This window comes from Heteronotia binoei, chromosome 21, assembly GCF_032191835.1.
Source record: "Heteronotia binoei isolate CCM8104 ecotype False Entrance Well chromosome 21, APGP_CSIRO_Hbin_v1, whole genome shotgun sequence".
NCBI lineage: Eukaryota > Metazoa > Chordata > Lepidosauria > Squamata > Gekkonidae > Heteronotia > Heteronotia binoei.
In genome coordinates, this window is record NC_083243.1 from 28,616,730 (window position 1) to 28,905,087 (window position 288,358).

At 43.3% G+C, this 288,358-nt stretch overlaps 3 protein-coding genes across 11 annotated transcripts; 1 reads left to right on the plus strand and 2 right to left on the minus strand.

Annotated features, from left to right (window-relative positions):
* The first annotated feature begins 18,325 nt into the window (after positions 1-18,325).
* On the plus strand, positions 18,326-32,037 carry LOC132588746 (uncharacterized). Of its 2 annotated transcripts, none has more exons than XM_060261143.1 (5): positions 18,326-18,502; positions 22,632-22,702; positions 24,332-24,385; positions 28,555-28,617; positions 31,431-32,037. In XM_060261143.1, exons 1-5 carry the CDS (start codon positions 18,448-18,450, stop codon positions 31,917-31,919), a joined length of 732 nt encoding a protein of 243 aa, XP_060117126.1. In that variant the 5' UTR covers positions 18,326-18,447; the 3' UTR covers positions 31,920-32,037. The 2 variants fall into 2 exon arrangements, with proteins under 2 accessions (XP_060117126.1, XP_060117127.1); XM_060261144.1 differs by having other exon boundaries at positions 18,327-18,502; positions 24,335-24,385.
* Positions 32,038-34,512: 2,475 nt separating this feature from the next.
* On the minus strand, positions 34,513-105,874 carry DYNC1H1 (dynein cytoplasmic 1 heavy chain 1). The gene is made up of 78 exons (XM_060261145.1): positions 105,439-105,874; positions 97,150-97,237; positions 95,401-95,574; positions 94,556-94,811; positions 93,983-94,169; positions 93,562-93,833; positions 92,885-93,112; positions 89,092-90,168; positions 88,202-88,381; positions 87,480-87,629; positions 86,202-86,348; positions 85,910-86,050; positions 85,209-85,385; positions 84,590-84,700; positions 84,088-84,207; positions 83,630-83,869; positions 82,866-83,021; positions 82,583-82,696; positions 81,953-82,063; positions 81,641-81,850; positions 80,309-80,455; positions 79,937-80,103; positions 79,585-79,758; positions 78,529-78,694; positions 78,256-78,444; positions 77,951-78,145; positions 77,302-77,584; positions 76,941-77,041; positions 76,223-76,382; positions 74,946-75,189; positions 74,225-74,408; positions 72,873-73,085; positions 72,537-72,775; positions 72,265-72,421; positions 70,899-71,126; positions 70,536-70,766; positions 69,954-70,094; positions 68,654-68,887; positions 67,620-67,826; positions 67,415-67,536; positions 65,661-65,826; positions 65,388-65,551; positions 65,007-65,136; positions 63,674-63,807; positions 63,289-63,403; positions 63,012-63,173; positions 61,517-61,731; positions 60,610-60,814; positions 60,271-60,444; positions 60,041-60,160; positions 59,830-59,950; positions 58,870-59,065; positions 57,498-57,615; positions 56,699-56,914; positions 55,293-55,505; positions 54,149-54,276; positions 50,380-50,533; positions 49,154-49,300; positions 48,914-49,064; positions 47,797-48,050; positions 46,628-46,762; positions 46,192-46,286; positions 45,092-45,266; positions 44,668-44,743; positions 43,654-43,814; positions 42,845-42,956; positions 42,692-42,752; positions 42,476-42,599; positions 41,282-41,395; positions 40,165-40,335; positions 39,789-40,006; positions 39,562-39,665; positions 38,368-38,579; positions 37,949-38,102; positions 37,289-37,431; positions 36,413-36,581; positions 34,998-35,125; positions 34,513-34,877 (listed from the first exon to the last, which is right to left on the minus strand). Exons 1-78 carry the CDS (start codon positions 105,713-105,715, stop codon positions 34,749-34,751), a joined length of 13,962 nt encoding a protein of 4,653 aa, XP_060117128.1. The 5' UTR covers positions 105,716-105,874; the 3' UTR covers positions 34,513-34,748.
* A 12,955-nt stretch (positions 105,875-118,829) lies between these two features.
* Positions 118,830-222,006, minus strand: PPP2R5C (protein phosphatase 2 regulatory subunit B'gamma). Of its 8 annotated transcripts, none has more exons than XM_060261147.1 (16): positions 221,611-222,006; positions 218,041-218,106; positions 208,383-208,542; positions 150,629-150,828; positions 149,045-149,155; positions 147,757-147,849; positions 147,537-147,667; positions 144,316-144,375; positions 143,118-143,226; positions 138,891-138,944; positions 136,572-136,742; positions 135,188-135,315; positions 132,897-132,998; positions 130,241-130,313; positions 123,509-123,625; positions 118,830-121,873 (listed from the first exon to the last, which is right to left on the minus strand). In XM_060261147.1, the coding sequence occupies exons 1-16, from the start codon at positions 221,641-221,643 to the stop codon at positions 121,742-121,744; spliced, it is 1,740 nt and encodes a 579-aa protein (XP_060117130.1). In that variant the 5' UTR covers positions 221,644-222,006; the 3' UTR covers positions 118,830-121,741. The 8 variants fall into 8 exon arrangements, with proteins under 8 accessions (XP_060117130.1, XP_060117129.1, XP_060117131.1 ...); XM_060261146.1 differs by having other exon boundaries at positions 130,220-130,313; XM_060261148.1 differs by lacking the exon at positions 147,757-147,849 and having other exon boundaries at positions 130,220-130,313.
* Positions 222,007-288,358: the final 66,352 nt, after the last annotated feature.

A 288,358-nucleotide genomic window follows, 5' to 3' on the forward strand; every position in this document is an offset into this window, starting at 1 on the left:
TCCCAAGGGAGTTCTGGTCATCACATTTAAAGGGACAGCACATTTTTTAAATGCCTTCCCTCCATTGGAATGACAGGGGCACCTTTTTTGGGGGGGGGGCACATAGAATTGGACCCCCTGACCCAATCCCTTTGAAACTTGGAGGGTGTTTTGAGGAGAGGCATCAGATGCTATGCTGCAAATTTGGTGCCTCTACCTCAAAAAACAACCCCCCAGAGCCCCAGATACCTGTGGATCAATTCTCCATTATACCCTATGGGAGTTGATCTCCATAGGGAATAATGGAATGCCCAGCAGACACTTCCCCCCCACTTTCTGATGACCCTGAAGTAGGGGGAGGGCTTCCAAATCGGCAGATCCCCTGCCCCCACCTGGGGATTAAGCAAACATTACAGGAAACCACAGCTTGCAGGTAATTAAACACATAGAAACAAAGCTGTGCAAATAAGATTTAAGTATTCATCACACCAGAATCCATTCTTGGATGCCAAACGATCAATCGCTGGTATATACATGTGAATACATGGTACTTCCTGCGAGTAAAAGTCACACTGGACAGCAGGTGTTGGTATCTTACATGGAAATTTGGCATCCAAGAATGGATTTTTTTTATTTTGTGTTATGAAATGGACTGTGAATGATTCTGAAAAAACTTATAAGGACAAGATTTTTATAAGCTTTTTTATAAGAAAAAAACTTATAAGATCTGAAAGAAGGAAAAGGTTATATAAATAAATGGTGTAATGAATACTTAAATCTTATTTGCACAGCTTTGGTTCTATGTCTTTAATTACTCACCTGGGGACTGGCAACCCTAGCAGGAAGTAGTTTTGACAGATTTCTTTCACTTTTTAGGGTTGTCAGGTCCCTCTGGTTGCTTTTGGGGGTGGGTTGCTAGGGTTGCCAGCTCCAGGTTTGGGACCTCCTGGAGATTTGGGGCTGGAGCCCGGGGAGGACAGGGACCCTCAGTGGGGTACAACGCCATAGAGACCACCCTCCAAAGCAGCCATTTTCTCCAGAGGAACTGATCTCTGTAGTCTGGAGATGAGCTGGAATTCTGGGGGACCCCCAAATCCCACCTGGAGGCTGGCATCCCTATCAGGCCGTTTAAGTGCTTCGTTTCTAAATTTAAGATTCAGGAGTTCAAGCCTACCTGGGAAATTGCATCTTCTTTTCTGGCAGTGTTTCTCCTCAAATCTGTGATATAGTTGTGAACTGGTCTGGTGGGTGAGGCTTAGCAAGCAGAAGTTGAATCCAGTTGGGCTGGAAATGATGCTGATTGGGAGGCTCGGGTTCTGAGACTATACAGCCCATCAGCTATCAGGAAAGGTAGGCAGCTTAGGTGCATCCTCCAGGATCCCCAGTCACAGAACAGCCTCCCCAAGGAAGCTCACCTGGCCCCTCATTCTTTAGGAGACACTTGAAGACAGTCAGGAGTGGAATTCTAGCAGGAGATCCTTTGCATATTAGGCCACACCCCCTGATGTAGCCAATCCTCCAAGAGCTTCCAAGGGTCCTTTTAGTTAGCTCTTGGAGGATTGGCTACATTGGGATGTGTGGCCTAATATGCAAAGGAGCTCCTGCTAGAATTCCACCCCGTCATTATGGCATTTGATTAGTGCTTCTGCTAGGGATACCAGCCTCCGGGGGGCAGGTGGACCTGGGAATCACCCGGAATTACAGCTTGTCTCCAAAGATCAGCCCCCCTGGAGAAAATGGATGCTTTGGAGGGTGGCCAGAGTGGCAACGTACCCCACTGACATCCCTGTCCTTCCCAGGCTCCATCCTCAAATCTCCAAGACTTTCCCAACTTGGATCCAGACCCCCAATCCCTGCCAGTGACCATGGGGAACCTGGCAACCTTCTGCCTGCCAGAAGTTTTAAAATATTGTTTTTAACTAGTGGTTTTGATGTGTTTTATAGTGTGTTGTTGTTATTGACAGTGTAAGATGCCTGGAGGTCCCATAAGGTAGAAATGCGGCTAATAAAAGTTTTACACAAATGAAATGAATTTTTTTTTAAAATGGGCAGGATTAGCTTTAGCGTTAATGGTCTTAACATTTGCTTAGTTAATTGGTACAAAATGCCTTGTAAATGACATTTAGGGATTTCTGAGCAGCACTAAACAACTGTGTAAAAGTTGAACACGGAGTCTTGTAAACGTTACTGTTACTGGATAGCACTGAGGGGAAAGATGCTTGGCCCAAGGTTCTTCTTGTTTTCATAAAACGGACTGAGCTCCATCAAAGCACTGAATGCAGATGCTCCTTGACTCAATCAAGCCCCAGAACCTTTCCATAGAGATATTCCTGGGCTTCTCAGGTCCAGTTCTAGGTTTCTAGGGCCTCAGGCAGAGAGCTCTCAGGGGTCCCCAGCCCCTCCTACATCTACAAACTCCCCACCTTCCTTCTTTCCTTCCTTTGAGAGCCAGTTTGGTGCAGTGGTTAAGTGTGTGGACTCTTATCTGGGAGAACCGGGTTTGATTCCCCCACTCCTCCACATGCAGCTGCTGGTGTGACCTTGGGTCAGCCATAAGTTCTCTCAGAGCTGTTCTGCTCAAGAGCAGTTTCTGTCAGAGCTCTCTCAGCCACACCTACCTCACAGGGTGTCTGTATGGGGAGGGGAAGGGGAAGGAGATTGTACGTCGCTCTGAGACTCCTTCAGGTTATAAAGGGCAGAGTATAAATCCAATTCCTTCCTTCCTGCTTGTGTGCTCTTCCACTGCCAATGCTCACTACTGCCTATAGCACTTGACCTAGTGATATGGGCCAATGCATGTAGCTGGGGGCATGGTAGTGAGCAGGACTTGGCAGCAATGGTCCCCACCAGAAGCCCAGGGCCCTGGCAGTTGCCACCCCTCAGGGTATGCTGATGCCAGCCTTGGCCCCAGGCTTTGCCATGCTGGGTTCCGTAGAACTGGGTTCAGTAGAAGCCTCCTTAAGAGGTTATCCAGGACTTTTAAGTTCACACCTCTGAACGCCATCACCATATGAAAAGCTGAGCTTGCACCTTAAGTGTGAGATGGGTGGGTGTTGCAAGTGAATCTGAGACTGCTACTGGCACAGTAGCCTGCCTTAATTTTGCTCTTGGGAAGACTACCCTTTAGATTTGCACAGCCTTGCAAGTAATTATGTTGGGTGTAATCGGCAAATTTCATTTGCTTGCCCTGCTCCGGAGCCTCTGTGTAAGTCTCTTAGCCCTAGGTGCTGCTGCAGCTGCCTTTTGGAATTGAGCAGGGCTCTGCTGTGTCCTTCAGACTCAGGGGCACTCAAGCCCTCTGTGTACCCAGATGAATGTGCCCTCATGTGCCACTGGAGACGGGCATGAACTGCATTGTTGCGATTCATTTTGGTTCATCATCAAACCACAAACTGAACCATGAGCCAGAGGTTGGTTTGTGAACTGAACCTGTCCTTAGCGCTTCATCATGACCACTGCTTTTGGCTCCTCGCAAAAAAAGAGAAGAAGTTAGGATTAGAAAGCAGGGGGGTTAAATGGCTCCGAGTGATTTAAACCCCTGCTTTCTACTCCCGGTGAAAAACAGTTTAGCAGTGGGGAGCAGAAAGCAGGGTTTTAAATGGCTCAGAGCAATTTAAAATCCTGCTTTCTGCTTTTTACAAACTGGTAGTGGGAATTAATTAATTAATTATAATATGGTGGTGTGCTTAGTATAGTCACGAGATCCTAAGACTGTCTGGCAGCTAGAAGTTCTAGCTCTTTTATCATTATGCATCACTAGGTGGCAAGCTAGACTTTTTAAAGGCAAGAGACGTTTCAGAAGTGGTTTGCCATTGCCTGCCTCTGTGTCATGACCTTGGTATTCCTTGGAGGTTGCCCTTCCAAATACTGGGTTGACCCTGCTTAGCTTCCAAGATCTGACGAGATCAGGCTATCCAGGTCAGGGTGGGAGATTTCCTGCCATAGCAGCTGAACTGAGCCTGTGTGAGTTAAATGCTGTCAAGTCACTTCCAACTTATGGTGACCCTATGAATTAATGGCAGGCCTTAGGGGGGTTTTTTTGTAGCAGGAACTCATTTGCATATTAGGGCACCCACCCCTGATGTAGTCAATCCTCCAAGAGTTTACAGGGCTCTTAGTACAGGGCCTACTGTAAGCTCCAGGAGGATTGGCTATATCAGGGGTGTGCATCCTAGTATGCAAAGGAGCTCCTGCTATAAAAAAAGCCTATATGACTCAGTATTGTAATACTTGCCATTTTATCCTCATGTCCTTTCTTAATAATCCCCAGCATGGAATTTTGCCTTTGTCATCGGTGCACTTATGGAGTGAACATTTTCATTGAACATCTATTCTGTGTCCAGGTCAGTGTTCCCTCTAAGCTGAGTTAGCATGAGCTAGCTCACAGATTTTTAGCCTCCATTTCACACATTTTTGTCTTAGCTCAGGAAGGATGACCCCAGAGCGCACTAATTGATGCAGTAGCTCACAACTTTAATGCCAAGAACTCGCAAAGTAGAATTTTTGCTCACAACACTCGAGGGAACATTGGTCCATGTAATGGTACTTTGTGTTTGTTTTGCTGTGGTAGCTTTCAGAGTCTAGTAGTAGATGCTGGGAAGACCTGGAAACTCAACCCGATAGTGCGGTGAACTCTCTTAATAACAGAAAACATCCAAAAGTGAACTCGTACATCGCAAATGTGGCAGAATCAGAAGCCACCCTCCCTTCAGAAGAACAAAAATCCTTCCAGAAGACTGCAATGTGGGTCTCAACAGGAAGACTTGGGGACATTGACATGGAAACCACCAACAACCTCCACAGCCTCTGTGCTGGCGTCAAAGTTAATTTATGCCAAAGATCTTCTAGGCCCTCTGACCACCCTAAAGACATGGGGGTCTTTGCTGAAGCGGCAGACCCGGTGTTTGATCCCTCCTTGCTCATGGATATTGACCCTTCGGATTCTGCAGGGCTCCCGCAAAATTTCCATGTGTCTCTCTCACCGCAGCCTGCGCCAGCAGCCCCAATTGGTGACATCGTGATGCACAATGAAACGGGCATCAGAAAGGCCAAAGAGATGCCCATTCTAGAGCGAGTGGGGGAAACTCTGAGGAAACAGAAACTGCGCGTAACGCAGGCTTGAAGCACAAAAATGGGATTGCTGCTGATATTATGTGTGACACAATAAATCACAGTTGGGTGCATTGAGCATGGGTGAAGACACTTCTCTTTTTCTTTTTCTGCCTTTGGCTAAAAAGAAGGTTTCAGATGTGGCTCAGCAGACCACTAAGCTGCTTCCATAGAGTCGCCAACTCCAATTCAAGAAATATGTGGGAACTTTGGGGGTGGAGCCAGGAGCAAGGGTATGACAAGCATAATTGAACTCCAAAGGGAGTTCTGGCCATTGCATTTAAAAGGACTGCACACCTTTTAAATGTCTTCCTTCCACTGGAAATAATGGATAGGAGCACCTTCTTTTGGGGCTCATAGAATTGGACTCCCTGGACCAATCGTTTTGAAACTTGGGGGGGTATTTTGGAGAGAGGCACTGGATGGTATACTGAAAATATGCTGCCTCTAGTTCAAAAAACAGCCCCCCCAGATACCCATGGATCAATTCTCCATTATTTTCTATGGGAATTGGTCTCCATTGGAAATAATAGAGTTCCCAGCAGACATTTTGCTCCCCTCCCTCTGCTTTCTGATGACCCTGAAGTGGGGGGGGGAGGGTCTCCAAACTGGGGGATCCCCTGCTCCCACCTGGGGATTGGCAACCCTAGAGGCTCAACTGTGTCTGGTTTTGGATCCTACAAATTATTTCCATGTTTGCTGGATACTTTCTGCTGCGGAGCTTGAAAAGGGCCCATTAAAATCTACTGATCTTGCACAAATACAGAAGATAAAGTGCGTTCCTGGCATGCATGGAAATTGTTTACAGGATCCAAGCCTCTATTAGCCTTTCTATGAGGTTTAGGGGAGGGATGGTGGCTCACTGGTAGAGCATCTGCTTGGTAAGCAGAAGGTCCCAGGTTCAATCGCTGGCATCTCCAACTAAAAAGGGTCCAGGCAAGTAGGCGTGAAAAACCTCAGCTGGAGACCCTGGAGAGCTGCTGTCAGTCTGAGTAGACAATACTGACTTTGATGGACCAAGGGTCTGATTCAGTAGAAGGCAGTTTCATATGTTCATATGTTAAAAAAAAAAAAAATCCAAGGGACCAGGTGGATTAGCAGTAACTGTTCAAGATACCTTTGACTTCCAAAGGCAGATTAAACCAACACCCAAGAAGACTTCACTCAGGTCAAGGGGCCAGAAGCCACGTCCTCTCTCTGTTTAAAGTTCATGGCAATGCCATGTAGCCACTGAGAGGCTATTTAGGGTTGCCAATCTCAAGGTAATGACTAGAGATCTCCTACGACCACAACATTCCCAGACAACAGCTGCAACAGTAGAAGTGGAAGGGTTGGGGAGGGGAGGGGTGGCACTTCAAGCAATGGAGGGTGGCAACCTTAAACAAGGTGTGTGCGGGAAGGTTATGGAGCCTCTCTTCTGTCCGTTCATTTCTGTGTCATAAATAGACTCTCCTGTCCACACACCTTGCTTTATATGTGAAAAAGAACCATGTAAACGACATACAGTCAGGCCTTCTGGTTTATTTTGGCCCTTTGGACTTCAATTTGTGCAACCCTATTCTTGTATATATCCTCTGTGTGTGTGTGTGTGTGTGTGTGTACATATATATAGGGCTTTTTTGTTCAAGAACACATAGGAACGCAATTCCAGCTGGTGTGGTGTCAGGAGGTGTAGCCTGTTATGCAAATGAGTTCCTGCTGGGCTTTTCTACAAAAAACTGTGAAACAATGGCAGCATTAGGGGTGTGGCCTAATATGCAAATGAGTTCCTGCTGGGCTTTAAAAAAAACAAAAAGCCCTGTGTGTATATATATAAAACAACAATCCTGTGAGGTAGGCTATCAGTTGAGAGCATGCGATTGGCCCATAGTTATCCAACAAGTTTCAATAATAGAGTGGAGATTTGAGTCTGGTTATCACAAATTCAAGTCTGACACTGTTCATCATTACACCTTGCTGGTGTGATAGCTATCACTTTGCCATATAGAACAAGATCACTAGAAATGGTACAAGGAATAATCTAATTTCCCCCTCTGTGTGCAGAAAATAGAGTCTAGGCCTGGCATGGAAAGAATGATATATATTCACATGTGCCACTTAAAAATTTCCTTTCAGCCCCACTTCCCGGTTTGGGGAAATGCACAAAGGTTGTCCTAAATGTGCTTTTATTAGGTTTCTGCTTTGTTGATGTCCATGCAAGAAACCTGATAGACATTCTCCATCCTTTCTGTGCTTTACAACAGGGGTTTTCACTTTGGGGGAAGAGATGACTTTGGAGCTAGGCCAAATCTGGAAAAAAACACCCTTTATTATATACTTTGAATCCACAAAGAAGAATGTGCTTTTGAGTTAACACCCATCTTGGTGACCTCAATCATGGGTTGTTCAAAGATAGCCTGCTTCTGAAGCATTTCCAAACTGAAGCACTTTTTTCTAACACCCACAATATTCCTTCTAAGCTGAGGTTAGAGTGAGCTAGCTCAGCTTCTTAGCCTCTGGCTCACATATTTTTGGCTTAGCTCAGGAAAAATGCCCCCAGAGCAAACTAATTTATGCAGTAGCCAAATCTCTATCAAAAACTACCCAGAAGTGGAGGAGAGGGGTCAATGAGAAGACTCTGGGAAGCAGTTTATGACTTCTAGAGGGGATTGGATAAACATATGGAGCAGAGGTCCATCAGTGGATATTAGCCACAGACAGTGTTCTCCCTAAACTGAGGTTAGAGTGAGCTAGCTCACACTTTTTTAGCCTCCAGCTCACATATTTTTGGCTTAGCTCACGAAAAATGCCCCAGAGCAAACTAATTTATGCAGTAGCTCACAACTGCCAGTTGCAGTCGCTCACAACTAGGAAGCCCAGTAGCTCACAAAGTAGAATTTTTGCTCACAAGACTCTACAGCTTAGAGGGAGCATTGGCACCCACATAACATCCTACTGTAATCGTTTTCTATGTCCTCAATACCTTCTTTACCAAATCAGCTTTGCTCTGCTCTTATAGGAAAAAGGTGTCATCCAAGTAAGTTATTTTCTAATAGTTTTACACACATCAGTGCGATTTCCTGAGATCAGACCTTTGTGGCTACCATTTCCCTCAATGTGCCAAAACAGGACTTTAAAAAAAAAAGTAATTGCTAATAGCCCTATAGCAATTACCATGGAGGGGATGCTGGGAAAATGGTGGCTGATAGAGGGAAGTAGGGTTGCCAGTCTCCAGGTGGGGCCTGGAGATCTCCCACTTTTACAACTGATCTCCCCTGGAAAATGGCTGCTTTGAAGGATGGACTCTATGGCATTCTCCCATGCAACGAGTCTCACATGGTTGGCTCCACAGCTGGCAACCCTGGGAGCAGCCATACCGAACTATTTCAAGTGAGTCTATCAGGAAGAACCATCAGTTCCCTACATTGTAGGGTTGCCAGTCCCCAGCTGGGGGCAGGGGATCCCCCGGTTTGGAGGCCCTCTCCCTGCTTCAGGGTCATCAGAAATCGGTGCTGGACACTCCATTATACCCTATTGAGATTGATTCCTATAGAGCATATTGGAGAATTGATCCCTGAGTACCTGGGGCTCCAGAGGGGCTGTTTTTTTTGAGATAGAGGCACCAAAATGTCAACATAGCATCCAGTGACTCTCCTCAAAACATCCCCCAAGTTTCAAAAAGATTGGATCAGGGGGCCAAATTCTATGAGCCCCCAAATAGGGTGCCCCTGTCCTCCATTATTTCCTATGGAAAGAAGGCATTTAAAAGTAACACGGTCCCTTTAAATGTGATTGCCAGAACTCTCTTTGATGTTCAATTGTGCTTGCCACACCCTTGCTCCTGGCTCCACCCCCAAAATCTCCTGACTCCACTCCCAAAGCTTCCAGAATATTTCTTGAGTCAGACTTAGCAACCCTACTGCATTGTAAAGAGACTTCTGTGGTTCTGCTTGCTCACAGGAAACCGAAGCTAGCTAGAGCTAGAGTGAGGGAGGGGAGGGATGGGCAATGTTGCACAGCAGTTCAAGGAGGCACTATCCTTACTGGAAAATCTGGGGGGGGGGGGCAGATGAGCCATGCCACCCCACCCCTCCATTTACAGATATATTTTACAAAGCACCTGTGTTTTCAACCCTCACAAAACACTTGTCAAACCTGTTCTGCATTGTCTTAAAGGAGCAGGAAATGTATAGCAAAAGCAAGCTTCAAATTCAGCCCTATATGCCAGGAGTGGCCAAAGGTAGCTCTCCAGAAGTTTTTTTGCCTACAACTCCCATCAGCCCCAGCCATTGGCCATGCTGGCTGGGGCTGATGGGAGTTGTAGGCAAAAAACATCTGGAGAGTTACCGTTGGCCACGCCTGCTATATGCGAGTAAAGAGAGAGGCTAAACCTCAGAATGCAAATTCCCACACATCCTCAGAAGTAGATTTCGGTGGGTAGTTGTGTTGGTCCGAAGCAACAGGACAAAGTTTGAGTCCACTGGCCCCTTTAAGACTGACAAAGTTTAATTCTTCAAAAGTGCGCATGCATATGAAAGCTTATATCCAGAATCAAACTTCATTGGTCTTCAAGGGGCCACTTAACTCAGACTATATTCTCAAAAGCAGTATGTCAGCATTCTTGAACATTAGTTAGTATTTTCTATGATGGGAGTGAAGATGGCACAGTATAGCCCAGGGGTGGACAAACTTGCTTAACATAAGAGCCACACAGAATAAATGTCAGATGAAGGAAGGAAGGAAGGAAGGAAGGAAGGAAGGAAGGAAGGAAGGAAGGAAGGAAGGAAGGAAGGAAGGAAGGAAGGAAGGAAGGAAGGAAGTCAAACAAATAGATGGGAGGAGGGAGATGGAGGTGGAAAGAAAGCAACTTTAACTTTAAATGTATTCTCCAAGCCGCTGGATGGTTTGGCTTGGAAGAAGTGATTTAAAGAGAGTAATGCTTTCTCCAAGCTGGCCGATAGGGTGCTGGAGGCCTTGAGAGCCATATCGTATGTGTGAAAGAGCCTCATAGCTCCCGAGCCACAGTTTGGCCACCCCTGGTATAGCTGATCTGATCTCAGAAGGTAAGCAGGGTCCATACTTACATGGGAGACCACCAAGGAAGACTGTAGAGGAAATCAATGGCAAACCACCTCTGCTTCTCACGTGCCTTGAAAGCCCCTTTGCTGGGGTCTCCTTAAGTCAGCTGTGACTTGATGGCACTTCACACACACAAACACACATTTTCTAGTATCACCCTCTGTCTACCCCGCTGTACTCTGTATCTTCTGCTGCCCTTTATGGAGGTGAGCCATGGTCCCAGCTCTCTCCTGCAGAATTATGACTGCCATCCTGGCCCATTAAGAAAAAGACCATAGGAAACAAGAGGGCTGCTAGGGTTGTCTAACTTCAGGTGACACCTGGGGATCTCCCACTATTGCAATCAATCTCCAGATGACCAAAAATCAGTTCCCCTGGAAAAAATGGCTACTTTGGAGGGAGGACTCTGTGACATTACGCCCTGCTAAGATCCCTCCCTTCCCCAAACCCCACCATCCCCAGAATCCACCCCCCAAATCTCAAGGAGTTTCTGAACCCAGCCCTGGCAACCCTAATGCTGGTGTAGATGGACCACAGGACTGATGACCCAACCACCCCAGCAGAAGTCTTGGTATATTCTTATCCTGGCTCAAGGACCTGCAGAGGTTACTCTATTGTGGAGAAGAGATCCCTGGTCTTGTTGAACTAATGGGCATGTTTGGAATTTCAAGAACATGTATCACAGGGTGTCAAACTCATTTGTTATGAGGGCCGGATCTGATATAAATGAGACCTTGCTGGGCCATGTGGGTACCTATTTAAGATTAGGTAGCAGAGATATAAACTTTATAAAGGACACAGACAAACATGACTAATGATTTTTTAAAAAATAAAATAAAACATGCTTAAAACATTAGCACTTGTTGATCTTAAAGGTGTTTTCTTTGTATTTCTCCCATGGGATTCAGGGAACTGGGCAAAGGAAGCACTGGCTCTTTCCCTCCCTCCCCAGGGGACCAGGAGGCAGAAGAGCCTCAGCCAATGGAGAAAATCAAGGCTTTGCTCTGTAGTTCCTATGCGACTGAGCAAGCCTTGTAAAGCAAGTTGAGACGCGGAAGGAATCAAGAGAGAGGAAGAAGGGAGCAGACAAAAGCCAGTTGCTCAGGGGCCTGATAGGAGTCCTCCAAGGACCTGATTTGGCCCATGGGCAGCATGTTTGACACCCCGATACGTTTAAGCAGGAACGCACTGGAATGGAGTTTCAGCTGGCTTGGTGTCAGGGGTGTGGCCTAACATGCAAATAAGTTCCTGCTGGGCCTTTTTCTAAAAAAAAAAAAAAACCTGTGTGAAACAATTGTGTCATCAGGGACATGGCCTAATATGCAAACAAGTTCCTGGTGGGCTTTTTTTTCAACAAAAAAGCCCTGTGCAAAACAACGGTGACATCAGGGGTATGGACTAATATACACATAAGTTCCTGCTGGACTTTTTATACAAAAAAGCCCTGGGAGCCCTAATGGCTAACATGGGAGGTGCGTCCAATCACATAATGTTGGAGTGTTCTACTAGGGTTGCCAACTTTGGGCTGGAAAATTCCTGGGGATTTGAGAGTAGAGTTTGGGATTGGAAAGGGGAGGGGAGAAGATGGGCTGGAGGTGGTGGTTTCCAAATGGCTGCTCCCTGCAGAAGCAACCCCCCCCCCTGGGCTTTTCAGAAACACCTATTCCAGTGAAGTAAGTTCAGGAGCAGCTCACAGCTTTAGGGAGGAGAACCATTGGAGAAGAAGCAAGTAGGTGTCAGGAAATGTATCAGCAGGCACCAGGGCAGCCATGGCAGACTTGCCAATCTCCAGGTGGGACCTGTAGATCTTCAGGAATTGCAGCAGATGCCCAGACCATGGAGATCAGTTCCCCTGGAGAAAATGGCTGCCTTAGAATGTAAGTTGTATGGCATTATACTCCACTGAGGTGCCTCCCCTTTCCAGGTTCCACAAAGTCCTCAGGTGTAGCGTACTGAGAGCTTTGAATGAAGATCCTTTGTTTTGGAGGCTCCTTGCAGCTGCATTCAGATTGGCTGCCCTTGCTGAGCCAGCCAATCAGGTAATATTTATTTGAATGAAGCCCATCATTTGAGAGGCTCCTTGCAGCTACACTCAGAGTGACTGCCCTTGCTGAACCAGCCAGTCAGGGAATATCCACGTGAATGGAGCTCATGCAAATAAGGGTTTTGAGTGCCTGTTTTTCTATTGGGTTGTTTATTGCAAATTTGCTGGAGGTGTTTTGGGTGCAGTTTCTGTATATATAGTTGGGGTTCGCCGTATGTGAGTTCAGTGGTGTTTCTTGATAATAAAGAGCTATGGTGAAATCACTCTAGTGTCTGAACCCACTACTTTACACCAGGAATTTCCCAGCCCAGAACTGGCAACCCAGCCTGAGTCACCACCCTGAGAATCATTGTCCTGTTGTCTCTTAGTGACAGCAGACAGCGAAATAGAATGCATTTTTGGAGGGATGAGGCATGGTTTGAAATTGCTTGTAAAGCTGCCTTCTGTTTTTACAGCGGTGGCCAAAGTGAAATGAAACTGCTCCTCAGGGTCTCTGAGACGGAATGGTTCTGCTGTATGCAAAGGGGTTTTTCAAAGCCTCTTCTCAATGGGTTTTTTTTAAAAGCTCTAGCAAAATCAAACAGAAGAAGAGATTGGATTTATATCCCGCCCTATACTCTGAATCTCAGAGCAGTCACAATCTCCTCTACCTCCCCCCTGCCCCAACAGACACCCTGTGAGGTAGGTGGGGTTGAGAGAGCTCTTACAGCAGCTGCCCTTTCAAGGACAGCTCCTGCGATAGCTATGGCTAACCCAAGGCCATTCCAAGCAGGCTTAGGGCAGTTTATAATTCATAATAAAACAACAATATAAAAACGTTAGGTTAAAGTGACAGTTGGGTACAATTAGACAATATAGTAAATAGATACATAGACTGCATTCAATAGATACTAGATTGAATGTTGTCGGCGATGGCAGTCATTTCAGCTAATTCCAGTTAATAATTAACTCAGGGCTTTTTTTGCAGCAGGAATTCCTTTGCATATTAGGCCACACCCCCATGATGTAGCTAATCCTCCTGGAGCTTACAGTACGCCCTGTAAGAAGAGCCGTGTAAGTTCTTGGAGGATTGGCTACATCATGGGGTGTGTGGCATAATATGCAAAGGAGTTCCTGCTACAAAAAAAAGCCCTGAATTAACTGCCAAATGCAAGCTGAAATAGCGTGGTCTTACAGGCTTTGTGGAACTGGGCAAGGTCCCGCAAAACTCTGACATTCTCTCAAAGTTGGTTCCTCCAATGAGGGGCGGTGACTGAGAAAGCTCTTTCACTTGTTGTTTTGAGTCTTGCCTCCCTCAGGCCCAGGGAATTCCCCATTGAAGTACCCTCTTCAATGAACGTGTGGGGAGAAACGTGTGGGGAGAAACAGTCACTAAGGTAGATAGATCCCTGGCCATATAGGACTTTAAAGGTAATAACAGCACCTTGTAGTGAATCCAGTATGCTACAGTCCAGGCTGTATGTGCTCCCGCATGGAGAGCCCCAATAGCAGCCTGGCTGCTGCATTCTGCACTAGCTGCAGCTTCCAGATTTGGGACAAGGGCAGCCCCATGTAGAGGGCATTACAGTAGTCCAATCTTGAGGTGACCGTAGCATGGATCACAGTTGCCATGCTGCCACGCTCAAGGAAGAGAACCAGCTGCCTTACCCACCTAAGGTGATAAAGGGTAGATTTGGCAATGGCTATTACCTGGGCCTCCATTGTTAATGAAGGCTCCAGTAGCACCCCCAAGCTTCTGACCTTGGGCGCCTTCACAAGTGGAAAGCCGGTAGGGGAATCTCCCAGGACCATTGCAACTCAGGCAAAGCACCTCTGTCTTCATCAGATTCGGCTTCAGTCAGCTCAGCTTGAGCCACCTTGTCATGGCTTGCAGCACCAGGTTCAGATTTCCCAGGATGCAGTCAGACTGGCTGTCCATCAGCAGATAGAGCTGGGTGTCATCCACATACTGATGGCACCCCAGCCCATAACTCCAGGCAATCTGGGCAAGGGGGCATATGTAGGTGTTAAACAACATTGGGGAGAGCACCACCCCTTAAGGCATGCCGCAATTAAGCAGGTGCCTCTGGGATGACTGTCCCCCAATTGCCACCCTTTGTCCTCGACCTTGAAGGAAAGAGGAAAGCCATTGTAAGGACAACCCCTGAATCCCTGCATCGACTTGACGGTGGGTCAGTCACTGATGGTCAATCGTGTCAAATGAAGCATGCACATTAAAAAAATTGTTTGAACAGTCAAATAATATCTCATAAGAAGATTGGAAGTGTGATTTATTTACTGAGATATTATAAGATTATTTCAAAGGTGTTTTTTCATTCAATAATGGAAAGCCTTCAGACAGATTTATAGAGGAAGAAAATTCCCACAGCTTAATCCAAGGCAAAGAATATTAGTGCAGATAGATTTGCTCAAAATCCATTGTACTAAGTTTCTTTCTTCCCATTTTTAAAAAACCACAAGTAATCTTGTTTTATATTATGTGAAACAGGAGTTATTTTCAGTTTGCTTTGTTGCCAATCAATATTTCATTACTATTCAGGACAGTTTGTGCATGTTATTTGTACTGCTGGGCTGAACTGTTAGCTGTGAGAATTCTCTCCTTTTTATGTTTTACAGGGCAAAGTTAATAAACCCAAGTTGGATTGCTGTGCACACTCCCCGTGGGCATGAGAGTCCACCACACAAGTTATTCATGCGAGCAACAGGTAGAAAAGTGTTACTTCAACACGAACTCAGAATGTTCCTGCGTGTAAATAATAATGACTTTGGCATGTTTCAGGAATTAAAATCAGGGTTGGCATACCTCTCAGCCACTGGGGTGATTTTCTTTCCCACGCTGACAACTCTCCCTGGGAGAAGCAGATTGTGGGAACCCACTGCGTGTGGCCCCAACTTGTCTCCTGCCTGTCACTGCCTCAGCAGTGGAGGTGGAGTGGAGGGTGATTACAGCAGAAAGGCGTGTTGATGCTGGGCCATGCCAGGCAGCTGGTGGAGGAAGGAGAGAGGTAAAGGGGAAGAAGAGAGAGGGGCACCTGGGTGGAGAAGGAGTGTAGGGGTGGCAGGGAGGAGAACATGAGGGGGACGAGAGAGCAGGTTATGTTACACTACAGTGTGCTGAGCAGGCAAAAAAGGAATTTCTTTGATAGGAGATGAAGGAAGTATAGGCTAAAGAGTGAAAAAAAAATTAGGCTCATTCATATTCATATTCATAGTCAGTTTGTTAGTCTGGAGAACTAGAACAGAAGGGAGAAAGGGCAGAGGGAACAACATAACAGGTTTTCATGACTTGGGAGAAGTATCAGCCTCGGTTCTGTGTTTCCAGATGGATATCTGCTAGAATTGCTCACTCTGACTTGGAAAATGCCTCAGCAGGGTACAGTGCCACCCTCCCAAGCAGCCATTTTCTCCAGGGGAACTGATCTCTGTTGTCTGGAGATCTCCAGGCCTCACCTGGAGGTTGACAACCCTAGCATCTGTATTACTCTGTTTCCACCAAAAAGTAAAACAAAACACAGAAGGAGACCTGTGGCACCTGGACCAATTAGGAATCTGTACGCCAGTATTAGTTTTTGTAGTCTCGAGCCCTCTCCTTCAGATGCTGTAGAATCTAAAGACGAAGAAGCCTCTGGTCCATGAACATATTTTTTTACTGGCATGGAACCATAGCCAGGGTTTTTCTTGAGCAGGAACGCACAGGAACACAGTTCTGGCTGGCCTGGTGTCAGAGGTTGTGGCCTAATATGCAAATAAGTTCTTGCTAGGCTTTTTCTACCAAAAAAACCCCCTGACCATCGCGAAGCAAGGCAGCATATGAAAAGTTGAAGTACAGCTAACAGTGTACACCAGGGGTCCCCAACCCCCTGGTCCGCAGACCAGTACCGGTCCGTGGCCTGCTAGTAACTGGACCGTGAGTTGTATAATTATGTCATTATATATTACAATGTAATAATAATAATAATGATAATAATAATACATTGGATTTATATTCTGCCCTTCACTCCAAATTTCAGACTCAGAGTGGCTCACAATCTCCTTTACCTCCCCTCCCCCACAACAGACACCCTGTGAGGCGGATGGGGCTGAGAGAGCTTTCACAGAAGCTGCCCTTTCTTTTTCTTTCTTTCTTTTTTAATTTTATTCAACACCACAGAAAGATGAACATAAAATAAAATTGTATACATACAAAATAGTCAAAAGAATCCTTCTTAAAAATATGTGTACATATATTTCAAGGACAACTCTGTGAGAGCTATGGCTGACTCAAGGCCATTGCAGCAGCTGCAAGCGGAGGAATGGGGAATCAAACCCAGATAAGACACTTAACCACCATGCCAAATGAATAGAAATAAAGTGCACAATTGTATCAGCCCACCCCCCCAGTCCCTGGAAAAATTGTGTTCCACAAAACTGGTTCCGGGTGCCAAAAAGTTTGGGGACCGTTGATGTACACAATAGGAATTAAAACAGTAAATTATCTGCACAGATCATAACATAAAACAATCTATATTGCAGGCCAGGCCAACCTATACATACCATTTGTTTTGACCATATTCTGTGCCGCAAATTTATTTCTGATCCTCTGCAATACAAATGTTCTGTCCATCTAATGCATGGAAGTGGACCAGTGAAGCTTTTTGAGGCACAGAAGGAAGTAATATCACCTGATAAATAAAAAGCCTATTAAGCCCTTGTTAAAGTGATAGGACACTGACAACCAGGTAGCTGTAGGCTTGCCAGGTGTGACTCAAGAATATCTGGGGACTTTGGGGGTGGAGCCCGGAGCAAGGCTGTGACAAACACAATTGAACTCTGAAGGGAGTTCTGGCCATCACATTTAAAGGGGCCACAAGCACACCTTTTAAATGCCTTCCTCCATTTGGAAATAATGGATAGGGGCACCTTCTTTTGGGGCTCATAGTATTTGACTCCATGGTCCAATCTTTTTGAAACTTGGTGGGTGTTTTGGTGAGAGGCACCGGATGCTATGCGGAAAATTTGGTGCTTCTATCTCAAAAAGCAGCCCCCCCACCCGAGTCAATTCTCCATTATACCCTATGGGGACTGGTCTCCTTAGGGCATAATGGAGTACTCATTCCCCCCTCTGCTTTCTGATGACCCTAAAGCAGGAGGGGAGGGCTGCAAACTGGGGGATCCCCTGTCCCCCAACTTGGGATTGACAACTCTAGATAGCTGGCAACCCTAGTTTGCAGCACTGAGATATTGTCATGGAAAAAACTTCACCTGATATATTATTTTTGCCAGCTCACTACACTCTTGGATAAATTAATGCATTTTTTTTTACCTCAGTCTCAGTGCTAGTCAATAAAGAGTTCTGAATGAGCTTACACAATGTTAATTGTACTTAGTTTTGGGAAGGCCCAAGCCAGCTTGAAGCACGAATACAGGGTTCTTCCTGCTACTTCAGGTTCTAACTATTATGTGGAAAAGGGGCAACTGCAGCGGCTGTTGAATAGAGTTGTTAATTTCAGAGGTGAAAATGTCCTGTCCCTTAACAGAGGCATAATGGGATGTTCTTTACCTGGTGATGTTATTTGCCTCCTTGCCATGAAAAGTTTTTTTATGGTTTTATCTCTAATTGCTGTACTCCACTCTGAGCCCCCAAACGGGGGAATGGGCGGAATATAAATAAACAAATAATAATAATAAATGAAAAGTTTCACCTGCCCATTTCTGCACATTGTGTGTGTGTGTGTGTGTGTGTGAAGTTCCCTCTGGTCACTTCTGACTTGTTGCCATCTCTGGGTTTGGAAATATCTGGAGATTTGAGGGAGGGGTTTAGGGAGGGGAAGAAATTCAGTAGGGTATAAGGACATTCAGTCTACCTTCCAAGGCAGGCATTTTCTTCAGGAAAAGTGGGGTAAATGTTTTAGATAAATAGATAATTGAGCAGATTGGAGATCAGTTGAGATTCTAGGGGATCTTCAGGAGGTTCAGAGAAAAAGCGCAAGCTCTGTGACTGTCAGCTTCTATATAGAAAAATTCTTAAAGGAACATAATCCATTAAAGACAGACTGAAAACAAAAATGCCTCAGTTTATTGTGTTCAGTAATATTTCTCAAAAAATACACACCTGGAGGTTGGCAACCCTATTTGATATGTTGAGTTTGGAAGCCCAGGAGACTCTCCATGGGGATTCAGGTGCAAGTACTTGAGATAATAAGGGGTGGGGGGGAGGAGAGAAGTGACTTCCTTACAACTGAAGAGCTGTGGAGTCTGAGGGAGCAAAGGTGGTATCTATGGAGCAAAAGAAACGCAGAAGGAAGAAATGCCAAAGTGGGAAGCCTATGGCAGGTATGAGGAAGGTGACACTTCTCAACAAGCAGTAGTCCTCATTTTCTTTTGTTTTGTTTCTTTTCTGTTTCATAACGGATAAATACATATATATATTTTGTCCAAGGAGCTTGGGGCAGCATACGCAGTTTTCTCTTCACAACAATTGAGGGAGGGAGAGAAACTGGTTGGTTTATTTTCTTGAAATAATTTTTAAAAAATTAATTAGAGCCAGAAAAACCAAAGTAACTAACAATAAGCAACAGCAAGGGGAGAAATTAAAATATACCATAGGTAGCATAGGTAATAGATAAATCACTTTGGTGAAGGCAAAACAATCAACAGAATAATTTTTAAATAATTAAGAAAAAGAAGAGTTGGATTTATACCCACTCTTTGCTACCTGAAAGAGTCTCAGAATGGCTTACAATAGTCTTTCCCTTCCTCTCTCCAGAACAGATACCCTGTGAAGTAGGTGGAGCTGAAAGAGCTCTAAGACTGCAGATTTATACCCCACCCTTCTCTCTGAATCAGAGACTCAGAGTGGCTTACAATCTCCTATATCTTCTCCCCCCACAACAGACACCCTGTGAGGTGGGTGGGGCTGAGAGGGCTTTCACAGCAGCTGCCCTTTCAAAGACAATTTCTGTGGTAGCTATGGCTGACCCAAGGCCATTCCAGCAGGTGCAAGTGGAGGAGTGGGGAATCAAACCTGGTTCTCCCAGATAAGAGTCCACACACTTCACCACTACACCAAACTGGTTCTCTAAGAGGACTGTGCCTGACCCAAGGTCACCCAGATGGCTACATGCAGAGGAGAAGTGGGGAATCAAACCCAGTTCTCCAGATTAGAGTCCTCTGCTCTTAACCACTACACCAAACTGGCTCTAGATCTGGGAGTCCCAGGTCTGAATCCCCACTGTGCCATAGAAGCTTGCTGGGTGACCCTGGGCCAGATGTGAACTCAGAATTTTAACCTAACCTACCTCATAGTGGTGTTGTGAGGATAAAAAGGAAGGGAGATCAGTGCTAACTGCTTTGGATCCTCATTTGGGAAGGATATAAATGAAGTAAAGAAAGGTGGGTATGGTGGTTAAGAGTACTGGGGGATCCAGTTCAAATCCTCACTCATGCCATGGAAGTTTGCTGGGTGACCTTGGGCCAGTCACGCACTGTCAGCCTAACTTACCTCACAGGGCTGTTGGGAGGAGAAAATGGAGGACAGAATAATAATGCAAGTCACTTTGGGTCCCCATCAGGGGAGAAAGGCTGGGTATAAATGAATGAGTTAAATAAATAAAATGAAATGCTTGGGTGAATGAGATGATTTTTACTTATGAAATAGCACAAATAACAAGTTTGATTTGATGGTTGTTAATGCTAAAAAAAAATTGCCCTGGAGTAATTCTATATAAATGTGGCTGCAGTGACCTTCTACTTGATTTTATCCCCAGTTGGCAGTGAGGATTCTCTCTTTTCTAAAGGTCTCTAGTAACTTTTGGGGTGGCAGTGTATAAAACAGAATGGTAAAGCACAGCCAATAATTATACTGTGATTTTTGCACACATTTTATAGAAGTAGATCCCCCACTGAGAGTTCAGTATAGAAATGACAAAGCCATTGACCTGAGCACTGTTGGAGAGCCAGTTTGGTGTAGTGGTTAAGTGTGCGGACTCTTATCTGGGAGAACTGGGTTTGATTCCCCACTCCTCCAGTTGCACCTGCTAGCATGGCCTTGGATCAGCCATAAATCTCAAAGAGCTGTCCTTGAAAGGGCAGCTGCTGTGAGAGCCCTCTCCAGCCCCACCCACCTCACAGGGTGTCTGTTGTGGGGGAGGAAGGTAAAGGAGATTGTGAGACTCTTCGGAGTGGAGGGCGGGATATAAATTCAATATCATCTTCTTCTTCTGTATGATTTTCAGAAGTTGGAGGGCTGCTAGATTCCCACAACTATTCTTTCAACACTCCTCTATACAAACAATAAAAAAGAGGAATAAATACATACAAAGTTCTTTCCTCAGCTTCACAGCTAATCATTGAGGGCAGCTTGTTGTGGTCAGAGGGACAATACCAGGTCAGGAGGCCTTTCACTACACCAGGGGTCCCTCTGATCTTTTTGGGCTCGTGGTGGACACCTTTGGAATTCTAGCACAAGGTAATGGGTACAGCTACAAAATGGCTGCTGCAGGAGGTGGAGCCAACCATACACAGAGAGGAAGCCCAAGTGAAGGGAAGAAGATAAGTAATTAAAAACACACTAGGTAAGAGGGGTGGGAAAGAATAATAATAATAAGATAATAGGATCTATACCCTTTCCCTTCACTTGGAGTCTCAGAGTGGCTTACAATCTCCTTCCCATCCTCTCCTTACAACAGACACCCTGTGAGGTAGGTGGGGCTGAGAGAGTTCTTGAGAGAACTGCTCTGAGAAAACTGTAACTGACCCAAGGAGGTTACACCAGCAGCTGCATGTGGAGGTGTGGGGAATCAAACCCAGTTCTTCAGATTAGAGTCCATCACTCTTAAACAATAAACCAAAGTGGCTCTTACAAACACTATGATGGCAGTTTTCACTGAAGAAATGCTGTTGTAATCTGCATAGCTGATCAGATTTTCAGGGGTTCATCAGAAGCCCTGCTGAGTAAGAGTCCAACCCACTTTCTAAAAATACATGCTGGGCATCAAGAAAGGTGTTGGGTGCCCATGAGCACCCTGTTTGGGACCCCTGGACAATGATATGGGACCTGACCTCCCCACTTAGCATAGTACTACCACATAGAGTTGCCAACCTCCAGGTGGGGCCTGGAGATCTTCCGCTTTTACAGCTGATCTCCAGCTGGCAGATATCAGCTCCTTTGGAGAAAATTTGTAAAGCACAAAAAAAAAAAAACTGTGGAAAATTGGCGAACAATATTAAAGATAAATGTATAAATCTTAGTTATGCAAAAACATTTTTCACAAACTACATAGTGTCACTTAGCAAAGTACAAAACATCACAAGTTCCAAAATCCAATGTGCGAAGAATAAAGTTCTAAAATTATTTCCTGTTCATCGTGTCAGTTACTGACTTCATACACTTATAGACCATTTGCCTGCATCCGCGGGTAAATTAAAGTGCCAGTGCCGGGAATATTCCGCGTGCAGTCAGTTCCAATTTTTCGTAGATATTTCTTTCTTTTTCAAATATTGACATACTCAAGGCTTCATCATTTTGAAACTTCTTAGAAAAGTGGGTTGCCAACAGCCTCTGACAGTAAAGCCGCTTATATTACTGTTTCCGAATAAATCTTTGTCAAAGAGACGTATCCCACTTATCTTTGGGGTATATTATCTGAGCCTGTTCCAGAAGTTCCTGTTGGTTGGGTAGCTGCATTGGATTTTGGAACTTGTGATGTTTTGTACTTTGCTAAGTGACATGTAGTTTGTGAAAAGTGTTTTTGCATAACTAACATTTATCAATTTATCTTTAATATTGTTCGTCAATTTTCCAGGGTTTTTTTGGTGTTATACAAATTGATCTGTATTGTGGTACTCTAGGATTTGCTCCTCTGGAGAAAATGGCTGCTTTGAAGGGTGGACTCTGTGGCATTGTACCCTGCTGAAGCCCCTCCCCTCCCTAAGCCCCACCCTCTCCTGGCTCCACCCCCAAAGTCTCCAGGTATTTTCCAACACAGGCCTGGCAACCCTAGTACGACAACTAAAGTTACCAATCTCATGAATTCTCCTGAAATAATGACCAATCTCCAGAATACAGAAATGAGTTTCCTTGGAGGAAATGGCCGCTTCATGGTGGACGCTGTGCCACTGCATCCCCTCTGAACTCCCTCCCTTCCACATATTCTGCCAGCCCTAGACATTGCTACCAATCTCATGGAATTTCTCAAGCCAGAGTTGGCAACTATAACATATGAGATTAAAGTCTGTGCCCACATTTTTAGGGACTGTGTATTGTCCCCCCCGCCCCCCGGCTGTATGTGTTTTCAATTTAGATTTTGTACTAAACAGTGAACACACATCCTTTGAGTGTTCTGTAAACATATTCAGCTTTAATTAAATTCCCGAGAGCAAAATGTGGGAGGAAAATATCCATTAGCATCTGGCATTTTTGTAACCAACATGTCTCCCCCCACCCCTCTTCTTTCTTCTGCAGTAGACTCATGTAAATTGGTGAACTCAGAAAAAAGTTCTGCTGACATGGTGCAGTTAGCTCACAAGTACATGGTAAAATTCTCTTTCTAAAAAGCTCTCTCTGTGTGTGTTATGTGCTGTCAACTCGCTTCCAATTAATGGTGACCTTATGAATGAATAAGCTTCCTAACTTCCAAGGGTTGGCTGGGATCTCCTGGAATTACAGCTGGTCTCCAGACAAGAGATCAGTTCCCCTGGAAAAAAGGGCTGTTTGGGAAGTTGGTCCCTATGGCATCATACCCCGCTGAAGTCTTTTCCCTCCCCAAACCCTGCGCTCCCCAGGTTTCACACACACACACCCCACACCAGGAATTTTCCAACCCAGACCTGGCAACCCTATAAATTAATGAACTCCAGAAGGCTTGTTGTTAACTGCCTTGCCCTGATCTTATGCACTGAAGGTAGGGTTGCCAGGTCTGTGTTAGAAAATACCTGGAGGCTTTGGGGGTGGAGCTGGGAGAGGGTGGGGTTTGTGGAGGGGAGGGGCCTCAGCATGGTACAATGCCACAGAGTCCACCCTTCAAAGCAGCCATTTTCTCCAGGGGGAAATCTCAATATACATCACCGGATAACAATTATACTTTCACACGTACAGTGTGTATGCAAACTCTATTAATCAAGAATCATGCATCAATATAAAACATTACATGTTGCTGATAACCACTCAAAAACTGGAAACAGAGTGCTCCCCCCCCCCCCAATGTCTGCTGTTCATAGTCCTTTAGAGGCAAAAGCCTTCCCACTATGAAAACTTGTATCCAGTAACTTGGGTGGTGTCCTCCAACTTCCAGTGAGAAACTTGTCAACGAGAGAGTAAGGGACCATATGCCCGGGGTTCCTCACAATTTTGCAGATTTGGTCCTTTGTCATCCTTTTCTCTCAGAGAAAAGGCTGATGAGAGAGTGAGAGAAATGGACATTTCTCATGTCCATTTAGCAGACACAAAGCTGGCTCAAAGCATCAACCCTTTATTTGCAAGGACACAACTCCAGGAAGCTTCAGCTGGCCATAGGAAAGCTGGGAAGTTAAACTGAGCTCCACTCCATTGAAACGCATTGCAGCACAGACAAAGTTGCAAGCAAAACGTGGAATGGACTTTCCATTAAAGTCTCTCTGCCCAGAGACTTTAATGGAAAATCCACTCTGCATTTTCTTTGCAGCTTTGCTTCCTACTGCAGCTGACAAGGACGAGGCAGAAAGAGAACAGAACTTGGGCAGCCTCGGCACTCCAAAGGATGAAGACAGGAGGGCAGAAAGTGAGGAAAAAAAGAGTCCGGTGGGCCTGATTAAAGCCCCGGGCAGGCTGTTCTGGCCCGCGAGCTGGATATTTGACACCCCTGTTATAAACTATGGCAATATTGTCAGTTAATTTGTAAAAAATAGAAGATGATTATTAGGCATTTTTTGAGAATATTGCTATGATTTATAAAGTATCAAAAGTAACTTCAGCAAATCATCTTTGAGATTTACTGTGGGTTTTTGTTGTTGTTTTTGTTAGCTTCATCTTTAATGTAGCCAAGCGCTGACCTTGAAGCTTTAACAAGAATTCTCTGTAATGTGAGCATTTAGGAACCATGGTCAGGAAAGCAGAATAGATATCAGTAACTGAACAGAATTAAATATGCTTTGATGTTGACCAGCTTCTGTTTCTCTTGCTTATAGCAGAAGTGCAGAGTAGAGTCCAGCACTGATTCTGAATCTGATGCCAACACAGAGGTAATGCATACAGCTGTCTGAACACTGAAAAGCTCTAGTTCTGTTTCCCATGCCTCTTGGGGCCATTTATGCTCTGCCATTTCAGACACCAGATTCTGGATGGATAGTCACACTGTTTTTTAAAATAGGGATTCAGCAGCAGCTTAAAAGCAAACACATTATATTCCAGTGTAATTCACTTTAATTCTGGTTTATGGTGGAATACGTTTTGTCAGTCTTTAATCTGCCACTGCCTCCTGCTTTTCTTCAGACTGCAAGGTTGCTTTTAAAGATAAGTAGGTGCTCCTCTATACTAAAACTAGAAAATGAGCAGACTGAGAAAAGGGATGGACTCTTTTACCTGGTGTGCTAATTTTCTACGTGCAGGGAGCTTTCTCCTATAGGTGAAAGGTAAAGGTAGTCCTCTGTGCAAGCACCAGACGTTTCCGACTCTGGGGTGACGTCGCATCACAACGTTTTTGCAGCAGACTTTTTACAGGGTGGTTTGCCATTGCCTTCCCCGGTCATCTACGCTTCCCCCCCCAGCAAGCTGGGTACTCATTTTACCGACCTTGGAAGGATGGAAGGCTGAGTCAACCTGAGCTGGCTACCTGAACCCAGCTTCCACTGGGATCGAACTCCGGTCGTGAGCAGAGGGCTCCGACATGCTGCACTGCAGTTTTACTCTGCGCCACGGGACTCTTTATATGAGACTCTTTCCCATATAGGAGAGCCTGCTGAAATTATACTATCCACCTATAGTCTAAAATGCTGCAGATAGATCAAGCTGGGTAGCCGTGTTTGTCTGTGGTAGTAGAAAATAGCAAGAGTCCAGGAGCACCTTAAAGACTGACAAATTTTGAGGCAGGGGTTAAGCTTTCATGTGTCACTGCCCACTTCTTCAGATACTGTGAGACCATCTGTTTTTGGAGTGATTTCAGATGTCAAATGTGAGCGGACTCTTATCTGGGAGAACTGGGTTTGATTCCCCACTCCTCCACTTGCACCTGCTGGCATGGCCTTGGGTCAGCCATAGCTCTGGCAGAGGTTGTTCTTGAAAGGGCAGCTGCTGTGAGAGCCCTCTGCAGCCCCACCCACCTCACAGGGTGTCTGTTGTGGGGGAGGAAGGTAAAGGAGATTGTGAGCTGCTCTGAGACTCTTCAGAGTGGAGGGCGGGATATAAATCCAATATCATCTTCTTCAAATTACAATAGCATTTATGCTCTTTGACTGGACTAGGGTGATATGCAGAGGGGCATAGGCAAGGAGAAATCATTCCACTGTACCTGACCTGCAAGGGTCTTCCTTTCACTAAACATGGGTTCAAAACATTCCATATCTGTAGTGGCAGGTCTAATTCTATGGCTTGGGTCCTAGGAATGAGTTCTGTGTGTGCTAGGTAGCCTCTGCTGCAGAATGTGCTTCCTCTTTCACTGTGCTTCTGCAGGGTCAGTGATTTTCAGGGTTCTCTTGCACAAACAGAAGTAGTGGTGCAAAACAAATGGAAAGTGCTCTATGCCATAAGCTAGAAGAAGAAGAAGAAGATAAGAAGATATTGGATTTATATCCCGCCCTCCACTCCAAAGAGTCTCAGAGCGGCTCACAATCTCCTTTACCTTCCTCCCCCACAACAGACACCCTGTGAGGTGGGTGGGGCTGGAGAGGGCTCTCACAGCAGCTTTCAAGGACAACCTCTGCCAGAGCTCTGGCTGACCCAAGGCCATGCTAGCAGGTGCAAGTGGAGGAGTGGGGAATCAAACCCGGTTCTCCCAGATAAGAGCCTGCACACTTAACCACTTCACCAAACTGGCTCTAGCACGCATGGAACTCGCTTATAGGATCCAAGCCTCTGATTAGGATCTGTACCTCTGATTAGTTTCTCCTGTAAAAATGTGAGTTTGTTCTTCCTAAAGTGATGCCCAAAGCCCAGCGCTGGATTCTGGGGATACTTTGCAGATTGTGGTATACTAGTTCAGCATCCTTTTTTTCCAGGGCTTTTTTGGTAGCAGGAACTCCTTTGCATATTAGGCCATGCCCCCTGATGTAGCCAATCCTCCAAGAACTTACAGGGCTCTTAGTACAGGGCCTACTGTAAGCTCCAGGAGGATTGGCTACATCAGGGTGTGTGTCGCCTAATATGCAAAGGAATTCCTGCTACAAAAAAAAGCCGTGCTGCTTTTCTCCAAAGATACAGCTCCCCCATGTGTGGCAGAAGGGTGGTATGTAGCCCACTCAAGCTTCACATGGCAACAGAGAAGCCTTTGCAATTCCACTGCTCTAGGGGAAGGGGCAGGCTCCTCAGTATGATAGAGACAGCCGCTCCCTTCCCTGGGAAGCAGGGTCCTTTTCTAGGGCTGTTTTCCCTCCCTTATCTGCCCTGGTGCTATTTTCAAGTGAAACAGTGTATTCAAAGCTGGAAGCATCATTGTGACAGAGACTGCCCACCATGTTTTTAGTACCATGCTTCCCATGCTGTCTATTTCCTTTCTCTTACAGACATTGTTGTCACAGTTTCTGCTTATGCAGACTTCCCTCCAAACATTCCCTTTCCACACGGCTTTTTTCTTTACATATATTATTAATAAATGCAGATGTGCACAGGTGCTATTGTTCAAATTCACCCCACCACCAATTTTCTGGAAGAAAGAAGCTGCAGGGTAATGGGGGTGTAGGGTGGGACCAGGAAGGGACCGGGCATGGAATTAATGTCTACATCAGTTGCAGACGACACTTGCTCTTCACACAGCTGTCAGTACTAGTTTGTGTACTTTTAAATAAAGAGATTAAAATGCAAGAATCAGAAGCATATTGGAGAACTAACCCAGTTGTTACATTACCAGTATGGTACCTTCACTAGTCCCCGGTTGGGTGGACCAGAGCTTGGGTTTCTGTTTTTTATTTGCTTTGTTTTATTTAAATGATTTATTTTTACTGACTTTGTATTGTGTTAGCTGTGGAGTCTTGTGAGCAAAAATTCCACTTTGTGAGCTACTGGCATTAAAGTTGTGAGCTATTGCATAGATTAGTTTGCTCTGGGGCCATTTTTCCTGAGCTAAGACAAAATTGTGTGAGTTGGAGACTAAATAGCTGTGAGCTAGCTCACACTAACTCAGCTTAAAGGGACACACTGGTTGTGAGGCACTTTGCACAGCTGTGAAGCACCTTGGGGAGATGGCAAATGCATTTTCTAAATACACAACAATATAAACATTATTTACTGTATGTTTTTAGGCAGTCCAGGAACTGAAGCTCTCTGAGATGTTGGCCACAGTTAGTAATGGCTGACACGCGAACCAGATGGCTTCAGGAATAGTTGAATTTTAAGTTGAACTCATTGGTTGTAATAAAGAATGTTCTAAATGTTTCAAAACTAGGCTTATGAAGCTCTATCACATTGCTTAGTATAACAAAGTTTGAATCCAGTGGCACCTTTAAGACAACAAAGTTGTTGGTCTCACAGTTTCCACTGGACTCAAAACTTTGTTCTGCTTCCTCAGACCAACACAGCTATACACATGAAACTGTTTAGTATAATAGGATAAAATCCTTTATATTCCTATGAATAATCATTAAGAAATTAATTATTTTACGGTTGCCAATTCCCAGGTTGGGACAGGGGATTCTCCCGGGTTGGAGGCCCTCCTCCTACTTTAGGGTCATCGGAAAGGGGGGGATGTTTAAATGTCTGCTGGGCTCTCCATTATATCCTATGGAAACTGGTCCCCATAGGGTATAATGGAGAATCAATCTGAGGGTATCTGGGGTTCTGGGGGGGGGGCTGTTTTTTTAGGTAAAGGCACCAAACTTTCAGCATAGCATCTGGTGCCTCTCCTCAAAACATCTCCTAAGTTTAAAAAAGATTGGACCAAGGGGTCCAATCCTATGAGCCCCAAAAGAAGGTGGCCCCATCCTCCATTATTTCCAATGGAAGAAATACATTTAAAAGGAGTGTGGTCCCTTTAAATGTGATGGCCAGAACTCCCTTTGGAGTTCAATTGTACTTGTCACAACCTTTCTCCTGGCTCCATCCCCAAAGTCTCCAGATATTTCCTGAGTCTGGCCTGGCTACCCTAGAGTATTCACACTCATTTATTATGTTTCTAACATTAATTGGTCATTTCTTACCACTGAAAATTACATGAGAATTCTGTGCATTGCAGATATCTGAAAGTGAGTCTTGTCTAAAACAGGTTCTGTTGAATAGTTCCTTTCCAGGAGGAGTACTTAAGAAAACAACTTACAAAAAACTTCAAGTAAGTTTGGAACTTGTACTTATTTTTTAAATACAGTTCTATTATGCATGTCAGTTTACAACCAGCATTCAAAGCACCATGCATAAAAGCAAAAACAATTTATTTTCAGGTCTACAAAAACCAATCCCATGTGAGTGCACAAAGGCAAAGGCAGAAAATTAAAATCAGCTGTGTGGATGTTTACTGCCCCTGTGAAGGTTCACTGTGTGGAAGCACTCCTGTTTATGCACTAATTCCTAATAAGTTCAAGTTTAATACTGTCATAGACCAGTCAAATTAGATACAAATAACTTAATAAAATACAATCAGGTAAAACAATAATCGGAATAAAACATACACAGTATGATGTAATTTCCCTCCAGAACACTAGTTAGGTTCCATAGCTGAGGCATTCAGTTGGATATTTCCCTTAGGAATTGCTTCCGGAGACTTATAGCTCGCGAAGCAAATTTTGCCGCACATAAAGTGGTTCTTTTATTCCTATCCGCCAATAATTTGTCTAGCTGATATCTAATATTTCTCCCAGGGACACTGGAACAGATCGGGAGTATATAGTCGGCCCTAATACACTGATATAATTTACATTGGAATAATACATGTTCCCTATCTTCCGGTTTCTTGTCCCCACAAATACACAATCTCTCCTCGTATGGTTGTCCTGTGTATCTGCCTTCAATAATAGCTGACGGTAACATATCAAGTCTGAGAAGGGTAAATGCTCTCCTATACTCAACTTTATCAAGATTATGCAAGTATGGCATCAGTGTTATTTTATGTAGCTCCTCTATTCCTGGTAAATAACCTTTAAGCTGATTCAAATCATGCTGTCTTTCGACATCCAAGATTCTCTGTTTAAGAAAGGGTTTAACCAGATTGTACTCCATGTTGAGCAAATATTGTTTAGATAGTCCATAATAACCCAACTTGGACTCCGTTTCTCTAATCCACGGAGGCACAAACGAGTCTTTTGCTGTCAGCCCCGCCAAACTGGTGGGCTGAGTCATTAGTTTATACCAGTAAAGAGTAGCAGCAATCCACAGTCTTGCTTTCACAGTGACCATACCCGTTTCTACTCTGATAAATGAGTTGGGAGCACATGGAGGGACTTGTAGTATATGCCTAAGGAACTTTGATTGCACTTTCTCCGCTAAATACCAGAGATGCTGATATGGTGTTATACTCAAGGGTGCCCCATATAGAATTTGGGCAAGGGCCTTGGCCTTAAAGACCTTAACTGCAGCCGCCACGTTCTGCCCCCCGGAGGTCCAATAGAATTTCTCTATGGCTCCTGAACTTTTTGCTGCACTTGTTGTAACATATTCCACATGTGCCTTCCTAGCCCCTGAGGCCTGAAAGACTACCCCTAGGTACTTAAAGCAGCGTGTCTGTTCAATAGCCCTGTCATTTATCTTCCAATGATGTACCTTGGGTCTATTTGCAAAGGCTAAAATTTTAGATTTTGAATAATTTATTTCAACCTGATTAGCTTGGCAGTAAAGCGCAAGAATTTTCATTGCTCTCTTTAGCCCAATTCCTAATAAAGGTACTGATCACCCATTCCAGCACAACCTGTGTGTATACACATGCAAAGAACATAACAGAAGCCATGTTGGATCGGGCCAATGGCCCATCCAGTCCAACGCTCTGTGTCACACAGTGGCCAAAAAACCCCAGAGTTTGAAATGAAATAGTCCCAGAAATGCCTACAGGATTGTAGTATAGAGGGAAAAACACCTGCTTTTACCATCCTGTTCAGATGTTTACCTTTCCACCCGTCCTAAAGGTGATGAGAGTTGGAGCATCTAATTTGCATGCAAGGAGTTCCCGCCGTCTCAAGTGAAAAGGATGTGTGAATAGGTGATATGAAAGGCCTCTGCTTGAGACCTTGGAGAACTGCTGACAGAGTAGACCAGTGATCCCCAATATAGTGCTCACCAAGGTGTTTCTTGGTGCCTGTGGGTTCTTTCTCTGAAGCACTACCTTCTCAAAGCCAAGGAGCCCATCTTGTCTTTCCTCCACCTCATTGGAGAAGGGCCCACAAAGCATTGCCTTTGTGTCAGTAGAGAATCCCCATTCAGAAATAATTGCTTTCAGGGCTTTTTTTGTAGCCAGAACTCCTTTGCATATTAGGCTCCACCCCCCCTGATGTAGCCAATCCTCCAAAACCTTACAGTGGGCCCTGTACTAAGAGTCCTGTAAGCTCCAGGAGGATTGACTATATCAGGGGGTGTGGCCTAAAATGCAAAGGAGTCCCTGCTACAAAAAAAGCCCTGGCTTTCCTCCAGGATAGGGGGAGGTATTTGGGCTGGAACTTAAGGTTTTGTGGAAACTCACAACATTTTGAGATTGGATGCAGCCCACATGGTAGTCATTTTGTGATTAGTTCAACTACCCCATGGCTGCCATTTGATTGTGGTGTCCACTACTTGCTCTCAAAATTTCAGTTCTGCCCTTAGGTTCAGTGAGGTTGGGGACTCTCTGGGGTACACAGTACCTATCTTGAGAGCCCAGTGATCTCGTTCAGTCAGGGCTTTTTTTTTGTAGCAGGAGCTCCTTAGGCCACACACCTCTGATGCAGCCAATCCTCCAAGAGCTTATAGGGCTTTTAGTTCAGGGCCTACTGTAAGCTCCAGGGGGATTGGCTACATCAGGGGGGTGTAGCCTAATATGAAAAGGAGTTCCTGCTACAAAAAAGCCCTACTTTCAGCAGAAGACAATTCCATGTGCACTGATTTGGTACCAGCACAATAGATGTTGCATATGGTCTTAGGAACTGTTTACTATAGCTGTGACAAAAATATCTGTTGTCTTAGTTCCTGGATCCTTATGAGGGTGATTATGAAGAAACATCTGGTACCTCTGACTGTAGTGTGGCTTCACTTGCTGATGCATGTCCCGGGAAGGGGATCTCTCCAAAGCATCCTGTCCCTGAGGGTCTGACTGTGGAAGAAAATTTTCCTCCAGAGTCTCTCTCTACATCACCATACTGGGGAGTCTCTGCAACTCATAAGACAACAAAGCCGAGAGACAACTTAATGTTCATGGAAATCGCCACGGAAGATGACGGGAAGGGTTTGTCTTCAAGACTTTCCCGGGAAGCTGAATCATGCACAACTGAATCTTTCTGTTTCACACAGCACAATCCTTCTGTATGTAGCCAGTTCTCTGGAAACAAAGCTCCAACTTCTGTACTGTGGTCCACCGTGAGATTGAGTGATGAAAGAGCCCATGAAGATCCAATCAAACGAAAGCAAGGGCAGCCCATGGTAGAGTGTGCTGGGAAGAAACTTCGAGCAACTTGATGTACCAGTGGAGGAAGAGGAGGCTGTTGGCGAACTGTTGTGATCTGTTGGAAGTGGGCTATGCTGCAAATTCTTCATGCTTACGTTGGTTGAATATTAAAAGCTATTTTGTGTTGCATTTCTTCTTCTTCTTCAAGCGAATGGTTCAAAACACACAGACTGATTTCCCAGTTGTCTTATGCCACTCTCACTCTCCTCTTCCCCGTGGGGCTTCTGTTGGATTCCACACTATCTGCTCCAGGGCTTCAACTCACTCTGCCTCTTTCACGCAGCAAACAAGATCCTCTAAAAGCCAGTTTCTGTTTGCCACACAAAGAAGGTGAAGCTAGTTGCAGCCCCGGAGCAGATAGTGTGAAATCCGACGGAAGCCCCACGGAGAAGCGTGAGAGAGCAGAATAAGGCTAGTGGGAAATCAATTACAATGTAAATGTTTTCTGCAAACCTGAATATCTGCCCCAGGGCTGCGGGGGGTGGGGTATACTCCCAAGAGGACTAGGCTACATGCCCCCTACTTTCCTCATTGGCCTTAAAAGCTGATGGCCCCACTAACTGTACTACTGAAGGACCTCCCAGGAAGGAGTGGTGTGAACTTCTTGTAGGCCTTATTTCACAATTTGGATCTAGTTGCATGTGCAGGTATGACATCTGTTCATTTTGATATTGATTTACAGTAAAACCTTTTGAGGCGGTGTGTGCGCGTCAGATCAGGACTTCTGGAGCTGAGCCAACCACTGCCATTTTTTACATGCTAAACTTGACAGCTTTGCTTTTACTGTTGACTCAGCACCTTCCCAGACACTCCCTCCTACTAAGTACCACACTCCTCCCAGGTTGAAAGTTGTTTTTCTTCTTCATAATGACTCACCTTTAAGCCGCCTGCCCAGGCTGTGTGGCTGAAGCAGACACCTGTGTATCTGAAGGCAAGAATCTACATGCATCTCTGCGAGCTTGCTTTAATGGTGCTGGGGAATATTTCCCCGCTTGTTAATGTACATTACCATTGCTGATTTTATGCCCTCCCCCAATTCCTCCAGAAAACCAGAAAACACTGGTAACCATCCTTTCTACATTGCCTACCCAGCTTCTGAAGTGATGGGGGAAGGAAGTGTTGTTTTCCTTCCTTCAAAAGGGCACCTACTCCAACACAGGTGCACCCAGGCTTGTAAACTGAAAATTAAAATCGAGAGCTTTCCCTTGTCAATACAGGAAAGAATAGGAATTGTGTTCCCAATCTTTGAAAGATCATGCGTAGGAAAGAAGAATAAATAGCAGCCTCATACTTCCATACAAAGGAGATGATTCTGCATTTCCTGCATAATGACAGATGTTTTTCTCTCTTATCTTAACTGCCTGTCAATATGGGTTAGCATGGGTGTATGATTAGTCCTTGCTAACCCAGTAAGCTACAAAGAAAAAAAGAGCTGGAGGGGAGCCCAAGGGTCTAGTCCAACCCTCCTTGCACATTGCAGGAAATTCACAACTCCCCACCCCTTGAACCCCCCCCCCCTCTACACCCAGAGGAAGGCAAAAACCCTCCAGGGTCTCTAGACCAATCTAGCTTGGAGGAGAATTCCTTCCTATCCCCAAAGTTCTGATTAGCATTACTGTGGACATATAAAGAAGGGCTACAAGAGCCAAGCACTGGTTTATCCCTTCTTGCCCTCCCTCTTGCACCATCACATGATAGATGATGATATTGGACTTATATCCCGCCCTCCACTCTGAATCTCAGAGTGGCTCACAATCTCCTTTATCTTCCTCCCACACAACAGACACCCTGTGAGGTGGGTGGGGCTGAGAGGACTCTCACAGCAGCTGCCCTTTCAAGGACAATTTCTACAAGAGTTATGGCTGACCCAAGGCCATTCCAGCAGCTGCAAGTGGAGGAGTGGGGAATCAAAGCCGGTTCTCCCAGTTAAGAGTCCGCACACCACAACACCAAACTGGATAGGGGAGGGTTTGAAGCTGGGTTGTCCTGGTTTTAATCCAACTGCACTGGCTCTTCAAGACTGCTAGATATATAATGTACAGATGATGAATGTAGGAAAGCTGACATGTACCCTTAAATTCCAGTTTGTACAAGGTCAGCAATAGATTTCAAAATCTGTCATACTTTACAGAAGCAGAGAAATTGACAGGTATGTACTGGTCGGTACCTGCAACTTTAGCATGCTGAGATCCTGATCTAGTTTAATGTTAGATTATTTTGTCAAATGACTACTACAGATCAGCATCTGTAATCACTTCTGTATTGGAAGATTACAGGAAAAGGCTGCTCATAGGGTACAGTGGCTATTGGTAGATGGGAAAAATAAACAGGACACCGATCTAAGTTCCTCTTCTGATCTATTTTCCAATAGCCTCTTGCAACCCTGCCCTTAGAGGTGAGCCTAACTGCACAGCATCTACTTTGTTCCTTTTGAAGAACCAATCAACACAGATCCACCCCCCCCTCCAAAAAAAACCCCCCAAACTCATGCCCAGCCACCCATCACTCCCTTCCCAACATTTAAGCAACACAGCCTACAATTTTTTTTTATCCCTGCCCCCTCCAAACTGTACTAGGCCACTGTACAGACACAAAGGCAGGAACTGTGCATTAAAGTTTTATTTCATGTAAAATCCAATGAATCAAGAAGATGCTTCTTTAGAACCACCTAAAACCAATCCAATCCTCCCAACCATTTGTCATCTTTCAACAACGTCCGTTCTGCTCAACTCTGCGCGACCATCTGACAACTTAACCCTATGCCCTGCAGTGTTAAACGAACACTCTACAACTGGAATATAGTTCTCTCTAGTATATACTGCTATTATGCGTTAAGCTTTTTATTCAGTACACAGAACAGCCACGCCACGTTCGTAGAAGCTGCGGGGGTCTTCCTTAGTGGCAATTTCAAAGTCAACGGTGAAAATCAGATCCGCACGGGTGAAGTTCAGGTAAACCGGCAGAGTCACCTGAAAAGTGAGCAGATGCGAGGGAGAGTTATAGCAGGAGCTGGCACACCGACAGGAAGACGAGCACGAGAAGCTACACCCCAGGAAGGCAGAGGTACTGGACTAAACAGGCAATCTTACCACATTAGCCTTTTTATCCGCATTGGTCTGCTTGATCCAACGCAGCTGAGTAATGGGCAAAACGGTTGAAATAGCATTGGAGAGGGACAGTTTGTTGTTGTTGCAGGTAGCCCCTTGAAGCTTCAGGCCTGACATGGGAAAAGAAAGAGGCGGTTAAAAGCCTTGACGAAGTACTCGCAAGAGAGGCATTTCTGCTTGCTGTTCAAGGGGGTGGTGGCCCAAGCTTATGGAGTCCCTGCAGGCAGCTTAGACTTCACATGCACAGCAGGCAGATATAATCGCATGGAAATAAAAGGCTCCTGCTGCTGGGACTGATCTCAGCAGATACTATCAAAAACAGGTATGGCAGAATATCGTTCAGTCATCAATCATCAGCACAAAGGAGGTGCAGATAACAGCTTCTAGCAAAGGTTCCGTATAATCCCTGCAAGTTCTCATACTGCTCAAAGCCCAATGTCAGCCTTGCTTTCAATGCTTGTAGTTGGGCTTGTGGAACCTGTCTGTATCCCTGGCCCTGTATGCTTTCCCTTGACCTGAGTATCAGAACTTATGGCCTGAATCCCTGAGGTCATGTCAGAGATTTCCCTCAGTGGGGTGGGGACTTCCCTGCCTGCTCACTGAACTGTTGCTTCTGAGGATCACCCTTCCAAAAGAGCATGAGGTGAGAGCCCGATGGCTGTGTGGGTGGGAGAGGGGATGAAGAACAATTCCTCTCTCCTTCCACCAGTGGAAAAAGCATTAGAAAAACCATTTTTTATTGAGTTGATTATTGCTGAAGCAGAGCCATGTCAGATGTAACTACAGCTTTTAGCAAAGGTTGCACATACGGTGTCCCATAGTGCTCCACATTCAGAGGCACACAGTTCATATATTGACTGAGCGAAGGACAGCAATTTCACTTAAGAATTTTTGCTAGCACAGGAAGTGAAATGGTCATGCACTGGCACAGTATGGCCTAGATCCAGTTTTCTGCTCAAGTCAGTTATTTCTGTCTGAGCAACAGAATAGTTCTACCTCCTTATCTCCCACTGCTCCCCCCCTACCCAAATGTTGCTCCTGGGGAATAGGGAACCATTAGGAACAGCATGCTAGGCAAACTGGGGGAGGGCATCCTACAGCAGGAAGAAGAAGTTGGACGTTATCCATGTATTTCATGAGCTGAAAATTTAGTCTAGATAAAATCCTGATGAATTCACATCTGTTATTTTCAGTGCAATCCTCCTCCATTGAGACAGCTCTATTAGTATAAACAGACTGTTGCACAGTTTTCAGAGTTACTGAATTTGTTTGCAATTTAACTTTTCTTGGCAAACTACTTTGCTATTGTGCATTTCACATAAGGGGGTTGCCCTGTTCCCCTATAACTATCTGGTACTCCCCAGCATGTGCTTTGCCACCATATTGAGGCCACTAACCTGTCACTCCAAAACTGCAGGCATCCAGTACTGCATTCTGAGTGGTCGTCACGTTGACCTCCAGGCAGAGTTCTTCTAGGGACCAGCTGTTGGCCTGAGCCACATATTGCCTTGTGGCAGTAATGTAGGCCTCAGGCACAAAGAGGCCTCCCAAGCACACGTGGATATTCTGTTGAGAGAGAAGTGCACAACTCTGTTGCTTGATGCTCCTTTGTGCAATACACTCAGCACCAGAGACTTGTAGCCAGAGTACCAGCTGGCCCCCTTTCCTGACTTCTCAGCTCTGTCCAGCCCCTTCCCTTGTTCTTGCTCTCTGCACCTCCAACTTCTTCTTAGGCCCCACTGCTTTCCTAGGACTTAGGTCCTCTTGCTTTGCTTTGCAAGTCCTTCAGCACTACTTCTCTAGCCCCTTCTGGATCCATCTTAACAACTGGCAACCAGAGTCCCTCGGTTTGCCCCCTTCCAGTTCACCACCATCACAAAACCCTATAGCGCAGTAATGGGTTTAAAACCACCTCTGCAGGATGGGATTGACACAGATTTCACCTCACTTTTTCATAAAGAGATTTCAGAGAGACCTTATGACACATGCATTGTAGTATCGTGAAAACAAGAGCCGTGAGCTGACTGAATTGTTCATATATTAAAAACAAACAAACAATGCTTCGAGGTCCCATGGGGCCTTCTTAGAGGCATCTTTCTGCCATGGTATTCTAAAAACATTGTTTTCCAATTCTCCAAGGTTGAACTGGGCAAAGTTCTCCATGAAACATACAGCTCAGCTTCCAGTTCCTGAAGAAGCTAAAGATCTTCTGCACAGACACCTTTCATGTAGGAAGTTCAGCAGTGCAGACAAAGAAGAACACTTCAGCCTACCTTAAGCTCTTTGGCTCCACCAGAAGCTGCTGCCTGGGAGATATTCTGGAGCTGCTTAATGCGTTCACTGAAGTCAGACACCCACTGGATCACTGTCATACCAGCAGGGACTGTGTAGTGAGACCAGCTATGAGGCAGAATTCCTACAGAGAAAGTATAAGAAGGCTTCTTATGCTGTGAACATAAGGTCTAAAAGAAATCATTTTTACAAATCAGCTAAAGTGAAACGAAAAGTTCTTCTACTACTAAATAAGCTCAATGGCCTATAATTAAACTTGGCATTTCAAACTACCCTTATGAAGGAAGATGGCGATGGTTAACTTCCATTAGATAATGTACAGATGCCACAATATAGCCAGAGCCAAAGGTCCAAATGATTAAAGTTTACAATGAAAGCATTCAAAAATTTGCTACCTTTCCATTTTACAAATGAAGTATCAACAACTGCAGAGTTTATACATGGTAGGTATTCAGACATTAGAGGGCGCTTTGCTGACTTTTTAACCTGACAAAGTAAATTAAACCCCCTGCCTTAAGACTCTTTCTTTGTATCCTCATTATATGTTCCATTTTCTGCCACAAATCAGTTGCACCACCTTCTTCCTTCCTTTGTTCAGAACGTTCAGGAAACATTCAAAATAACTGCACCGCACAACCTACCTTTCACCAACTCGTTAATAAGGGTCCTCAAGTAATTGGTTTGTTTCTTTTTGCCTTCACACACTTGAACGACGTCCGCCAGATCCTGTCTAACGTCTTGAAGGAGTTTGGCCCCCATCTTCACTTCCCTCTCAAAGAATCTGAACAATGGATCCTTGGTTTGAAATGTGAGAGAAGAAATTTAGTGTGCTGAGTGGGAGACGCCTGAATGAGACAAGGAAATCTGGTGCATTGGCTAGAAGGACAATCATAACTTTACAGTAAGGGAATCAAACTTCTGCCATGTTCTGGCTTTTGTGCTAAGCCAAGACTAAGTTGTTTATGTAACTCTTATGCTGCGAAGCTACTAATCTGATCTCGTACCACACTTTTCTTCACTATTTTTTCACCTCAACCTCTTACGGGGCTGCATTTCTCACCTTAATGTTTTCTACAGTTCGTTTCAGGTGATTCAGAGTTTGTGGGATGACATGGAGCCAGTTAGAAGCCGTAGTATGCAGCGTTCGCATCCAGGCTGGGCGGCCGTCCGAGGTGGAGTCTGTACGCGCCTTCTTCTCAGTCTCTGCATAGGCTAAATCATCCTCATCTTCTAACATTTGCATTTTCAGCATTTTACTGATCATATCAATACCTGGAAGTGTACACACATGATGTGAGATCGAACGCTCTGAATGTTAAGTTAAAGCTGGTTTTACAATACAATGAATTGCTTGGCCATTAAATTAAAAAAAAATTGCTAAGATTCAGGGATGACTTCCAATACCTCTCTATCAAAAACTGAAATTGAAAACCCTATAGACTTTTAAGGGTTCAGGACCTCTTACAGTATAGGGATAAATGCCAGATTCACCTACTCATCCTCCAACACCTACTACGGGCTTATTAACTGGATATTGTTGAGTTCAGCTCTGCACACCATCTTCCTGGATTCAGCACCCTCATATATGTGCATCGGATTTCCACAGCTTTCACGGTCTCATCTTGTGTTACCTAACTGTTGTAGCTCTAGTGAATAAAAATTCATCCCACTTTAAAATAAGTTTTGCAACAACCTCTAAGCTAAGAACCTTAATTTGAGTATGCTTGCTAGAACACTGTGATCCCTTAAATATTTTCAAAGCATTTATGAAAATGTAGAGCAATGGTGGGGACTGGATTAACCTGCTAACACTCAAAGGCCCTTCTCATCAAGCAGGGTTCTTATCATGTTTAGTTCATGCTGGGTCTGAGCCACCTGCATATCTTTTACTGGTAAGTGTCACAGGGCAACCTCTTATTGAGACAAATTCATAGAAGCTAGAGGCACTGGAACTGTGGCTCATATTGGAAGTCTCTTTGCGTGCCCCTCCTCCCTCGGGCCTTTCTGTGGATCCCCTCATTCAGATTTTCATAATCCCCGAGGTGGCTAGCAATGTTAGTGAAAATCTAGGAGGTACAGAGGTTGCTGAGGAAGGACTCACTGACTCGAGAAGAGGTGGGAAGTTTTGTGTATTCTGGAATGTAGGGGGATGGGACTCTACTGACAAATCCCCGAGGACCATAATTTGTTTCACACATTTGAATGTAATCTACTGCAACAGAAAATGTAGAGCAAATTAAGATTTTTTTTTTACCCTGGGTGGTGAGGAGGACTTTTTCAGCATTGTTTGGTAAGCCCAGCCAAGATGGGGTCTGGGTGTCTGGCAGCAGCTCCACCCACTGGACAAATTCTTCACGCCTGTCAAGTCACAAACGCCAGAGAATGACAAAGTTGTCACGAAGATATCACAAAGTTCACAAGACCAACGTTTATGAGCCGGCTTAGCTTGTGCTTACTTTCAAAAGCGAAACGTTAAAATACCTGATTCCATCGGGCATCTGAATGTCTTTGTGTCCGTCCACCTTACAAGCCAATTTGAATTCACTGTCAAAGCTAAGAGTGGTGAAGAGGCGCTCCAGGAACGTGTTCAGCAACCGCTGGTCAAACTCATTATCAATACGGCCTCCATAAATCGACTGGGCCATCAGGGTCTTCAGAGCAGACCACGGGATCTTGTCGGGCGAGATATTCTGACGGCCCTGGAGAGGCAGACAGCTTTTGTTGTAAGTCAAGACTACAAGAGCAATGTTACTACAAGGGGTTTTCTGCTTATATGTTTTGGCTGGGAAGCCAAGCTGTCCTCCAGATCAAGAAAGCCACATACATTCCTGTACACTGCACATTTGTAGTTACTTGCCTTTGCCGTGTCATCCAGCCACGTATCTACAGTATCGCATGCAGATCTGAGATCCGATTCGCCAAATTCGTATTTTTTAGACCAGCCCAGAGGAGCGTATCGAAGACGCTCCTGAATGATGGCGTGGAACCACGCAAGGAGGAAATAGAGGCGAGCACGCTCATTGGGTGACTAGAAAAAAAGAAAGCCAGATGTTTATTTCTTTGCGCTGCACCCAATGGGAACAAGACTGACAGCTGGGAACTGGCTATTCTTGCGGGGGACTGATTACATTCTCCACCCCCAGATTCCTATTCACAAGGAGGAAAGAAAAAAAGGTGTGTGTGTGGGGGGAGGAACCAAGGCAAAACAAAGGAGAAATAAAATGGTGCACCATTTTCATTTCACAAGGAGGAAACCCACATCCTTACTCCAATACTCCTCGCTCTGTCTTGGGAGCAAAAATTCTACTTCATGAACTACTGAGATTAAAGTTGTGTGCTACTGCTCTGGGGCCATTTTTCCTAAGATAAGACAAAAATGTGTGAGCCGGAGGCTAAAGATCTGTGAGTTAGCTAACAGCTCTGCTTAGATGAACACTGCCTTACTCTAGTTTTGTGTGTGTGTGTGTCTGTCTCACACAGACTTCGAAAACAGCACAGCCAAGAGTTCTGACCTTCACTAGAGTAACCATGCTGCCTCAGAGATGGTGTTAAGGAGACAGGGGTAAGATGAAGTAGCAGCCAAATGAAGCCTCATTTGCACAGGTGCTGCACAGAAAGGTTTTGGGAGCGCTGGACCTTCGGTCACTATGCTGTGCTCTCCCCGCTTTCCCTTTGCTGCGTGCCAAACCAAATGTCAGCAACAAGCTAAGGCTCAGGTCTTTTCTTTGTCTGGGGTTGTCGCAAGGAGAAGCTTCGACTGTTTAAATGGCTAAGCAGTCCGTCCGTGATGTCGACGAGAATGCCAATGCCACTGCTGCAGCAGGGATTGCAGGGCGAATGACATCCACCCCTGGTCTTGAACTGAACTAGAACTCTGAAGGGGTCCTGTGACCAAGACGTTTTGGGAGCTACAATATTCAGTTCTGTGGCCGTGGATCCCGGTGGGGTCTGTGCGACTATAGCCAAGAGCTTACCTTGCACATTCTGGACACAGGAATGCTGCTGAAAGTTCTCAGCATGTTGGCCTTCACGCCAGGTGGTGGCTCAAATACGAAAATCCGGCCAGCGCGCAGCAAGTTCACTGGTACCTGAGGACAAAATAAGTCACTTCATGATCAGAGTCAAGATAATCTTTCCATTATACACAGCAAGATACTCTTTCCCAGACTTAAAGCCACTTAGACTGAGGCAAAACATTTGTTAAACAGTGTTACAAGTCCTCATTCTTTCAACAAGGATAAAGTTATGGAACAGGATCATGGAATTAAGCAGCTAGTACATAAATAATGGTTAACCTTCTACAGACCAATAGAGGAAGATGGAGAATAAGAAAATCTAGAGAACCTTTCAGTACTTTTGTTAATTCCCAGATTACTAAAATAATGTAGAGCTTTCTGAACACCTAAGAAGAGATATATATATAACCATGCTAGGTATTTTCCAATTTTTTATATCAGTTGGTTTTACTGAGGAGAAACATTAAAAATATTTAAAGAATAAAACAGTTAATGAATAAAGAAGAATAAGAAAAATGGTAACCAGAGGTGTCCCAAAATAAGCACACTTAGATTAGTGAGCAGTTAGGTAATCACATCATATAAAATTTGCGTGGCTGGTGAAGTATTTAAAATATTCTAGGTTTGACTGCTTAACAAACCTGGATGGCCTGTTATCAACTGGCTGTTTTCAGGGCTTTTTTTGTAGCAGGAACTCCTTTGCATATTAGGCCATACTCCCCTGATGTAGCTAATCCTCCTGGAGCTCACAGTAGGCCCTGTACTAAGAGCCCTGTAAACTCTTGGAGGACTGGCTACATCAGGGATGTGTGGCCTAATAGGCAAAGGAGTTCCTGCTACAAAAAAAAAAAAAAGCCCTGGCTGTTTTTATTTCACGATGAATTAAAAAAGGGTTGCCATCTATTTGTGAAATCACTATGAAGTCTTGATAATTTGAGCTGGGTGGAGATTTTGTCCAAGAGATCCCAGCTCTTGAGATATCATAAATAAATCAAGTTTTAAAAATTCTTAAAACAGCCATACAATTTGGAAAAGGGGCTCCTTCTGTTCCTCTGGGTTTTAAAGAGATCCCTGTCAGAGGAGATATCTTTTCAAAACAGTCTGCAATGAAGTTTGGGTGATGCTTGATTTTATCTGCAGCCAGCCACTTACTTTGGGATTTATCTCCATTGTCAGGAAGAGTCTGAAGCAGGCATGAGGCTGGAGGGAATGCAGCTTCTTTTCCAGCTGCATCAGCCACCCAGGGGCCAAGTGGACGTTCTTCAGCATCACCCACCTGGAGCACAAGGGGGAAAAAGAAAGCCGTTAAGGAGGCTCTAGATTTTGCTCCTCTGGGGCAGACAGTCCTGCCAACACCACAGAACCCACCTGCCTGATTTCACGGCTGTATTGATGGCCTTCTCTGCTTGGTTAAATCCTTCGGCAGAACCTACAGGCAAGAAGTCAGGATTTGTTGTTAGAAACTGCATGTTAACCTTTCACGGTTGAACACAAATATGGAAGGTTGGGGTTTTTTTTTACCAATAGCGATAGAAGTTATCTGTGTATTCTGCTCGGCAGCAAGGTCTTCGACATGACCGCTGGCGTCGTAGCCGGGCACTGAGCACATCAATACAGGTGTGTTTGGTTTCACCTAAAATCCAAGAAGAGTGGCGAAGCATCAGTACAGGTGCAAGGCAGGTGACTTTGCTTCTACCATCACCCAAGACAGATATCTCCCCCCCCCATTTAGACTGCACAGGGAGTCTGCGTTTCTTGCAGTACTAAGACGGAGAGAAACTCTTCCTTCTGTTTTACGTTGCAGGAGGGCTGACTGCCCCTCCTTTGTTACCAGAGTATCAAAGGCCTTCCCTTTTATTTCTTCTTCTCGTGTTCCAGGCCATTCCCTCAAATTCAGAGTATGAAGCGAGGTACACAACAACAACAAAGCCCAGATTTATCTCTCTATATTTTTTTCTCCTCCCACATACACTGGAAATCCACAAATACTGGTCTGGTTTACTAGTCAGGCTGTGTGTGTGTGCCCACCACCCATTCCCAAAAGCCAGGCTGGAGGGGAGGGGTGGAAAGTGTCAAGGATCCCCTTTCTCATGTAAGCTGGGGTATGAAGAAGTTAAGAATCGTGCAAATGCAGAACAAAAGGAGAACTCAGGGAAGGGGAGGTGTGCCATTTCCCCTTGATGAACTTACATGAGGATGCCTTGCCAGGCTACATGGCATTTTTCAGAGAACTGAGAAGCAGCCGATGCAGTCTTACAGTCTCCGCTCCAAGCTTTCTATCAGACTTCTGCAGCAGCTTCACCTAGTATGCTATGTAAATGCCAACTTGCCTCAGTGTCTACAATGTGTGCCAGATCCAAAGGCTGCTCCATAATAGACATGAAGTTTTCACCAAGGTTCGTCGAAACAAACTGATGGGCCATGGCCAGGAGACGGTCGGGACGGAAAGCCTGGATCAGAAGCAAGCGGTGGATGGCCTGTCCAATGGGTGCTGATGGCAAAGGAAGGACAGGGGAGGTTAGCGCTTGAAGTTGCAAAACAACAGACTGCTTTTGCTCCTGATTCTCACCCCCCCCACCCTCCCAATTCAGTGCTAAAGTGCAAAGTTTCCATTTAGGTTCTACGAACATTATGGCAAATTTTAATCCGCTCCAATGCAGTTTATTAGACTAGCTATAATTAGGGTTGTATATATCTTGGCTGCAGCTGAGTAGTGGATAAAAGAAGACTGGTGTTTGTACCAGTAGAACCACTGGCTGAGGACTAAGGGGTCTTACACAAAAGGACTGAGAGAACAATTGCCCCCTGTGTTGCTCCTGTGCTGCACCCCTTTCCTTGTGTTCCAATGGTGATGGTGACTGGGCTGGCTGAGGGACCATTTACTCCTGGCCTGACAGCAAATTCAGGACCATGTGAGTTGAACTGATGTCTTGTGCATGACTTTCAAGCAAGAGAACCATGTGACAGAGCCCATATGGGACAGCTCTTCCAAACAGGACAGTCATGACTGCCAGGGAACAAGCTGTCAATCACGTGAGAGGTAGACTGCCTGGCTACCTTTTACACCACAGATTTTAAAAAAGTTAAGATCTGTAGTTCAGGGCTTCGAAGAGAAATACCATGAGGAAAAAAAGAGAGTTGCTTGCATTATTCTGTGTCCGTGTAAATGTGCCTTAAACAATACAGTAACTTAATTTCACCCAGTGAAAGGGAACTAAACCCCAACCCTTCCACTAAATAGCTCTCATCAAATGGGAGGATGACACAAAAGCAGTCTGTGCATTTCTCCCAATTACCTGAATTCTATTCTAAAACAGAAGATAAGGTTCTGAGGCTGAACTTACTTGAAGGCTTGTCTTCAATCCAAAGATAGGGAACAGTTTGCTCTGGGGAACTGCTATCAAGCCAGATGCAGAATTGCTAGAGATCAAGTGCAGGCAAGAGAGTCAGTTCTGATGCAACAAAACCAAAACCCCTTTTGAATCAGATCAAGAGCTAGCAACAATTTCCCAACATGGTGAGGGCCTCAGCGGGCGGGGGGCGGGGGCGGTGTACACAATCTCAAGGGTGTATTTTGTTGCTTGTTCTGTGGGTTAGCAGTAATGGCCACCAAGTTCTCAGTACTGGAGGAGAGGTGCCACATGTGAATTGACCCCAACAAACTAAGGTCAAACTTGGTATTAAAACGCACCTCCATACATTGAAAACCATACATTAAAAAAAAAAATCAAGTTCAGTTCTGCTGCCTTGTTTGAAGAATGGACTTACATTATCAGCTTGCACTTTAGAGACCAGGTCCCTGAATGCAGGAAGGCAGCTCAGTCTCATCATGGCTTCCAGCTGCTCCACAGTCAGGCCACTGATTTTGGAGAGAGACACGTTGCTGAGGACGATCTCTTTCCCTCTTAAGAAGTGCTGGAACTCTGCATCGTAGGTAGGCTCCCTTCAATTGGAAAAAAACAAAGCTCATGTTGAGAAGAACAAATCCCTTCTGCCCTTTGCACTCAAGGACAAAACAGCACTTCCAGTTCACTCCCCCCAACCCCCGTGAGTAAGACTGAAGTTTACATATCCTCGGGGAGAGGCCAATCAAAAACTGAAACTCTCTGTAATGCATTGGCAGATTTTGTCATGTTAACAACACTTAAGAATTTAGTGCATACACATGGTGAAGAAATGAGCTTATGGTAACTTTACTGTATCAAAACTTAAACTGAGAATTAGAATGGAAAACTATCCACCTCTTGATTAGATAAAATGATGCCAAATACATGGAATGATGTCGTTCTGGGTCCATCTGAGCCCAGACAGGGAAAGGAGAAGGGGCTTTTAACTATGATATGAGCATTTTAAAAGAAGCCACGCTGGATTTTCTCTTAAAAGTTTTACTTGTTTATTCATTTACAGCTTGCCTTTCAGAGATTCAAGACTAACAAAGATGAAGCCCAGTTTAGAATACGCAGGGCTTTTTTTGTAGCAGGAACTCCTTTGCATATTAGGCCACACTGCCACCCCCCACCCCCGATGTAGCTAATCCTCCAAGAGCTTCCAGGGCTCTTCTTACAGGGCCTACTATAAGCTCCAGGAGGACTGGCTACAACAGGGGTGTGTGCCTAATATGCAAAGGAGTTCCTACAAAAAAAGCCCTGAGAATACTGAATCTGAACAAAGGTTGAAGGGATGAACTCCCCTCTCCACTTCTACCATGGCCTCAAAGCAAACAGAAGCTGCACAAGCATGCATTTAGCATTCTTCATCTTGTCTGTTTTTGCCCTCAACCTGCACCTGGGCGTGGTGGAAAAAATACTGTGCCACTGTTTCATTTCAATTTAGTGGTAACCCTACAGAAATTAAAACTGTACGTTTACCCAATAGTGCCTTTCAGTTTAATCCTTGCCAACAGCATAGCGAAGGTGATGTGATCCTGATGGAGCATGCCACGAGCCACTCTATTGAAAGCCACCTGGCAATACAAAAGTGAGAAAATATGAACATATGAAGCTGCCTTATACTGAATCAGACCCTCGGTCCATCAAAGTCAGTACTGTCTACTCAGACTGGCAGCGGCTCTCCAGGGTCTCAAGCTATGGTTTTTTCACACCTATTTGCCTGGACCCTTTTAGTTGGAGATGCCAGGGATTGAACTTGGGACCTTCTGCTTACCAAGCAGATGCTCTTCCACTGAGCCACCGTCCCTCCCAGGACAGTCACTTGGCAGGCAGCCCTCAGTTTTCTGTGAATAATAATTTTTAAAAACCCACTATTAGCACATGGCTTTTCAAGTATGAAATGGCTCTACTGTACCTGGAAGAGATCCTTTGTGATAATGGAAAGACGCTGGGTATGGTCGGTAATACCCTTCAGGTTTGGATTCTCATACAACACGTTGTGATATATGTCCAGGAAAAACTGGAGAGAATACTGGTACAAGAAGTGAATCTGAAAATAATTTTTAAAGTTTTAAAAAACCAGAACACTGCCAGACAGCAAGTGAGTAAGCAGGGTGCTGTCACATCTACTTATTTAATTTAAAATATTTATTAGTTGTCTGTCTTCCTTAATGAGCTCAAGGTGGCTTACACTATTAATCAAATACATAAAATAAATCTCATTTAAAATCACAATTTAGGACTGTTTCAATCAAATGCAGTCCTAAATAAAATAGTCTTCAACTAAAGATCATCAGTGAGGCGCATCTCTCTGAGGAGGTTGTTCCGTCATTGTGGGGCTACCACTGAAAAGGCCCTCTCTCATGTGCTCACTAAACAACCTTATCTGATTGATGGGACAGTCAGGAGGGCCTCTACCTGTGGTGTTAAATTCCCTGGCAGGAACATATGGGAGAAGACAGCCCTTCAGATAACCTGGTCTCAAGCCATTTACGTCTTTAAAGGTCAAAAACGACACCTTTAATTGGACTCAGGAAGGGAATGGTAGCCAGTGAAATTGCTGTAATGTCAGGGTCACATGTTTCTGATAGCTGGCCCCAACCAGCTGCCTAGCCACAGAGTTCTGCACTGGCTGCAGCTTCGGAACACCCTTCAAAGGTAGCCCCCAAGTAGAGCACACTGCAACACTCCTGTCCAGATGTAACTGAGGTATGGATCACTGTGGCTAGATCTGACTGATCCATGAATGGACACAGCTGACGCACCAGCTGAAACTGGGCAAAACAATTCTGGACTGCCGCTACCACCTGATTTCTAGAGTGACTGTTGTGTTGAGTAGCACTTCCGAGCTGCAAACACAGCTTTTCAAGGGGTGTATAACCCCATCCAAGAAAACAGAGATCTGAAGTCCCTGGTCTACCTTTCTATTAACCCAGATCATTTCTGTCAGAATTAAATATCAGCTTGTTCACCCCATCCAGCCTCTTACTGACTCCAAGCATCGGTTCTAAGCACCAGTTAATCTAGCTATGCTATGCTAAAGATGTTGTGAGAGAGGAGAGAGAGAGAAGCCACTTTCCATACCTGTTTGAGTGACTCCATTGTAAAGTAGATACTGCTACAAGCCGTAGAAAGTGGAAGATACTGCTGAGACACAGTTTCCACTTCTTGCATGACAATGTCCGTTTCCTCTACTTTTCTGGTAACTTCAGCTGCTTCTTTCTTCAGGTTCTCCAGTGTCGTTATGATGGTGTCATCATCCAAGATCCGTCCCTTCACTTCATTGAGGGCTTGGAGAAGAGACTTTTCTAACTGCCGCAAACGCAACTGGAATTCACCTTTAAGTATAAAAAGAAGGCGTTCAAGTCTATTTCAAGCCAAGCAGCTTGAATATTTGATATGCTTTAAGCTGCATCATTATAGGATGGGGGAGACTTGCCTTGGCAGTAATATGTGCAAAAAGGATCGAGGGGTCTAAGTAAACCATACACTGAACATGAGCCAGCAGTGTGATGTGGTAGCTAAAAAGGCCAATGCAATTTTGGGCCATATCAATAAAAGTATAGTGTGCAGAACATGTGAAGTGATGGCAGAGAGGTGATACCCATCTTCAAGCATTTAAAAGAGCTGTCATACAGAGGATGGTGTGGAATTTTTTTCAGTTGTTCCAGAAGGCCAGACCAGAACCAATGGGTTGAAATTAAATCAAAGAGTTTTCAGTTAAACATTAGGAAGAACTTCCTGACAGAGCGGTTCCTTAAACAGAGGCTACATGGCCATCCCACAGCAATGCTGATTCTGTGAATTAGGCAAATCATGAGAGGGAGGGCAGGAAGGACTGCATCAGTGCTTTGTTCTTCGGGCCCTTTCTTACAACATGCGCAGGGAAATGCTGATCACCACTTTGGAGTCAGGAAGCAATTTTTCTCCAGGCCAGTTTGGCCAGGCATCCTGAAGGCTTTTTTGTCACCTTCTGGGGGTGCAACAAGGGTCATGGGGGGGGGGGGTAGGTGTGAGAGGAAGTAGTTGTGAATTTTCTGCATTGTGCAGGAGGTTAGGCTAGATGACCGGAGGTCCCTTCCAACTCTATGATTCTATGTACATGCTTGCTTTAAGATGTTCTGACATACACTATGAAGTTTGTGTTGTGATAGCTATGGCAAATGCACGCCCCTCAAGAGTTGATGTCTCAGTGTTGTACCTTGAAGTTTGAGGAGATCAGAGCGTTTCTCATCCACATCTGGTCTTTCTGCTTTCAGCACCTCGTTCAGGCACTGGCTCTGTAAGCTACTGCGAGTTACGGTGAAGTTCACAAATGTCACACGGGAACAGAGATCAGGTGGAAACTCAACCTACCAAGACACAACATAACAGTGTCATTGCATGTTCTTCCCCTTCCATTCTACCATCGGTTTAAGGAATGCAAATGTTAATTCCTCACCGTTGGGTCCCTCGTGGAGAGGAAAATGACAAAGGACGGTGACAAATCAATATCCTGGTCTCCCAGGGTAATAAGAACTCGACCACCAGTTCTCCGGACTTCTCGGTTCAGAACAGGATTCAGGACAGGGTCATAGCTCTCCACATCCTAGGTAAGTAGTTAAGAGAGGGACAATGCGTCAGCAGAATACAGATAAAGAGTAATTCTTGAGCTAGGAACAACTGTAATCCACACGAGCCAGAATCCAAAAAATGACTTTGGGATCCAAAAAAGTAGAACTGTAGCATGTTATATAAAGGATGTCATTGGGTTACAACTTGTTTTAATCAACGGGTTTTATTGATTTTATGTGTATGCCTGTTGTACATTGCCTAGAGCCTGTCATTGGCCGGGATGAGGCAATTTAAAAACAACAACAACACAAAAGTCTTCATGCAATTTCTCAAGCTGCCTACTTAATTTCAAAAGCAATATGCTATGTGAATTCATGCCCAGTTACTTAATGCTTGTCTCTCCTTTGACTGGATCCAGACTAAGTTTTCTGCTAAAAGCAAGCAGAACTTCTCTCCTCCTCCTCCCATCTAAGCCTTTTGATCTTCCTGAATTCACTGCCACAGGAAGCGGTGGCGGCTACAAGCGTAGACAGTTTCAAGAGGGAAATGGATAAGCATATGGAGCAGAGGTCCATCAGTGGCTATTAGCCACTGCTTACTGTTGGAACTCTCTGTCTGGGGCAGTGATGCTCTGTATTCTTGTGCTTGGAGAGGGGGCACAGTGGAAGGGCTTCTAGCCCCACTGGTGGACCTCTTGATGGCACTTGGGTTTTTTGGCCACTGCATGACACAGGGTGTTGGACTGGATGGGCCACTGGCCTGATCCTACATGGCTTCTCTTATGTTCTTAAGTGCTGCTCCTAGGAGACAGGAACGGTGTGAGGGGCAAACTGGGGATCTGCAGCAGGAAGGGGGAGTTAGCAGAAATTAACCCTTCCCTTCTGTTAGCAAAAAATTTAGTCTGCATCCAGCCCATTAACTTCAATGAGGGTTAAGTAAGCAGGACTTTCTATGCATCATACCACATTAAGAAGGCACAACACAGAACTTTTATTTATTAGTATCTATGTAATTTATACACTGACAAAGCCCTGGTTTGATTGTACAAGAGGAGAATAACTGGAAACGGGGACTTAGCTGATAATGAAAAAGTTGCTTGCAGCTGCAACTCACCTGGACAAGCAAAGGATTACCAAACCGCAAGGCACTCTCCAAGTTCTTCCTGAAAGCATCATCTAAGAAGCTGGTACGAGTTATCTTACGGTCCTTATATTCATTCATGATGAATTCTGTTGCTTGCCCAGAGGGATCGATGATCAGGGGGTACCTAAAGAAAATGTCAAATTGCTTACAAGGTTAGTTACGATACAGGGAGACCTAAAGGTTTGCTCAGCATACAATAACAATGCTTCTTTTTAAAGTACAGTTTTGCAAGAATGTTTACAATCTACCGGTTACCCTTCAGAGGCTTAAGGCTTTCCATGTGCAGTTTGTTATCACAGTAACAAAGATGTTGGCTCTGGTTAGTCCTCACTTCAAAGACGATGGGCTGAATCCAAAAGGACAGCCAGGAGGTACTGATGTTAGACCTATCGGCTGCGTTCGATACAGTCGACCATCAGTTGCTAGTCCACCGCCTCGCTGTTGTAGGGATTCAGGGGCTAGCCTTACAGTGGTTTTCCTCTTTCCTATGTGGTCGGGGACAAAGGGTGCCAATTGGGGGAGAGTCGTCGCAGAGACACTTGCTTAATTGCGGTGTGCCTCAGGGGACGGTTCTATCCCCAATGTTGTTTAACATTTACATGCGACCCCTTGCCCAGATTGTCTGGAGGTATGGGCTGGGTTGCCATCAGTACTCTGATGACACCCAGCTCTATCTACTGATGGATGGCCGGCCTGCCGCTGTCCCAGAAAACCTGGATCAGGTGTTGAAAACCGTGGCTGGTTGGCTTAAGCTGAAGCTGGCCGACTGAAGCTGAACCTGACGAAGACAGAGGTCCTTTGCCTGAGTCGCGGTGGCCTGGGTAGGGAAATCCCCCTACCAGCCTTTGATGGGGCGCCACTGTCAATGGCGCCCAAGGTCAGAAGCTTGGGGGTGCTGTTGAAAGCCTCCCTTGTCAATGGAGGCCCAGAGAGCAGCAACTGCGAAATCCACCCTTTTTTCATCTGAGGCAGGCAAAACAGTTGGTTCCCTTCCTCAACCGTCGCGACCTGGCAACTGTGATCCATGCAACGGTCACCTCGAGATTTGACTACTGTAATGCCCTCTACTTGGGGCTGCCTTTGTTGTGAACCTGGAGACTCCAGCTAGTGTAGAATGAGGATGCTAGGCTGCTATCGGGGCTGCCCAAGTGGGAACACATACAGCCAGCGCTGCAGGAACTGCACTGGCTACCAATAGTGTACCGGATTCGTTACAAGGCACTAGTTATTACTTTTAAAGCCCTGTATGGCCGAGGACCCATTTACTTGAGGGACCGTCTGTCTCCACACATTCCCCAGAGGGTACTAAGATCTGGATCCCAACAACTCCTAGTGATTCCTGGGCGAGGGAGGCGAAATTAGTGACCACCAGGGATCAGGTCTTTTCAGTGGCAGCCCTGTCCTGGTGGAATCAACTGCCGGAAGAGGTTACGGCCTTGTGGGACCTCGCCCAGTTCCTTCAACCTACTGTAGAAGAATTCTGGAATAATCGCCATCCTGGAACTATGAGGAACATCTAATGTGTTAGCACCAAGCTGTATATTGTTTTAATCTATGTGTTTTAACTTATATATTTAAATGGTTTTATTGTTTTTATGACTGTGATCATAGCATGCTATGACTCTGACGTAAGCCACCCTGAGCTCACCTTGGCGGGGAGGGCGGGGTATAAATCGAATTAAACAGAAACAGAAGAGACTTTCCTGCCACTCCCTTCCTGCCACAATCCTTTAAAAGTGGTGTGGGCATCCCCAGTACGATGGATGTGGGCAAAAATTGTGAGCTTGTGTCCAGAGATGTGCATTAGCTACGTGCCACTCTTTTATAGTTTCTGGTGGGTAGCCAGGTTGGAGCTCTCACCCGGAGGGCCCAGGAAAACCCAATCTCAGAAGCTTCGCAGGGTCAGCTCTGCTTAATACTTGGCATGGAAGACCACCAAGGGAGGCCAGGGCACTATGCAGAGGCAGGCAATGGCAAATCGCCTCTGAACGTCTCTTATCTTCAAAGCCCCAAGGGCTGCCATAAGTTGGTTGTGACTTCACCAGGGCCAGCCCTACCACTAGGCAAACTAGGCAATTGTCTAGGGTGCCAAACTTCTAGGGGCGCCAAATTGGACATCCTTATGTGACTCGGTGACATTATAAGTGCCGGGGGGGGGGGGGAGGGGATGCCAGAAGTTAGCCCTGCCTACGGTGCCAGACAGTCTAGGGCTGGCCCTGGACTTGACAGCACTTTCTCACTACCACAGCTGTGTTTTTCTGCAGTAGAAGAGCAAGATTCAAGCCCAGGAGCATCTTAAAGACCGACAATATTTCTAGGGTAGAAGCTTTTGAGAGTCAAAGCTCACTTTGTCAGACAAGGGAGCTTTGACTCTTGAAGGCTTACACCCTGGACATTTGTTCATCTTTCAGGTGCTACTGGGCTCAGAAGCTCATAAGAAGATGAAGAGCAAGCTTAAATTTTAATTTAATTTGCTCTATTAATTACCACACTGCATCAGACCTCTTTGGTTAAAATTTTTGTTACCGTGAATATTCCAACCAGTTGTCCCTTGGAAATTTGGCCATGACAGGCAAATTAATCTGCTGCAAGATACATCATCTCTGAAGATATAGCATCTCCGTTTTTACTGTCACACAGTCATCCGCCATAAAACAAGCATACATTTGTTTATGTCAGTGGCCCTCTCAACATCGTTGGCCAAGAAATTCCATAAATTAATGGTGTCACATGGAATACCGTATTTTTCGGTCCATTAGACGCTCCGGACCATTAGACGCAGGTGCCTGGCTGGGAGACAAGCGGCGAGATCGCTCCCTCCGCCCCCACCGCAAACCCAGCACTTCGCAGGGAGCTATCTCGCCGCTTGTCTCCCAGCCAGGCACGCAAGCGCCGGCGTGCTTCCCCCGCGCCTGGCTGGGAGACAAGCGGCGAGATCGCTCCCTGCGAAGTGCTGGGTTTGCGGTGGGGGCGGAGGGAGCGATCTCGCCGCTTGTCTCCCAGCCAGGCACGCAGGCACGGGGGAAGCATGCCGCCCCCTCCACAGCCGGCACTCACAAAGCGCTGGGTTTGCGGAGGGGGCGGGTGCTTCCTCCGTGCCTGTCTGCCTGGCTTCAGCTGATGCTTACAGCAAGCGCCAGGATCGCTCCCTCCACCCTCCGATCCAAGCACTTGCTTTAAGCATCAGCTGAAGCCAGGCAGACAGACACAGAGGAAGCACCCGCCCCCTCTGCAAACCCAGCGCTTCGCGAGCGCCGGCTGTGGAGGGGGCGGCGTGCTTTCTCCGTGCCTGTCTGCCTAGCTTCAGCTCTGATGCTTAAAGCAAGCGCTGGGATCGGAGGGCGGAGGGAGCGATCCTGGCACTTGCTGTAAGCGTCAGAGCTGGAGCCAGGCAGGCAGGTGCGGGGGAAGCGCCGGGATCAGAGGCGGAGGCAGAGGATCCCCCCCCCAGAGGAAGGTACGTACCTTCGCTCCATAAGACGCACACACTTCCCCCCCACACTTTTTTTGGGGAAAAATACGGTACTTTGTTGGCCTTTGGATAGGAAGTCTGGGCAATAACCTGGAGTACTTTATTGTATTGTCCAAATGCCAACAATCTGAACGCTTCCAAAAATACCCCTTCACCAGAAAGTCTGGAAAGGAATAACAAATGATAGAAGTACTCAAATAGTACTTTGTGACAGTTTTCAGAAGAGTCACTGATATACATAAAAAGTATGAAGAATGACAAGAGTACCTGTTGAATCGCTTGAGCATAATTGCGTTTTCTGTGCACAGGTCATCGGCAGGCAGAGAGCTTGCCTGCCAGCGAAGGCGTTCATCTGCGTTGGACAGGTATTCGGTCCTAGCAATATCTGTACGGAACTGTACATTAAGAATTGCTGTGATTCAGTAAAGGAGTACCAAAGGGTTGACCACTTTTGTGGCTAAGAAAAAGAATCTGCTTTTTGCAGGTTACAGGCTAGGTGTGACCAGCTGTTACCCCTGAATATATAACTATCCTGTGACAAGATGCATCTAGCAGAAGATGCATCATTGGCTGCAAGTCAGACCCACTCCCTGCAATGTGCCTTCAAAGGAGACAGAATTTTACCATCCAAATGGTTAGTCGACAATGGAAACCCTAGACTGAGGGAAGCACTTTCCATATCCCAAAACTGCTCAAATACCACATCTTTTTGCATAACAGACAATAGTCTGAAGGCACATGACAATTGCCCTCAAGCTGAAGCAAGTCCAGCTGGTCAGATGTGAAACATACATAAGCTGCTCTGGGCTTCAGAAAGGAAGAATGGAGCACAAGGAAAAAACGGAAGAAATGCCAAGCCTTCAGGTGAGCAGCAATGATCGGGTTTTATGACCTGTGGGATTAGGGTTGCCAAATCCAATTCAAGAAACATCTGGAGACATTGGTGGTGGAGCCAGGAGCAAGGTTGTGACAAGCATAATTGAACTCAAAAGGGAGTTCTGGCCATCACATTTAAAGGGACCGCACACCTTTTAAATGCCTTCCTTCAATAGGAAATAATGAAGGATAGGGGCACCTTCTTTTGGGGCTCATAGAATTGGACCTCCTGGTCCAACCTTTTTGAAACTTGGGGGTTATTTTGGGGAGAGGCACTGGATGCTATACTGAAAATTTGGTGCCTCTACCTAAAAAAAAAGCTCCCCGCCCCGAGCCCCAGATACTCATGGATCAATTCTCCATTTTTATCTATGGGAATAAGTCTCCATAGGTAATAATAAGAGTTCCCAGCAGACATTTTCCTCCCCTCCCCCCGCTTTCTAATAGCCCTGAAGCTGGGGGAGGGCTTCCAAACCGGGGGATCCCCTGCCCCCACCTGGGGATTGGCAACCCTATGTGGGACACAAGTTACTACCTGAATATTTGCTTGCTGCAAATGGTGGGACCATGTTGTGAAGAGGTTTTGACGCATCTGTTGGTCAAAGTAGCCGGCGTAAGCAATAAAAGCCCCCGAAAGCAAGCAATCCCCTGCAATGGTGGACATTTGATTCTTGAAGGTTTCACTTGTTTTCTCCCATCTTTCACGTTCAGCAGACAGGCTCTTCAGGAGAGCTGTGCTACGGTTAACCTAGAAGCAAAGTGGGGTTAGGAAGAAAGGTTAGATCAAAGCTGTTGGGGATACATTCACACTAAGTAAGCCACTGACCGGGTTTTTAGAGTTCCAAAAAGAAAATATTTAAAGTATGTGGGCAGAATATGTATGTGAGGATCGGGGTGGAGGGGGGGTGGGCTGCAGTGGCAAAGTATTGCTTAACACGTATTACAAAAAACACTGATGAAGGGAGCTTTGAGTCTTGAAAGCGTATAACCCAAAAAATCCCATTGGTAAAGGTATTGCTGGGCTTGAATCTAACTTTTTTTTATTGCAGACCAACATGCACCCTCTGAAACCAAAAACACTGAAAAGGTTTTTAAAAAACGTTTTTCTATATAGCATTAAATGCCTCTTCCAAATCAAGGAATCAATTATATGTTGAATTGGATCTTATCTGCTTTTTTGTTTTAACACCTTCTCTTTACAACAACCCCCCATCCCGTGTGGTTTCCCCCCACATGGGCCCCACAATCCCTAGGAAAGCCTTTCTGGTCACCAAGAAATGCCCCCTTCTCCCTTTTTTGCTGGGAGGATAGAAAAGCGGTTAGGGTCTAACTCTGTCCTGTAGCTCTCAAAAAAGAAAATCTTTTGATCTTCACTCAGTGACAAGATATATTTTTGCAAGGCAGAAGAAATCATAATTTTTAAAAAAGAAATCATAATGAACATAAAGAAAAAGAGGAACGGCTGCTCAAAGCTTGGGATGCAAGAAGTGTGGGAAGACTCTCTACATATCAAAGTTGCTTTAAAGACAGCCTGAAAATCCAGAAGAAGAACACCAGGCTGTTGTTGTCAATTACTTAATAATCACGTAAGAATGTGACTAGTGAAGATAATATATATATTAAGGAGCCCTAATCCGGATGGCCCAATCTTGTCAGATCTCAGAAGCTAAGCAGGGTTGTCCCTTGTTAGAAACTGGATGGGAGACCAGGGTTGCTATGCAGAGGCAGGCAATGGCCAACCACCTCTTGCCTTGGAAACCTTACGAGGTCACCACAAGTCAGCTGTGATTTGATGGCATGTTAAATCTCCACAAATTAATGCTGTACGTTTATCAATACTATATTGTATTTTTTAAAAAACCTGTTTTTAAAAAATTCAATGGCACAGAAAAGCTGCTGATAAATTGAAAGAAAACATAAAAAATGGAGGAGGGGGCTTACCTTTGCCTCTACAGCAGCCAAGTCTGCTTTAATAGCTTGAGCTTCCGAAATCAGCACGGCATACTCTTCCTTGTAGCGGGCAATACTGGCCTCCAGATCCCGGATCATCTGCTCCACTTCATTAGCTTTCTGCTGGTTGTCCTTGGCGTCGTCCTCCAGCTTCTGCAGCTCATTCCGCAGGGGCTCCACTCGTTTCAACATATCGGCGTAGTTCAGCTGGAACACAAGAGGGTGATGTTAGCCTTACACCCTAGATCAGGGGTGGCCAAACTCCAGCTGGGGAGCCGCATCTGGCTCTTTTACACATATTGTGTGACTCTCAAAGCCATCACCATCCCACTGGCTGGCTTGGAGAAGGCATTTCTCTCTTTAAATCACTTCTCCAAGCCAAGTCAGCCAGAGGCTTAAAGACTGCATTTAAAGTTAAAGTTGCTTTCTTTCTACCTCTCCCTCCTCTCTCCCATCTAGAACTATTTCCCTTCCTTCCTTCCTTGCAGCTCTCAAACATCTGACATTCATGTCTTGTGGCTCTCAAATATCTGATGTTTTCTACGTGACTCTTATGTTAAGCAAGTTTGGCTTCCCCTGCCCTAGACTGCCTGCGGTGGGCCTTCCTAGTTACAAGCATTGCTGTTTTGTGAGCTACTGTGGGACTACCAAAAAACTGCAGAGTTAACTGCTGAGAGTGACTCCTGACAAGCTGCTTTCTTCCCCTCCCCATCACTATCAAAACACAACACGATTTTGACAATACGGCATCATCCCTTTCTGTGCAATCCAAATGCCACGAGATATTTACCTGTGCAATAGCCCATTTTACCATAGGACCACAGGCCAGGGATGCTCTGTTCACTATTTCGTAATTGTAACTTGGGTTTGATAAGTAGTTCTTCTTCATCTTGTCCCGTATGGCATCGCTGCAAGAGGCGGGGGAAGGAAACAAAGAGTTTGAGGAACGGCATGGAAAACTTTCTCACATCCTTCAGCATGCAACTACGACCACCGAGACTACCAGCTATCCCATCACCACGGTAGGTAGAGACTAAGAAAACCCAAATACCTCATGTCTTCGATATTAAAGTTGACAATGCTGCTGATGAAATTATCTCTGAGAATAACTGGCCTGATCTTTTTCCAGTCATTTGTCTCCTCACCCAACAAGAGACAGATTGATTCTAAAGCCAGTTTTACTGCACCGGGCGGGTTGGCCATGGTTCTCACTTCGATAAGGTGCTGCCTCTTTATAGAGCTCACGGCTGGCAAAGGGGGATGGAAAAAAGCATTCAGCATGCAACATCGCCACATGTTAAGGCTGCCACTGGGAATGGGAGAAAGAAACTTCGGTTCCGAGGCCACCTGCATCCTCTTTTTATGGGTGCAAGCTTCTGAGACTCAAAGCTCCCTCTGTCAAGTGTCTGTCACACAGCATGGGCCTAGGAGGGCCTTCTACTGGCTGCCACCACTCTGGTAAGGGTCTGCATGGAGGGCCCAGAACACCCAACAACCCTTGTCTTCCTTATTAAGAAATATCTCTTAACTGTGACCAAGGAGATGTGATGACCCAAGGAGTATAACAACAACAGTTTATTTACAGTGCTCAAATAGCAAGTGGGTAAAACAGTGAAATATATATACAGTAAAGGTTGGTGAAAATAAACAAAAGCCCTGATGTTTTTAGCTATACAGTCCCTACTCTAATAATCAACACTCACCCCCTTGGGTAAGGGATCTCTCCCCTGCTGCAAGCTCTCTAGGCTACAGCCTGCCTCCAGCCCAGCCTTCCAGGAAAAGAACACACCCTGCCTGGGCGTGGCCCTTTAATGTTCTCCTCCCAGGCTGCACCACTCTCTGGGCCAATTTCCCTACAAAATCTTGCCACCCAATCAGAGGGACAGAAGGGAACATAGGCAGGCTTCTCTGGGCCGAGGATCATGACGCTGATAAAGGGAGCTTGGACTCCTGAAAGTTTATCACCCGGGAAATCTTGTTGGTAGGACTCAAATCTTGCTCTTTTGCTGAAGAGCAGCATGGCTACCCAACAGAAATTAGTTTGCTCTTTTTAAAGAAATAATATATACTATAGCATCTCCCTTGTTTTTTTCCGCAGAGGCCCTCAAGAACAATTTCTTTCTTTTCCCAGCAGCAGCCGACGCGTCCTTGTGGTTATTCACCTGATCTCCCCAGCTGAAAAGTTTACAATGGTAGGGATGAAGTTTTCCCGCATAATGATGGAGCGTATCTGTTTCCAATCAGTTGTGCTTTCGCCCAAGAGCAGGCAGATGGACTCTAGGGCCAGCTTCACTGCCCCGGGAGGGTTGGCCATAGAACGGACCTCTACCAGATGTTGCTTCTTTATTGATTTAACAGCTAGGCAGGAGCAAACCCCGATCAAACAAGGAGAGAAAAAGGACATCGATTTGGGAGAGAACAAGCAAAACAGCAAGCCAATTAGCAAGTCTTGGGAAAGGGAAGATTTGAAAGAGTTTAAGATTCAGTACAAATCAAGTTTCAAGTTCAGCGCAAATCAGCCTAGTACTGTCTGACAGGTAACTCTCTTCACTGACTGACCATTGGAGTTTGCAAAGAAGAATGGAAAGATCATCGACAAGTGTTGATTTTTTCCTGATTCTTGCCTTTCAGCAATTCCATTTCAAATAATACAAAGGAACAATTAACTTACAACAATTTTTTTCTGCAAGCATGTTAACAGCCAAAAGCGGCAGTTACATTCACTGCAGCAAAATCTCTTTTAAGACAGGTCTCTTGCAATTCTAAAGCCTTTTAATGTCTTTAAAAGAATCACCATAAAGTAAATTAAATTCGCCATGCAACCTCAAAATGTATTACTGCGATATGAACTGGTACTCTGAAAGACCTGCATTAAGGCTTCCAAGCAGGGCACGGCGATACTTAACACAATTAACCAAAAATGATTACCCAAGAGAATTAAGCTTTAATCAAAATATGGATTCATGGGGCCCATCGCCATTGTTAAATTTCTGTTAGGGTCTCCATTAAGAGTGAGCTGTTGCTAAGATAGCTCATCCAGAGGCGTGAACACCCCCCCACACTGTCTGCAGAAGTCTAAACTGGATCGAGGGGGACCATTTATACAGGTAGCATTCACATACCATTCTGAGCCTCAATGACTGCTGGCTCCACTTTATCCAAATCTTCCTTCACACTCATTTGTTTGTCTGCAATGACCTCTTGCTGTTTGTGCAACTGTTCTTGGATTTCTTGGCTCATAACCTACAAGCAAGTTACATGGGATTAAGACTCCTTCTGCCCACTGCAGAGGGTTTAAGGCAGCTGGCAGGCAGCATTAAAAGCTTTCCCCACCTTTTTCTTTTCTGCCTCCTGCTGATCTTTCACCATCTTTTTCAGCTTGTCGTTAGCGGCTGCATTCTTGACTTCCAGCTCCTGGCTTTTGATTCTCAAGTCACGGCGCAGCTCCTCTACCTATGACAAGTGACAGCTTTTCAGTTACATCAAGATCCAGGAGAATGTGACGCTTACAGGTTCCGCGGATTGCAAAGAAAAATTCTGCTTTCTTTCTGTAAGGTTTCTACCTGGTCAACTGTCTCCTTGATCTTTCTAAGACCGACGTTCAAATGCATCTGCTGTTCTTCCAGCTCGCTCCTTTTTTCATTGAACAAGTTGGCGTAGTGGTTGATAAAGTCCAAATAATGGCGAGGAGTGATGGCCATGGTCCTGCCTCCACGTTTGGCGAGGCGAGCGTTAGCCTGCCAGAGGACACAGAATGTTAACGGATCTAACAGTGCTACTTTAGAAATCCTCTGTGTTGTGCTTCAGAAAGAACAGCAAAACATTCTGTAACTTTTACAGACAACAACATGAAACAAGCTGCTAGGAAGGATGAATAACAAAAAGAGAAGAGGAAGACTCACCTGGTGAAGGGTCTGATGAACAAATACGCAACTGTTTACGATGGCCTCCCTGTGTGATGGTGGTTGTGGCAGCTTATCATATACTACTGGCATGTAGTCGGGCACAATGTAGTTTGGCTTTTCAAGATCCATTTTGCTAGTAAACTCTTTGCCAACTTGATAAAGGGCCTCAGTTGACCAGTCTCCAAACCAGTTCAAGACACACCTGAGCAAGAAAAAAGCAATCTCTGAACACCCTACCCCATATTTCAAAAATTAATGTGTGAGTATTCAGACACTGTGCAACTTTTCTCCACAAGAATTTTTTTTAAAAAGCTCTGCTGTGCCACAGGTGTGTGACTTCTAAAAGACCTGCTCTTTTGTCTCAGTTATCCAAGTATTCTATTAGAAACAAAAGGAAGTGATTTTTTAAAAAATTGTTCATGACTATTGCCAGAGAACTCCCAAAGAGGTTATTGCTGCGATAGCTTCCAAAGAACTGAGAGCGAGAAGTGGCTATGCTCACTCTTGCACATGCAGTCTACGCTTGGTGCTAGACCAGGGGTGGCCAAACTGTGGCTCGGGAGCCGCATGTGGCTCTTTCACATATATTGTGTGGCTCTCGAAGCCCCCACTGCCCTGTTCGCTGGCTTGGAGAATGCATTTAAAGTTGCTTTCTTTCCACTTCCCTCCCCATCTATTTTCCTTCCTTCCTCAAACATCTGATGTTCATGTCTTGCAGCTCTCAAACATCTGACATTTATTCTATGTGGCTCTTACGTAAAGCGAGTTTGGCCACCCCTGTGCTAGACTGAGTGGAGCTTGAGCCAAAAACATATTTAGCTTTGAAAGTTTCCAAAGCTGCACACTTGAGATCCTAGCAGTGTGATCTAGAAAGACTATTATGAAGAATGAGCAGCTTGTGTACCTGTTGAAGAGAGCTGGAGATGTGGCTGCCCTGTCTTTCAAGCCTTCAGAAGACGGGTTCATGGTGAAGACAACGTGGAGATTGCGAATGACTTGGCTGGTGAACCACTTATAGAGCTCTTCGTGCGAATCCAACATCAAGCCTTCTTTCTGAGCCCCTTCCTTACACTGAGTCATAAGAGTGGCGTATTCATCTCCTTCAAACAGACCAGGGACCTAATTTGAGGGATACACAAGTTATTCAAGGTAACTGATGCAGTTTTTTGTATTTAGAAAAGTTGTGGGAGGGTATCATGTTGAATTTTCAGGGTGGGAGGAAGAGACAGATTCCAAAGTCAAGGACAGGGGTCCAGTCAAATGGGACATGAAGGGCATTAGAACCAGAGTCTTTGAAACCAGATCATGTGAGCAGAAGACAGTGACTTTCTTTCCAAACTGTGCTGGAATACAATATTCACAGTCAAAGGGAAGTCTCAGATGGTAGTGTTGGGGGATTCCTGCTCTGCCCCATGACTGTTAACCTGTAGAGTTCTGCAGGGTTCAATCTTATCCTCAATGCTATTTAATATGAAGCCACTGGGACAGATCATCAGGAGGTATGGGCTGCAGTATCACAAATATATGGATGATACCCAGCTCTACCTGGGTAGAAACTTAATCCTGACAAGGCAGAGGTTCTCTGGGTTAGTAGAACAGCAGCCCAAGGATTTGAGATTTCTCCTGTCTTAGATGGAGGAAAATCCAGGTTTGAGCTTGGGCATGTTCATAGGGAAAGTGTTCCAACCCTTTAATCATTCTAGTTGCCCTGGGCAGGAACGTGTGATTGCAATAAAAAAGGCCAACGCCATGCTGGGAATTATTAGGAAGGGAATTGAAAACAAATCAGCCATTATCATAATGCCCCTGTATAAATCAATGGTGCTGTCTCATTTGGAATACTGTGTACAATTCTGGTCACACACTGTTGTGACATTTCACAATCACACACTGTCTTGACATTTTCAGTGAGTTAAAGATGCTTGTCTGGTGGGTAGACAAGAGAGGGCCTTTTTGGTGGCAGCTCAGCTCCACTATTATAGAACAACCTCCAAAGGGAGTGTGCCTGGTCCCCTCATTTTTGATCTTCAAGAAATAGCTGAAGACAATTTTACTGAGGACAGCATTTGACTAAGCTTGTTTTTATTTACTGACAGTCCTAAGCAGAAATTTTAAACTGGGTCTTCAGTCTTTTTATAATCATTGTTTTATTTCTATTGTAAACCACCTTGAGTTCCGCAAGGTTGAAAGGCGGCTAATAAGTCTTCTAAATAGATAAATAAAATTATAAGAAATGACATGATTGTTTAGCTGCAGATTATGGGCTTAATCCACTTTCCACATGATATAATGGCAACATTTCTGGCAACCTGAACAAAAGCTGACTGTACTTTTGTTGTTGTTGTGTTTTTTTAAATTAAAATTTGCAGTACCAGAAATCCGGTTACAAACAAAGTTACCTCTCCATTGGCAAGAAGAGTATTCATTCTCTCCAGGAACCCAGAATCAAGCACATTTGATTCATCCATTATGAATGCTATCTTCTCATTCTTGCAGCCAGAGCGTCTCAACACTGTTCTCAGATCTTCATCAAAGTCTTCTCCAGTGTATTTTCTGTGCACCTAGAAACATCGGTTATGATAAATATCTTATAGCCTTTATGTACCCTACAGAATTTAATGAGAAACGCAACTTTACCCTTTTGGGGAGTGGGGTTAGAAAAGTGGGTATACCAACCTTAATTTGGTAGACGCTTAAGCCATTCATCCAAGCCACAAATCGTGAGAGTGTAGTCTTCCCAGCTCCGCTAACGCCAATCAGAAGCAAGTGCCCCTGAGGCTGACGGAAGATCCTAGAGAGAGAGAGAGAGAGAGAGAGAGAGAATGTTCGAGAGTTCAACTCAAGGTCAGTACTAAATTCCCCTGTCTTCTTTCCCTGTCCAAATACATTATGCATTATACTGGTACCATGATGATGCCTGAAGATGAATCTTCAGCTGTATTCAGGGTCCTTCTCAAATATTCATATACTTGTACAACACCAAGGATGAATGGTATCCCCTTTATAAATGGATTTATTATTTACTAACAGAAAATGCGTCTGGATAATAAGCTTGTTGTACCTGTCAATTCGGAGCACGTGATCCAAGACTTCATTGAATAAGACCAGCGGTACATCAAGCTCTTCTTCATAGAAAACCTTCAGCCTGGCTTTTACATAGTCTCTCAGCTCTTCTTGATCAACTGGGATGTAATCCTAGAGGACAGTATGTACAAGTAAATGCAGGCTCTCTATCTAAAACTCAAACAGAGTTTGAGCTGGAGCTGCTTTTGCTAATGGTAATGCTTTGAGATACAAGAAGTGCTTCCCTTTCACAAGAAGACAGTCCCTTAGTCCAAATCAAGCAATTGATGCTTAACACGACTCAACCATCCTCAGGCTTTTCCTGAGTCAGGAACAGTCATAGTTAACAGCCTAATGCTTCTTCCTGAAAGAAGGTGTACTTGAGAATATCAACTTGAATGATCAACCAAGTTTTTCAAATGTAGGTTAATTAGGTCACTCTGAGATCCTTGGAGAAAAGGTGGAGTAAAAATGTACTACACAGATAGAGATCACTATGTAAGCAGGGTCTCTTGTGTGTATGGGAAGCAGTTCAGAGCCTGCAAATGACCCATTTGCTGCAACATATTAAATATCCCTTGCCTCAGTTTTAATTAGCTGCCAAACTGTATTCTCCCAGTGGGGACAAAATCTGACTGTGGACAAGTAGGGCAAAGCCACACAAGTGCCAGACAAGAAGACAGCTGGAGGCCCATGTACAGTAGTTTTTATTCCACAGGGAATAAGGATCAAAAGAGGCACACAGTTATGTTGTCTATATTTTTAACTGATCTTGGAGAACCAGGAATCACTGCAAAGAGGGACAGTAAAAAACAACAACAAAAAACTGCAAAGTTCTTCCATGTACCTTGTGCTACTATTAAAAGCAAAATATTCCAGTAGCTCTTGGGATCCCGCTAGTTAGAATATTCACAAGATGATCTCCAAGCAACTGTGCCACTGGGGACTGGAACTCAAATTTAAAAAACAACTTTTTAAAAAAAGAAAAAGCAACAGTCCTCCTAACTCAAAAGACTCCCAGAAGAAAGGTTTCCCGCCAAAACTCCACATCATGGCCAATTACAGAGGTTAATAATGTTACAGCTCTTGTATGCTTCCTATTTAGTTTAACCAGAATACCATTTGTAGTTGATAGTGCAATTGCTTTTCCTTAATTTCCTAGGCTGTATCCATCGTTGTGTTCAGAAGTGAAACTGAAGAGTCACTAAGAGGGAAAGTACAACTTATTTGGAATTGTCCACTTTGCTATCCACATAGTAATTAAAACATGGGTATTTCACAAGTTAAAGCGCAAGCAAGCAGTTGAGATTATATCCACCATCTGCCTTTACCTTTGACAACCAATTGCTGTACAAAATGGGCCTGGACATTGCTTTCTCTTTGTCTATGTTGGGGAAATGCTTCAGAGCTACCATGTCAATGTTTTCATCAGTCCAGTGTCTCTCTTCATCTTCTACAAGCCTAAGGGGGACAAAAATAGAAGCCTTCTGCTCAGTAATCAGGAAGCCAAATGTTATGTTCATCATATCTCTTATTGGACCCACTTGCTACAATACAACACAAAACAGTTCTCTACAACCTGAAAGCCCACATGTATGGGGAGTATGGCTAACAGTCTGCAATTAAACAAAAAAAAATTCTGCAGACTCAATATTTTGGTAGATGGAACTTCACCCTATTTCAAAGAACATTGACAGGATTTTCATCTTTACCTGTCCTGGAAGAGACGCAAAGCTTCATGCGCCCAGATTCTAATAAGGCCTTCGACAGGTAAAGTTTCCAGTGGCCTCAGAGCTTCGAAGATGCCTCTCACCCATCGAGTCATTTCACGGGGTGAATAGATGTAGTGAGGCTGGGTGTCCTGAGTAAACCTTTCCTGAAGAAGGAAAGCAAGCCAAATTGTGAGTTAGTTAAAACTACATTTCCAAATTCACTGTCGCTATAGCCACTATTAAGAAGCTGAAAGGCAGCATCTGCCAAGTTACCTGTGACATTGTATAGAACTCAACCATAGCAGCGGTGAGAGGCTCTGCGTAGGTGCGGAGAGATGGAATGAGCCTCAGCATTGCCCGATTGAAAGTGCCATAGATCTGGGTGAGAGAAGCTGGCCCAGGGTAGTCCACGTACACAACTGGAACATGGCGCAGGAATCTAGAAAGGCATGCAAAAAATTAATGTTAGACAAGCTCTTTAGTTCTTTGTCTATTAGCGTAAATATACAGCCTTAAATGTTGTAAGTAAAGTCAGTTAAAGCCACTAGATCAGGGCCAAACTGGATGCTAGGCCTTTGGTTGAGATGGTGGACTCCAATCATCTGGACCTCCCCCCTTGCTGAAAACTGCCATACTACATTTGACCATGTAAAGAGATGTTATTATAGCTTCTATGGTAATTCTTTGCTTCACCATCCATTAGCATTGCTGGGACCTTATAAATTAATGTATGATTCTGCCATCTTTTGAATGGTTTTAAGCAATTTGTCATGCGAATTTGTCTTTAATGGTGCTGCAAAATCTCCTTTTGTTACCCGCCATAAGCCTGCTTGCGGTGAGAGTGGGATATAAATCAAATAAATGAAATACATAACTATTATGGCAGTAACTACTGGACTTGTGGCAGCTGTGACATCTAGTGCAGTTGTCAATGGAGTATTGATGCTTAAGACAGGCTCTAAAATACTTCTGATGGCTTAATTCATTTGGATCAGTCTTTGAATTTAGGGGAGGAATTGGGCATGACCCTGATAGCTAGCCAGCGAGCAATGGCTGAATAACATCTTGCAATTATTTACAGGTACTTAAGGATTAGATGTTTTTTAAAAGTTCTTTCAAAAAAGCAGAGAAAAACTAAATTCAGCAACTAAATTAGATTTTTCTAAAAGAAAAAGATACACATGAAGTAAAGACAAAAATCTAATAATGATGGTGGCAGATCGCCACACACGTTTCTGTAAATGAATGTAAGAGAAGCCATGCTGGATCAGGCCAATGGTCCATCACCATGTCACACAGTGGTCAAAACCCAGGTGCCATCAGGTCTGCCAGCAAGGCCAGGATTCCAGAAGCCCTCCCACTGTGGCCCTCCAAGCACCAAGAATATAAAGCATCACTGCCCCAGACACAGTGTTCCATCTATACCTTGTAGCTAATAGCCATTCATGGACGTCTGCTCCATAAGTTTATCCAGTTCTCTCTAGAAGCTGTTTATGCTTGTACCCGCCACCACTTCTTATATCAGTGAATTCCACATTTTAATTACTCTTTGGTTTCAAAAAGTGCGTCCATACATAATTGTCATCTGTATGCCATGTGTATTTAAGGATTAGGCACACCCACAAATGTGAGCCCTTGGGTAAGCAAGAGTCAAAGTCTTCTTGCTTTTTAGCTCTTAGCAGATCAGTTAGAACGAGATGAAACCTGTTTGGTCTTCAGAGTGGCTGACTTCTATTATATTTCTTTTCTGTGTCATTAGCCGCTTTGGGTCCTCATTGAGGAGAAAAGCAGGGAATAAATAATGTAGTGTTCCAAACAGCCTGGGCATCACGTATGTTAAGGCTAACATACTGTAGCTCTAAATGTAACACCCCATTTGCAAGGATAATCCAAACTGCTTAATAAAGCTCAAGAGTACAAACATAGGAACTGGGTTCAAATCTTGAAACTTCACAAAGGAATGGTAAAAAGAATCTAGCATTGACACATGTGCTGTATACATAGACTTGTTACTGCAGACATATTACCTGTGTGAAAGAGGTTTCCTTCCAGGATCTGTAGGTGGGTTACATGCACCAACAAACTGAATTCGCTCCAGTTTTACCCATGTCTGGTCTGACGAACGGTAGAAGCCTCCATGTTCTACCATCTAAGGAAATAAAAATGTTGGTTACGAGGGGAAGCTCATGGCCATACACAAATGAGAGACAGCTGAATTCAGTTTATACTAGCCTGTCTAATGAAGGATATGACTCTTTGTGTGCCATATTTATCCATATCTGGCAGGTTGATTTCATCGCAGAAGAGTACCAGCCATTTCCCCAGCTGAACGGGAGCCAGTACCACACCATTTGGCGTCCGTCTGTACTCGCAGTAATGGTCGAAGGTTTTCAAGAGAAGTTCTGGAGTAGTAGCACTGGAAAAGTTCAACCCAACCACCTAAAAATGCAACAGCATGATTAAAGAACCAAAGGACACACTGAGACCAATAAGTAATATTTCATCAGTTCCTGGTCTTGAACAATTTGTTAAGAATACATTAATTTAAGGGATGTATCTGCCTGCTTTTGTAGAATTGGGAAAGCAAGTTGTGCTTATAAAATCTGGGCTCACAAGACTGTAAGCTGACTTCTATTATATTTCTTTTCTGTGTCATTAGCCGCTTTGAGTCCTCATTGAGGAGAAAAGCAGGGAATAAATAATGTAGTGTTCCAAACAGCCTGGGCATCACGTATGTTAATACTGGAGGTGGGAGAAGTTCTTCAGATAAACTGTTCAGGTTTGCAATGAAAGAGCTATGTAACATCTGAACTAGGAAAATAAGTCTTGAGGTCAAAAACAGAATTAGCTCAGAGACCGGTAAGGGTCAAGTAAGAGTTATTTTAGGCAATACCAAGAACTTGAATGTCCCCAGAGAGATCTTAGACTCTCTAAAAAAAAAAGTGGACTTCAATGCTCTATTAAGCAACTTTCGACATTTCTCTTTAAAAAAAACCCCTTGCAATTGGCATGAGAGGCTGTTACAGCAAAAAATCCAAAGCAATACTAGGTTAAAAACTTTAACAAGGATCCAGCTGAAAAAAAACTCTTTTACCATGTCTCAGCAAAACACAATCAACTGTCTCTGATTACTGCAAGTGCAGTTCTAAGATTTCCCTCCATCACCAGCTGAACTGGAGCAAATGACATATCCTGGGGCTTCTGCTCCTAGATTGAGATTCAATTATTACAAACATGCCAGCTCTACACCCTCCATGTCTATTTACCTCCATGTCTGGCAAAGCCCTGAGGGCACTGAAGAGAGTCATGGTCTTTCCAGAACCTGGTGGGCCACAGAGGACAAGTGGTTTGTGCTCAGCAAGCCAAGTGTAGAGCAAAGCTTCATGGCGGACAGTGTCTAGGGTTGGCACCACAACATCTGGAGCGGCAACTTTGTGAGTCTCGACTTCAATTTGAGGAACCTTCGATTGCCAGGGCACCCATTCTCCAGTAATAGATACCTATGGCAAGATGAAATGATATGTTACTGCCTGCTTTTGTTAGCAGTCAGATACGCTGCTTTCAACCATCTAACTTCAGGAGTTGAACACTGGGGAACAAGGGATCCCTAAAATAGAGGTTAAGTGTGCGGAATGAAACTCAGAGAGCTAACAAAGAGAAATTTTTCTCCCTCTCCAAACCAACAGAACCTGAGGGCATCCAATGAAACTGATGGGCAGTAGGTTCAGGGTGGACAAAAAGAAATACTACTTTACACGGAGAGTAATTAAAATGTGGAATTTGCTGCCAGAGGATGTAGCGATGGGCCTCGAGAATAAAGAAGAACAATGCAGATTTATACCCCGTCCTTCTCTCTGAATCAGAGACTCAGAGCGGCTTACAATCGCCTGTATCTTCTCTCCGCACAACAGACACCCTGTGAGGTGGGTGGGGCTGAGAGGGCTCTCACAGCAGTTGCCCTTTCAAGGACAACTCCTGTGATAGCTATGGCTAACCCAAGGCCAGCCAGCAGTTGTAAGTGGAGGAGTGGGGAATCAAACCCAGTTCTCCCAGATAAGAGTCCGCACACTTAACCACTACACCAAACTGGCTCTAAGCAGCTTTAAAGGGGTTTAGACAGATTCACGGAGGATAATGGCTACTGTTTGCCTTTGTAGAGTTGGGAAAGCAAATTGTGCTTATAATATCTGGGCTCACAAGACTATGCCACTGCTGGGGGTGGGAGTCTGAGGAAAACCTCCACATCCAGAGGCACTAAGCATCTGAATCCCAGAGCCAGGAGGCAACATGAGGGGAAGGCCTTGGCCTCTATGCCCTGTTCTTGTTGGCTGTTCAGAGAAACTGGCTGGTCATTGTGTGAGACAGGAAGCTGAATCAGATGGACCACTGGTCTGATCCAACAGGGCTCTTATGTTTTTAATGTCTGTATGCCAAAGAAAAGCTCTGTGGGGTATTGTTTGGAAGAATTTGTTGCACTGGTCACATTCAGCCCAAATATCAATCTCAGATGCAAACTGCATTCAGTGTTTGAAGACTGGAATATACTGTTCATAGCTGGATGGTTACCTCGTAATCAATGATTGGTATATTGGGTGCTGTAGGCAGTGGAACAGTGGTGATTCTTCTGATGTATTCACCCAGTTCTGCTCTCATCTTCAGACGGCTGTCTCCAGAGAATGACCAAAGAATTGCATAAATCAGGAAGCGCTGTGGAACACAAACCAAATGAAAAGATTTAGAAAACACAAAATAATCATATACGAAGCAGCTGAAATTAACAAATCTTCACAAGTTACTGGGACCACGGAGGAACAACTACGAGGAAAACCACTGAACTCCTCTCCGTGCAAACACAAAATATAACAAATATATTTTTATGTAGAAAAATAGGTGGTGGAGCTCATCCAGGGATTTTTATGCAGCTGCACATACTATTCAATGGACAAGGTGGGGGGGAGGAGGGGAAACTGTCAGGAAGGTTCAGGAGCTGCACTCTTGTGAGCTCCTACTGAATCCAAGGCCTGCAAATATCTATGTTCACTAGCAAATCCAAATCGTAGTGTTTTCAATGATGTACATAATATGCATTATTCAGGAGATCTTACAATAAATTAAGTCTGGCAGCTTTCCTCCCTGAACAGGAATTACCTGGATGTAGCGTTCAAGCTGATCTATCTGCATTGGGAAGTCTGGGTGGTTGGCGTTGTACTGTGCTACATTGCGGCAAGCCTGATGCAGCATGGAGAAGAGGGAGCCGAGGCAGCGCAAGCGTGTGAGATCCATAATGTGCTCCAACTTGAAGGCATGTTCGAGTGCCTTCGTCACTAGCCCGTTTGATGTGAAGTAGGGCTGCATAATGGTGGATGCATCTCTCTGAATCTGTTGATAAAGGATTTCATTGGTTTTACAGCCTGTAAATGCCATTATGCGAGAGCCCAATCATGACAAGCAGGGGAAGGTGGGCAAGTTGACAAGATATGCAGTCATTAGTCCCTACTGTCTTTCTCATACCTGCAACATGGGAGAAGCTGTTTCTTCCCCCTCATCTTCTTTGCCTTTCCGCCTGCGCTGAGCTTCCTCTTCGCCCTCATCCAGAGGGATGCTCCTCAGTCTGGCCAGGAAATTGTTGAAAATCATGTCTGTGCTCAGAACATCCTCACTGAACCAAACCATGCCACATCTTGACACCGTGGCCAGAGTGGCGTATTTCAGATCCTGAACTTCAAACATGATGCGTACCTACGGGAGAAAGTGGCAAGTACTCTTTAGCAACTACTTTTCAACAGGACACATAATCTGCACGTGAGGCTCTTAAGGAGCTATGATCTGCATCTGGCAAGGATCTCTTTCTCCAGCTGATCCTGGCTCCTGTCTCTGATGAAAGCTTCTGTTGTCTATCACAGTAGTAAGAATACATGAGCCTTCTGTGTATTTCACAGGTACCCAGTCACAGTGAGAGCCAGTTTGGTGTAGTGGTTAAGTGTGCAGACTCTTATCTGGGAGAACCGGGTTTGATTCCCCACTCCTCCACTTGCACCTGCTGGAATGGCCTTGGGTCAGCCATAGCTCTCTTATCTGGGAGAACCAGGTTTGATTCCCCACTCCTCCACTTGCAGCTGCTGGAATGGCCTTGAGTTAGCCATAGCTCTCTTATCTGGGAGAACCAGGTTTGATTCCCCACTCCTCCACTTGCACCTGCTGGAATGGCCTTGGGTCAGCCATAGCTCTCATAGGAGTTGTCCTTGAAAGAGAAGGTGCTGTAAAAGCTCCCTCAGTCCCACCCACCTCACAGGGTGTCTGTTGTATGTGTGTGTGGGAAGGCAAAGGACCACTCTGAGACTCTGAGCATAGGGTGGGATATAAATCCAATATCATCTTCTTCAATATCTAATCCAACTGGGAAATGAGGACCAGTGTGATAAATATAATATCCCTCATAAGGTGTCTGGAAACATAGTGTGTGTAATTGCTTAGGGAACAAATGCTAGCTAGGAAAAAATTTCTGTGGACAATATGTACATGGTAAAACAGTTGTGTGTGTGTACAGACATTTTTTTCCATAGCTGCATAAAATTTTCCACCATCCGCCAAGCAGTGTTCGCTCTAAGCTGAGTTAGCGCAAGCTAGCTCACAGATTTTTAGCCTCCAGCTCACACATTTTTCTCTTAGCTCAGGAAAATGACCCCAGAAAACTATAATTTATGCAGTAGCTCACAACTTTAATACCAGTAGCTCACAAAGTGGAATTTTTGCTCACAAGACACTGCAGCTTAGAGGGAACATTGCCACCAAGTTATCAGCACACTAAGCCTGTCTACTGTACCTCATAAACCTGATGATTTATTACAGGTGACTATATAAAGGAAGCCCGCCTTACATTTGGTGGAAGGCTCAGACGCTCCCCGTTTGGCAGAGTCAACAGCTTGTTGTCATCCAAAACGGAGTTCAAGTTCTCAACCCATTCAGGATCAACATCTCCATCAAAGATGATCCACTGGCGTTTCTGCAGTTCCCCTCTCACGTTGTCTATAATCCTACACAGGGAAAAGAACATAGCATGAGCTGAATTTACACATTCAACTCTCAGCCTGGCGCTCAAGAAATCATCCATCCTAAGTTTCTGCCTTATTTCCCCTCCCATACGCTCACTTTCTCAAGACGTGAGTGAACAATCCATCAGTCCACTCTCTGGTGTTGGGATCCAGAGTGCCATACAGGTGGTCTTTGCTTATTGCTTTGGGATCGATGATGTGGGCCACACCTTCCACGCCCTCCAGCCTCTCCAGTGCCTTCAGCAGCACTCTCCAAGCCATGCTTTTCCCACTTCCAGAAGGACCCACCATCATCAAGCCATGGTTGATCTGGGTGATCTGGTAGAGCTGGAGAACCTGCAATGGGAGGGACAAGAAATTCAGACTCGGACATGATGATTCCATCAATCTAGAATGGTACCGTTATGGCCAGTGAACAGAGCTGCCAGCCTACCTTTTCAACCCACATGCCACCAACGTCTTCTCCATCGCCATACGTGAGGTACATTTCCTGACACACCTTCTTCAGTTCTTCCCTCAGGGCGGTCATCTCTCCACGGTGATACTGAATGCCAGGGAACACATCGGACAAGAGGCTGAACAGCAACGGGATGTCTTCAGCGACCAGTTTGGGTACCATTGTTTCACAGACGCTCTGGATCAGGATCTATGTAGAAAAATAGTTAATTGGTTGCTTAGCACAAAAGGAGGGAAAAGCAAGGCAGTTTCTCCAACAGTCCATCTGACAGATGCCTGCAGTACCCCAAAACAGCTCTGACTCAGCAAGAGAAGATGTAAACCATAGGTGTCAAACATGCGGCCCAGGGGCCGAATCAGGCCCCCAAGCGGCTGTCTGTCTGCTTCCTTCTCCCTTTCTCTAGCTTCCTTCTGAATTACAGCTTGCTTTGCCGGGCTTGCTCAACAGCACAGGAGCTACAGAGCAAAACCTCTATTTTCTCCATTGGCTGAGGCGCCTCCCTTGGGGAGGAAGGGAGGGGAGGTAAAGTTTGCTTTACCAGGCTCTCTCAATCACAAAGCGGAGCTACTGAGCCAAGCCTCTTTTCCTTCTATTGGCTGAGGCTTCTCCCCTTCCTAGTTCCCTGGGGAAGAAAGGAAAGAGCCAGAGTTTCCTTTGCCCAGTTCCTTGGGTCACATGAGAGAGATACAAAGAAAGCACCTTTAAGACCCACAGTGCTAATGTTTTAAGGGGTTTTTTTTCCACAACATTTTTTACTTGTGTTTGTATATGACTTTTATGAAGTTTATATCTCTGCTACCTAATCTTAAATAGGTACACACATGGCCCAGACTGATATGGCCCAGCCCGAAAAGTTCTCATTTATGTCAGATCTGGCCCTCATAACAAATGAGCTTGACACCCCTGATACAAATGACAGCTTCATGTTAGAAAACTAATCAACAAAAGCTTTGCGGATAATGCTTTCTTTTTGCAAAAAAAGGGAAGCCTGAACACATTTCAGATGATACATTTCAGGCAAATGGTCACTAATAACATGAGGAGCTGGACTTTTGTCAGGAATGCAGGTGTCCTACTCCAAACACCTGCTGTTAGGTTTAATACATTACAGCAGCGCACACCTGGATACACAGTGCAGTAATGTGAATTTAGGGGGAAGTGTTTGTGAGTTTCCTCATTGTGCAGGGGGTTGGACTAGATGTCCCTTCCAACTCTATGATTCTGTGATTCTAATGAATCAAGGTGATACAAGAACCTTTTCTGTATCGACAGTGCACATCCATGTCACAGAGATTGCACTGGTTTCCTTACTACAACCCACGCCGTACCTCTTGTTCTGGTAAGTTCTCAGCAATTTCTCCTTCGTCAACCACTTCGCCCCGCTCTTCCTTCTCCCGTTTGATCTTCTGAATTCTCTCTCTCTTCACGTTGCCAGCGCTGACCAGAACACTCTTGAGCGCTCGCAAGCCAAAGTCATAATGGCTTTGAGAAGACAGCTGCTCATCACACAACCTAGGAAGCAAAAGACATTAATTCAAAAGTGTCATGGAATACGTCATTACAACACGTCACACTGAATTCAGCTTGGAAATGCACATTCTAGAGGGGTGCCACAAGTTATTGTTTTAAGCTTCATATATAATAAGCCTTGCTGAATGGGCCTAAGCTACTAATAATTACCATTGTGCCCAAGTTGCAATCATCTGATACCAACCCAGGACTGTGGGGTGTTCAAGGCAAGAGTTGAGCAGAGGAGGTCAGTCATTGCCTTTCTCTGTGTAGCAACCCTGGACTTCTTTGGTGATCTTCCATCCAAATACTCACCGTGGTTAACCCTGCTTAGCTTCCAAGCTCTGATGAGAGCAAGGTGGTCAAGACTATTCAGGCTGCTATGGGACTAAGCTAAAAGGTACTTTCACCAGGCAGCAAGTCTGACAGTTCAGGGGAACTGGGAATCCTTTGCCCAGCAGCAGTTATCTCATGGATGGCTGTGAAATAGCCAGATTCTGGTGGGTAGCTGCCCTTATTATGAAACATGCCTCTACTTACTTGAAGAATGGAACAATCTTGTTGGCGAGCACTTCTGCAGTCCGGAAGCCCTGAGAGTACAGCATGACCTGGGCAATCAGCTGGCGGTCAGGCTTTGTCATGGCCAAACTACGGAACAGTTTCTTCAAGTTGTCAGGAAGGTTTGATCTCCCAGCATAGCCGGGGTTCATCGTGATAAAGATGGCCATGTCCGCGCTCACCTTCACTTGCTTGTTCAGCAGCTCACAGGTAATGGGGGCAGAAGCTGAAAGCAAACATTAGCCCCCTCAATATGCTAGTCTTAGGTAAATCAGTTTCTAATTAAAAAATGATAGCAACCTGTGTTATATACCATAAGCAATAGCTCAGTGATGGCACATGTGTTACATGGAGGTTTAGTCCCAGTCTGTTGCAGTTAAAAGGACCTTGAGCACCCAAGGTAGCAATACCATTTCATTAGACTTTTGGAGAGCCAATACCAGTCAAGAGCAGATAGCGTTAGTCTAGGTAGTTAGATTAAGCTTAACCAGGGTTTGCCTACACGCATTTCCAAAAGCCCTAGATTTAAGAAAGACCACTGTAAAGGCAGAACCAGTGACTAGCTGTCTTCATGGAAATAAAGCAGTTTTTCACTTGGATCCTTCCTCAGGAGCCATATGTGGCTCTTTCACACATATTGTGTGGCTCTCCAAGCCCCCACTGCCCAGTCAGCTGGCTTGGAGAAGGCATTTGTCTCTTTATATTACTTCTGCAAGCCAAACCAACTGGTAACTTGGAGAACTCATTTAAAGTTGCTTTCTTTCCACCTCTTCCTCCCCTCATCTATTTGCCTTCCTTTCTCTCTCCCTTCCTTCACGTCTTGTGGCTCTCAAACATCTGATGTTCATGTCTTGTGACTCTTAAACATCTGATGTTTATTCTATGTGGCTCTTATGTTGAGCAAGTTTGGCCACCGCTGCTCTAGGGCTTCAGAAAAAAGACAATTCATTTATGCTGCTGCTCCACCTCAGACCTGGTTTTTTGACCACTATGTGACACAGAGTGTTGGACTGGATGGGCCATTAGCCTGATCCAACATGGCTTCTCTTACGTTCTTAAGTCCCCCCTTACAATGAACACAAATCACACTGGAATAGAGAACAGCAAATTCCAGAGAGATGTTAAATTATTGGGAGAATAATGGGCAAGAATCAAAAGGATGTCAGTTTCTTTGATCCCCGTTTCTTTAAAAGTTTCAGACAAGCCTCTCCTGTTAGATAAGACACAGAACTACTAGCCTATCACTCACACACTCCTACCTTTGTCATAGTTTGGATTGGAATGTTCCCGCAAGGCTTCTTGGATGCACTGAATCTGCTGAGACACAGCAGAAAGCATTCGCTCCTCAAGTCTGTTGAACTCATCAAAGCAGCCCCAAGCGCCTACTTGGCAGAGACCCACGAAGATGCGACCCATTGCCTGAAGACAGAGAAAGGAAAAGTCTCTTTATAAATATTGAAATGTTCTGGAACATAAAGACAGCACACCGCTGTACATTGTGTCTCTCTGGGAGGGATTCTTCTTAAGGAGGCAGAAACATCTCTTGCTGGGTTGTTCATACTATGGTTCTTCACAGGATACCACTGTCTTAAGACACTGGAGGGGCATGGGCATCCTTTTACCAACCTTTGAGTTAAGCACTTACTATTTACAGCCTTTTATTTCAGTGTGGGAAACATGTGGGGATGGATTCTGACTTTTTTTGCATGTACAAATCTGCTAATTTGAGAGGGAGGGATTTCTGCTGCCTCCACCCTTTCACTGCAGGCTCCTATGCTGCATCCCAGCCACCTCCCCCCAGAGGGACCACCGATCCTCAGGGGCTGCATTTCAAGGAGCAAGAATGAGCTCTAGAGAGCACAAGCGTACAGACTTCTGCTGCATGACAGCTCTGTGCTCAGAATACAATCCTTAAGTCACTTGAAGCTTGTACAGCCATGCACCCAAAGAACACCATTATAGGGGAAAGCCATGTACCTGGAAATCAAAGGTTTCATCACAGTTGAAAACCAGGACAAATCGGCCAAGCTGGTGTCCAAGAGCCTTAACAGATTCTGTTTTACCAGTTCCAGCAGGCCCTGTTTTTTTAAAAAAAGAAAAACATATCACATGATTAAGAAAATCTTATTTTTCCGTGCTACAGTCATACCACGCAAATCCATTACTGTGCATATCCTCACACCTTTATCCCTTTTATCTCCGAAATGACCCTGATTTTTATGTGTGGGCTGCTTGTATGTCTTCAAGCAATGCCAAAGTCCAAAGCAGATCTGATTATGTGAGCAGCAGAGAATTCAGACAGTTCTCAAGAGGTGGGCCTGTACCAGCAGCAACCTACCAAATGGAGACCCTCCCAGCCTGGCCTCCAGAGCTTGTGTCATTGTCAGGTAGCAGCGATCAGTCAGGGGAGTTTGCACCAGCTTGTCTTGCACGCCGAGGTACTCAAAGCCATAGTTGAATTTGGCATTTGCCATCTGGATGGACAGCTGCTGCAACACATCTGTCTGCTTGGGGTCAAAGTAGAACCTCATCTGGCTGAGCCAGTCAAAGGATTTGGAGTTGTCGATTTTACTTTTGATCAACGATCTCGTGACGTCCCTTTGGTGCACCAATTCGGTGATCTTTTGCAAAACAGAAAGAAAAATATTATGCAACAATGTAGCATCAAATCATTTGTAGTAGTTTAAGTAGGCACTGCCCTGACTTGGATCGTCCAGGAGAGCCTGATCTCATCAAATCCCAAAATCCAAGCAGGGTCAATTCTGGTTAATACTTGGATGGGAGACCACCAAAGAAGTTGCGGGTCACTACACAGAGGCAGCTAATGGCAAGCCATCTCTTTTCATTGTCCTTAAAACCCTACGGGGAGGTCGCCATACATAGGCTATGACTTGACACCAATTTCAAAGCAGGTACTGCCTAGTTAAGCTTGAGCAGGAAGTGTGATATCTGGCTCAAAAAGGGTTCCTGAAGACTACGGGGCTTACCAGATGTTCCAACTTCCTTCTGCGGAGGGGCGGCTGTTCCATCAACACAGAATCTGCAAGCACGTTCAGGGTGACCTCAACATTGGTCAGCACAGACTGCAGGGGAGTACTGTCACCACCGCCGCCCATGCCATTCAGTGCTGATTCCACATTCTCTGACCAGGCAATCTGCGCAGACAGGACAACAAGCTGGGCCTAGAGAGAGAGAGAAACAAAAATCATACTATCGGCCTTTTGCGAACCTTTCAGCCTCCTTTCTGCCAAAAGACAATGTTTTCTAAGAAGCTACAGAATGTGCAAAATACCTGATACTTGTCAATCCAGGAGATGTAGGTAGATGGGTCAATTGAGGTCGCTTTGCCGAAGATTTCGACTTCAGTGACCGACTCAGCAAGCAGCTTGGCAAGCGTCACTCTCATTTCTTTCTCAACCAGCGTGAGCCACTCGTTGATCTTGGGGTGCTCAGTGATGGACACCGGAGTTTTGAACAGCACCTAATGAATTAAAAGGAAGTTATGCATTTTTCCTTTAAATTATTCCTTAAACAGACCGAACAATTAAGAAAACAAATACTATACCTCTTCACCCTCCCGTGAAGATATTCCCAGAACCACAGAGCTGTCCTCGTTCAGAATGATGCTCGACACGCCAGCAAACATCTTCTTGAAGTGCTTTTGCAGCTTTGCTACGTTCTTGCTGTTCCCTATGATTTCAAGCAAGTCTTCATCGCCGACAAAGTAAAACCTAAAGGAACAAATTTCAAACTTTTTAACGGATCAAAAATGCTACAGTGGAGGAAAACAAACAATGTAACAATCTTTTATGCGGTTGCTGCATCCGTAATATTCTTATATGCTGACTGGTCAAGTAGACCAACATTAGAAGACTGATGCAACGTTATCATGCTATATCTGTACGACAAATGTGCCTCTCTATATATGATTTTTAAAAATTTGGCATAGGACATCATTGCAAAGCAAGAGATATATCAAAACAGGAAAGCTGTCAAGCATTGTGTGAAATAGTAAAGCTTCAGTCTAAATTTATGCTATACAAAGTCTGAGTCCAGTGGCAACTTTAACACCAACCAAGTTTTATTGTGGGGTTTTAACTGGATTACTGTGTAACTGCTTTTAAATGTTTTATTTGATCAAATTTGTTGTGAATTGCCCCGCGGGGATGGTGGGATAGAAAGAACAATAATTAACTTCATTGGTCTTAAAGGTGCCACTCAAACTTTGTTTTGCTGCTTCAGACCAACACAGCTATTCACCTGAATGCTAAACGTTAGATGTATATCGCTTCACCTTCAAAATATTTCCAGAATTTAAAATGTAACAATATCAATACGGCTTTGATTTTTAAAAAATCATCGTATTTTGAAAAAAATCGTTTGCCGCCTTTCTACCTTGTGGTGGCTTACAATGTACGTAAAACCATTATAAAACACGTAAAAGCCCACAATTTTAGGACAATGCATTTGTATACCAAAACTTAATGTCACATCGCATCTGGTCAATGACTCAGAGACACTGAACAAGGAGTCTGATAAGCATTAGGGAAAACACTGCATTCAAGCCAAACTGTCTACACACTCTTAATCATCATAATATGAACATGCACCATTATTTTACCTTGGGAAAGAAGATCTCTCTCTTTCCAAGTACTCGCCCAAGGCCTTCTGGATCTTTCCAAGCAAGTCAGCTAATCTCTCCAACGATCTCTGAACACCCTGAATATTCAGAACATCCATGACCAGGGGAGATTTGGACACCTTTTTCATGAGAGCCAGGAACTCTGTACTGATGCTACAAATTCAAGAGGAGAAAAGGTATTAGAAAACAGATCCACACCACCCCTTCTGAGTAAGGACATCACTGACTCAAGCTTGGTCAGCTTCTCCATGGCACTCTCCTAGGATGGAACAGACAAGTAGGTTACTAGGAGCCTCATATTCATATTCAGAATGGAGATCCCACTTGTTACCTTTGGAATCTCTGTGTTTCAACAGGCAGCAGGTGCTTGATATCAGCGCTACCGGTAAAGATGCCTTCCAGATAAACCCAGCGCCTCTGGACATCAATCCAGACATCAAAGAGTGCCATGATACGGTTCAGTTTGTCTTCCCAGCTCAAGGCGTCTTCTTCAAACACCTGCAAAGCCAAGCAACGAGGGTTTCACTTATGTACCACGATTCCACTTTTCTAGCTTTGCCATCATTAATTTAACAAATTTAAGCTGTGTGTTGTTCTATTCAGTGCCTGCTGGTTCGCTGAAGTCAGCATGCAACGAGGCATAGGTGTGAAGAACACATACTAATGAGAGAGAAACAATAAGAAAGATGACGTTGATCCCTACCTTGTAATATGGTGAGAGCTTCATTGCAGAGACACTGTTTATATGCTCTTTGACTTTGTTAAAGAGGTCATCCCAGCCACGAATCAAGCGACACTTGTTCTGGTAGTTCACCAAGTCCAGTTCGTAAGTATTCCACACTTCTCTGATCTTTAAAGAACACATAAAATTATGCTTCAGAATGTGTGTTATGAAGCCGACTAGTTTTTTTCTGTATTTCCACACAGGGATTGGATAAACATATGGAGTAGAGGTCCATCAGTGGCTATTGTTGGAACTCTCTGTCTGGGGCAGAGATTCATGGTGTATCTGCGGTGCTTGGGGGGGGGGGCAACAGTGTGAGGGCTTCTAGTGTCCTGGTCCCACTGATGGACCTCCTGATGGCGCCTGTTTTTTTTGGCCACTGTGTGACACAGAGTGTTGGACGGGATGGGCCATTGGCCTGATCCAAATGGCTTCTCTTATGTTCTTATGGGGACTGGATGGGTCAACATAAATGATACTTCAATTACATGAAAAGGTGAGATATTTTTTAGTTGACTGTCTTGCCTGGTGCCTACTGGGTCCAAAATGATTTATAACAAGTATCTGCACAGTATTTAAGCTGTTTAGAGTACATCTGCTCTTTGACCCTTAGGGACAAGTAGCCAGGCATCCCTGGGAGCTTCAAGGACTGGTGGAAGTTATATGAAGCTACCTGATGTCATGTCTGGGCAAAAACCTGGATGCGACATCAATCCATCAACTGATGCTCTAGAAACTCTAAGGTATCACCATAGAGTTTTCAGAGTGTTGACTGACTTCACATCACATGTCATTTGCACCCCCCACCGCTTCTCCCGCCAGCCCAAGAGGCAAAGACAAGTGTGGAGGCTCCTTCCCCAGGAGACTGCATGCCCTGAAGGAAGCACTTGCAAGCCTACCTACAGCTCAAGGAAGATTAGCGGAACTGCTTTCTAGAAGCCCAATTCAGGACTTCTTTCCCCTCTGGCACCTCCAATACATTTTGATCAGATCAGGAAACGAATTGCAGGAAGTTGTCAGTGTTCTGGAAGAAAGTCACACCGTTCTAAGTCCACTGAATGGGTTTAGAAAGGTGTATCACTGATTAGGGTTGCACTGTGTGTATTCTGATATAAGCCTATTGCCATCTTTTCTTTCCTCATACGCTTATTTTTTCCTTTACTCTCTCTGTATGCAAGCCAACAAATAGTGTCAATAGCAGCTAAAGCATGCTTGCCTCTAACTTTTTTCAAAGTTCACAGATTTTATTCAGGAAAACTATTAGGAAAAACAGGTCAATACAACAGAAGTATTTAAAAAGTCAATAGTAACCTGCTTCAAAAATTCCTCCAGCGCCATCTCTCCTTGAGCCACAAGCAGCACATCTTTCACAATCAGCTCGTTCTTCTGCAGGTCAACATCCCAAATCTGCCCCAGGGTTAGCTCAGAAACCACCCAATTCACATGCAGCCTCTTCATCAACTGCTTCCAGTGACGATCTTTTAGAGCTTCTGACTTCAGCTCAATCACCAACATGTTGATCTGAGCAGGGGTGGGGAGAAAAAGAGCATGTCATGGACATAAGTATCAACATGGTATTACACCCGAAAAGGTGATTTTTTTTCCCTCCCCAAGTAAACTTACCTTCATGTAACCTTTCAGAAGCCTCTGAACATACTCATAGGAAGCATACTGACGCAAGCGAGCTGGGAAATTCTTCAGCTGGTTTAGCAAGCCATCTAAACTTTGTCGAAGCTGTCAAGGAGAAGGGAGCAATTTAAATAGAGAAAATACTGTTGCCTTTACAGACGCTTCTCAACTAAAGCACTCCTCAGAATCTGCCAGGAACACTGCCTGAGTGTTATCCTTCTTTATATTTGACATTATACATTGCCCCTTTGCTCTACTAAAGGCAAAGCTTTCTAACCCTGAAGATCATCCCACAGTAATATGGTGTGTGGTGCAATGCGCCCAATCATGAATTGTGAAGAGCCCTGGGATCTTGAAATACAACAGGGCAATCGTATTTATGTTTAAAAGTGATGGTTTCTTTCCAGTACTGCAGAAAATATTTCTATTGTACAAGGACAAGCAATCTCAACCCTTTCATGGTGGCAAATAGTTTTTAAAAGCTGGATGTGCCAGGATTGCATTTTGTAAAAACACTCCCCTCTGAATGGTCCCTTTACTGTTTGCATTTTAAACAGACTATGCGCACACAAAAAACTCACTACTATTACTGAGCCTTCTATTCACGTAGCCAAATAAGCCTACCTTGCGAGGCTGTACTGAAACCCAAGGCTGCTCCTTCATCTGATCAATCTGCTCCCAGACCTTAGAAAGCTCAGACCAGACTCCCTTTAGATCCTGCAGCTCTTCCAAAGCAACCTACAAGGACAAGATGCACTTCCAATGAAAAAGACACTCATGGCATGAGTCAAGAGTTCCTGAGATGTAAGATGGGTTAGTCTAGCCAAAAATGAAACATATGTCTAGTTCTGATCACTACAGAAATAAACGGCTGAAATTCACATATCCAATTACTGGGATTTCATACCTGCACACGCTCTTCACTCCCACTGAGCAGTCCTGTATCTGTAAGTTCCAAAGCTTCTTTAGCTTTTGCACATTTCTCACGGTCGTCTTTCAGCCTCCCAAATTTTCCTTCATAGATGGTAAGTGCTTGAAGAGCCTCTTCTGGACGCAGGTTGCCCTTGAATAAGCAGCAATGAGATTTTATTTAGATATTTATACCCTGCTTTTCTTCCCATTGAGGACCCAAAGGGGCATACAATGTTGTTTGCTCTTCCTCCAGTCTATCCTCACGGCAACCACCACGTGAGGTAGGCTAGGCTGAAAGAGCAAGCGGCCCAAGAACAACTGCTTATTTTAGAAGTTATTACAAAAGCTAGCTGTAGTTAAGAAATTATATGTACAACCACTGTCCAGTTGCACAGTTAATATATGCATATGGACTGGTAACTTCCATTTCAATGTGTATGAAGAAGCATCCGTGCACACAAAATCTTCTACCTTGAATAAAACTTTGTTGGTCTTAAAGGTGCCACTGGATGTGAACTTTGTCCAACTAGTATAGTTACTCTGCAATGTGTCTCATGCCCCAGTTTGAGGTGGAGAAATGTAAGTGACCTACTTTCAGGTTATTTTACTAAGTAGGGTGCCTTTGATTATGCGTGCACCAAATTATAGGTTTGATTTGTAGTCAGTTGCTTCCATGGATACCCCCCTCCCTGGTGTATACATGCAGACAAATTGAATTTTATGCTGAGTAAAAGTAAGTAACAGAACACTGAGCCTTACCGTTACTGGTTTTGTTTTCTCCCAGTCTGTCAGCAAGTCGATTGTGCGGCTCTCCACAGCTCGATCCTCTTGCACAATCTTCATTTGCAAGTTTGCGACTTGCTGCTGAATGGCAGAATCCTTACGGCGCATGATGTCATTGAAAGCGCCCCACTCTCCTTCAATGTTATCGATGTACAGCCAGGACGAGGGAAACTGGAATCTCTGCTTCTCAAGCAAACGCTGCCCATTCCGGTATAGCTATTAAACGGTAACATGAATTAAATGGGAAGTTATAGTCACGCATCAATTTAAATCAGAAGGTACAATCAGCTGCTTCCCTAACACAGAGAACCTTGCCCCCATAGCTGAAAAAGCCCTTTACCCTAGAACATTTGAACACATGCATATAATCAGATCTTAAATCTATGAAGGTTTAAGTGGAAATATATTGCAAAAGCATGCCATAGAAGACTTACTTCGACTTGTTTTTCAAACTGCTTGATCTTGCGTTTCAGGGACTGCACATAAGTGATGAAGGTTACTGCGTCTGATGTGCTTGCTGTGTCCACAGAATGCTGCTCCAACTCTTGCCGTGACTGCAAGTGTAACAGAATCAAGTATTTTATATGTGCAAAAAGAAACTAGAGTTTTTAGGACAAGAGGAGGGGATATGGTTTGGAGCCATTGCTCAGATGAGGCAGTGCTCTTCTAGGAGATGTGAATCATTGTTGGTAAGTATAACATGAGCAAGGAGAGAGGACATATTTCCTCTGGACACCAGCCTGTGCCACATGGGATTTTTGTTCAACAATCTCAAATCAATAAGCTCCAAGCATATCCTGATCAACATGGCCTCTTTCATCCCGTATCACAGATCACGAGAGATGTGTCAATAGCTATGGTTAGGGAGTCTCAAGCAATTTTCTTAAGGCAGTTCACTAAAATACATGCTTAACAACTACTTTGCTGCCTCCTTACCTTGGAAATTTGAGAATGGAACTCTGTCATGTTTTGGCCCAGCATCTGGCCAAATTTGCTGAGTACTTCCTTATGCCAGGAGTCGTACTTCAAATTCACCTTCGATTGTACCTATGTAGTTAAGACAGACAGCAGCATTTAGGTCTATGCTACCAAGCCTCAATATCAAGAAAATTCACTTGTTATAAGAACTGGTAAAACACCCCCTTCCTTCTGAACTGTTCTACTACAAGATTAATGGAAGTCATCTCCTTTGCCTGATCATCTGTGAAGAAGACGACAACTGCAGATTTATAACCGCCATTCTCTCTGAATCAGAGACTCAGACTGGCCTACAATCTCCTTTATCTTCTTCCTCCACAACAGACACCCTGTGAGGTGGGTGGGGCTGAGAGGGCTCTCACAGCAGCTGCCCTTTCAAAGACAACCTCTGCCAGAGCTATGACTGACCCAAGGCCATTCCAGCAGTTGTAAGTGGAGGAGTGGGGAATCAAACCCGGTTCTCCCAGATAAGAGTCCTCACACTTAACCACTACACCAAACTGAGACTGCTGCACAATATTAGTTGCTTTGTAAGATAACATAAATGTAGGCAAGGAGGTCCAATTATTATGCTTACCTTTCCGTAGTCTATGATGACAGGTCCAAATTCCTTCCTGGTTTCTGCATTGTCAAAGGTTCCTCTTGCTTTTCTTATCTGGACTAAGAGAGCCTGCCACTTGTTCAAGTCTTCTCCAAGGCGGTTGTAGATATTCTCAGCTTGCATATCCCACAGACACTGATACTGAAGCCAGACCTAATGATTTAAGCACACAAAAGAATTTCTAAATTAAACAGCTTTTGACTACTTAGGTTTTACAGTGTTATTTTGTCAGACTTTTTATATTTTTATTTTTTTTATATTCTTTTTTTCAATGTAACATAATATATGGTATGTAAAGTGCTGATTAGATTCTGAGCTCAATGGTGTAAACTGATTTTATTACAATTTTAGCTGTTTTTGATTGTTTGTTTTATTATTGCATATTTGATGTACTCTGTCCTGAGCCCCCATGGGGGAATGGGTGTAATAATAATAATATTTGATTCTTGGTAGCCATCTTGAACACAATGGCTGAGAGTGAAGAATATAAACATGTGAGAATGAACAATTTGGAATTTAGAAACAAAAAAAATATCTAATACTCCTGTACAGGAACTGACAAAATTTAAAGTGGCATACTTCTTTTGCATTTATTTTTCTTCCACAGTCTTAAGGGAAAGCAACACCTAGAAAATGTTACATAGTCACAGCAGAAAAATAAAGAATTTCTATCCTACCTTAACATACTGTTCCACCTCTGTTACAATCCCCATGACTGCAGAGTAAGACTCTTCGAGTGCTGAAGGGCCATCGGGCATCCGTGTCAGTGCATTCCGGTAGAACTTCTCTTCTTCTGACAACTCGTAGTGCACACCAACCTAAGAAATGTCAGAATTAAGTACAAAGCACACACATATGTTCACAAAACAATTCCTGATAAATTCCTTGAAGATTTATGTGCTAGATGGTATAGTGATGACTGCTCTATCCCTTTTATCATCAACCGTAAGTTTTTTAGATCATTCTTACCTGATACCTCTGACTTTGGATCCTAGGCAGGGACAGTATCACCATCTTCCAAGCAAACAATTCTTGGAAGAGCTTGTATCTGCAGTCTTCAATCGGAGGATTCAGATAGATCACCTGATTGGTTATCCGCAGCTCATGCACAACATTCTGCAGGAATACAAAGCAAAGTGCTTGGCTTTGCTACACAAAGTAGTAACAGAAAACACATTACAGAACCACTGGCCCTTCAGGAAATAAGACTATCCTAAATTTTACTATAGCATTAATAACCGGAAAAGAAGCAACTGCAACACTGCATGCTATATATCAACTTTAACTTTTTAGTCCCAGCCTTAACATGAACCAAAGTTATAATACACATCAAAACTGTGAAGCTTTCAGTTTTGCCCTTAATATTCCTCCACTACTGCATTTGTAGTGCGGTGCGGCAATCAGAGTGCCGGACTAGGACCTGGGAGACCCAGATTCGAATCCCCACTCAGCCATAGAAGCTTGCTGGGTGACTTTGGACCCGTCATCCACTCTAAGCCTAACCAATCCCACAAGGTTGTTGTGAAAATAAAATGGAAAGGAGAATGATGTCAATTGCTTTGGGTCCCCACTGCAGAGAAAGACAGCCCCTTCCTCTTACCTCAATTTGCTACCAAAATTTAAATGGTTAAGTTCCTAGAGGGCAGATGCCCTTCTCTTTTGTTTATGAGACTCTAAGGCACCAACTGTACAGCTAGCCTGTAACAAAACTTTCACCTTTGTTTTATTTATTTTTATCACACTACTTATTGTTACCCATAAACGTTGCTATAAATAATAGCAACAACAAATAATAAAGAACTTGAATAAAACAGTTAATGATAAAAAAGCATTAACAACTGCAATAGCCAACTTAGCTACTGGTGTTGCAAAATAGGCAAAGTTTGATCAATTAGCATTTATGTACTCATTATCATTAAAAAATTGGGTGGTTGATGAAATACTCTAGATCTGACCACTTCAGTGACCAGCATGGAGCTGTATTTCAAAGGTCTTTGTTTTAAATCATTGCCTGTAAACACCATTTGCTATATGATCAGAAGACCTTGCTTTTACTAAAGAAGCGGAGTTTGTTTCTCTGAATGTCATCTGTGCAGGACTATTACATCTTCCACTTGGACAAAAGGAAAAAACAAATATATTACAATAATTTAACCCAGCTTCCCAAATTAAATCTGAAATTCCGCACAAGCCACCTCTAGCATACAAAATTACACAGATCCAGGTCAGAGCGAGGGCATCACGTACTTTGATCTTTGGTTCTCCACCAGGCTTGTGACTGACTTGTGGAGCATCTGTATCCATGTCAACCTCTGCCTTGTCATCGGCTTGCCCAAGCAGTACTTGCGTCCACGCTCTCAGCCCAGCTTGCAAACGTACTCCCAGGATTCTCTCAATCTGAAACACATTTATTAACGAGAGTTAAGTCCTGTCTGAGATGTAGTTTCGGAGTTAGGAAAGGCTCCCAAACAAAACAAAACGTTTACGCTAAATAACATTTGCAAATTGCCATTCCTAACCCTGAGTGGTAGAACAATTTCCTCATAAAAACCCTATGAATTTTACACACCATACAACTCTTCGAGAATGACAGTCCCACATTTATTTCTAGCTCAGTTCTACAAGTTTTAATCTCTTACTTAATTGTAAATAGAACCGATTAGCGTTAAGAGCTTATGAAGTAATTTCTATGCTAGTTTATCATATTCTCCTATACCCTCTGTCTCTATCCACCACCCACCCACTCCTCTTCTAGGCAGTATTCACAGCCCACTGAACTGAAGAGTTGGTGAAAAGGAGTTCTCACTACAATTAAACATCAGCCTAAATTTCCAACGCAAACATGTTCAGATGAGTGCTTCAAGTATGCAATAGCAATTATTTTAGTAACTTTAGACTAACGGCTATCATTATTTCTGCTCTTTGGTAAATTTAATTATACTTTCTTTGCAGCCTCCTAATAAGCTTACCTCCATGTCTAGTTTATTAACCCAGATGGGCAAATTGGAATATGAATGAAGATTCAAGTCATCCACAGCCTTCTGAACTCTGTTCAAGATTTCTGAGAAGGTTTTGTGATCGTACATGCAAGTCTCCAAGGATCTTACTTCCAGGTCTATTTTCTCTTCAATGATAAGCAAATCATCCACCTAAGAGATGGAAATAAATGCAATCTTTAAAAGTGCAATTTCAGCATAGAAAATGGTCCTTTGCCATAAAGCCACTTGCTCCCATTAGCATAGCCTCTAGTTTTGAAACACAGACCAAAAATGTTTCTGAATCCTAATAAACAATTTGGTATTTGGGCAGCCAAAGGCATACCTTTTACCTCTCTCGAGAATATTGCCCTTTAGTGTTATGAAAATATAAATAGTGCTTTGTAAAAAGTGTCAATTAAACTAGTTCCTCTTACTGTATTTTTGGTGGAAACAGTCACAACAGTTATGATCAGGAAAACCAAATATGCCATCGCTTTTCATTTACTTTAATTAAAAATTTCACACAAATCTATGGTTTTATTAGATACAACACTATAAGCCAGGAAGACTGCCGCCAGCCTTACAGCAATTTCTCCAAGTCCTCTCTTGGATCTGCTCTTGCAAAGGTAAGTCAGAAGAGAACTTTTCATGGAGGAAAGAGGTTTTCAGAAAGATCGTTTCCCCCACATTGTTTCAAGGGTCTCCCTTTCAGTAGCAGCTTTTTGGGAGGGCTCAGGGGTCCGCAGCAAGAAAACCAAATCCCACCCACAAAGATTCCTTGTGGATCAATGACTACATTGAAATATGACCCTCTCGGTAATCATCCCCCCTCCCCCACAAAAGCAAGCCTCCAGACAGGAAGCACATCAAAGCAAACTAACCTTTTCTTGGAAGTTGAAGACTGTCTCTGCCAGTCGCTGCACATACGGGTCAAGTTTATAAGATTCCCACACCAGAGCAATCCCTTCTCCAATCAAAGCTTGCACTTCTTTCTTCAGACCAGCAACCAAGAGGGAAATGGTGTTACGTTCTTCCACTTTCTCGCAGGTTCGTTCGTAAGTGCGGACACTTTCAATCAGCGAAATAGCAAAAGGGTAGAGCTGGTTTGCTTGGTGAGCTTTGTTGACAATCGCAAGAGGAACACGGAACCCAAGCCACTTCAGGTTGCGGACTTCTTTTGAAAGCGTGATGATTTCTGGGAGGAAGTTGACCTTGAGTTTGAGAACATTTCCTGTTCGGCCTCTCACACGTGTGCTTTCAATGGTGAAAATGCGACCGGAAACACCCAGGTTACGCTGTTGAACCTTCCTGGCCCAATCGTCGAATATTTCTTGGGTGTTGAGCTTCATACGGAAGCTGTCTCCATCTTGTTTCAGCTTCTGGCCTTCCACGTGGTTCTCCCAGCCCTTTCCGAGAACATCTTCCACACGCTTCATGTAAGCTGTGAGCTGCCTGTCAATCTGTTTGGCCCAAATTATAGACCCGGACACCGGAGGCAAGTCCCGAACGTGGCTCATTTTGCAAGCCTGACTTTGCGGATACTGTACTTTAAACTTGTCGTGAAGCGACTCAATGTCATCTTTCACCCGCTGGATCAGCTGTGTTTGGTACTCACGAATAGCGCCTCTGATATGGGGCCTGACGAACAGAGCGTTGAACCTGGAGAAGATCCTGAACATCTCGTTGGCATTCTTTGCTGTGCCGAGCTGATCCCTCAGGCGAGCGGTAATGCGAGTTTCAACTCTATCAATTCGTTCATCGTATCGCTTCATCGCAGCCTCCCAGGCCTCTGTGCCTTCTTTGGAAACATCCAGACCATCCACTTCTTTGACGTTCTCATAAGCAAGGTTTACTTCTTCGATTGCATTGGCATCAGCAGCGTCAAACAGGACTTCTGCTACTTTCATGTCCTGGGGCTCAGGTACCTCTCCTTGATTTTGCTGGGCTACTGCAGTCACCTTTGTAAACATAACAGAATACAGATAAGCTATATGAGTAACCGCCATTATCTTAAACGTAACCATACAGCTATGGAGATCACTACCAGACATGAAGGCCCTCCAGCATGGCTTGGGACCAGAGACACCTGAAGGAATGTCTTCTCTCATATGTTCCTGCCTGGGAATGAACTTTTCATGGGCGAGGGCCTTCTCTGTGGCAGCCCCTAATTTATGGAAAACACTTCCAGAGACCACGACAGTCCTGCGGGATCTCTCCCAATTCCACAGGGGCTGCAAAACTGACCTTTTCCGGCAGGCCTACAGTAACTAATGCGTGAGGAACTGCCACTAGTATGTTGCTGAGTACTATCATCCATCTATAAGACACCTAATAGACCACTACAGGGAATTAAGAATTATAATGAAGCTGGACTGCCCATGTAATAAATTTTATAGCACCATTTTAAATTTTTAAATTATAAATTGTTGTATGTTTTTGATTTTATAACCATAAGGCGTTATTATGGTATTGTGACTATGAGCCACCCAGAGTCCTTATGGAGTGGGCGGCATACAAATGTAAGGTAAATTAAAAAAAAAATGAAGATCACAGTAAGAGATCCTCTTGACTGTCCCGTCAACCAAAGAAGCTCATCTGGTGAGTACACAAGGCAGCCTTTGCAGTGGCAGTCCCAGGATTATGGAACAATCTCCCAAGGGAGGTGAACTTGGCCCCTCATCCTCTGTCTTTAGGAGGCAGCTGAAGATGGTTTTATTCAGGACAGCATCCTATTAGTTTAGTTGTTCTGCCTATCAGCAGTTTTAAATTATAATTTAATTCATGGCTTTCTATGTGTTTTTATGTTCAACTTAAATTATAAACCACTCTGAGTTCTATAGGGTTGAAAGAAGGCTAGCAAATTTTAAATAAATTAACTAAAAGTAACTGGAGTGCACACTTCATTATCACAAGGTTTCTATTTTCCAACAACTTTTGTTGATAGCAAGCATTTTGTAACAGCATTTATCCTGCAACCAGTAGGGGGAGCTCTTCGCCATTTAAGCAATGCTTTCAGCAGCGAATTCAGAACTATTTTTCTGAACTAGAGGAAGCCATTAGAGATGTGCACTATGAAATTCCTGAGCCAAAGATGTACATGGAAATTGCTGATTCAGGGTGTTAAAGTGATTTCCTGGAATGGAAATCTGGATTCTTGAGAATTAAGAACCCCCCTCCCCAAAACAATCTGTTGTTTCCCCTCCCAAGTTTGGGTGTTTACCTGCGTGAGCTCATGTTTTTCTCTAATTCTACCAATTTCCTGGGCAATACCATTTCTCCTTTCCAATTGGATCTTTGCAAGGGAGAAGTACAAAGTACTCTCAGCCAAACACCTTTGGAGACAAACTGCAGAGAACTGCCATTCTCCTTCGCTCCCTCCTTCACTGTAGTGGTGAAGGCCTTTTTCCCTTCAGGGGCCCGTAGAACTGAACCCATGAATCAACGCCCCTCCCCTCCCCACCAGTGACTTCAGATCTAACCACCTGGGACCCAGCTGGCTGTCTGCTGAGGCATCGGTAATTACTGATTTTAGATGTATGTAATTTGTTGGTTTGTTCTTACTGTTGTCAATTTTTATGATGGAACCTGCCCGCTTGCAGGGAGAGCAGGATATGAATAGAAATAAGTAAATGAACTACTAACTCACTTTAAACCTGCTTTAAACACTACACCTTCTTCAATGGTCAGACAACACTAGCTCCCCTACAATTTTGGCGTCATTTGTCTGTAAAACAGCTATTATCCAACCTGAAAAAAGTTAAGAACATAAGAGAAGCCATGTTGGATCAGGCCAACGGCCCATCAAGTCCAACACTCTGTGTCACACAGTGGCAAAAAATTTTATATACACACATGCACTGTGGCTAATAGCCACTGATGGACCTGTGCTCCATATTTTTATCTAAACCGCTCTTGAAGGTAGCTATACTTGTGGCCGCCACCACCTCCTGTGGCAGTATAAGAAGTTCTTTTCTCAATTTGTGAAAGGAAACAAAGAACAGATACGACAAGGAAGGATAGCAGATGCAATTTTCAGCAGAAAGGTAATTTTTTTATTGTCAGTCAATCATTGTAAGAGTAAGAAAATGAACAAATACAGACAGGTGTTTTTAAAAAAAAATGCCGGTGACTAGAGCCACCTCTCCCCGGTAGGAATCAGTGGAGAGAACTGTGCCTGATATGAGAGAGACCTACTTTAGGGGCCTATAAAGTTAAAGCCTTTTGTGCAATACTTTTGAAACTGGGGTGTGGGTGGGGAGGAGGAGGTTCTTAGGCTAGAGAGGGACTATGTTCTATGTACATTTGTCACCATTATTTTTCTAAACAACTGCCCTCAAATAGATTCCCTATTTAAAGCAATGGTCACACAACACTGTAACCCAAAGAAACACAGGGATTTGAATCCTGAACTGGCAGTGTCCTACACAAACATAAGCAGTTAGGGATTCCGCCCCCAGCCCCATACAGAAATATAATGATTTTTTTTCATGGTGCACACACCTAGCTTAGCTGTCATTAACCAAAGCATTCAAGGTCAAAACAATTTGTGGTAAGGAAAGAATGGGCTATTCATAGCTTTGACAGGACCACTTACAAACATAACATTATACCAAACTTTCATTATAAAGGTAGTAGCCATTATTAAAGAAGGGAAAGAGGAGCAGAGGCTGTTACCTGTGGCCTTAAGACTCTCACAATAACAGCTCTCAGTTGCTCATGCTGACGCCTGAATTTCCTCATTTGGTCAAGGCGAGCCTGCAATTTTCTGTGGGCTGGGTTGATACGCCACACCATCTTCAGGTTCTCTTCTCGCTTTCTCTTCACAATGTCTCTCAGCAAGACTTGCAGTTTTTCATACTCATCATCCCAAGTCTGGAAGACTTCAAAACAGGCAACCATGACCTGGAAGAAAAAAACAACAGAATAATTGATATTGAACAATCTGGCCTATCAGTCTGAGTGCACTGAGGATACCTAGGTGCAATGTTGAACATATGAAGCTGCCTTATACTGAATCAGACCCTTGGTCCATCAAAGTCAGCATTGTCTTCTCAGACTGGCAGCGGCTCTCCAGGGTCTCAAGCTGAGGTTTTTCACACCTATTTGCCTGGACCCTTTTTTGGAGATGCCAGGGAATGTTAAGGAACATTCATCTCAAACTTTATGTTTTTAAAATGATAGATAGGTAATGCTATTGTATAGCTCCATCCTTTATGATCACATGTAGGCTCTTCTAGTTTGAGGCTTCTGGGAGCTTGGAGGAGTATGATGCAGCTTCCAAGATGGAAGTATTTCTCCCAAAGGTTTAGCTCACTGTTGACACCCGCTCACCCTGTATGTATCAGGCTTACCTTCTCAAATTCTTCATAGGCAACATGCATAAGTTTCCGTGTCCCCAAAACTTTCAGCAGCTGGGAGCTCAGGTCTCTTGAGATGGCCTCCACCAGGCGCAGTGCCCTTTGAATGGGGTACTTTGTATTTCTGATTTTTCTCAGATGAGTGAATATTGCCACTAATGCCTGCCTTATTTTATCCAGCTCAGTAGCAGACAACAGGTCATTCAGAGGGAAGTCTTTCATCAGTGGGTTGTAGTCATTCACAGTCTCCAAAGCCTGTTTTAGGCCTAGGTAAGAGAATAAAACAGACCTCGCATTTCTATTTTTTAAATCAAAAACTCAGAAGTTAACTTACAAAACTATCCATTCATACCAACATTACCAAGAACTAAAGCTCTGCCAAATTATATTTCTGAAAAGCTCTATAAAACCTTACCTGTGTCTGTATCAAAACTGACAGTGGCATGAAAGCGTTTGCCATGTTTTAAGATGTCCAAGGTTAAGAGGACTTCGGGACTTTCACGCTTCTCCTGAATGCGGTAGAGAGCCCGTTCCAAGTTCAGCCAGAAGCTGATTTCTTGCAATGCAGTGCCTGATGCAGGGTCCCGATCTAGCTTGGTCACCTTGAAAATATGAATGAATGAGCTTAGCAATAGATCCAGGTGGGCAGCTGCGTTGATCTGAGGCAACAGAATAAAGTAAGAGTCCAGCAGCACCTTTAAGACCAACAACATTTAATTCAAGGTATAAGCTTTTGTTGTGTTAACATGAGCATCTGAAGAAGTGTGTGTGCAACACACAAAAGCATATACCTTGAATATAACTTTGTTGGTCTTAAAGGTGCTGCTGGACTCTTTATTCTGAGATTTCTACTGTACAGCAAGCACCAGAGTCAAACTAATAAGGCCTAACTTACTTGTAAGGAGCTTAACAGTGAAACAAAAAGGGAATTCCATATCTGAAGATAACTTGAAAACATCTAATATGTGTTAAATATTATTTGTCATACCTTTTGGATTTCTCTAATCCAGCGGTTAACGCCAGACTGCAGCTGGTTGAGAAAAGTCGGGTCCTCAACTTTATCGCCGAAATCAGTGACCTTCGGCTTTTCTCCACGTTCATAGCACTGCTTGGCAACATTGGTAATAATTGGATGAATCGGCAAGCTGATCTCTGGTATTTCAATGTTCTGCTGGAGGTGTAGGAGTCCCATTTCAAGTTCTGCAATTTTCTTCTCGACTGAAGGAGCCATTTTATCTCCATCCCTGGGAAAGTGGAGAATAAAAATTTATTTCACAAAATGGTGATGCTTATGAAATGGCATCTGCAGTATGATCTACCTTCTTTCTGGGTCAACCAGATTAAGTAAACAGCAACCCAAGAAACACCCAAGAGGATGTAGTGATGGCTACAGGAATAAACAGCTTTAAAAGGGGATTAGATAGATTCATGGAGGACAAGTCTATCAGTGGCTACTAGCCATGGTGATTGAGGGGAACCTTATTCAGAGGCAATAGGCCCCTGAATCCCAGAGCCAGGTGGCAACACTGAGAAAGGCCTCTGCCCTCCACATCCTGTTGTTGGCCCCCCAGAGGAACTGGTTGGTCACTGTGTGAGACTTTAAAGCTTTACCTTTCATCTCCAGCACACTACACTATCAATCATGCCACTCCCGCAACTCTGGGGACCTTTAAGAGTTGCCTCTGATATGAAAGCGTAGCCCTGATCCACATACTACACAGAGCTCTTAAGATCCTCACAATATATTTCCCAAGCAGATTCCCTTTCACTCACTCTTTTGTCCCTGCATGTGCACAGGAGTCTGAATTGGCACAAGTTAAAGCAATTAAGTACCTGTCTGCTTTGCCTGACTCTCTGATGTACGACTTGAAAAAGGGAGCAACAGCATTGCTAATGAAGGAATGCAGTGTTTCATAAGGAGAGTCTTCACTGAGGGAGAGAACTCTGAGCTGCGAGGAGACAGGCTTGTCTGCATCAATTACCGGTGTTCGTTTAATGAATGCCAAACTGGAGAACAATCAAAGAAACATTAGTAAGCAGCTGTTGAGCCATTTAATATCTGAAGAAAGGAGAGTGCGGACAGGTTAGCGCTAATTAACCATGCAGTTTTAAAACAAGACTATTCAAGTTTCAATTCCTTCAACATTTTAATAAATTGGATTTTTTTAAAAAAATCAAAAACTAACAAACAATACTTGGACTGCTTTAAATAATAAACTAGCAGGCGCAGAGAGGCAGCTAAGACTGTGACCTGTGATCCAAGAGATGCCCAGCTCAAGTCTAACCTCAGTTACAGTCTTATCAGATAACCCTTGGCAAACCATTCTGTCTCAACACCAGTCTCCCATTTGCAGTGTGGAGCTTTAAAGAGCTGTTGAGATCACTGTGATTGAATGGCTTCATATGTTAACACCAAAAAACTTATTAACTAATATACAAACAATTACTAAGGAGCACATTATTCTCTTGTATCCATAGGTACAACTTGACCTACACTCAGAAGGCACATAAATTTTATAGGAGGCCCTCAAAGGCTAAGTGAATGGAAGGATACAAGGTGTATTTGCCCTATAAGCTGCCCCTGCCCAAAGAAACATGATGCACTTGTCTTATGTCCCCCCCTCCCCCCCGGCCAATAACTTCCTTATACTGTTCTTTCTGATTGGCAACTGGTGAACCAGAATGCAAATTATCTGGCTGGGAAGGGCTCTGCATCAGACAGTTTGTCAAAGCTCTCCATGGCCACAGGTCTACACTAGTGGATCTGCACTCAGGCAATCCTAGCCTCATACTCCACTTCCCCTGCACAACCTACAGAGACTCAGAATAGAAACTCCTACCAACTCTCCCAGGCACCAAACCTTCTCTGTAGTGCTGACATCTCTCGACTTGCCTCTAAAAAAAGCTGAATCCAACTGGGCAGGTGACACAAAACTTCCCCAGTAGTGTGAAAACTTAAACCTGCATTCGAGAAGAGGTTTCTGTCTTACAGCACAGCATCCTGGAGTGCATTAGTTTTCCAGGAGACATCACCTAAAAGCTGCAAAATGCTGTCCAGGAAAAAGAGGTGCTGATCCTTCAGCACAGCTGGTAGTTTTAGCTATATACATGGGATGATCAATGAACTATGCTCTGAACATACCCACTATCTGTGCTTACGGCTACTGTGAAAGAACTGCAGTTCTTTTAAAAACCTTTGATTTCTCCCCAGCCCCAATCCTGCTGATCTTCACAGGCCACGCAAACTTCCCCTACCTCAGGATTAAGAAGCAGGATGACCAAAAAACTCATCCCTTAACCCACTGAGTCTATTCCATGCAATCTGCTATGATCTGTCATCCCCGCCAGCAAGTGGTATCCTAATAATGTAAATGAAAAAGTAGCCATTTGTAAAATGATCATAAACTGATCTTTACAATAAAGCATAACGCTTTCTTAAACAGTCAGTGAGAAAAGCAAATACAGCAAGAGATGTAGTTTGATTGATTTGATTTATTCTATGTACAGTCTGTTCTTCTTGTGATAGCATTACCTATATAGTCTACAGGATCAGTCCTTAAGGTATTGTGAAATTTGACTCACCTGTTTGATTTTATACCGTAATGAATGTCAGTACTTATGCCATAGGAAATAAATTCCTTTTCTTCCTCTCCTTCATCACCAACATCCTCTGTAAAGAATTAAGAAATCTTGCTAGTGTCAGTTTGAAGAATCTGGCTCCATCTAAAGCTGACACAATGTCCACATCAATGGTCAGACTTTCCCATTACTCACGGTCAGACCTTCCCATTACTCAAATGATCATACTTGGCTATTTTCCTGGGAGTTCTATTTCACATTGGCCTGGATCTAAAGAACTAAAGATGGAGTTGCAGAACAGATACTCCATTCTGCTGCAGTCCCCTGCAGCCTCTCTCTTTTAAAAAATATTTAAACATCAAGCTGTGAAATTAAGGCTATCCTAACAAAAACAACAGTGTTGGGGGGGAACAGTGTGAGGGCTTCTAGTGTCCTGGCCCCACTGATGGACCTCCTGATGGCTCCTGGGTCTTTTGGCCACTGTGTAACACAGAGTGTTAGACTGGATGGGCCATTGGCCTGATCCAACATGGCTTCTCTTATGTTAATAATAATAATAATAAATATAAACTGCCCTCCCCCAAAGGGCTCAGGGCAATGTACATCATAATCAAAACACATAATAAATTAATTAAACATCCACTGAATCAATCAATTTACAGATTAAAACCATTCTTATTTGTTTGAACCCCCACCCCATGTTTACTTTGAGAAAAGTCTCACTTTTCCCAATGGAGAATCCTCCAAGGCAAGTATTAAATTATGAAGTGTTAAATTATGGTCTTTACGGTTTTTTAACAATAATTGTTGTTTTATTTACATTGTAAGCTGCCTTGAGTTCCACTAATAAAGACTGCTAATAAATCCTTTAAATAAAATAAATAAATTGCAGTATAACACATTATATATTCTCCAGAATGCATGTCCTTGAAAGCTGGGGCTCAAGGAATTTATAGGGATAAACATTTATACTTTTGTACACATGGAAATATTTTCCTTTCTGTGGACTTGATTCCACATTCAATATCCTAGGCCTGATGACTGAACAAAGACCAGTTCCTACTGGCGATTCTTAAACTGGGATGCTAGCCAGCAAGACCTGCAGAATCTGCTGTTAATACTTAAAGGCATACAACAGAAACAAGATCTGAAAGCAGCTTCATTTGCCTTGAACATCCTTGGAAATTACAGCAAAAGAACAAAGGGTTAGATGGAGTGGAAGAGCCTTGTTTTAGTGTGAATGGTGATTTGGAGGATGTCGTCACTGCTTTGGCAGCCAACTGCAGAAATGAAACCACTGCAATGCAGCACAGCAAAGCTCCTGTCAGAGAGGCAAACTCAGAAGTGGGAAACAGAAAGGGAAAGTATGGCTAGACTTAAGACCCTGTCATCCTTTTGTCTCACATAATGATATGTCCACTTAATATAATACAAGCTACTTTCTCCCATAAGCAGTCAGACCTTTGTGCTATGTTTACATAGACACCATACTGTTCAGGTCACTGTTCATGCTCAGCAGGCAAAAACGCTGCATTCTGGTCTCTGTAGGCATCTCTCTCTTTCTCTATCTGCATCTCTCTATCACGCACGCACCTCTCTTTCTTCCTTCCCAAGAAAAGAGTGACCAGTGGCTTGTTTTGCATACTATGTACCTCCTGGAAACCAGCAGACACAATGTATATTAAGGTGGAAAATAGCCTCCAGCGGTAAAAACAGAAGGTTTCTACAAAACCGCACACCCCAAAATAATTTTTAAAAGTTACCACGCAGGTTGGAACACATCTACTCACAATGATCCTACAATTGTCTGTTAAACTTTAATTTCTAAAGCACATGGAAATATTTTTGAGTTACAAGCCAAACTGAAGTCAGAAATCTCCTTTAAGCATAGAATGTCTAAGAACAATTTATTTATGCCCATGATTCTGCACTGATAACTGGGATACCTCAAATTGCAATGTATCAATTTGAGCAGGTCAGTCAAATGCCATTAACAACCACACTGAACTGCAAAAAATATCTAATATACCAAAATATATATATTCCAGGATCATTTCATCATGCTTAACTAAACAACAGTGAACCACAGGGAAAGTTCTTGCACCCAAAAAACACTTTGTGGTTTATGGACTTCAAAATTTAGACTTCTTAATTCAACTGTTCCTATTATTTGTGATTGTTAAATTTACTGTGCATGAAGCATGGCAGCTACCCTGTTAACATTCTAAAAGCCAGCATAACTTGGTAAGTAGCCAAGGTTATTTTTCCTATATGATACCTGGACACACATAAGTCCTTCCACAGAATTTTAGGGTTAGAAAATGGGAGAAGCCTCCAGTTTCTACAATGCTTAGAAATATGTGCAGTGTGCTTACAAACATTGTTTGCTAATACAATATCCTTCAGGAAAAGTATATTTCAAAGAATGTTTGGGATACATTTGTTGCCTATAGCACTGGAACCTACTTGGCACTTATGACACAACTCTGCAAGGCAAAAGCCCAAACAGCCTCTCACAGAATTTTCTTCTGATTATTTCCACTAAGCAAACTTATTTGTGTGCTATTAAAATTATTTCAGATACCCCATCTATTTTGTCACAGGCAACAAAAATGCAACAGTAACAAAATATGTTAAAAGGGTCTGCAAGGTAGGTTATGAACAATGTAAGATGCCAAATGGAAATATATGCTAAAAGCAAAATAAATCATGATGGAAAAGTATGCAATTTTTATTGCATCCTTTAAAACAATCCTTTGCACAATTGTGCAAAAATCCTTAGATGTAAGATTCTATGTATAAGATGGACCAGTGGTTCTCCAACTAGTGGAAGAAATCCTGAAGTTCCTTGAAAGTTTCTCAGGGGTTCTTCCCTGAAAGACAGCTCCCTCAGTGATGTGCAGCCACCATGAGGGAGCGCAAGCTGTGTCCTAAGTCACACTCCAGTTCCAGAGAAGCAAAGCTGAGGCCTATCAATATCCATCATGGACAAAATGTGGATCTCAGAATACTCTGCAATGTGCCGAGATTCTCTGGAAGAAAAAGAAAACAAAGGATTCCTTTGACACACAAAAGTCTGAGAACCACAGAACCAAACTGAAATCAACTTGCAGCCACCTATAACACACGCTTTTTAATTCCACCTCCAGTTTAACTTGTCTAATTTTCATGGTTACATTGATGATGAGCAGGAAGTATCAGATATGCGGGAAGACTGCCTGTAATTAACATGTATGGCAGTCATACCAGTTGAGGATTTTCCCCACTGAAGTGCCTGCAAGCTAGGAAGCCACAGTTAATTGCAGCTTTTAGTACATGTACAATACTAGCTTTCCATGAACTGCGATGCAGACCTACCTTATACAAATGCCATTTATATATAAAGTACCCTCCCATAACCTTTCCAAAGACGAGAGGGGGGGCAGTCAGCTATCACTGACATGGCTGTGAGGTGAAGAAAAACAAAACAATTTTGCCAAGGATTAGCTGCTGAAGGACTCAGTCCAAGGCCAAATCTGTCCTCCAAGTGGTACTGTTTCTTTCTTGCCAATCCAGCATATATAGTGCTCCTCTTTCATCATTATACTTTCAGAACCACCCTAGATTGAAGGAGAGTGACTGGTCCCTAGCAACCATCACTGCAGCATGGTGCAAAAGCACATAACTAGGATCTGGAAGACCCAGGTTCAAATTCCCACTCTCCCACTGAAACCTGCAGGGTAATATTGACCGAGTCACTCTCTGTCACATACCTCAACAGGGTTTGTGTGAAGACAAAATGGAGGTGAGGAAAAAGATGTCAGTTGATTTGGTAAGTTGATAAGAACTGCAGAGAAAGGCGGTGTATAAATGAAATAAAAAAATATTCCCTTCCTTGCCATTTCTTCTCTTTATCTGCTGTCAAAATTTAGATTGCTAAACTGATAGAGAGCTGATGCCCATCTTTTTGTTTATAAGACTCTAAGGCTCCAACTATGAAGCAAAACAGATTGGGGCAGGCCCGTAGCCACGAGGGGGCCTGTGGGGGCACAGCCCCCTGACTTCTTGGTGAAGCCCCCTGACTGGAAGCCCCAACCAGCCCCCAGGGCCTCTGCTATGGCTCCAGGGACTGCTGCTGGCCCTGCAAGCAATTTGGCAGGCTGGGGGCAGAAGCAGTTCCCGCCTCCCGCTGGAATTAAAGGGCCCACCAATCAGCTGTTTCGCGGCCCTTTAAGTGGCGTGGGGGCTGGGGCTCCTTCTGTCACTGGTCCCACACACTATTTTAATGGCGAGAGCAGCAGGCAGGGAAGAGCTTCCTTTCTCTCCTCTCCCTTCTGCTTTCCCCGCCGCCCAGAGCCGCCTGTCCTCCATCCTCTCCCTGTAGGCTTGGAGCACCGAGAGGCAGTGGCGGGGACTGCTTAGCTGTGCCCTTCGCAGCTTGCCCGGCACACTCTGGCTGGGGTGCCTCCCAGTCCCTTCCCTCTCGTGTGCTCGTTCTGGCTGCTTCCCTCCAGCCTCCGAGCACACCGCCGCAAGCCCCTGCCTGCTTCCAGCTCCTCCTCCTCATCACCTCCTGGGTGCTCAGGGTGCCCACAGGCCAAAGAGTCTGCCTAAGGAGTCCTGCGGAAGCAGCGGTGGGCAGGATTGGAGATCCCCGGGAGCCCAGTGCCTGAGCCCTGAAATCTCCCAAGGGCTGCCTTCCAGCTTCTGGGTTTGCCTGAAGTCTAGCGTATTCCTCTCCCACCTCCTGCAAAGGGACGAGGGTGGAGGGCACCAGCAGGCAGGGCAGGGAGTGGGGATGTGGAATCTATTAGAATGGGGCCTTGGGGGAATTGTGAGATAGCTTAATTAATTTGTTTAGAAGTGTCTGAGTGTGTGTGTGTGTGTGAGTGAGTGAGTGAGTGAGACCTGCACATACAAGCGCCCAAATTCTGAGTTGCAACTGTGCATTCCCTCCACTCTGCCTCTAAGTCTCTTTCTCTCTGCCTGCCAAATACAGCCTGCAGAGGTCGGATCCTCAGTCTTGAGGTTAGAAAATGCAGCAAAGCTGGTAGGGGAAAAGGGGGGATGCGGGAGGGAGAAACCCTGCCTCACCCTCCAACACTGAAACTGAGCTGAAGTTGAGAGTACTTGCTGCATGCACCTGCACTTGCCATAACAATACAGATCTGAACAGGTTGCAACAGAGGAGCTTTACTTACTTTTGCATTGGAAGGAAGGCTGGTGGCTTCAGTCTCCCCCCCTGCTCAAGGTGGCATTTGGTGTCTTCCAAAAGCCAGCGGGCTCTGGCTGGAGAAAGTGGTGTTTGGGGAGGGGCAGTTTGGTTGGAACCTTTTAGGAGAGGAGTTAGTACCTTGGCCAGGATGCAAAGCACTGACCTGAGTAACAGGGAGGAGGGCAAAATCTGGCACCACAAGCCTTCCGTAGAAGCACAACAGCAGGGTAACTGTACAAGAAATTTATTTTGATTAAATGCTTAGTACCAGCTTTTTTTTTTAAAATGGAACCTCTGTGTGCAAGAGCAGTATACTATGTATGACAGGCAGCTGTGAACTGGCAAACTTTGCATGCAAAGCTGGTGATCTGAGGCTGAGCCCCATGCTGACTAATGGAACTTCCCCACAGAGCTAGATCAAGTTGTATAGCGCTGGCCAGACTGGGCCCAGTTGCAGGGGATGACCCGTTTCCCCAGTATCCTGAGGGAACAAATAGATCCCAGAACCATACAGTTTGTATAGCCATAGACTGAACACAAATGTGCATCATCACTACCTGGTTTTATTCCAGGGTCTTGTTTTCTGAAATCCCATTTTTTTTCCAACTTTGAAACTTACAACTGACATAGATAAGGGCACATGAAACAAACTAGCTGTTAAGTTAATTTAGCATGGTTTCTTAAAGGGGTGTGTGTGCAAAACTGAGACAGGACTGGAATGGACCACAAATCTTTTTCACATCTCAAATTAGAAGGATCTCATGAAAAGAAAGCCCCCTTCCCTAAGAGTGCTGCTGCCAGTAAGAGCTGATGGAAAGGAAAAGGAAAGGTCCCTGTACAAGCACCAGTCGTTTTGGACTCTGGGGTGACATTGCATCACAATGTTTTCATGGCAGACTTTTTTTATGGGGTGGTTTGCCATTGCCTTCCCCAGTCATCTACACTTTCCCCCCAGCAAGCTGGGTAATTTTACTGACCTCGGAAGGATGGAAGGCTGAGTCAGCCTAGAGCTGGCTACCTGAACAGGGCGAAGCCGGGATTAAACTCAGGTTGTGAGTAGAGGACTCAGACTGCAGTACTGCAGCTTTACCATTCTGTGCCACGGGGCTCCTTAAAAGGAAAGGTCCCCTGTGCAAGCACCAGTCGTTTCCGACTCTGGGGTGATGCTGCTTTCACAACGTTTTCACGGCAGACCTTTTTTTACAGGGTGGTTTGCCATTGCCTTCCCTGGTCATTACACTTTGCCCCCAGCAAGCTGGGTACTCATTTTACCGACTTCAGAAGGATGGAAGGCTGAGTCAACCTTGAGCTGGCTACCTGAACCAGCTTCCGTTGGAATTGAACTCAGGTCATGAGCAGAGGGTTCTGATTGCAGTACTGCAGCTTTACCACTCTGCACAATGGGGAGTTGATGGACCAGTGGTCTAATTCAGCACAGGGCAACTTCATTTGTTACTATGCTAGTGAGAAAAAAGTAGCAGATGTTGTGATTAAGAAGTGGTATGGGTGTTACTCTGTTTACTCTTCAAGGGCCAAATTCATATGAGATTATTTATTTCCTATGTGAGGATCATCTAGTACAGTGAGCCCTAATGTGCTGACCATAGGAAACTGTACCCACTGACTTCCTTCTGCCTCTCTTGCTCAAAGCAAAGCCAAAGCTAATTTTTCTCTATTTCCATGGAATATTAAGTGCCCAGGAAGCATCATCTTCCTTTCTGCAGCTACCTGCATGTGGAAGCTGCTGTCTCAATTTCAGGAGGATGTTTGACTTGGAACCTCCTAACATTTAATTGGAACTGCCCAGCTTTCTGCAAAAGCAGCCCCCAGCTCCCCCTGCAAGTTAAAGGGCCTGAAAAACAGCTGATCGGCAGGCCCTTAAACTCTGATGGGTTGCCTGGACTGCTTCTGCCCCTGGTTGGAAGCAATTTGGTGGGGGTGGGGAAGGGGAGGGCGGCAGAGAGGAGAGCAACTAGAGGAAAGGTCCTGTGGGGCGCTTGGGGGCATCAGTGCCCCCTGAAAAATGTAAATGCCCCCTGACCTTCCAAATCCTGGCTACAGCCCTGGATTGGGGGGAAATGAGGTATGCCACTCTGAGCTCACTGGAGGAAGAATGGGAGAAAAATATAAATATGTTAATAATGAGGATAATAATGACTTGGAACCGGTGTTCCTTCTAAGCTGAGTTAGTGTGAGCTAGCTCACAGAATTTTAGCCTCCAGCAAATACATTTTTGTCTTAGTTTGGGAAAAATGGCTCCAGAGCACACTAATTTATGCAGTCCCTCACAACTTTAATGCCAGTAGCTCACAACTTTAATACCAGTAGTTCACAAAGCAGAATTTTTGCTCACAAGACACTGCAGCTTAAAGGGAACATTGTTGGAACTAGGGTTGCCAACTCTTGTTTTGACAATACCTGGAGCTTTCAGAGTGAAACCCGAGAGGGTGGGCTTTAGCGAAGGGAAGGCCCTCAGGAGGGGATAATGCCATACAGTCCACCTTCCAAAGCAGCCATTCCCTCCAGGAGAAGTGGAATAAATGCTTTTTAAAAACAAATAAGCTATCTGTGTCGTCTGGAGATCGGCTCTTGCATCTGACAAAGAGAGCTATGTTCCTCAAAAGCTTATGCTACAATAAAATTTGGCAGCCTTAAGACGTGGACTCTTCACTATTTTGGAGGTCAGCTGTAAGTGAGAGGTCTCCACCTCCCCCCCCCCATCCCAACCTGGAGACTGGCAACCGTACTCGGAAGAAACCGTGGCTCTTCTAGATCCTGTCCCGACCATTACATGGAGCCTCAATCAACCCCCTAGATGGAAAAAAGGCTTATTCCCCCCCCCCCCAGGCGTCAGAGGAGGCCGCGCCAGCCTCTTCTTCCTCCAGGCGCCGGTCCCTCCAATTCCTGTCAGAGACAAAGCGGCGGCCATTTTGACAGCCTCCTTCTCAGGCGGCCCCGCCCCTCCATCCTCCCTGGGAGACTCCAGCGGGGCAGCAGGGCGAGGTCCGGCTTCTCTCTCGCCCTCCCTCCCGCCACGCCCGTTACACGAGAGTAAGCCGCCTCGGCCTGCCGGGCTCCCTCGCCGTGCGGAGACTGACCCTTGAGGGTGGAGCGCTCGACCAGCACGGCGTGGACTTGCGGGTCGGAGAGGAACTTGCGCATCTGCTCCACGGCGCCCTTCTCCTCCAGCGCCGCTTCCAGGGCGGCCGGCGCTTCTCCGCCATCCTCCAACAGCAGCGGCACCAGCTTGCGCAGGTGCTTCTGCAGCACCGACACGTCGGCCACATTCTGCACCGCCGAGCCCGTCACTTCCAAGCCGCCATCCTCCCCGCCGCCACCTCCTCCTCCGCCGCCGCCACCCCCTGAATCGGACATGGCTGGCGAATACCCTGCCGGGCCAGCGAGAGAAAGAGAGAGAGTGTGTGTGTGTGTCTTCTCCGGTTCTTGCCACTGCCGACTTCTATGACTGGGCACTGAAAGCGCAGCCTCCGTCCCGCTGTTCTTCAGTCGCCGCCTCTCGCAGGGCAGCCCTCCTGCCGCGAAGAATCCTGGGAAACGTAGTCTGCAGTTAAGCCTTCCTAGAACAACCCAACGACAGCGACAAAAAGCAAAGACTACAAGTTCCAGCTGGTGTATGAAAACCAGCCAGGGAGGATGCCGGGAATTGTAGTTTGCTGTGGCCTATGAAAAATTCTGCAACTACTTGGCTTTTTTTTTTTAAATGTACATTTGTAAGTAAGCCTCTACAAGTAATTTGCAGGATAAACCGACAGAATAAGTCCCAGTGAAACGAATGGCATTTTTTCCCAAGAAACGGCGACGCGTGAATGAAAATTCATAATGGATATCCTAGGAAGTGAGTTTTGACACCCAGCAGTTTATACTATAGTTACCAGCTGTCGGTTGGGAAATACCTGGTGATTTGGGGCGGGGGGTGGTGGAGCATAGGGAGTTTGGGTTTGAAGGATGACAGGGACGTCAACAGGTATAATGCTCCGGAATTCAGCCTCAAAACTAGCCATTTATGACAAGGGAACTGCTAATTTTGGTCATCTGGAGATCAATTGTAACAGCAGGAGACCCGCAGGTGCTGCCTGGAGGTTGGCAAGTTGGCAACTCTACCTTATACCCTGGAAAAAATCTGCTCTGTGTAGTGCTACCGCCGGGTTCAAATTTTGTCCTGCTACTGCCCACTAATCATAGCTACCCACTTGAAACTGGTCAAGATGAGTAGCCGTGTTAGTCTGTAGAGCAGAAAAGAACAAGAGTCCAGTAGTACCTTAAAGACTAACAAAATGTGTGGCACTTTAGCGATTAAAAGAGGTCTAGTGGCACTTTAGAGATTAAAAATAATTTTATACCAGCATAAACTCCGGTGAGCTAGAGCGCACATCACTGAATGCATTAAGTGCTCATGCATAAGGTGAAGCATGGAAGGCTGCAAAGAACAGAAAAGCAGAAGGAAATCTGTGTGTTCTTCAGTATGAAGTCACTGACTATCGATGTTACACATCCGCTGAAATGAGCTGTGACTCATCAACCTTCATACTGGAATGAGCTCCAATACTCGAGTCAGCTACTGCCCTCTGTCAACCACATTAGCCGATCTCGCATGCGTTCAGGGTGTGATGGCAATGCATCTTGGGAGCAGTGTTCCCTCTAAACTGCAGAGAGTCTTGGGAGCAAGAATTCTACTTTGTGAGCTACTGGCGTTAAAGCTGTGAGCTACTGCATAAATTAGTGTGCTCTGGGGTCATCCTTCCTAAGCTAAGACAAAAATGTGTGAGCTGGAGGCTAAAAATCTGTGAGCTAGCTCACGCTTAGAGGGAGCACTGCTTGGGAGATATCATTTAGGGTGGAAAAAGTACCCATCCCACAGAGCATCACAAATGCACTGCAAACTCCAGGCTGATCTGACAAGCAAACAGTGCAGACTCCAGGCTGATCTGACAAGCTCTTGGCAAGGTGCCAGGGGTTGTTCGGTCTCTTGGTATCTTGAGGTTTGTGTTGCAAAAAACCATGCCTCCACCTGTATAGTTGCTGTACTATCTTTGCTAGCATGGCTGGTAGCATATAGAAAAGAAACTAACCCTCCAACCCAGAACGGAAACAGACTTACTGTAGAGTTAAAAAATAAATAAAAGGTATTTATTTATTTTGGTTCATTTATATTCCGCTCTATTCCAAGCGAGCTCAGGGCGGATCACATACATATAAAATCAACACATAATGCAATAACTGCAATATAGTAAAATCAATAAAAGCCAATAAATACAATTAACATAGCACACAATATAGTATAACAAATTGGCGGACTAATAATACAGATTGGGGTAAATTAGTGGACTTGATATGGCAGTTCAGATCACTGTTCAGATCACTGTGGGGGAGGATGGCCGATGGTATAGGCAGTAACACAGGGGTGTCCGCCTGCCTCAGCGGAATGCCTGGCAGAACAGCTCCGTCTTACAGGCCCTCCAGAAAGGTAACAAATCCGGTAGGGCCCGTATCTCCACCGGGAGCTGATTCCACCAGGATGGGGCCAGGACCGAAAAGGCCCTGGTCCTGGTCGAGGCAATACGGACGTCCCTTGGGCCAGGGATGACCAGAAGATGTTGATTGGCAGATCGTAGCTGCCTTCGGGGCTCATATGGGGAGAGGCGGTCCCTCAGGTATGTCGGTCCCAGGCTACGTAAGGCTTTGAATGTCAGTAGTAAAACCCTGAAGCGGATCCGGTACTTAATCGGTAACCAGTGCAATGCGCATAGCATTGGTTGACTGCCCGTACAGGTAATCCAGTCAGAAGCCGCACCACCGCGCCGATCTCGTATGTGTGGCCAAACTTGCTTAATGTAAGAACCATATAGAATAAACGTCAGATGTTTGAGAGCTGTAAGATGGGAGGGAAGAGAAAGGTTGAAAGAAAGCAACTTGAAAGGCATTCTCCAATGGTTTGGCGGAGTGATTTAAAGAGATAAAGGTCTTCTCTAAGCTGGCCGATGGGGTGGTGGGAGCTTCAGGAGCCAAACAATATGTATGAAAGAGCCACATGTGGCTCCCAAACCACAGTTTGGGCACCCCTATATTAGAGGCGTTGGATTGTGTGTTTTCTGACAGTGTAACGGTTTTATTGCTGCTTGCTGAAAGAATCTGGCTGTAACTGGATAGCAGCAGCATTTCAAACATCACTTCCTTTAACATGTAACCTAGAGTTGCCAAGATCTCCTGGCTTTACAATTGATCTCCAGGCAACAGAGATCAGTTCACCTGGAGAAAATGGCTGTGTTGGAAGGTAGGCTCTATTATATTTCCTTCCCAAACTCTGCCCTTCTCAGGCTTCATCCCTGAAATTTCAAGATATTTCCCAACCCTAATGCAGCCCCAGACCTGACTAGGGCTTGATACCACATCCCCAACAATCCCCCCCCTCTTTTTAATTTTTCTTCTTTTTGGTAAAATTTGTTCTGGAAAATTCCCTAGAACTTGGAAGCTGGCACCCTATTTGTCATTTTGTCCATCCTATTTAAAAGCATTATATGTTGTGCTCTGGGATTTAGGATTTTCCTTTTGGGCCAGCATGGCTGAGTTTCTTCTTCACAGTAAACTAGGCTAGGGTCAAGTAGCCCATTTGTCATTCTACTCACAGTTACTTGGAAATAAGTCTCTCACTCATGGAACTGATTTCTCAATAAACATGCACTGGACAATAGTTTCCAGTTGCGAACAAACAGTGGTTAAAAAGTTGTTCCCTGCCTGAGGCCTGATGGCAAGATAAGGTGAGGGAAAATCTGCTAAGTCATATATGGGGTGGAGGGGAGGATGTGTTTCTGAATTTTAATCTGAGCGCAAGTCCCCAACATGGTACCTGTGGGGTTGCCGCCAAGTGTTTTTAGAAAGTATGTGAGGCTAGGGTGGGGGATGCTTTTTGCCCAACAAGGCCAAGGGAGATTTCATTGGCTGTATAGATTTTTAAAAACCATTTTTCGACAGCAGGTGCAGGCACAGCACAAGAAGCTTCACTGTGATTGAAGGTAAGCTGCTGCAGTCATTTTGTCTCTCCATCTATTGGCCTTCCAGTTCTCAAACATCTGATGTTCATGTTTTTTGGCTCTCAAACAAGGGTCATTTTTGTAGAAAAAGAGGTGCCAGAGCTCATTAGCGCAGCTCATTTGCATATGCCACACGCCCCTGACATCACCGGAAGGTGCACTAAATTAGATCAGCTCAGCATCTACCTTAAAATGCTTCTTGAATTATAATTGTCATAATAAAACCTTACTTCCATCATACTTTTTAAATTACTTCCTCCTATGTGGCCACAGTGGCATGAGGAAGATTTCCATCTATCTGCTTTGTATGTTTTGGTTCTCTTCCCATTTTTTGTGCGGAAAAATATTAGAAAGTTTGTCAAATCTTGGAGTTCAGCAAAATTCTCTCAGGGGGGCTGAACAATGGAGCCCACAAGCAAGCATGGGGGGATAAGAAAGAAAAAGCACAATAAAATTTAGAGAAGCGGTGTCAGACATGTGGACCGAGGGCTGAATCAGGCCCCTGGAGGGCTCCTATCAGATCCCTGAGCAACTGACTGTCATCTGCTTCCTTCCTCTCTTGCTTTCTTCTGCATAATAGCTTGCTTTGCAAGGCTTGCTCAACTGCATAGGAGCTACAGAGCAAACCCTCTATTTTCTCCATTGGCTGAGGCTCCTCTCTTGGGAAGGAATTGCTTGCTTTGCCAAGCTCTCTCAGTTGCACAGCAGAGCTACTAAGCCAAGCCTCTCTTCCTTCTATTGGCTGAGGCTTCTCCTCCCTGTATTCCCTGGGGGAAGGAAGGAAAGAGCCAGAGCTTCCTTTGCCCAGTTACCTGGATCCCATGGGAGAAATACAAAGAAAGTATCTTTAAGGCCAATGAGTGCTAATGTTTTAAGTTTAAATATATATATATATATATATATATATATATATATATATATATATATATATATATATATATATATATATATATATATATATATATATATATATATATATATATATATATATTTGTGTTTGTCTGTGTTCTGTATAAAATTTATATCTCTGCTACCTAAACGTAAATAGGTACCTGACATGGCCCAGCCCAACAAAGTCTCAATTTATGCCAGATCTGGCCCTCATAACAAATGAGTTTGACACCCCAGATTTAGAGGTTCTGAAGCTCAGCTCCTGTGAGCTCCTGCCCAAAATGAGGCCTGCTCTCAAAACATCTGATGTTTGTTCTATGTAGCTCTCACATTAAGCAAGTTTGGCCACCCCTAGACTCTACAGGCTATTTCTTAGGGTTGCCCACTGCTGGAAGAAAAAAAAATGTCCTGCTGCTTTAATAGAAGTTGAATGGGAGGTTATTGACCTCCTTGCCCTGAAAAAGCTTCAGCTGCCCATTTGCACATACTGACCCTCTATTAAAGGGACAGAACAGGCTTGTTTGCAACCCTCATTATACTGGACCTGCATTATTACTGAAGTGAGTGCCGCTGCAAAAACACCTTCCTGCACCTTCATTTAGCCTCAAGATGTTCCCTACCTTGACCTGGCTGAGCTGGCCGCAGGGATAATATGCCACAGTAACCCTGAGGCTAAACTATTGTAATACCTTCTACGTGGATCTGCCCTTAAAAGTCAACTCAGAAACTCCACCTGGTACAGAATATCACACCTTGGTTACTGTCCAGAGCCAGGTGAAGCATGCATATCACATGCAAGGGGAGGCACCTTCAGAATGAGGCCGCACTGCCTCTTTTGTCCACCCAGATCCCAGGCTGGCGGAAGGGGCAACAGGGCTGCTCTGCCTCATTCCAAGGCGGGGAGACAGCCTCAGAGCCAGGCTGCGCTGCCGCTTTCGTTCACCCAGGTGGGCAGAAGGGGCGGTGGGGCTGCTCTGCCTTGCTCCGAGGCTGCCTCCCTGCCTCAGAGTGAGGCTGCATTGCCTCTTTCATCTACCCAGATCCTGGGTGGGCAAAAGAGGTAGCGGGACTGCTCTGCCTTGCTCTACAGCCCAGTTTGCTAACAGGCCACGGACCAGTACTGGTCCGTGGCCTGGTGGCTGGGGTTCCCTGGTTTACTGGACAGTTTATGCTGACTGAATATATACATATTGCAATCCGCCTTGGTCTTCAGTAAGAAAGGCTGGTTCAGTAAGAAAGAGCCAGTTTGGTGTAGTGGTTAAGTGCACGGACTCTTATCTGGGAGAACTGGGTTTGATTCCCCACTCCTCCACTTGCACCTGCTGAGATGGCCTTGGGTCAGTCATAGCTTTCATAGAAGCTGTCCTTGAAAGGGCAGCTGCTGTAAAAGCACTCTCAGCCCCACCTACCTCACAGGGTGTTTGTTGTGGTGTGGGGGGGGGGGAAGGTAGAGGAGATTGTGACTGCTCTGAGATTCAGAGTATAGGGCGGGATATAAATCCAAAAAATCTAAATGAAGTAAATAAATAATTTTATATCCCAGCTTTCTTTCACCTTGGAACTCAAGGCAGTATATGTGAGAGTCTCACAAGGTCCTCCATGCCACCATTGACCACACCCAACCCTGTGGGAACTTCTGCAACATTTCTGCAAGCAATATCCTGGGTTCTTGAAGAAGGATCTTGAGAAGAAGTACATGTCCCTGAATATTTTGTGAGGTAGTTACCATGATGAAGACTGGTCACCTCATCTCCCTCCAAGGAGCTATCTCCCCAGGTCAGTGCTACACACATTTGCTTATTCCCACGGAACACAGTGGGACTTCACCTAGTCAAGGTGCACATCAGTTTGCAGCCCTAATTTCAGCAACACTCAACATCAAGTGTTCCTGAAGTCTCCTCCTGTGAGTGTCAAAATGTGTGACTGAAGTCAGCACTCGTTAATCATATGCATGTTTAGCAGGGAAATCATTTGCTTAGTCACTACAGATGTTACCCTATTTAGGACTCTAATATACTTTAAAGCACTGTATTAATCTTTTATTTATTGCCTATTCTCCAGCATATATTTTTGCATAATTTCAGTCTAAGGGTGCATATGAGACTTCCAGATAAAGAGTCAAATGACCCAATTCAAGCTTCATTCAGATAATTACCAGCTCTGGGATTTGGATATTCAGCTACTGCTGGCAGTAGCTCCCTTTTACTTACCTTCCAGCATCCCTGCTGTGCCTTGGCTTTTACTGTATTGCTGCTTTTGAACAAGTCTGAAAATACACACAAGGAATTCCAGCATACAACTATGTTTAAAAGAAAGCCTCAGCACCAAAAGTATGGGAAAAGTCACATAATCTGTCTATTTCAGCACTTCTGCAAGTGCACAACATTTTATTTCAGCTAAACCAGTTAATCACACAAATGCAATCCGAGGAAAGGTTGTGCAAAGTATACACACTGAATCAAACTCTGCTTTAATGTTTCAAGTTGCTTGCTCTATAACTTGCCTTCAATTATATGCCCTTACCCTGAGTTTCTGCAAATACTGTTTAGGATTCATTATTCTTGGTGCATTCTGCATCTTGAGTTCTCACTCACCACTACCCAAGAGAACGAGGATTAATAGGTGAGGAAAATTCTCAAATATACTTGTTGCAGTGCTCCAAATGCTGGTTTATAGCAGTGTTTTTCTACTATCTAGTGAAAGATAAGAAAAAGAGCTAAGTATTTGCTCTGCAGCATTCTAACCAAGCTCTAATAAAGGACACTTGCTGAGAAGAAACCAAATGTGATTTCTTCCAACTAATTTGTAAAGCCAGCTTCTAGCACAAGGGTGGCCAAACTGTGACTCGGGAGCCTCGTGTGGCTCTCAAAGCCCCAGTCACTTTATCAGCCAGCTTGGAGAATGCATTTAAAGTTAAAAGTTGCTTTCTTTCCACATCTCCCCTATCTTCCTTCCTTCTCTCCCTCCTTCCTGGCTCTCAAACATCTGATGTTTATGTCTTATAGCTTTCAAATATCTGTCATTTATTCTACATGGCTCTTACATTAAGCAAGTCTGGCCACGCCTGTTCTAGCATGTCTCCAGGGCTAATGACAACTGTGTCTATAACTCAAGCTTAGAGGGGGTAGTAAATAGCCAATCATCCAAATAAGGAGAGCATCCCTTGAGGCCTTAGGGGACTGACCATTGCTGCCATACATTAGTAGAAACTCGAGGTGCAGTGGCCAAGCCAAAAGGGAGGACTGTGTACTTGGACAGAACTCCTTGATATTTAAAATGCGTATTTCCTATGCTCGGGATGAATGGAAATGTGAAAATACACATCCTGGAGGTCCACAGCAAATCACTTTCCTGGTTGAGCCTTTCCAGAACCAAGATTGAGATGACCATTTTGAATTTACAAACCCTGAGGAAGAAATTGTGACCCCTTACATCCAAAACAGGGTGTAAGTCACCATCTTTTTGATAAATCGAGAAAAACCTTGAATAATAACCAAATCACTGGGACTTAACCATTGAACTGCATCCTTTTCTAATAAGGCATTCAACTCTCAAAATGACTCAGGAAAAACATTATCAGTGGTCTGATTAGCTGCTGTTAGTGGTGGTAAGTGGGCAAACTCAAGGCAATAGCCCTTTTCAATAATGGTCACGACCCAGATGTCTGAGGTAATTTCAAGCCATTCTAGCAAAAATTTGGACAAACCATCCTGAAGAGTGGTTGGCTGTGGTGCCAACCATTGATAGAAAGATTTGGAGGTCAATGCATGTCTGCTGGTGTTCAACGGTTGTTTAGGCAGCCTGAGGGTTTCTGTTTGGATAACCTTGGCCAAAGTGTTCTTGTCTTCAGGAAATTATTCTAGATAAGGGGTTTTCCTATAAAAAGAGTAAACTGCCATAATAGCTTGGTAGTTTACTATCCTAAAGTTTAAGGATGAAGAGTAAGTTTTGCATCTCTAGGCATCAATCTTTTTGCCCTTCTTATCAGCTGGGGTTGAATGTGAACCCATTTTTTGCTTAGCCTGCATTCCCTCTGCTATTAATGAGGATGGGACAGGATGGGTAAAAAGGAAGGGGCAGCCTTCTTGCTGAACCCTGTACATATTCTCTACAAGATGTGGCAGGAATGGAAGATGGTTTTCCCACACAGATTCTGCCATCTCTAGGATTCCTTCCAGGAACAGGAAGGCTACAATTCCTGGTGTGTCATGGTAGATTTGCCCCCGTATCTTGTCCTTGGGTCTAGAGAACTAAAGTGCTGGGATGAATGACTGACAGCTTTGTATAAACCATAGTAAGAATATTTATGAAGCACAGGGTGAGTGTTTGATTTTGTTTAAGCGATATAGTGGTATGTTAATTTTATTTATTGGGGAGGGACGGTGGCTCAGGGGTAGAGAATCTGCTTGGGAAGCAGAAGGTTCCAGGTTCAAATCCCGGCATCTCCAAAGAAGGGTCCAGGCAAATAGGTGTGAAAAACCTCAGCTTGAGACCCTGGAGAGCCGCTGCCAGTCTGAGAAGACAATACTGACTTTGATGGACCAAAGATCTGATTCAGTATAAGGCAGCTTCATATGTTCATATATTTCTTGTAACAGTTCTGATCATGATTGCGGCCAGAAGAATATATAGAAACATGAAGTCAACCTAAGATTCATGTTGCCGTCCATTTTTTGTGGAATACAGCTACTTTAGAGTCTACAAGTGCAACCTGACAACATCACCCATTAGAAAATAAAGGTTGGCAACCAGACTTTGTGCTGGATATATGAACCATGGAGTGATGACTTCAGGACACACTACATGCAAATATTTGGGACTGTAATGTTAAGAATTTTCAAAAAGTGTTTGGTTAATGTTATGCTACGAAAAATGTGCTTAATATATGAGTAGTATGCTCTTTTGACTTGTTCTATGAATTTAACAGAACCTGGTTTTGGAAAAGATACAAGTAGTCTTTAAGACTTATTCACTCACATCTTGCAAGGTTGTTAAATTAATGATGGGTAAAAAGGGAGGGGCAGCCTTCTTGCTGAACCCAGTATATATTCTCAACAAAATGTGGCAGGAATGGAAGATGGTTTTCCCACACAGATTTTGCCATCTCTAGGATTTCTTCCACGAACAGGACGGCTACAATCCCTGGTGTGTTATGGTAGATTTGCCCCAGTATCTTGTCTTGGGTCTAGTGTCCATTAAAATGACCTGGATGTCCAAAGGTTGTACCATCTGAATCATTTCCTCTCAGTAAAGGTGCAAGTCTTCATTTGGAGACATTGGACCATTATCTCCTATCATATCATCTGAAGACGGTTCTGAAGCAACACTGGAACTAGCAATTGACCTGCAGTCCTCCTTGGAACCATAAATGGCTGGACCAAAATTTGGGGTGTGTGTGTGTTAGTATTTATATGTATGTAGCCCCTCCATCAACATTATGACTTCTTGGTTTCATCTGCAGTTCTGGAGGGTTTGGCCATGCTCTGTAACATTGAGTGGTGTGGCAGCATGAATATTAGTGCCCTGGATTTGAAGGTGCCCATGGGAGCAGTGGGGCAGGAGACAGTGACATGTTCTGAAGGGGTGTCACCTTGAGTGGCCAGGTCACATACCAATGGACACTGTGCAGAATGGCCACTAGAAGCCACTGACTGTTGGCTTTTATGTTTAGATTCTATTGGGTGTTTCTTTGGTGATGGTTCTAATGAGGATGTGGCTGGAGTCTGTTCTGGTGTCCTTTGAATATTCCTGCATGACACTGTTGTAGGGAAGAACACAGAACCCTAAATGAAGTTTTAAAAAAATAGATGCTCCAAGTCTCTCTTGAGAAGGCTGAATATGAACCAAAACCACTGGCACAAAGATAGTTTGATTTTTAAAAAGATAAGGAAAAATGTGGGAAAATATATACTATTTTCTGATTATGACACACTGTGGTTTGGTTGGTGTAACTTAATCTGAACTGAGGTGCTCATGTGACAGACTGTAGCTAGAGGCAAATTATGATAGCTCGCAGGACAGCAATTTGACAACACCATTTTGTGTGTGGCACAAATGAACATTTTTTCACTTCTTTACTAGTATTTCTATTATTAGCAGCAAATCACTTTTGCTCTGAGATGAGAGTGAAAGAATCATGAGTTACTGTCCCGAGGGTGATCACATACACAAAAGACACTAGCTACACAAGCAACATTTTCATCCTTAATTTTTTATGAGTAACAGTTGCATGAGGTCAGGCATAGATACAAAATGTACAAAAAGAAATGCATTATTTAGGGAGACTAAGCTCCCAAAGCTCCATGAATTTTTAATGATCAATGCTGGGTTTATCTGCAAGTGATCTGACCTTTCCCCTCTGCACCCTGCTAACTGCCCTCTGCCGCCCCCCCCCCCACGACAGACACACGCACAGGGAAATCAGTATTTTTGCCTGAGCTTGGGTTGCTTGATTGGTCCCTTTTTCTTCTTGGAAACCTCTTCCCAAGTACAAATAAAACACATGCAAAGAGTATAATTATAAAAATGGATGGGCTTGTACCATAATTGTAAGTGACAACCACAGTATATAGACTGCACCTGTTGCCAACAAAATACAAGCCCATCATGGCTGAGGAAGAATCACATCCCTGATGTGTGCATTTGACCCCAGCAAAATAATTTATAAAATGGTGTTGCATTTTATACCAGGCAAGTAGTTGTTAAGCCCTGGAAAAAATAGGTAAACAACAACAATTTAAGGGCTACTAAGGTTTTGTGGAGGTAGACAAGGCAAGATGAAAGAAGCAAAACCACAGGGCTTTTGTTTCGGGGGCATGTTTTAACAACATAGCTATAGGGAAATATCAGTATTTCAAGACAGGCTGAATACAGGCCAGCTTTCAGTGAAACAGACACAACAGAACACATGTAATGGTGGTCCAGAAAAATACGTAGCTCTAATTACACCCTGAAGAGTAAAAACTGGTTTTATGGCAACAATTGGTGCTTCTGCAGAAGGAACCTTGGAAAATGGGAGCAATATCTACTTTAGATTTTTTTTAAAAATCCAACTAGAAGAAATGTTATGTATCGTTTCCTAGTACCTATAATCAAACGTGGACTGAAATATACTATTAACTTAGCAGGCCCCCAAATAAATACCTTATGTCTTCCATATGTGCTTTTGAAACTGAGCATGGGATTCTGTTAACAAAAGTCAAAAACTTCTATGAATTCACGTTTTCAAAATAAGATGAGTCAGATTATCTGAAGGTTAAGTGAAGAGAAGAAAAAGCAAATATTTGCTATTCCATTTTGTATTGGTTTCAGCCAATTATCTGTTTTAGTTTGAGTGTCTTTTGTAGGAAATTAGTTCACTGACCACATATGGCTTTCCTACTGCCCTTGGCTTTGGATGCTGAATAAATATTCTGAATTCAGCACTTCTTTCCAGAATGTAGTTTGTGCAACAATGAGCATAATTATACAGACACTTATGATAACCCTCTGTCACTCAGATTATGCATTTGAATTCAACCGAGGAAACCCTAACGAATTTTAAGACAAGATGTGTTCATTTTGCTTAGGGAGCAAAAAAATACATATATTAGGGCTGAGATGAATTGCAGCCCAAATGAAGTTTTTTCCAGTAGTGGAAAAAACTAAACAACAGACTTTTGAAATTGGACAAAGGAAGGGAATTTTCAGACAGTATCTGTCTTGTAACATTCATGTTTCATTTATACTTGCCACTGAAAGCTAAGGAACCTTAATTTGGCTGAAAGCTTAGGTAATTAAGAATTTCAAGAAAATGAAGTTGTCTTTAGGTAAATGTAGATTAAGAGTAACCTAAACCTTTCCAAACCCTAATTATTGGCAACATCACTGGCCATAATAGCTCATTAAATATACCCACATATTATAGAAAAGCAAGCCTCATTTGTATGAAGGAACAAGACGAAGTGCCACCAACTCTAAGCTTTGCACAAAGAAAACTCAACTATTAAAAGCCATATTTTTCAAGTTGTGTGCTATTTGGGATAACTGTTTTAACAGAAATACCATCTGATTTTGTTATGCTGGGTTCTTCTGTCTACCAGATTAAAAAAAAAATACCTCCAGTATTGGCTGTTCCATTACTTTCAGGTCAAGCAGAGGTTTGGCTGGGTGATCTGCAGGCAATATTGTGACTTCGTTCTTTAAAACTCCCTGTACTGCCATCAGAATGTTTCTGTACTAGAGCTGAATGTAGTTTTATGATCACCTGGTAAGATTCTACTTCTTTATTTAATCAATATGATACACCATTTCTGGACTTTAAAAAACTCAATAGGAGCATATTAAATGGCAGGGTGTAGGATGCTTTTCTTCATAAACAATGTTTGAACAAAAAAAATCTGAATTACAAAAGTTTAAAAAAATGTCAATACATTTGAACATAGCATTCCACTAAAGCATAAAGATACAGATATAGCAGAAAGAAAAACTGTGCCACTTACCTTTTAAAATTTTTTTTGCTGTTTCTAGGAACTTTTTATTCTGTACATAGGACCATTCTGTACAAAATATGAAGTCTACATTTTTATTACTCATTACAATAAAACAAAGTACAATGTATGTACAATATTAAAATGAAGCCATACTAAAGCCACACCAAAAAAGAAAGACACTTGTAATATTTTTTTTTTTTTTACATTCCTGATGTACAGGTGTAATTTTGGAAAAGATGGGACGTGGTGAACACTGAACTTTATGAAGAACAACAGTCACCAAAACTGTACTGTATTTGCACATTTTTATTTTGGATGTATTAATTTTTAAAGAATAATTTAATACAGAACTTCTACAGAGCATAAAATGGTGATAACAGACAAGCCAAACAATTAGTGCTGCTAAATTTTTAGAATATTGCTTAGGCAAAAGTTTGCCAACTGGCCTAAATCTCAAGAGCAAAAATTGTCATGGCATAATTTTCCTAGCTATATCCAAGAAAGTTCGCTTTTTGGTGAATGTTTATCTTCAGTAAAGAGCAAAAATAAAATCTAGACAGTGAAAGATCGTATACGTTGAGCGTTACACAGTCAACCAAACATTGATATACAATATTTCCCCCTTTCCCCCATTTTTCCGCAGGATAAAATTAGAGTGCTTCTTCCCAGAAACCTCTTTCATGAACCTACTGAACAGCCAAATTATAAAAGATATTTGAGAAGCTATCAGCTAAAGATGGAAGTTCAAACAATGGTATATCAAAATACATATAGACATTGCTTTATGCAATTATAAAAGCACCCTCTTCCCCTGTCAAAAAAAGGGGAAGACATATTTAAACTGCTCTAATTATAGTTTTTTTCCCATTATGGTAAAGCATATTTAATTTTCAAGTGTAACAGGAATTTTCACACCGAGTGGATATTATTTCACTTGAAGTCTGGAGTGGTCTTTAACATTTATTTTAACAGTAATCCTCATCCCACCCTTTGTGATTATTTTCCAAAGCTTTGCAGTAAATATTGGGACATTTTAAGTGAGACCAAACACAGCAGGCACAACATCTGCACAAGGTTACTCTAAATGCCTGTTTTGAACAATAATTTTTATGGATTAAAGAGACCTCATATTTCTTTCTTTTTAAACAACTACTATTTTGAAGGAGCTACATGTTTAACATTTCTGCATCAAGACTGTTAAATGTTGAATTATGACACGTTACTCTCAGAGACAATAGAAAACAAGTCACCCATTTTAAATAAAACTCATCTGTAGAAGCTCTTAAACTGGAGATCTTAAAATACTGGCCACCCTGAGATAAATTAAATATTGAAAATAAAGCACATAAAATGGGTTTTCATGCTCTGCCATCTACAACAATGGGGGAAAAAAGAGAGCTCTCAAAGCACACAAATCATCTTCTGGAATACTCTGTAGCATTTGAAGATTGACAGCAATTCAGGTGTATTTTCATTTTGCTTGTGAGACATATATGTATCATGTGTGCTTTTCACAACAAAAAAAATTTGACAAGTCTGTAACTTCATTCTCAGAGGCATTTAAGATGCAGAATGCATCTGTAAGATATTTCTGACGGATTAAAAATAATTCGTATTACATTGCTGGGGGCAGGAAACATTCAAAATAACTAGTCTCATGATGTTTGTGACTGGAATTCTTTGAACCCCAAATATGCCATGTGGTAAAAGCTCAATAAAGGAGAAAAAACTGTGCAGTCATCTCAGCATGTGTGTGCATACACACACAAACACACACACACACACATATACAAACAAGACAGTATCCAGTGACTGTAAAAAAATGCAACTGATTTTGAGTCAAGGCAGACAACTGTGTTTTTTTGGAAGGAAAGCAAAGTTTCCAATCAGCTCAGTTATGAAATATACATTTTGTATCACACGCTAAGGAATGGAAAATATGGCTTCAATCCATATAAAGTATTTGGACAGGGTGCCCGTCTCTCTGATAACTGGTTTTCAGAGCTCCTAGAAATTAGTCGTGATTCTAGATTGTCATGAAGATTACCATTCTGTAAACTGCACTGAGAGAACAATTCAATGGTATTTTTTTTCCGGCCGCCAAAAAGCGGCAAGACAACAATGCAGAAACCATTTTTGAAAGGCTCGCATTTTAGAAAAATGTCTAATCATTATGTATGAATTTGGAATTTTGCTTTTGGAGATGCATATTGCCACAGTACCAAACATCAGCTGGAAAGGAATGGGGGGAAGGAGACACTGAAAATCAACTCCCGTTTACCAGGCACCGCTGCTATGCAGCCTCCAGTCACATCAGTGGGACTGGCAGAGGACACCCTCCCCTGCAAATCCACTATAGGCTGCTTCACACGCTACATTTTGCATCTGCAGAAAGCGTTTCTATATAGGGAAAAGCATGCAACTCCTGTTCAGATTGTCACATGGCAGTCACATGGATGTGCACGTTTTCTGCTGCATCTTCCATGCCTTAGGAGATGCAGCCGACTGTAGTTTCATAATGTGCATATATGAAGCAAACACCATCATCCTTAACGTTACGGTTTTGCACTTCTTCTCCAACACCAGGTAAATAGGATGCAATACATGAAACAGCCCTGAAATGAATGGGAGGCTGGGTGGCAACAGCACTTGGCGATTTTTGCACCAAGAGTGCTTCTTCTTCCAGCACTCATATGAGAACAATGCATGTCCCCAACTGATGGGTAACGTGCCAACAGCATCAAGATTACTCTAATACTAGGCTCTGCATACAGAATCAGGTAATTTACCATTGTTTGAACTACTAATCTTGAGCTGCGTGTACACTGTATCATAGTTATTGCCTAACAGAACCGGGTCAGAAAAAAACCACTTCTGACTTTGTGTGTAACTGATCAGTATGGCACAAAAAAAGTAAGTTCTCTACTGTGGAACAGAGTCCAGAAAAAAAACAACAGGTTTTCCTCCAAGTAAGATTTCACTTGAATAGTCTAATGCCCATCATGCGATATTAGCTCATCAGCTCGGCAATGGGACTCCAAGGCTTTCATGGTATAGATATCCTGAGGCAGTTCAGACTTGCGCCGCACCATAGGACGCTCCTTTCTCAGATCCTTCTGTGCCTGAAATCAAAGTATGGCATTTTTTTTTAAAAAAAACAGCTGTTCTTTTTATAGGAAAGATAGACATGTACTCACTGTTCTGTGGAGTTTTTTTAATCAGTAAAAATGCATATTAGAAGTCTACCCCAGAAACGTTGATTATTAGAAAAGTCCACCCCTCTTGGCTACTGCAGGAATGACATGGGAATGCCGCTGTGCCATCCACACAAAGCATCCCCCCTGATATTGCTGCCTGGTCCTTCTGCTGCTCTAAGAAACAGTGGGTGCTCATAACATAATGACATTTACAGTTTGTGAGCTGCTTAGATGAACAAATCCTGGAGACTAGTCAAGCCTCTAATTGTGTTTGTTCCACAGCTACAGGTGCCCTAATACAGTTGTACTGTTGGCAGAATGTTGAGAGAGACAGCAACCATCGGACCGCAGAAAAACAGTGCAGAACTATGACCACTGCACTTGACAATCTGCATTCCTTCTTTTAAGCTGGACAATAAGTTCTGAAGAAAGTACACGTTGTGCATTTTCCTGAATGGAAAGGCACAATTGCCATGCTCTTCCTGCTGTAGCACACATCATCTATCAAAAATGAGACCAGTTTGCTGCATTTCCCATGCCAGGGGGCATACAGGATGGTGCTACAGCCACTGCTAATCTATATTTAAAGGGCTATAAGCAGGATCCTAGAATAGCACTCCCACAACAACAAAAAGGATAGGTGCAGTTGTACTGATGGGGTTTCAGGGAATCAACATCAGGTAGCCTGCCAATGTCAGAAATGAGGAGGGAAAAGCAGAATGGATGAGGTGAAAGTGAGGAGGAACAACTGGTCATTGAATAATTATTTGCACTCTTGCTTGGTCATTATTGCTCAGGGAATATTTCTGGCCCCAAATATGCATATTCTAATATGCACACTGTGGGGAGCATGTGCTATCAGGCCTGAACAGTGAAATCCAGGACTGGAAGGTGAGAAAGAACAGCCAGGTAATTTTCTGTCTCCTTTGCTGTCTCAGTGTGTGCATGTGGTTCTAGTAAGATCCTAGTCCTCATATGTTAGGAAGCCAGTATAGCTCCCACTTTACAACTAAACCTCTAACCAAAAGCCCAGTTTTGCAGCCTATTTTAATATATGATGATAGTATTCACAGCCCAAAGATTATGAATACTGTCCAAAGGTAAACAGTTCTCAGCAGGGCTTTTGGAAGTCATTGTTTAGCACCTCTCTTGATAGAGAACAGGACCAAAAAAAGCCTCTTGGTCAGAAAACTTAGTGTTACCGTGGGCCATGGCAATCCTTCAAATATGAGCACGCATGAACAACTTTCATTAAACAGTCTAAGCAAGGCATATCATAGGCTTTGGACCACTGCTTCTCCGGTGCAAATAATTTGAACAGTTCTGAAGGTATTTAAATGCACACAAGACAAGACAACACTTGCTGTTCACATTGACAATGGGACCAGATTGCAGCTACTAGAATAGTTTCAAATTTCTGTTGCCATCTAAGGAGGAACGGATAGTTTGTGAGCTGCTTAGATGAGCAGCTCCTGGAGACTAGTCAAGTCACTAACTGTATAAACACCTACTGAACTAAGTTTGCAATAAGTAGGTTAATTTTTCTTCCTGTGTGCTTACCATACAAGCTTCCTCTTTCACTGTGTTTGTCAGCACCTGCAAGTCTTCAATTAAAGGCCCATCAGTTTCCATTGCAACAGGACTGGTCACCAGACATGTGTCACTATATACTGAGTACTAACCAAACGCAAAATGTTTGAGTCAGAAATTTTGGTAGTAAAACCTGAGAACTATAGCAATTCAGGAATTTGAGTGCCAGAAATGTTAACCTCAGACTTGATAAACAGCAATGTATTCACTTTTAATGCATAGAGCATTTTAGCTTTCAATGAAAACAATGGAGAGTCTTAACCTGAGTTTCTTGAAGAACTGGAGATTTGGCAGCTGCTATCAAAACAGCATACTGAAATCCAATAAAGCTATATAACACTTTCTGACCAAAAAACAAAGAAATTTGTTTTAAGAGGGAAACTACTAACGGTTAGTTTCTCCTCCCTGCAACAGAAACGTGGAACTGAATGCTTTAGGGCTTTTAAAAATTGCAAGATGTAACCAGTACCGAAGGAACCATGCAACTGCTTTTGCTGCTTATTTTAGAACTTGCATTGCTCAAACCTCCCTCTCCCCAATTGCTGGTCATTTGGAAATTAACATTTTCAAAAGCAGATTGTAACATGTCATTGGAACATGTTGCAAATAAAACTGAAGAAATCCCACTGGGTCCATGCAAACCATTCAATAGCATGTTGGATCCCAGCTGTGATCAGAAGCATCCTAATTTATACCAACCCCTGAAATTTGACAGAAAAGCAAAAGCAATCATGTTCACGAAAATGATGACAACAAGAGACATGCTTGGATTAAAAGTTCAGCATGCTGAGCTTTTGCTCTGGCTCAACAGTGGAATGAGATTATGGACTGAATTTCAAAGTGCCCTTTTGTTTACAGTAAAAACTCTCCTCCCATGGAGGTTTCTTCTCTGTGGGCTGAAAGGTATCTCTGGATCCTCCCCAAGTGAAAAAGAAGTTAGAATAATACAAACCTTAAGAGCTGGCAAATATTTGCTGATTTAAATGAGTATCTAACAGTTCAATAAATATTTGTATACTTTTTAGATATAAAATATATAATGTACTACATGGCTAAAAAGGGTGTGGGAGATAAAACTGAACCCAAAATATACTGAAAATGCTACAAGGGTCAAGCTACAACCTTCATATGGTAACCGCACTCAAACAGAACTCTTCATTGATGTCATACTCTGGTGTAAAGTTTTCAGTATTTCTGGATGCGTTTCATCAACCTGTAACTGCAAGCAAATGGGCCATTTGCTTACTTTGCACCACACAATATAGAGAGAACATCGGGTCAGGATTGATACGTAGCATTTCCTGGATGTGTAGGTTCTTTTGTAAAAGTGAGTATTATTGACCACTGAGGAAGGCCGTTAAGGTCAAAATGTGTATAGTATTGTGTCGGTCATTTGACATGTTCATCAACTGTGTATGGGATATTATTATGGCTTACATAAAGCTTGTTCTGACTCTTAATGCAGCCTGATATTAAGGCCCTGTGGTTTTAAATGCAGTTTGAAGAATTCAAACAGCAGAAGTAAAAGTCCTTTCAACTAGTATGTTTTCCATATAACAAAATTCAGTAAAGGAACATATTCTAATTCAAGGATCTAATTCAAGGGTCTTTCATTGTATATGGCAGGGGAAAGCTGCATTTTCGGCCTGAGTGCTGGAAGCAGCACTTCCTTCCTCTCTAGAGTCACTCTAGACTAGGGTTGCCCGGTCCCCTCCTGGCCACCAGCAAGGGAGGGAGGGGGAGTAGGGTTGCCAGCTCCAGGTTAGGAAACTCCTGGGGTTGGAGCCTGGGGAGGGCAGGAACCTCAGTGGGATACAATGTCACACAGTCCACCTTCCAAAGAATCCGTTTTCACCAGGGAACCTAATCCGGAGATGAGCTGTGATTCCAAGGGATCCCCAGAACCCACATGGAGGCTGGCATCCCTACCCCAGATCTGTCTGGAGGCTGTGTGGGTCTGGGAAGGGGCAGCATGCATGCCCTTCACCTTCTCTCATGCTGCTGGTACCAGTGTGCTGCCAGCACTTTAGGAACCTTCTTTGGATTTCTTTGGCAGAGAACTGGTCCTGGGTGTTGAGCAAAATAGTCTGGTGACTGCCATTTTGAGGGCATGCCAGGGTTCACCCACAGGAGCAACTAGGAATGTTTTGCTTTTGGAAAGCCTTGGTGTAATTACGATGCTAAGAGAATTCTGCCAGTCAAGAGACAGTGAAAAGAAGAACATCTACAACATGACACCGATAAAGAAAAGAATTAGAACAAACACCAAGGACTTTTCTGTCTTAAAATACTGCTTGAAAAGTAACATGGAATCTGGCTGCCATTCAACAACAACAAAAAAGCTGTTTGTTCTAACTGGTGGTATGTCCAAGATACACACTGAAACAAGATTGCAAACCTGTGTTATGGCTCCTAAATAAGGATCTAAGAATTTTAGTTATATCAAAATAACGTTTTCTAAAAATTCCAAGCAACCTCCCAATTTCAAAATGTTTTTAAATGTCTAGTATTATAAGAGAATTATCATACAATTTATTTAGCCTAAAAATTCTGAACTTCCAAGAGGCAATATATTTCCAATGCTGACTAACTTTTCTTAAAATTGAGGAGTCTTTATGGGAAATAATGTTAACAATTGTTTTTGTGAGCACTTGTGTACAAACACATGCATGAAGAAAAAGGTGCCTCATCAGAAATCTTTATACCTGCCAAAGGACAATTTGCATATGAATATATTTACATCACCCCTGGAACTGGGGAGGGACAGTTAGGGGAGGGACGGTCAGTGGTAAAGCATCAGCTTGCTTGGTAAGCAGAAGGTCCCAGCCTCAGGTTCAATCCCTGGCGTCTCCAACTAAAAAGGGTCCAGGCAAGTAGGCATGAAAAACCTCAGCTTGAGACCCTAGAGAGCCACTGCCAGTCTGAGTAGACAATACTGACTTTGATGGACCGAGGGTCTGATTCAGTATAAGGCAGCTTCTTATGTTCATATATGTTTGAAATGATTATTATATAGCCAAATCCAAAATTAAATTTCACTAATGGGAAGGAGCTATGGCTCAGCGGTAGAGTATCTGCTTGGCATGGAGAAGATTTACGGTAATCCCAAGAATCACCAATTAAAACAATGGTACCCAAAGTAGGCAATACTGTCCTCTGGGGTGGTGGGTTACACAGGGGGTGCTACAGGCAAGGGGGCAGTGGGGGGCATTAAAGGTGGGCCCCTTTGACCCTGCTGTTCACTTATTTACAATTTACCAGGCTTTGGAACCATGCTGGAATAAGGTACTCCAAGTTTTTGCCTCTGCATAGTGCTGACATTTGGTGGAAAATATTGGAATTTTTAGCAAATATATCAGAGCTCTAGTCAGAGCAGTATACTGCGTTTTGAGAAACTGGTATCATCGTGGTTTTGTTTCTTTGTTATTTTTCAAGTTTTTGCTGGAAAGTCCTTGCATGTGGTATTTGTTTTCCTGTGTTCTTGGTTACTGTACCTGATGATTTTGATGTATGTTTTTAGCTAAGTGCTATTTTTGTCGCAGTCTGCCCAATATTAACATTAAGAACATAAGAGAAGCCATGTTGGATCAGGCCAATGGCCCATCCAGTCCAACACTCTGTGTCACACAGTGGCCAAAAATTTATATACACACACACACATATATATACACACACTGCGGCTAATAGCCACTGATGGACCTCTGCTCCATATTTTTATCTAACCCCCTCTTGAAGCTGGCTATGCTTGAAGCCGCCACCACCTCCTGTGGCAGTGAATTCCACATGTTAATCACCCTTTGGGTGAAGAAGTACCTCCTTTTATCCGTTCTAATCTGACTGCTCAGCAATTTCATTGAATGCCCACGAGTTCTTGTACTATGAGATTTCTACGTTATATGAAGATTTAAAATTTCTCAGTGACCATTTTCAAAAAGGAAAAAAAACTAAAAAGAAAATTTTTTGGGGGGGGATGTTTAAAGAAAATTTGGGCAATGGAGGGAAAATTATGGTAAATAAATATAAATATTTGGGAGAAATTTGGGTATATTGTCAGTAAAAAAAATTTTAGACAACTATTTATAAAGAACATTGTCTTCATTTGGAATTGCATAATAAAATGAAAGAAAAATGAAAGTATTAAAAATGAGTCAATAAAATCATCTTTATTCCTTTTTTCAACCCATTAATTTTCTTAATTTTTCCTTGGTATTCTAGGACCTTTCCCCAAATTAATAGTAATAATACTTGGTAAAATACCTTTAGTTTTAAATATTCGTATTCTATAATGCAGAGTTATACTTTTTTGTTTTAGCAAAATTTTCACAACTGCATCATAAAAGTTTCATAAAACTATCATTGCAATTGTAACACATTTCTTTACCAAGTATACCATTTACTTCTGTCAAACATTTCAACGTATTATCCAGTATGCATCAATATTTTTTTGAAATTTCAGACATGGAAACACATATTCCCCAGTCAAGCATTATTCTATGTGTGAATGAATTTTATGAAGCTTTTAAATATGTAGTAACTTTACATATTGATTCTCCCCAAATATACTCAGATTTTCTCCCAATATTGATATGTACATAGCACAATTTGTCATCCAATACCCAGAATTTTTATTATCTTAAATTTCCCCTCAATTAAGGATGTTGGAATTGTGAAGGAAGAGGAAAGGAAAGGTCCCCTGTGCAAGCACCAGTCGTTTCCGACTCTGGGGTGACATTGCTTTCACAACGTTTTCATGGCAGACTTTTTACGGGGTGGTTTGCCATTGCCTTCCCCAGTCTTTTACACTTTCCCCCCTAGCAAGTTGGGTACTCATTTTACTGACCTCGGAAAGATGGACGGCTGAGTCAACCTTGAGCCAGCTACCTGAATCCAGCTTCTGCCAGAATCGAATCGTGAGCAGAGAGTTCAGACCACAGTACTGCAGTACTGCTGTTTTACCACTCTGCGCCATGGGGCCACTTTTTGTGAAGGAAGAACTGAGCTACAAAATGACACTGTTTAAGTTTAAGAAGTCATACCAAGAGTTTTGGTTACAGAAAGAAATTTCTGATTGTTATCTTGCATTATGGACAGTGGTTAAAAAAGTCTTTGTTGCAATTCCAAGATCATACTGGGAAGAACATGTTTTTAGTGTGTCACCTCCAAGCAAAGAATTACTAGATGTGGTGATTTAAGACTCCTGCTTAAGTGACTTTAAACCAGATGTTGGGAAACTGGTATCACTTAAGCAAGCCCATCCATTGCATTAAGAATTTACTGAACAGTATAAGTAGTAACTAAATGTGGTATCTAAGATTCTTGCTAAATACTTTCAGACTTTGAAAAGCTAGTATCTCTGGATGAAGTTCAATTTTGTTGAATAAAATAAAAAAGGTTTTAATTGGATTTCGAATAAATGTGCAATTATTTTGAATTTTATTGTCATTATCTTCCTTAGTGAAACCAGTTCTGAGTAAGTGCTTTTTATAGGGTAGAGTAAGGGGCATTGGGATCAGTTTATGGAACCAAGAGGGCGATGGCCCGAAAAAGTTTGGGAACTACTGATTTAAAAGGATTGGGTAATAGGCTCTCCCCATCTTTCACTTCACCTGAGATCCCAGAGAGCCACTGCCAGTAGACAACACTGACCTTGATGGCCCAACGGTTTGATTCAGAATAAGACAGCAGCATCTTCTATGTGCTGTACAAATCTGAGGAAGTAGTCAGAAACAGCTAAAGCATGGTTTTTTTAGTAGCTGAAGAGTCCAATACAAGACAAGCAATTTGCAAGGTTCCTGGGAATCTTCACTGGAGTCTGCATACCATATACTGTGCTCCATTAGCCCTGTTCATATGTTACAGTCAATGCATGTACAATCTGTGTACACTTGATTTTTCTTTTCACATGCATACAGTAATTCTGATATTAAAGTTCATGTACAGCTGAATGTGTGAATGAAACCATGCATTTAACTGGTACTGGCCCTTCCATCTTAAGTGAACTGTTAAGTGTACAGTTAAGCTTTACTGTAACATGTGGACAGAGCTACTGTGTAAAAGCTGTGAACTTGGGTAATTTGTTAACAACCCAATACCTCAACGAAGTGACTCTCATAATGAAAATGTTCTCTTAATGCAGCTACTGCTCTTAGGAGATGAAAACTCCATTATTAACTAGCCATGTAATAAATGCCACTAACAACCAGGCTACTGTGTGAGATTTGGTATCACCATATGGAGTATACTTCCCAAAGCTATCTCTCTAATCTTGTAAATTTTAGATGCCAGGTGAAAATTTAGCTCTTTCCCTGAACATTTTGTTTAACCTGTTTTTGTAATATGTATTTTGCTTGGACTGTCTTTGCAGAGACACTTTTATTGCACTGTTCAACTGCCAATTCAAGTTATTTTAATATACTTTTACCCTACTACTTTACAAGTTTTACTGATTTGCTCATAATATATCTTTATGTTTTTATATTGTTGTCAACCACTTTGGGCTACGGAAAGAAATTAAAAAGTGAAAATGAAAAACCATGATCCTTGTAATCCACTAAAAGGCACATTTCTTGATCCATATTCTAATAAGATTCCTTGCATGCTTAAAATGAATATGAAAAATGTAACATCTGTTACAATCCCTAATCTTCCAGCGGTATTTAGTAAAAAGCTGAAATACTCAACCTCTGAATATTTTCCATATACCTGCGGGTTTGATTTGGCTAGATTTTCTATTTTAACCCATGCTTCTTCCCGTTCCTTCATTTTTAGCTTCTCTCTGAAAAACAATACACATACACCCCACACACAGATTAAAGCTTAATGAAGTTTCCCCTTCAGAAAATTATGCTACCAAACTTAGCTTAATGAAGTTTCCCCTTCAGAAAATTATGCTACCAAACTTTTAGAAACATTAGAAAGCAAAGTAATTTTTCCTTACCTTTTAAAAATTGTGCATATAAAAATATATTTTACATAGTGAAATGATAACAGAAGCAGGACCCCCTCCCCCTCCCAATTTTCTTATGAAGTCTTTTATATATAACTTTCTACTGGAATGAAAATAAGATGTCACAGATATTAGTTACTATGCTCATCTAGATGAATAGTTACCCTGTTGTAAAATGCATTACAGGGACAATTAATGATGCAACACCCAGATGCTTTGCAGTCTCAAGGGGGAAAACGCTGTAAATTTCTACTAAGGATCACAGATCATCTTGAAAATGTAATTTCATTTGTCTTCTGCATTTGTATCCCATGATTTGGCTTTTTACAAGGCAGCTTACAGCAAAAACAGTGGATAAGATCCAGAATATCCTCAGCAGAGCTCCAACAACAGGACCTTCCCTCCTCAGGTCACTGAGATCCCAAAAGTGCCACTCCTGGGCGATGTTCCCCTTAAGATGAGTTAATGTGAGCTAGCTCACAGTTTTTTAGCCTCCAGCTCGCAAATTTTTATCTTAGCTCAGAAAAACGGCACCAGAGCAAGCTAATTTATGCAGTAGCTCACAACTTTAATGCCAGTAGCTTACGAAGTAGAATTTTAGCTCACAAGACTCCACAGCTTAGAGGGAGCATAGCTCTTGGGGTATCTTTAGGAACAGCTTAGCCGTGAACTGGGAGGCTATCGTAGCAATTGGCACAAATTATACATACACCTTTCCCCCACTGGAAGAAGTTCTTTATGCGAGAAGAAAATGTTGTTTACTGTGTGGCATGAGCCATTATAATAGGATTTTTAAAGTGATGTTTTTAAGATGTCACTTCTTATTTTGTAGTCATTTTATTATCTCAGCTGTATTGCGGAACACTACTTGAAACTGATTTGAACTCAAGAAAAAGTATGTATTTCAGTAGATGGTGTATTTTAATAAAATAAAGTTGTGGCAGAAATCTCTACATCTTTTTCATGTCCAGACGGGCATTGTAAAACACTTCAAACTTAAGAGCCCAAATTCATAGAATGCTTGGCCGCCTTTACTGAATTACTCTTTTTAAAAAAAGGTTCACAGGCCTGTCTCAATCTTACTATTTAGAACTCCACTTGAAAGCTAACAGCTGTTGCTTCCTTCTATTTTAGGATGACAAAAAAGGAGTAAGAGTTGCATGCAAACTGCTAATGCGATTAATTCATATGCTTTGTAAACATGGGGCTGGATCTTATGAAATGCAAGTGCAAAGTTGGGGGAGGGACGGTGGCTCAGTGGTAGAGCATCTGCTTGGAAAGCAGAAGGTCCTAGGTTCAATCCCTGGCATCTCCAAAAAAGGGTCCAGGCAAATAGGTGTGAAAAACCTCAGCTTGAGACCCTGGAGAGCCGTTGCCAGTCTGAGAAGACAATACTGACTTTGATGGACCAAGGGTCTGATTCAGTATAAGGCAGCTTCATATGTTCATATGTCCAAAGATGTTTGCAGAGGCAGTTATTCCTCACCTTCCTCCAGCAATCCCGTCTGACCTCTGAAAAGCTTTGTTTGGGGGTGGCTATTAAGATGGCCCATGAACAAGAAGCTATGGCATTACAGGTCACTGCAGAAAAGAAGGGAAATGGGGCAAAAATTGCCTCCAGTTCTCTTACCGGCATCCAACTCCCAACAGCAGCTTTTATTGAGTCGTTGGGGAGGGGAGGAAAGGTTTGATCATGTAGTTCCATAGCTTCAAACCCATTTTTTTTTTTTTTAAAATGAAGACAACTCAGAGACTTAGATCAGTTTACTACTGGAGTTTTTTAGATGTAACAAACATGAATTTGGGCAGACTTTGGAGGATGGTGGAAGACAGGAGGGCCTGTCATGACTTTGTCCATGGGGTCGCAAAGAGTTGGACTCAACTGTGCGACTGAACAACAACAAAAAAGTAAACCTGGCATTCAAGCACAGAATTTTCATTGGGATGTGAGCCCCCCCCCCTTTGTTCTACTAATGTCATATCCCTAAGCCATTCCAGATTTGGAGAAGGGAGCTCAGACAGCCTTGCCAACAATTCCCTGCTGATGAATGAGGGTATATCAATATGGTAGCTTCTCACTCTTTCAAACAACTACAAAACCATCCTTGTCAAATGGTTTATGGAACTGTGGGATTAGGACAGAGGCAACAATTACAATGTCAGCCTCTCAAGTGAGTTTCATGGCAAGTGAGAATTTGGACTTGGGTCTCTACCTACTATGTCATATAAGCGTTCTCTCTCTATGCATCTATAGCACTCTCTCTTTGAACCTATACAGAATTGGTATATAAAACAATGACTATTGCAGCTTCCGGATATATTCTCAGAGTGCTATAAAGTGCTCTCTTAAAAAGTAAGTAGCGCTGTCATATATGCAGTAAAACAATCAGACAGAAGAACATGTAAACTTACTTAAGTTTTTCTGCTTTAAATTGCTGCGTGCAATCATCAAACAATTTTTGGTTCATCTCCATGAAGAGTTTCAGAGCATTATAAATCAAACCATGTATTGTCCTACAGGTAAAAAAAAGGGGGGTTGAGACTTATTACAAAGTTTATGCTTTCAGTAGGCAGTTTTGTTATTTCACTGGAAATTGTGTTATTTTAAAAAGGTCTCTTCTGCCAAAGAATGACTAATACAAATACTAATAATCCTATATGCATTCTTTAGATGCTATAAAGATCTCCTCCTTTTTGTTTACAGTATTAACAGGCAAGAAAGTAAATTTTGACAAGTTAATGTTAACAAACATCGCATAATAACTGAAGGCTTTTTCCTTTTTCGCAAAAGGTGGTTATACAGGTAATACACTAAACTGTATTTTAACTTATTTACAGTAATGTATCTTTGACCTGGCTAGCCCAATCTTGTCAAATCTTGGAAGCTAAGTAGGGCTGGGCCTTGCTAATATTTGGATCGGAGACCTCTAAGTAATACCTGGGTTGTGACATGGAGGCAGCCAATGGCAAACCATCTGTGAATGTCTCTTGCCTTGAAAACCCTACATGGTTCTTATAAGTCAGCTGTGACTTGGCAGCACTTTCCACCACCACCATGTAAAAATTACACAATGTGGTTATACTTTTACTATCTATTGAGCCAAATGTCTCCTGAGGAAAGCTAAAATAGCCTGTACAAGAAGTATTTTTGCTGCTGCAGAAAAAACTGGATACCCGTGAGCTCAGAATTCAAGCCAGTTTAGCCAAACAGAAACAGGCATTTTAAAAAGAAAAGAAAAAGCTCTTCCCTTGAACCTTCATCAGATCCAAAAGGCTAACCCATTCACCAGCTACTTCCATCATGCACATTAAAGTGAAAAAGGTGTGCTGAACTGTATTTGTACAGTGCTTAGTACAAAATGACCAGATGTGATCCATATGCTGTGTGTGTGTGTGTCTACAGTTACAATGCTTTTAAAAGTTCGTATTTTACAAAAGTACTTTATGTCAATATATTGATAGACTAACTGCATCTGGTTAATGTACAACAGAACTTAATTCCATTTACTCAGGATTTTCTTTCATTGTGCTGAAGTGGGAGATTCGTTGTACAGTCTTGGCCACCCCCATCAATAATCCTCAAGTCCACAACTAGTGCCATGTTTCAGAGCAGCCAATGAAACAAATATTCCTTACAGCAGCTCAAAACAAGTTTATTTGGAGGTAAAAACAGATACAGAATTGAATTCTAAACCAGTAGTTTAGAGAGAGAGAGATAGAGAGATATATGCATATTTGAAGAAAGAAAAAAACACAGGACAGATATGACATAGAAGAAAAATGTACACCTCTGTACTAATTATCACCACAGAATTTCAACAGGACATTATGGTTTAAAACGTCCCCATCAAAGTTAGTCTTCCATCGATAACGGTTTGTCTTACAAATTACCGTATTTTTCGGACCATAAGACGCACTTCCCCCCCTCCCCCCCCAAAAAAGTGGGGGGGAAAGTGTGTGCGTCTTATGGTCCGAAGGTACGTACCTTCCGGGGGGGGGGGGGGGGCGATCTGCTGCCTCTTCCTCCGATCCGGCGCTTCCCCCGCGCCTGCCTGGCTGGCTCCATCTTCTTCAGGCAAGCGCTGGGATCGCTCCACGTGGCCCCACCGCAAACCCAGCGCTTCGCACGGTGCCCTCTCCACAGCCGGCACTCGCAAAGCGCTGGGTTTGTGGAGGGGGCGGGTGCTTCCTCCTTGCCTGTGTGCCTGGCTTCAGCTGTGATGTTTAAAGCAAGCGCTGGGATCGGAGGGGGGAGGGAGCGATCCCAGCGCTTGCTTTAGACATCACAGCTGAAGCTAGGCACACAGGCAAGGAGGAAGCACGCTGCCCCCTCCGCAGCCGGCGCTTGCAAAGCGCTGGGTTTGCGGTGGGGCCATGTGGAGCGATCCCAGCGCTTGCCTGAAGAAGATGGAGCCAGGCAGGGAGGCACGGGGGAAGCGCCGGATCGGAGGCAGAGGCAGCGGATCGCCCCCCAGGAGGAAGGTGCGTCCTATCCTCCGGAGCGCCTTATGGTGCAAAAAATATGGTAATGATTGGCAATGCATTGGACCTAATGATCTACTGGCACAAGGACCACAGAATTTTCTTATGGTCCCTTCCAACCCTGGGGAAAGTTGATTCCTGGGGTCACAGCTTCCCGTTGGAATAGCAGCCATGTAAAATTAGACTAGGACATCAGGCAGTGTACTATAACAGTTCCTTACTTGTTCCAATGTGTCTTTGAATTCCGGTACAAGGATGGAAACATGATGGGCAAAATCTTTGCTGCATTGTCACTGATTAAGCTCATAATATATTCATTATTCCAGTAGTACAGTGCTCGTTCTGCCACCTGAAAGAAAGAGGAACATTTGTGCAACTTGAGCAGACTACAAGCCTCTACAGCAGGGGTGGCCAAACTATGGTTTGGGAGCCACATGTGGCTCTTTCATACATATAGTGTGGCTCTTGAAGCCCCCACCGCCCTGTCAGCCATCTCAGAAAGCCTTTAAATTCCTTCTCCAAGCCAAGGCAGCTGACAACTTGGAGAATGCATTTAAAGTTGCTTTCTTTCCACCTCTCCTTCCCTCCCCCATCTATTTACCTTCCTTCCCTTTCTCCCCTCCCTTCCTCTCAAATGTGTTCTCCAAGTCCTTTCCCATTGCCATGCCAGCTGGCTAGCTTGGCTCAGAGAAGGAGGTGGGGGTATGCTTGGAGAACATATTTAAAGTTAAAGGTGCTTTCTTTCCACCTCTCCCTCATCTATTTGCTTTCTTTCCACCTTTCTTTCTCTGTCTTTTCCCCTCCCGCCCCCTTCTGTTGGCTTTTTTTGTTTCTCTCTCTCACCTTCCTTCGTCTTTCAGTCTTTCTTTCCACCTCCCTCTCTTTCTCATTTGTTTCCAATTGAGGGAGGTGGGGAATGCTTGCCAAAAAATTTCAGTTTCAGGAAAAATTTCAGGAGACAAATAGTTCTAGTTATCTAGTACTTCAGTTTATTACCATCTAAGATGTTAAAATTGAAATAAATAAAGATGTTGAGCCAACAACTTAAGACTACTTTTATTCTTGCCTGTTTCTCTCTTTCTTTCTCTGTATGTGCAATAATATATAACTGCACAGTGAATCAGACAAGGGCATGGTCAGCGCCTTGGGAGCTGGCAAGCCAGAATGAGTTTGGCTGCATTCACGTCTTGTGGCTCTTAAACATCTGATGTTTATTCTATAAGGCTCTTACATCAAGCAAGTTTTGCCACTCTTGCTCTACAATATTCATTCTCCTGAACCAGAGAGGGCCTGTGATTTCCCCCTGCAGTTTATTTGTCTCCCTAGCTGGTAACTGTGAGAAAGCTGCTGTGGTTGCCACTAATGTGTACCTGGAACTCACAGAAGTGACAAAAAGCCTACCTAATCAACTTATATAAAACTCAAATTCACACAGCTGAGCTTTGTTGCCTAAAATAGTGTACCTCACAGTAGCTTACTATACGTTACTATATTCTGTACCTTACTGTACCTTGCAATAGTCTGTGTTACAAATCAAAGAAAGAGCAATTAATGCAGCATAATGTGAAGATGCCAAACTTAACAGTGTTTCCTAGAATTACCAACCTGAAAGTGCGGACTGGAGACACACTTGGCTAGCTGCCTGAAGAGAGGTTCCATAACCTTTACAAATTCAGACGGTTCAATAACATCTAAAATTTCTTCTAATTCATTTAAAAACATTACTTCTTTTGGACTGTGAGTCTTTGGCCAGTATTTGAGTAGTGCCATCACGACCTGCAAAAAGAAAGAAAAGGAAAAAATGCCTAGTCTTCAGAATGCACTAAAAGAAACGATTCCCAGACCTCTATTGCACAGCACTTGTAAGGCTGCCACTGCTTCACAACAACTGGCACTCAAAGGTTGTTGATTCATAACTGTAATCGATCAGGCAAGTTAGGGAGCCTCCCTCCAATCAAAACCTGCTAATCAAAGTTACATGTGGCTTTCTATCAAACGCTTCGACATTCAGCAAGCATAGCACGGTAAGGTCTTTTGAAATCCTTAGGAGGAATATCCTCATAGTATCAGGAACAGCAGCCTTCACTGTTTACTCAGATATTTCTGAAGTACATCTTTTAATAAGTGTGTGCACAAAATATAACCACTCTGTTTCAGAGGAATGCTTTCTAGTGACTGAGGCTCCTGAAGAGAAGTGCCCTTTACAAGAGCTTTCTACTCATGCATGCAACAATACACAAGGTTCTGTATATTTTTACTATATTCTTCTGGTTCTGACTGCTGTACTTAACGTGGCACGAGTGCCCACACCCAAGTCCTGGCTAGTATGTTTAGGTTATTGAATGAGTAGATTTCTTTTACAATTTAATACCCATAGGTCCATAAGCCCAGCAAGAAACATCTCCTGTTCCCCTCCATTATTAAATTTCTGTCAGGCCTGAGCCAAAGTAAATTTTGCAAACCTGCAAATAATGCCTTGTTCTGAAATGGCTGCATTACAAGATACTCTGGTGGTAAATGGACATTATGGTCCCCAAGGCTTATAAAAAGCATCTTCCATCATATTTTAGTTTCCCTCCTGTATTCTCAAGCATTCAAAATGCTTGAGCAGCTGGGTTGTTGTTCCATGGCATGTGTTAGAATAGGGAAGGGAGGAACCAGATTGCTAGACACACTTTGGAACAGGAGTTCTGCTGTACTGGAACAACACAAGCAGCAAGGGGAGGAGCTTGACAGTAGTGGCCAAGACTAATGAGAGGTTTGTGCCTCTGTAACTAAAACTTTACAGGTTGACTCTCTTCAACAAAAAGATTCAGCACACAGCAATATATGTATTACCATTCTGAAGAGAAGATGGCATGTGACTAGGGATGGGCATGAACTGAAAAACAAGCTGTGGTTGGAGAACAAACTAGGTCGGTTTGTGGTTCATTTCAAACCTGTTCATTTAGCTGGGTCATTCCCAAACCCAAGAACGAACCGCCTTTTTTCCATGGAGGTTCAGGTGATTCGTTTCTGAGGTTTGGTCTCCAGACAGCCTGACACTGATTCAATCAATTTCTAGGCAACACTGGGAGTGGACTTGTGGAGAGCCCTAGAAACACCAAACAATTGTCCATAGCTTGATTGGCAGCTCCCAGAGCCAATCACAGAGCTCCTCTCAGCCCCACCCACCTCACAGGGTGTCTGTTGTGGGGGAGGAAGATAAAGGAGATTGTGAGCCGCTCTGAGACTCCGAAATTCGGAGTGGAGGGAGGGATATAAATCCAATATCATCATCATCATCTTCTGTTTTGCTCTGTGGGAGCAGATTATACACCAGTATAATACCACACCCTGACTCGGCTGCTTTCACTTTGCAGCACAAAGAGAGAAGGGTTAGTTGTTGCGACAGCAGAAGAACTGTTTGCTGCGTAGCTGATTTAGGGGAGCTTTGAAGGATTCACCCCCCCCCCCCGCCTCCATGGGACAATTTTTAAAAACATCTCTCCTAACTGGGAAGGTGTTCCTTGCAGTGGCTTCAGGGACCAAACCTGAAGCTAGAGCTGAGCTTTCCTGGGGGCACCTGCTTTGGGGGCTATAACTCAGACATCCCAAATCCAATATTTGCCAAACTTGGAGGGCGGAGGAGACCCTACTGAAGACTCCCGGTGAGTTTTGCTTCTCTAACTTGCGAGAGGGCTGTTCTACCACCCCTTGAAACAAACAAACCATGAACTGGTGAGGGAAAATGGTGGTTTGTGCCATCAAATGAACCATAAACCAACATGAACCACCATTTCCGCAGTTTGTGTCCATTCATTTGTACTACACTCTAACAAAAATTAGTTATTCTGAGTTACCGAATGTTCATTGCAAACATGCTTCAAAAATATTTGTTAATTTACTCTAAAAGACAAAAAATGGAAAATGAGTAAAACTTACTGGCTCAGTAAGTGTGCTGTCCTTTTCTAAAAACTGAACTACACAGTACGCCAGCTGAATTGAGAAGGAAAAAAAGGAACATTATTAGGCTAAACAAAAAACTACCTGATATAAGTCAAGAAAATTTTGTTGCTACTCAATGTCTATGCTACTGTGCATGAGAGCCTAAACTCCAAAGACCACAAAATCCCAATAAGACTTAAAATTCCAATTAGTCTCAAAACAGTTGATCCATAAAACTAAATCTCAGCCTAACCATGAAAACTGGGATTTTCACATGAAGCTACTTTCTACAGACCTCTTTTCACATCTACTCTAACTGGCAGCAGCTTTGCAGGTTCAGGCAGAGGCCTTTCACATCACCTACTACTTGATCCATATACCTGGAGACCCTGTGCATGCAAGGCATGTACTCTAAACATGCCCCTCCCTCTCCCATTGCACATTCAATTTATACATAACATACTTCTGCACAAGGCAGCGTGGCATTGACTCAACTTTTTGACATTTTGACAGAACTTTAACAACACTGATAAACCATTTATCTGCACATTGTTCATTTTGCACATGTGGGAAAGGAAAGGTCCCCTGTGCAAGCACCAGTCATTTCCGACTCTGGGGTGATGTTGCTTTCACGTTTTTACGGCAGACTTTTATGGGGTGGTTTGCCATTGCCTTCACCAGTCATCTACACTTTCCCCCCAGCAGCACATATGAGATATGTCTTATTACTGAAAAATGCTACTACATCACATGTGTGGGACTGCACAGAGACCACGAAGAAGATCCCTTAAGACGTCTTGCGTTAGATCCTACCATTTGCTGGCACTAGTACACTCCTTTGATCAACGGAAGCTTGACCAGTGGGTCCCAACCCACAGAGTCCAAAGGTACAGAATGAATCCTCTAGTCCAAATCAGAAGCACGGATGTATATGAGTTATCTGTCAAGTTTGAATCCCCTGCTCCCAAATAACCGATAATTCTATTGTATTTCTACTTTTTTAGCTATACCAAATCAAAGCCACAGACATGCATTACTGTTTCTCTTTCTCACCCAATGGCAAAACTGTGTATCTCTAGCTCAGGGGTGGCCAAACTGTGGCTAAGGAGCCACATGAGGCTCTTTCACACATACTGTGTGGCTCTCGAAGCTCCCACTGCCCTGTCAGCCAGCTAGGAGAAGGCATTTCTCTCTTTAAATCACTTCTCCAAACCAAGCCAGCCAATGGCTTGGAGAATGCTTTTAAAGTTGCTTTCTTTCCACCTCTCCAGATCACTGCTTAAAAGTATGCAGGCCTTTGCCCCTCAGAAGTACACAGCACTCTGTTAATCAAGGAATCAACATTCACAGATATAGAAAGGCAAAAGGGTGACCAGTTTATAGTCACCTCAAAAACCAGCCACAAAATGGTGAACAGTGACCAACTTTCACCAGAAAAGAGCAAGAGTCCAGAAGCATCTTAAAGACTAATGAAGGTTGTGGCAGGGTAGGAGCTTTCGTCACTGCTCATTTCTTCAGATACAGCTAGAATGCAAGTCCATCGGTGGCTTTTGTGTTTTACTGTAAGTGGGAAGAGGAGGAATTACCAAACTGGAGGTAGGTCTTCCCACCCCTTTCCTCCTGTGTGTAACCAGTAATCCGTGAGCAGCCCCCTAGAGAGGACAGGAAGTCCATCATAGGTCTATCCCAGAATGCTACAGGCGGGTGGGCCAGTTCCTGGGCAGGAACTGCAGTTTATATTAGTGTTTTGGGGTGGGAACCGTTCAGTTCAGTCATCAGTTGGTGCTTGCAAGATGCAGAGTTGTGCTCCTAGGCCATGTTGGAGAGTATGTGTGATCATCTCATCCAAAGTAAGTAAGTAAGGCACCTGTCCTGCATACCATCCAGTTAGGGCATGAGTTCAAACAGGGAGAGATGTAGTGTTTTTGTCAACTTCAATTTATGTCTTCAGTTCACTTATGATTATGCTTGTAAATAGTTATAAGCTTTAAATAAATTCTTTTTTTATTTGTTAAAGGACTGAGTTCCTCTGTACCACATAGTTCCCCCAACCACTTGGAAATGCTAGAAGTGGGGCAGGAAATCCCCAGGGTGGAGAAAAGTGGGAAAATGTCCAGTTACCAGCTCTCCAGGAAAGCCCCAAAGATACCCGGGAAGCTCCAAGATGGGTTCCTAGTGACACGGGAGGGAGGTTAGGAGGCTCTCCCACCTAAACAAGAGCTCAAGACAGGGACAGTGATGGCAGCAATATCCTAGAATGACCCCTTCAGGGCAGAATAGGGCCGGGGCCCGTCAGCTGATGCAGGCCCGGTCCACCACAGCTACAGATAGACTAACATGGCTACTCATCTTCAACTTTCACTATTTTAATTTGAAAGCCACCTCTATTCTATTTCAAATTAATGTTTATTGCAGTTTTTGCAAATCAATGTCATTAACAGGGAAGTTTTCTTGCTGGCCCATTTCAGCATGATGTCTTCACATTGACAACCAACCAGCAGACAATCATCTCTCTTCTCCATTGTAATATTTACAGGGCAGTTTTGACCATGAACCAGCCCACCTATGGGATGATGCATGGGCAACAAATGCCTTTTGGTGGTTTTTACAGGAGGATTGTTCATATTTAATTTGCTCTAATAATCTACAAAAAGGCTATAAAAAGGATGTTTCATAAGGTCTGCTTTCACAAACAACGATTTTTCTACTCAAATATGACTTCTGAGTGGGAAAAAGTTATCCTTTGTGTGTGGACACTTCCATGTGTATGTGTCAAAATAGGCACTGGTATGTAATGTTCCTACAAGTCTTGGTCTAGTTTTCAAATGTAGTCCCAACATACTTTAGGACAGCTCTGGGCTCTGGGGAAAACAGAGATAATTACGGAACCAGGTTATCGAGTGCCAGTTGTTATCATACCAGAGAAGATACTGAATCAGCTGCTGCATTCCACTAGATCGTGAAGAGCTATGCATAGAAAATGAAAAGTCACTGCGAAAAACATAAGGATGTTTCACTTGAGCTTTAACTGTCCGCAAACCACCACAAGCATATGCAGAAATGCACAGCAGTCAGTTGTTATGAATCACGGGGGATATTTTGCACAATCAACAAGCTGAAGTGAGGAGATTCGAAAGATAAAGCTTGCAGTCATGGCTGCCCATGCCTAAACTGAAACTACGCTGCACACTTATAAAAAGCTGAGTAGAGGAATTCAAGAACCCTCGTCTCCCCATACGAAGCCCTGCTCTTGAAATGAAGACTGAGTAAAGTTTTCCTCCTCTTCTCTTTAGGAGTGTTAGTTGAAAAGGATAAATGAAGTAAGGGGCCAAGCAAAGGCAGGCAAAATAGTTAAAAACTACAAATGGGCTGAATCCAGCAGTGCCATAGCCTATTGTACAGTTTATTTGAACTTGGATTTATCCAAAGGCAGCTGTGTATTCCACACTATAAAAATAGTAATGCACAATGTTGAGTCTCTCCAGATGGCTCTTTGTGTCTGCATAAGAGAAAACACACACCACCTTGCTTCCTGGTAAATGGAAACATGCTACTATTTATTGAAGGATGAGACGAGGAAGCCATCCAAGGAAAATACACACATCTAGAGTGTTTTAATACACATCTGAAACCAGAATTTATGACTATTTACTCAACACACGTTAACTTCCCTTCTCTGTTTGCATGATGCGGCCTGTAACAATTAGAACCATTTAAAAATTAAAAATGTTTTAAAACTGCACATGCAGCTTACAGATGGAGCAGCAGACTCAGAAATCAGCTAACGTACAGAATGTCCCTAAACTGACAATAACCACACTTATAGTCAAAAAGTGTCAAAAACCAGACTTGTAACTTTTCCCTGAAGGACAGGAGAGTCAGAGCACTGGTTGATAAAGGCCTTGCTTGCACTTCACATCTCAGTTGCCTTAACTCCCCATTCCCATAATAATTGAACAGCAGTGCAAAATTTGAACCTAAATGCAAACAAGCCATTCCATCAGTCTGTATGATTGTTTAAAACTCACCACCATACAGAAACGTTGATTAGAGCCAGCACTGAGGTTTCAGTACTGAACAAATGTTTAACTGACTAAGCAATTAAACTTTGCAAATGAAGACGAGGTTTCTGCAAAACCTTCTTTTAACCTTTTGCTAGACATTGGTTGACAGAAATTACAAAACAAATAAATTAAAACAAAATCCACACATATAATCACTTACCTGTGGATGGTAGACACTGAGTGATTTCACTTTGTGCAAAGGTAATAACACCTTCAGAAGGAAGATTTTGTGCTCTTCTTTCAATGGTAAGGCAAATCCATTAATTATACTGAGTGGGGGAAAATTGGGAATTCAGGTTTTATTAACATTTATCACATTTTCAACTTTATTTTATTTATTCCCAGCTATGTTTCCATACAGATTTCAATGCAAATTTGTCTAGTATCTATAGTCTAAATCAGGGGCGGGGAACCTCTGTCCCGAGGGCAGTATACAGCCCTCGAGGTCACTTGGTGTGGCCTTCAGGGATTGCTGGACTGAACTGAGCCATGTGGCAGCCTCCCTGGCTGGCTAGCGAGGATTGTAGGGCCCAGCTGCACTGTGCAGCAGCCTCCCCAGGGCAGGGATCACAGGGTGCAGATGTACTGTGCAGCAGCCTCCCTGGGGTGTGGCTGGCTGGCTGGCCAGAATTGCTGTAGGGCATGGAAAAGTTACTGTCACAGTTCAGTTTGCACTTGATTATCCCAGATGGTGTGGCCTAATATGCTAATTAATGTATGACCTATGCTAATATTAGGGGATGTGGTCTAATATGCTACTGAGTTCCTGCTGGGCTTTTTCTACAAAAAAGCCCTGGACCTATGCATTTGCCTAGGGCAGCGGGCCAGGTGTTTGTGTGTGTGTGTTTGCCAGATTAGGCTCTCCCCACATGACTTCAAATAGAAAAACAATTATTTGCATTAATTTTGCAGGCCTGAATCATTCTCCCTCAGCGGAGCACTGTTTTTTAAGTTGATAATTTTTTACGGCCCACGAATGATGTTATAGATATCCATATGGCTCTTGGCAAGAAAAAGGTTCCCCACCTCTGGTCTAAATACTTCTTAAGAGCAACTACAGACTGTTATACTAAAAAGTTTAGACAGACTTTTTACCAGATATTCGCCTTGATCTTTATTTATTTATTTATTTATTTGTGATTTAAATCCCGCCCTTCCCACTAGGTGGCTCAGGGCGGCTTATAGGTCCATGCTTGTATTTATACATTTGTGATTATGATTTCCTGTAGTTATAATTCAATAAAACTGTACAAAATGATTTCTTTCAATTCAAAACTCATTCCCATGTGAATGAATGTCATTCTGTTTTAAAGCTCACATAACAACATGGTAATGTATAGCTATAACATACAGCTTACCTTCCCAATATTTCCAGTAATTCTGCTATGCCATTGTGATGTTCTGTTTCATAAATAAACCTGACAGAGCAAATATGTTATGAGCAAAGAGGATTGATGGAGTTATTCATATATACCTGATAAGTGGTTCACATTTTCTACAAAAACTCCTTTATTCTATGCCTCATGCTCACAGACCAATGGGTCATAAGCAGACAAATTCAGTAATTCAGAAATACAGAATAATACAACTTCTGATATAATAAATATTTGCGATACTGCTGAAAATATTGTCGTTCCCCCCCCCCCCCGGCCAATATTCTTACTTTCTACCCAGTTTTTAGGATGCTTCCCCCAATTTGGTAAGCCTCAATCAATTTGGGCCTTGAATGAGCTGGATCCAGAAACAAATGCAAGTAGGAGATAATATGAACAATATACTCTCTATAGCTCATTTTATTTAAAAATGGATCACGGAATTCAGTACAGCCTGGAACAACTCTTGCAAGGGTAGCTCCCCAAGTAAGCTCAGCATTCCAGTGTGTGTTGGGGAGGGGGTGTTATCAAACCAATGTTATCAAATTCAAGTATACAAGCTGGCAATCAGATATACTATTTTAAAAACACTATAAACCAGCCACACTCTTATCTGCCCTCTTGCAAGCCTTACATAAGAACTTAAGAAGAGCTGTGCTGGATCAGACCAGTGGCTCATCTTAGGTCAGCATCCTATCTCACACAGTGGCCAGCCATTTCCTCTGGAAGTTAACAGCAGGGCACAGACCGAGCCTCCCCTGATATCACCTCCTGGCACTGGGATTCAGAGGCCGACTGCCTCTGAGCATGGAAGTTTCTCTCAGTCACCATGGCTAGTAGCCACTGATATCTATCCAACTGTAGCCACGAATCTAATTCTTGGTGCTTAGGGGGCACAGCGGGAGGGCTTCTAGCCCCACTGGTAGACCTCCTGATGGCACTTGGGTTTTTTGGCCACTGTGTGACACAGAGTGTTGGATGAGCCACTGGCCTGATCCAACATGGCTCCTCTTATGTTCTTATCCTCTGGCAGCAATTCCACATTTCAATTACTGCCTATGTAAAGAATTATCTCCTTTTGCCCATCCTGAATCTACTGCTAAACAGCCTCTTCAGATGCCCTCGAGTTCTCTTTGTCAACTCTCTCCACCCTATGCATAATTGTATAAACCTCTATCATGCCCCTACTAGTACTCTCTTTTCTAAACTCCAAAGTCCCAGGCTCTTCAAGCACTCTTCATAGGGAAGGTTCTCCAAACCCCAAACATCTTGGTTGTCCTATAGATCAGGGGTGGCCAACGGTAGCTCTCCACATGTTTTTTCCCTACAACTCCCATCAACCCCAGCCAGCATGGCTGATGGCTGGGGCTGATGGGAGGTGTAGGCAAAAAAACATCTGGAGAGCTACCGCTGGCCACCCCTGCTATAGATATATACAGGGGCATCTGTTGTAAGGAGAGGAAGGGGATTATAACCCACTCTGAAATTCTGAGTGAAGTGTGAGGTATAAATCCAACTCTTCTTGTTGTTGTAATATTGGCATTTTATGTTCAATAACTTTCCTAATAATCCCTAAAACATAGTTTGCCTTTTTAACCGCCGCAGCACATTGGGTTGACATTTTCATTGAGCTGTCCAGAGTGTTGGACTGGATGGGTCATTGGTCTGATCCAACATGGCTTCTCTTATGTTCTTATGTCCACTATGACCCCAAGATGGAGGGAGGGAGGGAACTTTCTCTCAGTCTCAGAAAGTTCAGACCCCTTTGCACATTATTGCTAACACCAAATCTATTTGATTCTACAGCTTTGCTGCCTTATAATCTATTACTACAGCAAAACTGAGCCCATGAACTTTTCAAATTGGCAGACAGTCCTAGGCTGAACACCTTTATATAAGATGATCATTCTTCAGTGCAACCTACAAGTTTACAAGTAGCTTCAGCACTGCAACCTAAGTAAGTAGCATGAAAGAATGACATCTGACTTTAAACAATGGCACTTGATTGAGCCTCTAGCATTTTTTGCCCATGCGTTTTTCAGATCTCTTTCTATACCTTAAAGTGCTAGAGATTTTTTTTGCAGACAACAGACCCTGGAACATCCAATATGCTTTCTAAATCAGGATAATGAGAAAGCATGCCTGTGCTGAGATATCAAAATTAAATCCTATTCTATTTTAACACTACTCTAAGTATGGACATTACTGCCATGACATTGTGCACACCAGTCTTAATCACAGCCTTCCTGTTGGGATATTTTAGGCCCACCACCCCATATCTCCATTGACATTATTACTCTGAGAAAACAAGCACACTCATCTACAACATTAAAGTCAGCATAGAACAACCAAAACCTGCTGCATGCAAAAAGCTGGTGCTTAATTGCTATTTTTAGACAGCATCTCTCCCCCCCCACTACACAAAACGCATATTTGTTTCTATTTGTATGCCAGATAAGCTCTCTCTACAGCTGATGCCTTTGTCTTTTATGGATGAACTGACAAAAAGCTGCAGTGTAATTGGCATTATACTCTTTAAGGGACAGTACCATATGTTCCCCTTTTGGGAAAACTGCACAAGGCAAAAAAATGTGGAAAGATGAGCTAAAAGCAGGCAGTGTCAATATAGCTCAATATGCCTTGAGGGGGAAAAAAGGAGGAGTAAGCAAGCACGTAGCTTTTAGAGCCTTTATTTTTTTCAACCTGATTTTTATACTATCAGTATACTGAGATACCAAATAAAAAGATAAAGGTCCACATGCCATCTATTTGTAAGCTAATATATCACCTGTGATTGCAGGACTGTATGAAGAAGCAATTTTTAAAAAATCTGCATATGAGAAAGCAGTCAAAGGGGACTAGGAAAAGTTCCAATGGTTAGAATACAACAGAACTGCAACCTTAAGGATGTCAAATATCATCGTTTGCTCTTTGGAAATAACACAGGACAAAAGCTGTCCCCACACAAGAAGAGGATGAATCCAAATTCTGTGCTCAGATCTTCTAACATGTTACTTCCCTCTAGTTTAGTCTTACCTCTGCAGCTTAAAATTAAGTTACAGAAGTTATAAAACAAAGCTGACTCCCAAGCTTTGCAGTGGGGCACCTTTAAGAACAACAAAACATCTATGCCCTGTAACTTCAAAATAGAAGAATTTTAAAACACCTTACTGATTAAAATGCATCAGCACAAAATGACAACATACCTATAAAATATATTGTTAATTTGCTTCCTGATGTAAGCTCTTAGGCCTAAGAATTTCCCATATATTCTGTGCAGAGTAGTCTTAAGAAAGTCTCTCTCTCGAGGATCTTCACTATCAAAGAGCTCTAAAAGCTGTAAGAGACACATATTTACTTGTTTAATCGATTTCACATTAATCTGGACTGAAAGTTTGAAGATATATTCATTTTTTTAAACCTCACCTGCAATACAAACTTCTGATCAATATATTTCTTAGCTATATTAGGCTGGAAATCTGGAGATTCTAAAAACCTTAAGAAAAATTCATAAACAAGCTGGAAAAAAATCCACAAAACACAAGATTAGTTGTAAAAAAAAAACAGAAATTCAAATTTGATTTTCTTAAAAGTTGTTAAATAGTACTCAGTTTTAAACAGCTTTTCTAGCAAAATTCAATCCTATTCTAAAGATACTGTTTGCAACGTTTACTTCAGACTTCTAAATGTGTTCTCTTAAACTGTTAATTTCTACAGACACAATTCCACCCAGAACTTTTCCGGCTCAAGCTGTTCTGAAACACAGGGGTAGTGTAAAGCTCCGACTCATTGCAATAGGGTGAGAGAAATTCCCAGCAGATTGTGCCCTAAACTTCCAAATGCAACTCAAAAAAAGGACCTCAGATTCTGAACTAGCACAAACGTGACAAATTCAAAGTTCAAGACCTGGAGGTGGGAAAGCCTCCCTACTAAGATATACTTTGATCTTAAATGCTACTGCATTTAAGGCTGACCAAGTTCCACAACATTTGGAACTAATTCCTGGTTTAGAGGAGATTTATGAATTGAGACTGGGGGCAATACATCCCTTCACAGCAATTAGGATGGGAGAAATTGATTTAATCCAAAGAAGGGCTACAGGGACAGATTGCGGGATTCAGATCCTCACTGCATTTAAGAAACAGAGGCAGTTACGTCTGTGAGATGCTGATAGCAATATCTGTCTAGTCATAGGAACTATTTTAATGTCTCTCTCTAGACTTAAACAGTTCATATGATGTAGGGAGAGGTAAAGCGAGGCCCACCAGCTGCTGTACAGGAAACCACACAGGTTGCTCACTTTTAGACAAAAGGGCATGTGTGCAGTTCTGCAGATGCATGCAGCTCACAAGCATCATATCACCCACCCTGACCTGCATGCTGATGCTGCAGCACTGTCATTTAATATGAAGACACTGAATTATACCTGTTTTCTGTTTACATAGAAGCATCATGTATCAAAGTTATAGCAATAATTGGACAAAAAAAGGGTAATAGCAACAAACACCAACATGCTAACATTTTTTATAGTTAGAAAATACTGTGCCAATATAAGCTTACAATTAACAGTAGACTGACCCCCCTAGCACTATCCCATACCAAGCAAAATGTAGAAGGGATGGGTCACCCGTACTTGAATCCTGATTCCAGCTTATCATCTTTTATTTTGTAGCCACTCTGTGTTTAATCAGACAAAATTATGTCTCCATAGTACCTGTAAATGAGGCCATGCGGCTTCTAAGGTTGGTTCATCCTCCTCTGGGTCAAATTCTGCTCCCGTTGGATTAGATGAAGGTGGTAATGTGCGAAACATATTAACTGCAAACTAAAAACCAAACATGCCAAAGTCTTGATACAGAAAGGGAACAATTTTAATACAGATTTCAGTGATGCTCAGTGGATCAGGAGCCACACATGGCTCTTTCGTCCTTGACATGCCACCTGGGGTTCTTCTGGGCACCATTCCCCAATATGGATCCTGTGCCATGTTTCAGGAAAGGGGGCAAGGCCCTTTTCCTGTGATGTTTGTAGTTAGCAAATTAAACCCTCATATAAACAGCAACTGCCAGAGGAACCCAGGTAATCCTCCCTCAGGTGCAGGCCTCATGTTAGCCGCCCTGAGCCCATCAGGGAAGGACGGGTTTATAAATCTGATAAACTTAATAAATAAAAATAACAATAGCAAGGAAGGAAGTTGATGTGGCTTTTTTGGTTGATGATTGTTACACATGGGGCTGTGCATGAGACATGGAGTGAGTACCACTGATCTATTTGCATAAAGCCTTCATAAGAACATTAGAGAAGCCATGCTGGATCAGGCCAATAGCCCATCCAGTCCAACACTCTGTGTCACACAGTGGCCAAAAAACCCAGGTGCAATCAGGAGGTCCATCAGTGGGGCCAGGAAACTAGAAGTCCTCCCACTGTTACTCCTCCCAAGCATCAAGAATACAGAGCATCACTTGCCCCAGACACAGTGTTCCAACAATAAGATTTTTATTATTTATTTATTTTCGTAGATTTATAGGCAGCCCTTTTCCATAGTGGGCTCAGAGCGGCTTCCAATACGTTAGAATCTCAGTGAATTTATAAACCTAAAAAATATTTTAATTAAGTTTAATATTTGCTGTTGAGAATTATATTCTCCATGTTTTGGCTTCCTCTTTTGCCTCAAGTAATTTTCTCTTTGCTTCTCTCGAATTCTCATTTGCATTAGCACCTTGTTCATTGTCAGGTATTCTTGTGCTTTGTTCACTGCCAGGTATTCCAGAACTTCACTGCTCAAAAGATCTGAGTTTAAATTTTAGAATAAATACTCAGGCATGAACTTTCTGGGTAATACCAGGCATATTCTTTCATGAATGTGTTCTTATATTATTGTTCACCACGAGCCTTTTGTGTACAGGGGAGGGCAATCTGAAATTCTAAATAAATAAAACTGCTTGATTCCAAGAACATTTTTAGAATAAAGGTAAAGGTAGTCCCCTGTGCAAGCACCAGTAATTTTCGACTCTGGGGTGACATTGCTTTCACAACGTTTTCACGGCAGACTTTTTACGGGGTGGTTTGCCATTGCCTTTCCCAGTCATCTACATTTCCCCCCCAGTAAGCTGGGTACTCATTTTACCGACCTCGGAAGGATGGAAGGCTGAGTCAACCTGAGCCGGCTATCTGAAACCAGCTTCCGCTGGGATTGAACTCAGGTTGTGAGCAGAGAGTTCAGACTGCAGTACTGCAACTTTACCACTTTGCGCCATAGGGCTCTTATTTTTAGAATAATTTCATTTAAATTACTTACCATATGTACTACTTCTGGGTAAATAGGCTCTGTGATCACATTGCGATTATGCGTGATGTATTCTACCATTTCACTTAAAGCCGCTCGTTTTACTTCCTTCCACTTTAGGTCACTTAGCGGATCAGACACAAAGTCAAAAAGGACACAACATTGTCGCAACTTCTGAATGAAGAGCTTTTCTTGCTCTGCAGGGGGAACATCTGAAAAGAACAAAAATGTTTTGTTGTTATATGCTTATACATTGCAGTCGATATTGTGGAAGGCAACAGTATTATGAAAGAATATAGAAGCTTTTTTTTTGATGGAGAAGGATAAAAAACCCCTAAAAGCAAAAAAAGCAAAATTGTATTGGCAGAGAGAAAAAAAATTATGATGCAGCCTCACTTGGAATACTGTGTATAGTCTTGGTCAACGTGCCTCCAAAAACATATTATAGGATCAAAAAAGGTGCAACTAAAATGAATAAGAGGATGGAACACCTTCTTTACAAAGGAAGTTAGGTTAAGGTGGTTAGGGAGTTTTCGTTTTGAGAAACGACGACTGAGGGGTGACATGAAAGAGGTTTACAAAATTATGGATAGGATAGAGAAGGTAGAGAAAGAAGTACTTTTTTCTCTCTCACACAATACAAGAACTCATGGGCACTCAACGAAATTAATGAGTAGTAGACTTAAAATAAAAAGAAGTACTTCTTCACTCAAAGAGTAATTAACAAGTTACATTCACTGCTGCAGGAAGTGGTGGCAGCTACAAGCACAGACTGCTTTAAGAGGGGATTGGATAAACATATGGAGCAGAGCTCCATCAATGGGGCCAGAACTCCAAAGCCCCCCCATTGTTGCCCCCAAGCACCAAGAATTCACAGCATCTTTGCCTCAGAAGTTCAAAAAAGTATTTAGCCTTTGGATATAGAATGGGGTTGGCACTATGGCAAAACTGAAATAGAGTATTCCCACATTGCTTATAAATGTGGCAGGTCTGTAGGCTGAAATTCCCAGACTACCACAAAAATTCTCTCCCTCTCAACAGGATAATTCTGCACCTCTCCCTTAAAAGAGGACAAAGCATATGAGAAGATATTTATACACCACACAGAAAGTTAAAATTTTGTACCTATACAGCTCCAAGGAAACATTGACTATTAAAAGCTTACACCCCAAAATCTTGCTTGTGTGTAAAATGCTACTGAACTCAAATCTGCTCTTCTGCTATCGACTCACATGGCTACCCTCTGAAGCTATCAAGACACTTCAATCAATAGGAAGATCTGAAAATGGCAAAACCTGGGAGGAAGTTTAGAACCACAAGTGAGGATAATACCTCAGTACAGAGCAAGTAAAACTACATGTTTCTCACTCACACTTGAATCAGACCAGATGTATTTGTACAGCAGAATAAGATGTAAATGGAGTAAAGACCTGATGCAGTAGAATTAAGAAATCACCAATGCAATGAAGGTGTGTGTGTATGGGGTAAATTACACATTTGAAATCTCTCCTCTATAAACATTTTCTGGAAAATAGAAATTTAGCACAAAAGGCAGAGGGATGGATCAGAATCTCTGTCTCTGACATGCTGGTTTTTCTTCTCCTGCAAGGGTTCTTTTTTTGAAAAATGTGGGTAAGTATTCAAAAATGGTATCACCCGCATGTAATCTGAAACCACACAGTTCACATCTGAGAGCTTTAGCCTGGGGAATGAATGCCTGTTTATGCTAGCAGAATGTGAGCTTTCTTTACTAGTATAGATAAAACAAATTAAGGCAATGATGTATCTATAACCTATCATCCAACTAAGAAAATAATGCCAAACATGCAATGCATTTTGACCCTGTGTGGTTGGCTCCAAAGTTACTATTCAATCTGACGCAGACACTGAGAAGGGGAATAAATTACCTGATCAATATCAGAGCACCATTAGTGATAATCAGAGTCAACTGGCTGTGGACATGCAGACTTCAAAAGATTTAATGTCTCGAGGTAGTATAAACACTAGCGGTAAATTGGTTGTGAGTAGTATGCTGGCATTACTTCTACAACTGTTTATTAAGGGTCACAAGGAAGAGGATTACTTTGGTCTTCCCATACGTGGTCACCAAGTGCTAATAAACTATACTGGATTTAAAAAATGTCCAAACTTTTATTATTAGACTCTGGCTAAGTATTTTTTCTGGTCCTGGAAACAGGCAATCTTCTTCAAATCCCATTCAAAATGTAGCTGTTAGCTATTTTCTAGAGCTCTGAAACATTTTTAATATTGTCTGCCCAAGAAAATCCCTGAGCTGGTACACTGCCAGATATCCATAGTGAGAGTAGACACAGCAGCCTAAAATATGAACTGCTTAATGACTAAAATTAAGTTTTACATTAAACAAAAATGACAAGTGCACAAGAGCTCCTGGAGAAATGAGCAGTGACTCACAAAAGCTCATACCGTACCATAAATTAGGTGCTAGTGGACTCTTACTCTTTTCTATTGCTACAGACAGTCTAACATGGCTACCCATCTTGTATTTTAAGAGTTTGTTATGTCTGCTTCACTTCCCAATACGCATCACTGTACATTTGCTCCCAGTTCAGTCTTGCCTTTCTGTACATCCAAGTAGGAGGTGCAACTGTGGTATTCAGACTGGGAAACAAGCCTGTATTGAATCTCCACATAATTGATATACGTTCATTTCATTTTTTTTTTCATTTTATTCGATTTATATCCCACCCTCCCCACCGAGGCGGCTCAGGGCAGCTCACAACATAAAATTCTAACAATAAGATTAATGAATATTAAAATACATTAAATAGTTTACAATAGTTAAAACAAGAAAACAAGAAAACGATCTATCAATGTGCTATCCTACAACCTTCCTTTGGGGTTTTTCAGGTACCGGTCAGTTATACGCCAACCAGAAGAGGACTGTCTTACAGGCCCTGCAGAACTGCGCAAGGTCCCGCAGGGCCCTCACCTCTTCCGGTAGCTGGTTCCACCAGCGAGGGGCTGTAATCGAAAAGGCCCTGTCCCTGTTGACTTCAGACGGGCCTCCTTTGGCCCGGGGCTTGTTAGTAGATTTTGAGAACCAGATCTAAGCACTCTCTGTGGAACATGTGGGGAGAGACGGTCCTAGGCCATATAGGGCTTTAAAGGTAATAACCAGCACCTTGTACTGAACCTGGTATATTATTGGCAGCCAGTGCAGTCCCCGGAGCCCCAGCTGAATGTGCTCCCACCTGGGGAGACCTAATAACAGCCGGGCGGCGGCATTCTGCACTAGCTGCAACTTCCAGGTTCGGCACGGGGGCAGCCCCATGTAGAGGGCATTACAGTAGTCCAACCTTGAGGTGACCGTTGCATGGATCACTGTTGCCAGATCGTCATGTTCCAGGAAAGGGGCCAGCTGCCTTGCCCGCCTAAGATGAAAGAATGCGGACTTAGCAGTGGCTGCTATTTGGGCCTCCATTGTCAGGGTAGGCTCCAATAGTACCCCCAAGCTCTTGACCCTGTGCGCCATTGTCAGTGGCACACCATCAAAGGCTGGTAGGGGAATTTCCCTTCCTGGACCACGTTGACCCAAGCAAAGGACCTCTATCTTTGCTGGGTTTAGTTTCAATCTACTCAGCCTGTGCCATCTAGCCACGGCTTGTAACGCCAGGTCCAAATTTTCTGGGACACAGTCAGGCCGGCCATCCATGAGTAGATAGAGTTCAATCAGACATCCCCTCCTCAAGATTGTCAACGTGAGTCTGACTAATCAGCAGGACCACTTACAAAAATACTTAAGAGTTCCTCCAGCTTTTGGAGGGCATTCAATATTCTTCCATGGAAGAACTGTCATGGTTGACTCAAACCAAAGGTCCACTGAGTCCACAATTCTGACACTGGCCAAGTAAGCTAAACAATCTAGGCAGAATTTGCTAAATTTTTTTTATTTGTTGGAAGACACAGTTGTACTTAATGCAACTTTTACTAAGTTTCTATTGTTTGCAGAGTTATCATAAAGTTTTAATCTTGTATCGGTAAACTGCCTTCAGCTCCTGAGGTAAAATTACAAAAAAGTACAAAAATGGATCTAGGATAAACTAGCTAAAAGTACAATATTAGCAGGTGAGGAGGGGGCTGGAGTTGTGCTGTGGCTTAGTGACAGAGGGTGCATTTTGAATGCAAGTCCTGATTCAATCCCCAGCATCCTTACCTAAAAAAGAACCAGAAAGTAGGTGATCCGAGAAACCTTTATCTTACAGCCTAACTACGTTTTATGAAGTACACAAGTTCATTGAGGGGGGGGGGGCTTGCAGCCATACTGTAGTTGTAAATTCCCAATAGCAACCCTAAGTAAACCTGATTCAGAATGGGATTGCTGTGCTGATTCTCCATGTCAATATCAGCCTCAAGGATTCGATCCAGTGGGTAACAGTATAGTCCCGCTTTTGAGTAACCCTTAGGGCTCATATTTCCACCCACATTTGCTTCTGTTGGGGAGTTATTTCCATTGATGTTCTCTAACTTATTGGATTCTCTGCCCTCTGATCCCTACATGTACTGCCTATAGAGCTTATATCCAGGGATGACTGTATCCTATAGATGTTCCCCATTCTACAATTTTTCTGAGATACCTACTTATGGTGATCTCACTCTCTCCCCTCCATTACTCACAAGAATTTCCTTGTTGAGCAAACTCTATATTTTCTTCTTATTAGTTGGTCAATGGCTGTCCTATCCTGTAATTTTTATATAATTTTGATGCTGGCCTAGCCCAGGGACTTGTGGGAAGAGACAAGATCACCTGCTTATATTCTGCTTCTGTAATGGCACACTACAGGCTTTTTCTGAAACAATATATTTTATTTAACATGGAGGGGAAAAGGTCAAGTGGAATCAGGAACAGGATATATGAGGTGAACTGATAATAAAAACTGAGGTAACTTCATAATCACAATCCAGATAACATGTTGCCAGCAAGTAAGTGTTTTTGTTATCCAACAGGGTCTTTTGATAAGAGAGGCTTTCTTTTCAGTTTCTGCTTTAACACTCAAGCATGAATTTCTGAGTTTCACTGACACTTCAACTTTAGAAGGCAGGAACGTACAACCCAGGTCCCAAAATCCTTCTTCATACATAGACCAGGAATTGCTCCTTGTTTTAGAGCTACATCCCTTTCTACTGGGCAAGAATTACTTCTCTTGACTGGAAGCGCTGTCCCTTTTTGGCTTTAATGGGGATCCACTTACACCTTCAGCCTTTGTTGCCACACATGGTTCTCCTTCACCATCCTAATCTCACTCCCAAATTCTATTATGCCCATATCAACATTACCCTGAGTGTTTACACAACCATCCCTTTGGACTGACTTGCCCCAAACTGGATACTTCCCTGCTCTTGTCCCCCTGCAGGCTGGGGGCTGCTCTGGCACCTTTTTGATATTTATTGCCAGCACCCTGGTTCCCTTTTGGTTCCAGTCAAACCCCTCGCTTTTGCACAGATTTAGCTTGTACCAGAAAGTTCCTCAGTTACAAATATATACCCTTCCTCCCAGCACCACTCCCTCATCCATGCATTAAGACCCTGATCTGTGCCTGTCCAGCTGTCCCTAAACATGCATTCAGTAGCAGCTCTGAGGAAACTACCTTTCTACCTAGCAACCTACATTTTTCCTCCAGGGCCACATGCCTACATTTCCAAAGTCATTGGTACCAGCGTGCACCACCACTGCTGCTAACTCCTCCACTATCAAACTATCTAGACAGCGTATATCTGCAACCTTTGTACTAGGTGCCTGGGGTGGTGGTGGAGCAGATATGTGGGAAGGAGGACCAATGAGGCTAGATGAAATCCTCCCCCCACATCCATGTAGATCCCTGTTTATTTTTTTAAATTTGCTAAAATAAAAATTTCTAAGACTCTTGTAGTGCACTCTCTAAGACTGCATAAAGTTTTATTCAGTTTTAAATCAATATTTTTATGGCTATCACAATCAATTAGGTAATACATGGAAAATGTGATTTAAGCCAATTATTTAAATTTGGGGTTTTTTTACAATGATGTCCACCTAGTTTAAAGTGCATGTGGAGAAGAACAAGGACTTTAAGAGCTAAGGAACAGCTTCATCAGAAATGCAAAGTTTGATCTGAAGGGAGAAAGTAAACAGGAGTAAAAAAGATACAGTTCATGTACTTCCCTAAAAGACAACTTCTGTGACCCATTTCTGGCTCCATAGATAGCAAAATTTAGTAAAAGCACCAGTTTTCGACTCTGGGGTGACGTTGCTTTCATAACGTTTTACTTAGTTATAAATAAGAAACAAATTACTTTAGAATGTACATTAGCTGTCCCGTTTTTATATAACATGTTAATGTAAACTCACTAATGAGTTTGTCCCTAATAGTACAACACCTTTCATTAGGACCAAAAACCCCAACAACATATAGTAGGAGGCAAGCTGGAGAATTTGAAATCTTGCTCAACTTGCAACATTTTCACATCATGTTTTGTATGTCAATTAACATGTTCCATAATGAACAAAGCAGCAGCTGTAACATTTATTAAGGTTTTGCATATTTAGCTATTCTAACTGCATCTTCAAAAATCAGTGAAAACATCAAAACAACATAGCAACATATCCAAGTAAACACACTGTGCAAAGTGAAATTCAATTACAGCTTTCGTCAGTGTTACTAGGAGACGAGTGATAGCAGATAGCTTGGTAACCACAAAGAAGGTGCTAAATGACAGCTGTTATGAACCGAACATCATTCTTATGACCACTGGCACAATACAAGTATCACTTTAACTAAATGTGAGACCCCTGAAGTCTCAAAGCGCCAAAATACTTTAAATAAATAGATCCAAGTAGCCAGCCGTGTTGGTCAAAAACCCAGGTTTATTAGCATAGAATAATTAACAGGCATTCTCACATGTTACTGTTTTATGGTTTCCCACACTAATGGAACCCAGATCAAAGATTTTCTGAATTTGTTAATTTTACTATTCTGCTATTGGATTTTAACTTTGTACCACTTGGCATTCCAAACCCCACCAGCTATATGTGGCTCTGCTTATTGTATCTCATTCCTCGTCTGAAGAAGTGTGCATGCACACGAAAGCTTACGTTCTGAATAAAACTAAGTTGGTCTTAAAGGTGCGATCGACTCCTATTTTATTCTACTTTAAATGTTTCACTTCTGAGGCACAAGCGGAAGAGATGCCTTCACCACCTGTATCAAATTGCTTGCTATGCAAACACTACTCCTGCAACCACCTTTCCTATACTCAGCTAAATTCAATTAAATATTAGCTGCCTTCACATGCTACATAGTCTAGACCATCAAAGGAATCCTATGTGACACATCCAGATAACCATTGATAAATTATACACTTGAAGTTAACAATTTTTTCAGCCCACTGCAAAGCTAGCTTATGCCACTATGCTTATAGCTGTTAACTGTTTTTAGATTCGGGAATATCAAATGCATAATTATAGGATAGGGGAGACTTGTCTTGGCTGTGTGAGAAGGATCTATGGGTCTTAGTGGACCATACTCTGAACATGAGTCAGCAGTGTAATGCAGTAGCTATAATAATAATAATAATAATAAAAATTTATTTATACCCTGCCCTCCCCACCGAGGCAGGCTCAGGGCGGCTAAAAGGCAACTGTGATTTTGGGCTGTATCAACAGAAGTACAGTGTCCAGATTGCACCAAGTGATAGTATCGCTTTACTCTGCTCTGGTTAGACTTCACCTAGAATATTGTGTTCAGTTTTTGGCACCACAATCTAAGAAGGATATAGACAAGCCGGAATGTGTCCAGAGGAGGGCAACAAAGACAGTGAGGTGCCTAGAGACCAAGTCCTATGAGGAAAGGTTGATGGAACCGGGTATGTTTAGTCTGGAGAGGAGACAACCGAGAGGTGATATGATCACCTTCTTCAAGTACTTGAAGGGCTGTCATATATAGGATGGTGCGGAGTTTTTTGTCTGTTGTCCCAGAAGATCAGACCAGAACTAATGGGTTGAAATTAAATCAGAAGAGTTTTCAGTTAAACGTTAGGAAGAGCTTCCTGACAGTTACAGCAGTTCCTCAGTGAAACAGGCTTCTTCACGTGGTAGGCTCTCCTTCTTTAGAGGTTTTTAAACAGAGGCTAGATGACCATTTGACAGCAATGCTGATTCTGTGAACTTAGGCAGATCATGAGAAGGAGGGCAGGGGGGAGATACTTGTGATTTTCCTGCATTGTGCATGGGGTTGGACTAGATCAGGGGTGTCGAACTCATTTGTTATGAGGGCCAGATCTGACATAAATGAGACCTTGTCAGGCCAAGCCATGTGTATCATAAAATGTAATGCCAGGCAGCGGACATATAAACTTTATAAAGGGCACAGACACACAATGAAAGATTTTTTTTGCTTAAAATAAAACATGCTTAAAATATTAGCCAACTTGCAATATTTTGTTTTACAGTCTCTGATAAATGTCACTTCTTGCTATGAATTATTGCATCAAAAACTGCAGACAATGTCTGTGCTGTACCAGTCTTGAATATGTGCTGTTCAGGTGTGCACATCTGTAAGTTGCAAACCTACTTTTGATTCATTGACATTCATTACAGACATCTCATGGTCAACGCTTTGAGCCTAAGATCCAGAGGAACATGAAGCAGGTGCGCATTGTGAGCTTTTGTACAGAAATTGCTTCAAGTACTAGTCAAAAATATGTGAAGGCACCATGGCACAGACTGAGGGCTATGTGCTTGTCTACAAAACTATAATATTCCCCAGAAAAATGACTACAACTAAAAACAAAATACAACTTCCCTCCCAAAAAACAACTATAAGAACAGAGAGACTGCCATGTACAGTGGTCTGTGTCAGCCTACTATCTGGGAAGTCTAAATTCAAGACCCCCAATCAAAGGAAAATGTGAAAGAAAAAAATAAGGAAAATTTGCTGGGTAAACCTGGGGTGGAACACACTCTCAGCCTAATGCTGATATTTTCTAAATAGTTCACATGCTTTCCTATTGAGAAGACTGGAGGGCATGAGTACAGTGAAAAAGAGGAGGGGAACCCAGCTACAACCATAACAAGACCAACAAAACTCTCTCTCTTTGTCTCTCTCTGTAGCAAGGCAAAGTGTTCATACCAAAATGTTGCTAGTCTTAAAAGCAGTCTTTGTAGCTCTCCTGATGGTGGGGACTGGCAAAGGAAGCTCTGGCTCTTTCTTTCCTTCCCTGGGGCACAAGGAGGGGGAGGGGCCTCAGCCACTCATTAGAAGGAAGAGAGGCTTGTCTCAGTACTCCTGCAGAGTGATTAATTGAGCCTGGCAAACTTAATCACCCAGCAGAGCTATAGAGCCAAGGTCCCTCACTGGCTGAGGCTGCTCCTCCTTCCTCTTCCCTTTGGGAAAATGGAGGAGGGAGAGGGAAAGGCTGCATTGCTGCTCTGGCCTGTCCAGGGAGAAACACAAAACAGCGACCGAAAAAAGCAGACAAGGGAAAATGAAGCAGATGACAGCCAGTTGCTGGAGGGTCTGATTGGAGCCCTCTGTGGGCCTGGGCCTGCCCACGGGCCACATGTTTGACACCCCTGGACTAGATAATCCTGGAAGTCTCTTCCAACTCTATATTGTATTATTCTAATACAAATTAATTCCTTGTTCATCCAGAATTCCCTGAATAGTCCTAGGAGCACATTAGGATTTAATTTTTGGAGAAATAAATGCAGAGTCAGGTCTTACAATAGAAAATACTTAAATCAACATGCAAACTCTTTATATAGAGGAAAAGCCTTTTTTCCAACAGAAAAGCCCCATATTGACTGGAAAAGGCTAATACAAACTACCTGAATTACTTGAAAATTATCTATCCATCTTACAGCAAACTAGGAAAAAGGAGAGGCAAATCTCATTTCAGAGTTCAATGAAGATTTAAATGAACACTAGAGCAGACAAAATTCTGAAGTGGTAACATTTTATTCCATTCATCATACACTGCAGAGAGCCAGTTTGGTGTAGTAGTTAAGTGTGAGGACTCTTATCTGGGAGACTTGGGTTTGATTCCCTACTCCTCCACTTACGAGGAGTTGTCCTTGAAAGGGCAGCTGCTGTGAGAGCCCTCACAGCCCCACACAACTCATGGGGTGTCTGCTGTGGGGGGAGAAGATATAGGAGATTGTAAACTGCTCTGGGTCTCTGATTCAGAGAGAAGGGCAGAGCACAAACCTGCAGTCTTCTTCTTAAATATATTTAAGTTACATATAATTTAAAAGAAAAAATGCTGTTCTTATTGAGCGGTAAAGACCTCAGACCAGGGGTGTTGAACTCATCTGTTATGAGGGCCGGATCTGACATAAATGTGATCTTGTTGGGCCATGTGTGTAATAAAATTTAATTCCAGGTAAAAAGGTAAAGATAGTCCCCTGTGCAAGCACCAGTAGTTTTTTACTCTGGGGGTGACGTTGCTCTGGTTTGCCATTGCCTTCCCCAGTCATCTACACTTTCCCCCAGCAAGCTGGGTACTCATTTTACCGACCTCGGAAGGATGCAAGGCCAAGTCAACCTCAAGCCGGCTACCTGAACCAGCTTTCGCTGGGATCAAACTCAGGTTGTGAGCAGAGGGCTCCGACTACAGTACTGCAGCTTTACCACTCTGCGCCATGGGGCTCTTATTGCCAGGTAGGGGACATATAAACTTTATAAAGGACACAAACACACACACTCAGTCTAATCCACATCACTGGCTTGTTGAGCTTTAGCCAACAGAAGGAAGAGAGACTGGCTCAGTAGCTCTGCTGTGCAACTGAGAGAGCCTGGCAAAGCTAGCTCTCCTTCCCCCACTTCCTCCCCAAGTGGGGAGCTTTGCTCTGTAGCTCCTGTGCAATTGAGCAAGTCTGGCAAAGTAACTGTGATACAGAAGGAAGTATGAGAGGGAGAAGGAAGCAGAGGAAAGTGAGCTGCTTGCAGGCCTGATAGGAGCTCTCTGTGGGCCTGATTTGGCTCCTGGGCCACATGTTTGACACCCCTGCCTTAGACAGTTTCACTGCGTAAGATACATTAAGAACAAAGACAAAGAAGCTGGAGTAATCCAAAGGCAATTTTGTTTAAATCTGAAAAACGAATACCTGGAAGTAATTCTGAGGAGAAATGTAATTTTAAAAACTTGCAGTAACCCAGGGATGAGAATATCTAAATTTATAACAGGTGACAGTATAAGCCAACATGTAACAGATGTTAATTAAAGCATGCCACCTGTTTTTAAAATGTGTGGTTTAAAACTGTTTTAATTATTTATTAATGTTATACAGATGTGTTTTAGATACTTTTGTGATCTTCCCTGCGCCTGCTTGTGAGGAGGGTGGAATATAAATTGGCAGAAATAAAGGGAATTTCTCTTAAAGGAACATTACAAATGTACGAACCCAAACTCAAACTTTAAGCCACTTTTAATATTCCAAAGAACCCTGACCTTTATCTAGCAGCTGAAAAATATCAGATAAAAAGAATATGTAACAAGGAACACCAGACATTAGGTCCAAGATGTATTGCAGCTGAAGCTATGCCCTGTGTGCACCAGAAAAACGACCAACTTTAAACAGAAATATAAAGTAATCTTTTTCTTGAACAAACAAAGCCAAATATAAATTACTGTTTTCTAATTCTTTCATTCCCAAAACTTTACATTGGAGCACTAACAGGAGGATGCTAACTATGGGACTAAAGCAATGTTCCTTACACAGAAATATTTAACAGAACATTTTTACCTATAGAAATATTTTATAAAAGTACTGGAAGACAATAACACCTGATCCACAGTAAGGGTCTGTAGCTCAGCTGGGAGAGCACATGCTTTGCATCTATAAGCTCTTGGGTTCAACCACTAGCAACTACAATTAAAGCATCCCAGATAGTAAATGAGAAAAATACTTTTGTCTTCCTAAACCCTAACCTGGATAGCCCAAATCTCTTCAGATCTTGGAAACTAAGCAGAGTCGGTCCTCACCAGTATTTGGATGGAAGACCACCAAGAAATACCAGGATTGCAACACAGAGGCAGGCCATAGCAAACCACCTCTGACTACTTCTTGTCTTGAAAATCCTACAGCATTGCCATAAGTCGGCTGCAACTTGATAGTAGAAAAGAAAGACCCTCCCAACCATAGAAAATACTGAGACAATGGAACAATACTCCAAACACAGTATAAATCTCCTTCATATGTCCATACTCATACACAGTCATATATGGGAGTGTTCAAATTGGGTGTCTGCATCACAGCACCTCACAACAGCAGAGAACCCCAGGGAAACACACTTGCCTCTTGAATACTTACATACATTCCCATATTTTTAATCCATCTGATACAGTCATACCCTGCTTTCCCTATCAAATTGCCTCACGAAAGTTACATGTCTAAAAATGATTTCTAAGATGCATAGTTCAATGTCTGTTGTTTTACACAAAGAAAAACAGGTTCTATGAAATACTATAGCGCTCTGTTATGGCCTGGTGGAACACTGAGAAGGTGCCACTTTGGTAGAGGGTGAGAGCACTGGTATGAAACTGAAAACCAAAAATACTCAATGCTCACACATCAACAAATAATAGTACGCAATTACTGAAATGAAGATGGGTGTCCTCTATTCACAGCTCTTGCTTCCCGACTTTGCAGTAACTGGGTGCTTGACTACACAAACACCAAATTTCAGGTTTCAACTTGGTATGGAAATTTTCTTCAGGTGTGATACCCCTGGATATACAACTAATTGTGTGTATACACAAAAATTAAGCTTCTATTCCATAAGCAGAAATGTGTATTTCTCATCTCCTACTGAATTTCACCATATATGTAAGCCAAATTCCAGACCCACCTCAACAGTCAATATAAGGTATGACTTGCTTTGCTGGATATTATTATTCCCTGAATATTATTATTATTGAATATAAAAATGTAGTAAGCGTCCCATTTTCAGATTTATCCAGTATTTTGGCTCGTTTGTTTGGTGTAGCAACATCTTTACCGTCAAGCTTTGGCATAATACTAATTTCGCCTGTCTTCGGAAAACTTTAATCACATAAATAATTCTGATTTATTTGTAAGCTAAACCTTCCAACATTTGCTTTTTTGTTCCTCCATCAACCCAAACACATTTATTGTTGCCTGTCACTATAAGTATGCTTCAACTATGTAGTTTCTATTTATTTATTTATTATTTATTACATTAAGCTTTTATCCCACCCTCTCTGCAAGCGGACTCAGGGTGGCTCACAACATTACATTACTACCATTAAAACCAATAAAACATAGTTACATATTTAAATTATTTAAAACCTTTTCATGGTGCTGTGTTAATACAGTAAAATATAGGCGGTTCTGAAAATTCGGTGGTGACCACCAGTACTCTACTTGGTGCTCTATATGATGTCCAGTGGCAGCTCGCTCTCAGTTAGATATCGAAGGCCTGTTGAAACAATTTGGTCTTACAGGCCCTGCAGAACGTAGGCAGATCCCGCAGGGCCCTTATGGCCTCAGGGAGAGCATTCCAGAGTTCTGGCGCTGCCACCGAGAAAGCCCTGGTTCGTGTCATACGCAACCTGGCTTCTTTTGGTCCTGGGATGGACAGTAGATTTTTCGTCCCTGAATGCAGTGCTCTCTGGGGAATATACGGAGAAAGGCGGTCCCGCAGATAGACAGGTCCCTGACCATAAAGGGCTTTAAAGGTCAGTACCAACACCTTGAAATGAACTCGGAACACAACAGGACACTGGGGTTGTCAAACTCATTTGTTATGACAGCCAGATCTGATATAAATGAGACCTTGTTGGGGTCGGCCATGTATGACATAAAACATAATGCCAGGTAGCAAAGATATAAACTTTATAAAGGACACAGAGAAATACAATTAAATATTTTTTTTTTAAAAAAATAAAATAAAACATGCTTTAAAAGATTAGCACTCTTGCAATATTTTGTTTATTTAACAGTCTCTGAAAACTGATGCCTCCTCCTCTGAATTATAGCATTAAAATCTGGAGATAATTTCTGACCTGTAGCAATGTTGAATATGCTGTTCAGTTGCATACCTGTACCTTGCAAACCTACCGTATATACTCGAGTATAAGTCGACCCGAATATAAGCCGAGGCTTCTAATTTTACCCCAAAAATCTGGGAAAACTTATTGACTCGAGTATAAGCCGAGGGTGGGAAACGCAGCAGTTACTATTCCTGTGGCAGGTAAGGCCACAATGCTGCTTGCAATGAAAGATGAGGAGAATGGTGGTGCAGAACACAAATCAACAATACCAAGGCAGAAGTTATTTCTGGTCAGACTGAAAACACCAGTCCCAGCATGACCCCTCCCCCTTCAATGAGGAGAGCAGGGGGCGGCGGCTGCTGATGCTCCTCCTGCGGCCGCTCCACAACCACTCCGTTCATCCATCTATCCCACACTCTCTTCCTTCGCCCCCCACCGCCGCTCACCATCGCTGCGCTTGATCTCCACATAGATCCCTATCTGGATCTTGCCGAAGTTGGCCGCTGCCATCGCGTCATAGAGGGGGGAAGGAAGGGAGGCGAGCTTGTGATCGGGGCGCAGCCGGGTGAAGGGGGAAAAAAGGGGAGGGAGGTGGCAACAGCGGCAGCAACGGCAGTTTCTACGGGGAAGCGGGGAGGGGGAAAGGGAGGAGGAGAAAAAGGCGCCGGCCGGATACAACAGTTGCCAGGAGCTGCTGCAGCTGCGCACAACATGGAGGCGTCACGGCAGGACCGGCTGAAGGGGTGGGAGGAGCAGCAGCGGCGGATCTCCCTTGGCGCCCGCTGAGGAGGAGTTTGAGTGTGAGGTGATTGGGGTTGAGGCCGCCGCCATCGCCTTTCCCCCGCCTCGCAGATGGAGCAGCTCTTGCCACCTCCCCAATTTGCCCTTCTCTCCGGCTAATCCCGCTGTTGTGCAGCGCTTCCTTGACGGTCTGTCTCTCCGGGCTTCACAGCCTCAGAGGATGCCGACAGAAGGTTATTATTAGCACGGCGTTAAAAGGGAGTGATCAGCCGAAGGTTGCCAAATGAGGGAGACGACAGGGAGAGTTGAACTCCAGCTTTAGCTGTCCTTGGAATTCCGGGGATGCGGGCGGAATAGTGACTTGAGTATAAGCCGAGGAGGGGTTTTTTCTGCCCAAAATTTGGGCAGAAAAACTAGGCTTATACTCGAGTATATAGGGTACTTTTGATTTATTGACATTCATTACAGAAAACTCATGGTCACTGCTTTAAGCCTAAAACCCAGAGAAAAACATGACATGGCTGGGCATCTCGAGCTTTTGTACATAAGTTGCTTCATATGTCTTGAAAATCCTACAGGAGAGCCAGTTTGGTGTAGTGAAGAGCCAGTTTGGTACAGTGAGTAAGTGTGCAGACTATTATCTGGGAGAACTGAGTTTGATTCCCCACTCCTCCACTTGCAGCTGCTCGAATGGCTTTGGGTTAGCCATGGCTCCCATAGAAGTTGTCCTTGAAAGGGCAGCTTCTGGAAGAGCTCTCACTCCCCCACCCACCTCACAGGGTGTCTGCTGTGGGGGAAGAAGATAAAGGAGATTGTAAGCCGCTCTGAGTCTCTGATTCAGAGAGAAGAGCGGGGTATAAATCTCCGGTCTTCTATGTTGATCAAGAACATGTGCAGGCACCATGACACAGACTGAAGGAAGGATTTAATACAGACTGGAGAATGCAAAACAAAGAAAACACCACCTTAAGCTAGTATGACCCAAACAAACTGATTCCCCTGCTTGCTCCTGAGAAAGGCAACAGGTATTCCCACTTCTGGGTTTTATACCTTTTGTTATAATCACATCCTCCTGCATGGATAGGTCACATGCTCCCCCCCCCAAAAAAAAACTTGCAGTAAGCCAATTAGATGATATCTTTTGTAGGAGACACCCTTTCCCGCCCTCTGGGCCTTTGTGATGTGCTGCCTTGTTGCCTCTCTGATTAGAGAGTGTTTGTCCAAAGGGACTGCCTGATTTTGGAGCGTAACTGAAATTGATAACGTGGGACTGAGATGAACGTCATAATACGCTGAGAAATGACACCTCTAGCAAGACTTCCAAGCGATTGGAGAGGCGGAATCCCTCAAAGACAAAAACCAACCAAATAAAAACAGAACAAAGGAACAAAAACCCCAGTCTGCAAAGGAAATATGCTGGGTGAATTTGGTCTGGACACCTCACTGGCTTGTTGTTATTCCTCATCTAAATCGTTCACATTGCTTTTCTACTGAGAAAGAATGGATCATGATGGCATGGATACAGGGAAAAGGAGGAGGCAAACCCAGTTGCACCCAGGAGAGCCCTGGCATAACAAGCCAGCAACACTCTCTCCTCTGTAGCAGCAGGAGTGGCCAAACTGTGGCTCAGGAGCCACATGTGGCTCTTTCACACATATTGTGTGGCTCTTGGAAGCCCCCACCACCCCATCAGCCAAATTGGAAAAGGCATTTCTCTCTTTAAATCACTTTTCCAAACTAAGCTCTCCCTCCACACCTTCCTCCCCAAGAGAAAAGCTTCAGTCAATAGAGAAAACAGAGATTTTACTCTGTAGCTCCTGTACAATTGAACAAGCTTGGCAAAGCAAGCTGTGATGCAGTGGGAAGCATGCTGGTTATTCTAGTACCACACTGACCCTTGCAAAAGTCCTCAACAGCGAGCTGCTCACAGGCCTGATAGGGGCCCTTCGGGGGTCAGATATGTCCCACAGGCCGCATGTTTGACATCTCTGTTCTACACCATTTAAACTTGCCATGTTTAAATGCTTATGCTTTGTTTCATCTGTTTTAGATTTCTGTTTTCAGACTGCTGTAGTCCAAACCCTATTGTTCTGTTCATTGGATGCTGACTGTATTCGACTTACAATCTGTAACTGCCTTGAGTCTCAGTGAGAAAAATGGACTATATAGAATGCAAATAAAAAAGCAGATCTGCCAAAATGTAATAATTTAACATTAGAAAGAAATTTAAAAAGCTTGACTGAGCTATGATTCCAACTTCTATACAGGGCTTTATTTTTTTAGAAAAAGCCCAGCAGGAACTCATTTGTATATTAGGCCACACCCCGATGCCAAGCCAGCTGGAACTGCGTTCCTGCTCAAAAAAGCCCAGCTTCTACACCTTTGAAGTCCATTATCATATAGCAATTGTTCCCAACCCCTCTTCAGATTCCCCTGCTATTCTTTACTTTTTCTAGAATCTATGCCAAACCTAAAGATCACCAACTGCCAAAAAATAAACATGAAAAATAAACAGGTTAAAAATTACAAAATCAACTTAAAAATAATTTTAATAGGTTCATTAATTTAGTAAAACTACAAAGAGTACTGAAGGGAATATTTCATTCTTTTTGTTGTTGTTAATGAAGTCTAAAGTCCACGTGATCTATAAATTATTATTATTGCAGGTGATAGTGGTGAGACTGGAATTTACAACTGGGTAACAGAAAAGAGCAGTTGGCAACCAAACCCAGCCATAATTTGTGGATGCCAGCATGTATGGCTGAGCAATTCTGAGTGGACTTGAGCTTTGAATCACCATTCCAGAAAATAGCACTGCCTATATTTCAGAAGGACAGTTCCATTAAGGTGTTGCAGCCAAGCAGCTTTGTGGCCTCTTAAAATGAATAAACTTACTATGACACAAGCTTTTTTCCTCTGGTAAAAGACGGAGGGGTCCCTCACTGACTGCTCAAAAGGTTACACTTGGATCATGGGAGCTGCACAGAGAAAAGCCATCTGTAATAAGCACTGTAATAAGTAGGGCAATTGGGCAAGACTGAGTAAAAAAGTTGGCTGGATTCAACCAAGGATTTTTAAACATCAAACCATTGAAAAGCCAGCAGAAACCTTACAAAAACCATCAGGAGGGACCTTTGTCCTTAAGAAGCAACAGAAGTACAGAAGCCATCAAAAGACTCTCTTTAAAAGTTTCCTCTCACGCCCCTTACACGATTCGGGAAAAAGTGGGACCTTCCTAATTTCCTCCAGAAGGCTGTTCCACAGGGCAGGAGGTGTAACAGAGAAAGCCCCTAAGAGGGCAGCAACAGAACATATCCTTCCAGGGTTTGAGATAACCCAAAGGTGCTATAGTGCAGTGCAAGTTGCTACACTGGCTTACATCCAAAGGTATGGTCCTTCAGATGTACTGAACGTCTTGAATGAGAAGAAAACAGAGTGAACGTTACTGCTTCAGCCATTAAAGCCAAGTACATTTTCCCCTAGATCAGCACCATTTTCTATTACAAGCACTTTTGCTGTTCTGAGCAAAATGCCATAGTGATGAAGGCTACATGGCTTATAAATATAACTTCAAAAAGGGATATTGTGTTCGGTAGTCTGTTTGAGAACTGGTTGCTTATTACACAGCTGAAGTCAATAAATGAGCACTCTGATGAGGAAAGAAACAAAAAAACCCAGTCTTGGAAAAATGAATGATAATCTTATGTAAAACAAGTTAAGAGATTTCCAGCCCCCTTTCCTGATACTTTGTAAATGCCAAGGAAAAGCATTCATACAGAATGCTTTTTAAAGTCATGCCTGCTGGAGTGACTTCCAGTACGATCTTTTTAATGTACGGGAGAAAACACACTCAAAGCACAGAAGACAGTAAAGCACAGTAGACGGTAAAGTCAACTGTAAGCACACATGTTTTCCATCTGATTTTTGTTTTTCCGTTATGTTTTATATGCAAAAAGCTTCTCTTTTAAATATAGCTGGCTACTGGATAATGCTCTTAGAAGATATTCACTTCAAAGGTTCATATGACTAGCCACCTGGAATTCTGAGTTTTATACCGGTTATACTGGAGTAAATTCAATAAGCTTTTCTGCTGATAAAAAAGGAAAAGTCCCGTCTGACTACACAAAAGATTATGCTGGGTATCATGAGACTTGTATGGACAACTGCTATGTGAAATGGTCTGTTAGCAGGGGAGTTTGCTGAAATTGAATAGAAAAGCTGGCTGTATTAACCCCACTGCAGGGGAACTAGAGAGGTGATGAAAAGTTTGATGCGTTTCTTGCCTCCAAACAGAACTGCCATGGGTGGAAAACCGGGATTCCTGTCCCCCTTAATTCACAAAACAAAAGTCTGTTTGACAATGAAAATGGTAGCAAAAAATTATTTTCTGCAAACAAGCAGCCTCCCTTTAGATCCTATCCTACAATTATAGTATTATAGGTGTTGTAAACTTAATCTCTAAGAAACTGGAAGAAAAAATTGCAATACTGATCACAGTTCTGACCCCCCCCCCCCGAGTTTCTCCAAAATTAATTTCAGATCCAGACTGTTATCCCAGATATTAAGGTTTGGCTAACAGACTAGATGGAGGAGGAACAATCAAAGGAGCTGCAGACTTGACAGTCACAGGTGTCACTTTGATTTAAGAGATGGAAGGAAGGCAAGATGCAGGAGCACTACGTTTTTAAAGAATCTCTACTGTGTCATTACTCTGCTTTCACAGCAGTTCACACAAAACAAGAACTGCTAACAATCACCAAAAAGCTCCCACAATTAACAGTAATTTATTCATGAATACAATTTACAATTAGAGACGGGCATGAACCAGAAAAATGGTTGTTTGGTTGGTTCAGGAGGTGCAGAACAGCCCCCTCATGAGGCCCTATTCCACATAGTCACCTACAACTGTAAGGGTAGGGTAGGGCAAGGGCACACAATGTATACAGGATCTGGGACAAAGGGCTGCTTGGAGCAATCCATTAGTAAGACAAATGATATATGAACATGAGTAGGCAGGGACCAATCACAGGACAAGGGCTTGGAATATCTGGAGGAAGGGTATGAATAGAATAATTATATTTAGACAATTCAGGAACCTCAGATATTTAGCTTTTTCTCATGAAGTGTGGTTCAACATTTATCTTAGGCTGCACTACTACAGTATGGTGGATTTTTTTTTTTAAAAATTATTGTGTGTTTATAACATTTAAGGTAGATGTAACTACTCTCAATAGATAAAATGAGATGTGAAAGTTCAAGGGGGAAAACTGGAGGGAAAGTTTTTTGCCCAATTCTCTGCCCCGCCCCCCCCCCGGAGGTCCAAAACTACTGACACACAATATTTTCAAGATTTTTTTTTAATTTAAATAATTTTGACAATTAATATGCTACAATATATTTAATAACACATTACTAAAAATTAAATTATTGAAATCCAACTATGCTGGCAGTCCTATCTATTATGACTCTATGACAGAGTTTGTCCAAATAATATACTTTCTTTTGTTTACAATAGAATTTGTTTTCAGGCTTCATATCTTTTCTTTTTCCCACTTCTCAGATGGCAACAATTAAAGATACATGTAGTATGGTAATCCCTAGGGTGTAGCAGTCTGCAGTTCTTTCTCACGTATGGGATATAACTGCAATTTTTCTTAAATAAAATGAAGAAATTTATACTTTTAAGTATAAACATGCCAAATAGTACAATCTAAGCTATCCATAAGCCAACCATATGCTAAGTTATAAATGATGTATTTTATTTTGTTATAGTACAATTAGTTTAGATTAGATAATAAAGTGTATGTAACATATATTTCAGTTTCCCCCAAAATTTAATTTACCACCCCTCCACTTCCCCCACAGTTTTTTCCTTCAAGGCTTCAAAATTTATAGAAATTTTGCATCTCTAAAAATGGTCCAAAGAGCCCCATGGCGCAGAGTGGTAAAGCTGCAGTACTGCAGTCCTAAACTCTGCTCATGACTTGAGTTTGATCCCAGTGGAAGCTGGGTTCAGGTAGCCAGCTCGAGGTTGACTCAGCCTTCCATCGTTCCAAGATTGGTAAAATGAGTACCCTTGCTGGGGGGAAAGTGTAGATGACTGTGGAAAGCAATGGCAAACCACCCCATAAAAAGTCTGCTGTGAAAACATTGTAAAAGCAATGTCACCCCAGAGTCGGAAATGACTGGTGCTTGCACCTTTACCTTTTTAAAAATGGTCAACTGAAAAACACTGTTAAATAGTTAATTTAAAATTCAAATGATTAATCATACCAGCATATATTTGCCCTGCAAATATATGCTGGTATGATTAATCATACCAGAAATTGAAGTATATGCAGTCATAGCAGAAATTGAAGTATATGCAGTCACTTCAGTTTTTAGATGGTACACACATGTACAGTAGGGCACCATCTTAGAAGAGACAAGTGGGCACCCACAAGACTCATGGGAGGGTCCCTTCTCTCCCAGCAGGATTGGTAATTGGATGAGAGACCACCAACTTTAGACTTTTCAGAGGAAGATGATTGCAAGCTACCGCCTCTTAATAATTTGCCTTGAAAACGCTATGGGGTTGCCATAAGTCAGCTGAAACTTGAAACTTCGCATGCACACAAAAGTACAACAATTACCAAGGAATTACAAGGCATAGTTGACAAGGCACATCTGAATTTCACAAAAGAAAAGCCTACATTGTAAATTGACAAAAAAAAATCATTTGTTGAAATACTTCAGTTTAATGAATAAAACCAAGCTTAGAATTTAAATGTAGTATAAAAAATGATGCCATTTAAAAACTCTATACCATTTATACAAGATTAAATAAAGAATACTGGGTTAACGTTAACAGAGCATTATTTTGGAACCACTGAAGAGAAGAGCAGGTTTAAAAACAATTCATCTCAAATTAGCAATCCTCAATAATCACAACAAAACCAATTTCGTTTTACTTAATTGTGAACTCAGTGTTTGATCACCACTCTGATTCAGGGCAGGATTCCGCCCTTTCAGCACACGAAGAGCCTCAATGCAAAGTATTTCAGTATTGTAGTACAAGCAGTAACCTCATGCTAACTAATGTTACTGCTATTGTATATGGAGCAGTACATTCAGCCATTGCAACTAAAGCAGACTCCTCCTGTGTTTCCGTTATGTGTGTGCAATGAGCTGCTGTTCCCCTGAAGAATATCACAAAGGAGCACTGCTTATATAGGGAGACTGGAAAACAGCAGCTGATATGTGAACGTAAGCATGGGGCATTCACTTACTGGCTGGATGCACTGCAGAACACCTGGCACAGTAGCAGACAGAAGAACAAAGAAGGGAAGGAAACTTAATCCAAAAACTGGAGTAAGAAACCTAAAAGGTTAATACGCAATTAAAGGGCTGAACATTAAAAACAAAGTGTAAAAAAAAATCATAAATCAACATATATGTATTTATTGTTGAAAGCTAAAACCATTTAAGGGCCCATCATAAGCCTCTATCCTATGTAAAATCATAAAACCTCAATGGGAACCCACTCAACTTGACCTGACACGTTTTGACCTAAACTGGTCTTCTTCAGAGGTCAGAAAGGTAAGTACACATATTGGCTCATAATACAGAACAGAATAATATAGAACAATGCTGGACCACAAGGAAATTTAGTGAAGTGACAAAGGCTTAGAGATATTCTTAAGGCCTCTTGTTCTATAGCTTTATGTCTTAATTAAGAGCATAACTATAGCATTCAGTGTTTTTTTGTATGCCACGAGGTCCAGAATTGATTAAGTAAAGTTGGAGCCTATGTGACAAGTTGTGTGTCAACTCTTGGCACATAGGCTCTGACTTTATTTGATCAATTCTGGACCACATGGCATACAAAAAAACACTGAATGCTATAGGTATGCTCTTGATTAAGACATAAGGCTATAGAACAAGAGGCCTCAAGAATATCTCTAAGCCTTTGTCACGTCACTAAATTTCCTTGTGGTCCAGCATTGTTCTATTGTTTTTTTCTGTTCTGTATTATGAGCCAATATGTGCACTTACCTTTCTGACCTCTGAAAAAGACCAATTTAGGTCGAAACGCATCCGGTCAAGTTGAGTGGGTTCCCATTGAGGTTTTATGATTTTACGTAGGATAGAGGCTTATGATGGGCCCTTAAATGGTTTTAGCTTGCAACAATAAATACATGTATGTTGATTTATGATTTTTTTACATTTTGTTTTTAATGTTCGGCCCTTTAATTGCACAGTAGCAGACAGACCAGCGACAGAGAAAGAACCTTGCAATACATTCTGTACACTCTTTTCATTCTGCTCTTTGATTGCAGAATGGGCAGAGTATCAAGCACTTTTCTGGCTGAAACAATTTAATTTTAAAACATTTCTATGCCACCTTTCTGCCCAACACAGGGTTGCAAAGGTGGTGAGCACTGAAACATGTAAACCTTAAATTTATTAACCCCACTGTCTCAATTATTAAAAACGTGCAGAAAATCCCTGGGGTCCTATATGATTCCTCAGTTTAATTGAAGTAGCTCAAATAACAAGGATCTTAGCGTGAGAGAAAAAAATATTCTATGTCTTGCCATGTGCATCAAGTTATAAAACTGATACTTTATTTCATTAGGGAAATATGCAGACACCTTAAAAAGAAGCAGAAAGAATGGCTGTTATTTTTTGCCCTTATATCCATGTAGTTAAAACTGGAAGTGAATCATATTTTGAAGGACATTACGTTCCTTGGAAAAATTCAAACCAGGAAAATATAGTGGATAGACCATTCAGTTTTTGCTACAACCAGATGAAAAGAATTATATATAGAATATAGAAAATATAAAAAGAATTAAGGAAAACAGAAGAAAATGAACCATTAGTGAACAGAACATTAGATTATTAGTTATGAGAAAAAGACTTTTTTTTACATTTGCCCTTGATGGTGGTAATATTGTTTCAAGATGTCTGAGCAGCATTATGTCACTATGGAAACCAGGAAACGTATAAATGCAAAAGGCTGTTTTTCTACATATGGTGAAGATATTTTTGCCATGCTACATCAGAAATCTACTTTTCTGATAGAAATGACTAGAAATAATTTACATGTACATCCACTGCAAAATATTTTGAATAAACCATTTATGCTTGGTTTTGGAAAAATCAAAACATGCATTCTAGAACCAGATATATTAACCCAGTAAGATATAATACTGAAGCCTGTGTGGATGCTGTATGGGCATATAAAATAAAGTAGCTAGTAGCCTTTCTTAAAAGAAACTGTTTCCTCATCTTGTGAAACTGGTTATTTGATTTAATTTTTTCCTTGTAAATTACTATAGTTCATTATATTCTGTGAAAAATTATGCTTTAGGGGATGGTGAGTATTTTGCTTTGACCAGAAAGGCTCACAAAACTGAAAGATGGCACTAATTCAATATACTAGAGACTTCAAGGAGATGGCAAATTGTCTTCTGTGGACCACTCAAGAAGAAGAAAAAAGAAGAGGGGTTGTTTTTTATACCATGCTTTCCCCAAGGAGTCTCAAAGTGTCTTACCATCACTTTTCCCTTCCTCTTTACATTACAGGCACCTTGTGAGGTATGTGGAGCTGAGAGAGTTCTGAGAGAATTGTAGCTGGCCCAAGGTCACCCAGCAGACTTCATGCGGAGGAGTGAGGACTCAAACCTGGTTCTCCAGATTAGTGTCTACTGCTCTTAACCACTACCCCACTCTAGCTCTCAATCAGTAGATCCTCTGAAAAGCAACCTTGCGAAAGAACATCAAGGTCCTACAGAAATATATATGTTCTCTCCAAAGAACATCAGAGAACCACAGTTTGAGACAACCAATTAAAGCCACAAATTCAATCAGAGTACCATAATCAGCTTGAAACCCAGACTAAAAGGAGCCTTGACAAAATCTACATGACAAAGCCATTTTAAACATTACCTCTCCACAATTACACCAATACGCAGACCAACCTGCTGGAGCCTTCAAAGATTGTGTAACATATAAATAGCTGTGAGAATGTCTTTTCCTACCTTCTGTACTGACTGGAAAGCTGACAAACATGATAGTGTCACAACCTAGTTGCCTGAGGTGGAAGAGGCATCTCATTGCTTATTTGTTACAACATACTTTCTCAGGGAAAAAAGATTAACTGGGAAAAAATGTAAAACATGAAGAAGCCCATAGTCATCTTCTCCAAAAGCTACATGTAACCTGCTGGAAAGATGTATACTGTTTCAGCAGGGTCATGGGAAGCTAACATGACTTTTTTTCCAGAATAGCTTTAAATCACCCAGTATATCCCAAGAAACAAGATTCAAACAGAGAAGCTTCTAAACGCCACAAGCAGCCTCTGGATTTAATACACAGTTGGTCTTAGCCAAAAGGCCAATAGCAATCTGGATATAACAATAAATAAGAAATCTCATATTCAAGGCACAACGGACAGAGAATAAGCCATCACTAGGTAATGGTACTGGTAAATGCCATTTTTACTGGTGTGTGTGTGTGTGTAAAAAAGAAAAAAGCTGAACAACTTCAGAGAACAAGTTGATTACAATGCATCAGGGTCTGGCCTATTCAAGAAGTAGAAAATAAGTTTCAGATTTACTCAATCTGTAGATACAGGCTTGGCCTCAACTTCATTCAAACTAGTATCTTGCTTCAGAATGCTACAAGGCCATTATTATGTGCAGAATTGTGCTCTTAATTCTTTGATGACAGGAAGTAAAGGTTATTACTGATTTTATTATTTCTTTTCTGAAATTACAAAAACCCAGCCCCCAAGTCAATTCTCATCAATAATATGTGTGGGCAAAATGCTGCTAGATAGTAAACAGGCATCATCTTCGTCATGTTATCAAAACATATTAATCAAGACACATGTTTAGGGCAGATCTGCAGATCATGGCAACCATGTGGAAATCTATTTCATAGGCTTCTGTATTATCAGACGGCCAGAACAACAGCTGTGAGTGTCTCTTTCCACACACAAAGTACTTACATGGCATGGAAAATTCTGGGCAATCCATGAATATATGAAGCTGCCTTATACTGAATCAGACCCTTGGTCCATCAAAGTCAGTATTTGTCTACTCAGACTGGCAGTGGCTCTCCATGGTCTCAAGCTGAGGCTTTTCATGCCTATTTGCCTGGACCCTTTTTAGTTGGAGATGCCAAGGGTTGAACCTGGGACCTTCTGCTCACCAAGCAGATGCTCTACCACTGAGCCACCATCCCTCCCCAAAGGTAGTTGCACATTATGGCCATTTTATAGAACAGCCAGCAAACAGAAGCCTTTCAACAGGTTCCACAGCGAGAGAATGTAAAGGCTGGCAAAACATAGGCAAATTAAAACTATGGTCAACAACATAAAATTTTGATTTGGAACAATCCCACTATAAACACAAAGGCAAAATTATAGTTGTCTTGTGGCCTGAACAGCGAAATTTAGACCCCGATGAACCAAACCAATATTGAGAAACAGTGGAATTGAACAAAGTTTGTATTCTCCTTAAGGCAATACCAGAATATTATGAAAGAAACCCTCAGTAGCATTGACCTTTTGTACAGGATGTAGTACTTGGGAAAATTATCCCAGCCTACTGAAGCGGACTTCGATGCACTTGACATCAGGTCCTGCTATCTGTATACCATTTTTGGTTCTGCCTCTCTTTCAATAAGTTCTTACCAAAATCATTCTGTGAAAGAGAAACTCTGTGCAACAAAATCTGTACATGATCCCAAAGTACTTTCTTTCTGGTTGACTATAGTCCAGAGATGAGTGGGAGCTAAACCAAAAATAGAACGAGTCGAAATAAAACTGCATAAAGCAGCAAAGAAGTAACTGGGCTGTCCAAAGTACCAAGGATTTCTTGACCCATAAACATATGAACATATGAAGCTGCCTTATACTGAATCAGACACTTGGTCCATCAAAGTCAGTATTGTCTTCTCAGACTGGCAGCGGCTTTGGGACCCAGTTCCCAAACAGTTCTCAAATGCTGTCTGTCACAGTGGACAGAGTAGCAGAAGTCACTGGTAAGATGAGACTTTGGAGACTGTTGTTCAGCAAACGAATCCCATTACAAAAAAAACCAAACTGTGTCCCCCCCCCCGGGGGGGGGGGCGGGAGAGACCAAGGCAAAACAAAACAAGCACAATTTGTGAAAAGGACCAAATTGCTGGCCAGTCACAACAACAGGAAAATTAAATATCCACCAGTTTTACCAAATGACAGCTCCACCCACCATTTGTACATCATGTCTTCTAAAGACCCGTCTCTCTTCCCTTTGATGGGAAAAAAGGACCATCACTGAAAGGATGAGTTTGTGGGATGTTTGCAGGGTTAGTAGGGCATTTTCACTGGACTGAACTGATGTGTGGTTTTGTAGCGAACTTTCCAACTTGCAGATATTTTCCTGACCACAGTATGCAGTGTCCAGAGATGCTTACAGTCATTGAACATATTTACATAGCAGAGAGATACGCTAGGTCTTTTAAACCAAAGTAAATTCAGCAAATCTGAAAGCATCCAGCATGCTATGAGTGAGAGTAAGCAGAAGTACGCATCAGAAAGGCTGGTCATGATATGCTTGTTCCAGTTTTCAAGAGGTATCTTTTGAACTGCTGTCCAGACGACAGACAATTCAGGCCCTAATGAGAACAGCACCAGTTTTCTTCAGCACTGCAATGGGAATGACAGCCCCCAAAGTGGAATGACAGCCCCTGGGACTGGAATTTGCGCTCTCTCCATTAACGTCCACCTGCTATTGGGCAACCCAAACTCCCAGGGGCAAATATTCCACCCTGAGGGCTGTCATTCCAGTCCTAGAGCAGTTTATCTGGTCCCAGGGATCTTCACTTGACTCTGGGGGCTGTCATTACAGGCCCAGAGCAGATTTCTCAAAATCCTTTCTACACTATCATTGCAACTTTTCTATCCTGTAATGTATTTCAATGGTGCTCTTGCACCTGATTCCTATTATATCATAGGGACCTTCAGGCATATCCCCTAATGGACATTCCTGTCATTCCTTGTAGTACATCCCCTGCTAACACTGTTCGTTTCAAAGGTCAACCAAATCCAGGGTCTGGGGCAGCAGTCATAGATCATAACACCACCAAATCTGCACAGAACACAATCCTCCCTCTCCTCTCAAGATCCCCTGAATTTCACGTATATTCAACAATGGGGCTCATTTTTACTGGACCCTGACGTGAGTTTCCAAGCACATGCACTGCAGACACAATTTTTTTTAATGGATAGCCAGTTCCAGGCTCTGCCAAACCATAGGGACCCCAAGTATTTGAATACAAGATGGAAAACACAAGGGTAGACCATCAAAAAATTCACAAGTACCAGTAGCCATCAGTCTACTGCAACATAATCATAGTAAATACAGATAATGAAATAGAATTTGTAGTCACAATTCAGATACAAGTAGTAAGAAATAAATATCACAATCCAGGAAACATTCTTCAATGGTAAACATGAATCCAACAAGAGACTCCTCTGTGCTCCTTCATATTAGTGTCCAAAAGACCGCCTAAAGTCCAAAGAGAAGACAGAGGACATCCCACAGAAATTTCTACAGCCAATACATCCTTCCCAGGTATACAAGATGCTTCAAAACAATTCTTGATCAGTTATACAGCTGAAAAATGGAACTCAATTTCCACACTATAGGCACAGCTCATATCTCAAATGGAATCTCGAGGTTCTGGGCAACAGTCACTGAAGAGAATGCCAAAGGTGATTGGCTAGAACCACTCTGTGCTCCTCCCTCGCAAGGATCCAATAAGTTGGAAGAATGCCATTGCCAACTTGGTAAATACCTGAACTTGAAAACTCAGGGGGCGGGGTTCAGTAGGGATGTTCCATTTCAGTAAGAATCACAGGTCGCTAATACTGTTCTGGGAAACAAATGTAACAACCTGTTACAGTGATTTCCATGTATAATTTTGGGATTCCATTACATACACCTCTGTAACGCCACCATTAACTGACAGCAGGCCAGACACCCCAACTTACTACTTCTGGGCAGGGCTACAGGACCTATATGGCGAAAAGAGGACATATGTTCTGACTAGAGAGAGTAGTCCCATCTAGCTCTACAAGGTCAAAAAAGAAAACTGGGACAACAGTGAGGGCAAACTGCACATATACATAGGCATCATGTATTATAAAACAGAAAAGGGAGTCAAACAAGGATGCACTCGACAATTATTTGGATGTGCTAAGTAGTAAAGTGACTGCTGCATCTAGACATCACGATAAATTGGTTTGTTTATACCAGAGTTTGCTGTACAAACCCTCACCAGTCTGCCAGACATACATAACAGACCATAGTCTGTAAACCTCGGTTAGTCAGCTACTTTTTTCCTTTCCTGCTTCCATGAAAAATGCTTGGGATGCAGTGCCAAGTTCATTTGCACTGCCAGGCTGCTGCTACATATACCGTCTGCCTGTTATTGGTCAGCCACAATACATGTTAGACAAATCAGGTAGGAGAGCAGGGTTAACTCACGCCTTCTCTTCCTTCCTGGAAAATCCCTGGAAATTTCTAGTCCAAATCTTTTATAGCTTACTTCTCCCTCTTGCAAACTGTCAGTCAGCCACCCCTCTCCTTTCTGTCTAGTCACTCCACTACATACAAAAATACATCTCCTAAGCCACATTTTAAACAAAGTAAATCTTCTACAGTTCTCCTCCCATTTTAATTTAGAAAATATGTCATTTAAATCCCCCCCCAGGAGGCTGAAGTATGAAGCACAATCCTACTTTGTGAGACATCCCTATGGGAGGGGCATGGAGAGAATAAAGGGGCAGAGAGTCCTTAGAAAGCACCACTGACAGCCAAATGCAACTGGAACAGCAAGACTTTCTGTCAGTTGTGCTCCCCTCTCCAGGTACAGGAAGATTAAAGGTGTAAGCACCAGTTGTTTCCAACTCTGGGGTGACGTTGCTTTCACAACATTTTCATGGCAAACTTTTTTACAGGTTAGTTTGCTGTTGCCTTCCCCAGACATTTACACTTTACCCCCAGAAAGCTGGGTACTCATTTTACCAACCTCAGAGGGATGGAAGGCTGAGTCAGCCTCAAGTCGGTACCTGAACCCAGCTTCCACCGGGATCAAACTCAGGTCATGAGCAGAGCTTGGCCTGCAGTACTGCAGCTTTACCACTCTGCGCCATGCCTTAGAGGCCCCCAAACTGTATTCAGGATGTCATAAGAAACCACAGTTCAGAATCCAAGCGAACAAACTGGGATTTCTGTACTCAGAAAGCACAAGAAACTACAATTAACAAGCAAGGTAATAGTTTAGAATTCCATTTTAGAATCCATCCATGAACTGTAAAACACCTTGAATTCAGAAATCACACTAAATCGGGGTTTAAACAAAATTAAAATTAATGTGTCTGAATTATGTTCTAGTTCCAATCTCACTTCTGCCACGCACTTACAGAGGAAGCCACTTTCTCATAAACCCACCCCCTTCACCCTCTGAACTGTAGGAACAACAACTACTATCCAATCTTCATGGGGATGTTTGTAAAGATTACAACAAAATATATGCAACATGCCTTGTATCCTCTAAAAATTTATACTAATGTTTGTCATTATGGCTGCACCCAAAAGGCTCCTGAAAAAATACATATTTGTTGGCATTTAACAAGTTTGTTGTTAGGATAAAATAAAGGAGAGAAGAATTATGGAAGTCACTTTGGGTCTCTGCTGGGGAGAAAGGTGAGGTATGTGTGAATTAAGTACTCTGTTGTCAATTATTGAGGCAATGGGTATGAACTTGACTTGATGCTAAAATGCCATTCTGAGAGCAGTATACAAACACAGCCAATAAACTGCGAATATGCATACTGGCGAAAAGATCTTTAGGAAGTTCACTGAAACTGGTTGGCTTCCCATTTCATGTGGTACACTTTCAAAAGACATGTCAAAGTTCTGCTTGAAATCTGACTAACAGTTAACACTATCCTATAGATGTTACCTGAATATCAATATTTAACACCATGACAAAAAGTTCCCAAGTCTAGCTTCAGCTACTCCTTCAGCAGTGCAGTGTCTTCCCCCCCTTGGTCAGGGGTGACAATTCAGCTCAGTGTTATTCCTTTGGTGCCCCGCTTAAGACAATCTACTTACCACCTCTGTGGAAGTCTCTTCTGTGTCCACCTCTGGACACCATGAGAGCTTCTAGAGGCAAGATAGGCTTCCACCTGAAGATTTTACCAGTCTGAACTGCCATAGATCTTTCAGAAGCAGGAAGCGCACCCATAAGGGGTAGAGAAGAAGGCTATGAGGAGGGCATGACTGCCAGTCTGAGTGAGGTTCCACCTGAAAGATACTTCCTGGCCTTTAATCAGGTTGATCCCTTAAGCAGATGTCAGTACTGCCAAATCATAGCCCAAGTTACAATTTCTATATTTGTGAGTACTAAATTAAGAGGTCTGTTTTTTGTTGAACTTTCTCCCATCGACACTTGCTTCTAGGCCATGCATCCTCAATTGGTTAGAAAGGCATGAAACACACCTAATACAAAAGCCCTTAGATCTAACAAATTGAAGTTCTTGAGACTTATTTCTACTGAAATAACCTCTCATTTTACAATGAGCAGATTTTAATATAGTTATTATCACAAGGCAGTTCTCCTCATCTTCATTTTATCCTCATGACAACTCTGTGATGAAGGTCATACAGTAAGCTTCCCAGCAGAGTGGGAATTTGAACCTGTATCTCCCCACGTCTAGCCTAGTCAACGGTTCTAACCACTAAAGAACACCATATCTAAATTGTATTCTTACTTCTTAGTTCACATGAATGCTGTTTGAGTTGCATAGTTTTGCCTTTCATTTACTGTCATCTATGGAGGTATATGTGGCATCCTTATTGCCTAGTTAGCGTTGTATCACACACAGCAACTTATTGTACTTTCATTATCAGAGTGTGTGTCAGCAAGCTCATCTGTACATGCTAAAAGTTTAACATGAAAGAATTTTTCAATTTACAACCATAACACTGCATTATACAGCACCCTTATTCAATCATAAGATTTTTAAAACTAATAACCTGTCAGTACTTTCAAGATTCTCTTTCAAAACATCCAATTTAGGATTGTGCTTCAATTTGTACTTCAGTGACCTTCTGTGTCTTCAAATAATATTTACTGTAAGATTACAGCAGACAAATTAAAAAAAAGTTTACACATGATAATACAGGCTCAGTGAGATAAGTCAGCTATAAATATATCCATCTAAGGATACAAGGAAAAATAGAGTTTCACTGAGATAAGCTAATTATAAATATATTCCATCTTATAACTGAAACAGTATGTATAGATTCCTAACCTAATAATATATTTTCCTAAAGAAAAGCTCCTGGGTCACAGTTTGCTTATTATGACTGCTCAATTAATACACACACACACAACTCCTGCAGAAATAAACCTAGCCATCTTAAGTGCCTATTAATGTAGTAGTTCTTGGACTCAGAACAGCAAACTCTGAAATATTTTTTTTAGTGGGACCCACATCTTTTTGCAATTACTCTACCTTCTGGGACCCACTTGCAAAGTAATTCTACACTACTTCCCCCTTCCACAACAAAAAAAGTTGGAATTTCATATCAGTTAACAAAGAACAGGCTTACATTTTATTGTTCATGTTTAGTATTTCTTAATATATGAAATTACTGAGCAACAGGCATGTCTTGGTGATTCTGCACATGGCTGTAGTGGTTACAGTGATGGACTAGGATCCAGCAGGCTAAGATTTAAATCCCTACTCTACTATGAAGCTTCATAAGGGTGAACTTGGACCAGTCATTATCTCATCCTATCCTATCTCTCAAAACGGAGGAAGGGAGAACAATGTACATCACCTTGAGCTCCTCAGAGGAAAGGGTGGGTTAAAAAAAAAAGTACCAAGCCAACAAATCCAAATTTGTCACTGAGCCTCCCCTGCTAGCTTATCCTGTTCCTCCTCTTTGCTTCACAGCATACGGGCAAGAGAGCTTAACCCACTTCTGAGTCCTGTCCTGTACTTTGACAACTATCGTCTCAGCATTCAGCAAGTTCCAGTTTGTTAGTTTAAGTACTGTTTGGGGTGTGTGTGTGTTTAGAACTGCAAGAGGGAAAGCAGAAACCAAGTAACATTCTGTATAACATATTAGTGGGGGGAGGTTGTAGAGGAGAAGAGAAATAAAGGGGGGGGGGGATTACAATTTGTCCCATGAAAACCTGTGCTGATAGGGAGCAGGCCTGGTTCTCAGAAACTAGAATCACTTGGGATGAGAAGCCAGCGAAACTCCTGCTCCATTGGCGTCCCCAAATATTCATATTTACTTCCTTGAAAGAGAGCGAGTGGTTGTAAGTCACTCTTATGGGGGAAACAACATTGCTGGGACTTAAGTTCAATCTCTCAGTGAAACCAAAATCTGATTTGAACTCTAGCCTCAGCTTTGGTCTCAATGATTAGGATTCCACAGGGAGTACAAAATGCCTGCAGACATCCACTGCATTCTCAGGTCCCCTTACAATATGCCTTCACTTGCAATACTTCATTGGCATTTTGGGAACCTAACCAGGTTGAAAAGCAGCATAAATATATTTCAAATAAATAATTTTTTTTGCTAGAAAAGTACTTAAGCATGAAGGAAAGAGGGGTATTGTATTTGCATGTGCCTTAGCCATTTCTGACCCATCTGCCGACTTCTTTTTGCCATAATCCCACCATATTTTCTTTATGTTATCCTACACATGCACACTAATACACAGAGGGCAGTCTATCAATGGAAAGATTGCAGGGAGGAAATTTTTCCCCAGTACAAAGCCTAGTATAGCACTATAAAAATGACAAGGAAAGTCTTGTTTTTGGTGGTGACCAATCAGACTGGTGATACACTTCCAATCTCACAATTACTGCATTATTTTCTTAAATGCATTTATTTTAGGAACCAGCCCTGTAGGTGGCTGAATATACTCAGGAACAGTGTTCCCTATAAGCTGAGTTAGCATGAATTAGCTCACAGATTTTTAGCCTTGATCATTTTTGTCTTAGCTTAGGAAGGATGATTCCAGAGCACACTAATGTATGCAGTAGCTCACAACTTTAATGTCAGTAGCTCACAGAGTAGAATTTTTGCTCACAAGACTCTACAGCTTAGAGGGAACATTGCTCAGGAATCAAAATATATAGCCATTTTTTTCTTTAGACCAAGCCCATGAAGATTTCAACAGCTGGCTAAATGCACATTTTGAGTGGCTTCACTCACCAGTTCATGGAACCAAGAAAGTGAAAGAAGTCTTGATTCAAAAGCTAACAATGTTGGCATGGATGAGGAAAGGGCTGCCAACACCAAATCTTCTGATTGATTGATTTGGGATGACCATCAGTACAACAATGGCATCTGGTGTACTTGTATGTGTTTTTGTTTTAATCTTCCTTAGCACTAAACTAAATGAAATATATATGTGACAGGTTAACCTGACAGGATAACCTGTAACATTTTTTAAAAATATAGCATGGAGAAAAACTACATAGAAATTTACTAGTCCGGACATTTCAGTCATTCAGCATACACTCTTTTTTCCAAGCAAAAAATTGTCCACCATTTGCCAAGTAATGAAACTGCATATTTTGATGACACAACTAAGGGGAATTATTTATTTTGTATGCATTCTCTACACACAATTCAGCATGCGTTCTTTACACACAATTCAGCATTTGAGGGGACAGTACAGAGTGAGCATATATATGCCCAACCTCAACTCTTGGGTGAAACTTTGTTAAAAAGAGGTAAATCGTAAGTTTTTCTGCGCAATTAAGTACCCTAAGAAACATGCAAGCGTTGCCATTTAAAGTATGTATTTTGAATAAATTACAAAATTTCTTTTTGTAGAAATTTGCCAGAATATAATAGCATCAAAGTCTAAAAACCAGAATACAGAAAAGGTAGCTTTCCTTAACATTTTTAATTCAGAGTGTAAAGGCTCATGCCTTATCAAACTCTATTCAGTGTGTCTCCACAGTGCAAACTTAAAACCAATTGTTTCAAGTCTTCTTTCCATGCACCAAGTATACAGCTTGTCTGTCTATAATCACAGCATGATATTAGTAAAATCAGAGAAGAAAAGGGAATACTTCTAAAAATATATTTGTAAGGAAGGTGCGTGGATTAAATGCTCACAGATAAATATATAACCAGCTCTCTATAATATGTGAACTGCTCAAAGAAATTGCCAATAATCTTACAAGTGTTTGAAACAGAGAAAATGGAAGAAATTTTAAAAATGTAGACATTACCAGACATTTAAAAAGCAGTTCTCTATAGCCCCTAGGCAGCAACACGTATTCCTGTCTCTACATTAAGAGACAGCAATATAAAACTCTTTAGAATTCAGAATGTTAGTGGCATTCTTCCCCCTTCCCCAACACATTCCTTTAAATGCTTTCTAAATATACAGTGATTATCTTCCTTTGGATTGTTGGAAAGAATCTTTCATTCACTTTCCTGTTTGATTATAAACTAAGCAACAACTACAAAGAAACCCTCATTGTATACACAAAATCCTTTATTGCACTGTTAATGCTCCAAAGAACGGCAAGGAAAAGTGCTTTGCCACTCTTTCCTCTCCACCTCCCCCACCCCAAAACACCTTTCTGGGGTAGTGACTTCACATCCTTTGACATCAGCACAGCTTGAAAAAAAAGGGGGGGGATGGGAGCGTTAGGGGAGAAAGCAGCAAAACCTGTTTAACGATGCAAGCAAACCCTTCAGGATTCTTAACACTTAAGATTTCATGCAACTCCAATATCTACATCCCTGAACTCTGACAAATCTGCATCAGAACAAAAATGGATTCTGCTACAAAGGACTTCCTGCTTTCCTTATTTGAGAATCACAATAGCCTTTTATTAGAGAGCCACAGAAGACTACAATTCATTCAGAACACAAATAACTCACCTCGAATATGTAGAAGGGCCACAGGCTGGAATGGCCCGTTCGAATTGGCTGCGTCCACTACCATCCTGCTGCCCGTTTTATTACATGTCAACATCTATGCTTCAGCAGGAAAAGCAGTGTACTCCTTAAGGCAAGAAACCAGCCTCCATTTTAGTTAAAAAAAAAAAAAAGAAACTGAAGCTCTCTGCAGCTGGAGGGAACTGGCTAGTTAGTGATGTCAGCGGAGAGGGAGAAGCTGATTGGCTAACCTCACCAACTTAAAAATGTCTCTAAAAAGCTACAAATGAAAAGAGCTTTCTGTGTGGCTGTCACTGTGCATTAAGCCTGTACATTTGTCAGCAACCTTGTACCTCCATTCATCATCAGTAAATGAATGCCTAGGACACTGTTTGAAAATACAAGCAAGAACTCTTCAAACAAGTATAGCACGAAAACGGAGCGACACAATGCTTTCACTTGGATTTGTTTTAGTAAAGAGTACTAGCATTTTTTTCAAAGAGTATGTAAATACACTCAGCAGCAGACATCCACAGGCACATGGTGTCATTTTCTATTTCAGAGTTATTCACCGGAAATGCTCTTTGTAAAGAACTCTTTGTAGTGAACTCATGCCTGATTGTGTGCATCTGACTCCACGTTTAGCACAGCTTCGCTTGAGTTGTTGTTGTTTTTTTTTTTTAAATACTCTAGTTCTTCCCAAACAAAGGAAGCTGCTTTACTCTGAGTCAAACTATTGGTTTACCAAAGTTAATGTCTGCTTTAACTGGTAATAGCTCTCCATGGTCTTAGGTGAAGATCCTTCACCTCTAAAGCCCTACCTGGTTTGGGACCACCATAGCTGAAGGACTGCCTACTCCCTTATGAACCTATCCAACCACGTGGACAGCTTTAGGTGCCCACACCTCCTGAAATTAGAAAGGTAGCAACCTCAGAAGAGGGCCTTCTTGATCATGGCACCAAGACCTCTGGAATCTTCTTCCCAGGGATACTTGCCTGTCCCCATCTGTAGCCATCTTCTTTCAGCGGGTGGAGACTTTTTTTTGTTTCATCAGCCATTCCTTCAGTGAGCCCTCTTTCCTGCCCAGTGTTTTCATTGTAGTTTTAATGTTTTTGTGTATTTCAGTTCTACTTTTAATGATGTGCTTTTTAGGGGGGTGTGCTTCGCTAAATCTGAGCTTTAAAAATATCCAAACAATATCTTATCAAAGATTTCAGGTTTTCACGGCTGGTAACATCATTAGGGTTTGTAGAATCTTTTGGGCTCAAGTGCAGTGTTCTACTGGAGAAAGTTTTCCTTCCAGATGTTTCGTTCTCAGCTGCGGAGAACATCCTCAGTGGCGTTGCAGCCGGAGCAGGCGCTCTGACCTTCTTGGCTGCTGTGCATTGAGTGGGGCCAGGGCTGCTGGAGAGCTGCTATTTCTAGGCTGGAGAGGGTGTGATGAAAGGGCAATTGGTTTGTGGATGTGCCCATTGTTTGTGGGGCTTACCCTTCCAATCATTTTGAAGTTTGGGTGTTTTTTGAGGACAGGCACCAGCAGCTATGCTGCACATTTGGTGCCACTACCTTAAAAAAGCCCCCTTCCATGCCCCAAATACCTCTGGATTAATTCTCCATTATACAGTAAAAAAATTGTGCTTTCAAAAAAATCCTGAAAATACCGTATTGGTATTGGGATTTGGGGATATTGGTAAATACCAATATTTTGGGGGGTTCAATATACCTGAACCTGAAAAATACCTCTTTTTTTGCACATGCCTAGTGCTTATGATTTTAATGTTCTTTAAAGATGCGGCTTTATTATGCTTTTTAATTTGATAGCTGTCTTGGTGGCCCTTGTGAGGGCAGAAAGGCAGGGTGTAAATTTTGTAATATAACTAAAGCACTTAACCAAATAAATCTCACTGTTCTTAATATTTTTTTTCACAACAGCCTGTGTGAAACTAAAAGCACATTTTGGTGTAAGTGCATCTCAGGGTGCTGCTGAAGCATACCCTGGTCCTAGTTAGCAGCATATGGCCAACCATGTCTAGGCTCTACCCTTGGCCTTTGTGGTTGGTAGTACTAGGCTAGGCTGAGACATAATAAATGTATCTCTGAAGGAGGATGTAGTTGGAGAGGGACCATGGCTTAGTGGTAGCGCATCTGCTTGGAATGCAAAAGGTTCCAGGTTCAGTCCCCAGCATCTCCAATAATGATGAGGTTATAGGTGATGAGGAGACCTCAACCTGAGACCCTGGAGAACCACTGTCAATCTGAATAGATAGTATTGATTTTGATGGCCCAATGGTCTGGTTCAATATATGGCAGCTTCATGCGCACTTTAAGTGAGGCAGTTGTGAGACCACTCCTAAAAAAGGCGGGTCGACTCAAATGGCCTAAATAAATATCACCACATGGCCATTCTCTGGCAAGGTGCTGAACTGGGTCAGTGGTTGTGCCTTTCAGGCAGTCTTGGAGGTGACTGACTATTGATACCCATTTAAATACAGATTTAGAGAGAAAAAAAATATTGCCCTGACTAAAGTTTCAAAACCATCAACCATGGTATCTTTCTAAAGAGACTGGATGAATGAAGGAGGGGAGGGCATTGCGCGGTGTTTCAGTGGATCTGCTTTTATATGGATGGCCAGCTCCAGAAGGTAGCGCTGGGGGACTGTTGCTACAGCTTGATAGTATTTATGCTGTGGGGTCCTGCAGGAGTCCATCTCATCATCCAAGCTGTTTAAAATCTACATGGAAATGCTGGGAGAGATTATTTGCGGATTTGGAATGAAGTGCCACCAAGAGTCAAATTACATATCTATTTTGTCTTATCAACTGACAGGTGTGTCTATAAAATACCTGTAGGGGTACCTGAAGAAGGTATTGGGACAACTGAGAGTCAATAAACAGAAGTTCAATACAAGCAAGTCTGACACACTGTTGTGTAGTAACAAAGGTGTTCAAAGAGCCAATCTGTCCCAGAGGAAGCTGTAACCTCTCTGTAAGAACAGATTTGCAGTTTTTGGGTTTACTGCTGTACTCTGGTCTATTGTTGGAGGCATGTAGCACCTTAGGCTTATATGCCAGCTATTGCCACTCTTTGAAAATGTAATTCTGACCATGTTGATCCATGCTTTGGTCACAACCAGGGCTTTTTTGGGTAGAAAAGGCCCAGCAAGAACTCATTTGCAAATTAAGCCACGCTCCCTGATACCAAGCCAGCCGGAACTGCTTTCCTGTGCATTCCTGCTAAAAAAAAAAGCCCTGGTTTTACTGTATGATGGGTGATGGGGCCACCCACATGATGATTCAAGAAGCATTTCCATTCCTCATTTGTCCTTTGCTCTCTGTGACATCATCATATAGCCAGATCTGTGTCATGGCATCATCCCATTCACTACATGAAACTTGATTAGCTGAGAGGACCCATGTGGCTATAGAGAAAAAAAACCCAGCTAGATGGAAAAAATGGCACGAATGCAGAAGCCCAAGATACCTACAGCAGCAAATAAGATGGAAAAGAAATCTGTGTGGTTGAAGGATTGTATCATATTAATCTGATCTGCTAATAGCACAGCCTTCCTCCAGTGTAAGAAACCTTTCTTCAATCCAAGAACTTTTGCTCTGGAAAAAGATTCTGTGTATAATGAAATGGTTTAATTGGATCCAACCCAAAGTGTGTTGGGACATATTTACATCCCACCAAACCACTATTTTGGGGCTGAAACTAGAAACTGGAGATGATTTGGCTCACTTCCAGTATTAATAGTTATTTTCTTATTCAGCAATTTACTTGCTTGTGCCCATCCATGAAGAGAAAGTCAAACACGCAAAATACACAAATATCAGTGAGCTTACTAATGTATCTGCAAAATACAAACAGCCAAAAAACCCAAAAGCAGTGAGCTTCATAAAGCATTCAAACTAGAATCCAGGTAGTTGCTTGTCAGACCAAATAGTTATAAAAAAACATTTTATGAATTAGCAAAGGGCCTTCCCTGACCCGCAGTGGGGCAAAGCCACCTCACCTGGAGGGAAAGGTCTCGACTCCCACTCAGCTGCAGCACAGGGCTTCACCTGAGGTAGCAGAGCGTGCCTAGTTATGCCACTCATTCAACTGTCTCGTCCGTCCGCCTCACCTTGGGGATGCTCAAGTGCACTACCCCTCCTGGGGAGGGGGAATCTCTGCAGCAGAATCCCAAGTGTGGAAATCCCTTGTGCAGAGCACTTAAGAGCCCCAGTGATGACCCTCTCTGGGTTAGTTTCAGTGAGGGAGCTTGGAAGGAGGCGACAACTGGAGAGTTTAGCTCTACCCTCCAGGATGGAGGGAGGAGAGGACTGGGGGAGAAGCACTTTTGCACAAGTGCTCAACTCTGTGCTCCAGGGCTTGGGACGCCCCCCACCGCCTGGTGGGAGCAATCTGGCCCTGTGTGGCTGTTTGGGCAGCAGCCAAGTTATCTAGCGTGCCAGCAGGGCTCCTCATGCAGCTGAGAGTCTCGAGGATGCTGATGCAGTGAGAACTGCTGCTGCTGGTGCTGCTGCTGAGCCCTAGAGCCCAGCATGCAAAGCAGACGCCATTAGGATGAACTGCAAGTGCTGAGGCACAAGGAGCTCCTTCTTCCATACTGTTTAGCTCAGTGTTTAACATATACCTTCAAAGACCTGTTCTGTGGGCCCCTGCAGAGGTGAGGGGAACGGCGTCAAGCAACATGACATTTCAGGGATGGTACTTCCTCCTCGGAATTCACCACCTTGAGGCTTGTATAGTACATACCTTACTATTTTTAGGCACTAGGAAAAGCACTTCTTTACACCCAGGCTTTTACTAAGGATTTTTATATTTTTAAGTTTTATGACCTGCTTATAGACTGAGAAGACCCATTATATAGAAATTTTTTTTAGGCTGCTCAGCATTCACTTTCTGTTTTATGCTCCTGGCTGCTTTTATGGCACTGCTTTACTTGTGTGCCGCTTTAAGCAAATCTCTGGAGATGTGGCATATAATTTTCTAAATACTGTAATAATAAAATCAGGGCCATTTCATATGTTGCACTTCTTTAAAAGTTACAAATGCATGCTTTAAAATGTGATGTGTGAATGCAATCAAATACATTTGCACTGTAACACACCAGTACACCTGAGACACAGCTATAACTGGTTGCTATTCTTTGTTGGGCAATCAGGGTTTAGCTCAGAGTAATGTATGAAATGGTCTTCAGCACCGTTCTACCAGAATATAACAAGTGTCCACCAGCACAATGAAACTACGAAGGTACTGGACAGGTTTCATTAACAAACAGAATGAAAGGAGGTGAAAACGGCAAGGAAAGAAAATCTTATACTTTTTTTTTGTAATTCTATAGACGCAACTAGCATTTCATTACTTCTACATGTCATTCAGTTTTTTTGCTGCATGTTTAACCTGTGCTTAGATAGCATCAGACACTAATGTCACTGGCACATATGCATTACCATTTCTTACAAAAGCTCTATCGTTTTGCCAAGCATTTCAGCATTCAGTCATTTCCATTCTCTTTCTGTTTCTGGATGTGAAGTGCAGTTTCTTCCAACCCTGCCAACAATTGCATAATGAGCACACTCTTTTCCAAGGGTGATCCTTCCTATAAGTAGGGATTCTGCAAGATCACTCATTTAAAATACTAGAGCAATATAAGATCAAACAGATAATAATTTGTCAATTCCTAAAGCTAAATGACAAAATTGGTGCCAATTACAGACTTCAGTGCAAGCAAAAAACCATCAGGCTACAGAAAATGAATTTTATTTAAATGTCAGTGAATGAAATTGGAGAAGGATCTCCTCACTGTGCAAACAGATACACCTCTCATTTTCAAGCATGGGGTAAAACACATATTGACTCAAATCTGATGCTTGTCTAGAGTGATGGACTGAACCAATATGATAATAATAAGGCAAATGATTTCAAAATGTGTTTGAAGAAGTGACAGCATTTTAAGAAACTTGTCTTAAATGTTTGTGCTCTTTGCAGAAACACCTTAAGTTTGGCATCACTGGCACACTTATGAGCTGCACTGCCATAATGTTGCCACAGTCTGGCAACCTACATGTGAAGTCTTTGCAGAGACAGGCAATGACAAGCCACCTCTGCTTAATCACTTGAAAACCTTATAGGGGGTCACCATAAGTAAGCTGCAACATGATGGCACTTTACACACATGAAGAAGAAGACTGCAGATTTATACCCCACCCTTCTCTCTGAATTAGAGACTTAGAGCAGCTTACAATCACCTATATCTTCTCCCCCCACAACAGATACCCTGCGAGGTGGGTGGGGCTGAGAGGGCTCTCACAGCAGCTGCCCTTTCAAGGACAACTCCTGCGATAGCTGTGGCTGACCCAAGGCCATTCCAGCAGCTGCAAGTGGAGGAGTGGGGAATTAAACTGGTTCTCCCAGATAAGAGTCCACGCACTTAACCACTACACCAAACTGGCTCAATTATGCACAATTATGTAGCTCTGATATAGCTACCCTCTGTGCTGGTGCAAAAAATCAGATCAGTGACAAAACTACAACTGAGAAGTGAAATTAATGACTTACTATAGCATTATCTGGAAGAATTTTCATTTGTTACCTCAAATGAAATTCTTTGCTGCATCAAACTAAATTACACCTATAGGGTGCAGAAAAGTGCAACTACAAATGACAGAAGTAGAGCCTTTTCCCTTTAACAGTTAAAAAAAATCTGGGAAGGGACTCACACATGATAAAGGTCCATGAAACACAGAGCATGAAGAATTATGAACCAGCTACCTTTCAACAACCCCAAGTTCTACTGTTATGCTAGAATTTGGCTCACTCAAAGACACTGACAGTGGTTCATGGCTGGCAAAAAAAGGTACTACTTGATTCAGTATATAGCCATGGAATGCAGCATTGCAAGAAGTGACAGTACTTTAGCTTGGACAATTTTTTAAAAGCATCAAAAAAAATTCACAGGACATATGCCACTGAAAGACCCATTAGCCAAAATTTGCTAAATATGATAGGCCAACACTTGAGAGTAGTATACATTTGATAACCAGAAGACCGGGCAAGCATCAGTGGACGGCTCATTCTCTACTGTTCAACCTGTGCACTTCTCAGCGCATCTGGATGGACAAAAAAGAACACTTGGTTTGTACCAGCACACATAGCTATGCTTTTCAATTACCCTACAAAAAACAAGCATGAAAACAATAAATGGAAGCACTGAGTTTCCCTCCAGCTACCATAGCGCTAACCATGATGCATATATGATCCAGCCACTTCAGATCCATTAACAACTTCTTCCTAACAGCACTGTTCATTGAATCAGCTACTGCCCAGGCTAAGCATATTTTTTAATGGCCTCCCAGAGGAATTGGAGGGTTTGTATACTTGACCAGTTCTGCAAACTCTGCAAGGCTGTGTTGTTTAACTCAGCTAGAATGGAAGGAAGATCTTGTGGTGGGCGTCTGGCATATTTAACTGCTGCAGTGCTTGTTTGGAAGTGTTCTGCTTTAAATGTTTTGTTCCAGTATACTGGCTTGCCAACCACCTTCAGTCACCATGGATAATAAGGAAGATAGGGGAGAAATGTTGTAATAAAATAAATCACACAACTGAGTGACTGACTACCACTCCCAATGTAATTTGGCTAGGCAACAGAGTCATCTGAAGAAATGGCTACACCAGTATGCATCATATTGGTGACTCAAGTCTTCAATGACAAATACATCTCTTACCTGTGTTAATAAGAGAACTCCCTTGCCTTCCCACAGAAGAGAATCCCCTTACTACACAGTGGCCAAGTCATAATACAACATTCCCCCATCTTCTTCATGGCATGCACTAATAGCAGAGTGCCCACTTGAAGATTCAATTGTGCCACATGCAATCATGGGAATTCCTAGACAGACTGCATAAGGTGCAAATCTCCATGCTGTCATGAATTGTCTTAGAAGCAAGATAAGAGAAGTATTTAATCATTTCTGGAACACTAACATGTACTGCAAGATTTCTGGGAATGTCAGAAGGTGACAAGTGCCAATGTTTGCATCCCTCCAGCATGGCTTCTGTTCCAAGAGGGAGCAATACAGAGATATCCCTCCAAGTGCATTCATGGTGCATGCCCAATAAATGTGTTCGTCTTTAAGGTGCCAAGGACTCAGTTTTGCCAAAAGAGTTTAACACATTCAGCTTTTAAGTATTTATTCCCAAGTGTGTCCACACTCACAGTGCACAAAGCTGTAACATTCCTCTGAACAGGAATTGTATCTCACCAAGAAGCCAGATTTCTCCAAGTATCTGTATAAGAACATAAAAGAAGCCTTGGTGGGGAGGGCAGGGTATAAATAAAATTTTATTATTTTTTATTATTATATAAGCCATGTTGGATCAGGCCAACGGCCCACCCAGCCCAACATTCTGTGTCACACAGTGGCAAAAAAATTTATATATACACACACACTGTGGCTAATAGCCACTGATGGACCTGTGCTCCATATTTTTATCTAAACCCCTCTTGAAGGTGGCTATACTTGTGGCCGCCACCACCTCCTGTGGCAGTGAATTCCACATGTTAATCACCCCTTTGGGTGTTTAATTATATTTATTTTAATTATATTTATTTTATTATGTTTAATTATATTTATTTTGGTGCTTTTAACCCACTATTTAATTCAGACTCATCGTAGCTTACAATGTCAATGAGTGGGCGTCAATGTGGCAGATGCAGTTCAGTGTGGCCAAGTGCAAAGTAATGCACATTGGGGCCAAGAATCCCAGCTACAAATACAAGTTGATGGGGTGTGAACTGGCAGAGACTGACCAAGAGATAGATCTTGGGGTCGTGGTAGATAACTCACTGAAAATGTCAAGACAGTGTGCGTTTGCAATAAAAAAGGCCAATGCCATGCTGGGAATTATTAGGAAGGGAATTGAAAACAAATCAGCCAGTATCATAATGCCCCTGTATAAATCGATGGTGCGGTCTCATTTGGAGTACTGTGTGCAGTTCTGGTCGCCGCACCTCAAAAAGGATATTATAGCATTGGAGAAAGTCCAGTAAAGGGCAACTAGAATGATTAAAGGGTTGGAACACTTTCCCTAGGAAGAAAGGTTGAAACGCTTGGGGCTCTTTAGCTTGGAGAAACGTCGACTGTGGGGTGACATGATAGAGGTTTACAAGATAATGCATGGGATGGAGAAAGTAGAGAAAGAGGTACTTTTCTCCCTTTCTCACAATACAAGAACTTGTGGGCATTCGATGAAATTGCTGAGCAGACAGGTTAAAACGGATAAAAGGAAGTACTTCTTCACCCAAAGGGTGATTAACATGTGGAATTCACTGCCACAGGAGGTGGTGGTGGCCACAAGCATGGCCACCTTCAAGAGGGGTTTAGATAAAAATATGGGGCAGAGGTCCATCAGTGGCTATTAGCCACAGTGTGTGTGTGTGTGTGTGTATGTATATATAAATAAATAAATAAACAAATAAATTTTTGGGCCACTGTGTGACACAGAGTGTTGGACTGGATGGGTCATTGGCCTGATCCAACATGGCTTCTCTTATGTTCTTATGAAAAGTCCCTGAAGAGAAACCCAATAAATTTTACAATTACTTGACATCAACAGAGTCATTCACACAGCAGGCAGAAGTGCAGTACAAATGACAATAACTCTGCACTTACATATATATTAAAAAGTATCTACTCCAAGCAGGCTGGGACACAATTCTTTCTCTCTTTCTATGAGGCAGCTTCCTCCATAATTCCAGGCACTAGTAGGGAAGGGCAGAGCAATTCTACAAACATATCAGTTCTTCAATTAAAAATGGAATGCATATAAATCAGTGTCAATCCAGTCAACTTTCTCAAAAAGGCCCAACAATTTCTTTAAAATGAATGTTACCAAGAACAGAATATTTGTGTACTTCTGTTGTATGAGTATCAAACATAATTCTCAAACTCATATTGTGGGTCTGCCAGGATTAGTAAATCAACTTGTACATTTAATACTTTTAATTCGTGCGTCATACAGAAGAACTCGTACAATTGTATTGGGGGTACAATCATTACCCCAAGACAGATTCCAATACATCTTGGAAGCAGTAAAATGCCACCAAAACACACTTATGTTTGCAGTGTCAGAAGAAAGTACATTTCAAACACCCAAGGCCTTTTTCAGACAGCTTATCCTTAATTGCTAACATTTTTTTGGGATCTGAAAGATTACTTTTCTACCCAAATCATATATATGTCTGTAGTAAGATAAATGTTCTCCAATGAAACCCAGTTCAATGCTTACATGGATCAATTATTTCCCCGCACTCCCCAAAAAACTACCAAGACTTTTTTCTTTTACCTCACTGGCTGGGGTTAAAAGGAATCCCAAGTAAAAAAAAAAATTCAGCAGTTTTGAGGGTCTGCTTCATAGCCCAGTTACTTTTTTTTTTTTTACAGGAAGAAAACCATTAATGGTAGGTGGCTGGGGACACTGTATACTAAGGTGTGAATGGCAATGCCCTAAAAAGGATTAAACTGTGGATGCAATCTGCCAAAAAGAGTACAACCAGGATGACTCTTTATCTCAAAGTTCTCCTAGGGGGTTTAGCAGTTTAGCCATTATGGTTGTGCTTGAAGTTGTACACACAATTATTGCTGAGACCTCAAGTCCAAGAGGCAGCAGAATAAGATTTTCATAAATGTGGATCTGAAGGGAATTAAGCGCCCAGTGTAATTCCTCCAACCTTTCAGCTTTTCTCAGAGAAGAATCTGGATGGCCTGGGTAACAAGCCCCATTTCTTTTTTAGTATAGAATGCAGACAGCTTGGATTAACTGCTGTAAAAAGCTTAAAACCGAAGGGGGGGGGGAATAAAACTTTGTTTTGGAGGCGGACAGCATGGGGGAATGTTTTATTAAAATCACTCTGTTATTTAAAGATGCTGGGCTGCAGCAGAGATAACTAATCTGGAAGTATGCTTAATGATATTCGAAAAGCTAGTGAGACAAATGGCAAAATAACAGGACTATATACAGATGTCTGGCCTATCAATGGGAAAGCTCTTGCATAATGAGCTGTTTACGGGAAGTGAAATTAAGTGTGCTAGTAAAGATTTTCAATTACGTCAATTAAAGGAAACAACTAATTATTATATTAATGCTTCTAGCTAATGGAGACTAAATGAGGATGGAGTTCAGAAGAGGTTAAACAGAAATGTAGGTTAGAGTAATACATCAGGCAAGCACAGGGTTGGATCTACCCAGCAGTAGAAAAAGGGATGAAGAATCTCTTCTGTCCATCAAAAAATACCATGCAAAGGATCATTGGACTTGTAAGTACAAAAGCAATCTTGGAGGGAGGCTATAATAAGGGGAACTAGATGAAATTAGGGGAGAGGAAGAAGCTGGCTGAAACCAATTCACGGCTTTAAATATGTGACTTCATTTTCATGGCTTTTCCAGGTTTTTGAAGAAACAGGGCTGGCAAGAAACTGTTTCTATTGGTTTAGTGCAATTGTTTAATAAAGCAATTTACGAATGACTGCTAAAATAGATCCCTGGTTTTGTATACCACCTATATATAAAACTAAAAGAGACACAGGGGAAGGAAATTTCTTACCAAGGTATTTCTTATACCTGTGTTTGATTATAGTTGCAAACAAATATACTCTGTGTTTACTCTGTTGTGGTGATGGCATCAAAGCAAGTTCACTTCTCTGCCACTGCTGTGTCTGCAAGATACCATCTGGTGGAGATTCTCCAGGTTATGAAGTGATTCTTATTCCAGGCCCCGGAAGATATTGAGTGGGGCTGGAAAAATAAGGCCACAAATCACTTGTCAATGGGACTGAATGAGAAAAGAAAGGCAAAATCTTATCTGAGCAGAATATGGGGAGCTCCTGTACACTGGCTTCTGGAGGGTTGTCTTAGGATTGCGTGTTGCTTGCAGAACTGGATAAATCTACTCCAGTCCATGCAAAAAGACCCAAACAAGAGCACTCTACAGTGTGCTGTATATGTCTACAGAATGCAGCCATATCAATTACGCCACACACATACTAATGGCTGATATTGCTCTTTCCATCTCAAACAGAGCTCAGAATATTGTATAAGTACATTCACATTTTCTGCCTTTTCTTTGCTAAAGTCCCTTCCATAAAACCAGAACTGTTAATAAGCTTGTTAAAAATAACATCAGTCACTCAGTTCAGACATTATTTATTATTTAAATTTATATACCATTCCTCCCTCACAAAGTAGGGCTCAGAGCATTTCAAAGCAGGATAAAAGTGGAGGTAATAAATATAATTAAAACAGTATAAAATATGAAGTATAAAAAAGCAAACAATTTACAACTGATAGTGGTGGATCCAGCATTAAGTCTTAAAAATACACCTAGCCAAAAAAGGCCTGACAGAAAAGCCCAACCTTACTGGCCCTGTGGACCATCGGGAGGTCTCTCATCTGAAAGGGCATTCCACCAGGATAAGACTACAAATGAAGAAGTCCTCTCCATAGTGGATGCCAAATTTATGACCTGTGGGCCTGGCACCACCAGTAGCCTATGAAATGACAACCACAGCCACCAAGAGGGATTGTAGAGGGAGAGGAGTTCCCTGTGGTGTGGCGGTCTCAAGACCATTTAGGGCTTTAAGCACCTTGGATTTGACCCAGAAACCAACAGACAGCCAATGCACCTGCTTCAAGATAGGTTGTATATGAGTAGACCAAGATGTTCCAGTCAGAAGTCTAGCAGCTGCATTTTGAACAACCTGAAGTGCCTTCAAGCGCAGCCAGCATACAGCAAATTATGTGAAACCATAGTTTGTAGTTAGGACAACTGTCTGAATGAGGGACATTCCATTCCATAGTTGGTTAGGGTTCAATCCAATCCAATCCTGAAACTGGTTTATTAACCACAGTTAAAACTATATCAACTTTAGTTTTAAAAAGACCCTTCAGATTGAAGTTTGACAGACCCTACTCACTTCACAGGGGAGTGTTCTGCCTTCAGACAATCACACTAACTACAGTTAAACAAATCATGGTTTTGCAGGATTTGTGAATTGAGCTGCAAGTCACTCAGTCTGGTGTCTGTAAGGTCACTCGGTCTGTGTCTTCATTCGACCAAGATAAGAAAATAAAGGCAGGAATGAAGACTACCTTTGTAGAGAGCTGCCCTTCGAGAGTTCTACAATGGGTAACTATCTTTAATATCCATGCACATTGCCAGTTTGTTTTAAAGAAATGAAGAACTTCCAGAATAACTGCAAAACCATTAAATTAATGCAATACAGGAAGGCCTGGCGTGACTCTGTCCATGGGGTCGCAAAGAGTCAGACTCGACTGTGCGACTGAACAACAACAAAAGCAGCTAGCTAGATATCAGGGCAATAGCTGATAAAATTAATTACTGTCCCTCCAAACATTTAAAAGATTTTTTCCAAAGTCTTAAGTCCCATAGAACGTCATCTCAGTTTAAACACATCATCAGGTAGTAACAATTAACTGTTATAGAACTGAAGAATTTCAGTCTTATGCATTCCAATACCTTTATCAGTATATATTGTTCCAGAAGCACAAATCATTTTTCTTCCCAGATTATTTCACAAAAACTCAAAAGACAGCTGATCAGCATGCTCTACAGGCTTTCCAACAAAAAGGTGCTAAGCAGATTCTTTCAGTTGTTTGCATGTCACATGCAGCTATTCTAGTCCAAGCACACCAAAGAACGTCACTCAACACTCCATGGTTAGTCTATACTTGCAACGGCTAAAATAAAAAGATCAAATTAACAGAAGCCCGTGGGCACAACTAGCAACTTGTGAATGGCTGCCTACCTTGATATAGACTTTATGAAAGATGTATCCGTTTTCCAGAGCCTGAATTCAAGAGGGCAAGACAAAATTCTATGAATTGTGAACTGTATTTTTAAAAGATTTCTTTAAAAATCAGATATATAAAAGTCGTGAAATGTCTTTTAGCATCAGGGGTATAAATTCTTATGCATTACATTATCACACTACTAGTGATGTGTATCACTCTACTCTCCCCATAGGAGTCCCGTAGGACTCTATGGTCTACAAATCAAAACCTCCTGGCGGTCTCCGGCCCTAGGGACATCCATCTTGCCTCGACTAGGGCCAGGCCTTTTATGGTCCTGGTCCCCACATGATGGAATAAGCTTCCAGTAGAGATCAGGACCCCGTGGGACCTATTACAGTTCTGCAGGGCCTGTAAGATGGAGCTCTTCTGCCAAGCCTTTGGTTGAGGCAGCAGCATTCATTCTGTATCTGACTTCCACTCCAATGACCTCAAGTCCAAGTGACCACTTGGACCCAACTGGGTGGATATCTGTGAAAGCAAGGTTTAGCTTTAATGTTGATTTCATTGTGTGGTTTTATGATAGAACCCGCCCTGAGCCTGCTTGCAGGGAGGGTGGGATAGAAATGAAATAAAACTTAAAAAAATAAATGAAACTTAAAATGTGTTATTCACATTACCTTTATTTTGGTTGGAAAAAATATTTAGTGGCAGTTCTGACATTTTAATCCAACAACCAAGATGGGTGCTGCTCTTATAAGGATGACTAACCAGGGCAGGAACCTGGGAAAGGCATATCTTCTTTATCTTGGATTACTACAACTGTTTCATTATATCATCTACAGAGGATCACACATAGTTAAGTATTTTGCATTGTGACTCTCTAAAAGGCAAGAGTTAGGATGATCAGCTTCAACAGCTACCCTAATGTTTGTGGCCCAAAAGAAAGCAAGTTAGAACTGGCTCTAAGAGAGCTGAGTTGGTCCCTGTATTGAGTGACACTGACTTGCCTAGTTATAGATCCTGCATAAGTCTCTTTTTTGAAAGAAGAAAAAATATATAGAATAAAAGTACTTCGTAAATGAGAAGAAATCTGAACTTAAGTGTTCATCACTTCACACTAATTTCTTTGTCCTTTTACAATTTTCCCCATCCCCACCAAAGATATTCTAGTATCAACCACAAAAGTAAATGTCCAACAAAAAGTTCTATCGACAAGCCCTATATAACTCTTCAAGTGGCAAACTTAACAGCTGAGAGCATATCAAGTAGGCAGCTTAAGGGACGGACGAGTTCATGGCTTCTGTGTCTTCAAAGAACCTCCCAAGTATGCAGAAAGTTAGACTGTAAGTTTAAAGAACACACAAGCAACCTGATATTATATCCCTAATTCCCACTAGAGGGCATACACACAGGAATCCTGATAGTAGTAATAATCACAAGTTGGTCTGGTCAACCAACTTAAAAAAGCCCAAATTTCTCATTTCATATTCTGGATGTTATGAAAGTCATCTGGGACAGCTAATCTTAAAGTGTTTAAACATTGCAAATGACTTTGTAAAACAGAGTACGGAGTCTGGGAATAATCTTCACTATATCTCATTGTAAACTGTTTGGCCTTTTGGTCGACAAAACTGCAAAATGGGATCACCCAAGGATAAGACAGGAATCTCTATATACTCAAGGGATTTCCCAAGTATGCAGAGAAATATGACACTACATTAACCAAAAGTTCCTTTAAAACCATCCTGACTAGGAATACAAATGCTTCAGGGTATCCAAGCATCAGTTAAAGAGGGAAAGGGAGGGGAAGAACCTGCTTACTGATTCCCAGAGAATCTACAGAATCATGGAGAGTTGGAGCTAGGATAAAGATTCCCACATTGTCTCCTTCTCCACATACAAACAATTGTACCCAACACTTCACAGCTGAGTATCTACCACAAAGACAGCAACAGATAGTGCTGCTCACAGATAGTACTGGACTTTCTACAAATTTGGAGAACCTTCTAGGTATGCAGCTAGAGCTTACTTTGAAAATCTTTAAGAAGCAGTCCTTCATATGTGGCTTAACAAAAACTGAGCATGCTCACTATCCTTGGAATCTCAAGAGCAGGTAAGAATAAGATAGACATTTGCACAGGCCCATCTGCTTAAGAGGTTGCAATATCTTGGAGAAGGGGATTTGGGTTGAACAGAGAAGATTTCCTAATTGCTTCTCTCCTACACACATACTCCAGCAATTTTTCATGAGTTCTTAGCTCAGTTTATCGCAGATCAGGTCTCCCACTCATGTTGTAAGGGAACACATGTCTTGTTAAAGAGACCAATTCTTAAGTTTAGGATCTGCACAAGCCCTATAACAAGAGATCACATAAACAGCGAGTATTGGTTTAGTACCGTACAGAAAGGAGGCAAATTCCAGCACACAGTATAGGTTTTACCAGAACAACCATAAAAAGTTAAAGCAGAGGCAAAAGACAAACTACAGGCCATTTAGATTTCATCTTGTACATTCTGTATGAAGCAATCAACTCACAACAGACCCAAGTACTCACTATCAAAATTCCTTGGCGCTTTTGAGAATTAAATGACATTTGTAAAACTGGCTTTTCCCAGAGCTCACCTTCCATCACTCTTTCCCTTTGCCTCTATAAGGTTGAAATCAATGTGCATTGGATGCTAACTGTACATCAACCTTTCTGCAAGGCCAATATGGAAACCTAACACAAGCACATTTAAAACAGTCTCTCCGTTAAAAAAAATACACATCACAATTGGAGAGGGACTAAAAAATGTTGTGGCATGTACAAATCTGATCTGACAGTAACTTTACAAACCAGGATCAATGGCACACAATTTAATGTTCAAAAATACACATATAACCAATTGTTTTATGGTCTGGTGCAAATTAAAATTTTATGTAATTTCAAGAAAGAATATGGGCTTGTAGGCTATTTCAGAAACTTGTTGGGCCAGGCAAAACTAGCAAGACAGGCTATTACTAGATACAAACTATATAGGAAAGACAGAGGACACATCAGGGATAGAGTAGCTCTGCCTGGCAGAGAAAGTTTGAGGTCTGATAAACTAGAAAATGTATGAGGAACAGATTCCCCCCTACAAAAGGTATTAATGAGTGCCAGACCTGAAGGATAATGTTGGAGACATACTGTTGTGTGCATGAGCAAAACTCTAGGGTGACTGACAGGCAACCAGGAGAAGAGAGTTGTGGGCGACTTCAATTACCCTCACAGTGACTTTAAAGCAAGGCTGAGTTCATGAAAAAGAGGCAAAATTTATAGATGTGATAAATCCTTGCACCTTGCAGCAATTGATCACAGAGCCAGCCCAGGAACTGGTCTTGAGTGATGCTCCAGACCTAATGTGAGACGTTAAGAGCTTTGAAGCTGCTTCCAACTTATAGCTACCCTATGAATTAATGATCTCCAAAAAGTCCTATAGCCTTGCTCAGGTCCTGCAAACCAAGGGCTGTGGCTGCCTTGACCGAGACAATCCATTTCATGTTGGGTTTTCCTCCTTTCCTGCTGCCTTCAACTGTTCCTTGTACTATTATCTTTTCCAGCAACTCTTATCGTCTTATAATGTGACCAAAGTATGACAGCCTCAGTTTAATCATTTTAGCTTCTAGGGAGAGTTCAAGCTTGACATTATGTGACATTAAGTGAAGCTGCTCCAATTAGGAACAATGACCACAGGGCTATTTAAGCTCAGCATTTATATGCAAATAGAAGGGTACCAAATAGGTCCACCATGACATTAGATGTCAGAAGAAGAAATTTGTCAAAAAGGAGGGAATTAGTCAAAAGGATGGAAAAGAGGACAGAATCTCTTCAGGATGCTTACAATTTAAAGCCAAAACAACAGAAGCTAATAGAATATTGCAGATTAGGAAAGGCGCCACTATGTTTAAGAAGATGCCTGTGTCATCAACAAGCAAAGCCAATGGAGTCACCAAAGGCAGCAGAGTTCCCTTTACAAGTCAGATGTCTTGCCCATCTGAGGTGAACAGGGACCAGAACAAGCTCTCCTAAAATCAATGTGGGGGAAAGAGAATATGAGGAGCATACTGCTAAAAATATTAAGACAAGTGAGAAAAATTATTTTAAAAATATGTCAAAAGCAGGAAACTGGCCAGAAAACCTCTAGACCCCCTTGAATGACAAAAATGTGAAATAATTGCTAAAGGAAAACAGGGAGACTTCATTGTGGAAAATGTTTTCAGGCAGATCAAGAACTGAGAAAACTACAGGTGACAATAGATGATATTCTAGGCTTAATTAACATTAACCTGCGTGGTCATTCATAGAAGGGCTTTTAAGGAATTCAAATGAGAAGTTGCCCATGTCTAATGAAAATATGCAAACTGTCACTAAAATCAGGCTCCGATCAGTAGTGATGCTAATTTTTAAAAAGGGTTCAGAAAAAAGATATCCAGGAAATTATAGTCCAGTTTGCATCATTAGATTAATTGAAACTTTTATTAAACATAGAATTGTTAAGCGTATGTAGAAAAAGCCCTAAGGAAGAAGAATCCGCTCAGCTGAGATAAAGGCAAGTTTTAGCTCATCAACTTTTGAAAGTCAGGAGGGTCTTTACAAATGTATAGACAAGGATGATCCAGTAGACAGTATGGAGAGACTTTAAACAGCTGTAGCAGGGTCTTGCATTGAAGGCCTCTTGTGGATTAGAAAATGATTAAACAACTGGAAGCAGATACTAGGATTAAATCACAATTATTACAGTAAAGTAAACAGAAGGAATTCTACAGAGACAGGTGGCATTTAATTTCTTCATAACATATTGGGAATTAGGAGTTAACGGCAAAGTGGCCAACACCACTTTATTCAGGATGGAGAGAATGAAAGTGGATTGTTAGTGGGCAACAAGGTAGCAAGTAAAAATTAACGTGAGTATAAAGCGATGCATATTAGAGCAAAATAATTCCTAACAATATACACTGAATTGGCGCCTCAGTTGGTACTGACTAGGAAAGTGCTCCTGGTGTGGTGGTAGATGTGAAAGACGTTCACTGTGGAAGAAGAGAAGTGTTTGGCTGCTCCAGAACCACTTATTTTGGAAGGGGTGTTGAAAGACCTGAGTCAGATTGAGGTGACAAGAGAGGAGGTCCTACAACTGATAGACAAATTAAAAACTAATAAGTCACCAGGTCCAGATGGCATACATCCAAGAGTTCTGAAATAACTCAAAGTTGAAGTTGTGGATCTTCTGACAAAAATATGTAATCTTTCATTGAAATCTGCCTCCGTTCCTGAGGACTGGAAGGTAGCAAATGTCACCCCCATCTTTAAAAAAGGTTCCAGAGGAGATCCAGGAAATTACAGGCCAGTCAGTCTGACTTCAATACTGGGAAAGTTGGTAGAAACCCTTATCAAGGACAGAATGAGAAGGCACAATGATGAACACGGGTTATTGAAGAAGACTCAGCATGGGTTCTGTAAGGGAAGATCTTGCCTCACTAACGTGTTACATTTCTTTGAGGGGGTGAACAAACATGTGGACAAAGGAGACCCAATAGATGTTGTTTACCTTGACTTCCAGAAAGCTTTTGATAAAGTTCCTCATCAAAGGCTCCTTAGTAAGCTCGAGAGCCATTGAGTAAAAGGACAGGTCCTCTTGTGGATCAAAAACTGGCTAATTAATAGGAAGCAGAGAGTGAGTATAAATGGTGGAGGACAGTAAGCAGTGGGATGCTGAGGAGGACGGTAAGCAATGGGATGCTGCAGGGCTCAGTACTGGGTCCCATGCTCTTTAACTTGTTCATAAATTATTTGGAGTTGGGAGTAAGCAGTGAAGTGGCCAAGTTTGCAGATGACACTAAATTGTTCAGGAATGTGAGAACCAGAAAGGATTGTGAGGCACTCCAAAGAGATCTGTTGAGGCTACGTGAGTGGGCGTCAATGTGGCAAATGAGGTTCAATGTGGCCAAGTGCAAAGTAATGCACATTGGGGCCAAAAATCCCAGCTACAAATACAAGTTGATGGGGTGTGAACTGGCAGAGACTGACCAAGAGAGAGATCTTGGGGTCGTGGTAGATAACTCACTGAAAATGTCAAGACAGTGTGCAATTGCAATAAAAAGGCCAACGCCATGCTGGGAATTATTAGGAAGGGAATTGAAAACAAATCAGCCAGTATCATAATGCCCCTGTATAAATCGATGGTGCGATCTCATTTGGAATACTGTGTACAATTCTGGTCACCGAACCTCAAAAAGGGTATTATAGCATTGGAAAAAGTCCAGAAAAGGGCAACTAGAATGATTAAAGGGTTAGAACACTTTCCCTATGAAGAAAGGTTAAAACGCTTGGGGGCTCTTTAGCTTGGAGAAACGTCGACTGCGGGGTGACATGATAGAGGTTTACAAGATTATGCATGGGATGGAGGATATAAAGAAGTACTTTTATCCCTTTCTCACAATACAAGAACTCGTGGGCATTCAATGAAATTTCTGAGCAGTCGGATTAAAACGGATAAAAGGAAGTACTTCTTCACCCGAAGGGTGATTAACATGTGGAATTCACTGCCACAGGAGGTGGTGGCGGCTACAAGCATAGCCAGCTTCAAGAGGGGGTTAGATAAAAATATGGAGCAGAGGTCCATCAGTGGCTATTAGCCACAGTGTGTATATAATTTGTTTTGGCCACTGTGTGACACAGAGTGTTAGACTGGATGGGCCATTGGCCTGATCCATGGCTTCTCTTATGTTCTTAGATAGTTTGAAAGTGTCAACTCTATATGCAGTCAATGAGAAGACTGTCTCTGTTAAGGATTATTAGGAAAAGCACTAACAACAAATGGCCTGTATCGCCATGCCTTTATACAGATCTTATGACAGTTTGGAATATAGCTCTGGTTATCATTATATCAACAAAGTTCTGTAGCTCTGGGAAAAGTGCAGAAAAGGGCAACTAAAGTAAACAATGGATTACAGTACCTTCCTTTAGAGCCAACCCTGCACCCTTAAGGCTACTCTTAAGTATTTATTAATTTAACTTAAAACTAGCTGCTGACAGATTTAATAACAATTTTGCAAATCCTAAAATTACATTTTAACAGTACATTGTGCAGAATCTGTGAAAAGAAAGACATCTGTGGCAAACATTAAGACCTGCTTTAAAATGCCAGTTCTCTGAGAGAAGCAACACCCAGGCTGCAATCAAGTGAATACATGCCACAAGCACAGCTGTAGCATTTGCATGGGAGGATATAAACTGCCTTGTGGTCATAGTTTTGTCTTTTATAGCTGAAAGCAAGACCTGATCATGTGCTCAACTTCCTGGGTAGCAGCTGGCTTTGTTGTGCCACCTTTGTTGTGCCAAAATAGCCATCAGCTTCCTTACTAAAGAAAACTCACACAGTCTTGATTCAGCATAACATATTTCCACAAGTATGAAACTTGGTAAACAAAAAGCTGAATTAATGTCTGTCTCAGTTTGATTAAAAAAAAAAAAGGTAAAGGTAGTCCCCTGTGCAAGCACCAGTTGTTTTCAACTCTGGGGTGACGCTGCTTTCACAACGTTTTCACGGCAGACTTTTTACAGGGTGGTTTGCCATTGCCTCCCCAGTAAGCTGGGTACTCATTTGACGGACCTTGGAAGGATGGAAGGCTGAGTCAACCGGGAGCCAGCTACCTGAACCAGCTTTTGCTGGGATCGAACTCAGGTCGTGAGCAGAGGGCTCTGACTGCAGTACTGCAGCTTTACCACTCTGCGCCATGGGGCTCTTTCAGGACAATGTTATTAAATGCAGTGCACCAATGTAATCAGGCGCTTGCGGCCAATCATCACAAGACAAGCTGCATTTGCAATGTTTCTCTAGGTTCTTTGCCACCCCTACCAAACAGCCTTGAGCATCACTTGAATGACCATTTTTAAGAAATTCTAAAAAGTGCCCTGCAATGCAATGTACTCCTTTCTGAGGCAAGACAGAAGAGCTTCTGACTTTCTCCTCCTAAATGAGCCTTACAGAACTCTACCCAAGGATAAGAATGAATAATATCCTGTTCTTATTCAATACGCTCATATCCCGCCTATTTTCTGCTACGGAATATGTTATTAAAGCACACAGGGTTTCCAGAAAATCTCCCACCTAGGCACTGATCAGGCCCATACCTGGGAACGTATGCCTTCCAATCATATATGATTATTCCATGAACATTAAATGAATTACCTTTTAAAGCTGGCAGCTTTTGGAGTTCTCTGTTACTGCTAATACTAAACCTAGAAGAACTTTGCCGTTTTTCTTTCTTCACTGCAGCCTGTGGAGGAGGTACTTTGACTTTAGATAGTTGTGTGGCAGGTGGAATGTTGTTTGATTTTTTGCTTGTGACCTGTTTAAAAAAGAAAAGCATAATTAGAGGCTTCTTAAACAGAACATGCATGCAGAAGACACAGTAATTTGGGTTCAGCACACTAGCACTCATTGTCAAGGGGTTTTTTGGGGGGGGGCGGGCAGGAGAATTGTCACCAACATGAGGCTATATACTTGATTATTTGAAAAAGGTTTCATTAATTGGCAATATAAATACTATCAAGTAACGACCAAATGCTTTAAAACATTAATGTTATTAGAACAAAACACACACATTATTCGACAGGGTTGATACGTGCCCTAATTAGATTTAAAATGGTTTATGAATATGTGTGTTTGATGTGTTGGTATGTTTGTGGAAGAGCACCTCATTTCGTTGCTCTCTTTTTGTAGAGAACAATGACAATAAATCTATCTATCTATCTATCTATCTATCTATCTATCTATCTATCTATCTATCTATCTATCTATCTATCTATCTATCTATCTATCTATCTATCTATCTATGTAATTACAGACACAAATCAGTTATTCTGTGTGGGGGAAACACAAAAGAATGTAAACAATTGTAATGTATTGTAACTTTTAGCAACACTTGGCAAAAGTTTTATAAAGAGGAAACAGCTTCTTTCACTTCCATCCTAGAACACTAGTGGTTCCCATAGCAAGAAAGGCAGAATCATTGGTGATGCTAGACAGTGATTGTTGCCACTAATGACAACTTGCATTCCTGCTTGGAGATGTCTCCAGTTGCTGGGCTACGAGGAAAGTGGCCCTCATTGTGTCAGTCTTGATTACAAGAGACTCCATGATGAATTTTTGTGCAAAGATAAGTTGCCACCTACACAGTGATATGCTCAGTTTCACAGGAGTATTTTACATCTAACCTTGCTCAACAAGCAATCAAAATGCCTGCATCAGGTGACAGATTAGCTGAATAGAGTGCCAACCCAACACCAATGTATGCTTAAACCTTTATTCAGAAACCTGTCCAGGAAGAATGGCACAAGGACAGATAACACAAAAAAGCCCCTCCTACTACACTTGCATATTGACATGCAGAAAGTAAACATCCCCAAGTATCATCAGTGTTTGTCATTTGTTAAGCCGTGTGTTTATTAACAAATTTTTGGCTTTCTTTCCCAAATCTGTGACTGGTAAAACCATTACCAATAAGCCACATACAGGTATCAATAACCCACTGAATACCTCTTCCAATGGCTTATTTGCTATTTGTATTTTTAAAAGACCCAGGGATTAAGATGAAATGTCCTGCCTGTGCATTTAACATCTTCTAGCCCAAAAATCATAAGCAACATGAACTGTGGAAAAAAGACAGTCAGCAGCTCAGTGGAAGAACTAAGAGTTTACTGCTCAGATCTTCCTGTGAGCAGCAAACTAATTTCTGAGCTTTTCCCTTAGAAACAGGAATATATTTTATGCCCAGTGGCTATGGCAATTCTATACTTGTGCTCTGGGCACCTGCTATTTGCTTTACTACCCAAAGCTCTTTAGCAAATCATGAAGCCAGCCTATAAGAAAGAGGAGGTCAACTTAAGAATAATTATGTCAACTGCACAGACCCTCTCCCAGTTCCAGGGACCAACCAGGGCTTCCTTCACCTGGTGCACCACCTGTGTCAATGGGGAAACTCTCTGGAAGCCATCAAGAAATCATCTACAAACAATTTCATTTGCAAGGAATAGATAAACTGTTTACAAATGTTATGCAAAAAAAATCCCCCACTTCAAGCACTCTCTGCTTTTTGTATGTAACTCCCTGACAGAAAGCTATTCAGAGAACAGCTGAGGGGTTGTGTATTATTCCGTTTTCTTGATCTATCACACACACTCCAAGAAGGCAAAAGACCATTCCCAGCCCACCTTAAGAGAATCCTCTGGAAAGTGCATTTATTCCTTGGACTACTCCAAGCAATACAGGTGGATACATTCCTTCAATATGAAAACTTACAACTAGGTTACACGGACTTTATCACAAAGCCTGATTTCCAAGATATTCGTCAGGGGAGGGATGGTGGCTCAGTGGTAGAGCATCTGCTTGGTAAGCAGAAGGTCCCAGGTTCAATCCCCGGCATCTCCAAAAAAGGGTCCAGGCAAAAAGGTGTGAAAAATCTCAGTTTGAGACCCTGGAGAGTCGCTGCCAGTCTGAGTAGACAATACTGACTTTGATGGACCAAGGGTCTGATTCAGTATAAGGCAGCTTCATATGTTCATATGTCAAGGTCCCAAATGTCTGGATATATCCATTTATCATTCAATATAACTGAAATTGGCTATTTTGCAGCTGTCAGCTGCATATACAATAAAGTTAGATTAATACACATGTTAAATCACTGATTCCTTATATAAAATTATGATTCTGTAATTTATTGTTTCCCTCCTCACTTTTCAAAAAATGAAATATTTGAGTCACTCCTTAGAAATCTGGATTCAAAACGTATCTTAGCTATACACAATGAGAAAATTCTCCCCACATCTCTCATGCCTACCTATAAAAACTATAGTACGCTACCTGATGGGACCTTTCCAAGAACAATCCTGCTGAACATCCTCACTCTCAGCATCATATTTATTCAACTGTTCGTGATAAACGTTTTAGAAACCACTATTCTTCTTGAGGTCATCAATATATATTTAAAAGCTATTATATATTCTAATGTAGAAAGCTGAACTTACAAAAATATTCTACCATGGAAGTGATTAGCTTGTATAAAATTTGTCTCATTTTTTTGTTTACCACATACTGGATTGGATCCAGCAAAGCATTTCCATGGTTGCAAGGATATTTGAGCATGGGATAAGACTTTCACAGCTCCTCCCCTCCCATGAGGTTTCCAAGAAACAAGATTTTGGGAAGGGAGGCATTTCAAGCTGCTGCAGGAGGGGTGGGGAGGGGAGTCAACAAAAGTTCCATATAAAGATATGAAATGATAAATAATCTTTGTATTACTACTACAAGCTGCCAAGAAATACTACAATAAAATCACTGCTGACAGTACTAGATGCCATAATGAAATTTCTAAGCACCATAACTGACCTTGTGTCTGGGATTTCTCAAGTTCTAACATGATAGCATGACTTTACAGCAGAATATTAAGAAAACAGAATTTTGAGCAAGTATAAAAGGATCTTATAGTACATCTGCAGAAAATAATGAACAGATCAAGGAGTTTTTTTAAATCAGTGTTTGTTGCTGAGGAAGTTCCAGTGACTACCAATATTTATATCGAACAAACAATTTTCAGTTAAGCTGTCCTGCAGCAAAGTGAGTGAAGCAATGACCAGTTACAGTTACTTTCTAAAGGTGGAAGAATGACACTATGAAATAGTTTAAAGCAGCAGAGCTATAAAGTGAAGATCAGATTGACTTAAAAGATTCATCAGCTCTTGAGTTTTATATCATTTCCACCAGTCCGCTGTCTCCAACAAACAAGAAACTGCAGCCTACTCAAAATCTATAATGACACAGATAAATGAAAACACTAACTAGGCTGTACAAGCATACAGCAATTTCTATGTCAACAGGAGCTGGAAAAATTGCTACAATATTTGTGGAAAACCCTGACCATTGTCCTTATAGAGGTCTTTCTCACAGTTCTATTTCTCCATGCAACACACATGCACGACAGTAGGATAATAGCTTGCATAAAACTCTGTAAAAGAAGCCATTGGAATTTATGATGTCCCTGACTGCAGATGTTTCAGATTTTAAAAAATTCCACCCTTCCCCACATTTCCCTAGAAGTACATCTGTATACTCATCTAAAGTTTAGCTTTTCATTTGCCAGGCAGCCGGAGAGACCTTTTCTCATACATTTCACAGACGCTAGAATAGAACAATCCAGCAGAACACTGGCAAATAAAAGAACCTTCAGTACCTACAGACACCAATTCCAAAGGGTGTTCTGGGGCAACTAAACAGACAGTTTTCCAGTCCTCCTCCACAATAAAGTATTATCATCGAAAGATAGTTCTACTCCAGACTTTTTTTGCCCAGATCTTAACGTTAATCATGTGACTATTTAACTTGTCCACTGCTTCCAATCATAATGAAAAAGTACTTCATAACTTAATTTGGTCCCATGAGAATCAGCAAATTTAGACAATCACAGTTTTTTTCAAAGCCTGATGATGACATACAATTCTACTCAGTCACCTTTTGGTTGCTATCCACCAGAAACACTCAAAAGTTTGTCTGCATTCCAAGGACCAGATTCCTAGCTAGCCCGCCTTCTGCCCCCTTGACCATCCACTGCTCCCACCAATAATGAAAGCTGCTTGTGACCGACCCTGCATACTAACATAGAAGTAAAATAAAGACAATAAAATGTTTGCCTCAACTAAAGCTCTGAAACACATGCACTTAGAATAGATAGTCCTGTTAAAGCGCCACATAATAAGGGTTCTGCAAGATATTTTAAGTGCACAGAAGACCACATGACAGTCCCAAATGTAGTATCATAAGAACTGATGCAATTGAGGCAACCGGGATTTTTTGCTGGAAGCAGAAAAAGATTTCTGTAGTTAAATTTAACAGAGAACTCCAAGGTTGGAACAAGATGTGATGAAAGCTGCATGGTTATTGCCAAAAACAGCAGCCTAATCTCCCCTTCCCCAGTTACATCCTATGTGCAAAACATGAGGCCAATGTTACCGTGCTCAAGATTCCCCGCCCTCACTTTACAATTTTGGTAGTGGCTGCTTAGGTGGAAAGTTGGCAGCATGGAAGTCACTGAGGGAGAGAGGGGATAATGATTCAGGGGTGCCATTTTGCAACTCCAGTCATGAATTAATTTTCTTTTGGACCTTGGAGAGGTAGCTTCACGATGCACATATCAGTAGGGCAAGCTGTTAGCAATACATATCAATTTTTAGGGTTTGTAGAATTTTTCGGGATCAAGTGCCGTGTTCTACTGGAGAAAGTTTTCCTTCCAGACGTTTCGTTCTCAGCTGCGGAGAACATCCTCAGTGGCGTTGCAGCCAGAGCAGGCGCTCAGACCTTCTTGGCTGCTGTGCATTGATCCCGAAAGATTCTACAAAACCTAATGATGTTACCAGCCGTGAAAACCTGAAATCTTTCATATCAATTTTACTAATGCTTTCAGGTCTGCAGAAAAAAAGACATTCAAGAAAGCATCAGCATGAGTTAAAATACAGTGCTAAGGTTTACATAGGCGCCTATAAATAAAGGAGTATTTGTGGGATGCTGCTTGCGTTCTCTGTGTTCTTTGAACGAGGGACAGTCTCCAGCCTTCACAATCTGGCATTTTTCACAAGCACTTGGAAAAAACCCCACAACATATGCTAATACATTTCCAGACATAGAGGTCTAAGATAATACTTTCAAAAATTAGATAGAAGTATCTAAGAAAAAGACTGTATTTGGAAGAGGGAGTGGAGCTATAGCCAGAGGAAGACTGGACCTCGGAATCATGCCACTCTTTCTGTTGCACAGAGCACCCACTTACTAATTCTGACGCAAGCTCAATTCTTGGCATAATCCAGGCAATACAATCAGCATTGAATGGAAACACTTTAGCAGTTACAGCTTTTTTGAAGAATGACCTGACATTAAGGAGGTTGACTGAAGCCAGCTTCTATGCTAAGCCTTTGCTCCACTTACTTATCTCTATGCTGACTCATAAATACATATGTTGGTAGTTACAACTACATTGTCCAGGAAGCATCCAGATACATGTATCGTATAAGCCCAGTGTACCCCATCCACTGGAATTGGTACTGTAAATATTCACACAATGAGAAAGTCATAAGGTATTTAGGCATGACATCTTCAGCCATTAATGGCAGATCAGGGTACATATTATGATTTATTAGATGCAAAATCTCTAGTACTTTGACAAATAATTTCCCCCTATGGCACACACAGAGCAGACTGATGTATACATTCTGGTTAAAACATCTTATTGAATATTAAATCTGTACCTATACCCATTTTTCACATTACCATAATAAATTATGTGCTGAAACAGCTGCATGTTCAGATTCCTGTGATATTTTGCAGCTAAATAATATCTGTTATAGATGCTAACCCACAGCATATGTTCAGTCCAAAATTCTGTCAATGTTCCAGTCTCTCTTATCCTACCCTTTCTCAGAAACAGAAGAGAATTTTTGGCTCCACTGCTCCTCCTCTCTGTAGTCAGGGACGAGTATAACAAACAACATTAGGGTTTGTAGAATCTTTTGGGCTCAAGTGCCGTGTTCTACTGGAGAAAGTTTTCCTTCCAGAAGTTTCGTTCTCAGCTGCAGAGAACATCCTCAGTGGCGTTGCAGCCGGAGCAGGTTACCTGACCTTCTTGGCTGCTGTGCATTGAGTGGGGCCAGGGCTGCTGGAGAGCCCTGGCCCCACTCAATGCACAGCAGCCAAGAAGGTCAGAGCGCCTGCTCTGGCTGCAACGCCACTGAGGATGTTCTCCGCAGCTGAGAACGAAACGTCTGGAAGGAAAACTTTCTCCAGTAGCCCAAAAGATTCTACAAACCCTAATGATGTTACCAGCCGTGAAAACCTGAAATCTTTGATATAACAAACAAGTTGGGCTGCTCTTTTTAAAGTTTTCTTGAAGGTAAACACTACAAAGGCAGCTACAACGGCATTTATTTTGTGATAAAATATTGCACCAGGGAAGTATATTTCAGTCTCAGAAGTTATACTAGTTTCTATGATACCCAAAGAAACTTTTCTGTTTCCATGAAATGTTGACAAAAATAGAATTTACAGTTAAAGTGGCCTCTAATATACATGGCAGAGAGAAACAACCATGTACCCACCTGTGCACGAAGTTGGCTGAAGTAGTTGTGCATTCTAGCACAGTCACTGGGATAGCATTTGTCTGCCCCCTGTAAGTTGTTCCTGATTTGATTAACATTACATTTGGAAGACTCTAAGTAGTAAAGTATGCTTACAGTCTAGTAGCAATGGACCACACTTAAGCCAAGCCACTGAGAAACAAGAAACAGAGCACAGCATACATATAGCTGCATCAAAGCACCACCATAATATCAAAGCACTCATGGACAAACTGTATTCTATAAAACACGTGAAGAAGCATGGTACTGAGACAACTGGTCGATCTAGCTCAGAGATTTCTACTCCAATCAACAGCACTCTCCAATGGCTCAGGCTAAGAAAGGTCTTTCCCAGCACCTGCTACCAAAGATCTTTTTAACTGGACCTCAGCCCTTGGGCATGTGTATGTGTATGGTTTCAATGGGGTGGAAGGGGGCAGGAAGAAATTTCTGCCAATTGCTTCTGGTTCCAGAGTTTACAAGTGGTTATCCAAGAAGCTGTCATAGGATTTCTGTCATCTCTCCTTCCTTCCATTTCTATGATTTCATTTTATTTGTAATCCTATAGGATCCAAGCCACTGACATTTATATCCTTAACATAGAACCCACTAAAATCAAACACAGTACATTCTCCATTTTGCAATGTAAAAATTAAACAACACTTTTACATTAATGCTCATGTAGTAATAATATTCCGCTGACTTGAATGCTATATAGAAAAATTACCTTTAATACATAGAATTTTAAAACATGGCTGATGAAGGCAACTATTTTCTTCAACAACCAATGACTATTCATTTAACTAGATCCTACAAATTCCCTTCCACAACATAAAGAGTCTTGCTCCAGAGCAGGGGTGACCAAACTTGCTTAATGTAAGAGCCACTAAGAATAAACATCAGATGTTTGAGAGCTGAAAGACACAAATGTCAGAAGTTTGAGAGCTGCAAAGAGGGAAGGGAAGGAGGAAAGCAAATAGATGGGAGGAGAGAGAGAGGTAAAAAGAAAGCAACTTTAACTTTAAATGTATTTTCCAAGCTGCTGGCTGACTTGGTTTGGAGAACTGATTTAAAGAGAGAAACAGGGTGGTTGGTGCTTTCAGAGCCACGGAATATGTGTGAAAGAGCCACATGAGGCTCCCAAACTGCAGTTTGGCCACCCCTGCTCCAGAGGAAGAAACCATAGCAACTGTCCTATGGAATTTAAAATGCACACTCAAGACAATATGCTTGTACATAAAATAAAAGCAAAAATCAATCAGTAGACATGGGCACAGACCGGGAATGCCCGGTTTAGGGCTTGCGAGTCAGGTGGCCCCGAACAGAACTCCGAAGCAAAAAAATTGCCCAAACTGAACTGGTTTGGGTCCACAATCTCATCATGCTCCTGGCATGCCACATCACTTCCAGGTGGCACAGGGTGCCACCCGACATGCCCATGTCACCCAGAAGTGACGCAAGCCTGTTGGGTGAGGCACTTGTGTCCCTTCCAGGTGACACAGGTGCAGTGGGAGTGATGCCTGTCACCAACAGGAAGTGGGGAGGCCGAACACCCAAACTGAGAAGCTTGGTGAGTGTTTGGGGGAAGACTACTTCCCTAGACCTCGGTTCAGGGTTCATAAACTAGGTTAAGTGTGGCCTGAACTTTGGCTTGGGTTCCGGTCTGTGCCCATCCCTATTAACTAGGGAGAGTTACACCTGTAGCAGTAATGCCTGTAAGTATTATTCAGATTAGCTCATATTCAGGTGGGTAGCCATGCTAGTCTGAAGCAGCAGAACAAAGTTTGAGTCCAGTGGCACACGAAAGCTTATACTCAAACTTTGTTCAAATTAGCTGAGTTAATTATATTCAAGGTTAAGAAGTCACTGCCTATTAAGTATGAGAAAAGTATACAGTCAAAATGACAAAATCAAAACAATGAACTGTATGTATTCAGTAGAATTTAAAGTACAGGATATGCCTCAATGTAAGGCAAAAATCTAATTTAAAGAGAATGTATACTGCCAAAGGAAAGAAACCATTCCCAAATGAAGGAAAGTATTTTAAGTGTTCCAAACACATTTCCTCAATTACCCTCATAACTACTGAGGACCAAAGCTTTTACTGAACTCTGAGTACTTTACGTTACCACATCTTACAAACCAAGGACATTAGCAGTGCAATCCTACATAGAATTATTTTAGAAGAAGAAGAAGATATTGGATTTATATCCCGCCCTCCACTCCGAAGAGTCTCAGAGTGGCTCACAATCTCCTTTACCTTCCTCCCCCACAACAGACACCCTGTGAGGTGGGTGGGGCTGGAGAGGGCTCTCACAGCAGCTGCCCTTTCAAGGACAACCTCTGCCAGAGCTATGGCTGACCCAAGGCCATTCTAGCAGGTGCAAGTGGAGGAGTGGGGAATCAAACCCGGTTCTCCCAGATAAAAGTCCGCATACTTAACCACTACACCAAACTGGCTCTCCCCAAATTTTAGTCCAAATCTATTAATGTCAGTGGTTTTAAGAGTTGAATAACTCTGCATATGATCACTGTATTTTGTAACAAGTTGCTAGCAATTAAAAAAAAAAGCAAGATGGGGAGGTTAAAAAGACAGAGAACCATATGCTGGTGCAAGAAATCTTTCAAATGCTACAGCATGTAAGCATAATAATTTCTGAAGAAAAAAAAGATTAATGAGCAATGCTTACCTCAATGTCCAGGTTATCTTGAACATCTTTGCTACTCTTCCCACTTTTGCCTGCTTTTGGAGGTTCCTGAAATGTACAATCACACATAAGTTTTCCTATAAATCAAGTAGGACTAGAAACAAAGTGCAACTCTAGCTACAGAACCCTGTGTTTTAAGTATACCAAATTATAACCCAAGATCTGAATATTATATTAGGCCGTAGCCACACTCAGCAAACAGACTAGCAAATCAAAGGAAACATGCAGTGGTTTTAAGATATGACAGGGGCGGGGAACCTCCATCTCGAGGGCCGTATATGGCCCTCGAGGTCACTTGGTGTGGCCCTTGGGGATTGCTGGACCAAACCAGGCCATGTGGCAACCTCCCTGGGGCCTGGCTGGCCAGCTAGGATTGTGGGGCCCAGCTGCGCTGTGCAGCAGCCTCCTCAAGGCCAGGCAGGGATTACAGGGCCCAGATGTAGTGTGTGGCAGCCTTCCTGGGGCCTGGCTGGCAGGCCAGAATTTCTGCAGGGCCTGGAAAAGTTACTGTCACAGTTCAGTTTGCACTTGATTATCCCAGATGGTGTGGCCTAATATGCTAATGAGTGTGTGACCTAATATGCTAATATTAGGGGATGTAGTCTAATATGCTACTGAGTTCCTGCTGGGCTTCTTCTACAAAAAAGCCCTGGACCTAGCATTTGCCTAGGGCGGAGGGCCAGGTGAGTGTGTGCCAGATTAGGCTCTCCCCACATGACTTCAAATAGAAAAACAATTATTTGCATTAATTTTGCAGGCTTGAATAATTCTTCCTCAGCAGAGCACTGTTTTTAAAGTTGATTTTTTATGGCCCGCGAATGATGTTATAAATATCCATATGGCCCTTGGCAGAAAAAAGGTTCCCCACCCCTGAGATATGAAAAGAACAAAAAAAGGAAGCCTACAACACAATGCAAGATACCGCAGCAAGTATAAGGGCAAATAATTTTGTAATCCACCTTGAGTCTGAGAAGAAAGGTGTACTATAAATGAAGCAAATAAAATGATGAATAGTTAATGAATAAGAAATGAGACATTATAGTCTGGGAAATCTTTTCCCTAGACAGACTAAGAGGATTAGTGATGTCAGGTATTTCTGAAGTCCAATAAACAGCAATAATTTCCAATATAGGAACATTCCACACAGATCTGACCCAGAGAGAACTCAAGTTTTCTGGGTTACACCTCTGAGGAGGCCAGCCACAGTTGCTGGCAAAACATCAGGTCTCACAATGCCAAGACCACAGATACACAGCCCGGAAAATCTACAACAACCAAATTCCACACAGAGGCACAAAACAGCACCTTTGCTGTGTAAGTGGCAGTGAGCAGGGCAGACATGGGCAAGGAGGACATTCCTCATTGACCCTCCTCATCTGATTAATCATATCACTGCAGAAGTATGAATGCGATGAAAAAACCCCTGTCCACTTTCACAGCTGAGTTACTGTTAAGAGGGACACAGAGGATCAGCTTTAAACTAAGGGCTGGGAGGAGGGAGAAGAAAAATGTAACTTGCTATTTTGAAGGTAGAGTTTAGCCTCTGTCCCCCCCGCCCCCATTTGCTTAAGACAGAACTTCCACATGGAGAACAAGTACACAGACATTTCCTCTTTAAGTTGGAGCAAAAGACGTGTTACTTGTTTTCTGTCATAAAAGGGAAGTCTCAGATGCCCTATCTAGACACTTGGGGGGCATTCCACTGGCCATGTGGGGCACAGTCCCCAAGCAGAACCCACCACAATTCTGAGATATACCTCTCACTATGCAAGTCCTACTAAAGTCATACTGAAAACTGCACATGAAGTACAGAGTTTAAGGCACAACCCTATGACCTCTACCCATAAGACTTACAAGCAAAGGCAAAGAATGGACCAGATCTAAAACTTGGCTTCCCATGTAGTACCATCTCTACATACATTTTAGAATACAACTAGCATCCCAATCTGGGATAGTACAGTATCCATAAGAAGACATAGTATACAATCCTAAACAGGCACACAGCCCTGCACATTATTTGTTGACAGCTTTCCCCCCCCCCCCGCTCATCCTTTCTCCGTTTTAACTTGTGAGATATGTCAGGATGAGTGTGCATGATTTTCCCAAAACTGTGCAGTGAAATTCATAGCTGAGAGAGGGTTTAAACCCAGGTCTTCCTATTCCATGTCCATAACCACAGGATTTTTGCCTTAGTTAGAATTATATCTGCTTGGCATAGACACTTATAAATAATGAGAGCAAAGATGATTGAAATATTATTTCAATCCAGTTGGGAAATGGCGTGCTAAACCTTAACAATTGACATTAGAAAAGGAACTGGAAATGGGTTTTAAGAAAGACTGACCCCTCAATGCCAATCCTGTTAAGATGTTCCTTTTCATTTTGACCTTAGTTATACTGGCTGAACACCACCATGACAGGAAACAACCCTTCTGTACCTGAAATCACCCAACACTTCCAGAAACAACCTCAAAGTACAATCACCACCTTCAGAAACAACTTCAAAGTACAATCGTATGGCTCTTGCTCTTTGTTACCCCATAAGGATTGTTAAATGATAACAAGCTGCTTTCAGCCAGTGTGTACCATAGATACTACGGTGTGGGAGGAGTAACTCTTAAGAGTTGCATGGTCAGTGTACTGTGTTCTATTTTTTTTTTTGTAATTCCTTCCCAGAAAGCTCAAGGTTGACTTGGCCCATACACAGAGTACATAAAACAAAACAGTGCATGTGTCAATATAACATATCAGCACTAACTGCTCGATATGACCAATAGTATGTGACTTTTTGTAACACACATGACAGATACCCTTTGTAGCTAGGTAACACATACATACCATACATACATACACAAATATATAATGTTATATACTTCCACATATTGTATTATAGACACACAAAATCTGTGCAGTTACACCTATATATAAGCATATAATTACACACCAATACAGAACATATGCATGTGTGTGTACACGTATAGGGAAGTGTGTGTACAATATGACCAATAGTATGTGACTCTTTGTAACAAATATGACAGATACCCCTACCCTTTTCTATACTAACAGTTTTATAACGCCAATAAAGGAAATTGCTATGTAAGATACCCCGAGTAGCTAGGTAACACATACATACGTATGCATACACACACACAAAAACACACAAATACACAGTGTTCTATACTTTCACGTATTGTATTAGAGACACACAAAATCTGTGCAGTGTCACAGCGATATATAAAAAGTGTGTATAATTACACACCAAATACAGAACGTATGCGTGTGTGTGTGTACACGTATAAGGAAGTGTGTGCACGCGAGTCTAAGTCAAAAAGCCACATGGAGGCTCTAGTAGTCGCCTCCTCCTCAAGAGTCCCCCCAACAACCAGCAGCCCCTTCCCACCCTCCCCGCAGCCATCCCCGGTGCCTCGGTCGCCTGCTGGCCCCTCGCAGGCCTGCCTCCAGCCCACTCTCGCCTCCTCTTCCTCTTCCCTCCCCCTCCCAATCCAGGGCCTGCTCCCCTTCCCACCCCTCAGCCTCCCTCTCCGGCCTGACCTGATTCACTTTCTCCTTCTTTTTATTCGGCATGGCCGAGAGGTTGGGTGGCTGGGGGCCCGCCAGGCCGGAGAGTCGCAGCCTCTCCCGGGGGATGGTGGTGGTAGTGGGGAGGGGAGGGACTGAGGCGCCCCCGTTGCAGCAGCAGCTGCCGCCTCTTTGCCTTCGGCTTCTCCCCTACTCCACCGGCCGGCCAGCCGGCCCTGCCTGCCTGGCTCCCGCGCTCTCTGGCTGGCTGGCTCCCTCCCTCAGACCCCGCGCAGGGCTCTTTCCTCTCTCTCTCAGCCTCCCCCACCCCCCTGCTCAGGCTCTCCAGACGAGGAAAGGGAGGCGGCGGCCTCAGTCAGCAGCTCTCTCACACTTCCCCCTCCCCCGGCGCCCGAAAGCCTCCTCCCCATTGGTCACGCCGCGTCACGTGGGACTAACGTTCCTTCTCCTCCCCTCCCACCCTGCCCCGTCGCCGTCCCCTCCCGCGCAGTTGGCGGGAGCCGCTGTTGGCGGCTGCTGCTTCTCGGGCAGCGGGGTCAGGGAGGCTGATCTCTGGCGGGGCCGCCGCCCGATCAGTTTCGCCTCCTGAGGAGGCTTCAGGCTGGCGAGTTTGGGAGTCTTCCCCTTGAATCTGAGGGGAAGCCGTTGCGGGTTCTATGGTGGTGGGGCCACCAATGAGTTTCGCCCCCGAGGCGGCTTTGGGCTGGCGAGTTTGGGAGTCTTCCCCTCAAAGGCTTGAGTCTGAGGGGAAGCCGTTGAGGGCTCTGTGGCGGTGGGGCCACCAATGAGTTTCGCCCCCGAGGTGACTTCGGGCTGGCGAATTTGGGAGTCTTCCCCTCAAGTCTTGGGTCTGAGGGGGAGCGGTTGCAGGTTCAGTTGTGGTGGGGCCACCAATGAGTTTCGCCCCCGAGGTGACTTCGGGCTGGCGAATTTGGGAGTCTTCCCTTCAAGTCTTGAGTCTGAGGGGAAGCTGTTGCGGGTTCTATGGTGGTGGGGCCACCAATGAGTTTCGCCCCCGAGGCGGCTTTGGGCTGGCGAGTTTGGGAGTCTTCCCCTCAAAGGCTTGAGTCTGAGGGGAAGCCGTTGAGGGCTCTGTGGCGGTGGGGCCACCAATGAGTTTCGCCCCCGAGGCGACTTCGGGCTGGCGAATTTGGGAGTCTTCCCCTCAAGTCTTGGGTCTGAGGGGGAGCGGTTGCAGGTTCAGTTGTGGTGGGGCCACCAATGAGTTTCGCCCCCGAGGTGACTTCGGGCTGGCGAATTTGGGAGTCTTCCCTTCAAGTCTTGAGTCTGAGGGGAAGCTGTTGCGGGTTCTGTGGCGGTGGGGCCACCAATGAGTTTCGCCCCCGAGGCGACTTCGGGCTGGCGAATTTGGGAGTCTTCCCCTCAAGTCTTGGGTCTGAGGGGGAGCGGTTGCAGGTTCAGTTGTGGTGGGGCCACCAATGAGTTTCGCCCCCGAGGTGACTTCGGGCTGGCGAATTTGGGAGTCTTCCCTTCAAGTCTTGAGTCTGAGGGGAAGCTGTTGCGGGTTCTGTGGTGGTGGGGCCACCAATGAGTTTCGCCCCCGAGGCGACTTCAGGCTGGCGAATTTGGGAGTCTTCCCTTCAAAGTCTTGGGTCTGAGGGGAAGCCGTTGCAGGTTCTGTGGTGGTAGGACGACCAATGAGTTTCGCCCCTGAGGCAGCCTCAGGCTGCGAATTTGGGAGTCTTCCCCTCAAAGGCTTGAGTCTGAGGGGAAGCCGTTGCAGGTTCTGTGGTGGTAGGACCACCAATGAGTTTCGCCTCTGAGTCGGCCTCAGGCTGGTGAATTTGGGAGTCTTCCCCTCAAAGGCTTGAGTCTTGAGGGGAAGCCGTTGCGGGCTCTGTGGTGGTGGGGCCCTGCCACCAATGAGTTTCGCCCCTGAGGCGGCTTCAGGCTGGCGAATTTGGGAGACTCCACCTCTTCAAAGTCTTGTGTCTGAGGGGAAGCTGTTGCCAGCTGGATAAGGGAGGTTTGAACATATGAAGCTGCCTTATACTGAATCAGACCCTGGGTCCATCAAAATCAGTATTGTCTACTCAGACTGGCTGTTATGTTCTTAAAATTAACATGAAAGGTTTGTTGAAAAAATAGGGCAAGAAAAGGAAATATGCACAAGGTATTATATAAAATCAAAACTTAGCACCTAGAAATAAAGACCCAATGTAAAAGTCTGAAGATTCTGCACAAAAAGAAATTGGAGCAGTTCTCTAGGAGGCTATGAGAAGTCAGTGCATACCTAATGGTTCCTGAGAACCCAAAGCACCTATTTGCAGAAGAGGTTGCTTATTATGTCTGCATGAGTCCATGGGCATTCTTCCAGTCAGATCAGTATCTTATCACAAACAAAGAAAGTGTGATTGTTGCGGTAAAACTGTGTTTATGAAACTTGAAATGAGGCTGCTTTCTTAAACATTGTATCTTACCGTGTACATAGAACCATTGTACACAACTTTATGACTGCATCTCACCATTGTGCTGGTAAGAATCTGGAAAGGAAAGAAAGGTCCCCTGTGCAAGCACCAGCCGTTTCCGACTCTGAGGTGACATTGCTTTCACAACGTTTTCACGGCAGACTTTTTACAGGGTGGTTTGCCATTGCCTTCCCCAGTCATCTACGCTTTCCCCCCAGCAAGCTGGGTACTCATTTTACCGACCTCGGAAGGATGGAAGGCTGAGTCAACCTCAAGCCAGCTACATGAAAACCCAGCTTCCACCGGGGATCGAACTCAGGTCGTGATCAGAGATTAGGACTGCAGTACTGCAGCTTTAACACTCTGCACCATGGGACTGGAGCATTAATGCAATGCTGGCACCAGAAGAAGAGTAAAACATAGTGTCATGGAATACTTCTTCCTAAAACCAGTCAGCTGCTATGGCCATGGTAGTTGTGAGCTCTGTTGATGGGAGTAATGTATCTCTGGTTCTACCTTCTGCAGTATACTCTTGGTCTCTGGAACTTCATCATTCCTTCCAGGATGGTATGGCTGAACCTGCATCCAATTTTTATTCAGAAAAAGCATGCCTCTGCTATTTGCAGTTTGGAAAATACTACCCTAGTCTCTCTTCAGCACCTATTTCAAACTCATCATTCGACTTGTTTCATTTGTTTTAATCTCTTGACTCTAACAGTGCCTAGTGGCAGAACAAAGTTAGCATCCAGTGACATTTAAGACCAACAAAGTGTCATTCAAGATACTAACTTTCATGTGCATGCACACTTCCTCAGATAAATGAGATGGGTGAGAGCTAATAAGCTGAAATTCAATCATGATGAAACAGATCCTACTGGTTTGTGGAAGGTTTCCCTCAGGAATTGAGATGTCTCCTGGTTCTGGATGGGGTTGCATTCCCCCTAAATGAACAGGCTCATAGCTTGGGTTTTATCCTGGACCTGGACTTTCTGTTGGCCAAGCAGGTGACCTGAGCATCTTTCACCAGCTTCGGCTTTTCCCACTGTGGCCTTTCTTTGGTAAAAAGGATCTTGTTGCTGTGGTGCATGCCCTGGTAATGTCTAGATTAGTTTACTGCAGTGTGTTCTTTGTGGAGCTGTCTTAGAAGAGAGATATCTTAGCCAGTTACAAAGGTAGGAAGCCAGCAGGGGGAGCAGGGGAAAACCACTGTACCAGAAGACTGGAGAGTATCAAATGTTACACCAAGTTTTAAAAGGATCCAGAAGGGAACTAGGAAATTACAGGCCAGTCAGCCTGAAGTATCCCAGATAAATTAGTAGAAGAAGACATTGGATTTATATTCCGCCCTCCACTCAGAGTCTCAGAGCGGCTCACAATCTCCTTTATCTCCCTTCCCCACAACAGACACCCTGTGAGGTGGGTGGGGCTGAGAGGACTCTCACAGCAGCTGCCCTTTCAAGGACAACCTCTGCCAGAGCTATGGCTGACCCAAGGCCATTCCACAGGTGCAAGTGGAGGAGTGAGGAATCAAACCCGGTTCTCCCGGATAAGAGTCTGCACACTTAATCACTACACTACACTGAGGAAAGGCTGAAGAGTCTGGGACCTTTCAGTTTAGAAAAGAGATGATGGGGGTGGGGACATAATAAAGGTTTATAAAATTATGCATGGGTGGAGGCAGAATTTTTTCTCCCTCTCCCAAAATACTACCGTGTTTCCCCAAAAATAAGACACTGTCTTATATTTGTTTTTTCTCAAGAAGACACACTAGGGCTTATTTTCAGGGGATGTCTTATTTTTTATTAAGTATGATACAACAATCTACATTTATTCAAATACAGTTAAGTCATCTTCTGAAATACTGTCATAACTCTCCAGGTATTTCAGTCTTCCTTACCACTCCGCACCGAAATGTATGGCGTGGCTATGTAGATACGCTGCATAGCCACGCCCATCACTAGGTCTTATTATCGGGGTAGGGCTTATATTTAACAAATGCATAGAAATCCTGCTACGGCCTATTTTTTGGGTAGGTCTTATTTTCAGGGAAACAGGGTATAACTCAGTACTCAATGAAGCTGATGGGTTACTAGATTCAGGACAGAGAAAAAGGAAATACTGCTTTACACAAAGAGTGCTTAAAATGTGGAATTTGCTGCTAGAGGATGTATGATGGCCACAAGAATAAACAGTTTTAAAAGGGGATTAGATAGATTTGTGGAGGATAAGTTGATCAGTGGCTATTAGCCATGGTGACTATGGGGAGCTTCCACATTCAGAAACACTAAACCTCTGATTCCCAGAGCCTGGAGGCAACTTCAGGGGAAGGCCTCAGTTTCTATGTTCTTCTTGTTGGCCCTCCAGAGGAACTGGTTGGCCATTGTGTGAGATACCATGCTGGACTAGATGGACCATTGGTCTGATCCAGCAGGACTCTTGTGTTCTTATGTCCTGAAGCTTCAGTTGGATCAGAATGCTGGAGCCTGAATGATGACTATGTAGCCGAGAGGTACTGCCTGTTCATACAGAGCACCCCAGTAACTAGAGAAAGTAAGACTCCTATTCCTGGAAACAAAATGGAGTCTGATCAGAAACAGGCCAAGAAATTCAAAATGGAGTAGACCCAACAGAGAGCTTGTTCTGGTCCCCACCTAAAGGCATCCTCTGGACATGGCCCTCTCCCCCACCCAAACAGAGTGCATAAAGACAAAGGGGACTGCTGGTAGGTATTATACCTGACCTAATCCTCTGTCACTGATTAAATGGCTATCTCCTTGCCTCCTTACTGCCACTCAGCTTCTCTTTTGTTTAATGCTATGGTAATAGACAAATTCTTTGTCCCCTATGCTTGTCTCTCCTCAGGGGTATCTTTGCTAAACCGTCCAAACAACACATATCCTGACCTTTTTGTTTTACCTGGAGATCCATCCATGTGACCAGAGTCAGCTCTGCTCATTGGCATGAGGTAAGCATCCAATCAGGTACCCAGAAAAGACTAATCACTGCCCACAAGCCAACAACCTTTCCTGGGAGGGCCTTTTCCCTTCCAAAAGATTATAACAGGAGAGAAAGCTTCCTCTCTCTCTCTCTGCCTGAGCAACATGTAACCAGATTGTTCCCCTCTCCCTACTCTAAATAAGGAGCATCAGGCATGGCACACAGCAATGCATGTCTATATCTTCTAGTTGTAACTGGACTATAAGCCCATCAGGATCAGGCAGTATACCCTGTCTATGTTTTACCTTTGTGTTACCCCTCTATCAATTTAATATCTGTTGTCTTCGGTCTGTATGTATCCTTTACCTTATACGTGTGTTCTATATTTTTCTATAATAAAAGCATAATTATTTTACTTAATTAGTGTCCCTTGTCAATTTAGTAAATGTTTCTGGAAGTAGTATCCGGTATACATAGATTCTGAATCCCGTTGAGCCATAGTTGCCCACCTATTAATTTCCCAACCTCCATTTGAGGGCAATTTGGCTTACAACTAGAGTGAGTTGAAGGGACCATATCATTCCAGTCTTGTTCCACCAACATAGTTCCCTATTGTGTTTCCAGGTCCAATTAAAGTGCCTTTAAAACACTGTTCAGCTTGGGACCAGCATCTTAAAGATAACCTACTCTCATATGAACCAGTATTATTTTCATGGGGTCTACTTTGGATGCCCCCATCATCTGAAGTGCTGGTGGCAGGAAATTGAGGTGAAAATGGGAGCACACATTGGCATTTATGTAACTTCTTGTAAAAACCTGAAATAATGTAGAGCTCTGTAGGGCTGATTCTGCGCTCACCTTTCTCCGGGGCAGGCTTCCGTTTCTGGGTGGAGCAAACTGATGATTTCGCATCAGTTGCTCCACAGCGGCATTTTGTGCGGGGCAAACACGCTCAGAAACGGAAGCCTGCCCTGGAGAAAGGTGAGTGCGGAATCAGCCTAGGATTAACAAAAACTCTGGTTTTATCATAAGAGTTTTACAAATCCTAGAGTGTTTCATGGTGTCACTTGTAGCTTTTCATTGGAAGTGATGTCATTGTGGCAGTATGATGCTGACACACCAGTCCCTACCCCCTAAATGTTCCCAAGGGATTACTGGTTGTGGCCTGGGAATCCAAGAAAGGGCTTTCTTGGTCTTGGCACCAAAATTATGAAATTTGCTCTCTGGGAGATATATTTGTCATGCTTTACCACTGTCTTCCACCAGTGGATGAAGACTTTTCTGTTTTGTTTGATGTTGCTTTACTGCCCCCCTCCCTTGCAGTTCATACATTTTTGTTTAATTGTTATATATATTTATTTTAAAGCTGATTTTAATGTTTTTGTTTGGAAAGGCAACATAAAAATGTTTTAAATAAATAAAATAAGATTCAGTTCTTTCAGGCAAATTGTCTGCTATATAGCTTACTAATACTTGGAGGAGAGATTTGAACAATCCAGTTCAAAAGTCTCATTAGTGTTGAAAAACCTTTGGGAATAAGTATCCCAAGGGTATTCCTGAATGTTATTAACAGAATGAGACAGCCATGTAATTAAACTGAATAGGCTTCTATAAACAAACCCGTGGGGATCAGTAGATTTACCCAAGCTATAGAGCCTCCTTTTATATTTATAAAATTTTTATATCTAGCAGTAGTTTTGTGGGTTAGCTTATACAGCTCAAAGTTAGTCAAGAAGAGAGAGCATCCTTTCTGTAGTGCATCCTTACCTTGTCTGTAAATATTATTTGTGTGTGTGTGTGTCTATCTGGCTTTTTTGTAGAAAAAGCCCAGTAGGATCTCATTTGCATATTAGGCCACACCCCTGACAACATTGTTCCGCACAGGGCTTTTTTGTAGAAAAAGCCCAGCAGCGACTTATTTGCATATTAAACCACACCCCTTGACACCAAGCCAGCTGGAACTGCACTCCTGTGTGTTCCTGCTCAAAGAAAGCTGTACATGCGTATACACACACACACACAGGATGGATGATGAAGCAAAACTGCATTATAACAAGAATATGCTATTCTCCAGGTGCAACAGAGAAATAACGTATACTGGGATTTCTGTTTCTTTTTATAACTATGCTTAATATCTTATAAGTCTACTAGAGCTATGACTGTGCTTTAGAACAAAGCCACACAACTCTGAACTCACAGTACATTCATCGACTATTGATTAACATCCAGTCTTGTCCTTTGCTTTCTTTGATGGCTCAGCAATATAAGGGAAAACTGGAAGCAAGCGCAAATATGCTTTAACAAAGGACTGTATCCAAGAAAATGTGCTTCCCTGGTGAAGCTAGAAACAAGGAGAGTAGAACTGGTACTTTGTTCTTAAGTTCAAGCCTCTACAGCAGGCGTTCCCAGCCTTTTTAAGCTGGCAGGCACCTTTGCGATTCTGAAACGGCACAAAATGGCTGTGGCAGGATGCTGAGCTAGCCACAAAGTGGCTGCCACAAGTTATCTCCATTCACACAGTGGAGATCCTTGTGCTGTGGTAATGTTTTTTTAAGAACATAAGAGAAGCCATTTGGATCAGGCCAATGGCCCATCCAGTCCAACACTGTGTCACACAGTGGCAAAAAATTTTATATATACACACACACTGTGGCTAATAGCCACTGATGGACCTCTGCTCCATATTTTTATCTAACCTCCTCTTGAAGGTGGCTATGCTTGTGGCCGCCACCACCTCCTGTGGCAGTGAATTCCACATGTTAATCACCCTTTGGGTGAAGAAGTACTTACTTTGATCCGTTTTAACCTGTCTGCTCAGCAATTTCATCGAATGCCCACGAGTTCTTGTATTGTGAGAAAGGGAGAAAAGTACCTCTTTCTCTACTTTCTCCATCCCATGCATTATCTTGTAAACCTCTATCATGTCACCCCGCAGTCGACATTTCTCCAAGCTAAAGAGTCCCAAGCGTTTCAACCTTTCTTCATAGGGAAAGTGTTCCAGCCCTTTAATCACTCTAGTTGTCCTTTTCTGGACTTTCTCCAATGCTATAATATCCTTTTTGAGGGTCGGTGACCAGAAATGCACAGGGTACTCCAAATGAGACCGCACCATTGATTTATACAGGGGCATTATGATACTGGCTGATTTGTTTTCAATTCCCTTACTAATAATTCCCAGCATGGCGTTGGCCTTTTTTATTGCAAACGCACACTGTCTTGACATTTTCAGTGAGTTATCTACCACGACCCCAAGATCTCGCTCTTGGTCAGTCTCTGCCAGTTCACACCCCATCAACTTGTATTTGTAGCTGGAATTCTTGGCCCCAGTGTGCATTACTTTGCACTTGGCCACATTGAACCGCATTGAACCGCATCTGCCATGTTGACGCCCACTCACCCAATTATATACTCAGTCAATCTAATATCTAATAGCCAATCAGAAACCGTGTTGGGAAAAGCCCCCCTTGCCCACTTTCTAAAATATTTGGGGGTTGCCTTGGTGCCCATGGGCTCTACAGAATACAATCTACAGAATACAATCCAGTAGCTCTTCCAACCATCCACTGGAACTTAAGTGCCCCATGACAGTTTATGAACTGTTAAGTTTATTGTGACATACCGTACATTTTCCTATTTGAGAGTCTATTTCATTAGATCCGTTTGACAAAGTAGGCTTTGGCCTATAAAAGCTAAATAAACGTGTTAGTCTTTAAAGTGCTGTAAGACGCTTCTTTTTGCTTTTAATCAATATATCTAATTCTCAACATGACCAAATCTGTGGGTAGTTAAATTCAGAAATTGGCATCAATAACAAGGCAGACCTTTCTCCCAACCTGAAAAAACCCCCAGGTTTGCAGAAAAAATTTAAATCTTTTTTTTAAAAAAGCATTAGGGAAGGGATTAGAAACCCTAAAAAATAATTTTTTAAAAGCTCTTGTAGCTTTAATACTCGCACATCCGAGACCATTGTGGAGGTTGCTTGGCAGCCACAACAGTATTGTCAGCCTTCAAACCTTATTTTTTGTCAGTAAAAGGAGGGGGGGAATGGCCTTTCCAGTCCTGTTTTGGCCAGGCCCAGCAGTAAGCATTAGAAGGTCTGGCTGCTTGCTGCTATTCAACAGCAGCCACTGCATTAGAGTAGTCTTCTTGCCCTTCCTTTTCTCCCACTAACTGACCAATTTTTTTTTATCTGCCCCCATCTTCAGCTATATTATTTAGTCATTTCATTTATATTCCATCTTTCTTCTCAACAGAGAAGAGCTTGCATCATTCTCTTCTCCATTTTATCCTCACAATCTGAGGTAGGTTATGTTAAAAATTTAGCTGGCCCAAGGTCACCCAGTGAGCTTCTACCACAGAGTGAGGATTTGAACCCATCTTCCAGATCCTCATTTGACTACACCCACTAGCTTTCATGTGGTGATTGCTGTTAAAAAGTAACAAGCAGCCAGTCCTGGGTAAGTCATGCAAGTTGGGTGGTAGCAAGTTACCCAGTGGTTGGTGCTAAGTTTGGCCCCAGTGAGAGCTCCCTGAAAGGCCTAAATAGCCCTGAAAAGCCCCCCCCCCCCCTTTTAACTGACAGAAACCAAGGTTTGAAGGCTGGAAATACTGTTGTGGCTGCCTAGAAACCCCCACGACAGCCACAGAATTCATGCATTTCTTAAAGCTACAAGGGCTGCTTCTATTCTTGGGGAGGGTGATTTCTAACCACTCCCCTAATATTTGGCTAGGTTTAAAAAGATTTCAAATAATGAAAGAGTCCAGTGGCATCTTAATGACTAACAAATTGATTATGGCATGAACTTCTCTGAGCCAGCCTACTTCTGCTTCTTGCAAACCCAGTTCTCAGCCTGTCCCTGTTTAATTTTTTCCAGCCAAACCAACAATCTTTCTGTCCTCACAAAACCTGAAATACTTATTTCCCGGAACAACTAGACACCATACCAGTTCAACTAATTGTCAGAGGTTTCACTGTTATAAGTGTAATACGAGATAACTTTTTTCTGCTCACCCAGATGACAAAACCCCCCTATTAATATGGAGAATCATATTTAGTTTATTCTATTAATAGCAAGTGTCATGGCACCTTAAATTGCAACACAGTTGTTTTGGCATAAGCCTTTGTCAGCCAAAGCTCTTTCTGCCAGATGCGTGAGCAATCACATTATTCATGTCTCTTTTCATGTGGGTAATGCTTCATACATCTGATGATATATATCTCTGACTCATCAAAGCTGATATACCATAATAAACGTTAGTTTTTAAATTGGTTCAGGAATCTGCTATTTTGGATGCAAGAAGCTACCATTCTAGAATTTGTTTAAACATTGTTTTTCAAAATAGGAATGTGATAACTTTTGGTCCATGTAAGTAGGAATGTACCATGTGATGTGCTTTACCCGCTGGTCGAATTCATACCGAGTCTACACCAATCATCAAGACCACATTACAAGAAACCTTAATAAGGTCATATCTTCAGGCAAGTAAATCATTTGACCTCCTTGTGTCTTAGTTTAATGCCTGAAACATTAGGGAAAAACAAGAAACCACTTATGCATGCCTGTATCTGACTGCTAGCAAAATGCCCATTATTAGGACAGCGTATGCATGAGGAGAGAGGATTATATTTGAAAGAGCCCCATGAGGGAGGGGGGTGCAATGGATTTTCTGTGTACTTCTCCCATCTCCTCAAGGGCACCTTATCTGCTGGATGAAACATAATGTCACACCACACAGTCATCGCATGTGAACAAGCCCATGCGCATTAGCATGCAACCTCATCCTCCATCCTTACTTCCCATGCTGCAAGTGGGGTGCCAGCCTCCAGACAGGCTGGAGGTCTTCCAGAATTACAGCTGATCCTCAGTCCACAGGGATCAGCCCCCTGGAGAAAACAGCTGCTATGGTATTACACCCTGCTGAGGTCCCTCCCCTCCCCAAACCGCAGCATCCCCCACCTCCTCCCAAATTTGCTGGAATATCCCAATTCAGAACTGGGAACCTTAGCTGCAAGAACAGTTTCCTGGGATTAAGTCTTATTGAATAAAATGGGTCTTTTGAGTAAGAAGTATGAATGTAATAGGAGATTTGTGCAAAATCAGAAGACAATAGCAGAGTACTCCCTCCTAAGCAGAGTTAAACCATTGTAAAGGACTTAAATGGATATAACTTTGCTTGGCATGGTTGTGAACATTGACACTCACAATGCTTGGGGTGGGGGAAGGACAGAGCACAGGGCTCATTCACAGAGCACCAAACCACGGTTGGTGGTTTAAGGAATAGATGTAGTTGCCACCAATGTTCCCTCTAAGCTGCAGAGTCTTGTGAGCAAAAATTCTACTTTGTGAGCTACTGGTATTAAAGTTGCGAGCTACTGGCGTTAAAGCTGTGAGCGACTGCATAAATTAATGTGCTCTGGGGTCATTCTTCTTGAGCTAAGACAAAAATGTGTGAGCTGGAAGCTAAAAATCTGTGAGCTAGCTCACATTAACTCAGCTTAGAGGGAACACACTGGTTGCCACATACTTCTAATAGCTTGTTGTGCACTTGTGGTTATTTCTAATAGCTATTACAAAGTTGTCAAAAGAGTTGAACTACTCTTTTCAAATGGCAGTTTGAAGGCTGAATTTTTGGAGGGGCATTCCTTTTGCCCCATTTCACAATCTAGCTGAATTGCCAAGACATTTGACATGGTCCTTCCTTGGCTTCTTTCTTTCCAAGAGCCTTTGTATTGCCTGAAAGACTGCCTCTCTCCCCACCTGTTTTCCTTGCCCACAAAGCATGTAACTTGTAATGTCTCAGTTTTATTGCTTAGGGTTGCTAGGTCCAATTCAGGAAATATCTGGGGACTTTGGGGGTGGAGCCAGGAGCAAGGTTGTGATAAGCATGCCTGAACTCTGGAGGGAGTTCTGGTCATCACATTTACAGGGACCGCACTCCTTTTAAATCTTTCCATTGGAAATAATGGAGGATAGGGGCACCTTCTTTTGGGGTTCATAGAATTGGACCTCTGGTCCAATCTTTTTGAAACTTGGGTTTTTTTTTGAGGAGAGGCATCAGATGCTATGCTGAAAATTTGGTGCCTCTACCTCAAAAAACAGCCCTTCCAGAGCCCCAGATACCCATTGTTTGATTCTCCATTATACCCTATGGAGTGCCCAGTGGACATTTTCCTCCCCCCGCCCCGCTTTTTAATAACCCTGAAGCGGGGGAGGAGGTTCTCCAATCTGGGTAATCCCCTGTCCCCAACTGGGGATTGGCAATCCTATCAGATCTCCAGGAGTTTCCCAACATGCATATGGCAACCTTACCACACCTTCTAATCTCCAACTGGTAGCCAGGGAGGACCTAGCAAACCAACATGAAATGAAGTGTGAATTGTTATTGTGCCACATATTTCTAGGAGACTATACATAGCATCTCTGATTTTTTTTTAAAAAAATAGCATTTTAAAGAAATTGCTCTGAAATTTAAAATAACTATAGGTTATTTTATTTATCGCATGTTATTTTAAACTTCCCCCCTCAGATGTTAACTGTAATAACTTTATAAAGAAGTGTGTTGCCAATGGGAAAGAGGCAGGATGTGTGAGCAGCAGCACAGCTTGAAAAGGATTTATGTCAAAACTGAAAATGATCCTACAAACTGTGAATAAATTATTGATAGCATTTTATCCTCGGATCAGCAAACCAGATCTCAAGGGACTCCGGATAATGGATATGGAGGTTTCCGTCTCCAAGAAACCAGCTTATGATAATGGCTGTATGACAGCGCCTTCTGTGAAATTAAGTACCTGACAACTTCATTCACAATCCAGTTCCACTGAATGAGTCAGATTTTCATACTAATCTTAAGGATGAACGCAGCTACCTCAACATACTGATGTGACTTACTGCTGATAGACAGTATTATTGCCCATTCACCCAGCAGGAAAGATCCTCTTGGAATTCTTGACAAACTTGGCCTTTTGCCATCTTGAATAATGTGCTAATTATTTGCCCCCTTTTAAATTTCTCATTACAAATCACATTAGCACAAAAAACATCAAAATGCACTGACCCATCATGCTTATTTCCAGTATTTACAGAAATAATTGTAGGGTACATTAAAGCACAGAATGGGGTATCATAAATTTGTTTTACATGTTCCCTTTTTTCACATTTAAATAAGCTCTTTTTTAAAGAGCTAGATTTGAGTCTAGTGGCACCTTAGAGCCCAACAAGATTTTTGGGGTGTAAGCTTTCAGAGTCAAAGTTCAGGATATCTGACAAGGGGAGCCCTAACTTGTGAAAGCTTAGACTCTGAAAATCTTGTTGTTCTCTAAGGTGCTAGGGATGTCAGCCTCCAAGTGGGACCTGGGGATGCACTGGAATTATAACTCATCCACTTCCCATGGAGAAAATGGCTGCTTTGGAGGCAGGCTTCTGTGGCATTGCATCCCACTGACGTCCCAGTCCCCCCAGGCTCCATCCCCAAATCTCCAGAAGTTTCCCTAACCTGGATCTGGCAACCCATCCCCCACTGGTGGCCGGGGAGGACCTGGCAACCCTATAGAACTCAACGCTAGCTCTTCTATCGTCAGGGTTTTGTAGAAAGAGGCCAGCAGGAACTCTTTTTACTTATTAGGTCACACCCCCTGACATCACCATTGTTTTACATAGGGCTCTTTTGTAGAAAAAGCCCATCGGGCTCATTTTCGTATTAGGCCACACCCCTTGATGCCAAGCCATCCAGAACTGCGTTTCTGCTCAAGAAAAGCCCTGTCATAGACCAGCATGGCTGTTCTTGAAACTACCATGTTCCTACCATAATTTCACAGCATATGTTTAAATATAGAGGAAACTGTATTTGATGGCAAACACTGTTCCAGCACGACACAAAAAATATTAGAGATACTTGATTATCATGCTTAAAGTAACTGATACTATCAGTGGTAATAAATGGAATGACAAATCAGTAAACATGGTTACAAGTTCATCTGGTGTATTAAAAATGCAAGCTGCACAGGATGTTTGTCCTGACACAAGGTTCCTTGCAGATGGTAAGTTTTTAGGGAGAAGAATACTGCAGTGTAGAGATGCTGTTGCTTGAAGTGCATGCATTTATTTTCTGTTTTGCTATGGTCTTGACACTAGTTATGGAGATTCCTGAGATGCTTCAGGCAATGCTTAGGGGAAACCCAAAATTAAGTCCTGGGCTCCATAATTCTGTGAATAGGGTCTAGTGTTATCACCACTTCATTGACTGCTGTGATATTAAAAAGGTAAAGGTAAGCATGTCATTTCCGACTCTGCGTAAGCACGTCATTTCCGACTCTGAGGCGACGTCGCATCACAACATTTTCATGGCAGAACTAATAAAAGAGTGCTCCTGCACTTTTAGGAAGAGCCCTTGTTTCACCACTGCGTAGTAACCAACCACAATTCCTTTTTTGTTAGATCTGATCATGGTCTCAAGTCTTTGAAATTGTTATGTAGGAGCTAGGCATTTAGAATTGCACCAGTGAAGAATTGCCACACAGGGCTTGTTTCCAGGTGGGAGGTGCAACAGCAGAATTCATTGGCTTTATAAATGTAGACTACTAAATGAGCCTGTGTACTAGATACGTATGCAATGTCAAAATCCCAAATGACTGCTGAAAAGGGGCATAGGTGGTTGCTATGTGTCATTGAAAAGTGGTTGCTACGTGTCATTAGGACCTATGCATTTGATGTATTTTAAAGATAGTATATGTACTGTATTTTTCGGACCATTAGACGCACCGGACCATAAGACGCATCTAGTTTTTAGAGGAGGAAAACGAAAATTTTTTTTGAAGCTGTGCACCCAAATCTGGGCACCTTCCCCCTCTCAATCCTGCCTCCGATCCCAGCCCTTGCTAGAAGCAGCAGCTGAAGCCTGGCAGGCACAGAGGAAGCCCCCCCCCTCCGCAAACCCAGTGCTTCGCGAAGCGCTGCATTTGCGGGGGGGGGGGCTTCCTTTTTGCCTGGCTTCAGCTTCTGCTGATAGCAAGGGCTGGGATCTGAGGCTTGGCTGACTACGAACCCAGCCCTTGCTATCAGCAGAAGCTGAAGCCTCTCAGACAGGGACAGAGGAAGCACCCCCCCCCCCCGCAAATGCAGCGCTTCACCAAACGCAGGGTTTGCGGAGGGGGGGTGCTGATAGTACAAGCTGAAGCCAAGCAGACAGGGAAAGAGGAAGCCCCTCCTCCACAAACCCAGCGCTTCGCCAAGCGCTGCATTTGTGGAGGGGGGGATTCCTCTCTGCCTGGCTTCAGCTTGTGCTCTCAGACAGGGACAGAGGAAGCACCCCCCCCGCAAACGCAGCGCTTCGCCAAGCGCTGGGTTTGCGGAGGGGGGGGGTGCTGATAGCACAAGCTGAAGCCACGTAGACAGGGAAAGAGGAAGCCCCCCCCGTCCACAAACCCAGCGCTTCGTCAAGCGCTGTGTTTGCGAAGGGGGGGGGATTCCTCTCTGCCTGGCTTCAGCTTGTGCTGATAGCAAGGGCTGGGATCCGAGGCTTGGCTGCCTCCGAACCCAGCCCTTGCTATCAGCAGAAGCTGAAGCTATGCAGACAGGGACAGAAGAAGCCCCCCCCCCTCCGCAAACCCAGCGCTTCGCCAAGCGCTGCGTTTGCGGAGGGGGGGGATTCCTCTCTGCCTGGCTTCAGCTTGTGCTGATAGCAAGGGCTGGGATCCGAGGCTTGGCTGCCTCCGAACCCAGCCCTTGCTATCAGCAGAAGCTGAAGCCACGCAGACAGGGACAGAGGAAGGCCCCCCCCCTCCGCAAACCCAGCGCCTCGCCAAGCGCTGCGTTTGCGGAGGGAGGGGGCTTCCTCTTTGCCTGGCTTCAGCTTCTGCTGATAGCAAGGGCTGGGATACGAGGCTTGGCTGCCTCCGAACCCAGCCCTTGCTATCAGCAGAAGCTGAAGCCACGCAGACAGGGGCAGAGGAAGCACCCGCCCCCTCCGCAAACCCAGCGCTTCGCAAGCGCTGGCTGTGGAGGGGGCGGCGTGCTTTCTCCCTGCTTGCCTGCCTGGCTTTAGCGCTGATGCTTAAAGCAAGCGCTGGGATCGGGGGGGCAGAGGGAGCGATCCTGGCGCTTGCTGTAAGCGTCAGAGCTGGAGCCAGGCAGGCAGGGGCGGGAAGCGCCGGGACGGAGGCAGCGGATCCCCCCCCCCCCCCCGAGGAAGGTACGTATGGTACCTTCGCTCCATAAGACGCACACACTTTCCCCCCCACTTTTTTGGGAGGAAAAAGTGCGTCTTATGGTGCAAAAATACGGGTATCTTGTTGCATTTGCATTGTAAGCTGCCTTAAGTTTCTGTAAGGTAGAAAGGTTGCTAAGAAATGTAGAAGGCAACAAAAAAACCCCCCACAACAAATGGTCTTAAAATACATTGTAGAGTTTGGGGGATTTTTTTTTTCTCCATTGAATCATGAATATATTTAGACTGCATCTAGAACAGGGCTTTTTTGGTAGAAAAGTCCCAGCAGGAACTCATTTGCATATTAGGCCACACCCCTGACCGCCATTGTGCCACACAGCTTTTTAGTAGAAAAAGCCCAGCAAGAACTCATTTGTATGTTAGGCCACACCCCCTGACACCAAGCCAGCCAGAACTGCGTTCCTGTGCATTCCTGCTCAAAAAACCCCTGAGCCTTGCTCAGATATGTTGGCCCATCTCTGCTGAAATCTTTTGGAAGTTGGCCCTATACCGTAAATATCGGTGTCATATTTGATCTTTTTTTTCCTTTGTACAGAAAAAAAGTCTAAGGCCAGTATAGCTTCAGATCATTTTCAGCTGGCTACAGTCCTAAACCTGCTTGTTGAGAGTAGTAGTGATGATAAGTACAAAAATGGATTTTAGGTAACAGCTACCTTTGCAAGTGAGGCAGCCTTGTGGGTTTTTTTGAGCAGAAATGATTGCTCTTTGGAGAGAGAGAGAAGCATTTCAGCATTTGTTTTTAATATAAAGAGATAATATGTCTGTAGCACACCATTTTCCCTCTTTCTGTGACCAACTACCATCAAGTGTTATAGAGAATAGTAGGTTCTTTGACTGCATTTACATTATTGATGGGATTTCCCTCAGTGGAGAAATGCTAGTACAGTCATGAAACTGCACACATGATTTCTATTTTCGGAAAACTGCCTTTATCCCAGTAACTATCCTAAGGTTTATATTTTTGTTCGGCACGAATGGTGCATTTCTTTCTCTTCCCTGTCCAAGCCAGATCCCAAGAGGGCTCTTGTAGCCTTTACAGCATATCTACAGCGCATGTTTAAAATCAGTTTAATGGGCTCTTCCCTCTCGCTAAGGAACTGTAGTTCTGTGAAGGTCTAGGGATCACTGATTGGTCTTGAGCTTGAAACCCCTTACCCGACTGTAGGATTTTGTGTGGCAGCTTTACCACTTACCTGTTATAAAAGCAATGTAGGTTCATACTGTAGGTATGCCAAGAAGACAGACCGTTGTGGGCCTGGAGCCCCTTTTCCTATTGCTAGCTTGGAAAATTTCTGGTGATTTGGGGGTGGTACCTGATGATGGAGGGGTTTGGAGAAGAGAGGGACCTCTGTGGGGTATAATACCATAAAGTCCACCCTCCAAAGCAGCCATTTCCTCCAAGGGAGCTGATCTCCGCAGTCTGGAGTTGTAATTCTGGGAGATCTCCAACCCCCATCTGGAGGTTGGGAACCCTACCTATTGCTGTGCTGCGGCGAGTAAAGAAGACAGATCTTGCAGAATTTTCCTTTCATCACAAGGTTTTGAAAGTTCCAGGAAAGGACTTTCAGTGCTTGTAAATATCAGCCCCACCCCACTCCAAAGAAATGGTAATATTTGTAGCAGCTGTAGATATTGCCTCACAGGGCCTTAAGTGTCAAAAGCATAGTACAGTGAATCAAGTCCCATCAGAATATGCTTTTTTGCTTTCACCTTTGGTCTGTAAACAGGGCTGGCGTATGGGAGTAGGCCAAGTAGGCGGTGGCCTCTGGGTCCACCTGGCCTAGGGGCGCCAGGAAGAGCCCCCTCTCCTCACGCGCTGCCGCTGCATTCCTGACCTAGCTGAGGCTGTTGGAGCTTCGGCAATGTGTGTGGGGTGTGTGTGTGCGGCAGCGAGCGCTGAGTTGCAACGCCAGCCTCAGAGGCTCAAGAACTGGCGGTTGTGTGTGTGGACAGCAGCCCCCTTTCTCCTGGGCTGCTGGCAACCAAGCAAGGCTGCAAGTTGCACCCAGTACACTGGAGAAGCCCTGCTCCTCGCCGCCATCCTCTGGCCAACCCCCCATGCTCCGCCGCTCACCCAGCAGCACCGCCAGTCCCAGCAGCTCCAAGGGCAGAGGCTCCATCCCACTGATTCCCCACGGGGCGGGTGATAAGTCCTGAGGACTGGAAGGTAGCAAATGTCACCCCCATCTTTAAAAAGGTTCCAGAGGAGATCCAGGAAATCACAGGCCAGTCAGTCTGACTTCAATACCGGGAAAGTTGGTAGAAACCATTATCAAGGACAGAATGAGTAGGCACATTGATGAACATGGGTTATTGAGAAAGACGCAGCATGGGTTCTGTAGGGAAGATCTTGCCTCACTAACCTGTTACATTTCTTTGAGGGGGTGAACAAACATGTGGACAAAAGAGACCCGATAGATGTTGTTTACCTTGACTTCCAGAAAGCTGTTAATAAAGTTCCTCATCAAAGGCTCCTTAGAAAGCTTGAGAGTCATGGAGTAAAAGGACAGGTCCTCTTGTGGATCAAAAACTGGCTGAGTAATAGGAAGCAGAGAGTGAGTATAAATGGGCAGTCTTCGCAGTTGAGGACAGTAAGCAGTGGAGTGCCGCAGGGCTCAGTACTGGGTCCGATGCTCTTTAACTTGTTCATAAATGATTTAGAGTTGGGAGTGAGCAGTGAAGTGGCCAAGTTTGCGGATGACACTAAATTGTTCAGGGTGGTGAGAACCAGAGAGGATTGTGAGGAACTCCAAAGGGATCTGTTGAGGCTGGGTGAGTGGGCGTCAACGTGGCAGATGCGGTTCAATGTGGCCAAGTGCAAAGTAATGCACATTGGGGCCAAGAATCCCAGCTACAAATACAAGTTGATGGGGTGTGAACTGGCAGAGACTGACCAAGAGAGAGATCTTGGGGTCATGGTAGATAACTCACTGAAAATGTCAAGACAGTGTGCATTTGCAATAAAAAAGGCCAACGCCATGCTGGGAATTATTAGGAAGGGAATTGAAAACAAATCAGCCAGTATCATAATGCCCCTGTATAAATCGATAGTGCGGTTTCATTTGGAGTACTGTGTGCAGTTCTGGTTGCCTCAAAAAAGATATAGCATTAGAGAAATTCCAGAAAAGGACAACTAGAATGATTAAAGGGCTGGAACACTTTCCCTATGAAGAAAGGTTGAAATGCTTGGGGCTCTTTAGCTTGGAGAAACGTTGACTGCGGGGTGACATGATAGAGGTTTACACGATAATGCATGGGATGGAGAAAGTAGAGAAAGAAGTACTTTTCTCCCTTTCTCACAATACAAGAACTCGTGGGCATTCGATGAAATTGCTGAGCAGACAGGTTAAAACGGATAAAAGGAAGTACTTCTTCACCCAAAGGGTGATTAACATGTGGAATTCACTGCCACAGGAGGTGGTGGTGGCCACAAGCATAGCCACCTTCAAGAGGGGGTTAGATAAAAATATGGAGCAGAGGTCCATCAGTGGCTATTAGCCACAGTGTGTGTGTGTGTATATATAATTTTTTTTGGCCACTGTGTGACACAGAGTGTTGGACTGGATGGGCCATTGGCCTGATCTAACATGGCTTCTCTTATGTTCTTAAGTCTTGTGGATCTCCTGACAAAAATATGTAATCTTTCATTGAAATCTGCCACAGCTTGCAATCTAATAATACGGTTTAGCATGTACACCCCGCCTCCTCCATGCATTGAACTCACTATATTATACAGAGGGACAGAAGGGATCCTGAGAGATGTAGACTTCTCCAGGCATGTAGGCCATACTAGACCTAGGATCAGGACACACACAAAAGCTTATCCCTTGAATAAAACTTTGTTGGTCTTAAAGCTGTCACCGGGTTTAAACATTGTTCTGCAGCTTCAGACCAACATGGCTACCCACCTGAGTGCAGTCTTTAGAGTTAGATGTATTGAAAACCGTCATTATTTATTTTATTCGATTTTTAGCCTTCCCTTCCTGTAGAACAGGCTCAGGGCGGTATCATGGAAGGTACCTCCAAGCAGGGTTGCCAAGTCCCCTGCAATCTATTGTACCACAGAGTTTTCCCTCCCAAATTCCTGGAGCATTTGGGAAAACCATAAAATTTTCCTGGAAGTGGATGGCGCGCAACATCACTGGTGTGATAATGTCACTTGCAGATGACATCATTGCACTGGTGGCATTGGGGGAGGTTCCCCACTTTGGGAACCTCCAGGGTGGGAGAATTCCCACCCGACCCAGGGGCTGGCAGCCCTACCTCCAAGTTATGGATGCAAAAGTGGAAGAAATTTGTGCCAGAGGATGTTTCCTGTCTTCTTATGTCAGAGGGTCTTTCCTGCTCCTGCCCATGCATGACAAATCTTCTACTGGTCTCCTCAGATGCAATTGTAGCAGAAAAATAATGAGGTCCACACAGAATTTCTGGTTTGAAGCAAGGTTTACTTCTGGTACCAAAAAGTAGGACCCAGTCGGGCTTGCTGCCCCAAAGACTGAGCTCCAATCATTCTGCATACAGACAGCTTTATTCACACAGAGGCAAGTAAGCAGGTACATGAGCTTATCTGATTTCAAAGGGTCCCACCTCCACTGAGTTCTCCCTGGTAAATGTCCATGACCAAGTTCCTTCACTTATCTATTTCAGCAAGGCACCTCCAAGGGGCCCTTTCTCTTATCTAATCATCCAGCTGGAGCTGACACCCGCTATGCTGTGGCCAGCGTTTTAACGGAAAACTACTTCAGACATGTTAAAGGCAAAGCATGCTCTTAATCCTTATATTCATTATTATAGGTGTATTAATTATTCAGGGGCTCTCTTTCACAATCCCTGTTCTCTGTCCCCTTGTAAGAAACTGGGCAAAGGTGCTACAATTTGGGAGAGGCCATGTAGTAGAGCACCTGCCTGGCATGCAGAATGTCCTATATTCAGTCCCTGGCAACTAAAAGACTAGGAAGTAGGTGATGGGAACAGCTTTCACTTGAGACAGTGGAGAGCTGCTGCCAGGCTGACTAGACAATAGTGACCTGGATGGGTCACTGGTCTGGTTCAGTATAAGGCAGCTTTGTGTGTATTCAGTTAGGAATTTCTTCTTACAAGCAAACAACAACTCCTTTCCTCAATACAACAACAACAACAAAAGGCTTGGGGGGGGGGGGGATGTAGTTACTGTTCACCTTCAGTAGTGCCCAAAAGCATCTGGTTCTGTATCACTGGTCTAAACCAGTGGTGTTGAACTCATTTGTTATGAGGGCTGAATCTGACATAAATGAGACCTTGCTGGGCTGGACCATGTTGGGCTGGGCCCTGTGTGTACCTATTTAAGATTAGGTAGCAGAGATATAAACTTTATAAAGGACACAGGCAAACACAATTAAAGATTTTTAAAAAAAACCCTTAAAATAAAATATGCTTAAAACATTAGCACTTGTTGGTCTTAAAGGTGCTTTCTTTGTATTTCTCCTGTAGAATTCAGGGAACTGAGCAAAGGAACCTCTGGCTGTTTCCCTCCCTCCCCAGGGGATCAGGAGGGAGGGAGCCTCAGCTAATAGAAGAAAGAGAGACTTGGCTCAGTAGCTCTGCTATGCGATTGAGAGAGCCTGGCAAAGCAAGCTCTGCCTCCTCTCCCTTCCCAAGAGAGGAGCTTCAACCAGTGGTGAAAGCAGAGGCTTTTTTCCTTAGCTCCTGTGCAATTGAGCAAGCCCGACAAAGCAAGCTGTTATGCAGAAGGAAGCAAGAGAGAGAGAGAGAAGGAAATAGATGACAACCAGTTGCTTGGGGGCCTGAGAGGAGCCCTCCAGGGGCCTGATTCGGCCCCCGGGCTGCATGTTTGACAACCATGGTCTAAATAGAACTTGATGTAGCAGAACAATTCTCATTCCATTCAGCCACCTAATGGATTAGTGGTCACCACATTCACTTCTTTTTTTTTTTTTACCATTTCTTAAAGAGAAAGTTGGCAGCTTTAAAATAAAGTTACTTAATAATGATCACCAAAACATCTGGCATGTCTGCCCTATGAAAGCATGGGGAAATGATATCTTCAGATTTTCTAAACTGTTATTGTTTGCCTGGGAGTATGCTTGCCTAACATTTATAAATACAACTTGCATCTCTGTGACATAAATGAAAAGTATCCATTAACACGGAGAATCAATGTTCTGAACATAAGACATTTTGAAAAATTACACCACAGGTCCAATATTATCGGGGTTTTTTATTCCTTTGGCTCTCCTTCACCACAGTCAGTATTGATCATGCTCGATACAAACAGATATCAGGAGTGAGTGAAAGGCAATTATTGGAAAAGAACACACACAATTGCTTCAAAGACTTTCATAGTTTGGTTTATGTGCACAGCTGACCTATCGTCATTTCAGGCTAGACTCTAATACACTGTCCTCATGAGAAAACACTGTTTACATTGTATTTTTTTAATAATGGGTACGCTACAGTGAGTAAGAAACATGCTTGGTAACAGAAGGCAGCCCTGAACTGAAAGTCAGAGACCGAAAAGTTAAAGGCATTTTGTTACCTGAGCATTTGTGCCCCATGTTCCTAAACAGATTTATTTACAAGCTTCTTTTTTTTTAAAAGATGCCTCAAACCTTTTTACACTTATGACAATCCTGTGAGGCAAACTTGGCTTGGAAGACCAGCAAATTGCACAAGGTCTCATTTATATAAGAGTTTTACTTTTTAAAAAGCAGGGCTGCAAGCAGAATACGAATGAGATCCACATTTACTTTAGCTGGTTACTTCTCTCCGTGCAAAGTGCCATCAAGTTGTAGCTGACCTATGGTGATTCTACAGGGTTTTCAAGGCAAGTGATTAAGCAGAGGTGGTCTGTCATTGCCTGCCCCTGCAAAGTCCTCCTAAGCGGTTTCCCATCCCAGTTCTGACCTTGCTCAGCTTCTGAGATCTAATGAGATTGGGTTATACCATACCATTCCACATCCCTAGGTGGTTACTTATAAGAAAACTATACAGGGACCTGAAGCAGTTTACAGCATCAAGCTTTGGAGGGCTCACAGCCAAGGTGAGCCTCCCCTCCCGGTGGACATCCTTTTGGTCACTGGTCCCCTGAGCCCCATGGCACAGAGTGGTAAGCTGCAGTACTGCAGTCCAAGCTCTGCTCATGACCTGAGTTCAATCCTGGCAGAAGCTGGGTTCAGGTAGCCAGCTCAAAGTTGACTCAGCCTTCCATCCTTCTGAGGTCAATAAAATTAGTACTCACCTTGCCGGGGGTAAAGTGTAGATGACTGGGGAAGGCAATGGCAAACCACCCCAGAGTCGGAAGCGACTGGCGCTTGCACAAGGGACTACCTTTACCATTTACTTTAATGCTGATTCATTAGGGGAGGGACAGTGGCTCAGTGGTAGAGCATCTGCTTGGGAAGCAGAAGGTCCCAGGTTCAATCCCTGGCATCTGCAAAAAAGGGTCCAGGCAAATAGGTGTGAAAAACCTCAGCTTGAGACCCTGGAGGGCTGCTGCCAATCTGAGAAGACAATACTGACTTTGATGGACCGAGGGTCTGATTCAGTATAAGGCAGCTTCATATGTTCATATGCCCTCTTCCCCTGGGACCAGATCTTCACCACCATCCAGAGTGAGAGGAATTATTTAATCAGCATGCTATGTACTAACCCATCCTTTGTCCAAGGAAGTCAAGGTGGTATACATTGTTCTCCCCCATCCCATTTTATGAATAAAACTTTGTTGGTCTTAAAGGTGTCACTTGACTCCTGCTTTGTTCTACTGCTTCAGACCAAATGGCTGTCCACCTGGATCTATGTAATAGATTAGTTGAATTTGCCCAAAGAGGTACTAAAAAGAAGTACATTTAAAAAAAAAATACAACAACCCACAAAAAAATGAACAAGAAAAGGAGCATAAAAAATATACCAAATGGAAAAAAACATGAGCGGTTGTTGAAAACATAAAGCTGCACACAACAGCATAGTACCAGAGCGAATCAGGCGACTAGTAAGACAACCCAAAGAAGCAGATGACTTCAAAGCTTGGACAATCAACAACTTAGAAATGCCCGGAAGGATAACAAGCCCTTGACTGGTGCCAAAAATTTTTATTTAATGTTATGTATTTGATCCATTTATTATTTGGTTTTTTAAAAGTCCTGAAAATGACTTACCAAATTGAATTATTACTAATAATGCCAGTCTACAGCTGCCGATAGAACGGTGGGCTTTGATTTAACACTATGTAATCCACTTTGATTCTCGGTGAAATTGGCAGACCATTAGTACAGTAAATAAATAAATGTGGATGTTTCATGTTTGGATGTACAAGCTCAGGTTAAAAACAAACCAAAATTGGCAACCAAAATTAGCAATGTCTGATCTCATTATTTATTTATTTACTTCCTTTATATCCCTCCTTTCTTCCTGATGGGGACTCAAAGGGATTTACATCACTCCGCTCCATTTTATTCCCATGACAATCCTGTAAGGTTGGACTGAGACAGTGACTGGCCCAAGGTCACCCAGCAAACATCCATGACAGAGCAGGGATTCCGACCTGAGTCTCCTGATTCCTTGTCTGACACTCTACCGTACTGGGGCTGTCATTAAAATACATCACTATTACCGAGAATCTATCAGAAAATTCCAAGATGGGTGTCTCCAGTAGAAGTGTTCACACCGCCAAATCTTATAAAACTGGACCAGAATTATAAATATGAAGACTTGTTGAAAAGAGACAATCACCTGAAGTCTAAGGAAGAACTAGAGGGTATTGATATTAAACTGAGCTGGTGGTTGAGAGCACAAATAGAATCTAGATATGCCAAAGACAAGATAATAGGTGTCAGTTTGGATCAATATCCATTTGACAAAATATTTTTGGGACCTCAAGAGAAACTGATATCGAACTTATACTCTTGCTTACTTCAGATGAAGATGCAAGATGAAATTGTAAAGGACTGTATGCTCCAGTGGGCTAAGAATATAGGCCGCAATATTATGTTAGAGGAATGGGAAAGATTATGGAAATTCAGTATTAAATTAACCAGATGAGTAGTTTTTAAAGAAAACTTGTATAAAATGTTTTATAGATGGTATGTAACTCCTCAAAAACTTTCTAAAATGTGCTCTAATGTGCCTAATAAGTGTTGGAAATGTTCAAAGCAAGTGAGGTCGTTTTATCATATGTGGTGGACATGCGAGGTGGTGAAAGGTTTTTGGAAGATGGTTCATGAACTCTTACAGAAAATACTGAAGAGACAGATTCAATTCAAACCAGAACTATTTTTTATTGAATATATATCCCAGTGACTATACAAAAGAGACAAGACATTTGTTGGCGCATATCAATACAACAGCCAGAATTTTGCTTGCACAGAAATGGAAATTTCAAGAGGTGCCTACGAAATCAGACGAGATCGGCAAGATAATGGAAGCTGTGGAGATGGACTATTTATCCCAAATACTAGTGGGAAAATCAGAAGAAGAAGCAGAGAAATATTGGGAAAAGTTATATGTGTGGTTAGATACTTCAAAATTATATGGGGTGAATTTTTGATCTCCAGCTCCTACAGTAGATATCTTAAAATGCTGTAAGTATTAGAAATATAATTAAAATGTGATGGTTTATAGGAGAATTTACAATCTTTACTATAAATTTTATAATCTGAGAAGTCATGTGGCATAATTGATTATACTGTCTGTAATAATACTTTGTTATGGATTATGTTCATTCAGGGCGGACTAATACTGTATTGTTAATGATAATGTTCTTTCTTTATTCTCCCTTCTCCCTACCCTTTTTCTTTTCTTTTCTTTTCTTTTCTTTTCTTTTCTTTTCTTTTCTTTTCTTTTCTTTAACCAATAAAAACTTTATACAAGTAAAATACATCACTATTGATGCCACCTTCTGGCAACAAGGTAATACTGAAAATAGCCTCCTAAAGGTGAAGGAGAGAAGCACGCTTGAAACTGCAAGGAATCGTGGGATGAAAATCCCATACCAGTGAGGATGAGTGCGGGCATCAAGGGAACATGAAGATAAAGGCAAATGTGGCTGTCTCTTCCATGCATGAACAAAAATACACATGGATTGTGGACATGCTAGTTGAAACGAGCATATCTCATCTGGTTAGGCCACCAGAGGAGGATCTCAACACTTGGACAGGACAGCAGGTGACAGGGCAGATTGGAAAGTGGAAACACCTCTGGAGCTGGCCAAGGAGAGAGACACCTATGGCTTTACAAGCCAGTACTTCAAGGCCACTTAAATCAGCAATGCTAACAATGGGCGTTGAAAACTGGTGGCAGTGCAGAGGGAGGCCTTTGTGGCCATTGTTATGCCTGTGCCAAATGGCCTTCGAGGAATTGCTAGATTTTCAGGGGCCTGGCTCCTCACCGCTCATGGCTCTCTAGGGCAGTGGCCCATTGGGAAATTTCCTTACGAAAGCAGTGGCCAATTCACCCCCAGCAGATGGGCTTTTAGATACCCTTGTTCCAGAATCCAGACCTTTTAGGGCTTTGATTGTAATAACTTAAAAGTTAATTTGAAACCAACAGGTAGCCAATGAACCGCCCTAAGCTCTGGTGAAATATGTAGCTCAATGGCTCAGTTCCCATGATAACTCTCCACTGATGGAAGGAATTCCACTGATGGAAGGATAGTTTCATCAGTAGAACAGGGTTCTACTGTCCTCATCAGGGGAGGACAGGGTTTGGGAGTAGAGGGAGCTCAGCAGCAAAGTTCCCTCTAAGCTGCAGAGTCTTGTGAGCAAAAATTCTACTTTGTGAGCTACTGGTATTAAAGTTATGAGCTATTGGCATTAAAGTTGTGAGCTGCTGCATAAATTATTGTGCCCTGGGGTCATCCTTCCTGAGCTAAGACAAAAATGTGTGAGCTGGAGGCTAAAAATCTGTGAGCTAGCTCACGCCAACTCAGCTTAGATGGAACACTGCTCAGCAGGGTATGATGTCATATGGTCCACCCTCCAAAGTAGCCATTTTCTCCAGGGAAACTGATCTTTGTGGTGTGGAGGAAAGGAAAGGTCCCCTGCGTAAGCACCAGTCATTTCTGACTCTGGGGTAACGTTGCTTTCCCCATGTTTTCATGGCAGACTTTTTATGGGGTGGTTTGCCATTGCCTTCCCCAGTCATCTACGCTTTCCCCCCCAGCATGCTGGGTACTCATTTTACTGACCAAAGGATGGAAGGCTGAGTCAACCTCGAGCTGGCTACCTGAAAACCCAGCTTCCACCAGGGATCTAACTCAGGTCGTGAACAGAACTTAGGACTGCAGTACTGCAGCTTTAACATGGGGCTCAGTTGTAATTCTGATTTAATTTAAGTTGTAATTGTGGAGATCAATTGTAATTCTGGGAGATTGCAAGGTCCCGTCTGGCAACCCTGGTTGACTCAACTAGCCCAAGGTCACCTAACAAGTTTCTGTGACAGAGAGGAGATTCAGACCTGGTTTTTTCAGATCCTAGTTCTCATGGCCCTTTCTAACCCAAGTTTGAAGAGAGCCAGTTTGGTGTAGTGGTTAAGTGCGCAGACTCTTATCTGGGAGAACCGAGTTTGATTCCCCACTCCTCCACTTGCACCTGCTAGCATGGCCTTGGGTCAGCCATAGCTCTGGCAGAGATTGTCCTTGAAAGGGCAGCTGCTGTGAGAGCCCTCTCCAGCCCCACCCACCTCACAGGGTGTCTGTTGTGGGGGAGGAAGGTAAAGGAGATTGTGAGCCGCTCTGAGACTCTTCGGAGTGGAGGGCGGGATATAAATCCAATATCATCATCTTCTTCTTCTTACACACCCGAGCAAATGCTGATTGCCACTTTGGGGTCAGTCAGCAATTTTTCTTCAGTCCAGTTTGGGCAGGAGGTTTTTTGCCATCTTCTGGGCACGGAGCAGGGGCCACTGTGTGTGTGTGAGAGAGGTATTTATGAATTACCTGCATTGTGCAGGGGGTTGGACTAGATGACCCTGAAAGTACCTTCCAACTCTATGATTCTAAGCTGCCTTATACTAAATGAGAGCCTTGGTCTGTCAAGGTCCATACTGACTGTATACGCTAGTTCTGGCAACAGCTTTCCAAGGTCTCAGATGAAGGTCTTTCACATCATCTACCTGATCCTTCAGACTTGGAGATACCGGGGATTGAAGCTGGGACCTTCTGCATGCAAAGCATCTGCTTTGCCTCTGAGCCACAGCCCCTCCCGCAACTCCAGCTGTTCTCAAGACTCCTGCACCAGGGGCCCTGGGCATGCCATCCACGTTCCTTTCCACTGTGTCATTTTTTGTGTGCCATCAGAGATGACTTATGATGACCCTTGTGGGGTTTTTGTGAAGTTCCTACTCTGTGCAGGGGGTTGGATGAGATGAGCGTGGTGCAGCCCACCTTTTCAACTCTATGATTTTATAATTTCATAGAACTCGTCCATATGTAACTGTCATCTATATGCCATGAGTTCAAATATTGATAAAATTGTAAGGTCCTTAAATCATTGATTGTCAGGAGGTTTCTTCTCTATATACTCTCTCTATATTCTCCCTTTTCTACTTTTTTCTTTTATTAATTAGATTTTGAGCCCCCCCCCCTTTTTCTTTTTAAAAGAAATTTTTTAAAAAGCCAAATGAGACAAAACAGTGCAGTCCTATTTTGTGGGCAAAAAACCTCTCTTGAATAATTCAGTTTTGCATAGCTTGAGGAAAACCAGGAGAGCGAGAGCCTTCCAGACCTCATTGGAAAGGTCATTCCATAAGATGGGGGCCACAAGAGAGAATGCACATGGATGCACTGTTGATTTTTTCCAAATTTGGAAGGTGGAATGGGTAGAAAGCCCTGTTCAGATGATCAAAGCTGTCGTGGCGGGTAACAGAGGGAGAGGCAGTCCCCAAAATATGAAGGACCAAGACCGTGGAGGGTTTTGTACATGATAGCCAGTATCCAGGGCTTTTTTGGTAGAAGGAATTCCTTTGCATATTAGGCCACACACCCCATTAGGTAGCTCTGTAAGAAGAGCCCTGTAAGCTCTTGGAGGATTGGCCACATCAGGGGTTTGTGGCCTAATATGCAAAGGAGAGCCAGTTTAGTGTAGTGGTTAAATGCATGGACTCTTATCTGGGAGAACCGGGTTTGATTCCCCACTCCTTCACTTGCAGCTGCTGGAATGGCCTTCTGTCAGCTATAGCTCTCTCAGGGCTGTCCTTGAAAGGGCAGCTTCTGTAAGAGCTCTCTCAGCCCCACCCACCTCACAGGGTGTCTGTTTTGTGTGTGGGGTGGAAGATATAGGAGATTGTAAGCCGCTCTGAGTCTCTGATTCAGAGAGAAGGGCGGGGTATAAATCTGCAGTCTACTGCCTCTTCTTCCTGCTACAAAAAAGCCCTACCAGTACCTTATACTGAGCCCCATAAATGATGGACAACCAATGGGGTAACTGCAGAATGGGAGTAACTGCCCCCCAAATTCCCTTGATCAAGGACACTTGCTTAACCCTTTTCAAAAGCTTTCAGCTCTTTAAATTCCCATGCTGCTAGTGGAAATATTGTGCAATTTGAACAACCACCTACATCACCAGGCAACTTTTACGTTTTCTGCTTCAGCCTGCGCCAAATGAAACGACTAGATTCGTATTGTCCATCTTGCAGCCACCAAAAATACATTTAATTACAGAACATAGCCAGTGTCTTGGTCTTGCTGAGAAACTGCTTTAATTTCAGTTGCGTATAACAGAAGCAGTTATAAAACAGCAGATTAGTCATGAGCAATTATGCACCGTGACATTTCTATTTTCGGAGAAGAAGAGAGCTTCAGTGTCTGCTGTGCCTGCAAGCCCTGCAGTAAAAAGAAAAAAAGACCATGACCATCTTTACTGCATCAAAGGCCACGTTAGTAACTCTTTGTTACTATAAACTGCATGTGTGTTATATGCACTGATCACTGGAGCCCCTGTGGGGTATTAAAGTATGCCAAGATCGCCCTCTAGTGGCAAATACTTGTTTTAGCACAAAATGAGCTGCATTCTTGTGATCCATCCCTCTGCTGAATAGAGGAAACACTGGAAGGAACTGGGAAACCCCCAGGGCTCAATTTGTAGCAGGAGCTCCTTTGCATATTAGGCCACATCCCCCTGATTACAGGGCATAAGAGCTTACAGGGCAGTTCTTACAGGGTCTACTGTAAGCTCTTGGAGGATTGGCTCCATCAGGGGTGTGTAGCCTAATATGCAAAGTTGCTCCTGCTACAAAGTGAGCCCTGGAAACCCCTCTGCAAACCCAAGGAACAATGTCAGAGAACAGACTGCATGCAACTGGGAACCTGCAAGGACTTGTGGAAAGCATCTAATTTCTGCATTCCCTTTCCTGAAAGCCACCATAGCCTCTCCTCTTTTCATAAAAGCAGCCATGTTGGATTAGGCCAATGGCCCGTCCAGTCCGACACTCTGGCCAAAAACCCCCAGGTGCCATCAGGAGGTCCACAACTGGGGCTAGAAGCCCCTTCCACTGTGCCCCCCCAAGCACCAAGAATACAGAGCATCACTGCCCCAGACAGAGAGTTCCAACAATACGCTGTGGCTGATAGCCACTTTTCCTGCTTCCTTCTCTCCTGCTGGGGTCACTAACATCCACGTGGGGCCAGGAGATCTCCTGGAATCCCAATGGATGTCCCAAGTGTAATGTCCCCTTTGGCTGAGAGTTCCCAGGTTAAGGAACTCACTCAGGCACCTGTTCTCGGGACCATTCAGCTAAGACAAGCTGGATCAAAGCATCAGCTGTTTATTTTCAAGGAGACAACTCCAACACCAACAACTTCAGCTAACGTACAAAAACTGGAAACTGAACTTAGAGCTCCACCCAGTAGGTCCAAACCAAGTCACACAGATATTAGGGGAGGAGCAGACTGTTTTGTTACATATATACAATAAATATACCACACCAACTACAAAGATCATTTCCCCCTGAGGGTTATGAGCTCCAAACTAGGAAATTCCTGAAGATTTGGGGGTGGAGTCTTGGAAGAGTGAGGTTTGGAGATGAAAGCAACCTCAGCGTGGTATAATGCCATACGTGAAGCCTGCAGCCCTCGCCAGGCCTGGCCCCAATGAGTCCCAAATGAGTCCCAAATAGGCCTGCCCCCTCCCCCTGCCTTTTACTCACAGAAACTATAGCCTGCAATACTATAGTTGCCTAGCAACAGCCACTGAGTGAATCTGTTGCTTTAAAGCTGCAGGTGCTTTTAAAAGCCTGCAAATGTACTTTTTGAAGATTTCACTTTTTTTTTTCAAACCTAGGGTGCTTTTTAGTTATGTAGAAAGATCTTTCCTACCAGTTTGCAGTTCCAGTCACCAGATTTATCCAAAATTTGGCTGACTTGGCTATAAGTATATAGATAGAGGGAAATGGTAAAGATGCAGATTTCATACATCTGTCACTTATACACAGGCGCCTTGTAAGGCAGGTGCGGGGTGAGGGAGTTCTGAGAGAACTGTGACTGGCCCAAGGTTTCCTGTGGAAGAGCAGTGGGGAATCCAACCCAGTTCTTCAGATAACCACCACACCACTCTGTGTCTCTCCACAGCAGGCACCTTATGAGGCAGGTGGGGCTGAGAGCATCCTGAGAGAACTGTGACTGGCTCAAGGTCACCCAGCTGGCTTCACGTGGCCAGCATTAATACCTTGCAAATCATATAGCAGGAATGCATAAAACTGCCCTATACTGAGTCAGACTGTGGACTTCTTTAGCGGAATGTTTCCTCCTCTGATTGGTACTGATCCCCACCCCAGGGTCTTTGACAGGGGTCTTCCGTATCCCTTTCTACCTGATACATTTACACAGGGCTCCCCCGCTTTTTGAGCAGGAACGCAGTTTCAGCTGGTTTGGTGTCAGGGGTGTGGCCTAATATGCAAATGAGTTCCTGCTGGGCTTTTTCTATTAAAAACCCCTGTGTGAAACAATGGTGGCATCAGGGTGTGTGGCCTAATGGGCAAATGAGTTCCTGCTGGGCTTTTTCTGCATGAAAAGTCCTGCTTTTACAAGTGAATGCAGCTGACATCTTCCGCTTGCAAAGGAGGTGCTCAACTGCTTTTTTAAAATTGAAAATGTTTCCATCTTTTGTGCTCAGCAACATCAGCTCCTGAAGCAGCTCTACATAATTTAAACGAGAAAACATGATCAAGAAATGCAAGACTTAAGATGATTAAAATATTTTAAAGAGTTAAAAAAAACACCTGTTGAAGCCAACACTTATTAATTCATGTTACATAATCTAAAGAGGTGGTGGCAGGGCCTTTTTTGAGCAGGAACACTGTTCTGGCTGGCTTGGCAGCAGGGGTGTGGCCTAATATGCAAATGAGTTCCTATTGGGCCTTTTCTACAAATATAGCCCTGGGTGGTGGGAACTGTGGATTTAAGGAATAGCTTGGGGGGAACCAAACGAAACATCTTTACCAGGAACCAAATTTTTTTTATCAGATTTGGTGTCAGTAAAGTGGCCTCTCCCAACTGGTTTTAGTGAATCCATGCTGGTTTTATATCTTGCCAAATGTAGTTTGAGAGGCTCTTTAAATGATTGCTTTACAAGGATATTTTAAGATTTTCTCCTGTTTGAATCTGATCCAGGGACAGATCCGGCACACCTGGGAGGAGGTTTCTGTAGGATGAGGAACCACAGCTGCAAATCCCTGTGGCAGATGGAATTCCTTCCCTTACCTGGCTACTGGGAGTCTGCACATGAAATAGGGTTGCCAACTCCAGCTTGGGGAATTCCTATGGATTTCCGTGGGAGCCCAGAGGTTGGAGAGGGGAGGCAGCTCAGCCAGGGTTTGATGTCACTGAGTCTGCCCTCTACAGCTGCCCATGTCTCTGGAGGAACTGACCTCTGTAGCCTAGAGACCGCTTGTAGGGTTGCCAATCCCCAGGTGGGGGCAAGGGATTCCCTGGTTAGGAGACCCTCCCCCCCTGCTTCAGGGTCATCAGAAAGCGGGGGGAGGGGAGGGAAATGTCTTTTGGGAACTCTATTATTCCCTATGGAGATTTAGTCCCATAGAAAATCATGGAGAATTGATCTGCAGGTATCTGGGGCTCTGGGGGGGCTGTTTTTTGGGGTAGAAGCACCAAATTTTCAGTATAACATCTAGTGCCTCTCCCCAAAATACCTCCCAAGTTTGAAAAAGATTGGACCAGGGGGTCCAATTCTATGAGCCCCAAAAGAAGGTGCCTCTATCCTTCATTATTTCCTATGGAAGGAAGGAATTGAAAAGGTGTGCCGTCCCTTTAAATGTGATGGCCCGAACTCCCTTTGAGTTCAATTATGCTTGTCACAGCCTTGATCTTGGCTCCACCCCTAATGTCTCCTGGCTCCACCCCCAAAGTCCCCAGATATTTCTTGAATTGGACTTGGCAACCCTAACCGCTTGTGATTTCAGATCTCCAGGCCCTACCTGGAAGTTGGCAAGCCTAAGGAGTAGCCTTGTTAAAAATTGTGCAAACAGTTGTGCTGATTTTCGGAGCAGGAGTGGGGGCTGGATGTACTCCTTACAGATTCTCCCACCAGGCACTGAACAGGCATGATGTCTAAAGGATTCAGCTTCTGTAGTCCCAACAACTGTGTCGATGTGTGCGGTTTGACTTATTTTTCTCCTAAGGCACTGTGTTGTGTTTTAACGGCCCCTGTCACAATCTCCAGGGACCCTCCTTCTCGCTGTGAGGGTAATGCTATCGTCCAAACCAAAACCCGCTTTCTTGCATCTGAAACCGAATTGAGTCCCAACAGCTGTCTCCAGAGCATCAGACAAAATTCATGCATTTAAAACCCCATCTGCTGTAGTTTCCCTGAGTGCTGACACAATTCCCAGCTGAGGGCAGGGGACCTCCCTGGTTTGGAGGCCCTCCCCCCACTTCAGGGTCATCAGAAAGCAGGGGATGAATGTCCACTTGGCACTCTATTATACCTTATGGAGTCTGGTATCCATAGGGTATAATGGAGAATTGATCCATGGGTATCTGGGGGGGGGGGCTTTTTTAAGGTAGAGGCACCAAATTTTCAGCATAGCATCTGGTGCCTCTCCTAACATGCCCCCCACAAGCTTAAAAAAGATTGGAGCAGGGGATCCAATTTTATGAGCCCCAATGGAGGGAAGGCATTTAAAAGGAGCACAGTCCCTTTAAGTGTGATGAACTGCCACAGGAGGTGGTGGTGGCTACAAGCATAGCCAGCTTCAAGAGGGGACTGGATAAAAATATGGAGCAGAGGTCCATCAGTGGCTATTAGCCACAGTATGTGTGTGTGTGTTTATGTATGTATATATATATATATATATATATATATATATATATATATATATATATATATATATATATATATATATATATATATATATATATATATATATATATATATATATGTATGTATGTCTATATATATATATATGCATATATGTGTGTGTGTGTCTGTATGTATATATATTTCTGTGCGTGTGTGTATATGTATATATATGTATGTATATATGTGTGTGTGCATATATATCTATCTGTGTGTGTATATATATATGTATATGTATATGTATATATATGTGTTTGTGTGTGTATATTTGGCCACTGTTTGACACAGAGTGTTGGACTGGATGGCCCATTGGCCTGATCCAACATGGCTTCTCTTATGTTCTTATGTGTGACACAGAGTGTTGGACTGGATGGGCTATTGGCCTGATCCAACATGGCTTCTCTTATGTTCTGATGAACAGAACTCCCTTCAGAGTTCAGTTGTGCTTGTCACAACCTTGCTCCTCGCTCTCCCCCTAATGTCTCCTGGCTCCACCCCCAAAGTCCCCAGATATTTCTTGAGTTGGACCTGGCAACCCTGGTACGCTTTATTCTGCACTACATCGACTGTGATGCACCAAGCCAAGTAGCCAACGCTGCAGCTCACCAGGGGCTCACTAAACATCCTGTTTTACTGCCTTCTGGGATTTGAAGAAAGCTGGAGGGTTGTAAAGCAGCTGCTAGATCACAAGTCAGGGGGGTGGGATGCTGTTTGTCTTGTTATGTCATAAATTATATACGTCTGCTCGAGAGAATACAGAGAAAGAGAACTCCAGGCAACCAAAATCAGTTCCTCTAGAGCAAATGGCTGCTCTGGACTCACTGCCATCATATCCTGCCGAAATCCTTCCCCTCGCCTCCCCAAACCCTGCCCTCCACAGGCCCCACCCCCCAAATCACCAGCTCATTTCTCATCGAGAGACAGCAACCCTAGGCCACCCCCTGCTCCAATATAAACCTGCCTGTTTCAGCTTTTTTTTTTTGGAAGCCCATTTCTGGCTGTTGCTACCTTCTGAGCAGAGTTGGGCAGCCACAAATATCGAGGCCTCCCATGATCCACAGTGTAGATTTTTTGGTAGTCAAAGACAAACCCTCCCTAGGACTGGGAAATTTCTGGAGATTTTGGGAATGGAGCCTGAGGAGGGCTGGGTTTGGAGAGTAGAGGGACTTTAGTAGTAGGGTTGCCAATTTCCAGGTGGGGGCAGGGGATCCCCTGGTTTGGAGGCCCTTCCCCCACTTCAGGGTCAGCAGAAAGTAGGGAAGGGGGGAGGGAAATGTCTGCTGGGCACTCCATTACTCCCTATGGAGACCAATTCCCATAGGGGATAATGGAGAATTGATCCTTAGGTATCTGGGGGGGGGGCTGTTTTTTGAGGTAGAGGCACCAAATTTTCAGCATAGCATCCAATGCCTCTCCTCAAAACACCATCCATGTTTCAGAAGGATTGGACCAGAGGTCCAATTCTGTGAGCCCCCAAAGAAGGTACCCCTATCCATTATTTCCTATGGAAGGAAGGCATTTAAAAGATGTGCGGCCCCTTTAAACATGATGGCCAGAACTCCCTTTGGAGTGCAATTATGCTTGTCACAACCTTGCTCCTGGCTCCACCCCCAGTGTCTCCTGGCTCCACCCACAAAGTCCCCAGATATTTCTTGAATTGGACTTGGCAGCCCTATTCAGTAGGCTATAATGCCATATAGTTCACCTTTCAAAGCAGCCATTTTTTCCAGGGCAACTGATCTCTATTACCTGGAGACTAGTTGTAATTTTGGGAAATCGCCAGCCACCACCTGGAGACTGGCAACCCTACCTAGGGTTCCCAGCCTCCCTCTGGGGTGGGTTTCCCCCCAGTTTGGGGTTTTCCAACCTGCTGGCTTGGAGCTAGCTGGCAGGGTGATCTGTTGGCACCCAACATACCTGGTGCAATTATGTCAAGCCGGGCACACTGCACAGGGGATGCTCTAGAGTTTTTAATTTAAATACTAGAGACTGAGTATCCCCCGCATGATGTACCTGGTGTAATGACTTCACTTCCTGGTGACATTGTCACACTGCGTGTGCCCCTGCCAGCAGTCAGGTAAGACCAGGAAACCCTAACACTACCCCTTCCTCTCATTAAGAACATAAGAGAAGCCATTTTGGATCAGGCCAATGGCCCATCCAGTCCAACATTCTGTGTCACACAGTGGCAAAAAAACCCCAGGTGCCATCAGGAGGTCCACCAGTGAGGCCAGGACACTAGAAGTCCTCCCACTGTTGCCCCCCCCCCCAAGCACCAAGAATACAGAGCATCACTGACCCACAGAGTTCCATCAATACCTTGTGGCTAATAACCACTGGTGGACCTCTGCCCCATATGTTTATCCAATCCTCTCTTGAAGCTGGCTATGCCACCACCTCCTGTGGCAGAGAATTCCATGTGTTAATCACTGTTTGGGTGAAGACTACTTTTTATCCGTTCTAACCCAACTGCACAGCAATTTTGTTGAGTGCCCATGAGTTCGTGTATTGTGAGAAAGGGAGAAAAGTACTTCTTTCTCTACCTTCTCTATCCCATGCATAATCTTGTAAAGCTCTATCATGTCACCCCTCAGTCAATGTTTCTCAAAGCTAAAGAGCCCCAAGTGCTTTAACCTTTCTCTATAGGGAAAGTGTTCCAACCTTTCAATCATTCTAGTTGCCATTTTCTGGACTTTTTCCAATGCTATAATATCCTTTTTGAGGTGTGGTGACCAGAATTGTACACAGTATTCCAAATGAGGCTGCATCATCGATTTATACAGGGGCATTATGATACATCACCCTGCCAACAAAAGTCCGTATAGTCAAAGTGATGGTATTCCCAGTAGTAATATATGGCTGTGAGAGTTGGACCATAAAGAAAGCCAAGCGCAGAATAGATGCTTTTGAGCTGTGGTGCTGGAGAAGGATCTTGAGAGTCCCTTGGACTGCAAGAAGATCAAATCAGTCAGTCCTAAGGGAAATCAACCCTGACTGTTCCCTGGAAGGTCAGATGCTGAAGCTGAAGCTCAAACACTTTGGCCACCAAATGAGAAGGGAGCACTCACTGGAGAAGATCCTGATGCTGGGAAAGAAGGCAAAAGAAGAAGGGGACAGCAAAAGATGAGATGGCTGGACAGCATTACTGATGTAACCAACATGAATTTGAGCAGACATCAGAGGATGGCCTGGCAAGACTTGGTCCGTGGGGTCGCAAAGAGTCAGACTTGACTGTGTGACTGAAAAATAACAAATTATGATGCTGGCTGATTTGTTTTCAATTCCCTTCCTAATAATCCCCAGCATAGCATTGGTCTTTTTTTATTACAGTCACGCAGTGTCGACATTTTCAGTGAGTTGTCTACCACGACTCCAAAATCTCTCTCTTGGTCAGTCTCTGCCAGTTCGGACCCCATCCTTGCCGGCAGCAGAAAAACTACTTGGATTTAATCCATTGTGTGTCTTTTGGGCTACTTTGTTGCCAACCACATTCCTTTTGGCTTTTGGAGAATGTGACATGTAGTCCCATTAAAGGCCAATTTCCCTCCATTTTTCTGTTATCTCTTAGCGAGTTTCATATTCCGGATCTCCAAGAAAGGAGGAACGTTGTTTCCCTTCTGACATGTCTTTGATCAGTTTTCCTGCCAGTTTCTTTTAAAAGCACCCTCCCTTAAAAAAAACCAAACAGGGTGAGCTGCTAAACCAGATTCTTCAAGGCCTTTGAGAATCTGTTTCTATCATCCTGTGTAAAGAGGCATTAACTACATTTATTGTATGTGTGTAGAAGTGCTGTCAAGTTACAGCTGACTTATGGTGACCCCAGCAAAAGCTTTTGAAGGTAAGTGTTTAAGCAGAGGTGGTTTGGCACTGGGTCCCTCTGCAGAACCTTCCTTGGTGGTCTCCCATTCAAGTACTCACCCTGCTAAGCTTCTGAGATCTGATGAGACTGGGCTATATTCCACCTCCCCAACCACATTAATTACTTCAGTCTAAATGTAACCCACCTTTGGCCTGAAGCCTTCACTGCTCAATGAAGAACAATCCTAGACTTTTCATCAATTGTATGCGATGTTATTCTAAAGACTGGTGGTGAAAGTTCATGTGAGGTGATGCAGAAAGTCCATCCCCCCCCCCCCCCCCGCCCATGCATAAAATAGTTCCACTCACAACCACAACACCACATGCAGGCTGGCCAGTGTATAAGTTGCAAAACCAAGCCTAGGAAATATACTTTTAAGGGGAGCCAACAACCGTTTGTTCTAAGCTACGTTTTCCGGTATTCTGTTTGGAATCAAATACCCACCCAAATTCTGCCATCAAAATTTGCTACGATTTGCTACAGCCAGCCCTAGATACATCTTGACCTGGAGCCCAAGGTAGTTCAGTTTTGGAAGCTAAGCCGAGATGGCCCTAGTTAGTATATGGATGGGAGACTACCAATGAAGACAGGGCTTGCTATCATGCCTGTGACTACCCAGGGGCCCATGAGACCTAGTTTTTGGGGCCTCTCACCATTCCAGGGTCACCCATCCTGTGTGATTTAAACAGGGCCAGATCTAGGGGGGCAGAGGGGGTGTTTTGCCCTCAGTGCTGTCAGAGTGGGGGCGCCAAACTGGGTGCCTCCCCCCGCAGGAAGTGGGGGAGAAAGATCAGCTTCTTTTGCACCGCCACCCAGCTGGCTGGAATCCCTTCCCTTGCCTCATCTGCAGCCATACAAGAATGCAATAATCGCTCCCTCCCGGCTGTTTTTCTCCTCCATCCTCGCCACCCCAGCCCCTTCCCATTGGCACCTGGTCGTACACACCTCCCTGATAGCGTAACGGGTTGTGTGTGTTGGGGTGGGAGGGACGGAGGGAAGAATCTCTCTCGGGCTAACTGCTCCCCCCTTCAGAAGTGCTTTCATCTCACCTCCTCCCCCCCAAAAAAACCAGCCTCTGCTCTGCATGAAAAAGCCCTTTGCCAGCAGTTTGACAATTGCAGTTCATTCCTGCAGGTCATCAAAGTAAAGCAGGTGAAAAAAAAAATCCAGGCTGGCCATTTGCTGCTACCGAAACAGAGAATAAAAAGAAGAGTTGCTTTCTCTATTCCACCTCTGGGATTCTTCCATAAACAAGACCCGATTGCTGTCTCCAAGACCCACCCCCCTGTCCCTCCACCCTTTCCAGACTTAGAGCCAACGAGCCCAAAGGGAAGATCATGGACATGCTGGTAGGAGAGTCTCAAAAAAGTCAGTGATTGACTTGCATTGGAGTACGTTTTTAGGGAAAAAGGTAAAAGTCGGATCTATAGGGATCTTCATGAATTCATATGATTTTTACATTGAAATGAAATCAAACCAATATTATTCTGTAGATCGTGTCTTATACTATAGGCAGGACCACAAAAATCATGCTTCCACGGATTCGTAGCACCTCACCAATGCAAAAGCAGGATTTGGAGGAGTCTTTTAAAATGCATGAAAACTTCTACAATACCGGTTTGAAACGCCTGTAGAGAAATGACCGGATCAAAACTAGTTTTGAGAAAAACGTTGCAGCAGCAGCACCAGAACTCATCTCACTGAAACAAATGTAGATGCTTCGGGCAGCAATGATGCAAAATAGTTGTGAGAATGTTAGGTAATGTAAAAGGTGAGATTCCAATGCGGTGATAGTCACAAGCTGTCAGTGTAAAAACACCCGTAGTTAGCCATGCTAGTAAGCTAAGATGTATTTCTTTTATCCCAAGTACCTTTTCCTGATGTTTTTCTAGTAAACTTTATTTATTTTGATAAGCTTAATTCTCATCTCCAATTATTGCCACTCTATACCTATGAATTTTACACGCATCTCCCAACAGAAAACCATAGTCAAATCGTTACACCACCCTAAAGGTCCCAGCCAGGTCTACCAGACAGTTGTGAGAAATAAATATGGCATGCATCAAATCATCCCATTTCATTCCACCCTGATAGATCTCTTGACTGTGTGGGTTGGCTGAGCCCCCCAAAGCCTACTGCAGAAGATACGTTTGGGCTGCTGGATGACATTAACTGGAGGCTCCACCCCATCTTGGGGGTGGAGCTCATCTTCCCTTCAGCTCAGACTTTGTACCATTGTGTATGATTAACCCTACCCACAAGATATACGTAGAACTGCTAACTTTACCTCATTTCATTGTGATGAAGTGTGCTTCTAGAACATGAAAGCTTTCATTCTCAATAAAACTTTGTTGGTCTTACAGGTGCTACTAAGACTCCAAAGCTGTTCTTTGGCTGGGTCAGTGTTGGCTATGTGAGGCCTAGGCAGATAGCTTGCACAACTTTACCTCTCTTCATGTGTTACAACTAGCTTTGCCATTTGTTTGCTCACGGCAGGTAATCACGGCAGGGGAGGGACGGTGGCTCAGTGGTAGAGCATCTGCTTGGGAAGCAGAAGGTCCCAGGTTCAATCCTCAGCATCTCCAAAAAAGGGGCCAGGCAAATAGGTGTGAAAATCCTCAGCTTGAGAACCTGGAGAGCTGCTGCCAGTCTGAGTAGACAATACTGACTTTGATGGACCGAGGGTCTGATTCAGTATAAGGCAGCTTCATATGTTCATATGTTCATATCCCCTCTCCCCAACTACAGTTTTCCATCTTCAAGAAATTCAAGAGCAGGAGAAAAAAATGCCTTGAATATGGCTTCTATAGTGACACTCTGGGAACATACCCATGTCTTTATGGTCTTTGCCATAGAGATTATGAGAAATTCCTAGAGCATCACTTGCAAGTGACATCACATCTTCTCCAAACTCTGCCATTTGCAGGTATTGCATTCAAAATCTCCCTGCATTTGCTGTATTGCTGGCAACCCTAATAGCACTGATGATATATTGAGTGAGCAGGTACTTTACAAACCATCTATGCAAACCCAATATTAAAAATATTCTAATTTCTGAAGCAACAGTAGCACTAAAGTATAAGAAAGAAGAAGAATTGAGTGCCTGTTGGCTCCTGCTTCCAGGTCTGGTTTTTATATGGGGGAAGAAGCTATTTGTGAAAATGCTCCCTGTTTGAAAACAATCCAAATGGCACATGGGACTGAAATCTAACACAAACCATAAAACATAAACTGAACCATACAGAATACCACACTCCACACTTTATCCCAGGCAATCCAAGCCAGAAATGTCCTGACTGCTGATGAAAACGTTAATGTCTTTGCCACAGACACATTCTTGCTGTGAGAATTAAACATCTTTTCCAAGAACCTTTTTTCAAGTGAAGATTTCAGCCTTCTGTTGAAAAATCCACAGGTTCCTAAATTGCCTGTCTTCATTATGTTGGAAAATGCAATCTCCTTCAAGAGGTTGTTGAAAAATCTACTGGGCATGCTAGACAGCCATAATTAAGGAGACCAGAGGTCTCCAGTGTAAAGATTACATGCCTTCCAAAGGTGACCACAACTCATTACAAAGAGGACTAGAAACTTTTAAACACAACCAAGCAGGGGGTTTTTTTGTACAGGAACTTCTTTGCTTATTAGGTCACGTCCCCTGATGTAGCCAATCCTCCAAGAGTTTACAGGACTCTTAGTACAGGGCCTACTGTAAGCTCCAGGAGGATTGGCTACATCAGGGGCATATGGTTTAATATGCAAAGGAGTTCCTGCTACAAAAAAAAAAAAGCCCTGCAACCAAGATATGAGATTCTCTGACAAGATCCCATGACTGCCTGGAAATATGCAGCAATTGGCAGTATTGTATCTTTTAGTCCTGAATATGATGCTCATATAAGTCTTTTCATACTGATTGATTTCAGTAGGTCCATTAACTGTGTTACGAATCTCTCCACACCAAACTAAAAGGAAAATAAACATATTTGACTGGGTTGTGCCCATGCAGTTGTTTAGGTATTTCTTGTCCTTTCTTCTCCTTTGGGAAAACAGTGTGATCCGGATGAGAACAGTACATAAGAACATAAGAACATAAGAGAAGCCATGTTGGATCAGGCCAACGGCCCATCCAGTCCAACACTCTGTGTCACACAGTGGCAAAAAAAATTTATATATACACACACACTGTGGCTAATAGCCACTGATGGACCTGTGCTCCATAGTTTTATCTAAACCCCTCTTGAAGGTGGCTATACTTGTGGCCGCCACCACCTCCTGTGGCAGTGAATTCCACATGTTAATCACCCTTTGGGTGAAGAAGAACTTCCTTTTATCCGTTTTAACCGGTCTGCTCAGCAATTTCATCGAATGCCCACGAGTTCTTGTATTGTGAGAAAGGGAGAAAAGTACTTCTTTCTCTACTTTCTCCATCCCATGCATTATCTTGTAAACCTCTATCATGTCACCCCGCAGTCGACGTTTCTCCAAGCTAAAGAGCCCCAAGCGTTTCAACCTTTCTTCATAGGGAAAGTGCTCCAGCCCTTTAATCATTCCAGTTGCCCTTTTCTGGACTTTCTCCAATGCTATAATATCCTTTTTGAGGTGCAGCGACCAGAACTGCACACTACTCCAAATGAGACCGCACCATCGATATATACAAGGGCATTATGATACTGGCTGATTTGTTTTCAATTCCCTTCCTAATAATTCCCAGCATGGCGTTGGCCTTTTTTATTGCAAATGCACACTGTCTTGACATTTTCAGTGAGTTATCTACCACGACCCCAAGATCTCTCTCTTGGTCAGTCTCTGCCAGTTCACACCCCATCAACTTGTATTTGTAGCTGGGATTCTTGGCCCCAATGTGCATTACTTTGCACTTGGCCACATTGAACCGCATCTGCCACGTTGACACCCACTCACCCAGCCTCAACAGATCCCTTTGGAGTTCCTCACAATCCTCTCTGGTTCTCACCACCCTGAACAATTTAGTGTCATCCGAAAACTTGGCCACTTCACTGCTCACTCCCAACTCTAAATCATTTATGAATAAGTTAAAGAGCAAGGGACCCAGTACTGAGCCCTGCGGCACCCCACTGCTTACCGTCCTCCACTGTGAAGACTGCCCATTTATACTCACTCTCTGCTTCCTATTACTCAGCCAGTTTTTGATCCAAAAGAGGACCTGTCCTTTTACTCCATGACTCTCAAGCTTTCTAAGGAGCCTTTGATGAGGAACTTTATCAAAAGCTTTTTGGAAGTCATGGTATACAACATCTATCAGGTCTCCTTTGTCCACATATTTGTTCACCCCCTCAAAGAAATGTAACAGGTTAGTGAGGCAAGATCTTCCCTTGCAGAACCCATGCTGAGTCTTCCTCAATAACCCGTGTTCATCAATGTGCCTACTCATTCTGTCTTTGATAATGGTTTCTACCAACTTTCCCGGTATTGAAGTCAGACTGACTGGCCTGTAATTTCCCGGATCTCCTCTGGAACCCTTTTTAAAGATGGGGGTGACATTTTGCTACCTTCCAGTCCTCCAGTCCTCAGTAGAGTCTCCCTCTCCAAATATAACCATCTTGAACAATATCAAAACATCTACAAGATGCGATTTTGATCACGCGTAATCTTCACATTATAAGCAGCAACGTGGAATGTGTTTCTGTTAGTCTCCTCAAAAGGGAGAAGGAAAGCACCATTGCTGAAAGAATGTAAAGGGCTTAAGAGTTTCAACCACAGTTGATAGAGAAAGTCCAGATTAGTGTGCAGCAATGAGCTGGTCAGATTCTTAAAATACCAGCAGTTTGGTGGTCCCTAATCCTTTGGCAGTGCGCAAAAGAAATCCTTGACATCTTAGCTAATTGAAACTTCAGCCTTTTGGGCAAGACCTTTGGTTTTTGCAATTTCACGTTCAAAGCCAAAATCTATCTTGAAAATGCATAAGCATAAAGGATGTAGGGTTGCCAATGGCCTTTTTTTTTTTTTAAGAAGAAGACTGCAGATTTATACCCCGCCCTTCTCTCTAAAAGAGCCCTGTAACGCAGAGCGTTAAAGCTGCAGTACTGCAGTCCTAAGCTGTACTCACGACCTGAATTCGATCTCTGGTGGAAGCTGGGTTTTCAGGTAGCCGGCTCGAGGTTGACTCAGCCTTCCATCCTTCTGAAGTCGATAAAATGAGTACCCAGCTTGCTGGGGGGGAAGTGTAGATGACTGGGGAAAGCAATGGCAAACCATCCCGTAAAAAGTCTGCTGTGAAAATGTTGTGAAAGCAACGTCACCCCAAAGTTGGAAACGACTGGTGCTTGCACAGGGGACCTTTCCTTTTTCCTTTTCCCTTCTCTATGAATCAGAGTGGATTACAATCTCCTTTACCTTTCTCCCCCAAAACAGACACCCTGTGAGGTGGGTGGGGCTGAAAGGACTCTCTCAGCAGCTGCCCCTTCAAGGACAACTCCTGCGATAGCTATGGCTAACCCAAGGCCATTGCAGCAGCTGCAAGTGGAGGAGTGGGGAATCAAACCTGGTTTTCCTGAATAAGAGTCTGTGCACTTAACCACTACACCAAACTGACTTGTGTGTGTGTGTGGGGGGACCTTGTCCTGTTCCTTTAACAGAAGTTTCAAAGGATGTTACTTACCAGGTGAAGTCATTTATCTCTGTGCCATGAAAAATGTAGGTGCACATTTCCTCACATTAACCTCTCATTCAAGGGTTGGAACATTTTTCTCCAGCCCTGTTGGCAAGCCTTTTTGAAAAGGACCCTTGACATAAAAAAAGAAACCTCTGATGAGAAAGTTGTGAGAAATATATTTCCTGAGAAAAGTACCTCACTCCTTCTCTCTCTCTCTCTCTTTTTGTTTTCTGAATTAGTGGGAAAGAGAACTGGTGACTTTTTGAGTCAGTGGGGTTGGAATGCGCAAAACCCCAAAATGTTTCCTTCCTCCGTACCAGAGCCAGAACTGGAGAGGCAATGTCGTAAAGGGGGTTGGAGTGGCTGACCAAGGAGACTTGGGGATCAAATACTCATTTAGGTGACTGTGGCAGATGACCCAGAAACAAACTCCTTCCCTCCCCAAGTTCCACGCTCCTCAGGCTCAACCCCCCAAATCTCCAGGTATTTCCCTACCCAAAGCTGGCAACCTACAATTTCTGCCCCTGGTCCCACCCTACTCCACCCAGGGGCACCTTCTTTTGGGGCTCATAGAATTGGACGTCCTGGTCCAATATTTTTGAAACTTGGGGGGGGGGGGACTTGAGGAGAGGCACCAGATGCTATGTTGTAAATTTTGTGTCTCTATCTCAAAAAACAGCCCCCCCCAAAGCCCCAGACACCTGCAGATCAATTCTTCATTATACCCTTTGGGAATTGGTCTCCATAGGGAATAATGGAGTGCCCAGCAGACATTTCCCACCCATCTCGCTTTCTGATGATACTGCAGCGGGGGGAGGGCCTCCAAACAGGGGGATCCCCTGCCCCCACCTGGGGATTGGCAACCCTAGCTCTTGGAGGATTGGCTACATCAGGGGTGTGTGGCCTAATATGCAAAGGAACTCCTGCTCCAAAAAAGCCCTGATTTTTTCTCCGATACGCATGTGTTTTGCTTCATCTAGGTTTCGATATTACACCGTTTTATGTCTGGCACAAAATCTGCAGGACATAAACTGGTGTAATATCAAATCGACAACTAGAGGGAGCAAAACACAGGTGGAAAAGAAAAACAACAAAGAAGAAACAAATGGAGAAAATGAGAATGCAGGAAAGCCCTTGTATTAAACCCTTTGTCCAGTTGGCAGAAAGTCACTTGAATTTTTATCTGTAAGTATTTTCTCATTATTTGCTTTGTCTTATTAATGGTTAGTGAGAAGATAGCGTCTCTTTCTGCGTGGGATGTTATTACACTTCAAATAAAGCCAGAAGGGCAGTGGTGCATCTACAGGAGGTTCCATGCTCAATCCCTGGTATCTTCAGTTTAAAGCACCAGACAGAAAGTGATGGAAAAGACCTCAGTCTGAGACTCTGGAGAGCTGTTGCCGGTCTGAGAGGACGATAATTACACTCCGGGGTAGGGTTGCCAAGTCCAATTCAAGAAAGATCTGGGGACTTTGGGAATGGAGCCAGGAGACTTTGGGGGTGGAGCCAAGATCAAGCATAATTGAGCTCCAAAGGGAGTTCTGGCAATCACATTTAAAGGGACGGCACACCTTTTCAATTCCTTCCTTCCATAGGAAATAATGAAGGATAGGGGCACCTATTTTTAGGGCTCATAGAATCGGACCCCCTGGTCCAATCTTTTTGAAACTTGGAGGGTACTTTGGGGAGAGGCACTAGATGCTATACTGAAAATTTGGTGCCTCTACCCCAAAAAACAGGGCCCCCCCAGAGCCCCGGATACCCGCAAATCAATTCTCCATGATTTTCTTAGGGAAAAAATCTCCATAGTAGGCTTCCCAACCCTCCCGCTCTGGCGGGAGTCCCCTGGGTTTGCAGCCTCATCTCCCGGTCTTCAAGAAGTGGGAAGCGGGGGGGGGGGGGTAGGGGGTGGAGGGGGGTGGAGAACATACCTGTAGGCTTCATTATAGAGCTCCTGAGCCGTTTGTAAAATGTCTGCCGCTTTAAGGCTGGGCAGGGAGCAGGAAGGGCTTGGGAGAACAGCCCCGCCCTTTCTTTTGCTTTCACTTTCACAGCAAGAGTTCTCCGGAAGAAGATCTGGTAAGTGTGTGTGTGTGTGAGGGAGGGGGCAGGGGATTCCCTGGTTTGGAGGCCCTCCCCCCTTTTAGAAAGCGTGGGGGGGGGGGGAAATGTCTACTGGGCATTCTATTATTCCCTATGGAGAACGATTCCCATAGGGAATAATAGGGAATTCATCCGTTGGTATTGGGGGCTCTGGGGGGGCTATTTTTTGAGGTAGAGGCACCAAATTTTTAGTATAACATCTAGTGCCTCTCCCCAAAATATCCCCCAAGTTTCAAAACGATTGGACCAGAGGGTCCAATTCTATGAGCCCCAAAAGATGGTGCCCCTATACTTCATTATTTCCTATGGAAGAAAGGAATTTTAAAAGGTGTGCTGTCCCTTTAAATGTGATGGCCAGAACTCCCTTGGAGTTCAATTATGCTTGTCACATCCTTGTTCTTGGCTCCACCCCCAATGTCTCCTGGCTCCACCCCCAAAGTCCCCAGATTTTTCTTTAATTGGACTTGGCAACCCTACTCCATAGGGAATAATAGAGTTCCCAGCAGACATTTCTCTCCCCTCCCCCCGCTTTCTGACGACCCTGAAGCTAGGCTTTCCAATCCCCAGGTCCCAGTGGGGGATCCCGTGTTTTTACAGGCTTCTCCCCAGCCCCAGCCAGCTGGCCAGCGGGGGAAGCCCCACCCCCACAGTCATCATGTAGTTGTAGAGCTCCTACAGGTTTAGAAACCTGCAAACTGATCCCTTTGTAAAATGTGTGCCTTTAAGGCAGAGCAGGAAACAGGAAACAGGAAGGGTTTCATGGGAAAGAGTTAGTAACAGTTTCGATGGAGAACGGCCCCTCCCTTTCTTTTGCTTTCGTTTTCACAGCAAGTAAAGTTCTGCAGGAACAAGATCTAGTAAGTATTTGTGTGCGTGAGAGAGGGAAGGGGCAGAGGATTCCCTGGTTTGGAGGCCCGCTCCCCCCCACCGCTTTAGAAAGCTTGGGGGGGAGGGAAATGTCTACTGGGCACTCTATTATTCCCTATGGAGAACGATTCCCATAGGGAATAATGGGGAATTGATCAGCGGGTATTGGGGGCTCGGGGGGGCTATTTTTTGAGGTAGAGGCACCAAATTTTTAGTATAGCATCTAGTGCCTCTCTCCAAAATACCCCCCAAGTTTCAAAATGATTGGACTAGGGGGTCCGATTCTATGAGCACCAAAATATGGTGCCCCATCCTTAATTATTTCCTATGGAAGAAAGGCATTTAAAAAGGTATGCTGTCCCTTTAAATGTGATGGCCAGAACTCCCTTGGAGTTCAATTATGCTTGTCACACCCTTGTTCCTGGCTCCACCCCCAAAGTCTTCTGGCTCCGCCCCCAAAGTTCCCAGATTTTTCTTTAATTGGACTTGGCAACCCTACCTGAAGCGGGGGGAGGGTCTCCAAACCGGGGGATCCCCTGCCCCCACCTGGGGATTGGCAACCTTACTCCGGGGTCGTTTTGTAGAAGAATAGGTGGTGGAGCTCTTTAGCATAACTCATTAGCATATACCACCCTCCTCACCAGCCAACAGCAACCCGACCCAAGCAAGGAGAGCCCCGAACAAGCAAAGCCTGCTTGGGCTGGCTAGAGATCCAGCCAGCCCAAGCAGGCCTTGTTCACCTGGGGCTCTCCTTGGCCATCTCCCACCGTCAAAAGGCCAGCAAGCCACCTGCCACCCGCCACCCAAAATCACATAGGAAATAGAGAAAGGGTGGTGCTGGCTTTGCCAGGGGTTAATGAGCGCTGCTGGGGGTGTGGCAAAGCTCCTGGTGGCTGGCTGGCTGGCTGCTCTCCTAATCCAGGGATTGTTATGCAGCTGTACCTACTATTCAATGAACAAGGTAGGTGGGGAGGAGGAGGGGGGGCTGTCAGAAAGGTTCAGGAGCTGCGCTTCTGTGAGCTCCTGCTGAATTCAAGGCCTGCTTACACTGATGGACCAACGATCTGATTCAGTATAATGTGTGTCTGTGTCCACAGAACCAGAAATATGACGTGAAAGTCATATGTTGTTTTCAAGAGCAGAGCAAGAGTGGGAATGACAAAAAGAACTGATCCCACTGGAGTGAACGTGGACCACTTCCAATTAGCAAAGAATGGCTAATGGTACCATTTCTAATTAATAGAAAAGAGCAAGAGTCCAGTAGCACCTTGTTGTTGCTGTAGCTGTTAACCATTCAGCATGTCTGACTCTTGGTGATTCTATGGGCTCTTCTTTACAAGGCTCTTTTGTAAGCTCTTAGAGGATTGGCTACATCAGGGGTGTGTAGCCTAATATGCACAGCAGCTCCTGCTAGAATTACACCCGTGCAGAGGTTGGCAAACCTATATTTCTGTAGAAAACTCACAGCCCCTCCACCAGTTGCCAGGATCAGCCAGGCAACCCTGCCCTAAAGACTCGTTCTTTTGGCTGAAAGAGATCGACACAGTTTAGGGGGAAAAAAGCAACAATAATGTTGCACTGGGACAAACAGAAGATGTACATCTTCTTCTGGACAATACCAGCTGGCCCTGAAGCTGCCAGTCTTCGACTGAAACAACATTGCATTTGACATCCTAGGTCGATATGCTGTACCATTTAACAACATTCAGATTCTCAGCCGGCTCTTTGTTGGTTCACGGTGCTCAGCATGGCGCAGAATCCGGCTCAGAAAAAACAATTCCGCTCTCGGTTAGGGGGATTATTAATCAGCGGGAGCAGAGGAGTGTTTCGAGAGAAGCCTTCCAGCAAGTGAACGAAGGATAAACAGGCTTGTTTCGAAATAAAATGTTTTCCAACATTTTCCACGAAAAGTTAGCTGGACTTTGAAGAGTCCAGTAAAAATAAAGACTCTTGTTTTGAATGCTAAAAATAGGGGAGTTTTTTCCCCCCAAACCCAAAACTTGGGCATAAAATGCAGAAAGAATTTACATATACACTCACTTCAGTGGCAGGATGACACAAGGTTTATCACTGCAGTCTTTTAACGGAGTGTATGGCTATATCTTGAGAAAGCTATGTGTCAGTATTTTAAGCAAAGAAAATACGTTAGTAATTTTGTTATGAGAAGGGGGGCGGAGAAGAAGATGTTGGATTTATATACCGCCCTCCACTCCAAATTTCAGAGTCTCAGAGCGGCTCAAAATCTCCTTTATCTTCCTCCCCCACAACAGACACCCTGTGAGGTGGGTGAGTCTGAGAGGACTCTCACAGCAGCTGCCCTTTCAAGGACAACCTCTGCCAGAGCTATAGCTGACCCAAGGCCATTCCAGCAGGTGCAAGTGGAGGAGTGGGGAATCAAACCCAGTTCTCCCAGATAAGAGTCCACACACTTAACCACTACACCAAACTGGCTCTCTGGGAGGAGAAGGGAAGACACACACTTAATAAATTAAATAATTTCCCACCCATTGATTGTGCCACTCTTGTTAGAATTTTATGTGTAACATTTACAAAATATAGATATTCATATTTGTGTGCAATTATATGTTGAAGTACAGAAGCTCTGTAATGGTGGACTCTGTGTTTGTGATCCCCCAATATGTCATTCAAGGACTTTTTTGCTGGCAGTCATTTGCTTCCTTGAAAGCTGGATGTGGTGTAATGGTTAAGAGTGGCGGACTCTAATCTGGAGAACTGGGTTTGATTTCTCACTCCTCCACGTGCAGCTGTTGGGTGACCTTTGACCAGTCACAGTTCTCTCAGAGCTGTTCTCTCAAGGGCAGTTCTCTCAGCCCCACCTACCTCATTGTGTGTCTGTTGTGGGGAGAGGAAGGGAATGTGACTGTAAGCTGCTCCAAGATTCCTTTGGGTAGTGAAGGAAAGGTATAAAACCATTTCTCCTCCTCCTCCTTCACCTGGCTTTCCTCTGTCTCACAGAACCAGGTTGTCAGGGGTCATTATAGCATAAGAGAAGCCATGTTGGATCAGGCCAATGGCCCATCCAGTCCAACACTCTGTGTCACACAGTGGCCAAAAAACCAGGCACCATCAGGAGGTCTATCAGTGGGGCCAGGACACTAGAACCCCTCCCAGTGTTGCCCAACCCCAAGCACCAAGAATACAAAGCATCACTGCCCCAGACAGAGAGTTCCATTAATACCCTATATGGCTAATAGCCACTGATGGACCTCTGCTCTATATGTTTATCCAATCCCCTCTTGAAGCTGTCTATGCTGGCAGCCGTCACCACCTCCTGTGCTTCAGTAGTACCTCAGGGTAGGCTTGCCAACTCTGGTCTGGGAAATTCCTTGAGTGCTGTTTGAAGGAGGAAATTTGAAGAGGGATATCACCTGAAATCCATGGTATACTATACTGAAGCTGCCATTTTCTCCAGGGGAAGTGATTTTTGAAGTCTAGATATCAGCTGTAATAGCGAGAGAACTCCAGCCCCCACTGGGTGGGACCCTGTGGAATTTGGCAACCCAACTTGGAGCCCTCACCTTCTTCTTCATCATGATTATCATCAATCAGAATATATATTCTGCCCTCCCTAAAACAGGCTTAGGGTGGATTACAGTTTGCAGGGAATACTGATGGGAAAGCATTTGCTTCTATTATAGGATGCTTGGCTAGCAGCATCCAAGCTTGTGATTGGCCCAGAACTCCATGACAGCTACAATATACAAAATATGTTACAATCGTAGTCTGTTGCTCCTCCCCTCCCCAAAAAACAGCCATTTTGTGGTGATGTCAACTCCCAGAACCAGTGTGGTATAGTGGTTAAGAGTGGTGGACTCTAATCAGGAGAAACACTCCTCTCCACTCCTCCGCCATGTGCGGCCAGCTGGTGTGACCTTGGGCCAGCCACAAGTTCTCTCAGAGCTGTTCTCTCAAGAGCAGTTCTCTCAGTTCCATCTACCTCATAGGGTGTTTGTTATGGGGAGAGGAAGGGAAGGCGATCATCAGCTGCTCCCAGACTCCTTTGGGTAGCGAAGAATGGGGTATAAAACCCAACTCTTCTTGTCCCTGCTCCCAGAATTCCAAAAGGGTCGACAGCTCAACAAGACTGGGTGAGACCCTGTGCTATTACATTATGCTAACTTTAAATATCTGTATCCTGCCTTTCTTCTATCACAGAACGGAAGGTGATGCAGGGAGGATTTCTTATAGGTCTCCCACTGAAGCACTGATCTAACCCAGACCCAGACCCAGCAGACATGATAAGTAATGTGGTTTCTGACCATACACTGGACCCAAACTTATTATGAAGCCTGACCACCCACACAGAGATCAGCTTGTGTTGTAAAACACACTTCTGGGTTGTCTGTAGGGCCAGCCCTAGACTGTCTGGGACTTTAGGCAAGGCTAACTTCTGGCTCTCTCCCACCTCCCAGTGATAACATCACCAAGTCACATGGGGGGTGCCCAATTTGGTGCCCCCAGAAGGCCAGCGCCCTAGGCAATTGCCTAGTTTGCCTAGTGGCAGGGCTGGCCCATACTGTCTGAAGAACAGGATTCCCCCCACAAGAGTACAGAAACTGGGTCTTCTTGAAGCAGAATTTGTAGAGCTGGGTACAAAAAGGAATGCTGTAATCTTCAACTGTGGAATTCACTGCTACAGGAGGCGGCGGCGGCTACAAGCACAGACAGCTTCAAGAGGTGATTGAATAAATATATGGAACAGAGGTCCATCAATAGCTATTAGCCGCAGCCTATTGTTGGAACTCTCTGTCTGGGGCATTGATGCTCTGTATTCTTGGTGCTTGGGGGGGGGCACAGTGGGAGGACTTCTAGCCCCACTAGTGGACCTCCTGATGGCACTTGGTTTTTTTGGCCACTGTGTGACACAGAGTGTTGGACTGGATGGGCCATTGGCCTGATCCAACATGGCTTCTCTTATGTTCTTATGGCCCAAGAGAGTTAGTCACAACCTCATCAAAATAACTTGGAAATCCCTGATCGGAGAAACGTGTAGGTTCAGAAAGGGCTTGTAGGTGCAGAATAAAAACAGTGGAGAAAACAGCCTCTGAAATCTTCTAGGGGACCTCTGGTCATTTACAGAAGGACTATCCCTGGTTTTCAGTTTGTTCATGGTATAAGACAGAAGTGGTGATATGCATGTAGAAACTTACAGAAACATGAGATTGGAGTGATGTCCTATATAGCAGTGCGTCATTGAACAAGCATTGTTGATATAAGTAACGCTATTCTCCATTTTAAAGAAGAAATGCTGGCCTGTGAAACTAAATTTCTATAAATATTGTTTTCTTCCAAAGAATTTTAATGGTGTGGGGGGGAGAGTGCCTTGAAAGTATTTCATTTCTGAGAAATGAACATTCTTTTTTCCCTGGTCCACTAAATAAAGGTTAAGGAAGGTTTCCCTCCCTCCACTCTGTGGCTGCGGAGGATCACTTGTAAATCACCTTCTGTGGTTTTGTTTTCAAAATATTGGTAGCAACAGCTGGAAAAAGAAAAACAAACTCCAATACCTACTACTCTCTGTTTGTGTGGGGAAAACTGCGTTTGTAGGAAACATGTAGGCTGGGGAAACCAGAGCCAATGCCACTGCGCTGTATTTTTCACTGAGTGAATAATACCAAACAGTCCTCTTGAGCACTCAAAGTACTTCACGAGAATAAGTAAACTACTCAAACCACTTCACAATAATTCAGTAATTTTTAGAACAACTTGTGACATGGTGGGGCTGTTAGAGATTCCACCCCCCCCCCCAACCTTGAAAGTAGCTTTGACTATTTGGTGTATGAGAGAAGTCTGGTAGTTTTGATATTTTATTAGCATGGGAGAATAAATGTTGCGTTTGCCTTGGGTCTAGGGTTGCCAAGTCTGACTGGGAACTTTGGGGGTGCAGCCAGGAGACTTTGGCGGTAGAGCCAGGAGCAAGGGTGTGACAAGCACGATTGAACTCAGAAAGGAGTTCTCACATTTAAAGGGACTGCACTTTTAGATGCCTTCCTTCCATTTGGAAATAATGAAGGATAGAGGCATCTTCTTTTGGGGTGCATAGAACTGGACCCTCTGGTCTGATCTTCTTGAAACTTGGCGGGGTGTGTATGTGTGTGTTTTTAGGAGAGGCACCAGATGCTATGCTGAAAATCTGGTGTCTCTGCCTCAAAAAACAGCCCTCCCAGAGCCTCAGATACCCTTGGATCAATTTTGCATTATACCCTATGGGAATCGGTCTCCAGAGGGTATAAAGGAGTGCCCCCCTGCTTTCTGATAACCCTGAAGTGGTGAGAGGGCCTCCAAACCAGGGGATCCCCTGCCCCCAACTGGGAATTGGCCACCCTACAAATACCTCCCCTACCACACACCCAATGACCCCTGTTCCATGCCCATAAGATGGCAAAAACCCTCCAGGATCCCTGGCCAAACCAGTCTGGAGAAAAATTGCTGCTTGACTCCAAGTGGCAATCAGCATTTCCCTGGGCACATAAGAAAAAGCCTCAAGAACTAAGCACTGATGCAACTCCCCCCACCCCATTTTAAGTTTGTTTTGATTTTTTTTACTCTTGCCCTTGCTGAGCCAGCCAATCAGGTAATATCCAGTCAGGTAATATCCATTTGAATGAAGCCCATTGTTTGAGAGGCTCCTTGCAGCTACACTCAGAGTGGCCACTCTTGCTGAGCCAGCCAATCAGGTAATATCCAGTTGAATGAAGCCCATGCAAATGATGGTTCCGAGCACCTGTTTTTCTATCAGCATTTCTCTGGGCACATAACAAAATGCCACGAGAACTAAGCACTGATGCAACCCCCCCGCTCCCAAATTTTAAATGTTTTTTTTTTTTTTTTTTTTTTTACTGTTCATTGTTTTGGGTGGAACAAACATTTATTTGGCATAGAAATGTTTTCAGTAAATAGAATATAAAATGCTGCTATGATTTTAAAATATCTACATATATACATATATAAGCAGCATTCTGGTACTTAAAATACAAATAACTGGTTTTGGTAGTCATGCATAAAAGGCTTGTGTGTTTAGGACTGCCAGCCTCCCAGTGAGGTCAGAATCACAAATGATCTCCAGATTACAGGGATCAGATTCCCTGGAGACACTGGAAGCTTTGGAAGGTGGATTTGATGGCACCACATCTGCAGTGTACTGGGAGCTTCAAAGAAAGACCTTTTGTTGGAGAGGCTTCTGGCAACTGCATTCAGATTGGCCGCCCTTGCTGAGCCAGCCAATCAGGTAATATCCATTTGAATGAAGCCCACTGCTGGAGAGGATCCTTGCAGCTACACTCAGAGTGGCCGCCCTTGCTGAGCCCGTCAATCAGGTAATATCCATTTGAATTAAGCCCTTTGCTGGAGAGGCTCCTTGCAGCTACACTCAGAGTGGCCGCCCTTGCTGAGTCAGTCAATCAGGTAATATCCATTTGAATGAAGCCCATGCAAATGAGGGTTCTGAGCACCTGTTTTTCCGCTGTTTTTTTTTTTTTATTGCGAGAGGTGTGTTTTGGGTGGAGTTTCTGTGTATATAGTTACGTGCATGTGTTTTCAGTTGGGTTTCTGTTAATAAAAGAGCTATCCTGGAATCACTATAGCATCTGACCCACTCATCTACCCCCTAATCAGCCAGAATTTTTCAACCTGGATTTGGCAATCCTATGTTTGGAACTTGGGGGCAAAGGTGTTGATTGTTCCATGTCTCCACATCTAGCTTTCTTCATACTGCAGGTGGGTTGCAATACATTTCCATGCAAAATGCAATGTAGCATGGAAGGTGGAGACCGTTTTTATCCTTTATTTATCCTTTGGCTCCACTTTCATATGTTAATGCATTGCAAGATTGGTGCTAAAGACAAGGGTGTTTTTTTTTTTTTTGCAGAAATGTTTCACATCAGTACCGCTTCACATCCTTTCCCAACGTTTGTGCTTTGTGTTGGTGGCCTCCGTTCTCCATCTCATCTAGCTCTGTGTTTCTTTTCCCATTGTTTTCATGAAACAATACAAACAATCTGTATTAAATCAGTCTTTGCACTGTTCTAGCTTCCTAATGGAATTCCGGCTGCCTTAACATTTCCTGAATGGGTGCTGCTGATACCTGGCTTTCATTGTTCAGAGTAAAACCAGTAGGGGGATGTGAGGAAGTCCCTTGAAGAAAAATGTCAAAGAATACTAATTAGCTAAGAGCAGGATGGGTGATTGCCGGACCCTCAGGGGGCTTGTCTGTTCTCCCTTTTCCTAATGAGTGTGGATTAATCTTTTTTTTGGGGGGGGGGCTCCTGGCAGCTTAACAAGGACCAGATAAAAATATCCTCTAGGTGTCCAGTTAGCTACAAGGGATACAATTCCAGGCAACAGGGTTTTAGTGGGACCAGCGATGGCAACATGAGGATTTTGGAAGCCTCTGGCCAAAGATCTCTCAGAGAATCCCTTTAACCTTAAATAGCCAGGGCATACAAACAGAGAACTCTGTTGCCAGTCATTTCTGGGGGCTCCTTCAAAGTAAGAATATTTATTTTTTGTATCCTTCTGAAAGATGGAACTCCCAGGTTATCTGAATCACGGAAGCCATAGCCCTCAGTTTGAAAGACCTGAGCAAGTAGGATTTTTGTTGTTGTTGTTCAGTCGTACAGTCGAGTCCGACTCTTTGTGACCCCATGGACAAAGTCATGCCAGGCCCTCCTGTCTTCCACCATCCTCCAAAGTCTGCCCAAATTCGTGTTTGTTACATCAGTAACACTGTCCATCCATCTCTTCTTTTGCTGTCCCCTTCTTCTTTTGCCTTCTGTCTTTCCCAGCATCAGGGTCTTCTCCAGTGAGTGCTCCCTTCTCATTTGGTGGCCAAAGTATTTGAGCTTCAGCTTCAGCATCTGACCTTCCAGGGAACAGTCAGGGTTGATTTCCCTTAGGACTGACTGATTTGATCTTCTTGCTGTCCAAGGGACTCTCAAGAGTCTTCTCCAGCACCATATCTCAAAAGCATTTTTGAGATATTTAAGGACATTTTGGAAGTCCTTAATTTATGGGATCATCATAAGTTAGAAGCAAGTTGATGGCACATAACACACAGAAGCACACATCCTATGCTTCCACCTAAGTTAGGGTTGCCAGGTTTGTGTTGGAAAGGGTGGAGTTTGGAGGGGGGAGAGGCCTCAGCAGGGTACAATGCCATAGAGTCCACCCTTCAAAGCAGCCATTTCCCCCAGGGGAGCTGATCTCTGCCAGCTGGAGATCAGTTGTCAAAGCAAGAGATCTCCAGGCCCCACTTGGAAGCTGGCAACCCTAGCCTAAGTACTCATGTTGGTTCTCTCCTTCTCCTTTATATCCTGTGGGGTTAGGTTGAGTGAGAGTGACTGGCCTAAGCTCCATAGTGGAGCAGAGATTCAACACACACTCTAATCCTGGCCGGACACCATAATCACAACGCCATGCTGGGTTTTATTGTGGTGGTAGGTTCTTTGTTGATATAAGCAAAGCAAATGTCCAGCCTTGGTGAGAACTGGCCATGAGTTAAGAACATAAGAATATAAGAAGGCCCCTCCTAGGTCAGACTGGTGGTCCATCTAGTTCAGCAACGGCCAACCAGTTCCTCTGGATGGACAACACATTGCATGGAGGCCAAGGCTTGTATGGGTATGGATAAGACACACACAAGATCCCAAACAGTCTTTGACCAGGCTATTAGAAGGGCCTAGGATTGCCAATCTCCACATGGGGCCAGGGGATCCCCTGGCTTGGAAGCCCTCCCCCCATTTCAGGGTCACCAGAAAGTGAGGGGGAGAGGAAAATGTCTGCTGAGCATCCATTATTTTCTATGAAGACCAATACCCGTAGAGTATAATGGAGAGTTGATCCACAGTTATATGGGGCTCTGAAGGGGCTGTGTTTTGAGGTAGAGGCACCAAATCCGCAACATAGCATCTGGTGCCTCTCCTCAAAACACCCTCCAAGTTTCAAAAAGATTGGATCTGGGGGTCCAATTCTATGAGCCCCCAAAGAAGGCGCCCCATCCTTCATTATTTCCAATGGAGGGAAGGCATTTAAAAGGTGCATGGTCCTTTTAAATGTGTGGCCAGAATTCCCTTTGGAGTTCAATTATGCTTATCACACTCTTGCTCCTGGCTCCACCCCTAGAAGTCTCCTGGCTGCACCCCAAAGTCCCCAGATATTTATTGAATTGGACTTGGCAACCCTAGAAGGACCACCCTTCTGCCATAAGAACTTGCCTGCCACTTGAGATCATCAGCAGAAGGCCTTTTTTGGATGCTTTTGTTTGAGAGGCTCCATGGGCAGAAGGGAGTGATTTTGGCTGAGTCTTCCTCCTGCTCATTGCTGCCCCCTGTATCCCATGACATTTTCTCATGGGACTCAATGGTCCCCCAGGATCAGCTCTTCAGAGATCTCAAGGGTGCTGGGGGAGAGGAGAAGTGCCACAAATGCCAATGTGCGCTCCTGGTCTGTAGCAGTGTGGCCAAACTGTGGCTTAGGAGCCACATGTGGCTCTTTTACATATATTGGGTGGCTCTCAAAGCTCCCACTGCCTTGTTGGCTGACTGGAAGAAGGCATTTGTCTCTTCAAATCACTTCTCCAAGCCAAGCTAGCTGGTAGCTTGGAGAATGCATTTAAAGTTTTATTCTTTCCACTTTTCCCTCCGTCCCACAACTGATGTTCATGTCATGTGACTCTCAAACATCTGACATTTATTCTATGTGGCTTTTACATTAAGCAAGTTTGGGTGCCCCTGTTCTGTAGGATTCATCCCAGAGATAAGGACAGCTAGTGTATGGAGAAGAAGGAGGTCTGTCTCAATTTGGGTACATAATGAGTTCAGCACTAGATAAACTTAGAACATTATTGCCTCATACCTAATAATTGTTCCATTTTGTGAAGGCCAGCAGTCATTTTGATATCATAGGATATATTCTTGAAAGCACTGCTTAGCAAAAAAAAAAATTGCCTTGTTCCCTCATTGCCTTACATAATGTGCTCAGTTATTGAGAGATTTAGATTTACTTACCACTTGGCCATTTAAGGATAGTGAATGTTTGGCATAGCTGCCTTTTAAAGCTTTTAATAGAGGAAAAAGTAATTATCTTAATACGTTATTTTTGGAGCCAATGAACACACTTCTTAGGCATCAAAGATCCAAACCGTTCCCTCCGCTGTTATACAAACAGGCCAAAAAAAAAAAAAAATTAAGTTATGCTAAGACGTACTAAAATTAAGTTTATCAATCCATATTTAGACTGCTAAACAAAACTGGCATGCTCTTCAATGGAGCTGAACGCTTCCTGCTCCAGTGGAGTTCAATGGAATTTGTGGATTTTTTGTTGTTGTTGTTGAAAAGTAGTCCAAAATATAGCATTATTGAGCAAATTAAATATGGATTAAAAAGCCTCACTCTGGGTTATCTCAGGCTTGAAAATATTTGCAGTTGTTAAAACTGGTGTTTCTTTTTCTTCGAATTCATGAGAACTCATTCTCGCTCTTGATCTTTCTTCTCTCCAGAATGACATATTTCTTCTGTTGGAACATACACACTATTTTTCTTGAGGTTAAATTTTTTTTGAGGTAAAAATTGGAGCTAAATATTCCTACATCTGAAAAAAATTATTTTGATTGCGTATGTATAAAGCATGAGACCTATTTTAATTGATAATTAAATGAAATGGTTAAATAAGCCAATTCAATAAAATCAAAAACACTTCCCACCAGGGCTTTTTGTTGTAGAAAAAGCCCAGTAGAAACTCATTTGCATATTAGGCCATACTATCTGAGGACACCATTGTTTCACACATGAATATTTTTGTAGAAAAACCTAGCAGGAACTTATTTGCATATTAGGCCACATCCTCTAAGGACACCATTGTTCTGCACAGGGATTTTTTTGTTGAAAAAGCCCAGCAGGACTTTTCTAATTTGCATATTAGGCCACACCCACTGATGCCAAACCAGCCAGAACAAAAAAAAAGTCCTCCTTCCCGCATATTGCTAGGCCAATTCAAAAAGTGCTGGAAATTGCAGCCAGCTCTTTACCAAAGCAAATTTAATTGATTTCCATCTTCCTGAATGGAAGGAGGCACAGCAGTGACTGACTTAGTCTCACAACTAAGCACACTGCGTTACCTCCTTCGAGGACAAATAATTCTGGAACACTGAATATTAAGAATGTAAGAGCAAGCAGGGCAGAGAGGCCAGAGTATCAGAGTATGGCCTGGTGCAACCCAGGTTCAGATCTTTGATCTGCCATAGAAGCTTATTGGGTGACCTTGAGCCCATCGCCAGTCTCTTTCACTCTAACCTACCTCTCAGGGTTGTTGTGGGCGATGAGGTGGGACACAGAAGAATGATGCAATAAGCTGCTTTGGGTTCTAGGTAGGGTTGCCAGGTCCAACTAAAGAAATATCTGGGGACTTTGGGGGTGAAGCCAGGAGGCTTTGGAGGTGGAGCTGGGAGCAAGGGTGTGACAAACACGATTGAACTCTGAAGGAAGTTCTGGCCATCACATTTAAAGGAACCTTTTAAATGCCTTCCCTCCATTGGAAATAATGAGGGATAGGGTCACTTTCTTTTTGGGCTCATAGAATTGGACCCCCTGGTCCAATCTTTTTGAAACTTGGGGGGGGGGGGGGTTTGAGGAGAGTCACCAGATGCTATCTGGTAACTCTGCCTCAAAAAACAGCCCCCCCAAGCCCCAGAGACCCACAGATCAATTCTCTATTATACCCTATGGGAATCAGTCTCCATAGGGAATAATGGAGTGCCTAGTAGATATTTCCCTCCCCCCCTCCCGCTTTCTGATGATCCTAAAGCTGAGGAGGGCCTCCAGACCGGGGGATCCCCTGCCCCCACCTGGGGATTGGCAACCCTAGTTATAGGGATCTCAGGCCACCTGCTATGACGAGAAGTCTCCTGGTGGTAGCTGGCCTTGCTTGAAACTGCTCCAGGCTGCAGTGGGAGAAAAATAAAATAAAAGTCAGCATCCTGTGTGTCTCTACATCACTTCCAACGAAAACCTGGAAGTGATGTGGGGTAGTTCTAGGAATCACTGGAAACTATTGCAAAATCGATGGTTTTCCACAGAAGTGATGTAGAGATGTACAGGCCATCATTGCCTCCGCATGTTCCCACCATGGACCCTCCTGCCAGTTGCCAGGCATGGACTAGCTTTCCTAGTTTCCCCTTGAGGAAAAAAAAATGAGGATAATTTTTTTTTAAAAAGCAATAAAATAAATAAAACGCACCACGCTGGATCAGATCAAGACCCATCTACACTCCAATATCTTGTTTCCAATGGTGAATGGCCAGATACTTGTGCAAAGCTTACCAGCAGGGCATTGAGATTTTTCCTGCACTTCTGCCCGACAAAAGTTCCTTCTGATCCTAGGAAACTTTATCCTTGGAGTCATGACACCTGCATGGACTAGGGTTGCCAGCCTCCAGGTGGGGCCTGGAGATCTCCCACTTTTTCAACTGATCTCCAGCTGGCAGAGATCAACTCCCCTGGAGAAAATGGCTGCGTTGGGGGTGGACTCTGTGGCATTGTTCTATGCCCCTCCTCCCACCCTCTCCTGGATCCACCCCAAAGTCTCCAGATATTTTCCAACACAGACCTGGCAACCCTAGCATGGATTAATATTTGTGTGGGTCCAGCAGCTGTGATGGACAGGGGGATGAAACAGCTCTTTCAGTACAAGAGGGTGGGTGGGATAAAACTGCTCTTTCTGCCTCTTCCCTCTGCTTAGCTCCTACTGGTTTCCAGTATCTCATGTTCTGAGTGTTTAGCTCACCTGAGTGTTTGCTAATTGCAATGTATTTATTAAAGGAAAGAGACAGCGGATCTGTATAGTCACACACTGGAATGTTCCAGCTCCTTCAGTCTTCTCTAGCAGGAGGAGTAACTAAAGAAAGATGAGAAAGTGAGTGTGGTTTAAAAAAAGTTAACAGGACACTACCCTTAATCCTTTTGTGGGTCTCATGGGTGGTTAAAAAAATCACTGGTGTTTTGTTTTGTTTTTTTTAAAGAAAACATTTTGGAGACTACAGTGTGACTCATAATGTTTCAAAGAAGGAAATTCTTGAAAGTTACACTCAAATGCCAGAAAGGCAGGATGAAGGGCAGGAGAGAAAGCCAAAAATGTAGTGATGGGGGGGGGGAGGGGGGAGGATGTCTGCTTCCCTATGGGAGAGAAGAGGGCAAAGGAGTGGGCAATAAAAAGAGGAAGGGGTTGAAACAATGGGGTTCATTTGTCCCTTGTTTTCTGGGATTTCCATCACTTGGCAAAACATGATTGGCTCACATTCCTGTCTAGTAGCCCCTTGTGGGTCATTTGACTCAAGCCTGTTCTCTGGAAAGCCAAACTGCAGGGACTGAGCAGGAAGATTTGCCAATCCAACATGGTATTCAGATCAGCAACACTAACTGAGCACATTGGGTTGGGTCCAATGATTCTCTTCTACTGAGTAAGGACGGAAGGAAGACTCCTTACTCAATGGAAGGAGGTCATTGGATCCAACCCTGCGGGAACACGTTACATAATTCACGGTAGCGAAAATGGCATTTCAGGGTGGAGGTTTTATGTGTAACGCTGAACCTATTTAACAGCTTGGCTTCAGTTGAAAGCACACAAGAAGAAGAAGAATTGCAGATTTATACCGTGCCCTTCTCTCTGAATCAGAGACTCAGAGTGGCTTACAATCTCCTATCTTCTCCTCCCACAACAGACACCCTGTGAGGCTGAGAGGGCTCTCACAGCAGCTGCCCTTTCAAGGACAACTCCTGCGATAGCTATGGCTAACCCAAGGCCATTCCAGCAGGTGTAATTGGAGGAGGGGGGAGGTAATTGTCTGAGCGATTTCATAGACGGAGAGTTTCCATGATTGCTCTGTCATCTAGAGCAGCCAAAGGCTCTTCTGAAGAGCTCTTATCTAAGAGAAGCCATGAGAAGGACTTCATCATTCGAAACCATCGGAGCAAGCAAACGAGGCAAGTTGGGCAAATGAAGACAGGCTCCTTGTCACTTAGCCAAGTGTCTGTTTGTTCTGCAGAGTCCTGAAAGTGCTTGGAGGATGTCATCATTGACTTGTAATGGTTAAGTGTGCGGACTCTTATCTGGGAGAACCGGGTTTGATTCCCCACTCCTCCACTTGCAGCTGCTGGGATGGTCTTGGGTCAGCCATAGCTCTCGCAGAGGTTGTCCTTGAAAGGGCAACTGCTGTAAGAAGAAGAAGACTTAAAAAGATTTTAAGTATAGAACACCGGCGGGGGTCAAGTAACGGGGGGACGGGTGGGTAGAAAGTAATATATGGGATAGGTAAAAAAAGAGTAGTTATTAATGATGTAAAATTGAAATTTATGACCATATGTTACTAATAAATTGTTTGAAACAAAAAGAAGACTGCAGATTTATACCCCATCCTTTGCTCTGAATCAGAGACACAGAGCGACTTACAATCTCCTATATCTTCTCCCCCTACAATAGACACCCTGTGAGGTAAGTGGGGCTGAGAGAGCTCTCCCAGAAGCCACCCTGTCAAGGACAACTCCTACGAGAGCTATGGCTAACCCAAGGCAAGATGAGAGTCCGGGCACTTATCCACTACACCAAACTGGCTCTCTAGTCCCACCTACCTCACAGTGGCCGTTTTCCCACTCACGTTTTACTGGCGCCACGACCATCCTGACGCCGGCGAATCTGCCTGGATTTCGCAACAGAAGTGCCGGCGCTCCCAGAAGCGCCGGCGCTTTCCGTCGCTAAGCCAGCGCAAACGTTTTCCTGCATCTTTGCGATTTCCGTTTGCGCTGGCTTAGCGACGGAAGTAGCCGGCGCTTCTGGGAGCGCCGGAGCTTCTGATGCGAAATCCAGGCAGATTCGCCGGCGTCAGGAGGGTCGTGGCGCCAGTAAAACGTGAGTGGGAAAACGGCCAGGGTGTTGTTGTGGGGGAAGAAGATAAAGAAGATTGTAAGCCACTCTGAGAGATTCAGAAAGAAGGGTGGGTTATAAATCTATGGTCTTCTTCTTGTCTCAGCACCTGCTTTCCTGTATTGGCCCTGGCTAAATTCTTGTCTAAAGTCCTCACATATTTTATTCCCTGCTCCAAGTTCCACTGCCGCAAAGGAACTGGAGTTCACGCCCAAGATACTCAGGAGTCAGGACCCAGATAGCTATTTCATTAGGAAGAACTTCCTGACCGTTAGAGCGGTTCCTCAATGGAACAGGCTTCCTCGGGAGGTGGTGGGCTCTCCTTCCTTGGAGGTTTTTAATCAGAGGCTAGATAGCTATCTGACAGCAATGAAGATCCTGTGAATTTAGGGGGAGGTGTTTGTGAGTTTCCTGCATTGTGCAGGGGGTTGGACTAGATGACCCTGGAGGTCCCTTCCAACTCTATGATTCTATAAGAAGCCCGGGACTTCTTGTGTGATTGATTCTTCTTGATAATTTTTTATATAATTTGCACTAAATAGGTCTTTGTGGACCTGTAGGTATTTTTTGTACTTACCTGTATGATGAAGATTGTATAGGTTCCGCTATTTTTGTATAGATACCTGTTGAATTCTTTACTAATTGTCACTTATTTTTGTTTATAATACCAAATAATTACACACAAAGTTGTTTGCATGATTGGATCTTTATTAACTTGAAGGTACCTTATTACAGTGTGCATATTATTTGTGTAGAATTTAACTAAAAGCATGCAAATGAGCAGATGTCCTGCTGTGAAAGGGTGTGTGCTGTGTGAGAGCAAAGGATATTGGACCTACCTTTTAACAGGCAGCATGGCACAAGCCAAATGCAACAACCCCTAGAGCTGATACACAGTGATGTTTGTGGACCAATGAAAATTCAGACCTCTAGTGGGAATAAATATGTGCTGACTTTTATTGACCTACCTACTTAAAGAGAAAAGTCAAGTGCCAAAGAAAATTTAAAACATTTGTGGCAATGTCTAGTAATAGATTTCAAAGAAAGCCACTAGCAATCTGCACAGATAATGGAGGGGAATATGTGGGATATGAGATGAAAAATTACTTGATTGGACAAGGAACAGAGCATCAGCTTACAGTTCTGTGCAGACTGGTGTAGCAGAAAGGAAAAACTGCTCTCTTACTGAAATGTACAGAAGTATGCTCCTTGAAGCAGAGCTACCTGACAAGTACAGGGGAGAAACAACATGGCTACCTACCTACAAAACAGATTACCTACTTAAAAGTGCATGCAGCAGGGCTTTTTTTGAGCAGGAAAGCACAGGAACACAGTTCCGGCTGGCTTGGCACCAGGGGGTGTGGCCTAATATGCAAATGAGTTCCTGCTGGGCTTTCTCTACAAAAAAGCCCTGTGTGAAACAATGATGACACCAGAGGGTGTGACCTAATATGCAAATAAGTTCCTGCTGGGCTTTTTCTACAAAAACAGCCCTGGAAAGTAGTGTACCACTTGAACTGTGGTTTGGGCACAAACCCAGCCTGAATCATCTAAAAATGTTTGAATCAAAGGCCTACCATTACATTTCTAAAGAAGAAGAAGAGTTGGATTTATACCTGCCCTTCACTCAGAGTCTCAGAGCGGCTTACACTCGTCTTCCCTTCCTCTCCCCACAACAGGCACCCTGTGAGGTAGGTGGGACTGAGAGAGCTTTTTCAAGAACTGCTCTTGAGAGAAAAGCTCTGAGAGAACTGTGACTGACCCAAGGTTGCCCAGCTGGCTGCATGTGGAAGAGTGGGGATTCGAACCCAGTTCTCCATATTAGAGTCCACCTCTCTTAACCACTACACCAAACCGGCTCTCAATAGAAAAGAAAAACAGACCGATGTGGGTCTTAGAGCAGAAGAGGTCATTTTTGTTCGTTATGCATTGAGTTGCAAGATACAGGATCTTCACCCCAGAAACAGAAACAGTCAAGATCTGCAATGTAGTCTACATTCAGTGAAAGGGAGAAATCAAGCAACATGGAGAAACTAGATATCAGTGAATCTACACCAACAGAGGAAAAACAAAGCACATAATCAGAAACAGCATTTGAGTATGATGGACAACACACATGATACACCTATAAAACCTAAAGAACCAGAAGGGGCAAAAGAACCCTATGTCAGATGGTCAACCAGATCAAAGAAAGGAGAAACACCAAGAAGCCTTTCTTATTTAGCAAAGGTAGAAACTATTCCTGAGCCTTCTACATGGGAAGACATAGCACAGATGCCTGCATAAAAAGAAGAAAAATGGAGAAAAGCTGCAGAAGAGACTGAATCTCTGATTGAGAACCAAACATGGACACTTACAGAACTGCCTCCAGGAAAGAGGGCAGTGGAAGCATGCAGACACCTGAAATGGATATGGCAGTTAATGCAAGACTTTGGAATAAAGGAACCCAAATCAGTGCAACTCTTTGAAGACAACCCAGGGT

Coding starts and splice junctions, on each gene's coding strand:
- LOC132588746 (XM_060261143.1), top strand. CDS start 18,448: ATGGAGCAAAAGAAACGCAGAAGGAAGAAATGCCAAAGTGGGAAGCCT. Junction 22,703..24,331: donor AGTTAGCTCACAAGTACATG/GTAAAATTCTCT, acceptor TCTTGCTTATAG/CAGAAGTGCAGAGTAGAGTC. Junction 24,386..28,554: donor AATCTGATGCCAACACAGAG/GTAATGCATACA, acceptor TGTCTAAAACAG/GTTCTGTTGAATAGTTCCTT.
- DYNC1H1 (XM_060261145.1), bottom strand. CDS start 105,715: ATGTCCGATTCAGGGGGTGGCGGCGGCGGAGGAGGAGGTGGCGGCGGG. Junction 87,630..88,201: donor TTAATAAACTAGACATGGAG/GTAAGCTTATTA, acceptor AATGTGTTTCAG/ATTGAGAGAATCCTGGGAGT. Junction 67,827..68,653: donor GGGCTTTGCCAGACATGGAG/GTAAATAGACAT, acceptor TTGCATTTTTAG/GTGGTTGGGTTGAACTTTTC.
- PPP2R5C (XM_060261146.1), bottom strand. CDS start 221,643: ATGCCGAATAAAAAGAAGGAGAAAGTGAATCAG. Junction 138,945..143,117: donor TCAGTGTCTACCATCCACAG/GTAAGTGATTAT, acceptor TTCTCAATTCAG/CTGGCGTACTGTGTAGTTCA. Junction 121,874..123,508: donor TGAAAGAGGAAGCTTGTATG/GTAAGCACACAG, acceptor CTTTGATTTCAG/GCACAGAAGGATCTGAGAAA.